Source organism: Neofelis nebulosa, chromosome 8 (assembly GCF_028018385.1).
Source record: "Neofelis nebulosa isolate mNeoNeb1 chromosome 8, mNeoNeb1.pri, whole genome shotgun sequence".
NCBI lineage: Eukaryota > Metazoa > Chordata > Mammalia > Carnivora > Felidae > Neofelis > Neofelis nebulosa.
This window is the reverse complement of record NC_080789.1, coordinates 3,972,383-4,222,990: the sequence shown is the minus strand read 5'-3', so window position 1 is coordinate 4,222,990 and position 250,608 is coordinate 3,972,383. Positions and strand designations below refer to the sequence as shown.

At 49.5% G+C, this 250,608-nt stretch overlaps 2 protein-coding genes and 1 long non-coding RNA gene across 5 annotated transcripts in view; all 3 read left to right on the top strand.

The window, feature by feature from the left end:
- Positions 1 to 3,890, top strand: part of FBLN1 (fibulin 1) — an 88,769-nt gene extending 84,879 nt beyond the window's left edge. Inside the window, exon 17 of the mRNA XM_058741015.1 lies at positions 3,090 to 3,890. Within this exon, the coding sequence (XP_058596998.1) occupies positions 3,090 to 3,229 (140 nt within the window). The 3' untranslated portion in view covers positions 3,230 to 3,890. The remainder of the gene's footprint in view (positions 1 to 3,089) is intronic.
- A 54,593-nt stretch (positions 3,891 to 58,483) lies between these two features.
- ATXN10 (ataxin 10) lies at positions 58,484 to 228,718 on the top strand. Of its 3 annotated transcripts, XM_058741010.1 has the most exons (12): positions 58,485 to 58,818; positions 77,972 to 78,163; positions 85,104 to 85,186; positions 99,009 to 99,105; positions 101,325 to 101,483; positions 115,042 to 115,122; positions 124,920 to 125,085; positions 133,121 to 133,229; positions 134,654 to 134,823; positions 199,018 to 199,081; positions 226,767 to 226,954; positions 227,435 to 228,718. In XM_058741010.1, exons 1-12 carry the CDS (start codon positions 58,703 to 58,705, stop codon positions 227,435 to 227,437), a joined length of 1,428 nt encoding a protein of 475 aa, XP_058596993.1. In that variant the 5' UTR covers positions 58,485 to 58,702; the 3' UTR covers positions 227,438 to 228,718. The 3 variants fall into 3 exon arrangements, with proteins under 3 accessions (XP_058596995.1, XP_058596994.1, XP_058596993.1); XM_058741012.1 differs by lacking the exon at positions 101,325 to 101,483 and having other exon boundaries at positions 58,484 to 58,818; XM_058741011.1 differs by lacking the exon at positions 115,042 to 115,122 and having other exon boundaries at positions 58,484 to 58,818.
- LOC131518700 (uncharacterized) lies at positions 207,867 to 216,655 on the top strand. Its single transcript, XR_009265250.1, has 2 exons — positions 207,867 to 210,710; positions 214,813 to 216,655. It is a non-coding gene; the product is annotated as an uncharacterized LOC131518700 (long non-coding RNA).
- Positions 228,719 to 250,608: the final 21,890 nt, after the last annotated feature.

Here is a 250,608-nt window from a genome sequence, read left to right as displayed (position 1 = left end):
CATCAGAAGTCAGGCCCCCTCCTCCCTGGCCCTTCCCAGCGTCCCTTTCACTCAGGCAGCCCCTGGCTTCCTTCCCTGGTTCTTTGGTCTCTGTGCGCAGCTGCGGCCCGAGCCACGGGCGAGGCGCTGCCTCGCAGAAATCAAACCTCCAACAGTGCCTGTGATGGACTCAGATGCAGACGAGTTCTACACATTTGGGGCCTTCCTTTCAGTACGTTTTGAAATCAACCCAATAAGAATACTCAACACTTGCCCTCTTTTTCCATCCTGCAAGAGTTCAGCCGTCCTTTGAAAATCAGATCACATTTAAATTGGAAATGGGATGCGTTTTTGCCACCGCGAGTCATTTCTGAGGAGGTAGAGGGTACGCTCGTGCTCGTTCTGTTTCTGATTTTGAAGGTTGCTATTTTTATGTTTAAGCTTATTTATTTATTTTGAGAGAGACAGCGTGAGTGTTGGAGGGGCTGAGAGAGAGGGAGAGAGAGAATCTCGAGCAGGCTCTGCACCGTCAGCGCGGTGCCCGATGCGGGGCTCAAACCCATGAAACTGTGAGACTGTGACCTGATCAAACCAAGAGTCAGCCGCTTAACTGACTGAGCCACTCACACAGCCCCGAAGGTTGCTATTTTTAATCCGTGTTTCACAGAAGAGGAAATTAAGACCCAGGAAAGTTAACCAACCCTTCTGGGGCCGTAACTGCTGTTCTCTGTGCCCACACTGAGCCACAGGACAGCCCATCATGTTCTCTCCAGATTTACGTAGCCCAGTGCTTGGCACACACAGGCGTATCGGAAACTTCTGTGGGTCTGAACTGTTAATGCTGTTCAAATGTGTGTACGTCATTATTTGATAATATTTATAGTTTACATATAAATTTGTGATAAGTACATTTTATATGTTTTATGTAACATTCATAAACATATCTACATAAAATAAGATATACAGATATGTGTAAGTTTATGTAAATTTAAAATATACGACTATATGTTTATACATAATATTTATATATGTTAGATTTTAACGTATTTTAAATAAGTATATTTACATATTTCATATTATGTAGTTATATATTTGGCATTATATAATACCTATGTAATATAGGACGCCTGGGTGGCTCAGTCGGTTAAGCACCAACTTCGGCTCAGGTCATGATCTCATGCTTTGTGGGTTCGAGCCCCGCGTCGGGCTCTGTGCTGACAACTCAGAACCTGGAGCCTGCTTTGGATTCTCTGTCTCCCTCGCTCTCTGCCCCTCCCCCACTCACACACTGTCTCTCTCTCTCAAAAATAACTGAACATTAAAAAAAAATTAGTTCTCAGGCTCCCCCAGCCTCTCACCTCTTCCTTGAAGATCTGGAAACTCTTGAGTACTGGGAGCGTAGTCTTAACCTCAGCCCCAAGGACAGCTGACGTCTGCAGGTAACCCAGGCCCCTGAGGCTGGTGGGCACCACTGTGGGGCTGAGGCCAGGAGGGAGGAGAGGGTGACACTGATCAGGGCACAGCGGGTGCTGGACTGCCTGGGGCAGGGGGGCAGGGACAGGGAAGCATGCTTGACTCAGCACCTGTGAGCCCCCACTGAGCTGGCCCAGACTCTGTACCCCGGGAGGGGTGGGTGGGAGTGGCCGGGTCATCAGGGGCCGCTGGCACACAGAGGGTGGTGACAAGCCCACGTCTTCAGCAGCGAGCTGAAGATGTTCGTGGGCGTTCACCCAGGACAAAGCTACAATGTCACCACCCGGCAGGGGCAGAGAAAGGGTGCTGACAGCCTGCAGAATATCTCTCCATCAGAGCTGAAGCCCTTGTTTACTTAGAATAGCCTGGAATCCCACGCCGGCTGCTGGGCATTTCATTTTTGAAACGCAAGCCCAGAGAGCGAAAGGGGGGATGGCACTCCCAAATTCCCCTTCTGAGCATGAACTTGGTGTTCCTGACCGGGAGCCAGCGCTGGTGCGGGAGGCCTTCTCCAGCCTTCTATGTGGGCCCCAGCGGCCTCACCGCGCTTCTTCGTGCGTGCTTCCTAAGTCGGCGGCAGGGATGTTTGTAGAAACCAGCCTGGAATCAGCAGTCGATGCCGCAGACAATCAGTGGCGAATTCTCAGCATGTGGTTGTGGAACTTCAGGCTCCAAGCTTGCTCTGGGTCACGTGACTGGCAGGTGCTAGCCCACGCTTCCCACCCCGGCCTTCAGCTGCAGATCAGCCACAGAAGTGGCCTTTAGAGTACTTCCAGGGAGCCGCCACCCCCCCATATCACATGACCTTGGACAAGTCCTAGCATCAGAACAGGTGGGATGGAGAAAGTCCCCTGCAGGGACTGAGGCTCAACGAGCCTGCAAACTTTGCTTGCGTTGCTTCATCTGTCGGGAGGAACGCCTCCTCCAAGAAGCCCTCCCTGACTCCCCCAGACTTCACCTCCTCCATTCTCCCCTGCTGGACTTCTCTCAGCCCTGCACTTACTTAGATCCTCCACCGGCTTTGAAGCCAGGATTCTATTATTTTCTCTGTCTCACTGAGAACAGCTCCTGGTGCCTACGGGAGAAGGCATGAATGCGTGGGGAGGTGAAGAGGGGAGCCCTCGGTCTGGTGGGGAGGTCGTGCTGCGCATCTCGGGCAGACGCTGTGCTGGGTCGCCCGGATCACGCGGTGCAGAAGCACGGGGTCACATGGTATCATTTGCTCCCTGAGGGATCGGAGGCCCAGAGAGGGCTGCAGTCTTTCCATGGCCCAGCGAGGCTAACGCCCACCCCAGCCTCATGTGTCTCGTCCCAGAGTGCGGGAGAGTTCTCTCTGGGCCTTTGGCCGTCCCGCAGAGGTGAGGAGGTGCCGGCAGGGCCCAGAGACAGGGAGGTGGCCAGGCACAGGGGAGGAGGCCTCCAGTCATGGCCTTCGTGTGGTCCCTCCCCTGGTCCAGGGAGGGACAGCTGTGTCCTGGGCGCCCGCTCCACGACAGGCCCTCTTCTGGGCTCTTTCGCATCCCCCGTCAGGAAAATGACTGCGGTGAGCTCACCGTCCTATGCCACGCAGGGGCCTCCGGCGTCCGGCTCAGAGCGGGGCTCGACGCGGTCTAAGACGCCTTCCGTTCTCTCCCCAGGTGTCGTGCGTCAAGTACGGCCCATCGTGGGCCCGTTTCATGCCGTCCTGAAGCTGGAGATGAACTACGTGGTCGGGGGCGTGGTGTCCCACCGAAACGTCGTCAACGTGCACATCTTCGTCTCCGAGTACTGGTTCTGAGGGCCCGTCCTGGCGCCGCCACGCCTCCGGGCCAAGTCCTTGCTCCGGCCACCGTGCCCGCCCTGCCCTGCCGAGCTTTCTTAAGTTTTTGTTTGTAATGTCAGGCCCGCACGTATTAAGCTGCGGCCAGAGGAACAAGTTCATCTCCTGTGTTTCGGTATTTAAATAGCGAGCCCAATTACTCAACGGTTTGTTGAAAACCTTGCTTGTTAGTATTATTTTCTTCATGCAGAGGTCAACGTTTGCTCCTTTCTCTGCCTGTGGGCTGGGCCTTGCGAAGGACCCAGGAAGGAAGGGCGTTTTTCGGGGGGCAGCCAGTCCAGATGCCGAGAGAAAACCCGTTCTTGCACTGACTGTACGAAATTTGACGTTTGGTACTTTTTTTTTTTTTTTGGCCAATCGGGTGTTTTACGCCCGACGATGGGGCTGCGATAGAGTAGCAGGTATGACCAGTTCTGCCCAGAAGCTGCATAACACGATGCCCCAGGGAGCACTTAGAAGGTGCCCTACGGTTCTGTTGAAACAGAAAAGGTAAGGGCACAGCCTGTTAGGTTTGTGTGCGAGCCGTGCGTGTTCACCAGGGGAATGGCTGGACTTTCTCGGCACCTGCATCCGTCCTTCCTTATCATAGGGGGGGAAAATAAACAGTTTTGTGAGCCTCCCCATGGCCTGTGCCTGACAGTCTTTCAAGAAGAGGGCTCTCGAAGTGCCTGGGAATGTCCCCTCAGGCCTTCTCAGAGACCCCACCTCCTGGGGAGGTTCTGGGGGTGGGGCCCAGCACGTATTGGAACAGCTTCCCACCCGGGGCACTTCTGATACCACGCCCACCTCTGAGAAGTGTGGCTCGAGCCCACCCTGTGCCCCACGACCAGTCCTGCTAGGCGAGACACGGAGCCCCAGCGTCCGATAGAATTGCTTGAGGGATTCTGGTCCCTTCTTGAAATCACTGCGGAGAAATAACAATTCTCTTCAGCAGGAAAGAGGGGCCACCAGTGTGCACTGAGTTCCCCCCCCCCCCCGCAACCCCCATGCACTTGGCACATGGTGCCTCATCCATGGCTCCCAGAGCCCAGTGAGGTGGGCACGATCGTACGCAATTTCGAGATGAGTAAACAGGGCTCAATTGCCTAAGTCACACAGCTTTTTACGGACAAGGGATTCAAATTCAGTTTATTGGACGCCAAGCTCTGCAAAGCTCTGGGTCAGAAGACTCGTGGGCAGACTGGGTTTCTAGGGTGTCCCGTTACTGCCAGCATTGATGGTGGAGCCAAGGTGCAGCCTGTGCCCTGAGGCGCGCTGGGACGCGCGGGGATGTGGCAGCGGGGTCCCTGGCTTCCACACACGCCTCTCCTCCAGCCCCTGCCCAGATGTATCCCATCTTCTTAGGTATGGGTGCCCCTTGTGGCTCAGAGCCTCTCTCCTCCTGTATCCCAGCTCATCTCGGCAGCCTGGACCCTGGCACTGGTTCAGATCTCAGCCCCACGTGGGACTTCGCCCTCGTTGGGATTTCAACGTGGCCCCAGTTCTGCAGAATGTGGTCTCTAGCCACCTTCGGGAACTCCCCGCGTTTCTGAGGTCGCTCATTTGGGGGGCACTGGTCTGTGAAAGTCAGGCCCGGGCCAGTCAGGCACAAGAGCTGCTGGGGCCTGGCCGTCTCGAAGTGGTGGGGAGGGGGACAACAGGTGTAGGACTGGACAATCCAGGGAGCCATCTGAGCAGCTCTGGAGACCAGCGATTTGGGGTCTTGGCAGAGAAGGGGGGGGACCCTGGGGTCTGATCACGGGAATGGAAGCCTGGGGGTGAAGGGCAGGAAATGAGAGGCCGCTTGGGGTTCTGGTTTCCTGCCTGGAATTTGGGGGCGGGGTGGAGGCGGGTTGGGGGTGGGGGGCAAGTCTGCAGGAGCCAGGCAGCTCTGGGCCCAGGCCCTTGGAGGGGGAGGTATCTCCTGCTCCCTGAGGCCTGGGGTGGGAGTTGGGGGGGAGGTACTGCAGGGCCGAATGGGAAGGGAGAAACGAGGACCCCTGGAAGAGGGGCCTTCCCACTCTCTTTATAGGAGTTAGAGTGTGGGAGCTGCCATTGGTGGGCAGGCCCAAGCCCCCTGCCACTGATTGGCTCTCGGGAGAGCACGTGACTCAAGCTGGCCAATCAGCCCTTCCCGAGAGCGCGCTGGGGCGTGGGAGCCAGCCGAGGGGAGGCAGAGAGGGGACAAGGAGCTGCCAGGTGGAGATGCGGAGGGGAGGAGAGGGAGCTGGGCGCCTGTCCCGCCTGACTCGGGGAGCCAGAGAGGCCGGCTCGGGCCTCACCTTGGGTGGGCCCTCCAGCAGCGTGACTTACTGGCATCTGCCCAGCCTCAGTTTCTGCATCTGGAAAGCGGAGGCGATAATCGCTGCCCGGCTGCCCTGCCCTAGACGGCAGTGAGCAGCGCCGGCAGGAGACGCAGGGCACGAAAGTGCTGCCTACCTGTGTGTAATCTGAATTCACTCATCGTCCAGAGTGGTGACGAGGAGGGCGAGGATCGCGATGGCCACTGTCAACCAAGCCACACCAATTCCCTGCGCAAGGACGGCGTCTTTCTGCTTCTGCATTTTCTTAACCATCCGTGAGAGAGTCAGTCGAGCCGTTGTGTAAATTAGACACGAGCGCAACTTCTCCTATTGCATATCGTGCTCCGGGCTGGGCACCTGGTGGACCACTAAGTATCCCATTGGTCTTGCCAAGTAATGACTGCCGGGGCCCAGCTTCGGCTGCATCAGGGGACCAGCTAATGTGAACCCGCAGTGCCTCCGGGCCCCAGACAACAGGGGTCCCTTAGAACAAAATAATTGAGGGGAATCGCTAAAGGGAAAGCAAGTTCAGGAGAGGGCAAACGCACACCGACCCCAGACCGAATCATTTTTGCTGACTTGGTAGAGAAGAAACTTGGAGGGAAGGTTCCAGAAGGTCCTGTGCTGTACTATTCTACCAGAAAGCTGCGTCTGTTTTCAATGAAGGGAACTTAACGCTAACGTTCAGAGGAGCACGGCAGGAGTGCCTGGGTCGCCTGGTGTCCTGGAGGGGCCGGTGTAGATGGAGGCAGGGCCACCCGTCACCTGGAACCCAAGGAGGTAAGCCGGCTTTCCTAAGTCCCCACAAGGTTCTCAGGTTTGTTCGGGTGAAAACACCTGGAAACCATGCTGCGTTCTTTCATTCCCGGTATTTTGTCATGACAATTTTCAAACATACAGCAAAGTTGAACAAATTTTACAGTGAATGCCGGGATTCTATTGCTAAGATTTTACAAGATCAATTTGCACTTTGGTTTTAATGTTTATTTTTGATAGAGAGAGAGAGAGAGAGAGAGAGAGAGAGAGAGAGAAAGAGAGCATGAGCAGGGGAGGGGCAGAGAGAGGGGGGACAGAGGATCCAAGCAGTCACTGAGAGCAGAGAGCCCGGTCGGTGCAGGGCTCAAACTCACAAACCGCGAGATCATGACCTGAGCCTGAGTTGGACGCTTAACCGATTGAGCCACCCAGGCGCCCCAATTAGATGCCACATTTTGTTAGAGTCTAGTGTGGGCACGCAGTGGAGACAGAGACCCCAGAGGAGTCTGAACTGGTTTTGTGGGACGTGGCTTCGGCAGCAGGCTCCTTGCTCCCTCCTCTGTCGGGGACACCCAGTCTGCTTGTCCTGAGGCCACTTCCTGGACTGCAGCGGGACCGTCCCCCTGAGCCGACTCAGATTCATATCCAGGACAGTTCGCGTATTGTGTCCCCTTCCCTGGCTGTGCTGTGCTCGCCTGGGGGGCACCGGGGTCCCAGCAACAATTCTTTTCCTATCGTGCTTCCCAGCGCCATTCACAGCGAAGGGGTGGGCTTCTAGGCGCTGCTCACCACCCTCCTGGAGGCGGAATAAGATGGAAAGTGACTCTTGAGTGACTGTTGAGGTCTCAAGGGAGAAAGAGAGCACGGCAGAACTTGTATAATGTGGTGACCGTCCCCGTGACCCCGATGATAATCACGTTACATTTCGTACAACTCCTGTTTCGTGCCAAGAGCACCTCTAACTGTCCCCCAGCACACATGCGCGAACGCACTTCCTCCTTAGCTCCTCAGCCAGGCCAGCTCGGGGCCATCTTCTCATAAGGAGACACCTGTCTCCTCCCCTGGATGACCCTCTGCTCCCATCACTACAGAACTCACAGTGTGACCACCCGTCCTGTGACCCTCCGTCATGTCTCCACAATGCCAGGATCCCCAAGATACTGGATCTGTGACTTTACTTTTTAAAACTTTGTATTGGGACGCCTGGGTGGCTCAGTTGGTTGAGCATCTGACTCTTGATTTCAGCTCATGTCATGATCCCAGAATTGTGGGATTGAGCCCCGAGTCAGGCTCTGCACTAAGCATGGGGCCTGCTTAAGATTCTCTCCCTCTCGCTCTCTCTCTCTCTCTCTCTCTCTCTCCCTCTGCCTTCTACCCCGCTCAAAAAAAAAAAAAAAAAACCCTTGTTACTTTTGATCTCTTTTTAATGCATTAAAGTATAGAGTGTATGAAAGCTCTCATACCCATCACCTGGCTTCAACAATTACCAATTAACCACCTTTGTACTATTCCTCCTGGTCTCTCCCTTCTCTCGACTCCTTTTGTTTTTCCAGGAGTATTTTTTTTCAATAGCCTTTCTTTTTTAGCACAGTTTTAGATTCACAGAAAAGGGATGAAGATAGCACAGGGTTCGCATACACCGGACCCCCAGTCTCTCCACTGTAAATAGTTTCCGTTAGTCTCGTACGTCTGTTATAATCAATGAACCCATATTAATGCATCATTGTTAACTAAAATACGTACTTTAGTTTGGTTCCCTTGCCTTGTACTTAATATCCTTTTGGTGTTCCAGGACCCCATCTAGGACACCACGTTACATGTCATTGTCATGTCCCCTGAACTCCTCTGGGCTGTGACAGTGTCTCACACTTCCCTTGTTGTTAATGACCTTGGCAGTCTTGAGGAGTACTGGACAGGCATTTTGTAGGACGCCCCTCAGCTGGGCTTTGTCTGATGGTTAGACTGGGTTATGGGTTTGGGGGAGGAAGACCATGGAGGGGAAGTGTCCTTCTAACCCATCATAGCAGGGCACCTGCCATCAACATGACTGATGATGGTCGACGCTGACTTTCGTCATCTGGGTGAGGTGCATCTGTCAGCCTTCTCTGCTGTGAGGTCGCTCTGTCCTCCTGTCCATTCTGTCCTCTTTGGGAGGAAGTCACTACACACAGCCCAGCCTTAAGGAATGAGGAATTACTCTCCAACATCTTGAGGGCAGAGTGCAGGGAGTATTTTAAAGCAAAGCCCAGGCATCCTGTCGCTTCGTGTTTAAATACTTTAAATACTGTGTTAATATACATTTCTAATGATAAGGGCTTTTATTTTTTTAAGTTTATTTATTTATCTTGAGAGAGAGAGAGCAGGAGGGGCAGAGAGAGAGGGAGAGAGAGAATCCCAAGCAGGCCCCGTGCTGTTAGCGTCACTCGCACACATTTTTGTATAAACGTGTTCACAGCAGCTGCGTCCGTGACAAGCCAAAGATTGCCTGCAGCCACCAGAAGCTGGGAGAATCCTGGAAAGCATCCTCTCTCAGAGCCTCCAGAAGGAGTTAACCTTGCCGACACCTTGATTTCTGGCCGCGGACCCCCAGAACTGGGAGAGCACGGATGGCTGCTTTTTTAAGCCATTAAGATTGTGGTGATTTGTTACAGCAGGAAACCTGGGAAACTGATAGTTTGTGAGTTTGTGTGCATGTGTGTGTGTGTGTACATATATGTGTATGTAAATTTTCCAAATTCCTGCTCAACAATACATCTCTTGGTGTACACGTTTTTTGGAGAGCATAGATAGTGAATTAATACTGCTATTTTCTCATATTTTGCAAAAATGAGGCATCCCGAGTGTGGGTACACGTACCTCGCGTGTCCCTTTGGTCTCAGCCTTGAGGACAGCAGCTTCATCGGGGGCCCCTGTGGCCCTGGGATTTGCTACCAGAAGGGGGGGGCATGGGGCACAGGGGATCGCCCACCTCAACATGACTGGTGCAGTGAAATCAAGCATCCTAGCGACAGCAAGGAGCCCAGGAGGGAAAGTGCAGCCGCAATTCCATTTGGAGAATTCAACCGCGATTCCAGCGTGTCCGCGGCAAGCTCAAGGTGCCGCAATTTAATTATTAAACATTATGGGGCATTAGAAGGGTGATCCATTTTAAGCACGGCTGCTTTGTTAATATCTGTGGCAGCTCCTGCATGAATCGGTGTCATTTAAGTAAGCAATGGTGCTAGAATTACGCACGAGATTATGTACGGGAAGGGGTCAGCAGTCAAGTCAGAGAGAAGCGATTACTTTGAATCATTGAAACCTCCCGCACTGGGTCTCCCAGCAGATAAATGTCACCTGGCTTGTTCCTGTTGGTTTTCTGCGGGCACTTAGCTACCACCCCATGAGCTGGCTGTCTTCCGGATGGTGTCTTCGGTGCCCCGTGAAATAAGCACACGTCTCTTCCTGGGTGGGCCCCGTCGCTGAGCCACCCTAGACCCGCTCACGTCAACTGCCCTGGCCTCCAGGTCCTGCTGCTTCCCAGTAACTCGCTCCTTTCGAGCAAAGCACCCCGGATCCAGCCCCTCTGCTTTGTTTGCGAGACCCTGCATCTCGTCCCTCCATCCGCTCCCTTCAGTTCGTTCGTTCATTCATTCATTCAGTCGGTCAATCACCTCACTTCACCCCCTCCCACTGGTGAGTCATTTCACCTGCGTCTCCCCCCAGCTGCCGGGCTGGCCCTGCAAAACCCAGACCGGAACGAGCTCCTCCTGGTCCTGGATCCTTCAGAGGCTCCCACACCAACCTCACGGTGCGGCTACGGGACCCTTCCCATGGGGCACCACCCTTACATCCCCCCACCGCCCACCCACTCTACGCGGGGTCCAGACGCACAGAACGTGTTCGCACACACGGATCCTTCCACTTGGGGTAACAATGCTTCCACCTTCTCTGCCTGGTGAATTTCTGACCCTACGAGACCCAGCATAAAACGCCCACTGTTTTAGGTACACACCCAAAGGAATCGAAAGCAGGGACTCGCACAGATATTTTTACATACATGTTCAGAGCAGCGTTCACAACCACTAAGAGATGGAAACAACCCAAGAGTCCATCAGCAGATGAATGGATAAACAAAATGTGGTCTATACATACAATGGAATATTATTCACCCATAAAAAAGAAGGAAATAAGCGAGACCCAGAAGGGCAACTGTTGTATGGTTTTAATTAAAAGAAGTAGATACCTAGAATAGGAAAATTATCTCGAAATAGAAAGTAGAGTAGAGGTCTCCAGGGGCTGAGCAGGTGTCTTAGGGAGTCAGTGTTCCATGGGCACAGAGTTTTTGTTGGGGGTGGATGGAAAACTTAGGTATAGAAGGTATAGGTTCAACAATACTGTAAATGTATCTGATGTCACTGGTGTCCACTTATGAATGGCTGACCCCTTAACTACCAGGCCATGTGTATTTTATCATAATTTTTAAAGATTAAAAAAAAGTTTTTTAATGCTTATTTTTGAGAGAGAGGGAGAGAAAGAGAGACAGAGTGCAAGGAGGGGAGGGGCAGAGAGAGAGGGAGACACAGAATCCGAAGCAGGCTGCCGGCTCTGAGCTGTCAGCACAGAGCCTGACACGGGGCTCAACCCCACGAACTGGGAGATCATGACCTGAGCCAGAGTTGGATGTTTAACCGACTGAGCCACCCAGGCACCGCTTAAGAATTTTTTTAAAGCAACCTCTATACCCAGCGTGGGGCTCAAACTCACAGCCCTGAGATCAAGAGTCGCACACTCCATTGATTGAGCCAGCCAGGTGCCCCTAATTTTTTTTAAAAAAACTTTAAAAAAGAAATTCCAGATGCTCTGAGACACCTCCCTCAGTTTCCCAGGTGTGACCAGTGCTTCCCTTCTCTGTGCATTTGGAGTCTTCCTGTGGTAGGCGTTTGCTGAATCGTACGTACCTTAAATGTCCATTCATGGGTCGGGGCGCCTGGCTGGCTCAGTCGGTTAAGCGTCGGACTTTGGCCTAGGTCATGATCTCGTGGTTCGAGCCCCGTGTGGGGCTCTGTGCTGACAGCTCAGAGTGTGGAGCCTGCTTCGGATTCTGTGTCTCCCTCGTTCTCTGCCCCTCCCCCACCCACGCTCTCTCTCTCTTTCTCTCAAAAATAAACATTAAAATTTTTTTTTAAAAATGTCCATTCATGGGGCACCTGGCTGGCTCAGTGACTTAAGGATCTGACTCTTGGTTTCAGCTCAGGTCCTGGTCTCACAGTTCATGAGTTCAAGCCCTGCATCGGGAGCCTGAATGGGATTCTCTCTCTCTCCCTCTCTCTCTGCCCCTCCCCTGCTCGCTCTATCTCTCTCTCAAAATAAATAAATAGACTTTTAAAAAACCTATAAAAAATAAATAAATGTCTATTCGTGTGCCTGTCCCTTCCCGGAGAGCAAGTACCCCGAGAGCAGAGGCTCATCTTTGTTCTGATGTCCCCTGGCACAGTGTCGGGCACAGAATAGGAGCTCAGGAAGTGTTTTTTGGATGGAGAATGGAAAACCACCGTGCTATGCACTGAATTGTGCCCCCATCCTGCCCAAAATCCGTATGTTGAAACCCTAACCTCCAGAGTGACTCTTTGGAGACGAGGCCTTTGTAGAAGTGATTCAGGGTCATCAGGGAGGGGCCCTGACCAGATAGGGTTCGTGTCCTTAGAAGAAGAAGAAAAGACATGAGAGAGATGAGAGATCTCATACGAACGTCATACATACACGATGTGAAGGTGGCCATCTACAAGCCAGAAGGGAGCGTCACCAGAAACCAGTTTTTCGGCAGCCAGATCTTGAACTTCAGCCTCCAGCACAGCGAGTTATGAATGTTAAAGCCTCCGTCTGCAGTATCTGTTACGGAAGCCTGTGACACACTGCCACCAGACAGGAATGGAGGTGACGCTCACACGTGCGGGCCCATCAAGCCACGTGATGACCCATGACCGCACCGTGACCAGTGAGAGCTGCTGGCAGTGGGAGCAGAAGAAGGGGCAGCTTCTGGGGAGCTTCCTGGTCTCCCAAGATTCAGGACTTTCTAGGGGCGCCTGGGGGTTCAGTTGGTTAAGTGTCCGACTTCGGCTCAGTTCATGATCTCGTGGTTCGTGAGTTCGAGCCCCGAGTCAGGCTCTGTGCTGATGGTGTAGAGCCTACTTAGAATTCTCTCTCTCTCTCTCTCTCTCTCTCTCTCTCTGCCCCTCCCCAACTTGCACTCTTTCTCTGTCTCAAAATAAATAAATAAACTTAAATACATCAAGCTTCGAGGTTAAGCATCCGATTTGGGCTCAGGTCACGATCTCATGATCCATGAGTTCAAGCCCCGCGTCGAGCTCTGTGCTGACAGCTCGGAGCCCCGAGCCTGCTTCGGATTCTGTGTCTCCCTCTCTCTCTGCCCCTCCCCTGCTCACGCTCTGTCTGTCGCGCTCTCTCTCTGAGAAGTAAGTAAACGTTAAAAAAATTTAAAAACACGTTTCGCATAAAAAACTCAACCGATGGTCCTCTCCAAAGTGACGTCTGTGAGTTCGCGGGTCAGGGTTGGCAAAGGCCAGAAGCCAAGTCAGCTTCCCCCGCCTGCCCCACCCCCCCCCCCCCCCCCCCCCGGCCTCCGACCTCCAGCCTCTGCCCTGAACCGAGGACCAGCTGGTCCCCTTCAAATCCCATATTTGCCGGATGGTGTTAATAGTCCAGCCCTGGGGGGAGAAGTGGTAAGAATGATAAAAAGCACGTGTGTGTGGGATACCTCCGGAAACACGTTCAGGGTTTAAAAGTGATGGATACACACCCGAGCGGGGCTAACCCCGAAGGACGAGAGGTGGCTTTACCTGCGGCCAGCCACAGGGGACTTGGAAATTAGAAGGGAATGTTTTCCACTCGGCAGAGAGAAACACTCTTATCCCAGGGCCTATCTTGACAACTTGATGGTGACTCTTCTCAACCCAGCCTAGATAATTGCATAATTAATTGTGTGCAGGTAACTCACCAGGAGAAGGTGCTTATTAGGAGCGGGGAGCCCGACGCCCACTCTCCCCTGGAAAGCCGTCAGGCTCGCCTCTGCGCCAGGCGCCCGTGTGAAGGGGCCGCCCGCCAGCGTGCAGGGCCTTCTGTGTGCACCTCTGCTCACGGGACGGCTGGACCCGAGCGCCCAGGGGCCCCTGCCTGTTTGTTCCACCGGGTCAAGTCTGCGGCTGTTCCTTGGAGCCGAGGCCCTGCCAGGGTCGGTGCGGTGAGGCTGAAGAGGCAGGAGTTTCCCTTGGGGCTTTGGTCATTCTCCCTTTGGGTTCCCTGAGATGCTTCTAGAAAGCCAGCCTCTGCTTCCTTCCCCCCCGCAGCCCCCTCCACGGTCCACACAGCTTGGGGCCTGATGTGCCTGTGCCGGGGCCAGTTCCTTGAGTGCTGGCATAGTCCCGATGCTGGGGGACAAGTCAACCCCACCCTCAGGGCCCTCGGCCTTCAGGGAGCCGGGCCGTCCCTCAGTGGCCTGTCGTCTGGAGCACGGCTGCCGTGGGCCCTGATATGGGCTGCTGGAGGCAGGGAAATGGTTCCCAAACCAGACTCGGTTCTTTAACCCCCATCCCTACCACCGTCACCACGATTCTGGCCTCCGGTGTCCCATCCTGTGAGACACACACTCCCCAGGGCCTCTCCCCACTTGGCCGTTCTGCGGACGAGGCAGGGGTAGCCGGTGCTGGAGAGCCGGGAGTGGAGGGGGGGGGCCCAGGGCTGTTGTAGAGGAGGTGAGGCAATCATTCCGTCATAGGGTGGCCCCGCAGGCTTCTGTCTCCCTCCCTTTGCAGGAAATCCAGAACAAAGAACGTGGTATCTGCGTATGGTCAGCTTGCAAGCCTGTGAGCCTGGGGTGACCTTAGCGTGCGTTACAGAAGCCACGCTGTAGGGAAGCCTGCACCTCCGTCCCCCTGCCCCTCTCTCCCACCCTACACCTCTACAGGAACCTAGAATCTGCCCCGGAGCCTTGGCTTTGGGCAAGACTATTATGGAGAAGGATAGGCAGGGGTGGGAGGGGAGGGGAGACAGGAGACAGGCACGCAGAGCTCCGGGCATGGAATAGGGCCAAGGAAGAGGGGCGTCACCTGGAGGGTGGGACCCAGAAGCCATTGCAATGTCACAGAGCAAATGTGGCCATGAAACAGCCCTTTCGGGGCAGCGGCCAAGGGCCAACGTCCTCAATTGGAAATCTAAGCAGTTAGCAGACTAATTATAATGGCAACATCAGCCGACAGCTCTGACCCTGACATTGCATTATTGCATGAAACCCTCCCTCTCGGCAATGAGTCCCGCGCTCCGGCCACCCTGCCCCAGATCCTGCACCTGCACGGATGAATTATTCCAGTCCGTCTGTCAAGTCGCCAGTGACCTGGGATCCTTCCCAAGAGGCGAAGGCCTGCTTTGCATATTCCTTGTGCACAAAGGCAGATAGATCCCAGAAGAAATCTTCGGTTTCCCAAGACAGCACCCTCCTGGGCATCGTTTGCTCTCTGACTCCTACACCGATGTGCGTGCAGCGGGTGCTTAATTCTTGCCTGCCCCAGCAGAAAGAGTGTGCATTTGTTCACAGAAACAGCCTCCACATGGTCTCCCTGCATGAGCCTTTACTGTCAGGAGCTGGCAGGGCCCCCCCGCCCCCACCCCAGCAGCATCGCCCTGGAAACCCGAGCCCCCCACAGCCTCCCAAACCAAAATCACGGCCCAGAAAGCGCCAGGCATCCCAGGACCGCGTGCTAACGGCACTGACGTCCCGGGAGAACCCACTCCGGCCTCTACCGAGGCAGCTTGTGTTGAGAACATTGGTGTTGTTGGTAAACACGAAGAAATTCATCCAGCACAACTAGTGCAGATGGGATCTCGCAGCACTTTGTCGTACGACAGGAAGAGGGGTGCAGCCGGAGGTGAGGCCTGGTGGGGCGGGTTCGTACCCGGGGCCTGGCTCCCTCCGGTGCTGAGGGAGAGGCGGCAGGAGACGGGCACGCGGGGCTCTGAGGTGGAAGCTGCTGGTGCTCACAGAGTCTGTTCCTGCCAGAGACTGGAAACGAAAAGACGCTTCCGACTGGACCCGGATGGCTTTCTTTAGGGAATTATCACCAGCTTGGCACACGCCATCTCCGGGCAGCACTGGGAGGTCATTACCAGTCACCACCCAGCAGAAGACGAACCTGAACCTCAGAAGCCCAGGGACCTGCACCGCCCCCACCCCCACCCCCAAGCCTAGCAGCTCCTCCTCTGGGGCCCTCCCAGGCTCCTTCCGCTGCAGACACGGAGGAGAGACCACCTTGCGTGTAAGCCCTGATGAGCACTGTGGAACGAGTCTCTCCTCCTTACCAACTACGTTCAGTTCAGTTGTGTGCAAATCCCCGCATCCAAATACGCCTGAGATAAAAACAACAGCACAATAACCGCCGAGGTGACGGCCGTGGACCCAGGACCTGGGCAGGCTCCTCCAGGACGGGTGCGTGAAGGCTTCCGGAATAGGTGGGTCTGGAGCTAAAAACGCTGGAAAGGGGTCCTTTCCTCCCTTCTCCCTGTAGGGGACCCACCCCAAGTCTAGTGCTTTTCTCCAGCTCAGGTCAAGAGCCTCCTTAGACTTTTCTTCAACTTGTCAGTTTTCTCATCTGGACAACGGGTCTGATAATTACTACCTCGCGGGGCTTTGGGGAGAAGGAAGCAAGGCGGCAAATGTACAACACAGTGCACAGTGCCTGGCCCGGAAGAGGAGCTCGGAGATCTCTGTTCTGGTTTTTCTCCCTCCTGGAGACTTACCTTTGTGGGCTCTCCGTAAATGTCACTTCATAATAATGCCATTATTATTTTAAATTTTAAGCAAATCTTGATTGCACATCTTCAAAAGCACAGGTGCAGAGCCAGCCCCAGAGACACAATGAACAACACACGGTGGCCAGCAGGATAATGGTGTAGGGGTCTTTCAGGCCCAGAAGAAGCCAATTTCTTTCTTTTTTTAAAAAAAAATTAACACTGATTTATTTTTGAGAGACAGAGAGAAACAGAGCATGAGCAGGAGAGGGGCAGAGAAAGAGGGAGACACAGAATCCAAAGCGGGCTCCAGGCTCCGAGCCGTCAGCACAGAGCCCGACGCGGGGCTCGAACCCACAAACTGTGAGATCGTGACCTGAGCCGAAGTCAGACACTTAACCTACTGAACCACCCAGGCACCCCAAAGCCAGTTTCTTTAATTACCTGTTGCAACTTACTGGACCAAGTTTTGTTTTCATCATTTTTATTTTGTTAGTTTTCCCTCTATACACCAGGATATTTAAGACAAAACGCATTTCAATTTCACAAATATCTTGAGAAATAAGTTCTCAGAAAAACCAGCCAGTGGATCCGTCATAGTACAACTCCGCTAACTTTACTAACAAAAGCGTCGTATGCTGTCAGAATCCTGAGGCTCAACATATCCCTTTTCACTTTGGCCACCGGGAGGCTCAAATCTAAATTTACTGTCCAACTGAGTAACACCCTAGCTGACATTGAAAATGTAATTTTGCCTCCTGCCTTGTTTCTGATCTCCTTTATCTCACTCTGTACTGTTCTAAAGCGTGTTCTTTAGGGGAAGTCATCTCATATCCTTTCTAAAAATGGGGCACAAAATCATTATATTGTAAAGGGCGAAGAGAGCGTCACGATAGAAATCACCTGATGCCAGAGCCAAAAGGTAGAAGAAACCTGAGTGTCCTTTGGTGGATGGATAGGTAAACAAAATGTGGTCTGTACTTACAGTGGACTATTGTAGGCAATGTTCCTTTAAAAGGAAGGAGATTCTGACACCTGCTATGACGTGGATGAACCTGGAAGACACTTTGCTCAGTGAAACTAGCTGGACACAAAAGGACACGGACTGTATGAAGGACCCGGAGAGGTCAGGTTCACGAGGCAGGGGTCAGAGTGGCAGTTACCGGGAATGAGGAACTGTGTAACGGGGGCTGTTCCAGTCTGGGGAGAGGAAAAAGTTCTGCAGGTGGACGGTGGGGATGGGAAAGTGGTCAGTTTTGTAGTGCGTAGGTTTTACCACAATTTTTTTTTAAAAAGTTAACAAAAGAAAGGAATCACCTGCAAATGAACCCTGCAAAACTTCTGTCTTCTAGAAATGCCCTAGGCCGGTCTCTGCCATTTTATGTAGTGCCTTCCTCGCGGACGCATCTGCCCTCCTACCGAAGTTAGTTGTGTTCTAGAACTCTCCAAGGGGGCCTCGGAGCACAGAGGCTGGCTCTCCACCCCCACCGCCGGGCGCGGCTAACACAATCCCGCCGTAACGTGATGAGTGAGCAAAGGCCTGTCCCCAGAGCAGACCCGCGTCTGCCGAGCGGCAGAGCAGGGCGGCCGGCCCCGGACGGGAACGCCGTAAATGGAGTCTTTCAGCCCCATGGCGACTGTCATCGCCGTGGCCCGCAGGTATTCACACCGTTTTCCCCGTCATTAGTCGTATTGTATCATCATCTTCAATCTCGCTTGTTATTCCCCCACCCCCACCCCCAACGGGGTGCGGGGGCAGGAGGGCTGTGTCATCAGAATGCAGGGCGTTGAGGAAGAAGGCAGGAAAGGAGGGAGACCAGAGGGGACGACACACATGCCCACTGCTTCACCTGCAGCTGATGACAGGCGGGGCCCACAGAGAGGCTTTGTTTGGCGGGGACCCGGTGGCACTGGCTGGCGACCGCAGGGGCCCTCGAAGTCAGTTGACGGAAGGTCGGCTGGTGCCCTCAGAAGCCTGGCGGGGTTTCTGCCCGACCCAGTGGCGCTTGTGGGCTGTCCCCTGAGCTGCAGGTGACGGTGCGCAGCCTGAGGCAGGGCAGGGATGCGGTTCCCATGGCAACCGGCTACCAACAGCCAGAGTACCACAGAGGGGGGCTCAGACTTTGCAGGCAGATGGCCTGGATTTGAGTCCTGGCTCTGTCACCGGCAAGCTCTGTGCGGTTGGCACGCAGCTAACCCTCTCTGAGATTGATGCGGGGACCGCGATTCTGCCCGTGAACACTCCTAGCGTGGTACTTGGTGCTTAGTCCCCTTCCCCCACCCTCTTCCCCATCAGCCTACTCGAAAAATACAGTCCTGTCGGTTTAGGTAACAAGACTCCGGACCCCCTCCCGTGTGCTCAGCTGGTCCCCCCCCTTCCCTCCAGCCGCCTCTAAGGGACAATGCTCACGGTCCCCTTCTCAGAACCGCTCCGGCTGGTGCCCGGCGGATCAGCAGTCCTGATTCTTAAGGGCTTGACCCAGATGCTCTGCAAACCTCGTCTCTGCTGGACGGCAGGCTGCCACCCAGAACACGGGCAGAAGTGATAACGATGCCAACAAAGTATTAGGTACACAGAGAGCGTCATCACGGCCCAACATAGCCGAGGACAAATCTGCGACAAGGAAATTCGGTTACGCGCGTGATGCCGGGTGCGGTGTTCGGCACACAGTTAGCTTGTAGTAAATACCAGCTCCCTTTATAGCCCCTTCTTTTCGCCCAGAGTGTAAACGATCCGCTTTCCATATGTAAGAATTGGCAGCCGCGAGGCGAGGCGAGGCCAAGGCAGCAGAGAACAATGAGCCTTTTTGGATTTACACAGTTTGTTGCTCGTGTAGACAGAGAAAGGGAGAGGAGAGACAGGTGACTGCCACATAAACGGGAGTTGTGGGGGAGGCGACGCTGGACGGCCACGGAGTGGCTTCGTATCCTGCACCTGCACCCTGAGGGGTCCAGGCGGGAAGCCTCATACCTCCTCAGAACCTGGGAGCTGGTGAGAAGCTGGATATCCCACTGCGTCACCAGCTGACTCAGGACAGCCTTCTGAGTGGACAGGGAGGACTGTGAGAAAGGATCTGGTAGCTGCTCCCCCTGAACTCCCCATGCTCTTCTGGTCCAGGAGGACCCCAAGACCCAGACCCAGACCCAGACCAGCTGTGTTTCAAGCCTCGCTCATGTGACCCGTGTCGGGTGCAGGCAGGAGCCAGAACAGAGCTGTTCCCCTACAAGAATATACGTAAGACTGCTCATAAAATGCTTAATAAAATAATCAGGCTCACAGAAGTTGTTTTTTTTTTCCCCAACCACAATAATTTCTCTTAAAAAGGTGGTTTCTGAAACATTAAAAAAATTGGTTTTTAAAAAGGGGCGCCTGGGGGGCTCAGTCGGTTGAGCGTCCGACTTCGGCTCAGGTCATGATCTCACCGTTCGTGGGTTCGAGCCCCATATCAGGCTCTGTGCCGACAGCTCAGAGCCCGGAGACTGCTTCGGATTCTGTGACTCCCTCTCTCTCTGCCCCTCCCCTGCTCCTGCTGTGTGTCTCTCTCTCTCTGTCTCTCAAAAATAAATAAAAGCTAAAAAATATATATACTTAAGAATCTTTATGTTTGTATACACCCATGGGATCACCACCAGAATACAGAACGTTTCTAGTACCCAGAAACCTCTCATGGCCCAGCCCCCAGAGGTGGCCTCTGTCCCGACCTCTGCCACGATTCTGCTCATTCCTGGACTTCATATAAATGGAATGATGTGGGATGCACTCTTCTGTGTCTGGCCTTTTTGTAATTCGGTATCGTGCCTCAGACATTCTTTTGGATCATGGTGTGGTATTCCAGTGTGTGCATAAACGACAGTTTATCACCAGTTGCTGTGTGCTTCCTCATCTGTGTCTTTTACCGGACACAGGCACCCATTTCTGAAGGGTATAAACGTAGGAGGGGAATCGCTGGCTCAGAATGGAGGCCGAAGGGTTGTCCAACGTGCAGCATCGCAGGAGAGGCTCCCCCACCCCACAGCCTCGCAAACCCCAGGATGGTCAGGCACTTGCAGTCTAGCCAGGGTAGTCGGCTCTATGACGTCAAGTACGTTCTTAACCGATCCATAGCTCGTTTTGTGGTTTTCACCTGACTTTTTCGTGTGATGGGTAACGACGCCGAGTCCCTTTAATTCCACTTTCTGTCATTTGGAGAGCCTGTTTGGTGAGAGATCGCCTCCAGTTTTCCGCCCGGTTCTGAATAAGTTGCTGGCCTTTCTCTTACTGATTTGTAAAGATTCTGTGTGCCTTCCAGATGTGAGTCCTTTTCTGAATTCCTCTTCTCCCGGCCGGCAGCTCACGTTCTCACCCGCTTACTGCTTTCTTTTAGTGAACAGACCTTCTTAATTTCAATGGGGCCCAATTTATCAATCAGCTCTTTTATGATTAATAGCTTTTAGGTCCCGTTTAAGAAATCTGTGCTTATCCAGGGGCGCCTGGGTGGCTCAGTCGGCTAAGCATCCGACTCTTGATTTCGGCTCAGGTCATGATCTCACAGTTTGTGAGTTCAAGCCCCACGTCGGGCTCTGCGCTGATGGCATGGAGCCTGCTTGGGATTCTCTCTCCCTCTCTCTCTGCCCCTCCCCTGCTCTCTCCCTCTCTCTCAAAATAAATATATAAACATACAAAAAGAAATCTGTGCTTATCTGAAAGTCATGATGATATTGTCTTCTGGAAACTTTATTGTTTTACCTTTCTTATTAGGAATATAATTCATCTTGAATTTGCGCATGCTACGTGGTAGGGGTCAGGATCCACTTTTCTCCACATGGATATCCAACTCATTTATCGATAAGACCATCCTTTCCTCTACTGTCTTGCTTACGTACCTTTATTGTAAAGTAAGCGGGCACGTATGTGTGAGTCTGTTTCTGAACTCTGAATTTGATCCCATGGGTCTATGTCTAGTCTAACAGCAATACCCCACTGTTTAATTGCTGTCGCTTAAGTTTGGTTACTCATAGTAGATCTTGATATCTACTGGAGTAAGTCTTCCAATTTTGTTCTTTCTCTTCAACATCGTCCCAGTTATTCTAGGTTCTTTGCAATTCCATATAAAGCAGTTTGTCAATACGCCTTACAAAAACACTACTGGGATTGTGATTGAAATGACATTGAATCTATAGATCAGTCTGGGAGACTTGACATCATAATAATATTGAACTTCCCAATCCATGAATGTGGTATGCCTCGCCACTTAGGTCCTTCCTTAATCTCTCTTTAGAAATGTCTTGTAGTTTTCAGTGTGAATCTTGCACATCTTTCAAGAGATTCATTCCTATTGTAAATTGTTTTTAATTTCATCATCTAGTCATTTGCTGCTAGTATGCAGAAGTAAACTAAATTTCATATGTTGACATTTTATCTAGTGATCTTTCTAAATTCATTTATTCATTCTAGTAGTTTCTAGATTCTTTGGGATTTTCTAGTACATAAGTATGCCATCTGAAAATAAAAACAGTCTTACTTTCTTTGTATCTGTTTCTTTTTCTCGCCTTATTGGACTAGCTAAGACTTCTGGTACCATGTTGAACAGAAATGGTGTAGTGGGCAAGAGGAAAGTGCTTGGTAGTTTCATTTACATTAACAGTAGAGTTTTTTGAAATGCTCTTTATCAGATTAAGGATATGTATTTTTATTATTAATTGATGGATGTTGCTATTACAAATTACACTGATTGATTTTCAAGTGTTAAACCAACCTTGCATTTCTGGAATAAACTCTCCTTGGTCAAGAAGTATTATCCTTTTAATACCTCTGGATGTGATTTACTAATGTTTTATTTAGGATTTTCATCTACATTCATGAGAGATATAATTCTGTAAATTTCTTTTATTATAATACCCTTGTCAACTTTTAATGTCAGGGTTTGGCTGACCTTATAAAATGAATTGGAAGGTGTTCTCTATTTCCTTGTTCTCTACAAGAGCTTGTGTGTAAGACTGGTATTATTTTTTCCTTAAAGGTTTAGAAAATGACTCGTGAAGCCATATGAGTCTGGATTTTGCTTTGTCAGGAGGTTTTTAATTTCAGATTTGATTATTTTAAACAGTATAGAATTCTTTGGATTTTCCATTTCTTCTTGAATTAGTTTTGGTGAATTGTGGTTTTTAAAGAATGTGTCCATTCATCGAGGGTGTCCTTTTTGTTGGCATAAAGCGTTTCATAATATCCTGTTATCCCACTTAAAATGTCATTAGGGTCTGTAGTGATGGCCCTCTTTCATTTCTGATATCGAGGTGAAAAACATTTGGGGTTATTTTTTCTGTTTTTTTTTTTTTTCCTATAATTAGTCTTGATGGGATTACTGATTTTGTTAATCTTTCAAACACCTACTTTGGCTTTGCTATTTTTGTTGTTGTTGTTATTGTGCCTCTCTTCTCTAGTTCACTGATGTCAACTCTCCTCTTGATTATAGTTGTCCTTCCATTTTTAGATTTAATTTATTGGGCTTTTCTAGTTTCATGAGACAGAAGCTTATATCACTGACTCCCAGCCTCCTTATTTTCTTGTTTGTAAATTAAAAAAAAAATTTTTTTTTAGTTTATTTATTTTGAGAGAGAGAGTGGGGGAGGGGCAGAGAAAGCCGGAAAGAGAGGGAATCCCAAGGAAGTTCTTCACTGTTAGCGCAGAGCCCGATGCAGAGCTCGAGCCCATGAACTGTGAGACCATGACCTGAACTGAAACCAAGAGTCAGAAGCTTAACCCACCGAGGCGCCCCCAGCCGCCTTATTTTCTAGCTCATGCATTTAGCACTAAAAATTCTCACTTAGACGCTTCCTTAGCAGCTCCTCACAAGTTTCAATACGTTTATTTTATTATCATTCCGTTCAAAGTATTTGCTAACTTCCATTGTGATGTTTCCTCTGGCCTATGAGTTAGTTGTTCAGAAGTACGTTGCTTAATTTCCAAACACTCGGGAATTCTCCAATTATCTTTCTGTTATTAATTTCTTGTTTAATTGCACTGGGGTCAGAGAATGCACAGAGAATGAAATGTGTGATTTCAGCCCTTTGAAATCTGTTGAGACTTGCTCTGGGGCCCAGCGTACGGTCTGGTTTAGTACGTGGTCCGTGACTCCACTTACCTCTTTTCCAGCCCGGTGCCATGGATATCATGCGTTTTAGCATTTGGTCACTTATCATTGCTTTACATAGTTAATATTACCCTATATTTACCCTTTTCTTCGTTCCTTCCTGCAGCTTGGTGCTTCCATCTGGGGTCCCTGTCCTTCGGCCTGAAGGACTTCCTATGAGATTTCGTGCATGTTGATTTCCTGGTGACTAATTCTCTCAGCTTTTGAAGACCTATTTGTTTTAGCCTTCATCTCTGAAAAACGTCATCTTCAAAAAGATTGGCAGGGCTTTTTTTTCTTTCTTTCATCAATTTAATATTTTTTAACGTTTTTATTTATTTTTGAGAGACAGAGACAGACAGAGCATGTGCAGGGGAGGGGCAGAGACAGAGGGAGACGCAGAACCCGAAGCAGGCTCCAGGCTCCGAGCTGTCAGCACAGAGCCCGACGCGGGGCTCGAACCCACGAACCGTGAGATCGTGACCTGAGCCGAAGTCGGACGCTTAACCGACTGAGCCACCCAGGCGCCCCAATATCATTCCAATTTTAGTATAAGCACTGACAGAACAGGAGTATAATGTAGGTTTTAGTACATTTATACTTGTCCTTTAAAAAAAAGAAAAACATAGGGTTCCTGGGTGGCTCAGTCCCTTAAGCATCTGACTTAGGCTCAGGTCATGATCTTGCGATTCATGAGTTCAGGCCCCGCGTCGGGCCCTGCGCTGACAGCTCAGAGCCTGGAGCCTGCTTCGGATTCTGTGTCTCCTCCTCTCTCTGCTCCTGCTCTGTCTCTGTCTCTGTCTCCCTCTCTCTCAAAAATAATGGGCTCTGTCTCTGTCTCTCTCAAAAATAAACATTAAAATTGTTTTTAAAAGAAAGAAAGAACAGAAAAACACCTTTCCTTCCAGCTTCTCTGTTAATTCCCCCCTTTAAATGAGGAGCAGATAGTCTCCCACATCCCCTGGTGGTTGGGTTTGTTTTTTTGTTTTTCTGTGAGTTTCCAGAAGGGTCCCAATAAATAATGCCTCCTTCCCTTACTCAGATCCCGAAGAAGCTAAGAAGCAAAGCGGGGAAGAGCCATCGCAGCACCAAACCCCTTTTATTTTGGACACGGAGGTCCCCGGTTGCAGATGGAGGTGGCTATTTGGAGCGGGGACCGTAGCTCCTCACACCACACTGGGCACATCCCACACCTTTTCCCAACCAACTCAGAGCCCCATCCTCTGGGCCAAGTGCCATTAGCTCCACCTGACAGCCAGGAGACCCAGCTTCTAAGAATTAAGCCAAGGTCCTACCAGCTTGTAAGTCGGGATTCAAATCCCGGCCGGTCACAACAGCACAAGGTTTTAAAGGTGGACCGGGTTCTCAGTCCCCAAGGCAGGCTTGCTAAACGGAGGAGAATATATCATGTGTTTACGTGTGTGGACTCAGAACAGCAAGCCACCCTCTCCCTTGGTCACGGCACTCCAGGTACAGTGGCCTCTTTTCCGTTCGTCGGATGGTCCGATGGTCACCACGTTCCCAGCGTGGTGTCCTTTGTGCTGTTCCCTCAGTTATCACGCTTGTCCCGGCCTCTTCACCTGGCTCACTCCACCTTCACAGATCTCCCTCGAATGTCCCATTTCCAAGTGTCCATTCTGACCCCTCTCCCAACGCAAACCTGTTCCCCTTTATACATCCCGTCTTCTCATCTTCTTTTTTTCTTTCTAGAACTTACCATACCTTGCCATCACATGATGAGTCTTCTTGTGATTTGTGTCCTGCTGTAATGTCTATGTGTTGCCTCTTTTAGACCGCAAGCTCCCCAAAGGCGTGGGCACATCTGTTTTGTTCCTGGCCGTCCTCCCAGCCTCCGGCCGAGAACTTGGCACGGTGTGTTAGTTGTGTCTCCTCCTCCCCCTCTGTCCTCCCTCCACACCCCCCGGGGGTGTCAGCCAGCTTCTTCTCTTCTTCCCCAGCACCCCCCGGTTCTAGAGCAGACAAGCCGGGGAATGTTCTGGGAGCCGCGCAGGTGAGTAGCAGCGGCTGCCCCGCGTGACTGTACTGGCTGGATCCTAGCAGGGATCCTGGCAGCTCGGCTGGATAACACGTTGGCCTGAGTCATCTCTGGCAGAGCTTTGCCAGGCTCCAGGACGGAACATGCGCGTGAGAAAGAGGAAAGAGCCGTGGGGAGGCACGCCCACCCCTCTTTCAGGGCAGACGAGGGAGGCGGGCGAGGACGCCAGCAGGGGGGGCCTGGAGGACCCCGAGTGAGGGGCCTCCCGTGCCAAGCGCAAACCCTGTTTAGGTGAGGACCCTTGTGCCACGTGGGGTCCCATTTTGTGTGTATTGAACCACATCTTCACCACTGGTTTGGGCTCCTCGGAGTAAGGATTCTGTCACCTCTTTCTTTTATGTCCCACGAAACACCCACCCCAGCGGACGGCGCTTTATCCCATCCTGAGCAGCACTGAGCCCAGCACTGCAGGCACTGAGCCCAGCACTGCAGGCACCCGCACGTCCTCAGCCAGCGCGGCCCAGGCCTCTTGATTCAGAGCGGAGGGGGTGTAGATAGAAGCCAAACAAAACGAAAAAGCAAACAACGTCCGAGGGCAGTGAAAGCAATTGCTGAAGATACTGAAATGCGCAGAGCCCCCCTTCCCCCCCTCCTGCCAGCTTCCGGGCAGGACGGGGTGGAGGCCGGGTTTGCGCTGTGTTTTTCCACCCCGCGCCCTCCCCTGGCACCGCGGGCTTATCTGCAAGCGCATCGGCCACACACGTTTCGTGGCAAAGGGAGTGGCCTCCGCGGCTTTGCTCCCCTGGGTGGGTCTCACCCTGGATTCCTTCTCTGGGGCTGTAGGAAGCAAAACAAAGCCCCAAACCGCTAAGCAAATGGGATCCAAGAAATCGATGAAAATGCTGCAGGGGGGCATGCTGGCTTCTGGAAAACATCTCCAGAAGCCCGGGCGGTTCCTGATCCCGACGACGGGTGCACGGCTGCCGTGGTGGGGAATGCTCTGCTTCGGTCCCCCTGCCAGAGCTAACCTGAAAACGACTCAGAAACCCTGGAGAAAGATTGAGAGGTAAACTCACTCACTTCAGCAAAATGGAGTTGTGGCAGGGGCTGCGGTGGCTGCCCCCAAGTTCAGCGATCGTACTTCACGGCGGGAACAGTAGATGCACTTAGCGCACAAAACGGAGATTAAAAACAGCGTGACGCGTGGGGGCACCAGTGGCTACAGAGCAAGCCCTCCGACACAGCCTGCATCCTTTTGTTTTAATTTTTTTAATATTTATTTATTTTTGAGAGAGAGAGAGACAGAGAGACCGAGCACGAGCGGGGGAGGGACAGAGAGAGAGCTGGAGACACAGAATCCGAAGCAGGCTCCAGGCTCCGAGCCGTCGGCCCAGAGCCCGACGCGGGGCTCGAACTCACGGACCGCGAGATCGTGACCTGGCTGAAGTCGGACGCCCAACCGACTGAGCCACCCGGGCGCCCCCATACCCTGCATCCATCCTTAAAAGATGCCTTTCTTTTGTTTTTCCTTTCTTGTTTTTGGTTTTTGGTTTTGCCGACGCCGGTACAGCTGTTAGAGGCACATCCAGTCGAATGCACCACATCCCTTGAGGGGGGTCCAGCATATGTCATTTGAAAATGGCTCCAAGCGAGTAACCTACCACAGTAAACACACAGAGACCTGCAGACGCTTACCTGGCAGCTGCTGGGTCCGGACAAGTCCTCTCAGGGCTCCGAGTCTACCTCCTGGTGGACAACGTGGGCATAGTAACGCACGCCTTGTGCTGGGGTTGTGGTGTGAACAGGACCCAGCCGGGCACCGGGTCCTACCCGTGAGCTGGCCGTGTTCACGAGCAATCAAGGCCGTGGTTGTCATTTATCATACGTTCTCTCCATTCGAACTATGGATGTGGGTCCGAATCACAGTTCTTCCTGAGACCCCTGGAGACGTGAGAAAAGGGCACGTAAGTGACTGGACCAAGGTCACAAAGCTGGTCAGAAGCTGAGCTGGGTTTAAAAGGCAGAGTTTCTCTCTCTCTTTTTTTTTTTTTGTCCCTTTGTTCCTTAACACCCCCAGCCTGCCCCCCAAAAAGTGTGAATGAGTTCAGCTTTTAGAAATGTGACCTTTTAGGGGCGCCTGGGTGGCTCAGTCGGTTAAGCGTCCGACTTCGGCTCAGGTCATGATCTCGCGGTCCGTGAGTTCAAGCCCCGCGTCGGGCTCTGTGCTGACCGCTCAGAGCCTGGAGCCTGTTTCCGATTCTGTGTCTCCCTCTCTCTCTGACCCTCCCCCGTTCATGCTCTGTCTCTCTCTGTCTCAAAAATAAACGTTAAAAAAAATTAAAACAAATAAATAAAATGTATTTATTTAAAAAAAAAAAAAGAAATGCGACCTTTTATGCTTGGTCTGCAATATGGAGAGTTATTGTTAGGTTTCCTCCCCGCCCCCCCACACCCCTCCCTCACTGCTCCCTCAGAAATCAGGTGGGACCGGCCACACGCGGTGGTCAGGCAGGCCACCACTAACTAGTCTAGCCGAGTAAGAGTTAGCTAGAGTTTACGCACTTGACCTCCCAGATGACCTCCCACCCTGTCCACACTCCATAAATCTCCTAGCACAGTCCTCTGTCCTCCAAGGGGTCAGCTGGGCAAGTTAAGCCATTTGGGCCCCTTACTAACATAGGGGAAAGTGCGGAACTCGGGGCTCACAGTGGCTCCTTTAGCCCCATCTTGTCCTTGCCCTTCATCGCTGAGTATCCCAAATAAGCCGTGAGGAAGCCTAAAAATTCACATCTCTGAAGTAGATGGGTGTGAGCAGGTTGGGGGGGGGGTGTCACTCATTCGTTCACTGGTCCGTTCGGCAGAGCGGGTCAAGAACCAAGGACTGTAATTAAGCCGTAGTTGAGATTCACCTGAGTTCCAGTTTCTACCCTGGACTAAAGTTCCAGTCTAAAGAGAGGACTCGGAGGGACAGAGGGGAGGACAGCATCTGCCGCCCGGGGCACAGATGCTGAGAGCCGGTAGCTGGAGGGAGAGCAGACGGAGGGGCTGGGGGGGGCCGGCTCTGGGCAGGAAGGGGGGCGGCAGAGCTTGGTTGAGTTCCTGGTGTGGCGTGGGGGCCCCGCTGGAGCGTGACAACAGGTGACCGTTGTCACGGGTCCTGGCGATCCCGTGTGCCCTGTGCTTCATGCACGCTGCCTCGCTGGGCGTCACAAGAGCCCAGCTGGCCCTGGTGGGAACAGGGGTCCCCGAGTCGGAGGAGGGGTGCACGACTCCGAGCTGGCCCGGAGAGGACCAGGGGGTCCGGGTGCGCAGAAAGGTCACGGAGACCCTGCGGAAAGACAGACAAAACAAGCAGGAGACAGCTGCAGGCTGTGCCTGCTCAGGGGGGCCCAGGGCACAGCTGGAGCCGGGCCAGGGGTCCCCCCCCCCCCGCCCCCCCCACAGCAGGGAGCAGGCTGGAAAGCTCTCTCCATTGCCCTGGCAACACGGCAGCCCAGGTTCAGGGAATTATAATGAAAAAGCCACATGCAAATGAGGTAAATTACAATTAGGAGGAAGCACAGAGGGTCTGTCCTTGAGGAAGTGCTGGAGGGGGTGGTGGGGGGGGTTGTGCAGCTGACAAAGGCTGGAAGAAGGAAGGGCTCGTTGCGTGCGTGCGTGCTGCATGCGGGCCTGGGCACCGGGGCCCCTGCGTCCTGCAGACCTGCTGGGACTCTCCCGAATCTGCGGGGGTCGGATGAACAGTGCGCGTCGTGGCTACGGGCCCGTGCAATGCCCTCGCTACACAGAGCAGAGGGAGCACGGGGCCGGCGACTCAGTACCTGGAATGGATCTCCTTTCGAATGAGAAAATACGGGCGGCAAGAGCTTTAGTGACTCGCCCAAGCTGTGCGTGGCGGAGGCAGGTTTGGGCGCGGGTCTCCCCAAGATACACTCAAAGCCCGGCCACTTGCTGAGAACCCCGGGTGGTTAGGCACCTGCCCCACTACCTTCCCTGCACCCCCCCCCCCCAAGTTCTTCCCTAAAGACCAGCTTTCCATAGTCTGACACCTGGGAGCCGCTCCCACCTGAAACCCACCGCTCAGGCCTGCCCCGGCCGTGGGGTCCCCGCCGGCCTGGTACCTCAGCGCGGAGCGGGAGACGCGGCCGAGGAGTCTGGCTAGGAGGACGGCCGCTGCCGTGGGGACCGAAGCAAACAAACGGAGAAGCAGAATCCCTGCGTCACAGAGAATTAAGGAAATAGGCAAGAGCTAAAACAAGACCCCCGGAGATCGCCAAGGAAGAAGCTTCGCGAGGTGGGTGAAGATGTTCCCAGAGCGAGAGAGAGATCCTGAGCGAGAAATAAAGGAATCCATCGTAGTGCTCTATGGGGAGGCGGAAGAGGAAGAGGAAGACAAAAGTGTGGCGAGAACAGAGCTCAGGCGCCGGGAGACCCCGGAGCCTCCTGGAAGTCGCCTGTAGGGGCCCGTGCGCCCCGGACCCAGATCGGTGTCCTCCATCCAGCAGACCAGACCAGACAGAGTCCTGCCTCAGCTGCTCACTGTCCTGGCCCCCACCCCCCACCCCCCGTCCCCCACCACCGCAGGTGAGAGAAGTACCCAACCTGCCCTTTGCCCCAGGGGTCAAGGGGCAAGTTGTTTAATTTTCCTCTGGCTGACCCCATCTTGAAAGTGATTCTTTATCCCCCGGAGTGCTGGAAACAGAAAGGCATTGTGTTCAGGTTTGCGGCCTGCAGGGGGTGGGGGGGCCTTCCCTGGGGGCAGGGGTGTGTGGGCGGGGGCGCTAGTGTTTGTCTTCCTAACCCACCGGCGGCGGCGGTAGCCCCGGATGGTGACCTAACTTCCAACCACCCAGGCCAGAATGTGCTGCCATTGTTTTGTCTCAAGAAGCCCCCGACCTTCGCGTGGAGTTCAGGGTCGACCCTGGAAAATATTAGTCATGGAAATGAGGACCCAGTGAGGGCCTGGGCTCATAGATGCCTCGGACCCGAGAAGGAGCCAGCTGATTGCTGCTTCCCGGGAGCAGCGACTCTGACCCCCGGAGATGCTGACAGTGGGACCACCCTGGCCCGACACGTGGACACCGGGTCACAGGCACCGAGATGGGGAGCGCCGGGCAGTAAGCCAAAACCCTACGACACAGATAGCTGCGGGGGAAACTGAGGCAAAGAGCGGTCAGCAGCGGCAGCACCAGCATTTGCTGGGCCAGACTCTTTGTCCTTCACCCTTATGCTGTACAGCCTCTCAATACTTTGAAAAACGTATGTTCTCGGATGGGGGTTAATCAAGAGACTATATTCTAAAACCACCTGCTCTGATTACATTGGATCGTTCTTTTTTGAAATGTCCAGTCGAAGGTCCCATGACTGGGTCTTTAAAAAAGAGAGAGAGAAAGGGTTCCCAGGGAAAACCAGAGGCGGATGACTGGCTCTCAGCCTGGGTGGCAGGAGCTGGGCAGAGATCTACAAGCCAGACTCCCGTGCGGCCGGAGGAAAGTCCTGTAGCTGGGCCCCAAGAAGGCACTGGTTGATGGCAGTGCAGACAAGCCCCAGACGGCCTCAGCCCTCCGCAGAGGACCGGGGACCCCTCGTGTGGCCATCCCGATATGTACAGAAATGTTCAAGGCCTCCTCTTTGCGTGAACTTAACCCAACCAGACGGACGGCGGTGAGACAAAGAATATTCCATTTGCCGAGTGATCTTAAGCAGCTGGTTTTGACCCTTCTTTCTAAACCCTTCAGAACACAATCAAGTTAACTGAGCTATTTCCTTTCTTTTCAGAGATAGCACAGAGACGTGACTCCAGGAATTTCTACAGCCTTCCAAGGCCCCGCTTCTTTGCTTAGTGGCCGAACGTCCGGGGCGGGGGAGAGGGAGGTAATGTTTGGCCAGGGTGGATGGCGGCAGCCCAGCTCCTCCTGCCTCTAGCCACCTCCCATTCCCGGCTCACTCACCAGGCACCTTCGCTACAGGTAGGCTGACCTGTGGTGGAAACGGTTTATGAAAAGCGTTGGTCGAGTTTTTCCCGGAAAACTTGAGTGGGTAGGAGGCAGGACGGGACGGTCTCAGGTCCCCCTACCAACCTTCAAGCAAGCTGGGTCCGCTCCCTCAAAACCAGGGTCAGGTTGTCGACAAGTGAGGGCCGAGTTTGGTTTAAAAAAACAAACAAAAAAACCCGGGATATTTTTAGTGGTTTCTCACGGTTTGGGCCCTGGGCCAGCTCGATTCCACTCAGGAATGTCCTCACATTCTCTGCCTAAAACTTCAGACCCCCAGCCAGTGTCAGACAAGCAGGACTTCTGGGATCGGTGAAACGGACCATTTCAGTTAGCCCTTCTTTCTCCTCCCACCCCCACGCCCTGTGGAATCCAACCACACAGACCCACGAGCAGTGAAAGCTGGGGCTGCTAACCCTAGGTTAATATTCCACATACTCCGATACGTATCTGAGAAGCGAAGTCCTCACTGGCTTTTACAGTTACCAGGAGGGGAGCCCACGGGGGTGATGGAGCCGCACGGTTAACACTGGTGAGCTGTTTTGCTTTTGGTGCGTTTTGCTAACGCGGGAAGGTCAGTGATCGTTTTGGAAGCTGGAACCTGCCATAAAACAACGTCTTCTCCCCTGACTCGTATACACCTGCCAAAGCCTTGCTCAACCTCTGTGTCCAGGTGATGCCTTTCCAAACCCCTTCAAGCCAAGGGAGCCCCCACTCCTCTGTGCTCCCCTATTACTGCACCCCATTTAGTTGCCATCCCAATATCTAGCCAATTAGACCAGGGGCTTTCCAGGGCCCAGGACGGTGTCTTGTCCCCTAGGGATGCCTTCCTTTGGGTGCAGGCAGATGGCTTCTTACCACTAAGCCTCGCCTGACTGCGACCGGCGCATCTCGGACCCAAGATAGGGCCACGACTGCAGAAGAGTAGAAACCCTATGACACCAGAAGGCGTTCCGTGATGTGCGAAACGGTTCCGACGGCCCGGGTTTCCACTTGTTAGAAAACATCGACCATCCCTTTCAGTCTTTCCCCAGCAAACGGATCCCCCCTTGCCCTCTCCTCCATTGCTTTTGTAACCTGTCCCCCAAAAGGCAAACGACAAAATCCTCAGCGGCAGTGGGTAGATCGAAGAAAAAGTTAACCGAGCGAGTGCTGAGTCCAAATCTGTACCCATTCTATTCTTAGCCACCTACGTTCGTCTGTCTGACCAGATTCCTCTGTGAGCATTCACGCCAAGGAAATTTGACTTGCTGCCATTTGGGCTGTTGTGGATAAATGGGCTTTTACTCGGCACGTCCAGAAACGTCCATCCTCACGGACCTACCCTTTGCGACGACGTCTGTGCCACGGCCGCGTACGAGGCGCTGAGAGCGCGGACGCTGTTTGAGTCAACTGAGAAATCAAATCAACATTTTTGTTCGTCGGTAAGAAGCCGATGGAGTATGTAATATACATGTGTGTGCCTGTGTGTGCGCATATGACATCTATAAATAAATGACACGCATTGGCGGGAGCGGTGTTATTTGGTTAAGACCGAAGGCACTGTTTGAGAGAGACGTTGTGGTGGGATTACCTGTTGATACAGTAGGTGTATCAAACGTCACATTTCAGTGGTAATGGGAAGGAAAGGAAAGAGGAGACATACCTCCTTTAGAATATGTCCATTCATCATTTTCTCCTTTGCAAACACCGAAAAAAAAGCCCGAGAAGCTGTGTGCCTTTCCTTGAGAGGTGCCCTTCAGTTCCCAGAGAGATGAAGTTCAGTCTGATGTCAAGGTTACTAAGGCAACGATGTATGCTTATGAATAGCAAAGCAAATAGACACATAAAACGTGAGTAAATCATTAATTCATTGTACTATTATTGATGGGATCTGGAGAGGCTTACATATTCCTTCTTCATTCCAAGTTCTCGAAAGTTTGCTTTCATCACAAAGCAAACACTCGGATGGCCACTTTATGGATAATTATTCCCTCTCTGCCTCACTCTAGAGGCCAAGGAAGACTGGCTCTCAGATTTTAATGGATCAAAGAAAATGGTAAACCGGGCAAGAGACGTGTGCTTCGTGGTTTGGAGGCTGGGTTCTTTTTTTTTTTTTTTTTTTTTTTTCTTTTTCTAATTGGCGGCTGTGGTTTCTGTCGAGAATGGAAAATGCATTAAGGGTACTTGGACTTAAACACAAAGCACCTTTCGGTTTGACAAACAGATTTGAGTAGAGGCGAAGTCCCTCTGTTTGACCCACGAGGATGTCCACATTTCATGGCACACGGACAGGGCTGGGAGGAGGTGTGAGTCACCAGCTGGAGGGTGCTGCCCGGGGGCAGAGAGGTTAAAGGTCTCTGTGCGGTGATGCAAACCGGGCAAGGCCAGGACACGGGGAGGCTGGGGTTGCACCGAGGGAGTGTCCCACCTTCCTATTCTTCCAGGTGGCTGGAGTGAGTCAGCGCTTTCTCCTCGGTCGCCCAACCAGCCTGGGGGTCACCGCCAAGGTTAGGAAGAGGTGAACCGTCCCAGCTGGGCTTCGCCTCTGGCCCTCCTCATAGATCCAGACCACCTGCATAGAAGCCCTGTCGGGGGAGGCGGGGGGCTCCTGGGTGGCTCAGTGGCTAAGCGTCTGACTTGAGCTCAGGTCATGATCTTGCAGTTCATGAGTTCAAGCCCTGCACCGGGCTCTGTGCTGACAGCTCAGAGCCTGGAGCCTCCTTCGGATTCTGTGTCTCCCTGTTTCTCTCTCCCCAACTCACGCTCTCTCTCTCTCTCTCTCTCTCTCTCTCAAAAATAAATAAATGTTAAAAATTTTAGAAACCCTTTCTTCACGACTGCCTCCTCCTTCTCTCAGGATGGCTGGTGCCTCAAAGGAAATGTATCCACGATCATTGCCATCCAAGGAGTGTGAGGCTGGAGTCGGGCCCTGGGCCGTGCAGCCAAGCCTGGGTAGCCAGAGTGCTGACCAACAGCAAGGGACCCTTGCAGCACACCTTCTGCATACTGTGTGACCCAGGCAAGTTGCTTAACCTCTCTGTGCCTTGGCTTCCTCCTCCATAAGCCGGGATCAGTCATGGAACCTGCCTGGAAGGGCTGCTGAGAGCATTGTCTGGATGGATCTGCACACATCGCTGATGTCTCAGCGGCCAGAGAAACAGAGGCCAACAGGATCGCGGCTCGGTTGGTAGCATATCCACTTTCTGGCCCCTGGTCTAGGTACTGGGTGCTTTCAGACCCTTCCACGGAACTTTAACCGAGGAGATGTCGCTGGCCTCATGCAGGCCACCCACCCCTTCTCTCGAGGCCACAGAGGAGAATCCCTTGTCTCCCGTCACCCCATGCATTTGGAGAGAAGTCTCCAGAGGCCGAGTCTCCAAGGCCGAGCTTGCACTGCAAGGTGAGGCCTGCTTAGCACAGCGCCGGCCAGGAGAGGCGCTTCAAAAATGTCTCTAGATTGGATACACACAGTCCTCGCAGGGAAGTGCTGTGTGAAGGGAGACAGGAAAGCCATAGCCAAGTTCATGTGTGAGCTAGAGGTGCCTGGCATTCCACCAGAATGCCAGGTGGAAGCAAAGAGGCTCGGGTGGTTCGTGCATGTTCAAGGGAAGGGATCGGGGAAAGCTTCCTGGAGGAGGTGGCTTTTGAGGTGGGTCTGGAATGAAGAGAAGCTCGCAGAAGCCCAGGGAGCTGAGGGAGGAAAGCCATGGAGGTGTGAGAGCGCGGGGCGGTGGCTGTCCTTGGACAGCAGGGCACAGTGGGGTCAGCAGGGGGGAGCGAGGGAGTCTCTCTTGTCCTTTCCTCCCCCTGTGCATCAATCCTCCTGGTCCTTGGAGATCTGGGTAGGCAAGCAAGGAGGAAGCTTCACGGTCAGGTCCTAAGGTCTCTGAGGGCAAAACTGTCCTCACCCTCCTTAACCCAGGGGCCGGGGCAGGGCCTGAGAAATGCTGTGAGCTTTCTCTCCTCGGGGCGGGTGGGGACAGCAGTGCCCTGGCCTCTGGGGTGGTCAGTAAGGCACACTCTCAGCCCTTCTGGTCCCTGGTCAGCCCAGGGAGGGGTCTGTCCCGAGCTGCCGGCCAGCATCATTGGGGCAGGTCCTGGCCTCCGGCGAGGGGGTCAAGGGGGCTTGGGGAAGAGTCCCTGCGTCCCCGAGGAAGGGGGCTGTGGAGGTGCTGCTCGGAAGGAGTGCGTGAATGCCCCTCCTGGGCATGTCCGCGCCTGCTCTGAGACCCGCTCATATCGAAGGCATAGGGCTCGCAGCCCCGGGAGAGAGTTCCAGAACGGGGAACTGCCGGTGGTCCAGGGGGGTCAGCTGGCGGCTTTGTGCGTGTGGCGATTTGTGGCAGCCGCTTTCAGCTTTGGGGGCTCCCAGGCAGTCACGTTACCAAGACCTTAGGACTAAGACCAGAGTAGTGTCTATGCTCTGCCCCGGCTCAAATTGGGAGGGGAGGGGAGGACGAAGAGAGCGGGGACAGGACCACCCCTCGCCGTGGGCATGGTTAGAGCACTTTCACTCCTGAGAAGGGGCAGAGAGGGGCTCCCATTCCCTGCTTTGTAGATACAGCACTTGGGTTTCAGAGGGGTTAACCAAAAGACCCGAAGCAGCACGGCCAGGGAGATGCTCAGTGGGCCCAGAGCCAAGCTTCTCCGATGCCCTGGGCCCGTCTCGCTCTTGCTGGCTTAGCTCGCGGACAGGCCTGCTGTGCCCCCTGCAGAGCATGCTGTGTGACTCCAGATGGGACAGACTTGAGGGACGGTGGTCCTGGAACCCCCGGCTCTGCCCCGGGCTTGAGCCTCTGCCCCACCCGCACGGTGCCTGGGGTTTACACAGGCTCCTCCCCTCTCCGTTGGGGAGGAGCACTCAGCGGTCAGAGGTGGGCGCAGAGCCCGGGGGGGGGGGGGGGGGGGAACCCGAGGCTCTCCAGGGACCCATCAGGGGCCGGAAGGGAGCTCAGCCCGAGGGACCATTTCAGATCCGACATTGCCACTGTCCTGTTCGTGAAAGCAACGGATTCCAACCTGCGTCCCGGGTGTTCGCAGAGGTCACCGCGGAGCCCTTGGTGTGACGATGGCCGGGTTGCGTGTGCTACTGGACCAAGTCGCCAAGGCCTGCTCCGTGGTTCCTGATTTGGTGAGCAGCTGAATCACCGAGCCACGGGGATCCTGACTCAGAAGACCTGGGGTGGGGTCTGAGAACGTGTGATTTTAGCCCCCCTGCGGGTGCCGGGCCCTGCAGCAGGGGCTCCGTGAGGCTCTGGAGGGCTGGCCGGAGCTGCTGGCCCCTCAGGGACAGAGCCGACGGAGCTGGGCTCCCCCTGGGTTTGGGTGGGGAGACCACACGTGTGGGGCACCGAGGGAACAAAGGATTTGGAGCTGTGGGCCTAGAGACCACATCCTCTTTGCCCCCCAGAGTAGTGTTGTTATTAAGAATCAAGTCCCCTTGCACGGCTCCCTGGGGGCCCCGGGGGGACCTGTCCCCAGCACACTCTGTGAACCACTAAATGATAGGGTCCAGCATCAACTCCTCTGCCTGCCATCCCAGAAGGGCCTGTTCTCGTCTAGACCCAAATGTGGACAGAAATGTGTGTCTTCACCCTCTCCTTTCAATGAAATGCTTTTTGCCTGGGCAATTGTTTTTGGATTCGGTGTTTCCATTGTTCTGTTCACGAAAGTAACAGATTCCCATCCGTGTCCTCATTTTGCAAGGCAGAAATTCCCCTGGATGCGAACCTGGTGTTTTCGGAGGCCCGTCCGCCCGCCCCTGTGGGCCCTGGGGGGATGAGGGATTGAGGGGCCGGGTGGTAAACTGAGGAAACACTGCCAAGCTTTCTGCGGAGGTTCCCACACTGCACCCTATGTGACTAGCACTCTGCATTTTGCCCGCAGATCCCAAACAGATTCTTTCCGCGAGGAATCAGCCCTCACACAACATGAACGGGCTCGTTTTATATCAGAAGGCTAAATTTTAACTGACAAATTGGACAGGTTCCCTAAGGCGAGGGTTGCTAAGCTTTGTCAGTCTCACAAAAAATGTGATTTATAATATATTCCTATTCGCTAGACAGTCCTGCTCCCAGGAACGACAGCCTAGTGCAGAAACAGGTCTACTTAATATCTTGACCCCGTATAAAAACACACTCTGTCAGGGTGTCCACGAGCATACAAACAGATGTGCGTAAATCAGGATTCGACAGAGCCAAGCGAGTTTAATTGCATTAAGTTTTAATGATAATTTAAGCAGTCAAACCCTTAAAATTCAGGGCAGGGCGAGAGGAAGCCACGATTTACTTTAGAATTTTGTATTCTAAAGGAAAGAACTAAGGGTCTGGTGAAAGCAATCTTATTTCCTCTGCTTCTGGTTTACGGAAAGGAAAATGGTGTTTGTCGTTCCCTAATTACTCTGATGTTTATGAACACAGAATATGTCAGATATCAGAAGTCAGTCCACACCTTCAGCCGAGCTCCCTCAGAGATCCTTTGTTAAACACACACACACACACACACACACACACACGAACAGAGTAAACCATCTGACTCCTTAAAAGTCCCCGTTAAACTTGCCAGCTCATTTTGCCCAAGAAAACCGGGACTGCTCTGAGCAAAGTGGGCAGGGATGGGTTTGATCTCTGAATCCGACTGCTTAGCAGAAGTCAAGCGGCTGCTTTTTCCCCAATGTCTGCATATCATGAAACTTCCTAAAAATCTTCCAGGGGGTAACCTGAGCTTATGAAAAATGATCCTGAATGTCAATAGGACAAAGCTTCCCTTCCAAGATGTAATTAGGGGAGCTGGGGGGGGCACGCCTTTCATATTTTACTTGACAAGCATCTTTTTTTCCCCTTTGTTCTGTCTGCTCTGGAGAGCTTCAGCAGGGCTTTGCCATTTCTTTGTTAAGGGGAATGGTTTTAAAAAAACCCATAGTTATAGAGTAATTATTTAAAACTGAATCGATCTGATGGGAATGCTCATTTCGCCCAGTATTTTTGTATGTGTGAAAATAAGACTAGTTATTCTAGGTAGTATATGGCTTGTATTTAATTGTACGCATGGTTGAGTTTGTAAGTTCTTTGTTCAAAAACACGAAGGACATACCGACCACGTGAGCAAAGGAAGGCTCAGAAGACTGATGTTGTCTTTGGGCTCCACTGAGAGATGCCGAGGCTGGTCAGAGCTGGCCTAGGGTTCTATCCTACATCATGGTAGAAATATCGACGACGAGTGGAAAATGTCCGCCGAAGGGACATTACGTTACCGTGTCCCAGGCAGGGTTCTGTAACCTCAGCACTAATGCACTTGGGGCTGGATGGTTCTTTGTGTATGCGGTGGGGGTGGGGCTGGCCTGAGCACCGCAAGAGGTTAGCCGCGTCTTGGCCTCTGCCCACTAGGTGTCAGTAGCGGCCTCCCTCTTCCAGGTGTGACAACCAAATGGTCTCCAGACAAACGTCCCCTGCGGGGCAAAATCCTTCTCCGTTGAGAACCCCTGGTCTAAAGAATGAAGGAAATTGGGCACATTTAGCTCAGAATGACAATATTTACAGGGAAGGTGAAAGCTCTTTGCAGGTATGGAATTTAAAAAAAATGAAAGTCATTCTGAGTTGCTTCAGCAGGCGGAACAAAGACAAATGAGGTAAAATTGTAGACAGGCCGATTTTAACGAAGGAACGAAGGAGAACCTTCTAGAAGAACTGCTCAGCTCCCACCCCCAAGGTGCTGATGTTTACACTGGGCTAGAATCCTGACTCAAGATCCAGGACTCTTTCCTGTGATAGATCTTTCTTGGAGCACTGAGCACCAGCAAAGCACTGTGCCGACAGCCTGGCATCCGTGATCGGATTGACTTTTCTGTTGGGGACAAAAATAAAAAGCTTAAAGGTGGACCTCATGCCCTGGGGGGGGGGGGTTCTGTCCTTCCTCCCCAGTCACCCCAGTTCCACAGAAAGGGTGGGCAGGACGGCCAGGGCAAGGGCTACGTGTGGTGGGGTTTCTGGCCTGGAGTCTCCCCGCTGGTGTCTGAGCCAGTACTGGAATCCAGAACCCTCCAAGTGCTCTTTCCAGATGTTCTCCAAGCACAGAGTGAGGCGAGCTCCAGGAGGTAAGCACCTGGCCCGGATTCTCCTTTGCTCCTAGCATCCTGAGCCCTTAGGAGCCACCTGCCTGAGCCCGCCATCTCGGCAGGGAGCATTTCCCCAAGTGCCCACTAGGTGTCACTCTGTGGTCTCGAATGACCGCTTGCCGAGGCCCCAGAGGTGGCTTTTTTCAGACTTAAGCGCTTTCCTCTTCTCTGCCTCTGGCACAAACATTCCAAAATCCGCCGTGACAGGTAGTTTTGCTTTTCTGCTAAATGGCCTCCCCTCTTTTCTCCCTGCCCCTGCCTCCAGGATGAACTCCCCCAGCCTTTTGTGGCGCGGCTCCCCAGGTTCAAGTGCCCAAGAGGGGCCATCCTGGCTTGCAGAACCTCCTGGAGTGAGCGTGGCCGAGCCTGCGTCCCCGAGCTGTGCTGCTTGTCCCCTGATGACTTCTCTCTCGCGGTTGCCTAGGAACACCTGCCTCTTCCCATCTGTCTCACCTTCTAGATTGCAGACCCCCCAAAATCTCCCATCTTTCTGTGCCCCACGCCACAGAAGAAAACACACAGTAGGATGGACACCGTTTGGGGTTGATGTCACTGAAGGAAAGGGAAAAAAAGGAAAGGAACATTGTAAGCGCAGATAACGGAGACAGGAAACAGGTTCAAAGCCGGTAACAATTCCAACGGTAAAAGCGAGGAGCACAGGGAGGGGCGTGTCCACACAGACACTCCTTGGTCTGGCGAGGAGCCGGCTTGGAAAGCTTCGGCGGGGGCGGGGGTGTCCACCTGCATTGTAAGGGGGGCCTTGGCGGGGCGCTGGGGGACTGGCCATCGTCCGGGGTGCAAGGGAAGGCGTGTGCTAGGACTTGGAGGCAGAGACGAGATGCCTGTATAGAGCGAACAGAGCCTTTTGGTGACAGAGAGGAAGCAGGGGCCTCCTGTAAGTTCTGAGAGCCGCTGCGATCCCCTTCCTGCCCAGGGCCTCGCGTCCAGTCCTGCGTCTCACGCAAAGGTCTGCTCTCCCAGAGGCCTAGGTGAAAAGTGACCAAACCATCAACCTTTAGCAATGTTTTCTGGGCGGTTTCTGCCTGTGGTGGTGAGGTCTGTTACGTAGCATAGAAATAACGGCACAAAGTTGGGAACCACTGAGGAAGGGTCACTGTGGACAGGGGTCTGGCCTTCAGGCATTCGGCCCAGGACAGAGCAGACGACAGGCACCTCCCTGCATTTGGAAGAATGTGTGGACAAGTTTTAGGTAGTGGGGCGAACCGGGACAGGTCTGATTATAATGAGAGTAGCTAGGGGCCCCCCGGGTGGCTCAGTCGGTTGAGCGTCCGACTTCGGCTCAGGTCATGATCTCCTGGTCATGAGATTGAGCCCCGCGTTGGGCTCTGCGCTGGCCGCATTGAGCCGACTTAGGATTCTCTCTCCCTCTCTCTCTGCCCCTCCCCTTCTCTCTCTCAAAATAAAAAAATAAAAAAATTTAATTACATTTACTGAGCACTTGCCAGACGCTGTCCCAAGAGCCCCCCACGCCCTCTGGCTGAGTGCTCAGTAACCACGTGACGTGGTCCTATCCCCACTGTCCGTCCCCACCCTTCAGCTGTGGAAACTGAGTCACATCAAGGACGCAGGAGGCGTCCAGGGCACAAGGCTGGTGGCGCTAAAGACAGAGGTTTGGGCACGGCAGCTCAAGTCTAGAACTCCCGTCTCAACCGCAGTCTCCATCGACAAGCCTGCACGACGGGGGCTCAGAACGATACGAAGACAATAGCATTTCGGGGAGAGTTTTCTCCTCGGACCCAGACTGAAGGAGCACCTGCGGGTAAGAGTTTGCTGGCCTGAGACTGAAACGTCCTCATCTGGAATAGCGCCTTCAGGTACAGAGCCCTATTCGATTCTCCCAACAGCAGCCTCGCGCTCGGGGCAATGCAGATATGCATGGGCCCATTTTGCAGATGAGGAAACGGAGACTCAGAAGTGGGGTGGGTGGCCAGTCAGGGCTGCGGCAGGACTTAACTCGGGCCCAGAGGTTAGCGCCCCAGGCGTCGCACGGCGGGCGGGCGGTAAGGCGTTACAGCTGGAGCTGTTTTGCCAGGAAGGAGCTAGCACATAGCGGATACTACTCGTTACCAGGCGTGCTAACAGCTGATTTCAACTAAAGTTCGCAATATCCACTGAGGCTGAGTGGCAGGAGTTGTCTGCAGCCCTCCATGAAGCCGGCCGGGCCAGGCCCGAAAACCCGCATCTGCCTGGCAACACAGCGTGCTATTTCTGCCCCATCCGAGGGCTTCTCCTCTTTCTTCCGCCCACCGTGGATTCAGCCCGTTTCTCGACCCTCACTTTTGAGGTCTGGGATGCCAATTCACGGGCAGGATTTTAGCTTTGGAAATGGATGGGGGGGGGCTTAGCTTAGAGCTGTTGCGGGCCAAAGAATTCACGAGGATCCACGATAGACTGGATGGTGGGCACAAAAACCAGCAAAGGAGAAGGGGAAACGAGAGTGGCATAAAAATTGGGGGATTGGGAAGACGACGATAGGGCGCTTAAGCAGGGGAAGGATTCGGTAGAAAGAAAACAAGTTCCGTTTGAGAAACGTTTCGTCGTGAGCGGCGGAGAAAGCTCGCTCCCAGGTTAGGTGGAGGGCAAAACAAAAAAGGCAGAACTGAGGGTGAGAGGCGAGGGCCAGGGGTACCCATCTGCGAGTCACCTGGAGGTTGGGCCGAACCCCAGAATCCGGGCAGTGAGGCCCCAGGGAGGAGAGGAAGTGAGGGTGCAGAGGAGACGCGAGGGGGCCTCCAGCTCTGTGGATCCCTTCCCACACCTCCTCCTGGCCCGGTGACCTTCACCTCCGCTCCCCTCCGGCCGCCCACACCCTGGGCCTCGTCATCACCCTGACGGCTCCCACTGCCCTCCGGGATCGCGCTCCCTGACCACAGCTTCCGAAGCCGTCCCCTCCCTCCCCGCCCGGCTGACCTCATCCCCACCTCCGCTCCCTGGACTTTCCCACGTGGACCAGAGCCTCCTGGCTCCCCGTCTCCAGCCCTCCAGACCACACAGGACATCATCGCGGCCGATCTCTTCGCCAATACCCTCAACTGCCTCGCCCCTCCGTCCTTCCGCCCAGCCCATCCGGCCAGGCTCGAGCCAGGGATTTGCGAGGCACCTGTCTTCTCCGCCCTACGCCAGCCTTGGCACTCCAGGGGAGGAAATCCCACACCAAGGATGTTTGGTGCCCACAAAGCCACGGTGCCCGGAGTCAGCTGCTCGCTCCCCACGGCTCCCCCCTCCTCCTCTTGGGCATCCGTTCCAAGCCTACGACGACGTCTCCCCCCAGCAGATGGCTCTGCCCCTGGTTCACGCGGGAGCTCTGCGCTCGCCCACCTGCACGTGCGTGTTTCTGTGTAGGCTCAGCGCTTTGTCCTCGGGTCACCTCTTCGTCCTCGCAACAGCCCCTCCTTGATTCGCATGTTTGCAGATGAGGAACCGCAGGCTCGTGGACGGCCCTGAGGTCAAAGGAGGTTGTATGTCTTCTAACGTGTGCTCTTAGCCCACAGGGGCCAGGTGCTGTGCTAGATGCTGAAGATATAATTATAAACAAGATAGATGAGGTTCCCACCCTCATGAAGCTTACGTTTTAGGAGGACGGTACGTAAGTAAATAAGGGACTACATCAAATAATTATCGGCTGCATAAGAACCAGCAAAGGAAGACGCCGAACTCAGTGACGTGGAAAAGACTGGCTTGGGTAGGGTGGTCAGCGGGGAGCCCTGACGGGAAGGTGTGCTGACGGCCCCCCGTCTTTCCTCACTCCCCACTTGTGCCATCCAAGGGTGGTGCCCCACCCCCGCTCTGGATGCCATCATTTATTAGCAAGATGATGTCACTCGCACCGGGAGCAGGTGTCCCCTGTGTAGATGATGAGCTTAAAGGGCTGAGTTACTGAGGCCCCGAGATGGGAACGTAGTGGGGGTATTTCTGGGATCAATCACCTAGGGAAGAAAGGGGTCCTTGGAGGCTTGGATCATTGGCCGCAGCTGAATTCCTCTGCGGAGGACGGAAAGATGACCCCGAGGGCGACGGAGGCAGGTGAGTTCTGGTCCATCCAACCAGTGTTGAACATCGTGTCCCGGGTTGGGTTCCCTAGGGAGAGGGGGACGGAGACCTGGGTGCAGGAAGCTTATGGGCAAGTGCGCTCGGGATCGACACCTGCGGGGAGTGGAGGAAGCGGGACTGGGGAGGGAGAAGACACTGATGGAGGTGGCAGATAAATCGGCCTCGGTGCCGGCCGCCCGCGCAGCTGGGCCCACGCGTGGCGTCCGTCCCCGCCACTACGGTGAATCGGCTCACGAGAACACTGCGTCAGTTCCCCAGCCAGCTGGTGGCCAAAGTCGTCCTGTCTGCTTGGTCGTTGAGTGCCGCGTTTGTGTTGGATGCTTCCTGGCGGGCATTTCATGCCTACGAAACATCTTTCTCTTGGTGCTCATTCTCTCCAGTTCGTCCACATCCTCCTCCCAAATTCTCTTGTTCTAAATTTTCTTCCTTCTTCAAACTGTCTGCCCCGGCTCGTCAGTCTGCATAGAGTCTAACCTTGGGTCGTTTCTCTTTCCACGTGAGATGGCTGTCAGTCTCACCGCTCTAAGCTCTGTCCTTTCGAATGTCAACTCACTGCTGTCTTCCAAAGCCACCCCGGGGCCGGTGCTGCGCTACAGCCACGTCCCCCTTTTGGCTCGTACCCACATACCAAAGACAGTGAGCCGAACAGTGGTCCCGCGGAGACGGCCCTGCCCTGCTCCCGGGAACCTGTGGGCATGTCAGACTGCATATTTTAATTGGCAAAGACACAGCCAAGGTGGCGGAGAACCCGAGGGACGGCGGCGTGGGAGGGACCCGGCCCTCCAGCTCTGTGCTGCTAAGGAAGAAGGGGCCACAAGCCAGGGAACGCCGGTGGCCCCTAGAACTGGAAACGGCAAGGAACCAGAGTCTCCCCTCGGGTCTCCAGAAGGAACGCACGCCTGTCCCCGTCTACACCTCGACGTTAGCCCCAGCGGGATCCGTTTCCGTCTTCTCCACTCCAGGCCTGTGAGACGCTGTTGATGAAGGGAGTATCACAGCAAGCGATCACATCTGTGAACCCGGCTGGCTATTTCCCTTCTCCTTCTGATCGCAAAGGCCTCCCATTCATGCGGCCAGAGGTGGTGACGGCTTAGGGACAGTACCAGGGCACTAGTGGTAGGGGCCATGAGTTTGGGCTCCTGGCTGGTGCTACCTTTGCCCTCTGGCCTTTGCTAGTACTGAAACCCAGATGGGCTACCTCCGCTTCGAGGAATGCTGTTGCTGCCTCGGAGGGTCTGGTGGAATTCAGGCCCCTGGCCACACAGCCACCGGCAGTCATGGGGAGGTGCCCCCTATCTACCAGGATCCCGTCGGATGCTAGGAGATTTTCTGCTTCGAGAGTGTGATGAGTTTTGGTAAACCTATTCAGCTGGGCGATCGTCACAATATTCCAGTTTGGGGGTACTTCCGTGACTCCCCCAAGTTTCCCTGGGGCCCACCTGCGGTCTACCCCTCTTGCTACCCCCAACCCCGGGGCAAACACAGATCCACTTTCCGTCCCGATAGTGTTTGCCTTTTCTAGAGATCTCACATAAATGGCATCGCACGATTTGTAGTCTTCTTTTCTGACTTGTTTCGCCCACCGCGACCTTGTTTTCATCCGTTGTGTGTCTCTCTCCAATCTGGCCCAAACTCCGACACCTCCCCACCCTGCGTGAGCTCTGGGGATTGGTAAGGTCGCAGCTCTGTGACAGCTGTTCTTTGGCTGGCTTCGCGGACTCTCACCTTGTGCACGCACGATCTGATACGTAGTCAGAGACCCGAGCAGGTTCCTAGCTGGTTTCTGCGGTTTGTTCTCTGCAGAGCTCCACCTCCGCAAATTCCAGCCACTTTGGTCTGCAGCCTGCGAGCTCGGTCTCCGTTTGTCTTGCTACCCGGGGCCGCTGCTTTCTGCGTTGTGATGTGGAAAGTTAGTCCAGGCAGAGAGGCCGGGCAATCATGCATTTCTGTCCTCTCGAGGATCCCGGTGCCATGTTGGCTGTTACTTAATGTCTTAAACACGTAGGTCTCTCCCCCATATATTTTCTCCAGTTTCTACTTCCTGGTAGCAAGTCCGCTCTTGGTTATCCATCAAGGACAGCCATGCTTTTCTTGTTGAATTTCTTCACTAGCTATTATTATATTCAGTCAAATGCAGCTTTTTAACGTGAATGGTTTAAACAATCTTGGTAACTGTATACAGTTGGTAACCATCACCACCATCGTGATGGGGGAGAGTTCCCTTCCCTAAAATGCTTGCTCGTGCCCCCTCACCCTCAATCCTCTCCCCTCCCGACGTGTAACTTCTTTCTGTAACTATAGCTTTCACCTTGGCCGTGATTCTTAAATTCTACAGTACACAGTGTTTGTGTATGTGGTCTTTCGCTTAGCGGGTTTGAGATTTTCCGCATTATTGTGTGTGTTAATGTTTTGTTCCTTTCTATTGCTGAGTAGTATTGCATTGTGTGGGTAGATGTTTACCCCATTCGCTGGGTGGTGGGCATTTGGGGTGCTTCCAGTTTGGGGCTGTTAATGGATAATGTTACTATGCTACATCTTTGTGTGGAAAAACATATATATGTAACCTTTGCATGCATGGACATTCTGGAACATGTTGTAAGTGTATGTTTAACTTTTAAAGGTCTCACCTACTGTTTTGCAAAGTAGCCATACCACTTTGCCCTCCTACCAGCAATGGATGATCTAGGATGCTCTAGATCATCAAGGACACTATTATCTCTCTCTCTCTCTCTCTCTCTCTTATTTTTATTTATATATATTTTTTAATGTTTTTTTAACGTTTATTTATTTTTGAGACAGAGAGAGAGAGAGCATGAATGGGGGAGGGGCAGAGAGAGAGGGAGACACAGAACCAGAAGCAGGCTCCAGGCTCTGAGCCATCAGCCCAGAGCCCGACGCGGGGCTCGAACTCACGGACCGCGAGATCGTGACCTGAGCTGAAGTCGGACGCTTAACGACTGAGCCACCCAGGCGCCCCAGTATATTTTTTTTCTCTTTTTTTTTAATTTTTTTTTTTAACGTTTATTTATTTTTGAGACAGAGAGAGACAGAGCATGAACGGGGGAGGGTCAGAGAGAGGGAGACACAGAATCTGAAACAGGCTTCAGGCTCTGAGCCGTCAGCACAGAGCCCGACGCGGGGCTTGAACTCACTGACCGCGAGATCATGACCTGAGCCGAAGTCGGTTGCTTAACCGACTGAGCCACCCAGGCGCCCCCCCAGTATATTTTTTAATGTTTATTTTATTTTTGAGAGATTGAGACAGAGTGCAAGCAGGGGAGGGGCAGAGAGAGAGAGGGAGACACAGACTCTGAAGCAGGCTCCAGGCTCTGAGCTGTCAGCACAGAGCCTGATGTGGGGCTTGAACTCATGAACTGTGAGATCATGACCTGAGCTGAAGTCAGATGTTTAACCAACTGAGCCACCCAGGTGTCCCTCCCTTTTTTTACTTGAGAGAGAGAGAGAGAGAGAGAGAGAGAGAGAGAGAGAGAGAGAGAATTTTAAGCAGGCTCCACATTCAGCACAGAGCCTGACGTGGGGCTTAATCCCACGACTGTGAGATCATGACCTGAGCCAAAGTCAAGAGTCAGATGCCTGACTGACTGAGCCACCCAGGCACAACTACCTTTCTTTTTTTAATATTTTATTTTTAAGTAATCTCGACACCCAACATGGGGCTCAAACTCACGCCCCCGAGATTGAGTCACACACTCTTCTGACTGTGCCACCCAGGTACCCCCATTATCTGTTTCTTTAAACTTTGGTCTTTTTAATGGTTGCACAGTGGTATCTCATTGATTTTCCCCTTTGAATTACCTCGGTGCTTTTGCCAAAAACTAATGGATCATGTACGTGTGGGTTTATTTCTTTATTTCTGGAGTCTATTCTGTCCCATTGATTATGTGCCAATGGCACAGTGTCTTGGTCACTGTAGCTTTATAATAATCTTGAAATCTAAATAGTTTCTGTCCTCCAACTTTGTTCCTATTTTTCAAAACTCTTTTGGATATTGTATGCACTTTGTCTTTTCACGTAAGTTTTTAAATCTGCTTGTCAGTGTCTTTCCACAAAGTGTGTTAAAATTTTAATTGGAATTGCACTGAATCTGTACATGAATTTGAAGAGGACAGACATATTAACAATATTAAGTGTCCCAATCCATGAACATGGTATATCTTCTTGTGTACTTAGGTCTTTTTCAATCTCCTGTTGTAATATTTTGTAGCAGAACAGGTTTTGTACATCTTTCATCAAATTTATTCCTAAATATTCTTGATGTTATTGTAAGTGAAGCTGGTTATTACATTGAATGTGTAATTGTTCATTGCTAGTATGTAGAAATACAACTGGCCTTCATATTATTGACGTTCTATCTTGCAACGTTGCTATGTTCACTTATTAATTCTAGTAGTGTCTTTTATAGATTCATTAGGGCTTTCTAGATACAAGATTAAGTAGTCTGCAAAAAAGACATTTTCATTTCTTTCCTAACTTGTATGTCTTTCATTTTCATTTATTTTTCTAGCCTTGGCTAGGACTTTCAGTAAAATGTTAAATATAGACACAGTAAGAGCAGACATCCTTGACTTGTTGCTATTCTAAATAGAAAGCATTAAATCTTTCACTACTGAGTATGATGTTGGGTGTAAGCGTTTTTGTTTTTGTTTTGGGGGGGTTGTGTTGTTTTGTAGATATCCTTAATCAGATTTCAAATTGAATTTTATCAAATATTTTTACTTGCATCTTTTAAAATGATCTTTTCTTTTTTATTCTATTAATACAGCAAATCATATTAATTGAGTTTGGGATGTTAAACCAATTCTACATTCCCAGAATATGCCCCACTTGGTACTGATGTATTGTCATTTTTATATATGGTTTGATTTGCTAATATCTTGTTACAGATTTTTGTGTCTGTGGTCGTGAGGGATATTAGTCTGTATTTCTTTTTTCTTGTGAAGTCTTTGCTTGGTTTTGGAATCAGGTTAATACTAGCCTTATAGAATACGTTGGGAAGTGTTAATTCTTTTGTTTTCTGAAAGAACTTGTGTAGGATTGATGTTGTTTCTTTCTTAAATTCATGATAGTATTTACCACTGAAGCTCTGAGTTCACTTTATGGAAGGGTTTTTAATTATAACTTCGATTTATTTAATTGATATCAGGCTGTTCAAGTTTTGTAATGTTTTCTTGGATGAACTTTGGCAATTCATGTCTTTCAAGGAATTTGTCATTTCACATAGGTTGTCATTCTATTGCCATGAAGTTGTTCATAACATATCCTTATTCTTTTAATGTCTATTGAATCTGTAGTAATGACTTCATTGTTCCTGATATTAGAAATTTGTGACTTCCTCTTTTCTTAGTCGGCCCAACTGAAAGTTTATCATTTTTATTACCGTTTTTCAAAGAAGTAGCTTTTGCTTTCATTGGTACTCCCTATATTTTTCTATTATTTCCTTGATCTTTACCTTTGTTATTTTCTTCTTTATGCCTGCCTTGGATTTAATTTGCCTTTCTTTTTCTAGGATCTTTTTTTAAGATGTTTATTTATTTTTGAGAGAGAGAGAGCATGTGAGCAGGGGAGAGGCACAAAGAGAAGGGGACGGAGGATCTGAAGTGGGCTCTGTGCTGACAGCAGAGAGCCTGATGTGGGGCTGGAACTCACAAACCATGAGATCATGACCTGAGCTGAAGTCACTTAACTGACCGAGCCACCCAGGCACCCTCTTTTTCTAGGATCTTAAAGTGAAAGCTTAGATGTATATTTGAGATATTCCTTTTTTTCCAATCCAGGCATTTACAAGTATATTTCCCTCTAACCACTGCTTTAACTTTATCCCACAAAACTATTTAAAGGAAAACTTTTTTTAACTGTGGTTGACACACAATGTTACATGAGTTTCAGGTGAACAACATAGTGATTTAACAAGTCTATACACAATGCTATGCTTACCACAAGTGTAGCAACCATATCCTACAAATTTTGATAGGACATTTTCATTATCACTCGGTCCAAAACATTTTCTTACCTCTTCTGTGATTCCTTTTTTTGATCCAATAGTATTTAGAAGGGTTTTTTTTTTTTTTTTTAAGTTTTGGAGGTGTTTAGGTTATTTTATTATTACCGATTCCTAACATAAATTTGCTGTAGTCAGAAAACACACTCTGTAGGATTTCAATCTTCATATGCGTATTAAGACTTATGGCTCAGAATATGGTCTACCCACGTGCACTTGAAAAGAATGTGCATTCTATCATCGCCGGGTGTTGCATCATATGTATGTTAAAAGAGGTTGAGAGTATTGTTCAGATATCCTATATCATTGCTAATTTTTGTCTAGTTGTTCCAGCCATTGCTAAGGTAAGAGTGTTAAAATCCCCAGTTATGATTGTGGGATTGTCTGTTTCCCTTTAACTGTTGATTTTTGCTTCAGGTATTTGAAAACTTCTTATTGGGCAAATACACGTTTATGATGATTATGTCTTCATAATGAATTTGTTCTTTCACCATTGTGAAGGGTCCTTCTTTACCCGTGGTAAAACATTCCTTTTTGAAATCTATTTTATCCCATGTTAATATAGCCCCTCTGACCTTCTTGTGCTTGTCATTCACAAGGGTTATCTATTTCCCATTAGTTAACTTTCAACCTGTGTCTTTACATAGTTGTCTTAAAAAAATCCTTTCTGATGATCTCTAACTTTTAATTAGAGTGTCTCTTCTATTACCATTTACTGGTATTATTGATATGGTTAGGTTGGATTTTTCATTTTATTTTTGTTTTGTTTGTCTCCTCTGTATTTTTTCCCTCTGTTGTTCCTTTTAATTTTTTGAGAATGTTTCTTAGAATTCTGTTTCAGTTATCCTGTTGTTATCTTAGCTATACTTCTTTGTCTTTTTTAAAGTGGTTGCCCTAGAAAATACGATATACATTGAATTTATGGGTCAGTATCTCCTCTGTCTCTTCTGTTCTTGTTGTTATATTTAATACATCTACTTGCGTTTTAAACCTCACAAGAAAATTTGTCATTTTTGCTAAAAACCGTGATGTGATATGATATTAGAAGGGAAATGGGAAATAGAAAAAAATGGTCATTTGATTTTACCTAGATATTCACCATTTCTAATGCTATTCAATGCTTCTGAGGATTTGAGTTTCTGTCAGCCCAAAGAAGTTTCTTTAGTGTTCCTCATGGTTCAGTTCCGTCGGTGAGGAATCCTCTTGGTTATATTTTATATTAAAATGCCTTTATTTTGTTTTCATTCTTGAATGATGTGGATATATCATATATCATTTCTGAATATAGAATTCCTGATGGACGGATTTTTTTCCTTCATCAGTTAGAAGATGTTGTCCCGCTGTTTCCTAGCCTCTCTGGTTTCTAGTAGGTCAGCCATTATTTGGATAATTGTTTTTCTGTATATAATATGTCGTTTCTTTCTCTTTGGCTTGCAATGGTGTGGTGCGTCTTGGCGGAGGCTTCTCTGTGTTTATTTTGCTTGGTGTTACTGTAACATTTATATCTGCAAATTTCTATCTTGGAAATCGAGATGTGGACATTCTTGGCCATTATTTTTCAAATGCTCTTCTGTGCGTGCCACGTTCTCCCTCTCTCATCCTTCCTGTATTGCAATTAGACTGGTATCTGAACATCTGACATCTCTAACAAGTTCCTGAGATTCTGTTCATTGTGTTTTCAATGTTTTCTCTTTCTGTTCCTATTCTTGGGTGTGTCTGTCCATCTATCTTCTATCTATTTTCTATCCTTTGTGTCTCGATTCAATTTCATTTATTCTTCTGTTTGCCATGTGTTTTTCAGGTCTACAATTTCCATTTGGTCCTTTTTTATTGTTTTTCTCTGCTGAGATTTATTATTTTTCTCCTGAGGTGCATATTCACTGAAGTCATGTTTTGTTTTAATTCATCGAGTTTAGTTATATTTGCTTTACAATCTGTTTCTGGGGGCGCCTGGGTGGCTCAGTTGGTTGAACATCGGACTCTTGGCTTTAGCTCAGCTCATGATCTCATGGTTCGTGGGTTCAAGCCCTGCATTGGGCTCTGTGCTGATGGCATGGGGCTTGCTTGGAAGACAGCTATGCTCACCACTATATCACCAATGCCCGCTTGGGGCTTGCTTGGGATTCTCTCTCTTTCTCTTTCTCTCTCTGCCCCTCTCCTGCTTGTGGTCTCTCTCTCTTCCTCAAAATAAATAAATAAACCTACCAAAATAAAATAAAGTGAAATAAAGTCTTTTCTGTCCATTCTAACATCTAGCTCATCATATGGATGAATTCACTTAAGTTTCTTTCCTCGTGAGAATGCATTCCATTTTTTGTTGTTGTTTCTAAAGTTAGGTTACTCGCTTTTCAAATTGTATAAAAATAATTCATCCCTACAATCCAACTATGACTAGTAACATTGGAATTATTACCTCAAATACCAGTCGTCTATTGTTAATGCTATCAATTATACCTTGAGCCTACCTACAATTTTCCACCCACTCCCTGTGTTCCTAACTAGCCCAACTACCTAACAGCTTTCTATCTCCTTGCCCTCCTTGCCCACCTTATCCCTCCTGTTTACTGAATTTTATTCCATACATAGTTCAATGTCATCATTTATTGAGCTAAGCTTAATAAATGTATGACACTGGATTGACCTAGACTATCTCATTGAATCCCCCCAGCCACCCAATTGAGTAGGCATTATTAGTATTCCATTTTACAGGTGGAAAGAAAAATGGCTTAAAGAGATGGTTACTTGTCCAAGGTCAGGTGCTAATAGATGAAAGCAGGATCGACATCGTGCAGGTTTGTTTGATTCTGGAGCTTGTGCTCTTTACCAGAGATTGGCCAACCTTTTTCATAAAGTACCACATGGTTACCATTTGAGTCTTTGTAGGACGTACAGTCTCTGTCACAACTTCCCAGATCTGCCATTGTAGCATCAGAGGAGAAACAGACAACGTGTAAATGAATGTGACAGTTTCCAATAACATTTACGGAAACAGTGGGAAAGATGTGGCTCGCGGTCTGTAGTTTGCTGATCCCCGCTCTTAACGATTACACCATTCTGTTATTTTTTTTCCCTTTAATCTCCAGAGTTATCCATTCAACAAATATCTACAGCACTGTTTCCGAGAACAAGGCACTGAACTTGGTCCTGGAAGGGGTGAGGAAGGCAAAGGCCCTGACTGGAGGGGCCGCAGATGAGAAGGACAGTACACAAACACATCTATACCACAGAGCTGACTGGTCAGTGCCAAAAGAGGGGTATAGACTGACTGGAGCTTTTCCCAACGGACACAGGGTGTTTCAGTGCAGTGGGTGGTGAGGGCATAAGCTTTCTGGCGAGAAAACCACAGGCAGAGATGGCAAGGAGACAGTTTCAGAGGAGCGAACACAAGCAAGATTTTTTCTATCCGTTCGTCACTCATCTTCTCTTCTCTTTACCACTATTCACTTATTTCCTCTCTCTTTTCCTCGCCAGCATCATACGTACTTTGGTCCAAACCTTTTTGTCTCGCACCTTCCCCTGCTTTCTCCTTTGCTTTACTCCCCTCCCCTTCCTTCTTTTTAAATTTTTTTCTAATATTTTATTTATTTTTGAGAGAGACAGAGAGCAGGGGAGAGGCAGAGAGAGAAGGAGACACGGAATCCGAAGCAGGCTCCAGGCTCCGAGCTGTCAGCACAGAGCCCGACACGGGGCTTGAACCCACAAACTGTGAGATCATGACCTGAGCTGAAGTCCGATGCTTAACTTAGACTGAGCCACCCAGGTGCCAACCCCTCCCCCCCCACCCCCGCTTCCTTCTTCTTAAAATTTATTTATTTTTGCTTCTTGACTACTGGTCCTGTTCTGCACTGGGCTCAAGGCACACATTTATATAGCATACTTCATTTGGAGTTTTATTCAGGTACATCAGCATGGTTGACACATTATCTCAGGCAAACAATATTTATGTAAAACTTAAAAATGTCATTTAGATTTAATGTAATACTTATCAAAATACCAACAGCATATTTTTCATCGAACTACAACACACAATCCTAAACTTTGTATGGAACCACAAAAGACCCCGACTAGCCAAAGCAATCTTGAAAAAGCAAAACAAAGCTGTAGTCATCAAACCAGTATGGTACTGGCACAGAAACAGACACATAGATCAATGGAACAGAACAGAAATCCCAGACACGGACCCATAATTACATGGTTAATTAATCTTTGACAAAGGAGTCAAGACTATACAATGGGTTGTGTATTTCCCAACACATGGTGTTGGGAAAACTGGACAGCTACATGGAAAAGAATGAGACTGGACTGTTTTCTTACGTCGGGCACAAAAATGAACTCAAAGTGGACTAAAGACCTAAATGTGAGACCTGAAACCATAACAAAATCCTAGAAGAGAACACAGGCAAGAACCAGAACAACATTTTTCTAGATAGGTCTCCTGAAGCAACGGAAATAAAAACAAAAATAAACTATTGGGATTACATCAAAATAAAGAGCTGCGGCACAGCAAAGGAAACAACCAACAAAACTAAAAGACAACCTACCGCGTGGGAGAAGATACTTGCAAATGAGATATTTGATAAAATGAGTGTCCAAAATACATAAAGAACTTATACAACTCAACACCAAAAAGCAATCCATTTTTTTTTTAATTTTTTTTTCAACGTTTTTTAATTTATTTTTGGGACAGAGAGAGATAGAGCATGAACGGGGGAGGGGCAGAGAGAGAGGGAGACACAGGATCGGAAACAGGCTCCAGGCTCCGAGCCGTCGGCCCAGAGCCCGACGCGGGGCTCGAACTCACGGACCGCGAGATCGTGACCTGGCTGAAGTCGGACGCTCAACCGACTGCGCCACCCAGGCGCCCCAGCAATCCATTTTAAAAATAGGCAGAAGATATGAACAAACATTTTTCCAAAGGAGACATCTGGATGGCTAACAGGCACATGAAAAGATGCTCCACATCACTCATCATCAGGGAAACAGCAATCGAAACCACAGTGAGATATCACCTCATACCTGTCAGAATGGATAAAATCAAAAATACAAGAAACAACAGGTGTTGGCAAGGGTGTGGGGGGAAAGGAACCCTCATACACTGTTGTGGGAATACAGACTGGTGTAGACACTATGGAGGACGGTATGGAAGTTTTGCAAAAAAATTAAAAATAGGGGCACCTGAGTGGTTCAGTTGGTTAAGCGTCTGGCTCTTTTAAAACATTTTTAAAATGTTTATTTTTGAGAGAGAGAGAGAGACACACAGAGTGCGAGTGGGGGAGGGACAGAGAGAGAGGAAGACACAGAATCCTAAGCAGGCTCCAGGCTCTGAGCTGTCAGCACAGAGCCCAATGCAAGGTTCGAACTCCCGAACCATGAGATCATGACCTGAGCCAAAGTCGGATGCTTAACCGACTGAGCCACCCAGGTGCCCCCGACTCTTTTTTTAATGTTTATTTATTTTGAGAGAGAGCAAAAGAGAGAGAGTGAGCGTGCGTGCACACGTAAGTGGGGGAGGGGCAGAAAGAGACTCCCAAGCAGGCTCCACGCTGTCAGCACAGAGCCCAACTCGGGGCTTGATCCCACAACCATGAGATCATGACCTAAGCCAAAACCAAGAGTCAGACGTCCAACCTACTGAGCCACCCCAGCGTGCCAAGCGTCTGACTCTTGATTTCAGCTCAGGTCATGGTCTCACGGTTCATGGGATAGAGCCCGCATTGGACTCTGCACTGAGCATGGAACCTGCTTGCGAGTCTCTCTCATTCTCCCTCTGCCCCTCTCCCCTGCTCATGTTCTCTCTCTCTCTCTCAAATTAAAAAAAAAAATTAAAAATAGAACTACCCTGTGACCCTCGGTATTACCCCAAACATACAAAAACACTAAGTCAAAGGGATCCATGCACCCCTATGTTTATTGCAGCATTATTTACAATAGCCAAATTATGGAAGCAGCCCAAGTGACCATTGATAGATGAATAGATAAAGAAGATGTGATATATAGTGGAATATTTTTCAGCCATAAAAAAAGAATGAAATCTTGCCATTTACAACAATATGGACAGAGCTAGAGAAATAGGTGATAAGGATTAAAGAGTACATTTATCATGATGAACACCGAGTAATGTATAAAATTGTTGAATCACTATATTGTATACCTGAAACTAAGATTACCCTGTATGTTAACTATACTGGAATTAAAATAAGAAGGCTTAATAAAAGAAAAAAAAGATGAAAAGAAAAAAAAGCTCAAAAACAAAACAAAAACAAAAACAAAAAATGCCACTTTGCCCAAGTGAAATATTAACTTACTTCTGTTAATTCAGTTAAGGTCGATATCTCTTGGTCGATTCTGGGCAGTCAATAACATCCACTGTTTGACCAATTTATTATTATTTTTTTACTTGCTCATACTACTAGTCTGTCCTGTTAATGTAGCTCTTTTGATCGTCTTATAATTTATTTCTTCCCCTGTTCCATCCTTTCTCTTTCCTGTACTTTTTGGATTGGTGTACATTTTTTTTTTTTTCTGGAGGCGTGCTACTTTCTTTCTCCTTTCTGAAAATATCTCTAAAAATATTCTTTGTTCATTAATTTAACTAATGTTCATTGAGAAATTGCCATGTGGTAGGTCCTCTCCTGGGGACATTATGGCAGTAAACACAACAGATAAGTAGACCAGGATATAGAGAGTGTTAAGTGCTATGGAGAAAAATTCCTTAGAATCAGGAATTTGGGTGGTGTATTACAACTTTAAAAACTGGTAAGATCACTTCGTCAGACAGTTGAAGGAAACTAACCACGCCAGCATCTGCTTGGAAGGGTGTGGAAAGCGTCCCACGCAAAAGGAATTGCATGTATGAAGTCCTGGGGCAGGAGTGTAACTCCTCTGGTGGAGACAACAAGGAGGCCCGTGTGGCTGAAGCTCTGTGCGGGAGGAAGAGACTAGAAGTGTCGGGGCGGGCAGGAGGAGGGACACAGGCTATTTAGGGACTTCTCCAATGGAAGAATTTGAGCTTTTATCTTGAGGTGGAAATCCTTCAGTGGGTTTTAAGCAAAGTGAAATGTTGACATGTATATTTTTTACATGTTAAATTTTGAGAGAGAGAGAGAGAGAGAGAGAGAGCGGGAGAGAGAGAGAGAATCCCAAGCTGACAGTGCAGAGCCCGACACAGTGCTCGAACTCACGAGCCGTGAGATCATGACCTGAGCGGAAATCAAGAGTCGGACGCTTAACTGACTGAGCCACCCAGGTTCTCCTTGGCTTATTTTTAGAAGATCCGGAAGGTAGGGAGGCAAGAGAAGAAGCCAAGAAACCAGTTAGGATATTACAACTTTCCAGGCAATACATTTGAATATTATGGGGAATGTTTTCTGGAAGAATCAGGGTAGTTACTTTTGTTTTACGATTGAGGATAGAAAACTAAGGGGCGAAATCTTGATGCATGATGAAACATTTCACCATCCCCTGCTCCTCAGGGAAATATTGGGTGATTTTGCCTTGCTAATCCAAGGACTGCTAAACATTTTGAATTTTCTTTGGCACCGTTAGGCGATCTAATGCCTGGCACACAATTGGCGTACAGAAATATTTCTGGAATGAATACGTAGGCAGTTGAATGGGTGAGTCTGAGTTACGTTATCCCGGAACTTGCAGACGCAAGAGGAGTTTCTCTGGTGGCGGTGATTGTCTTTAAGTTTTCTGTAGCAAAGATCATCAAAAGTGCCACATTAGAAACACTGTCCTACTTTTCGAGTCAAAATGGCAGGCGCACGTATCTACAGATTTTACGTGGTCCCATAGCAATTTGTACAGTCCTCCGTCATAGTTATCAAGGCTCTTTTGTCTGGAGTTCCTTCAAGGTTGGGATCATTTCACCTAGCACAGGGCTTGGGGACCATGTTTAATGTATGCACAGTATGATAAAGGGTAGTAGAAAGAAAATATGTGCATTACCAACACCAGCCACAGAATATTGTGATTCTTGAAAAATATGTTCATTTCCCTTCGGAAAAAGCAACTCTGGGGGCATGCGAGTGGCTCAGTGGGTTTAGCATCGGACTTTTGATCTCGGCTCAGGTCATGATCCCAGGGTCGTGGGTTAGAGCCCCACATTGGGCTCTGCACTGAGTGTGGAGCCAGCTTGGGATTCTTTCTTTCTCTTTCTTTCTCTCTCTCTCTCTCTCTCTCTCCCTCTACCCCTCTCCCTCACTCTCATGTGTGCTTTCTCTCTCTCTCTCTCTCTCTCTCTCTCTCTCAAGAAAAAAAAATCCTATTTAGGAAAAAACAATTCTCAAGTTACTGCTACAGAATTTAGCTACGTGACTTCTAATTATGTTTTAAGCCCTCCATGAGCTGGATCCATGTATTCTCAACGTACCTAAAGTGCCTGGTAAATGATCTGGTATCACCAGTAAATGATCACTAAGTACTGGGAACTGGGCTTCAGGGGCTGAGATCCACTTTCCAGTGGGTCCATGTAGGGGCACGAATAAAGCCATTTCAACAGCTGGATGAGGTCTTCAACCTTCTCCTCACAGGGAGCTTCAGAACTTCTGTCCCTCCTGTGCACCCCCTCCCACGGGTCCCCCCTGCCCGCATCTCCCCCTCTGGGTGCACCTGTCCCTGTACCCCCATCCCGTCAGGGCCTCCCACACCCGCATCTTCCCCCCCCTCCCCGGGTGCACCTGTTCCTGTACCCCCTCCCGGCCAGGCCCCCCACGCCCGCATCTGCCCCTCCGGGTGCACCAGTCCCTGTACCCCCATCCGGCCAGGCCCCCCACGCCCGCATCTCCCCCCCTCTTCCCGGGTGCACCTGTCTCTGTACCCCCATCCGGCCAGGGCCTCCCACGCCCGCATCTCCCCCCTCTTCCCGGGTGCACCTGTCCCTGTACCCCCATCCGGCCAGGGCCTCCCACGCCCGCATCTCCTCCCCCCTTCCGGGGTGCACCTGTCCCTGTACCCCCTCCTGGCCAGGCGCCCACCCCCTCCTGCCTCTCCCCCTCCGAGCCTGAACCCTCGGCTCCACTTCTCAGACCCGACGCCCTCCCGGCGCCCCTCCCCCCCGAACTTCCGCCCGCGCCCCCCTCCCCTCAGGCGGGACTTCCGCCCGCGCCCCCTCCCCGCGCCGCGTCGTCCCCGTCGCCGCCCGAGGGGAGCCTGGGAGCGCGTCGTCGCGCTCTCCCGCGGGGCCCGGGCTGCGGCGGCGCGGAGGCGGCGGCGGCGGCGACCGGCGGCTGCGGGGCGCGCTCCTCCCCGGCCTGCGCTCGCCCCGCGCCTCCTGCTCGTCCTCCTGCTCCTCGTCGGCGCCCGGCTCCGCGAGCTGCGAGCGGCAAGATGGCGGCGCCCAGGCCGCCGCCCGCCCGGCTGTCCGGCGTCATGGTGCCCGCGCCCATCCAGGACCTGGAGGCCCTCCGCGCGCTGACGGCGCTCTTCAAAGAGCAGCGGAACCGGTAACGGCCGGGCGGCGCGGGCGGGGAGCGGGCGCCCCTCCCCCGGGAGGCGGGCGGCAGAGGCCTCGACCGTGGGCCCGAGGGGCCCCGGGGGGCTGACACCTGCCCCCCACCCGCCGGCACGGGCGTGGAGCCGCGCGCGCGCGAAGGGGACCGCCCCACGCGAGCCCCTTGCCACCCGCCCCCGGGCTTGCTGGGCCCTGGCCCGGAGCGCCGGCGCGGCCCGCGGTGGCCCGGCGGCCCGCTGGCGGGGGGGGGGGGGGGGGGGGAGGGGGGCAGGCGGGCGGCCGCGAGAGCGCGGTGGGGACAGTCCCCGTGCGGGGGGGGTGTGGGGGGGGGTGGGCAGCGCGGTGTGCGGGGCGGTTGCGCCCTGGTCCCGAGCGAACCGGCCGTTTGGGTCCTCACTGTCAGTGGGGGGCAAGGTGGCCGGGTGGGAAGGGCCCGCGAGTCCGGCGCGCCTGGATTCGGTTCCTGGCCTTACAAGTTGTGCGTTTCTGGGCGATTTCTCCGAGCCTTAGGTTTTCCTGGTCTGGAAGTGCGAATGCAATACGTACCCTCGTTGCTGGATTGTACAGAGGGATGAATGAAATAAATAAAGCGCGTGAAAATGCAAAACGTGTGACGTTGTAAGTCAGTGCTTGATTTTCTAGTCTTCTCCGGGCCTCGGTGCCGGTGTTGCCCAGCACGTCCCTGGTGGGATTGCTGTAAGGACGGTATGAGGTGATGCGCATTAAATCCGTAATTCATGCCTGACACGTAGTATTAAACGCATGTTGGCTGGTATTCTTATCCTTTAATACATTTATCGATGGCCCTCCGTGGGCCAGGTATTGCGCTGGGTGGTGAAGGTGAAAAATGAAGTCCTTTCGTGAGAAGTCCTGTTCTGGGGAGCCAGCAGATAATTTTACAATGGCGGGGGGGGTACAAAGAGTAGAGGGAACGTAGAAGGAAGGGACAGCCAGATGTGGGTTGGTCCAGAGGATGGATCCCCAGAGGCCCTCTAGTCTTTGCATGGGACACCTGGGTCTGGGCACGTCTCCCTTAAGTCACATTAGGAGCACTGAGCTGTGGAAGGAGCGGTGAAAGCCGAGGGCGCTGTTCTGGGGGCTTCTTGGGACACAAGTTACATGATACGGTACTCCTAGGAGATATGTTGATTAACGCTTCAGTGCACCCATACCATGGGGGCCCTTTCCTGTAGTCAGTTATCAGCCATCAGCCATGTACTGAGTACCTACTCGGAAACAGGTTCTTTGTTAGGTGCGGAGGGTATAAAGGTGAATCTGACACGATCCCTTTTGTCGAGCATTGGCCGTGTGAACAAATTGTAATGGGGTTTTTGACAAGCAGGCGGTCGCACGGAAGGGGTCTGTGGATCTGTTGGATGGATTGGTGGGCCGGGAAAGGCTTTGGATTACTTTGGGTGCAGAGGGACCATATATGGATTTTGTAGGGTTCCTGAGAGGATTAAATGCAGTAGCATAGGTAAGGTGTCTGGTACAGAGGAGACATTCAAACATCAGATCCCTTTTGGGGCGCCTGCGTGGCCCCGTTGGTTGGGCGTCCGACTTCGGCTCAGGTCATGATCTCGCGGTCTGTGAGTTCGAGCCCTGCAAGGGGCTCTGTGCTGACAGCTCGGAGCCTGGAGCCTACTTCCGATTCTGTCTCCCTCTCTCTCTCTGTCCCTCCCCCACTCTCTGTCTCTCTCTCAAAAATAAATAGACCTTAAAAAAACTAAAAAAAAAAAAAAAATCAGATCCCTTTTTATAACCTGTAGGATGAAATCCAAGGCCCTGGGCCAGTTTACAAGGCCCTCTGCACTGTTGTGAGGGGACTTGATGGGGAGCTATTGACGGTTCTTTTAAGGGAATGGCAAGCTAAGATCTGGGCATTAGACCGAACTCTCTGCTGTATGGGGAATAAATCACAGAGGGTGGGGCTAGAGGCAAGGGACTTTTAAGAAGCTGATGTGGAACCCGAGTCAAAGAACAGCTAATCTGAATTAGGACCTTGTTTCTGGGGATGGATGGGATGAGTGCTGAAAAATATCTACAAGGTTGAACGGACAGGTCTCGGGGTCCAACTGGATTGTTGGGGGAGAACGAGCAGAGGAAGAAGCTTCCCACATTTGGCGCCAGCTTTCCTGGGTCCATGGTCCTGTTCCAGGCAGAGTCTGGCGAGCAGGTCTTGGGAGGGGGAGGCCGAAATGCGTGGTGGTGCAGAGAGCCCTCCTTGAGGGTTTGTAGGGACAGGCTCTTGGTTCTGCTGCTGTCGCTGCTGCTTCCGTGTGTCTTTGAGCAAGTTACTGGTCGCTCCTCCGATGCCGATGGGCCCGGAGGGAGGTTGGGACATAAAGTGAAGCAAATGGAGGCCTCCGAGCAGCCAGTGGGAAACACCAGGCAAAACAAACATGGATGGAGGAGAGTGAGAATGTACTTGATGGAACACAAGGTGGAGATCTTAGCTGGTGTAGCGTATTTTGTGGTACTTCCCGTACGTTTGTCGCCATGACACTAGCCTCTGCGGTGGCTGGAGTGAGAGAAGTATCCTATAGTGGAAGAAGAAAACCTTGGGAACCAGGTAGACCCAGACAAGGATCATGGCTTATCTCCCTGGACGTACTTCTCATCTGGAAAGTGGGGATCAAGCCTCTCACTTTGCAGGATTACCGTGAGGATCTGTAATATTATCTGCACAGCACGGTGTTTTATGTTGTTTATTTTATAGCTGCTGTTCAAAAGCGATGGGGCTATAAGTGACCAAGAACCCGATTGTGCTTAATGTCTTGCATTTGAGAAAGCGGTTGCAGCTCTTTCAAAAAGGTTATAATTTATTCTGATTTTCGGGTTTCCAGGGAGAGGGATCCCAGGATCTCATTACAACTCTGGCAACCCCCAAGTGAACAGAAGTCCTCCTATCACATCGCAGTGGTTTTGGATGTGCTCACAAATTCTTTGCAACTCTGTCCTGCCGGAGGAGGAGGTGAATTCCTCTCTCCTTGCATGTGGGCTGAGTTTAGGGACGTGCTGTTGTTGTAATAGATTATGGCAGACTTGAAGGCGTGCGACTTGCGATTAGGTCCTAAAAGGCAGCGCAGCTCCCTCTCTGCGCTCTCTCTTGAATCACCGACAGAGTCACCTGCCATGTCGTGAGGACACTCAAGCATCTATGCGGAGAGATCTGTGTGGTGAGGAATGTGATGAACTGTGTTGGAAGCGGACGCTTGGTCCACGGGAAGCCTTCAGGCACCTGCACAACCTCGTGAGACCCTAAGCCAGAGCCACCCCAGTCGCACACTTGCAGATTCCTGACCCTCAGACCTGCGCAAGACCACAAGTGTTACTGTTTTAAACTGTTCAATTTGGGGGTACTTTGTTATATAGCAATAGATGGTTAATATACCAATCTAAATTCTTCATGCTCTGGATTCTGTAACCCACTTCTTGAATAGTATCTTAATCACAAAAGTCCATAAAAAAATGCGTAGGGTCATAAATACCAGTGTTAAGATACTCAGCTATTTCTTTGTGGAAGGTAATTCCTTTTCTTATGTGTTACGGTTGTTTTATATCTTTTGTTTAATGTATGTATTTGCATTTTTAACATTTATTGTGATTTTTCTTGCTGTGGTGGGAGTCTTTGTAAGTCATACTAAATCCTTTCTGAAACAAAGCAAGATAAAAATACATTAAAAATTCTATTTTTGGGTTTTTGCTGGAGGTTTTCCAACCCTTTAGTTACCTTCATGGTGTATCTCTACATCATCCCTCTTTATGATGTAGCCAGACCTCCCTGTTAACATGTGCAGTCATATGAAATTTGTTGTCCTGCCCTATACCTATACCACTGTCCACTAAGTAGCCATTAGCTGTGTGTGGCTGTTTAATTAGAAATAAGTGAAATGAATAATTTTGTTCCTGCACTGGCTGCATTTTAAGTACTCAGTAGCCACTTGTGACAAGTGGCTGCCTTATTGGACACCGTAGCTGTGGAATATTTCCATCATTGTAGAAAGTTCTGTTGGAGATGGTTGCTCTGTATGCTTTTCTACAGAGAAGATTATGTTCTGGTTTTTGAGTATTCCTGAAGTAATGTTACATTTGGGTACTATTTTCTCTAAAATTTTCGCCTTAGACTCCTACCTCATTGTGCTTCCATTTGATAAGCTTCTTGACGGAAGTGAGCATGTCACAGTCACTTACCCCTAGCAAGTAACACGAAATCTGGTAGTTACAGGCGCTTGACAGATGTTTTTTGCTTTTTCCCCATTCTTTTCCTTCTAGGACTCCACTTACACGTAGGTTAAACCTTTCCCTGTATTTTATATGTATCATAGGCTCCTTTCTGTGTTGTCCATTCTCAGAGCTTCTATTTGAAAATTTTCTGTTAATCTACCTTCTAGCTTGCTGATCCTCTCTTCTGCTATGTCTAGTCTGCTGTTATCTGCTGTGTTTTTAGTTTCAGATACTATGTTTTTGAGTGATTGTATTGCAGAATTTCTCTTTGAGTTTTTTTTTTTTTTTTTTTTTTTTAATTTATTTTTGGGACAGAGAGAGACAGAGCATGAACGGGGGAGGGGCAGAGAGAGAGGGAGACACAGAATCGGAAACAGGCTCCAGGCTCCGAGCCATCAGCCCAGAGCCTGACGCGGGGCTCGAACTCACGGACCGCGAGATCGTGACCTGGCTGAAGTCGGACGCTTAACCGACTGCGCCACCCAGGCGCCCCTCTCTTTGAGTTTTTTAAGAGATTCATTTTGTTGCTTACTTTCTTGAACGTGTATTAATTATAGTTATTTGAAAGATAACTTGCCTGATAACTCCCCCCCCCCCCCCTTTTTTGTCCTGATAACTTCCTGTTGTCAGTTTCTTGTGTTCAGTACTTTGGTCCCATTTTATTGAGTGCTAAATGTGTTTGAAAAATTGAGGCCGTTTCCAGATATGTTCCCTTTGAAGAATATTTGAGAACTCAAAACCAAAATCAGTTTGAAAACGATTTAATAATGATGGTGGGATAACTTGATATCTGATTGGAATAAAATGAACTTCGGCTCACACATTGCACCATCCACCAAAAAATATTCCAACCTGAGTTAGACCTCCGCATAAAATTTCAAACTATAAAGTGCTGAGAAGAAAACACGGGAGAGTATCTTTGTGAGCTGGAGTGTAGGCAGACATTTCTTATCCAGCGCACAGAGGATACTAACCATGCAAGGAAAAATTGACTTTATCAAAATTAAAAGCTACTTCTCAAAAGACACCATTAAGAAAATGAAAAGGCAAGCCATAAACTGGGAGAAAAGACTTGCAATACATATGTCTGACAGAGGACTTGTTTCAGAAATTATGAAGTGCTCCTACAACCCGGGAGTAACAAGACAACCCAATTAACAAATTGGGTGAAAAAGTTCTATGCTTCGTCAGAGAAGATACATCAACGGCCAGCAAGCCTGATGAAGTACTCAGTGTCAGTGGTCGTTAGGGAAATGCAAACTGAAATGAGATCCTGCTTTATATTCTTTAGGATGGCGGTGACGGGCAGCGGAGAAAGGGAAGTGCTGGGGAGCACGGGGAGAAATTGGAGCACTTGGGTGGTGTCAGTGGGACTGCCAAATGGTAGCACTGCTGTGGCAGAGTTTGGTGGCTCCTTGACGAGCTAATGCGACTCCGTGGTCCCGCTCAGAGGCACGTGTCACAGAACTGAAAGCTGGGGCGCCAACAGATACTTGTGAGCCAGCGTTCGGGGTAGCACGACTCAAAATAGCCGAAAGGTGGAGACAGCCCGAGCGTCCGTCAGCAGAAGAATGGATAAACAAAATGTGGTCCCTCCGTCCGTTGCAACGGTATTTAGCCGTAAAAGGGAACAAAGTGCCGATACGTGGTACCACGTGGATGAACCTTGAAAACATGCTAAGTGCAGAAGCCAGACATAAAAGGACAACTATTGTAGGATGCCACTTACATGAAGTACTTAGAATTAGGCAAATTGGAGACAGAAAGCACATTAGAGGTTACCAGCAGGGGGTGGGGCGGGGGGGGGGGCAGTTACTGCTTAATGGTTCTAGAGTTTCTATTTGGGGGGTGTTCAAAAGTTTGGAATTAGATAGTGGTGGTGGTTGCGCAACACTGAGTATAATTCAGGCCAGTGAATTTTATATTTAAAAATGCTCAAAATGGCAACATTTATGTTAGATACACAGTAGTTTCCCCCTTATCCGTAGGGGACACGTCCCAAGACCATCGGTGGATTCCCGAAACTGTAGATACTCCTGAATTCTGTATATACTATGTTTTTTCCTATTCATACTACAATCTATGATAATATTTAACATAGATTAGGCATAGTAAGAAATTAATGGCAAAAACGAATAGTAAAATAGAGCAGTAGTAGCACACTGTAGTAAAAGTTCTGTGAACGTGGTGTCTCTCTCAGGAGATCTTGCTGGGCTGTATTCACCCTACTCGTGATGATGTGAGATGATACAACGCCTGCATGATAACATGAAGGGAGGTGTATGACGTAGGCATTGTGACGCGGTGCTAGGCTGCTGTTGACCTGCTGATGGTGTATCAGAAAGCAGGCTCCCGCCTCTGGACTGAGGTTGACTGCCGTCGCTGGAACGGTTGAAAGTGAACTTGTGGATAAGGCGGTGGGGGGGAGGGGGTGCTGCATATTTTACTGCAATGGAAAAATTAACAATGTAATATACAAAAATCCATCAAATTGTATGCTGTGTTAATTATAGCTCAATAAAGCTTTTATAAACAAAACCATAATGAAATACGTCTGCATACCCATTAGAATGGCTAAAATTAAAATGGCCGCCAGCACCAAATTTTGGCAAGGACGTGGAGCATCTGGAACTCTCACGACTTGCTGTAGGGAGTGTAAATGGTACACCTGCTTTGGGAAACATTTTGGCAGATTTTGGTAAAGTTTAACCCATGAGTCCAGGAATTTACCTAAGAGATCCAAGAACGTACGTCTACGAAAGACTTGTAAAAAAAATCCTTACGGAAGCTTTATTGACGATAGCCAAACTCTAGAGACATGTCAGATGTCCACCAGCGGGAGAATGGCTAAGACTATGTGGTATTTTGAATGAAAAAACCACCGCTACACACAACACTATGGGTGGATCTCCGTGGCATACCGAGTGAAAGAAGCCAGGCACAAAGTATGTCCTGTGTAATTTTATTTTTGTGAAGTTCTACAGTTGGCAAGGCTAATCAGTGGTGGCACAGATCTGAACAGTGTTTGTCAAAAGAGGTTGGGGATTGACTAGAAAGGAACAGGAGGAGCAAAGGAATTCTCTGGAGCAAAGGAAATGTGCTGTCTTTAGGTGGGGGTATGATTGGGTGCCCGGGGGCATGCATTTGTCACAACTCATTAAAATAACGTAAAATTGTAAGTTACTACAGTTCTCCTCACCCTCCCGCAAAAGAAAATGGGTATAATAATTATGCTTCCCCTGTAGGGGGGATGTAGGTGTTAGAGTGTTCTGTATGTAGAGTTCGGAACGGTGCCTGGTACGTGGCTGGTGCCCAGCAAACACCGTTATTATCATTGCAGGCTCTGGTCAGAGTCAGGAGTGAAAAATGAAAAGAACTGTGTGGTAACTCCTGAGAATTTTGTGTAATTCACAATCGTGCTTGGGAAAGCTTTAAATTCATTGCAGTTCTGCGGTCAGGTTCTAGTTTCAATAGGCTTTTGGAACTGCCTCTGAAACTTTGGAATACGAAGTAGGTGTAAGGACAAGAAACACAGTGGAAGAAAGATGGTTTTTCAGATCCAAGATGTGGGCAGTGATTTCATGCCAGAATTTTAATTCCTTGGTAGAAAGTTACGTTAGCAATAGTAAATAATTTTAAGAAGCTATGAGAACATCCAAAACAAAAAGTAAATACTTGCCAATAACAGTGTTGTGACTTAGGCAGAAGAATTTCGATGTCTTTGCATGGCGTGACAGCTGTAGGAACCAACGTTTAGAACAACCATACTCGTGTGCTCTTTGGAGAAGGAAATTGAAGCTTTTTATTAGTTTTCATCCGTGTATTTTTGTTGGTTTGCTTGTTTTTAAACTCTTGACAAATCAAAACCACAAATACATAATGTGAATGCCTTCACGGAAGGTGGTGTAACAGATGATCTAATAAGTACCCATGTAATTGACTTGCAGAATCAACAAATGTTAAAATTATGTCGTGAAGTGAAATGTTAAAATTTTGTCGTGTTCTCACCAACTCCAGAACATTACTGATACTGTTAATATCTTCTGGGTGAGAACACATGACCCGCAAATTAGCAGCTGAAAGCCACAGACGTTTATTATTTCACAGGGTTTGTGAGGGGCGGGAGTCGCTCGGCTGGGTGGACCTGGCTCCGTCTTTCATGAGGTGGCAGTCAGGCTATCCACCCGGTCAGCCAGCCGCGGAAGGCCTGACTGGGGCTGGAGCCCTGATCTGAAGCTCACGCAAGGCTTTGCACCCGACACTTCGGGTCCTTGCCACGTGGACTCTTCCCTAGGGCTGCGCACGCCCTGGCGGCTGGCTCGTTCCACGCGGGATCCAAGAGAGCGTGCTCGAGGTGGACGCCGGAGCGTCTTTATGATCTCGGAAATGACCAGCCTTTCTGTCGCGTGTTGTAATGGCCCCGGAGGACAGCGTGAACACCACGAGGCGGGGCTCGTGCTGGGGGGCGGGTCTTTGTTTCAGCTTCCAATCCCGTTGTTCCCTCTTTACTCCATGAACGTTATACTATACGCTCTAGTTTGCATTTCATACTTCTGTTTGAGTTGTTTCTGAGTTCATGAGTGCCGCCAGCTGTCACGCGTGGAGAGCTGGGCCATTAGCGTCAGCTGTTGTCAAGTGTGCCATCACAAGAGTACAGAATTTATCTCCCTTTTTTCTTACTGGCGGACATTTGGATCGCCTTGGACTTGGGCAGTTCACACCGTACTCTTCCATCTTCAGACGCAGGGGAGGCCTGTCCTAGCGCGGAGTTGCACGTGTTGGCTCTCTCACTGCCACTCGTTGCCACGTAATGCAGGGGTGTCGCATTTTGGTTCCCATCAGGCGGGCTTTTTGCTGATCCTCGAACCTGTTTCCCTCCTTGGTCTTAGACCTGATCGTGGCTGAGTGTTTCCATTCGGGCCTTGGGTATGGAGATACGTGTCTTGTTTTAAATTCGGCCGTGTGTTTAGATATTTTAAAAATAATTGTGATTACATTGCTTGGAATGGAGGAGAGAGGCTTCTGGCGTGAGCTCCTTCACAGCACTTTTCATTAGCCTCTGTATGTCTTTCTCCCTGGACTTCGCTGGACTGCGACCTTGTCGAGGGACTGTCTTCTTTTCCAGCATTTTCTAACACAGCTCCTGGTCCGTTTCGAGGGCTTGGCAGCGAGGAGCCAGTGGCTGAGACGAGAAGGTCACTTCCTGGCACTGAGAGCCGGTCAGTAATGATTGTTCTGGCTACGGAAAAGCTTTTAATTTGGTTTACTGACCTTTCAATTATTTGGTCACTTCACACACGCCGGTGTTTAGCACCGCAGCTGTAGGTACCGCGTAAGCCGTGTGTTCGACACCCGCAGTGGGAAAGCTCAGTTGCTGTGACACCGAGTTTATGAGTGCAAGTGCCGTGTGCCTTTCACTTGCGCCACGCACACATCTCATTTCCCTTCAAGGTTAATTACCGTTTCGCCTCCTGATGAAAGCCTGTCTTCATCTTCGGGGAGCCTCCTGCCCTCTGTTCCCTTTGGCACTCTGCTTCCCTCTGAAAAATCGTCATGCGGTGTTACGATCACTCAGTCACCTGCCGGTCCCACTAGGGTGAGAGTAGCCCGAGGGCAGGCTTCTTGTTTACCTCTGTGTTCTCAGAACCTGCTTTAAGGCCAAGCACATAATGAGCACCTGATGGTATTCTTATTACTTCCTTGAATAGCTCGTTTGCTTGAGTCATAAGATACAGAGAGAGACCACAGAGGAAAGACTCCTGTAAGGAAGGTATAGGAAAAATACCAAATGTGACAGATGACTATGATTTCAAGAGGTACAAAAGGTCTTGGTATTCCCAGTTGCTTGTATAAACACGTTGACTAACTTTCGCAAAGAAAGGGAATAGAATGAGCACTTCGGAGGTCACCACACTGCAGAACTCCAAATAAACCTATCCGCCTGTGTATACACGTACTCACATAGGTTTTCCCCAAACATGACTGAGCCTCCGGCCGGCAGGGATCTTGGGCCGCACCAAAAACAAAAACAAAAAATGAAACAAAACGAAAAACCCAAAAAAACCCACACGAGTCCTCAGCTTGGCAAAGGTTGCCATATGGCATCTTGACTCAACCATGATTCAGATCAGCTTTGTTGAGAGAGAACATCAATTAAGTTCCACTATAAAAAGCACTTTTCAGAGTATGATGACAGCTTCCTTTATTTTTACCTAGGCCATGAGCTGGAATACCACATGGAACTATTTGGTAAGGTGTTCTGACTCAGCTTCAAAATACAGATGTGGTCAGTGTGAGCCACCCCTCACATTCAATTATCTTAAATGGACAAAACAGACAGGAAGAAGTTCGAGCCAGCGAGTCCAAATAAATAAGGTTGGAGATTTCTCAGCTTCTTATTCTTCTAGTCTTTTGTAGTGGTCCCTGGACTGTGGGCAAGGAAGCTTCCTCGGAGGGACAGGAACCCTGGGCCCGACCACGCTGAGTCAACCTGTCTGACGGCCGCAGGCCTGGACAAGTCTCGTTGGGCTAAGAAGACCGCTCGGAAGCAAGCGGCGCTCTCGTAGCCCTTGAGCAGTTCACGGCGTGGGGCTTAGTCAAGTGCCTGGTGTTAACGGGCACGGTGAAATGTCAGGGGCTCTCGTCCTCCCTGAGAACATTGTGCAGCTTTATCAAAAGTCATTAAAGAAGACAGATGGTAAGATAGACCGTTACGTGATGGAAACCCTCCGTGGCGCAAAGACATCAATTTTCCCCGTGGCGACTTGTGGTTTCGGAGCCACTGAAAATAAAATCTCGGCCGGGAGTTTGGTAGACATTCACAAGCTGATTTTCTAATTTATACGGTAAACTAGGTTTTCTCTCATTCCCTGCTTCCCTGAAGGCTTTGTCATGACTCCTTTTCCGACCCCTCAGCCCTGAAAACCCTTCTCGTACACCCTTAGCAAAATTCTCTGTGTGCTCATTTCCTTGAACATTCATCTTCTTGATCTAAGTGAAATACGGCTCACCTCTGAGGAATGCCTTTCCAGAAGGTCTTCCAAATGGGAGGCTGTTTTCTCTCTATCCCGTGCCGCTGGGCTTGAAGTTGTGGTGGGCATTCACCTTGATCGTCGTTGCTGCTTCCAGACCTTTCCCCTGTGACCCCTCCAGCTTTCCATCTCACACCGTCGGCGTAGGCTGCCCATGGGTCACTTCTGCCTGTTAGGAGGAGAGTTCTGTGGGTCATGTCAGCTCGTTCCTTGCAGACTTCGCTCTGGCTCACTGTTAACTCCGTGCTGCTTGTCCTATCTTAGGTCTTGGTTATTTCAGTATCCGCATAGGTCGTCGTCGCGTTACTCCGCCCTTCTTGTTCCTTGACTTCCTCTCCTTTGCTGAGCTTGACCCGCACCCCATCCAACCAGCGCTCCCCTAGCCCTTTCATTGATGGTAGCTGCCTTCCCGTCACGATCTCAATTTCGGGAGGTCTGCTCTGGCTCTCTCTAGGTCACCTACCCCAACAGTCTTCAGCCCCACCAGGACCTACAGTCTCTTGATCTGCTACTTCTCATCCTCATGCTTTCCTGGGACAGCTTCAGCTCTGGTTAAAGCCCACCTGCCCTGTCCTTGGTGTCTGCACCCAACGAGGCTGGAGAAGAACTTCCAGCCATGCTCGCTGGTCTCATATCACGGTGGTGATTACTACACGACCCTGCTCATGGGGCTGTCTTTAAACTGATCACTAGCCCAACTTAGCGCTGCCTGGCAGTGCTCCTGTGTTTCCCTCGGCCATAGTCTCCTGCCCCCGCCCAACCTTGCACGCCTTTCGCGGTCCTTGTTTCCGTTGCCTCTCCCTCGTCCTCACTCCTGGTTTCCTGTTTCACTGAGACAGATGGAGCAACCAGAAGATAATTCCCAGGGGCTCCCGTCACCCGCTCTCCCACCTGCCTGTGTCCGTGCCCATAACCTGCCCTGCCTTCTGTGGCTGTGGATGAGCCTCCTGCCCTGATGCGACCCCCCTCAGGTCTGCACTAAACATCACTCCTTTTTGCATCCACTGCTGCAGTAATCCACCCCTCTTCTTAAATAATCAGTTTTACCCTTTCTGTTGGATTATGTTCATCAGTTTGTATATCTGCCATAAGTTTTTCCCATTCATAGGAAACTCTATCTCTTTGAGCCATGATCCCAGTTTTCCGCTGCGTTTTATATTCACCTACTGCAATGTCTCTTTCTCTTGAACCCATTCTAATCCACTGCTAAGTCCAGTGGTCTTCCTCTTAAATTCTTAGCTCACTTGACCTGTCAGCTGCCTTTGACCCTTTCTTCACTCAGCTTCTGTGTCCCCGCCCTCTTCTGAATCGCCGCCTCCTCAGGTCCCAGGGCTCAGTCCTCAGACCTCTTCCCTCTTCTACCTGTAGTCCCGAGTGACTTCGCTCGGTCTTGTGCTTTAAGAACTCTCCATCTGCTGGTGGCTGTCATGTTTGTCTCTGGCCGAACTTGCCTTCTGAACGTCACACTTGTGCATTTGTCTGCCTCCTGCACGTTTCACTGTTTGGGGTGGGTACCTCCCGCTTCACGGATCCCTGCCTGGACTGAGTCCCTCCCCTCCAGGTGCCTTCCCGGCCATCTCCATTTCAGTAAGCAGCAAATACACCTTTCCTGATGGTGCTCAGGCCAAAGTTCTGGAGTGCTCCTGGAATCCCCTTTCTCAGATAGCCCTCTGACAGTTTTTCCCATCAGACCTCATTGGCCGTTTCTTCAGAATGTATCCAGAATCTGATCTCTGCTGACTGTGCCTGCTGCCGCCATGGTCGTTTCCAAGAATAGTGTCCTGCCTGGTCTCCTGGTGTCTTCTCGTCCTCACCTGTGGTCAGTCGTTATAGAGCAGCCAGAGGGGTCCCTCAAAATGAAGGGCACTCAGAACCCTCTGTGGCTTCACATCAGGATAAGAGCCCAAGTCCTTCTGGCCTGGGCAGTTTGGTTCCATGTTGCCTCGGACTCACGTGACCTTTCCGCTCCCTCATTGGGCTTCTTCTCCGCGAGCCCTCCAGATATGCCTTTCCCTTCCCCCGTGCTCTTCTCCCAGGAAGGTGCCCAGGGCTTCCTTTACCTTCCTGAGTTCTGTGCTCAGACATCACTGTTTCGGGTAAGGTTTTTCATCAGGTTCTTAATGAGGCCTCATATACACAATCTTTCTTTGCCCGAGAGTGTAAGACGTCCTCCGTATACTTTCTTCCAGAGCTTTACAGGTTTGGTTAACATACATTCCTGGATGCATCTGCAGTTACCTTCTTTGTGTGGTGATAGGGGAGGGTCCAGCTCTGGTTTCCCACGTGGATCGTTGTCGCTGCAGCCCCCTTCCACAATGGCCCGGCCCCCGCAGGCCTGGTGGCAGTGCTGCCATTGCATGCACGGCGCCGTTGCGGGACACTGTAGCCAGTGGTTTATTTTCCCACGTCTGTGCCCGTTTCGCCTTTTCTTGGCCTCTGTGACTTGGCATCGTGCTTTTGAGATTTGATTCTTACGAGAGATGAATTTTGACTGTACTGAGAACAGTGGAAAGGGGGAAGCTTGCGATTTGGGGGTTTCGGGGGAGGACTGATGTGTTCGGATTCTTTAAAGCAGGGTTGCTAGGGGCGCCTGGGTGGCTCGTCGGTTAAGCGTCTGACTTCGGCTCAGGTCATGATCTCACAGTCTGTGGGTTCGAGCCCTGCATCGGGCTCTGTGCTGACAGCTCAGAGCCTGGAGCCTGCTTCCGATTCTGTGTCTCCCTCTCTCTCTGGCCCTCCCCTGCTCATGTTCTGTCTCTCTCTGTCGCAAAAATAAATAAAAACATTTTAAAAAAATAAAAATAAAAAAAAAAAATAAAGCAGGGTTGCTAAACTGTGATCCGGGGGCCAAGGCTGGTCTGCCGTCATTCATGTGTCTGTATCCTTTTTTTTTTTTAATGGCCTGTGAGTTAAGAATGGTTTTTACCTTTTTTTTTTTTTTTTTTTTTTAAGAGAGAGAGGGTGTGTGAACAGAAGACAGGGGCAGAAGGAGAGAGAGAGAGGATCTTAAGCAGGCTCCACACTTAATGTGGAGGGGCTTGATCCCACAACCCTGGGATCACGACTTGAGCCAAAATCAAGAGTTGGACACTTAACCGACTGAGCCACCCAGACGACTCTGGTGTTTACATTTTTTAAAGGTTGGGAAAAATAAATTTTGTGGCACATGAAAATCACATGAACTTTAAATTGCAGTGTCGGTAAGTAGAACTTTATTAGCACCCAGCCACGGTCGTTCGCGTGGGTGTTGTCTGTGGCTGGTTTTACTCCCGCAGCAGAGTTGCAAAGCTGTGAAAAGAGATCGTCGGGCCCTGCGGTCCTGAAGTATTTACTCTCTGGCCCTTTACAGAAAAATGGGTTGGTCTGGGCTGTCAGGGCCAGCTTGAGAGTTCTGGATGTCACAGAAGAGGGAAAAGGTAGAAAAAGCATTTTGAGGTCTGCAAAGATGAATTTCAGAATTTTGCCCCCAAGCTGTTTCTGGCAGGACGTGCAGATGTTTTTATTTTCTGTTTTTGTTCAGTACAGCCTGGTGAAGTCAGTGAGCACCGTTTGTGGTTTTAGAGAAGAACCAGTGATTCTTACTTTAATCTCAGAACCTGTGCACATTCGAATGGTTTTTCCCAGTGTCGGTGCTTACGCGGTTCTAACCTACCATGCTGGTTTGTCATTGAACGTGAGATACGAGAATGCAGGGAAGTCTCAGCAGGGCAGTGCGGTGATGAGCGGTGGTTTTCCTTTTCTGTAGGAGGTGCCACCTGATGCCCTAGCTGTAAAATGTGTGTGCACACGGTGTGATAGACCTATCTAATCTCTGACGCACGATCATGGGTGGGTTTATCTAATTTTACTCGGACAGGACTTGCCAAGATTAAACCTACAGATCTGTTCAAACTTGAAGGAGATGAAATTCTACCTTTTGTATAATTCAGAGGCTTTTTTTTTTCTTTTTTTGTTCTGTAATGTAACATTTCATTTGTACCTTGTCTTCAGGGTATGCATTCCTATCTAACAGGAATGTCTAACGGTTGAATTTTAATTGTCCTCCTAAGTACTTTCTGCCTTCTGTGAATAAGGCAGCTAAGCTTTGTAAAGTCTGTGAATATTTTGTGTTAGTTTGGTTAAAGCAGAAATGACAGCAATTATTATTAATAGTAACATTTGTAATATGGGAACGATCGACTGATGTTGGCCATTTCAGTGTCGTTAATCATTTCACATACTTAGCTGCGTTCTCTTGATAGCGAACTTAGAATTTGAAGATAGAGGACATTAGGGCCGCTTTGGATCTCAATACCAAATAGCTTTCTTTAAAGGCCGTAGAGAAGTGAAGAAGCATAGAAGACTGTTAGATGCTTTCATAGGTCTTTCTCTTAGTGAGTAAAAGCTCTTTATGTCTACGTCTGATGAAAGTTGTTAATATGTTGTACACAAAGATGGTGAATAAAGTCTGTATTTATTATATGGCTCTAGAAGAGTTTTTTCCTCCTACCCTTTACCTCGGGAGCCAGACATCTCACAAATAGTCTCTGCTCTCAAAATTTAGTGTTTATATGGGGGCGCCTGGGTGGCTCAGTCGGTTAAGCGTCCGACTTCGGCTCAGGTCACGATCTCACAGTCCGTGAGTTCGAGCCCCACGTCGGGCTCTGTGCTGACAGCTCAGAGCCTGGAGCCTGCTTCGGATTCTGTGTCTCCCCCTCTCTCTGACCCTCCCCCGTTCATGCTCTGTCTCTCTCTGTCTCAAAAATAAATAAACATTAAAAAAAAATTTTAGTGTTTATTTTTGAGAGAGAGAGAGAGAGAGAGTGTGTGTGTGAGCCGGGGGGAGGGGGCAGAGAGAGAGGGAGACACAGAATGTGAATCAGGCTCCAGGCTCTGAGCTGTCAGCACAGAGCCTGACGTGGGGCTTGAACCCATGAACCCATGAACCACGAGACCATGACCTGAGCCAAAGTTGGATGCTTAACTGACTGAGCCAACCAGGTGCCCCTAAAGAAATTTAAAGTACAGTTAATCGGGTTACATTCCCACTTTTAAGTTCATCCATTGTATCATGTAGTGGAGAAGAAATTAGATGTTTGTTAAATGTTACTCGTGAGATATCTACATCTTACTTAAGATGTGATATTTTTTCAAGTTTCTGGATATATGGATTTCTTAATGGGAATGGAGGAGTCGATGCCTCTGTACCCTTTTTCCAGTTGCTGCCGCCGGATGCGCTAATGTCATTGCTCATCCCGGGGCTGGTGTCTGGCTCAGGCCGCGTTCTCAGTACAAGTCTGCGAGGCAGTTAGGTGCCACCGAACGTGCAAGTAGTCTTTCTGTTATACACTTGAATTGAATAAATGCAATTAGTGAATGCCAGTTCTGGGCCCTGGGGATGCAGAAAAAAATAGGATAGGCTCTGTTTTCTGGGATTTATGGGCTAGCTGGGGAGCTAGACTGGATAAGTGCGTATCATCTACGGTGGATAAGTGTTATTCCAGCGTTATGGACAGAGTGCGTTCCAGTGGGACATAGAGATGGGAGCTGCTCCGCCTTGAGTAGCGGAGGAGTTTCCCCAGGGCTGAGAGTTTTCAAAAGGCCTCGATAAGGAGATGCGAGATTTTCCAGGCAGAGAATTGGGGGTGGTTGTGTGCAGAGTGCATTCTGGGAGGGCATACGTTTGAACAGACAAAGAGGGCTGCCCAGTGCTTGGTGTTTTCAGGAATCCATGGGTGGGCAGCCTGGGGGAGAACAAATGACCGTGATCGCAAGCCCGAATTATTTTCTCTTTATACTGCGAATGTGAATTGTTGTATGTTGAGTAAACGCTGTCGTGATTATTCTCTAGTAGCTGTTAATAGTTATTTTGATTTCAGGAATATGATGATTGGCCCCAGCTCAGACATTTTTCTTTTGATTAGAAGAGTAATAAAGGAGAAAGTCATGGTGCATATATGACAGATTATCACGTAGCATTGGGAATTAGTCATAGGATAGTTCATGAACTTGCTAATTGTTCTATGGTGGGAATATCAGTTCTCCAGTTTCCCTAAGAACAATGCTTTTTTTTCTGTTTTGCTTTTTAGTCTGCCGTAGTCTGATTCCAAAGCTTTTGATGTGCTCGATACGAATATTGAGTAAAACCGATGTCAGGATTTCAAAGGGTGGCATCAGGGGAGACGGTTTGCAGCAGGAAGGTGTTGCCCGAGTGAGGGTAGCTTGCAAAGGACCGTCAGAGGGAGGCTTCTTCATCACAAGTGTGAATACATGTTTCTCAGCTCTCTTAGTAGGAAAAAGAGGTATTACTGTTGATCATTCAAGTTATAGCTCTCTGTTCATTTGACTGTAATATTAAATCATAAATGCCATCGAAGCTTTGTGCAGTGGGGGCAGATAATTAGATGTAATCTTTGTTCTGGAAATCCTGATCACTGTTGGCATCCTTCGAAATGTTTTGAACTCTTGCGAGTTTTCTTAGCACGTTTGCGTCTGCACCGTGTTTAGTGCTCCTTAAAGATGTCGTGAGAGTGTCCGTGAACTTTTTTATGGCAAATCGTCACTGAAAATGGCCCACGCGCATAATTGTTTCTTACGGTCATTGAGGCAGGATAAATACTGTACCCTTGGACTTGCACGTCGTTTATTCGGTCACTCACTAAGTCACCGGTAAACAGTGTGATTTATGTTATCTGTCCATGCGGTAAAAACCCACCAGTGGAAGCACAGGACTCAGGGAGGGAAGTGTCTCCTCTGGGAGGGGGGCAGACGTGTGGAGGGACCCCGCCAGCACCGGCGCCGTGACCGTGGTGGTTCCGTGTCCGCGGTTCTGCCTCAGCGCGCGTTCCCCTGATAATCTGATAATCTGGCGCGGAGCGAGGAAGAAAGGAGGGTGCTGGGCCTCTACAACAGGGCCAAAGGCGAAAATTCTCATGGTCAGAAAGAATCTGCGAGAATGTCTCAAATCGCCCAGCACAGCAGTTTTTCTTCTAACATGAGAACAGATTGCTGCTTCTTTAGGAGACTCACGGAATGAGGAAGTTGGCTTGCATTTCGGTGCCACGTTGCGCCACAAATTCTTATCTCCGTAGCTCTGTAACGGTAGCCCCTGCAGGCCATGCTTCCCGAGTGAGAGGCATGTGGGAACGGAGAAGCCCCCAGGGAACAGCCACGGGCACATTTTCTCCCCTGGGCACGCACTCGGGGCGGGTGGACGGTGCCCTCACCCCCCGCCCTCTCCCCCTCTCCTCCCACCTCTCTCTTTATCTCTGTTTCTCTCTCCGTGTTTCTCCGTCTCCCGCCCTCCCTCCTCCTCCTCCTCCTCCTCTTTCTCTCTGCCTCTCACCTGCAGTGGAATATTCCAGCTCAGACCAGGTGCTGTTGCTGGCTTCTCTGTATCTAGGGAGTGGATAACGCGTTGGCCTCCCTGGCAGCTTCATGAAGACTGTTTCTCATAATTGTACTTTAGTATTTATTGGGTGACAGCAGACGTGGTTATATTCTCTTTCTAGAACATAAAATGTAGATATTCTGTTTTGATTAAGGACAGATCTATAGGCGTAGACCATCCCCCGTCACCGGTCTTCGGGCTGTGGGAGTACTCGAGTCCGACTCCTATTGGAAATGTGGCTCTGCCCGTTATTAGCCGAGTTATATGAGCAAGTTACTTCAACTCCCCTCTTCTTCAGTTGGGTTTTTACTAAATAATACACGAAGAAGTTGCTAAGAATGGTACCTGGCTCAGCACTCCATAGATGTAGCTCTTTTGGGTTGCAAGCCAAGGAGCTGGGACAGACAGGCCGAGCCCGGCTCCCCACAGATAGAAGTATAAACCGTATTCTGGAGACGACATTTGGAAATTAGACTTTTTTTTTCCCTCTGGTTTGTAACAGTTTCCTCCTTTTTCAGAGAAACGGCACCCAGGACTATCTTCCAAAGAGTCCTGGACATCTTGAAGAAATCTTCTCATGCTGTTGAGCTGGCCTGCAGAGACCCCTCCCAAGTGGAACATCTCACTTCCAGTCTGCAGCTGATAACAGAATGCTTCCGGTGTCTCCGAAATGCCTGCATAGAGTGTTCCGTGAACCAGAATTCCATCAGGTAGTACTCTTTGTGTATGTGCACACTTGTTCCGTCGTGCGGGTTTATCGGCGAGAAACGGCGTTGGTGTCGCAGTGCTAACCAGCGTTACCGCGAGGCTCTGTTTTTACGTCTCCAGGGGAGAGGTGCTCTGCAGGCTTTGCCGTTAGAGGCTTTTAGATGAGCACATAGATGGCACGACATAGGATAGAATGTTTTTAACCTTGGGGGTTATTTCAGTTTGTTATTTATACAGTAAAACCTTCGATCGCGAGTAACTCGTGTGAGGGTTCCGCAAGACCAGCAAACTTTTCCGATACGTTTTTAATTGATAAATGAGCGATGTCTTGCAATATGAATAGTACGTGATGCCAGACGTCACGTGATCACAACTGAGCCAGTGTTTCTTCTCTCTCTTGCTCACGGAGGGACTGTGGGTGATCGTCTCCCGTGCTCAGATGCTCAGTCTCAGGCCGCGGTGTTTGGCAGAAATCAGTGATTTTTCAGGACGTTGGAAGGTGCCCACAGCTGACACTAGTGTATTTATTTATTTATTTATTTATTTATTTATTTATTTTTTGGTCACTTCAAAGCACCTGTGGATAGTCCTTTGCTTTTCCGGACAAGAGTGAGCTTAGAAATGCTTTGCTTCCTTCTAGCTCAGGCTGCCTGCAGTTATAGACCCTTTCCCCTGCTGCCTTATTGCCAGGTACATTAAATACGGTACATGACAAGAGTTTATTAATACTGCACTGTAGCCTACATCGCTGTGAGCATCTGCAGTGGCCCCCAGGCAGAAGAAGATTCCATTGAGCCAGTGACAGCAGCGATTCCATTAGTGATAGTGACAGTCGTCCTGCACAGTAACCCTCCTCTCTCTGGTCTCCCTCACACCAGCCATGAAGGTTTTCCAAGGTCAGTGCAGGTTAACTTGTTTTTCTTTGTATTTTATGTTTTTTAAATTATTTTGTATTATATTACAGTATTGTAATCATTTTTATAGGCATATTTTTGGGTCGTGGAATGAATCATCGGAGTTTCCGTTATTTCTCACGGGGAAGTTAGCTTTGGTATACGATTGCTTTGGATTACAAGCATGTTTCCAGAACGAATTATGCTCGCAAACCAAGGTTTTACTATATTTCTAATGTGTTATGAGGTATTTGGTTATAGTTATGTAGCACAGTGATTTTAACCTAATTTTGATTCTCTGATCCTAGATTCTGCCTTTCTAAAGGCATATGCCGTTCTGGACCTCACTTTTCTTAGTTGGAAATGTTTTACTTAGTTTTAGTCTTTTAATTCATTACCCTTGTGTTTGCTTTGAACAAGGAGCATGTCTTGTACGTTTCTGAGATCACCTGTCTTAAGATTTCCTTAAGATTGTGCAAGGTTGGAAACTCTTTCCACCCATTTTATAAGGTGCACATTTAAAAAAAAATTTTTTTAATGTATGTTTATTTTTGACAGAGAGAGAGAGAGAGACAGAGCATGAGCGGGGGAGGGACAGAGAGAGAGGGAGACACAGAATTCGAAGCAGGCTCCAGGCTCTGAGCTGTCAGCAGGGCTCAAACTCATGGACTGAGATCATGACCTGAGCTGAAGTTGGATGCTTAACCGACTGAGCCACCCAGGCGCCCCATTTCTTAATTTTTTTTTAATGCTTATTTATTTTGAGAGAGAGACAGAGCATGAGCAGGGGAGGGACAGAGAGAGAGAGACAGGATCCAAAGCAGGCTCCAGGCTCTGAGCTGTCAGCACAGGGCCCGACGCGGGGCTTGAACTCACAAACCGTGAGATCATCACCTGAGCCGAAGTCGGACGCCCAACCGACTGAGCCCCTCAGGTGCCCCTAAGGTGCACATTTTTTAAAGTAGTTAAGAAGATGAGCAAGAGAATTGCCAGGTACTGTTCTTATTCTTTGCCTGCTACTTACTCTCTCTTCCCAGAACTGAGCACCTTTCCTCTGACTTAATGGAATCTGCTTTTTATTACACGTTTTTTCTTGAGATGAAGTCAGAAGCCACAAAGAGCACACTCAGCTTCCTTTCCTGGAATTGAATGTAGACAGAGCCTCCAGGCCTCCGTCACTGCTGTGGTGGGCAAAGTTGGGCTGGTCCAGAAGCCACTTGAGGGACCCCCTTTGCTGCCTAGACAGTCTTATACCTGGGGCTTTGATGTGATGAATGAGATTTTTAAGATCAAAGGAGAGCGGGGAGAAATGCCAGGGTTGTGTAACTTTAATACCAAACAGAGCCTGCTGTCCATTTGCAGATAAATGCCTAGAAACAATAATAATGTCGCTAATAATAGTTACCATGTAAAAACATAACTAGTTAGTGCTAAGCAGCAGTGGGCAGGGACTAGTGTGTTTTGTCCATTTCCTGGCAGAGAGGCCCTCCTGCGTGATGGGGGAGGGATAGGAGAGCCTTGGGACGGAGACTCTGACTGTGGGCAGGCAGACTCATCCCGTGCTTTGCCAGCCTCGTGGGGAAGGAAGCGAGCCTTCGGTGGGCCTGCCCTACGCCCAGGCTTTGTCCCAAGGGCTTGACCTGCAGGATCTTGTTTTATTTTTAGAACAAACCCAAGAAATAGCATGCTACTATTTTTCCATTCTTAACAGAGAAGAAACTGTGACTTGGGGTATGGAACTTGTCTGAACAGCAGAGCCAGGGAACCTTCTCTGTGACTCCACAGCTGCCCCAAGTGCTCTGTGACACCCGTTGACCCTGTTGTGTGTGATTTCTCCGTCCCTTAAACAGCCACGGGACCCTGAACGAGAGCCTCGGCGTCCCTGAGCAGGGCGGGCCGTGTCTCCCACACAGGCCGTCAGGAGTGTCCCGTGAGCTTACTCCTGCAGACTGCAAGTGTGCTGCGTCCGTGGGTTTTGCACCTGCTCGGGAATGGGGTGGTACGATGAAAGTGGATGAGGATATGTCTTTCTTGGAAATGAATTCTCATTTTCTTTTTCTGAGTCTAAAAGTAATACCTAAACTGTAAAAATTCAAACATTATAAGAGTAAACACTATGGCAGATGAAATGTCAGCCGTCTTCCGGAGGGGCCGTCAAAGCCCGCACTATGCTTCGTGGCCGTGGGATCCCGCTCGCACGCAGCTTACACTTAGGGGTGAAGTGAGAAGGTGTTCGTTTTTCTGCCTCTTTCCTTCTAGGATTGTGTTATTATTCACAGTTGATCTTCAAGGGAAGTTCCGACTTCCCTCAAGGAGGGAACAAGGTTGTTGTTCTGCACATACGGAGTTGTTCCCACAACAAGGTTGTGTTCTGCACATATGGAGTGTATAACACGGCGAGGCAGACAATCAGAGTGCAGTGAAATTTCAGGAAGTTCTCAGCACTACCCAAAGCAGTTAGTTCCGCAGGCCGGTGTAAACCCTGCTGCGGGGGTCGCTACACTCTTACCCTCAAGAGCCAGGGAGATGGTTCAGGCTTTGTGATCGCTGTCCTGGTTTCTGAGTTCTCCTGTCGTGGTGTGAGAGCAGCCACAGGTAACACGTGACTGAATGCCCGTGGCTGCGTTTAAATTTGAATTTGGTAAAATTTTCATCTCATGAAATTACAGGTTTTTTTCTTTTCTCTTCCTCTCTTTCTCTTTTTTTAATTCAAGAACTCTGGCCATGTAGAAATAGGCCGTGGGCACATTGGCCCGGTGACCATCTGGCCGTATAGAGGCAAGAGCAGGAACGGCCTCTTTTCCTATACTGGTCTGACAAGTAAAGGAGAAAGGAACAGTGGCTCTCTGACCCCCTGGCCTTGGGGAAGGGAGGGAGGACCCTCCCCGTGTACCCACTAGCCCCGGAAGGAAATATCTTGGCTCCGGTCTGATTCCTGTTGAGAAGTGAGGCAGGTCGGGAGCTGTGTTGGTTTCCTTTGCTGCTAACAAATTACTGCAAACCCGTTGGCTTCAAACAACAGAAATTCGTTGGCTTCATAGTTCTGGAGTCACAAGTCCAAAATCAGTCTCACTGACCTCAAGTGAAGGTATCGGCAGGGCTGGCTCCTTCTGGGGTCTCTAATAGAGAATCCGTTCCCTGGTTTTTCTGTCTTCCTGAGGCCGCCCACCCATTGTCCTTGGCTCATGGCTCCGTCCTCCCCGTCTTCAAAGCAACACTGTGGCATCTTCTGGTATCTCTTTCTGGCTCTGACCATCCTGTATCCCTCTGGTAAGCACTCAGGATCACATGATGCCCACACAGATAATCCAGGATAACCTCATCATCTCAAAACCATTGATTTAATCACATCGAAAAAGTCTCTCGCAGTGTTTTCTGACCAACTTCGAGTCTTTGGCAGTAGCTGGGGGTCCAGCAGTTTAGTTCTATTTGGACCTATCTGGAGTTAGTGGCATCAGATCTCATAACTTAAAAGACTCAGTCCCACCAGATGGCCTTGCTTCAGATGTGAACGGGGTACCTGAGCTACATCTCTGCCTAGCTGACTACAAATTTGGAGGTTCCCGTGACACCCCTCAGATATAGTAATCCAGTATAAAGGCTCACAGAACTCAGGGAAGCCTTTACATCCTGTCCCCAGTTCACCACGAAGGATACAACTTAGGGAGAGCCAAACAGAAGAGATGTGTAGGACAGGTGGGCAGCCACAGGGCTCTCTGCCCTCCCTGGGCCCATCTGCATCCTCCTGGCGTTCTGTTGTATTCACCCAGCCACACTGAAGGTTTCCAAACTTCCGTGTAGTAGGGTTTTTACGAAGGTTCCTTCACATAGGCTTGATCATTGTCTGTTGGCGATGAACCTCGCTCTCCAGACCCCGTCCTCCCCAGAGGTCTGGAGGTTGGGGTGAAAGTTACAGCCCCTGATCACTAGGTTGGTCCCCCCTCCCCGGCAGCCAGGCCCCCTGTGAAGCTACCTGGAGACCCAGTAAGAGTCACCTTATCAGCATAAGGTCACGTACGGTTGAACGGGGCTTGTCGTGAGTAACAGAAGACACTCCTGACCACACCAGAAATTCCAGGGGTTTTAGGACCTCTGGGCCAGGAACTGGGGACAAAGACCAAAAGTATTTTTCTTCTTATACCACATCCCTTTGGCCATGTGAGATAATGTATTAACAGGTTCCAGAGTTTGGTATGTGGACACCTCTCAGGGCCATAATTTTCCTACCACAGCCCACCCTTTGGCCCCTAAAGATTGACGTCTGTTACATGTGCAGAAAGCATTCATCCCTTCTCGAGGTCCCCACGTGTTTGACTCTGACAGCATCAGCTCAAGTACAGAATCTCATCTAAGTCATCAACCGAGAAGTTCCAAATCTCAGTATCCAGTCATGTAAAAATTACTTATGGGTCCGACTCTGGACGCGCTCCATCCTGGGGCAGAATTTCTCTTTGTCTGTGCACATGTGAAGCTAGACAAGTTATCTGCTCCCCAAAGACAAGTTATCTGCTCCCCAAAGCCTAAGGTAACAGTTTTAGACATTATCCTTTGAGAGAGGAGAAAATTGAAGGAAAAGAGGAATTACTGATCCCAAGCAATTTCAGAATTCTGTTGGGTAAACTCAGGTTTCAGGGCCTGGGAAGAATCCTCTGTGGCTTGAGGCTGTGCCCCCGGCCCTCCCCTCAGCATCACCCTTCCTTTTTCTTGAAGGGTAGCACACGTTTGCCCCTGAGTAGTTGGATCAGCCTACTTCCTGCCTGTAGAATTTGAGGAGTCTGATTTCATCCTTTCTCGGTGCATTTTGTCCACGCTGGCAGAGTTTCTACCAGTAGAACCTTTCCAACAACCTTGTGGGTCTCACCTGTATGTCATGGGGATTCACGCCATCAGACAAGGTGGCCCTCCATAGAGCCTTCCTAGATAACCCCATCTCTATTCCTGGGTCCTGCTGTGGTGACGGAGGGGAGTGAGTCCCACCCTTACCTCTTCAGAGAGCTCCCCCCACCGTGTGACTGAACACTCTGACCTTTTGATCCTTCCAAGTCATGAGCAAAAGGTTGTCCGGAAAGGTTTGGCTCCCTCCAGAGCACACTTTTCTTGACAGTCTGTCCCAGTTGTAGCATCTTTCGCAGTCTGGCTAGACTGACAGTTTCCTGAAGCAAGACCTGGTTCCCTTTCCACCTCCTTTATTTCTCCCCTTGGCGTCACTATTATACGCAGCAAGAAGCAGTCAGATCACACGTCCAGCATGTCGCTTGGAAACGTGCTCAGCCGAATGTCCAGGTTCCTCAGTTTGCTAAGCTTCTTCCCCTGTGGAGGAAGGGCCCCCTTTCCCCGGTTTCCGATGATCGCTCCCTCACTTCCTCCTGAGCCCTCACCGGCGGTGCCTTCAGTGTCCACACACCTACCCGTGGCATCAGAGCTTTTCATCCTGCGCCTCCCAGTTCTGCCCGCCCCGGTCCCGGTCCCCGGTCCCCGGTCCCACAGCCGCGCCCACTGTTCAGATGTTTCTTCACGGCGCACCTCTGCTTCTGCTCCCAGATCCGCATCAGTTTCCTGCTGCTGCTCTGACGGATTACCCAACACTGAGTGACGTTAACACAACACGGATCTGTTACCCTCTGGTGTAGGAGTTCAGGAGGCTGAGTTCCCTCTGGAGGCTCCCGGGGAGAATCCTTTTCCTGGCCTTCCCCAGCTTCTAGAGGCTGCCTGTGTTCCCCGGGCTCGCGGCCCCTTCCTGGACTCTGACCCTCTAGTATTCTGCTTTCAAGAACCCTCGTGACCACATCGGGCCCACCCGGTCAATCCAGGATAATCTGCCCATCTCAAGATCCCGAATCTCCTCACAACCTGGAGTCCCCTTTGCCACATAAGGTAACGCGTCCATAGGCTTGGAGGTTATGATGCGGACATCTCAGGGCCACGATTCTGTTCAGTGCAGGAACCGTTAGCCAGTGCTCACGGCGCCCTTCCCTGGCTCATCATTTGAAATGCGGGTTTAAGAAAATCAACGTGTTTAACTTTGTCTTTTTTTAAAAACCCTTTACAGGAACTTGGATACAATTGGCGTCGCTGTCGATTTGATTCTTCTTTTCCGTGAACTGCGGGTGGAACAGGAATCCCTGTTGACAGGTAACTTGCGGTATGATTCACGGGTTATTTGTGTCTTTGAAACGGGTTTAAAAACTACAACTTGGAGTGTTGTTACGTCATTCATTAAAGCAAATGTGTCGTGTTTCATGATACAGAGAAACTTATTTAGTGATGTTAGTGAATTTCCATAAAAAAGTGGCAACGGCTCTCTTTCCTCCCTCTGTTGTGGGCTGAACTGCGCCCCCCTTCCCCCCCCCCCCCGACCTGTCCCCAGATCCACATGGCGGAGTCCCCACCCTGTAGCGCTTCAGAATGTGGCTATATTTGGAGACCGGGCCTTTGAAGAGATAAATAAGGTAAGATAAGTAATCCATTGTGACTGGTGTCCTTGTAAGAAGAGGAGGTCAGAACACAGGCACGCAGAGAGACGACGGCCACGCGAGGACACGGGGAGGGGACGGCCATCTGCAAGCCCAGGAGGGGGATTCAGAAGGAACCAGCCCTGCCCACACCACGACCTTGGACTTCTAGCCTCTGAACTTAGAAAATAAATTCCCGTTGCTTCAGCCACCCGCTCTGTGGTGCTTCGTTATGGTGGCCCTCGCCAAGTAATGGTGTCTCTCAGGATGTGTGAAGGTGGCATGCCTGTTCTTGGTGCTGAGTGTGCTCTGAACAGTGACCAAAGCAGGCAGAAAATCTTTGCCTCAGCGTGTTTACAGTGCAGTGGAGGGAGTCCGGTGCTAAATATGTTACCTAAGTCAAATACCTGGCATGACTGAGGGAGGGTAGCTCTCTGATTGTTGGATAGCTGTTGATAAGGGATTAGGAGAGAAATCAAGCCTCTTGATTTGAAGACCAGGAAGCTTTTCTAGACTTTTTTGAATGTTTTTGGTTCTTAAGGTATTAGCATCCATACATCTTCTTTGGACAGGGATCATTACTGTAATATCCTGAAAGAAGACAGAATTTTAACATATGATCTCTATCCAAGGCCTTGAAACGCTTCTGGGCAAACCCAAGCCATTTAATAATAAAATCTTAATGTAGGGGCACCTGGGTGGCTCAGTCGGTTAAGCGTCCGACTTCGGCTCAGGTCGTGATCTCGCGGTCCGTGAGTTTGAGCCCCGCGTCGGGCTCTGTGCTGGCAGCTCGGAGCCTGGAGCCTATTTCAGGTTCTGTGTCTCCCTCTCTCTGCCCCTCCCCCGTTCATGCTCTGTCTCTCTCTGTCTCAAAAATAAATAAACGTTAAAAAAAATTAAAAAAAAAAATCGGAATGTAAATGTTCGGCTTATAAGATTTACTAGATCGTGGAGTGAACAAATTCTTTCTGATAATTCAATAAATACGTCCTCTAAAGGAGAAATCCCCACAGGTGCCTGGGTGGCTCAGTTGGTTAAGCATCTGACTCGATCTTGGCTTAGGTCATGATCAGAGCCCTGAGTCTGGCTCTTCTGATAGCACGTGGAGCCTGCTTGGGATTCATTATCTCTCCCTCCCCGCCACCCCCGTCCCCCCCCCCGCCCCCCCGCCTCTCTGCCACCTCCCCACACACGCACATGCGTGCTCTGTCTCTCTCAAAATAAATAAACTTAAAAAAAAATAAAGGAGCAATCTCCAGCAGTTTGTAGAATATGATCTTGTTTATAAGTTGGTTTACGTTTAGTTCTCATTGCCTGTACTGACTCTAAACAGTGAGGCCTTTCATGTTCATGGTAATATACGTGCTACCTTGGGGGTCGAGGAGAGAACTAGACAGGGTAGTCTCTTCACAGGCAGAGAAATTGAGGGACAGAGCACAGGGGGCTAAATTAGCTGTCGGAGGTGCTGCCTGGCTCAGTTCAGTTCTCTTCCTGTTCTGTGATTCCTTAGTGTTCTCATTTAAAACGCCTTTGTTAAAATTCCTGCGCCTCTACCTGGTTGAGAGTTCTTCTTTTGGGGAATCGCAGCGATCTTTTCGATTAACTAAATTGTCTAAGACTCTGCACACAAAGCGTTTGCTCTGCGTTGTTTTGAACAGCTCTAATCTCTCAGGTGTTCTCGAGAAACCGATAGGGTGTAGGATTTAGTTGGAGGGCATTTTGAAGACGTTCTGTGCTTAACGGTCTTTTTGTAGCTTCCTTTTATGGCGAAACGGAAGCCTCCGTGCTCAAGTTGGGGGAAGACGAATCGGCAGTGAGATCCAGGCTGCGCTCTGTTGCGTGGAAAAGCCTCTGGTTTTGAAGCCTGCGTGTGGCGCGAGAAGGGGAGTTCGGAGTGGACCGCGTTCCATAATCACTGAGACCTCCTGGCGTGGTGGATAGTGGGGCCCTGGCAGCACCGAAGTGGGCAGACGTGGGTTTCCCTGGATGGATTCCCGAATGAGACACCCCGGGGAGGCAGGGCGCGCACGCTGTGACTGAGTAACTGCCAGAGCCCCATCCCCACGCCCCCGCGCAGCAGCGCTGCTCCCGAAACGGCCCCTCGCCCGCCGCTCCCCATCCTTAGGGCAGCACATCAGGCGCCCTCCTGTCTTCCCCGGGCTCCAGGGGCCCCTCTGCTCTACCCCAGATGCGCCACGGGAGACTTGCTGTAGGGTGTTCACGTGATCAAAGACTGTTTCACGGGACTGATTTTTCTCTTCGCCGAAGCAAGTAGGCGATCCGACGAAAAACTTACAGGAGCTGATTGCTGAAACTTTTCATGACCTGATTTGTCGTTGATGAATACATTGGCTGTGTGGTTGGTGGCCTGGCTTTTCATTGATACGTGCCAGTCAGAGGGCAGATCTTCAGACACCTGTGTTGTGTTGTGTTGTGTTGGTGTGTTCAGAGTTGTTTGCCGGGTTGGCTGCCGTATTTGTTTTTATTTTTTTTAATTTTTTTTTTTTTTTTTTTTACATTTATTTATTTTTGAGAGAGAGAGTACGAGCGGGAGAGGGGCAGAGAGGGAGGGAGACACAGAATCCGAAGCAGGCTCCAGGCCCCGAGCGGTCGGCACAGAGCCCGACGCAGGGCTCGAACCCACAAACCGCAAGAGCACGACCTGAGCCGAAGTCGGGCGCCTGACGACTGAGCCACCCGAGGGCCCCTTGGCAGCTGCGTTTGTGTTAGTTTCATTAAGTGATACATTTCTTACTGACGTGAGACTCACGGGCACACGGGTAAGCACTTGCGGGTGAACCGTTGAGCGGCACTTGGGGCAGTCGCCGTGTTGTGCACCCACCAGCTCAGATTGCAGATACTTTCACGATCCTGAAAGGCAACCCTGTGCCCCCTGAGCTGCTGCTTTCCGCTTCCCCTCCCCTGAGCCCTGGCTGCCGCTGGTCTGTGTTCTGTCTCTGTGGGATTACCTCTTCTGGATTTCTCCTGTGAGTGGAATCAGGATTATTGGACCTTCTTTGGCTTCTTTCACTGAGCAGAATGTTGTCCAGAGTTTATCCCCGTCGTAGCCTGTGTCAGCACTTTATTTAGTTTCAGATGACTGAACAATGTTCCATTGTGTGCACGTAGCACAGTTTGTCTGTTCACTCAGTGCCGGACATGGGGTCGTCTCCACCATTTGGCTGTTTGGATCGGTGCTGCTCTGAGCAGGCACGGATGTGTCCCATCCAAGTACCGTTCTCTGTTCCTTGAGTGTATCAGGAAGAATTTCTGGGGCAGTTTTATATTTAAATTGTCAAGGAACTGCCAGACTTTTCTCAGCGGCTGAACTGTTTTACGTCTTTACTGAGAACGTACATCATTCCAGTTTCTCCATGTCCCTGCCGATGTTTATTTTCCTTTTTTAAATTTTTTTTGGATTCTAGTCATGCTGACATTTGTGCAGTGGTGTCTCATCGCGATTTGCGTTTTCCTCTTGAGGAATGATGCCGAGCACCTTCTTAGGCGCCTGGTTTGGCCATTGGTAGATCTTCTTTGGGGAATTGTCTGTTCAGGTTCTTTGCCCAGCTGTTCATCGGGCTGTTTGTCTTTTTTGTGGGTGAATTTCAAGAGTTATTTATATATTGTGCATACTGAGAATTGCGGTGAATCTGTAGATCCATTTGGGGACACCTGGCCATCTTCGTGACCCTGAGTCTTCCGGTCCGTGAGTGTGGACCGTCTCTCCACGCATTTAGGTCTGTAAGTTCCGGTTGTGTTGGCTTCAGGCAGATCACGTGTGTTTATAGGCAGAGTGGGAGGATATTACTGAGGCAGGGAGGAGAAGGGACGTCAAAAAGGTATTTCTCACTCCTTGGGAAAGGCAGTTCACGGTATTCCTGAATTTATTTGGAATTCAGCAGTGAAATTTGGACTCAACAATGAAACTTAAAGAAGTTTTATAGTATGTTAGTTCAAGCGTAACATAAGCCTTGTAAAAAGTATTCTGGTTCTTTCTTTTTTTTTTTAAATTTTTTAATGTTTACTTATTTTTGAGAGACAGACAGAGTGTGAGAGTGGGAGGCACAGAGAGACAGGGAGACACAGACTCCGAAGCAGGCTCCAGGCTCTGAGCTGTCAGCACAGAGCCCGTCGCGGGGCTCAAACCCACGGACCGTGAGATCATGACCTGAGCCGAAGTTTGACGCTCCACTGACTGAGCCACCCAGGCGCCCCAAAAGTATTCTGGTTCTTAATAAAGCGCCCATACTGTGTTGTGACTGTTTCTCTGTGAGAATCGTCTTTTTGTGGATTTTTAGCAGGGTATCTGTGCCAGCTTTTTGTTACCACTCTTGAGGTAAAAACTGTAATTACATTGTCAAAATAATATTTAGAGTATTATTTTCAGAGAATAATTGCAGTGGTGTGACGAATATATTATGCTCATCAAATTTTATGTAAACACAAGCATGAGTTATTTTAATTGAGTTATTGGTGTTGTTTTTGGCCTTTATTTTCTAATCTGTAAAAATAATGTTGGGATTTTTGAGGGGCTTTGTAACATTTGCAATATTTACACAGATCAGTAGATAAGCTGTTTGGTCAAAGTAAACGGCCATTTGTACTTGTCTGGGGTTTCTTTTCTTGCCGCTAGGACATCTTTAAACCTTTTCCTTCCTGGAATCGTGTTCTGATTCAGAGTGCTAATTTTTAGCTGCCTGATGAATTGTTAGGTCAGTTGGCTTCCAGACCAACTTATATTGTTGGCGTGTGTGTGTGTGTGTGTGTGTGTGTGTGTGTGTGTGTGAGCAATTTTACAAAGATTTGGCTGTTAACATTCTAAAATACTCAGTGAAAATATAAAGGGCATTTTAAGTTGTGATTTAAGATTAAAAATGAGGATCTAACTTTTCACTGTAACCATTTTCCATAACTTGTTACAGAGTAATTTTTAAAAACTCAGGAAAGTGGAAAGAAAAATAGTCATCGTGTACATGCAGGCTGCTTTAGACAAACACTTGACTTTTTTTAGTCCTTTTTCAGTGTTTGTACGTATGGGAATGACTGTGTACTTGGAATTCTAGATCTTGCGTCTTTTGGATCGTAATGTTAACTCTGTTCAGTTTTGAAGTTCTTGGTTCATCGTTTCCTTTGTATTTTTTTTTTGTCCTTCTCTCGGTGTTGGCGATCCCCGGCCACAGTTCGGCCATCTTTGAGCCAGGAATCGTTGAATCACTGTGTAAGTGAGGGGCGCAGGCACATTACACACCTTATCTTCCTTAATCTTCGTGGCTACTCTGCCTTTGAGGTGTTGGAGGAACAGCGCGTCCCGTGCTCAGCCAGGGATCAGGTGATAGGACTCGAAGGGAAGGCCAGATCCTCTGAGAGCCTGAGGACAGAGGACGGGAGCCCTGGGCCCCGACCAGCAGGCCGGCCCCCTCCTCTGGCAAAGCAGAGGCCTAGAAAGCTTAAAGACTTCGGAAGTCCCCCCGCTCTTAAATTTGCCCTCTGGTTGCTGATGGGTGGGCGGGGGGATCCTTTCGGGGAGCAAAATCTTTCATTTCGGCTCCTTCTCCTGTGACTTGTTACCTTGATCAGCCTCGATTCCCACCCTGGGGAAGAGCCACCCTCCTGCTGCTGCTTTTGCCCCGGGGCGGGCTGTGTGATGGGGTTCTGGTTTGCCCCGTGTAAAAGGCGTAGATGTCAATACCTGCCTCCCAGGTTGTCGCGGGGGTCAGAGGAGGTGCTCCCGGTGGATCCTCCGCAAGCGTCAGTTGCCGCCTCCGTTCTCGCTGCCGCTGTCCCTCAGCCCTCGCTTCTTGGTGCTCAACCCGTGCTGGTGTTTACTTCCTCGGAAGCGTCTCGGTCTCTTTCCGCTCAGGATCTCGTCACATGCCATTCCGCCTGCATGGGCTGCACTGGCCCCGACGTGAACCGCTTCCAAAACAGTGAGCAAACAGCAGGGCGCGGGCGTCTCCGCCTCGGCACGCATGCCACGCATAGCTGGGGTGCGGCCCTGGGAGGCCGAGGCCCGGCCAGCAGGGGCCTTTTAGGTATGGGGTGTGTCGCCAGGAGGGGGCTGGGACTGGCGTTTCGGGGGAGTATCTGGTTACCGCAAAGGACAGAAGTATTTCAAGTATTTCCCTGGCCAGCATTGCGGTGCCCGTGTGAACCATACGGACACCGGCTCGCTCCCGTCAGCCGGCTGGCCTTGAAGGCGCGCAGCGCGGCCTTAGTCGTGGCCGGCCCCTCACTGGCCACTGATTTATGTGCTCGCTCTGTGCCTCTTTTCTTCATCTGTGAAATGTGGACGGTGCCGTCCGCCTTAACTATGAAGATACAGGAAGAACCCACGTAAATCGCACCTGCACATCACGGGAGCGATTGCGCGTTGGACATCGTTCTGGCTCCTCGGCCACCGTCACTCACCCTGGCGTCCGGGTCCTGTGTGGCGTTGCCGGGCCCGGGCGTCCATGTGTCGGGCCCAGCTGAGCGGCAGGCGGGAGGAGGAGGCAGGGACTCGCTCCCCACTCGCGTCTCCCTCCCAGAGCCGTACCTGCGCCCACCTTCCGTTGCTTTCCCCGTCCGCCTCGTTTTGTTTCCCCCAGAGGAACCGTCATCAGCTGGCCAGGCCTTGTCCACGCCCCCCACCCTAAGGTGTCCCCTGTGCTCCCGAGGCATCCACGGTCGCCGGGCGGCCCCTTTGTCCAGGGGCCTGGCTCCCAGCCCCACGGAGCCCCTGCAGGTCCTGGGCTCTCAGAAGCTCCCCCTGGTGCCGTCGGTTCCGAGGGTGGTAGCTGTTTCCTGTAGCCCCGGTGTCTGTGTTACCTCAGTGTTGCCTTTGCAGCGTATCTGATCCCTGATAGCAAGTTTTCTTCGTTGAAACAACTAGTTCGGTTCTGTTCGCCTGAGGTCCTGCCTGAGCTATGATCCTGCTCTAAGGCCTGTGCTTGGTGCCTCTTCTCTTGCTCCCACAGGGGCCCCCTATGCCTTCCTCCCTCTCTTCCCCACTCCTCCCTCCTGCTCTCCCTTCTCTCCATCTGCTCTGCTGGAGAGGGCACGTCCAGGAGATGGAAACTTGAACGCCATAACTTGAACGGGGACAATTTCATGTAAAGAACTGCTGACTGTCACAAAGTCTTGAAATACAGGATTGGGGCGCCTGGGTGACCCAGTCGGTTAAGCGTCCGACTTCGGCTCAGGTCATGATCTCACACGGTTCGTGGGTTCGAGCCCCGTGTTGGGCTCTGTGCTGACAGCTCAGGGCCTGGATCCTGCTTCGGATCCTGTGTCTCCCTGTCTCTCTGCCCCTCCCCCGCGCATGCCCTGTTTCTGTCTCAAAAATAAATAAACACACACACAAATCAAAAACAACAGAGGATCCGGCCGGTGGGGAAGTCGTGGGGAGGCAGTGTCGGCGGAACTTGCTGGAAATCCACCCTCTGGGGTGCAGGGGCAGGTCGTTCACAGGGAGGTATCCTGACTCGGAACTTGCTCAGAAGCATCCCGAGGAAGTTCTCGGCTGCTGGACACGCCCGGTTGGTCACAATTTGCCGGAGCAAATCACTGGAGAGACTCGACCGCAGCGGGCGGATGCCGGAGAAGCAGCGTGCTGCAGGAAGCCTGGCGATGCCGAACTTGACAGCCAGCGAAGGAGACTTCCCGGAAGGGCCCGTCTGCCCTTTGGCAGGGCAGGCGGTGGAGGGTTTACGAGACCGGCGCCCGCTCGGAAACCTAGTGAACCCGGCCCGCGCACGGCTCCCGGGGATGTCCGGGAGGCGCCGGGTTTAGAGAGCCCTCAGGTGTGCCGCACCACCTTCTCATAGACGCTCGGGTGTCATCTGGCTGATTTTTGCCAGTCCGGCGGGTGTGTAGTTGAATCTTGGCCTTTTCCGTGGGGTTCAGCACTTTCTGTATTTTGCCTTTTGGAGATCTTTATTAAGCGTTGTTTCAGATCCCCCCCTCCCGTTTTTCAAATCAGATTTGTCTGTCTTTTTACCGACTTACAAAAGCTCAAATCCTGCGGTAGTTACGTGTTTCTGTTACGTGTTCATTCATATCTTTTCCTGTTCCGTGGATAGTTTTTGTTTTTTAACCCTAGGATGTTAACACTTTTGAGAAAAAAGTGTTAGTTTTGATGTAGTCTAGGTGGTTAATGTTTTTCTTTATGGTACTATTTTGTTGTCTTGTTTAAAATATCTTACTCTGCAGTGTTGTTTTCTAAAAGCTTTCTAGTTCACTTTTTTACGCTTAGGTTAGTACTTGGAGTTGAATTTTCTGTGTTGTGTGGGGCAGGAGCCCAATTTCCATTTTTTATACTGGTACCTACCATTGCTTACTGTTTTCTGAAAACAAATCCTCTTACCTTGTGATTTTCAACAGCGTCTCAGCTGTCGGCTGTTTATATCATGACATAAATTTTAGAATCATCTTGTCAGATTAGAGATGCCCACACAAACATATAGATGTTCTCTGATGTGTAAAATGAGACACACACACACACACACACACACACACACACACACACACCCTGTGGGGAATTCAGTCTCAGATTGCATTTGATCTCTAGAGAAAAACGGATTCCTCTCATCTGTGAACGTGGTATAATTCTTTACTCGATCAAGTTTTAGAATCTTTTTTCTTAGTGGCACTGGGCATCATTTTTAGTTACATTTTTGATGCTTTTTTCTTTTTAATGTTTATATATTTATTTTGAGAGAATGAGAGAGAGAGAGAGGGAGAGAGAGATGTGAGCGGGGGAGGGGCAGGGAGAGAGGGAGACATAGAATCCCAAACAGGCTCCGTGCTGCCAGTGCAGAGCCTGACGTGGGGCTCGAACCCATGAACCGTGAGATAGTGACCTGAGCCAGAATCAAGAGTTGGATGCTTAACTGACTAAGCCACCCAGGCGCCCCATTTTTGGTGCTTTTATGAATAGCCTCCATTCTTGATTTTTTTTGCTCGTTCCCTATATGTATGGAAGTATTACTGACTTTGTAAATATTGACTTTGCATCCAGAAGCTTTTGGGACTTACTAACTCAGACAACTTGTACGCCTAAAAGTGTTGACCACATACATTAGAAATGACATTTCAACTGTAGAGGAAAACAAAAAAACAGTTCAGTGTTGTCTTCTCCAGCGTTTGGCCTTTCTTTGTCTTGCCGGCCCGGATTGTCAGGGGAGTGTGGACTGGAAGTGGTGATAGCAGGCACCTCCGTCTCCTTCCCTTTCAGAAGGAAGGCTCCTTCTCCATCTGGCTGTTAACCATAACGTGCGCCTTGTGTTGGGGACCCATTTTTAGGTTACAGAAGCCCTCCTCTCTTCCTCGGTGGCTATGAGTTGTTCAGTTTGGCTTGTTGTTTAAAATTATGAACGGGTGTCGAATTTCACCAGCTACGTCTTCTGCAGTCTTCGGGGTGATCGGATCGTTTTGTCCTTTGTAGGTTGATGTGGTCACTTACAGAGTTTGACTCTGGGAGGGTAGAGCAGTTTGCGGTGCGGGTGTGAGTGCAGCTTCCTCTCTGGTACGAGATTCCTCCTGAAACACGGGTTTTGCGTTTTTACCTTCTGTTCTCTTCCTTTTTCATAGTGTGCGTGTTCAACTTGGGTATCGGTCCCAGTGAGGCTGGCCGCACCCGCTTGGTTTGAGGGTCTGCTCTCTCTCTTCCCGTTCCTTGGAAGGGTTGTGTAAGTTGGAAGTCTTTCTCCCTTGAATGTGAGCTGGCGGGAAAGCCGTCTGGGTGTAGGATGTGTTTTTGTGGGAAAATGTGACTGCCGCTTCAGTTCCCTTCGTGGCCGTCGCGCTCTGCGGGCGTTCCCTGGATATTTTACAGAGACAGTTTGTGTTAGCTGTGCTCTAGGGTTTTGTTCATTTAACTGAAGTTTGCAAACAGCGTGGCCTCATGTTATTTGTGATATCTTCTGACTTTCTCTTTTGGCAGCCTCGCCTTTGTCATTTCTGAACGTGTAACGTCGGCGTCCTTTGTGCCTTTCCTCCCTTTTGACCCGTTTTTCCAAAGGTTGGTCTGTATGGTGCTTTCTGAAGAGTCACGTTTTCGATTTCCTGATACCCTCTTTTTATGACTGCTGTCAGTTTTAATAATTTCTTGCTCTTAATCTTTATTTTCTTCCTTCCCTGTTTTGGGATATTTTTATTCTTTTTGTAATTTCTCGAAGCAGGTATTCATTGATTTTTGTCATTCTTCCCCAAAATACGCATTTTAAAACTTTAAAAAGGTTTTCCTTTCTGTACTGTGTTAGCTGCATCGCGAAGCTTTGGTTTGAGGTATTTTTGTTAACATTTGGTTTGAAATATTGTATTTCCGTAGTGATTTCTTTTCTGTCCCCACAGGTTATTTAGGGGTCTGTTTTCTTGTTCTAAACCTGGTGACTTTCCGATCATTTTGGGGACTAATTTCCCCCAAATACTCGCACGTAGGTGTAATTGCCACGTAGGAAGCGAGCACTGTCTGCATGGCAGTCTTTGAAAGTGCGCGGAGACTCGTCTTTTTCTCCGGCACGTGGTGAAGTGCTTGGCGGTGTGTCCTTGGGAAGACCGTACGCTCTGCGGCTGAAACCCGTTTTTCCTTTTCACTAATCAGCTTCACGTATAAGCAAGTGGGTGCTCGGATAAGCACGAGACAACCGTATTGGGTTGATACGGTCGCAGGAATAAATCCGGAATCGCGATACCTTGTAATTGTGTGACTTGGGTCAGATTCCTTGCAACCGCCGTGGGTCTCGGTCTGCTGTGCTCTGTAACGAGGATAGAAGCACCTGTCTCGGCAGTAGGGTTCTCCATACGGTAGTACAGTAAGCATTGTGATAAGCGAGTGTGTATATAGTAAGCCCTCAGGGTGTCTGTTTAGAGTCTCCGACCCCAGGAACAAACACATGTTTTCATGGAACATTTGGAAACCTGACATTTTAAACCAGTATTTATCAAGTCCGTATTGTGCCAGTAAAGAGGGTGGCCAGGTGAGCCTTTTCTGCGTTCTCTCCCGCACGTTCAACTGTGTTAGCAGGTTCCCGTGTCATCCTTATGACCGACAGAACAGCGACTGTCCACGTTCCGGGGGGGAACTTGGATCTCACAGAGGTCACGTGCCTTGCGCACATTCACGCTGCGTTGGGAGTTGCACACAGGTCTGTGTTTGTGGCCGGTACACAGTTGTGTTCTCCTGTTACTCTTTCCTTTAACAGACTATTTTTTAGAGCAGTTTTTGGTTCACAGCAAAATTGAGAAGGTTCAGAGATTTCTCGTGGGTCTTCTGCCCCTGCCCCTGCACAGCCTCCCTCGCGTTTCACATGTGGCGCCACAGTGACAGCTGATCCTGAGCAATAAGCTTGAATGCGCGGCTCCTCACCTTCGCAGATGGACTTTTACACAACATGCTGTGAATGTATTGTCTCTGCCCCGTCAGTTTCTTAGTGTTTTCTTTTCTTTAGCTTTCTTTACTGTAAGAATATAGTGTATGAAACAACGTACAAAGTATGTTAATCAGCTGTTTATGTCATTGATAAATCTTCTGGTTAGCAGTAGGTTATTTATTCATAGTTAAGTTTTAGGGGAGTCAGAGGTCATCTGTGGATTTTTGACCGTGTGGGGATCAGTTCCTCTACCCACCCCCCCCACCCCCCCCGCCCCATGTTCAAGGGTCATCTGTAATGCATTTGTTATGTTGTTATCATCCAAAGTCCGTAGTTTACATCATGGTTCATTCTTGGTGTTTTACATTTCATGGGTTTGGACAAAAGTATGTGCAGTGACGTGTATTCACCATGATAGAATCATGCAGAATAGTTTCACTGCCTGAAAGTCCTCTGTGCTCTGCCTGTTCATTGTCCCTGCCCTGGTCCTGGGCGACCACAGATCTTTTTACTGTGTCCACAGTTTCGCTTTTTCCAGAACGTCACAGTTGGGATCATACGGTATGTGGCCTTTTCACTTGGTAATTGTATGGAAGTTTCCTCCGTGTGTGTTCATGGTTTGATAGCTCGTGTCTTTTTAGTGCTGAGTAACGTTTCCTTGTGTGCACGGACTGTAGTTCCTTTATCTGGTCATGTACGGAAGGACGTTGTGGTTGCTTTCATAATTTCATTTGGCAATTATGAGTGAAGCTGCCGTAAACATTCATGTGCAGGGTTTTGTGTGGACATAAGTTTTCGGTCACTTTGGGTAGATACCAAGGGTTGCGATCGTTGGATTGTATGTTAAGCGTGTGCGTGGTTTTGTAAGAAGCCGCGGGACTGAACTGTCCTTCACAGTGGCCGTACCATTCTGCGTCCCTACCAGCCGTGCGTGAGCGTCCCTGTCGCTCACATCCGTGCCAGCACTGTGTGTTGTCAGTGTTGGGGTGTTGTCCAATATGCTCCAGTTTTATTTGGTGAGATGTTCTGAATGTGTCAACTAGGTTGTTACTAAATGCTGTTAAAATCTTTTACATACACTAGTTTTTTGTCTGCTTGTTTTATAAGTCACCAGGAAAGTTGTATTACTACTGCAGAGTTTAATTGTGGGTTTTTTTCTTTCTTCTGTAGTTTTGTCGCTTTTTCTTTTAATTATATGTATGTGTGTGTATATGTATATATATATTTGAGGCCATGTTATGATTACAATTTATAATTATTATCTTTTTGGTGAATTGTCATTCTGAAATCTTTTTTTTTTTTTTTTTTGAAGTTTATTTCTTTTCTTTAGCAGTCTCCACACCCAATATGGGGCTCACACTCACAGCCTTGAGACTAAGAGTTTGTGCTCCACCGACTGAGCCAGCCCGGCGCCCCTGAAATGATAATGCTTGTTTGCCTTAATGTTTCTTACGTCTCATTTTAAGGGGTCTATGACTTCCTGTTTAGCTGGTATTTGCCTAATACATCTTTTTGCTATTCTTTAACTTTTAAATTTTTTTTTTTTTTTCAACGTTTTTTATTTATTTTTGGACAGAGAGAGACAGAGCATGAACGGGGGAGGGGCAGAGAGAGAGGGAGACACAGAATCGGAAGCAGGCTCCAGGCTCCGAGCCATCAGCCCAGAGCCCGACGCGGGGCTCGAACTCACGGACCGCGAGATCGTGACCTGGCTGAAGTCGGACGCTTAACCGACTGCGCCACCCAGGCGCCCCTACTATTCTTTAACTTTTAATATTTCTATAGTATTATGTTCTAGATGTTTTGTTTTAAGTAGCATTAAGTTAGATTTTTAAAAATCCGGTCAAAGAGTAACTCTTAATTGGAGCACGTAGTCCAGTGATAGTTAATGTAAATTAGAGGTATATTGTGTTGACATTTACAGTTTTTTAAAGAAGTTAATTCAGTTTGTACGGAGCACGTTGTTTTGGTAAGGCATTTTAATATTAACGTCATGCCCAAAGTTTCATCGCGGTGAGAGACGTATGTAGTTAAAAGAAGTTAACAGAAACTTCCCGTTTAATGACGTGGAATGGTTTCTATTAAGATATGTTTATTTGGTGTGTTAACAAGTTTTTAAATTGTATCTTTCTTATTTTTATAAATCGTCAGCATTTCGCTGTGGCCTGCAGTTTCTAGGCAACATCGCCTCACGGAATGAAGATTCGCAGTCTGTCGTGTGGGTGCACGCTTTCCCAGAACTCTTTCTGTGAGTATATCGATAGAAGTTTCTCTCATTCTGGAAAGACTGGTTATATCATTCCATTTAGGTGAAGTTCAAAAACAGGGAAAACTAGCCCTTGGTCAGAGAGTTGAGGATGGCCCTTGGTGGTGGTGGGCGGGGGCATGATTGGCACCAGCCGGGAGAGGGCACGAGGGAGTCTCCCGGTGTTCTGGGAATGTTCCGTGTCTTGACCTGCTTGGTAGTTATGGAGTTATATCCACATCTAATAATTTATTGGGCTGTATACTCAAGATTCATGCCCTTTATTGTAGGTTGGCTTTTTTTTTTTTTTTAAGAAAATAAGAGTTTTGATTAAAGTAAGAAATACTGTTAAGTTCACTGTGATTTATAGGAAAACACATTCGTAAGAAAAAAAAGCCATAAAATGCTGGAGTATGGGCAGTGAATTGGTCATTATTTACCCATCGAGCACTTGTTATGTGCCCAGCACAAGGCTGTCTGGGTAGATCTGAAGAGCGGTAAGATGGGCACAGCCAATCCGTTTGTCTAGGTTGGTTCGCGCTGCTTTTCCTGGTGATTTGGTACTTTGTTTTGACCAACTTCTGTTAGTTCACACAAAGTTGAGCACCGGGATAGAAGGTGAGTGGGTAACGGAGGCAGGGTAGGCGGTAGGAAGCGCTGTCTCAGAGTGGGCGGCCTGGCTTCTAGTCCAGGCCCCGTGGCCCACAAGGGGTGTCCGTGGTCGTGGCAGCAGTAAGGCGGCCGAGCAGTGGCTGTTTCTCTGCCCCGGTTGGGTATTCTGTGCGGGCGATTCCTGTCCTGTGATCGGCAGGAATCCTGTCCTGTGCAGGGCGGGGTGAGGACCGACGCTCATCGCTGGTCAAGGGCAGAGCTGCTCTCCGGGTCCAAAGACGGTGCTCTGCTGCCTAAACGCCCTGCTGCCTTCCCCGGTCGTGTCGGTTTTCTGGGCTTCCGCGTAAAGTATGATGTCAGGATCACATAAACTCGAATGTGATCCCTAGCTCACTTGAGTCGATAACTGGCTCTCAAATTCCTCCAGATAATGAGAGTTGAAGGCACCAAATCTTTATGATTCACGATAATTGAGCTTAGGTGGAAGGAAAGAATTGTGGAATTCGAGCTACAGAAATAGAAATTACTCATTCTTGAGAATTCCTGCCTTTAAAACATTTTGAACACCTAGTATCTGTGAGGGTCTGAGCTAGGTGAGTGGAATTTGGGTAATTTAGATCTATTTATTATTCCCCAAAAGCCCATGCTTTGGGGGAGATAAAGGAACAGGTGAGCACACTGTAGTGTAAGACGGACACAGTTCGAGTAAATCCGAGTGTCACAGAAACCCAGAAGAGAGGCCCCTGAACAGGGCAGAGAAGCCGTGACAGGTTACGCGGTGGTGTTCCTTACGGTGTCAAATCTGATCCTCTCGGAAGCGCCGTGAGATAGGCCAGGGAGGTCGTCGTAGTCCATTTTTATATCAGAAAACACACTGAAAGAGGTAATTTGCACTCTGCGCGCGTTTGTGAGACAAACGTAACCAAATTTGAGTTCCGTCTTTGAGAGGTACTGGCTTTGTGCACTTGGGCAGCTAGAGTCCACACAGTCGCTGTCTGTAATGTATGGATAATACCTCCTCCGGGAGAGTATGATGAAGTGGAACTGGAAAAAAAAATCCTGCCGTAGTGCGCAACCCGGGGCGTAATTGGCCGTGGGTAACTCGGTGACCTTCCTAACTAAGATCGCGTAGCTGAGAGGTGATGAGGCAGGACTCACCCTGACGCTCTTGGCTCCACTCTTGCCAGGGTACCATCTCTCCACCGTTCCCGTAAACCCTCTGACCCTCGTGATGCTGAAAGGAGTGCCCGTAGTTAACGCGGCCTCACGTTTTACCTTTTGGTTTCTTTTTTCTAACAAGAGTGAACATTTTCACGTTTTATTGATGTCATCATTTATCTTTTCCTTTAATCGGGTGGTGTTTGCTTTTTGCTTTCAAGTCCTAAAGTCCGCTGCGTCTTTAATTTTGGCTACAGTGTGTCACGACTCATTTTAGATTGCTCTTTTTCCAGTAGATAAGGTGCTTGTTTCACAGTGTTGTCATTCTTTGTTAAGTCCTCAGAAATGTCAGTATGCACTGCATTTGTTAATTGGGTGATTGTTGTTTGTCAGAATCCATATTTTACCATATTGCTCAATGGGGCTAATGCCCTGATGTCTTTCTTTGGAAGGTCTTGCTTAAATCATCCGGACAAGAAAATTGTTGCCTACTCGTCAATGATTTTGTTCACCTCCCTGAACTCTGAGAGAATGAAAGAACTGGAAGAGAATCTGAACATCGCGATTGACGTCGTCGAAGCTCACCAGAGGCAGCCCGAGTCGGAATGGCCGTAAGTCTCTCGCTGGCAATCTGATTGCTTAAGAACACCCGAGCGGATCCCTTTCCTTGCGGAGCAAACCAGAGTTTGAATTCTGGTAGCTGAACAGCCAAGTTGACGCTAAACGATACGGACAAAATGAGAAAGCGTCTGGGCAGCACCTGGAGGCTGGGGAAGGTGGGGTGACGGGCGAGTCGGGGGTCCTGGGAGGCGGTGAGGCCCGGGACGCAGCCTGAGGACACGCAGCCCTCTGGGGTCGTCCGGGTCACACCGCCGTGGATGCGCCTGATGGTTCGTTACGGATCGGACATCGATACGTGTCTCGCGGCTTGTGTTCCACCGAGACATCCATTGTCGTCCACATCGTAGTGTCCGTCCATCCCCTGGCCCCGTACATAACGCCTCATCTCCCTCCAATCGCTTTTAAGATTTTTCTTTGACTTTTCAGGAGCCTAATTATGATGTCTTGATGTGGATTTCTTTGAGTGTATCTTCTTTGGTTCCCTCGACTTCTCGAATCTGTAGGTTTATGTTGCCAGATTTGGGGAGTTTCCGGCCATTATTTGTCTGAACACTTTTTTGGCCCCGTGATCTTTCCGCTCTCTTGTGGGGACTCCACATCAGGCCACGGCTGAGGCTGACTGTGATCCTTTAAGACCCAAGAAGCCACTGTTAGATTTAGACGGTTTGTTATCCTGTGGACAAGGAAAAGGAGAAGCCGTGAGTCCCATCGTCCCACATGCTGAAAAGGGGCCGGATGACTGGGACGACCGTTGTCATCCCAACGGGACGCCACGTTGCTTGAAGCGGTTTTATATTCTGAGGGGCTGGGCAGACCGCTCCATATCTCGTCAGGACGGCCCCTCATCTGACCGTCCCTGACAGCCTCCGAAGCCTCAGGCCTGCCGTCCCTGAGTTGTGGGAGGATCACAGGGTGTTGGGCTTCTGTCCGCTTGGCCTGTATGCACGTGTGGGAGGGAGGCGGCCAGAGCAGTCCCTGCTCCCTGATGTCGCCTTAGTCTTCTGGTTGCCCCGGAGCTCCCTGAGGCTCTGATCAGGGTTTTTGTATGTTTTGTTCTTGTTTCCTGCTTTCTGTTTTCTCTTTTAAGCCAGTACTTCACTATCTCGATTACGGTAGCTTTGTGTAAGTTTTGAATCAGAAAACTCTTAAGTCTTCCCACTTTGTTCATCTTACTCAAGATTTTTTGGGCCGTTCTGGGTCCCTTGTGTTATATGTTAATTTTTGGATCAGCTTTTCAGCTCGTTCGGAAAAGCAGCTAGAGTTTTGGTAGAGATAACATGGATCTGTAGATCAGCTTGAGGAATGTTGCCATTTTAACTAGATTAAGTTTTCCAGTCCATGTGTAGAGGTATCTTTCCAGTTATTTAGGCCTTATTAATTTTTTCAGTGAAGTTTTTTTTTTTAATTTACATTTTTATTTGTTTTTGACAGAGACAGAGCAAGCAGGGGAGGGGCGGGGGGGGGGGGTTGGGACACAGAATCTGAAGCAGGCTGCAGGCTCTGAGCTGTCAGCACAGAGCCCCATGCGGGGCTCGAATCCATGAACTGTGAGATCGTGACCTGAGCCGAAGTTGGGTACTTAACCGACTGAGCCACCCAGGTGCCCCCCGTTTTTCATTTTTAAATATGTTGAGGTGTGTTTTATGGCCGAGCACCTGGTCTGTCATGCAGACTGTCCCATGTGCTGTGGATTCGGGTTTGGTGGGGGCGCTGTCTAGACGCCTGTTGAACCTCTGTTTGTCTTTCTTTTTCTTTCTTTCTTTCTGTCTTTCGTTCTTTCTTTCTCTGTCCCTCTCTCTTTCCCTTTCTTTCTTTCTTTCTTTCTTTCTTTCTTTCTTTCTTTCTTTCTTCCTTTCTATGTTTATTTTTGAGAGAGACAAACAACGTGAGCAGGGGAGGGGCAGAGAGAGAGAGAGGGAGAGAGAGAGACAGAGACAGACAGAGACAGAGAGACAGACAGACAGAATTGGAAGCAGGCTCCAGGTTCCGAGCTGTCAGCACAGAGCCCGATGCGGGGCTCGAACTCACAGACCGCGAGATCATGACCTGAACTGATGTCAAATGCTTAACCGACGGAGCCACCCACGCGTCCCAGACCTTCTATTTCTTGATGGTCTTCTGTCCACCTGTTTCATGCATTCCTGGAAGGGGACCGTTTTCTGTCTGTCCAGTCAGACCAGTTGGTTTTTGTGTCCCTTATTTTTGGGCTCTGTTGTTGGGCACATATCTGTCTGTAATTGTTATGTCTTGAGGAATTGGCCCTTCCTTTCGTCATTGTAGAATTCATCAAAAATCCTGTTGCTTTTAGTCCTGTTCTTCCGTTTTCCGTAAGATCTATTTTCATGTGTGTTTTCACGTAGCGGCCAGTGAGTTTGGGGCACAGCTTGTGTCCGAGTGGGGGGAGCCCGGAGCTGCCGGTAGTGCTGCTTGCATTTTTTTTAAACTTATTTTTAAAAGTTTTTTACTATTTTAATGTTTTTATTTAATTTAGAGAGAGCGCAAGCCGGGGAGGGGCAGAGAGAAAGGGCAGAGGGTCTGAAGCGGTCTCTGTGCCACAGCAGCGAGCCCAGTATGGGGCTTGACCTCATGAACCGCGAGATCATGACCTGAGCCGGAGTCAGACAGTCAACCGACGGAGCCACCCGGGCGCCCCCGTGCCACTTGCGTTTCGGAGGCGCTTTCTCAATTTGGGTCTCTTTCAGTGTGAACTTTATTGTCCTACTGAAATTATGCCTCATTTAAAAATCATTTAGTTTTCCCAGCATTCATTTGTATTTGGATTACCCATTTGCACACAGACACAAGTTGGTGTCTGAAAGGATTAGGATACTGTGCTTGACTTAGATTACCTTCCTCCGTATGGGTTGTTTTATAATTGAGCACGGTGGATGAATCCTTAGAGTCTGCTTACTTAGCACAGTTTTTAGTTGAAATCTGTTTCGTGTGTTAAGTATCTTAGATCTGGGTTTTGGCCGTCGGCGGTTTTCTGGCAGCAGGGGTCAAGGGCAGAAGGTGCAGTGTGCTTCGGAGTAGTTCAAGTGAGAGTTCTCACAGGTCGCCAGATGGAAGAAGGTTGGAAAGTGGCGGTGGTAACTGATGTCTTCCGCTGGCGCAGCGCTGACACTTTGATTTGTGTTAGAGGAGCTGCGCATTCGCTAAACAAGAATGAGAAGAATGAGATCACAAAATACAGCCGTATTTTGTCAGCGATGCTGCAGGTCCGGTTCCAGACCACCGCAGTAAAGCGAGTATTGGAGTAAAAAGACTCAAGTGAAATTTTTGGTTTCCCGGTGCATGTAAAAGCAGTGTTGGGGCACCTGGGTGGCTCAGTCGGTTAAGCGTCTGACTTCGGCTCAGGTCATGATCTTGCGGTTCGTGGGTTCGAGCCCCGCGTCGGGCTCTGTGCTGACAGCTCAGGGCCTGGAGCCTGCTTCGGATTCTGTGTCTTCCCCTCTCTCTGCCCCTCCCCTGCTCACGCTCTGTCTCAAAAATAAATAAACATTAAAAAAAAAAAAAAAGTTGTGTTTACACCGTAGGGTAGTTTACGAAGTGTGCAATAGCATTAGCTCTTAAAAAAGCAGTGTATGTACTTTACTTAAAAAACACTTTATTCCTGAAAAATGCTAACCATCATCTGAGCTTTCAGTGAAGGATAATCACTGGTCACAGATCACCGTAACAAATACAATAATAAACAAGTTTGAAACACTGTGAGAATTCCCGGAATGTGACCAGAGACACAAGCAAATGTTAGAGAAATGGCACCGACAGACTTGCTGGGCGCCAGCCACAGGCCTTCAGTTTGTGCAAAGTGCGTTCCTTGCAAAGCGCAGTGAGATGAGACGCAGTCTCTGAGCTGTCCCAGCATCCAGAGGCTTCCGACAACATTGTTACTTTTTACCGTTAAATATGAACCCGTCCATCTCTGACAATTAGGGAGCATCCGCCCTTCTCCGTCCCGCCTGCTAACACGATGGGATGGTTGGCAAAGAGTACAAGACACAACAACAGTGTTAGAATTCATGGGTTTGGTGTCTTTTCTTGGAAAGGGACAAATGCAAGGTTTCAGTAGCCAGGTCCTTTGTTTGGATACACCAGGGACGCAGGGAAGCGTGGGTGCCAAGGGCTCTGGCGTTACTCGGTTTGAGTTATTGGGATAATGTCCTTCTAAAAATATTTGCTCCTTTTGTTTGTAGGTGTGAAGGACGTTTTCCTGCTCTGAGATGACCCCGCATGAATCCAGGGGTTGGGTCTTGGTGTTTGAACTCCTCTAAATCCTACAGTAAAGGTGCCGTAGGAGATCCCGGCTGCTGTCTTTTGCAGAGGTTATAACTTATTTGTGTTCTAGGGGGATTTTCTGCCTTAGTGAAGATGTTACTTACTTGTCAAAGAGAAGAAAGTTCCTTTCTATACCAGCTTTGTAAGCTTTGTCCAGATTGCTGTAGGAAGCAGCTGTGGGTGGGATTTCCCCGGCCTCAGAAACGAATAGGAGGGTTCTTTTTCCAGAACCTGGTTAAATCAGATTCTTCGCTTAATTAGTGCGGTATGAAAGCATTTTCTAGGTTTTCAGTCCCTGAAATATTTTGTAAGTGTGGCTTTGATACTGTGTGCTTCGTGCTTATGTGGAAGTGGGAATAAGACAGGGATCTCGTTTGAAAAAATTTCCCTAAAACCTTAACTTCAGCAATAAGTTACTGCTTATTGGCTTACAGCCACTCCGTTTGTCAGTGGCATACTGCTCTTTGTCTTTTTTTTTTTTTTTTTAAGTTTATTCATTTACTTTGAGAGAGAGAGAGAGAGAGCAAGCAGGGGAGGGGCAGAGAGAGAGAGGGAGAATCCCAAGGAGGCCCCACGCTGTCAGTGTGGAGCCCGAGGAGGAGCTTGAACTCACAAACGTGAGATCATGACCCGAGCCAAGATGGAGAGTTGGACACTTAACCAACTGAGCCACCCAGGTGCCCCTGTATGTCTGCTTCTTGATGCTTAGAGATGGCTTTTAGCACTTTTCTGTGTGGAGTAGGAACACTGTCCTGTAGACAATAATTAATCTGTCTGTAATTGTTCACATACCTTATTAACACCATTTATAAATGAGGAAGATCGAAAGAAAGGAGATGGAAAGAAGGACCTTGATGCATCTGGGTTTTTAGCCAGTATGGAAGATGATGCAGATATGTGGTCAGTGCTTTGACGTCGACAGCTTGATTTGTGAATGTTAGCTTTTCTGTAATCGCATTTCGGTGATGAATTTCAAGATTAAGCGGAGGCGTTTTGCCTCTTGGCCTGCATGAGTCCGTTTTGGCACCAGAAACAGAAAGTAATAGGCGAAGCCGGCCTGGGACCCTCGTGCACGTGACGGAGAGGGTTCAGCTCGTGTGTCTGTGCGTGCAGTTCAGGACTTAACAAAAGTATCGCATTTCTCGTTTTCTCTTTTTGTAAAATAAATCTCTTTCTCTGATGCCCTTTCTACTCCAACTCCTGCCTTTGCTAGAAGATATTTCTGACCCTCCCCAAGACCATTTGTTCTCTTCCGTGACGTCTGGAGTGTTAGTGGAGCCTTACTTACAGTCTCTAGATGTCCTTGTGGCGTTTCAGGTTTCGGATCAGAAGGACCCACCTCCCTCACACAACACTGCCACAGAATTTCGGAATTTACAGAGATGGTTGTTCTCCAGAAGAGTTTAATCACAGATGTCAAATCTGTAACTGAGGAAACACTGACCACGGTTGGGTCTCTCGTTGTTGTAAAAGTCTTTGTCTTCGGTTCCCCCCGAGCCGACGTTCGGTAAGAAAGTACACGCAGTGGATTCTAGGTTGAAAGTTGAGATTCCACTTGTAACTTGATGCGACATGCTGGCATGGAGAATATATTACATTTAGAAAAACAGTCTCAGGAACTAACACAGACACGCGTGATTGGCAGCCATCGCAGTGGCCGCTTTCAAGGTGCAAGGAAAAGGTCGCCCTCCCGTCGGCATCTTCTCGTTGCTCTGTTGCGTATTTGCCATCAGTATTGGACGCTGGATGTTACGCCATAACGTGGTAGCGGAGAATTCAGTTGTTTGTATGGATGTCCACACAGGATGCTTTTTTCCTGCCCTTTGCATAGGTTGAAGGTGAGTGACAGTTATTCTCGTCCTCGAAATCGTTAAAGTACAGATGCCGCTGTCTTCACTCACCGGTAGACGTTTCCTCTTTCTTGTGTGGAAAAAAAAAATGGAGGGGGCGCGTGGCTGGCTCAGTCCGTGGAGCGTGAGACTCTCGATCTCAGGGTTGTGGGTTTGAGCCCCATGTTGGGCGCAGATGTTACTTAAAGGTAAAATCTTTCGCAAAAGAAAACGGAAAAAAAGAATGGAGGAATTTTACGCTTGGTCACTTTGAACTGAAGGTGGCACGAAGAACCAGATGCTAAGTTCACCTGAAACTTCTCTCCCAAAGGGCTGCTTGAGCAAGCGGCAAGCTCTCTGAAGGGGAGCATTTTCAGAGAAGCCCCGGAAGTCAGAGACGGAGCTCTTGTCTTGACTCTTAGGGAGCTGAGGGACCTTCCCCAGGACACTAAACCTCTGTGGGCCTCTCTTTCTTTAATTCTTAAACGACGGGGCTGATTTAGGTCAGGCGCTTCCACGCTTTTGAACTTCACATCCCCTGTGTTTAAAGGCGTGTGGATTGGGGCGCCCGGGTGGCTCAGTTGCTTACGCGTCTGGCTTTTGATCCCAGATCAGGTCTTGATCTTGGGATCGAGAGTTAAAGCCTCGCATTGGGCTCCACGCTGGGCATGCAGCCTACTTAAAAAAGTAAAAATAAAAACAACACAGGTGCTGGGGTGGTTGGTCTGCCTTGGGGACTGTTGGCTAACAACACCGTGTCCCTTGCTGTCGCTCTGAGGCCTCAGTGGCAGTACTCGTTCCAGCCTCTTCTTATGTAGCATCATGGGAAGATGTCATTTTTGTCCTTTGCTCTGATGGCTTTGCCTTTTTAATTACATTTGGTTAGAGTGAACGAGCTGGTATTTAATTCTGGTGACTGTTAAAGCGTATGGTGTTGCATTTGACTGGTGACCCAGTGAGTGTGACCTTGACCTCGTTGCCACCCAGTACTTGCCTGGGTAACTCAAAAATGCAAAGAAACTGAAAACTAAACAGTCCATCTGTGCGTCTCTAGGTGCTCATCAACATCTCCTGGGTTGATGTACTGACCTGAGAGCCCATAGTACCCCCCCCCCAACCCCCACCCCCACCCCCACCCCCACCCCACCCCCACCCCGCCACCTCCAGTCTGGGGCCTGGCTTGCACTGGCAAATACTCTGAAGCAGCTTTGCTCTGACTGACTTCGGGTCTGCTGTGAGGACCCTGCTGGCAGGCCTGTCCACCGTGCCCAGGAGAAGGGGCTTTGGGCTCTGCGCAAGGAATAATTTGCCCTCCGTGCGACGATCTGACCTGCTTTTCTCTCGGAGAACTTGTGAGTTAGAGACCCCTCCTGCCCTGTGCATGCTTGTAGGAAACTCAGGAAACTTAAAACGCTCACTTCAAACAGGAACTGATTAATGAAGTCAGTGATCATTGATTGAGTCTTTAACGTGTGCCAGGCAGTGTTTGTGGCACTGGAGGTTCAAAATTAAGAAGACATTATGTTTTAGGGAGAGAGACCGATAATGAACAAACCCCCCCCCCCCCCAAATAAATACATAAGATGCCAGATAAATGCCTGAGAAAAGATACACACCCAGTTGTGTTTACAAAGCTGTCCTTCGAGTGGTGCTTGGCTCGGAGCAAACAGCGTAGCATTTGCTGGTTTTTTTTTTTTTTTTTTTTTTTTTTAAATTTATTTTTGGGACAGAGAGAGACAGAGCATGAACGGGGGAGGGGCAGAGAGAGAGGGAGACACAGAATCGGAAACAGGCTCCAGGCTCCGAGCCGTCAGCCCAGAGCCTGACGCGGGGCTCGAACTCACGGACCGCGAGATCGTGACCTGGCTGAAGTCGGACGCTTAACCGACTGCGCCACCCAGGCGCCCCTAGCATTTGCTGTTTTATTCGTAGTAACTTATTTTTTATCAAAAAATTTTTTTTAATGTTTATTTTTGAGAGAGAGAGAGAGAGAGAGAGAGGCAGAGAGAGAGAGAAGGAGACACAGAATCCGAAGCAGGCTCCAGGCTCTGAGCTGTGCTGACAGCTCAGAGCCTGACTTGGGGCTCGAACTCCCGAACCGTGAGATCATGACGTGAGCCGAAGTCAGATGCTTAGCTGACTGAGCCACCCTGGTGCCCCTTATTAGTGATCATTTAAATACGATCGGTGCGGGGCACAGACTGTGAAGAAAAACGAGGAGTATTTGACTTCAGCAGAGTCCTCCAGTGCGGTGATGGGGCTTGGAGGGGCCGGGTGCTGCTTTGGAATTGGGAGTTCAGGGAAGTCCCTCCTGAGGCAGTGACACTGAGCTGAGAACAGGGTCACCGGCCTGCTTGATAGCCTGTGTGGTAAAGGTGGAGGAGGCCAATCGGGAGGGACATGTGGAGCAGTGAGTCCCCAGCGTGTGGAGACTCCCCTTCCCCCCACCCCCCTCCCCTGTCTGTCCTCCCCCCCCCACCCCCACCCCAGCAGAGGCCTCTGTTGCGGGACAGGGCCCAGGGTGGTTTCAGAGTCCTGGGCGGGACACACAGCCCGAGGGGCGGCTGGAAGCCGGTTGCTTCAGGCCTCGTGAACCGGGAAGACGTCGTTGGCCTTCTCTCTGTGCCATGGGAGGGGATCGCAGAGTTCTGAGCAGAATTTGTACCGACCTGGTCTGCGATTTAAAAGCTCCCTCTGGCCTCTGGGCGGAGGCTGAGCTGGGGGTTGGGGGGGGGGTGGGTAGAGTGGGGCAGCCGTGGCCTCCAGGTCCGGGCAGGGAGCGCGGGCGGCTTGGCTGAGGGGTGGTGGCGTGCGGGTGAGGAGAAGCGCGCAGGTTGAATGTGCTCTGCAGGGAGGGCCCGTGGGGCTTCATGCGGGTTGGGGGTGTGGGGTGAGGTTGGGAGCAGAAAGGCAGGGGCGCCGGCCAGGGTCTGGGCTTGTTGGCCGGCGGTGGGGAGATCGGGAGTTCTGTGCGGGCCGTGCGGGATTGGAGATGCCCACCGTGCACCTAAGCGGAGACGTCCTGCGGTGCGGCCAGCGTGGAAGTTCCAGAAGACGGAGCACAGGGTGCCGTGGAAGCCCGGGGCTGGGAGCTCGCCTGCGAGGGGGGCTTCCGGAGAGCGGGAGCTGAAACTCCGGGCCGAGGGCAGCGCGGGTCCGGAGAGGGCACGGCGTTGGCACCGGGGGGAGAGGAGAGGCGCCCTGGCAGCGTGTCGTGGGCGACGTGCTTGGCGGGTGCAGTCGCACTGCAGGGGGCGGTGAGGACCGCGCGGTAGTGGTGCTGTGTAACCAAGATTTTAGGTGACCTGAGCGCTGTGCCGCTGAGTCGCCCTGACAGGGAGGTGAAGTGACCTCGTCTTGTGTTTCTGTTTTTCTGTGTCCGTTTGGGGAGAGACGTAGAGATTTGTTAGTCAAGTCGCTTTGGAGAAATGGCTGAGCTTTCCCTGCCCCGAAGTAGCTCCTGGTAAGACGGGACCGACCGGACTCGTCCACCGCCACGGCCCTCTCCCTGGGACGCTGAGCCGCCCGGGCCACCAGGTGGCGTGGCACCACCGTAGGGCAGTAAAGAGAAACCAACTTGAGGTGAATTCCCCAGGATATACTTAAATGATCTTTTTAACTTGGGGGGAGATTCATTCTCCCATTCCATTCATAGCTCCTCCGGCCCCGGCCCCTGAACAGGTGGGCCGCCCATTCGTCCTCGACACACCGTTGAGTCTCCTGCTTTTTTAACCAGATGGTAGACTTGTGAGATCTTTCCCTAGAAGCATATAAAGAACTTTCTTTTGTCTTCCGTTGTGCGACTATGCCGCGATTTATTTCATCGGCCCCTTACTGGTGAACATCTAGGCCCCCCGCGTTTCGTAACTACAGGATGTGGCGGTGAGTGGCCCCGTTCGTACGTACGTCACGTTGCATGTTGGCGAGTACGACTGTCCGATAAATTCATAGGTGCAATTACTAGGCCAAAGGAAACGTGCTTTTTGTATTTTAACAGACACTGCCAAGAGGTCCTTCATAGCTGTTGTACCAACGGACACTCCCCTTGGCCGTTGAGAGGACCCGGTTTGCTACCTCGGTGCTAACAGAGTGTGCTCTCAAAGTGTTGGAAGCGCCGATCTTGCCGAGGTTTGAAGTGGCATCGCTACAGAGTTTTATCTCCTGTTTTTCTTGTTACGAGGCCGAGTACCGTTTTAGATGTTGAAGAGCCTATTTTTCTTTTATGTTCGTTCTCATTTTCTTGACCTGTTTTTCCTTTAGGAGGTCGGTCTTATCTGTAGCCGAAGAATATTTTCTAGATTAGGGCCAGTGGTCTTTTCTATGAAATAAAACGCAGATATTTGTCTCACTTCCTTGTCTTTTGATTTTGTGTGTGGCATTTTTTATGTAAAAATTTTTGAGGGGCGCCCGGGTGGCTCAGTCGGTTAACCATCTGACTCTTGATCTCGGCTCAGGTCGTGATCTCGCGGTTGTGGGATTGAGCCCCGCGTTGGGTTCCCTGCTGAGTGTGGAGCCTGCTAGGGATCCCCTCTTCCTCTCTCTGCTCCTCTCTCCCACTCATGCCCCCTCCCTCAAAATAAATAAGCATTAAAAATTTTTTTTTGATGTCTTGGTAGATGAAGTTGTCCGTCTTTTTATGTCCTATGGATTTTTGGTGACGGACGCAGAGGCCTTTGCCCTACTCAGGGTTTCGTCAGTGTTGTGTCATTTCACTTTTGAGGTTTAGCTGTTTGCTGTGGTTGCGCTTCTCGCTGTAAAGGTGAAAGTGCGGATCTGCTCTCCTTTCTGCCCCAGGTGCTGCAGATGGTCACAGCGGCCGAGCGCCGCAGTGACTGGGACGCGTCTTTCCTCTGTCCCTGCCCATCGCCCTTGCCCTCGCCGCCCCACGTCCCTGGAAACTTGCAGCTCCATTTCCACCTGTTCAGCACCCACTCCACCCTGGGAGACTTAACCCCTTCCTCCACCGAGTGTGTCCCAGTCTGCTGTTGGGCCGTAAGGATCTTATAAACATACTGATCTGAAATCACATCTATCACACACTTATTAGAATATTTTATTTGTTTAGGAAGAAATTCTCCAAAGTGCCTTTTATTTCCACAACCTACTTGACTTGGGTCTTTTGTCAGTTGTCTAAAAACTGTAGTGTTGTGTTTTCCCTGCATTTATGGTTGTCTGAGGTAGGAGGGTACATTGTGAGTCCTTTATGCTTGGAATTGGGAGCGATAGTTGGAGATGTTAACTCCTGCTTTTCAGCCATTCACTGGAGTGGACAGATGTCAGTGTGGACATAGATGAACTCAGAACCACCTTCACCTGAGAGATGTTGTAGGACATCATCTCAGAACTTGGAAAATCTACTTTCTTTTCAACTGCACATGTCATGTTCACCAATCTAGACCATAGTCTGGGCTGTAAAGTCTCAGTAAATATATGAGAATGAGAACAGACAGAGACGGAGTCTCTGACCGCAGTGAATTTACATTAGAAAACCACAATCAGATGATATCTAGAAATATTCCAAGTTTTTGGCAATTAGCTCATCTAAATAATTGATTTGTCAAAGGAGGAATCACAGGGCAAGTTAGTCTTTTGAACTGAAGGATAATGAAAGTCTAAGGATTTGTGGGATAAAGCTAAAGCAGTGCTTGGAAGGCAATTTATAATTTTAAATGTTTCTACCAGAAAAGAAGAGAGGTCTGAAAGCAGTGACCTTAGGTTGTACTTTGTGAAGACAGAAGAGCACAGTAAAACCTGAGTAGGCAGCAGGAAAAAGTGAACGGTAAGAAATCAGGGCCGAAGTCAGTGACCCAGAAAACAGAAACACACTAGAAAAAATTAACCAAGGCAAGATTGTTTAAGATCAGTAAAATTGGTCAAAAAAAGAAAGGGCGCCATGCCCAGTGTCTCAAAGGAGGGCATGGTCGTCATGGAGTTAGCCGTCAGCGCAGAGCCTGACGTGGGGCTCGGACCCACAAACCGCGAGATCATGACCTGAGCCGAAGTCGGACGCTTAACCGACTGAGCCACCCTGGCGCCCCCTGAAACCCTCTTTAAACCCTCGTCGTGTTTTCCTGGCTGTGGTTCCCTGAGCGCACTGCCATGCTGTTTTTCCAAGTCCTTTTTGTCACCGGTAATTTAAATGCTCTGCTCTCCTCCAGCCTCCTGAACGTCCTGCCCTGGCCCTCTGGTTAGATAAACTTTGTTTTTACTCTGATCCATGAAGTGTGTGTGTTGCCCCTAAGACATTTTTGTCTAATTCTCTGTGTGTGAATCTTTCTCCACTGTTAGCGTTTGGGAAGACGGCTTCTGACCTAGCTCCTGGCCATTAGGAGCGTTGCGCTTTGAACGAATGTTCTTGGGAAAATGTGTTGAGCTCCAGAAAGCTCGATTATGAACATGCTTTACGATCACTTCTGCGCACCTGGCTTGAAATGCGTCAGTTTCTGTCGTTGCAGTTTGAGGACTTAACCTTGTATGAAAACTGTCTGAGAATTTTGAATATATCCGTTATTACTAGAAATATTTCATATCAAAGTGTCAATCAGTTATTTTGAAGGCTGTGGAAGAAATAGAATACTTATTTAGCTTTTGGTGTTTTATGAGTGACGACGTGTTGTGGTCGTTAATCTGCATCATTGGGTTATGCTGAAACACATCTGTTAACTTTTTGGTTAAAGAGTTAGATAAACCGTGTCCATAAATATATTTAATGCTTCACAGTCACCCTTACTGCTATAACCATGGTTATAAACAGTATCCTCTTTAGTTCCTAAGACTGGAGACGCCCTCCGGCAGATACGATTCAGAAGTAATTAATAATACGACACAGTCTTTTTAGTTGTCACAGGGGTACTTTGAAGAAGGACGCTGGTAATCTTTGCCTCCGGGTCTTCATACGTTGATCTCTGAGTTTAGATGAGTGGTTTGCTTGACAGTGAGGATGTTTTGTTGGTAACTCGAGAGCTTTTACGGACGAGGTAATCAAGCCCGTGTGCCTTACCAGGCTGTTGGCATATGTTTAAATAAAATGTATGACATGTCCCGTGGCTCTGGTTGATTTTAGCACTTAACGTTCTGAGTAAAACAGTTTAATGTGTTTTCTGTTTATACCTGAACTTGTAGGTCAATTGCATGTTACTGTGAAAATGAAACTTAGATAAAACCTATACAGAGTAGGCCCTTCCTTCCGGTGGAATAAATGAATCATATCAGTACATTTTTCAGAGGTAAAGTTGGAGAAACCTAGTTTGAGGGTTTTTATTTTCTTTTAGCTGTTAATGGAAACATCGCCTGTGAACCTCTTAAAGCATTTTAATATTGCAGCAAATCAAAAATTCAATAAAAAGAAATGTTTTTATGTATAAAACGCCTATAGAGAGATAAGGCTGTGTCCATTTTACTATGTTTCTGGTAACCACACTTTTTCCTCCTTTTTTCTTAGGTTCTTGATTATTACAGACCATTTTCTGAAAAGCCCGGAATTGGTGAAAGCCATGTATGCCAAAATGAGCAATCAAGAAAGGTAACCCCAAAAACCAGTGTGGTTTTGAGTATTTAGCATTCCATATAGAGTATCCCGTACACATGAATGAAAAACTGTGTGGTTTCTTAGCTGGCACAAAATCTCTAACTACATGTTTCTGGGTCGGGAATGGTTTTAAATTGGCTGGTTAGCATTACCGCTCGGCCACAACAGGCAGTGATTTACGTGGGGCTGCGGAGTCCAGGTTGATGGCATCGTTCAGTGAGGGTGCGCTCGAAAACTGTGACCGGCACAATGTCAGGCTCGTCCCTTGACGCCTGTCTGTAGACTTGCAACGTGCTCCTGTTCGCACCACCGGTGTGACGATGTGGGAGGTGCTCCACCAAAGCTCGTAGGGACCCATGGGTATTTCCGGCAAAGTTGGTGCCCGTCTGCCACCTCCCTGCCGTGGCGGTGGGAAGAAGAGTGCCCTCAGAGCACTGAGACCTTGGCTCCATGCCTCGTTGTGATGGTGATTCTTCACGTGCCCGTAGCCGGGCCCTTTATTTACCCTGTTGGGGTTCGGTTTCCAGACCTGGACACGGAGAGGACGGTGTGAAACGATCTCCGGTATGACTCCGGCGGCTTGTGGCTTTCCTAGCCTTACTGGAGACACTGCCTCGGGAAACATAAAACTTAACTTAGAAATCCCAGGTCTAATGATGAAAAACTGTAAAAAATGTTAATCTTTTGATTGTAGTCACCATTTGTATAATTGCTGTGGTTTTGAAGTTCTTACGGTATATTTGGCTTCCAACAGTTCCGTGTATGCTCCTTTGTAGTCTTGTTGAGAAACTCTCATATCTTGAATATCTTTGACAAAGAGGAAAAGTTCGTGCTTTTAAAGTCCGTTTAAATGCCATGTTTATGGGGCGCCGGGGTGGCTCAGTCGGTTAAGCGTCCGACTTCGGCTCAGGTCAGGATCTCAGTCCATGAGTTTGAGCCCTGCTGACAGCTCGGAGCCCGGAGCCTGCTTCGGATTCTGTGTCTCCCTCTCTCTCTGCCCCTCCCCCGTTCAAGCTCTGTCTCTCTGTGTCTCAAAAATAAACGCTAACAAAATATAAATAAATAAATAAATAAATGCATGCCATGTTATGAACCCAGTGCCCCCGCCCCACCATATGCATACTTCTGTTGCGGAAAAAGAATTATTCGTAGTTTTTGACCTAAAATATGTGACGCAAGGAACAGGGCTATAAGTTAGGAAATGGCTTTGCCGTGAGGAATACCTGAATGCGAGGAGAATAATGCCTGGTTGAATTGTATTTTTTTTTTTTTTTAATGTTTATTTATTTTTGAAGAGAGAGACAGAGCGCGAGCAGGGGAGGGGCAGAGAGAGAGGGAGACGCAGAATCCCGAGCAGGCTCCGGGCTCCGAGCCGTCGGCGCAGAGCCCGACGCGGGGCTTGTACTCACGGACCGCGAGATCGTGACCTGAGCCGGAGTCGGACGCTTCACCGACTGAGCCACCCACGTGCCCCTTGAGTTGTATTTTAATATGCAATTTTGTATTCTTCATATTCCTTACAAGAGATCAGTGTTTAGGCTGCTCCATTACGTAACCAAGATGGCGCCAGACTAAACATTTTCCGTTTTTATTTAAAAAAAATTCGCAGCCCCTGCTTCCCTTCATGGAGCGTCTGCTCGCGTGTCACCGCCCCTCTTTACTTTTCTTCCAAAGGAGAAGTGCTTTCATTTCCTCGTGTCACTCGTTGTACATCGTATTGTGTCACACACCTGCGTGCTGCCTTGTGACAGCACCCTTGGGCCGTCAGCCTGAGAGGGAATGGATTTTGTCTTTGGTTCTGGGGTGCCCACGTTTCCCCGACAGTGCTTGGCACGTCACAGGTGCCAGAAAAGGTTGTTGGGATGAAAACATGAGGCAAATGAATTTTGTCTTTCAATGTTTATTTTATTTATTTATCTATTTGTGTGTGTGTGTGTGTGTGTGTGTGTGTGTGTGTGTGTGTATGTGTGTGAGAGAGAGAGAGAGAGAGAGGGAGAGAGAACGAGCGGGGGAGGAGCAGAGAGAGAGAGGAGGACAGAGGATCCCAAGCAGGCTCCATGCTGACAGCAGAGAACCTCATGTGGGGCTTGATCTCCTGAACCATGAGGTCATGACCTGAGCTGAAGTCGGATACTTAACTGAGCCACCCGGGTCCTGCGAATGAATTTTCTTATTGTCGGGAAGGTCTGTCCACTCGGGTTATACCGTCTGCCGTGTCGGAAACCTCAGGGTCCCCTTTCGGGTTCCCGGGTCAGTGGCCTTGCTGAGGGCGCCATCCCCGTGTCTGGTGAGCTCGCTCTCACCACACCTTTGCTTTACCCTTACATCCTCTTTGACTGGACTCCGGCTGTGGCCTTTTAAAAAATTGTGATAGGGCGCCTGGGTGGCTCAGTCGGTTGAGCGTCTGAGTTTGGTCACGATCTCACGGTCCGTGAGTTCGAGCCCCACGTCGGGCCCTGTGCTGACGGCTCGGAACCTGGAGCCTGCTTCGGATTCTGTGTCTTCCTCTCTCTCTGCCCCTCCCCCAGTCATGCTCTCTCTCTGTCTCAAAAACAAACATGAAACAAGATTTTAAAAAAGTGTGATAAAGGACACGTAACTTCAGATGTACTACTGTAACCGTGTTCACGTGTGCAGTTTAGTAGCGCTCTGTACACGACACCGTTGTGTGGCCAGCCTCCAGAACTTCCTCATCTTCCAAAACCAGAGCTTCCTTGTTAACAGCTCCCCATCACCCCTCCCCCAGCCCCTGGCAGCCATCATCTGACTTTCTGTCCCTCTGATATTGATGACAGTGGGTGCCTCCCGTAAGTGGAATCCTGCAGTCTTTGCCCTGTTATGACTGGCTTATTTTACTTATGATAACGTTCTCAAGGTTCGTCCGTGTTATGGCAGGTATCAGAATCTCCTTCCCTTTTTTTTGGTTTAAAATTTTTTTAACTTTCATTCATTTTTGAGAGATAGAGAGGGAGATACAGAATCCGAAGCAGGGTCCAGGCTCCAAGCTGTTAGCGCAGAGCCCGTCCCGGGGGCTCGAACCCACGAGCTGCGAGATCATGACCTGAGCTGAAGTTGGATGCCTGACCGACTGAGCCACCCGGGCGCCCCTCTCCTTCCTTTTGCAAGGCTGAATCCTCTTCCATTGTGTGGATGGACCACGTTTTGTTTACCCACTCATCCGTCGGTGGACACTTAGGTTGCTTCTGCTGTTCAGCTCTCCTGAATCAGGCTGCCATGACCATGGCAGGGCAGCGGCCTAGAGTCCGATTGTTCTGATGTTTGTTTCCCGTTCTCTGTTACCTACCGTACTGCCGGCATGGATCTCGCCCTGCCATTTCAGTGGCAGGTCCTGCCTGCCCAGGACGTGGTTAAATTCCGTGGTGTGGCTGTTTGAGGCCCTTTATAATGTTGCTTCATTTCCAACCCCTGCCCCTTCTCTCCCGGTCACCACACTGTGGCAACAGAGAACTCCTCTCAGTTCTTGAGGCCTTCCCTGTACTTGCTTGCCTTTGCATGTGTCCCTTTCTCTGCCTGGAACGTCCTGGCCCCCACCTCTCCTCCTCGTGAATGTACAGCTGACCCTTGAGCCCATGGATGTGAACTGCACAGGTCCACTTATGTGCCAGGTTTTTCCAGTAAGTACAGGACTATAAGTGTATTTTCTCCTCTTCCTTCTGTTTTCTTTTTTTTTTCCTTCAATTAAAAAAAAAATTTTTATTTCTTTATCTTTTTTTTTTCAAAAGCTTTTTTTTTTTTGATGTTTATTTATTTTTGAGAGAGAGAGAGAGAGAGAGACACAGCATGAATGGGGAAGGGCCACAGAGAGGGAGACACAGAATCTGAAGCAGGCTCCAGGCTCCGGGCTGTCAGCACAAAGCCCGTCGCAGGGCTCGAACTCACAAACCGTGAGATCATGACCTGAGCCGAAGTTGGACGCTCAACCCTCAACCGACTGAGCCACCCAGGCACCTCTTCATCTTTTTTTTATTAGACACAGAGCACGAGCAAGGGTGAAGGGCAAAGGAGAGAGAGAGAGAGGGAGGGAGGGAGAGAGAGAGAGAGAGAGAGAGAGAGAGAGAAAGAAAGAGAAAGAGAGAAAGAGAATCTTAGGCAGAGTACATGCTCAGGGTGGAGCCTGACCCAGAGCTTGATACCACAACTCTGGGATCATGACCTGAGCCAAAATCAAGAGTCGACCCTTAACCAGTTGAGCCTCCCAGGCGACCCCCCACCTTATGGTTTTCTTAATAACCTTTTTTTTTTTCTCTAGCTTACTTTATTGTAAGAATATAGTATATAACACATATAACATCCAAAATATGTGTTAATCAACTTATGTTATTGGTAATGCTTCTTGTCAGTAGTGGGCCATTAGTAGTTAAGTTTGGGGGGAGTCAAAAGTGAAATATGGATTTCTGACCCTATAGGGGGTCGCTGCCTCTGTCCCCTGTGTTGTTTGGGGTCAGCTGTACAGTCGTGCATTTAGGTCCTTTTCAGAGCTCATCTGAGCTTTTTGTGGTGACTGCCTCAAACAGTTGGCGGAAGGGTCTGAGGCCTCAGTGCTGATGGTGTCTGTGCTGGTGTGTGTGCAGGGGGGTGGGGGGGAGGGCGCAGGGAGGAGGGGAGTGGGGGGGCTCAGCAGAGGCACTCCGTCTGTGATCGAGGAGAGGCTCTTGGGTTCCCTGCAGACCCCTTTTCAGGCAGTAACGGGGAATTCTGCGCTCAGAGTGGTACGTTTGCAGGTTAATAGGATGGAAAAGATTGAGTTTTTCTCAACAGGGACAGGCAGTGAATGAACGTGCTTCCTGTGCATCTAGAATGGATGTTCTAGATGGTCGCCACCTCTGTGGTGGCGCTGAGACCGTGTCCTGTGTTTTGTGGTTCCCGTGAGGGGCTCCACTCGAGAACCCTGTGGGGATACGTGGTGCTTCCCCCGAATCGCCTGAGGAGGTGCCCTGGCCGCGGCCCCCGCCTGCTGAATTGCAGTGGCCCGTCGGGTTAGCGGCTGCTAGATTTAAAATCGTGTGAGGATCGGTCAGTGAAATGGGCGGTGTGTTCATTAAGTGCCTGCTGCTGGTCCCTGGGGCCTCGAGGTGACAGCGAGACACCGCCCCTGCCTTTCGTGTGGGTGGGCCTGGCCGGAAGGTGCTGGGCGTGTTTTGCTGCCCTTTCCTTGAGCAGCTGCTTTGGGCTGTGCCCTCGGTTGACTCCAGGCCGCTTGGTGAGAAGTGGTGGCTGCGGAGTCCCAGGCAGTTCCCGTGACTGATTGGCAGAAATGAGGGTCTGCACTTACGCAGTTCTCTGGTCCCCTTTCCCAGCGAGTCGCACTATCGTTAGATTGACACAGCTGCCCTCGGAAAACACTGTTGCAGTTTCCAGGCTTGTGATGTCTGTAGCAGGGTAACGCGCACAGCAGCGGTGGTTCCGTGGCTCACTGCTTTGGAGAAGTTACCTCCTCTTGTGCAGCTGTGTTTCTTCTGTCGAATAGGGGTACAGATGGTAGCCCCCCCGTGACGTGGCCGTAACTAATTGAAGCGTAGGATGAAGGGAGCAGTGCCTGGCATGCGGTCATCACTCAGTCAGTGAGTTGCTTCTGTGCTCCTGCTCTTCCGCGTCCTTGACTTTCCCTCCGGGTAGCACCCTACAGCCTTTTCACTTCATCCTCGGGAGACCCCGCGACATAGGTGTCATTCTTGCCATTTTCCACGTCGGGATCTGAGGCTTTGTGGGTTAAGGTATTTGCCCTGCAAAGGTGGCCGGCCTAGTGTTTGGACTCAGCGTGTCTGATGCCAGAATCAGCAGTCTCCTTCCCCACCACACAGGAATCTCGTATGCCTGTAACTTAGGGATTAGCGAGGTTAGTTCAGCCACGGCTTTGTGCCTGCCTGCATCTTGGTTAGCTTGTCCAGGTTAATACAGGTTTTGGCCTTTATGGCACACCATTCAACAGATGGTATCCGTGGGGCGGTCCAGATGTAAATTCCCAGTTCGTTGGGGCCATCAGCCCTTAGTTGAATTGCAGACTTTTTTTTTTTTTTAATTTTTTTTTTAACGTTTATTTATTTTTGAGACAGAGAGAGACAGAGCAGGAACGGGGGAAGGGCCAGAGAGAGAGGGAGACACAGAATCCGAAGCAGGCTCCAGGCTCTGAGCCGTCAGCACAGAGCCCGACGTGGGGCTCGAACTCATGAACCGTGACGTCGTGACCTGAGCCGAAGTTGGACGCCCAACTGACTGAGCCACCCAGGAGCCCCAAATTGCAGACATTTTATTTCCAGAAGGAGAGACTATTATTACGTGCCCTGCTCATAGAACTCACGCCCTTACAAGCTCCCCCTGCTTCTTGGTACCTCACTCCAGTCCCCCCACAACCACCTTACCCATTTCAGGGTGGTACAGGTGTGGCTATTAACATTAAGCCTGCATTGGGCACCTGGGTGGCTCAGTCGGTTGAGCGTCCGACTTCGGCTCAGGTCATGATCTCACGGTTTGTGGTTCGAGCCCCGCGTCGGGCTCTGTGCTGACAGCTCAGAGCCTGGAGCCCGCTTCGGATTCTGTGTCTCCTTCTCTCTCTGCCCCTTCCCTGCTCATGCTTTGTCTCACTCTGTTTCTCAAAAATAAATGAATGTAAAAAAAAATAAAAAATAAAAAAAATTGAGCTTGCATTAATCTAAGCAGGACTTTCAGATACAAATTTTGCTATAGAATTTTCCCTTAAATGTATATATTTCCCTTATATGTATATATATCTCTCTCTATATATATATATTGGCTTTTTTTTTTTTTTTTAATGAAATGGGAATCCTGATTTTGAGGGCAGACTGTGTAACTATTTAATCAGAAGCGAATCAGAAATAGAATGCTAACGACAGCCAGTGGTCGAGAGGGAAAATTACAGAAGCTTCGGTCCGCATTAAGGGGTGTGTCCGGTGAGCCTGTGGCAGCCCGAGTGAGGACTTCCGGGTTGAAGAAGGATGGGGGACTCTCACGCTGATGCGTGACTTTAGATAGCTAGTCTCTGACGTCTCGCTTTTTCGTTCCTCACCTCTGGGAGAGTCACCAAGTCGGTGAGTGAGTAGCACTGGTATTTTGTTCTGTTTCCGAGGAAGTGTCCAGAGTGGTTCCCCTGCACCTGGAAGGAGTCAGGCTTCCCACATGACATCCCCGGTCCCTGATCACACGGTACTTTTCAGTACACGTTTTCTGGCTTAGAAACGGAGGGGCCGATGTAATCCACCGTTAAAATACATGATTTCGAAAAAAACCTCTTCCTTGAGCTGTTAAGTCCCACGCGTGAGTCCCACATTTTGATGAGACGGATGGTTTTTGATGGTGGCCAGATGTAGGGGGGGTTGGACAGTTAGATGGGGCCTCTGGTTGGGCCGGCCCCCTTGTAAATGGCAGACGAAAGTGTTTGGACCCACTCCCTAATGATGGGAGCCGTTAAAGGTTTTTATTGACAGATAACAGAATAGAAGTCAGATCATTTAATGAAGTATAACTGATTCTCAGGTGATAAACTTGACTTGTAGTTTTTTATTTTGAACGTTCATGTTCTGGTTCCCCCCCCCCCCCCCCCCCCCCCAAATCACTTAAGTCCTCGTCTGCTCTGCTGTCCCGTGTTACAGTCACACAGTAGAGGTGCTTCGCCCGAGCAGGGGGGAGTGTGAGGGGTGGACGGCCTCTGGTGAGCCTGTAATGAAGGCAGCATCTGCATCTATTACCTTCTCTGGCAGCTGCCGCTTCCAGGCCTCCCTCCGTGTGTCCCCTGGGACTCCAGGGCCTTCCTGCTTCTGCCTGATGAACTTGGGTACCACCCTGGGCCTACTCTTTCTGTCTTGGACCTCACACAACCCCTTCAGGGTCTCCTCCTCCTTTTTGTGCGCTCTGTTCTGAGTCCACGAGGCGCCGAGTTCCCTGAAACCACAGCTTATGACTTGTCATACCTAGCAGCCGTTGTCACGCTTTCCCAGTTTAAAAAGAATATTTTTAGTGCAGACATCTGGGTTCCTTTTGGATCATACCTAGTAGGTAGCCTCCTCCCCAGCGTTCCCAGAAAGTCGACCTGCCTGGGGAAAGCGGAAAGCCTGGCTTTACGGCCTGAGAGCACCCCATTCATTTTTAAAGCTTCTGTGTGAATAAGGGAAAACAAAAATAACCCTAGTACTGCACTGCTTGTTGTTCTTTTGTACTCAGTTGAGGGGGTCATCTGTTTCATTTTGGATTAATAATTGCTGTAAGAAATCTGAAGGTTTTAGGAGTTTTGAAAACCAGTAAGGTCTGTGTATGATTTTTTTTTTTCTCCCCAGAAGGATGATCTTTCCCATCATTTGGCAAAAATACAGGAAGAGTTTGGTATAGTTTCATTTCATGCTTGAAACTTGCAAATTCTTTTTTTTGTTTGTTTGTTTGTTTGTTTGTTTGGTAAGAAACGCTCCAAGCCTCCTGTAAGTGAATTACCCCTATTTGCTAAGCATTCCTGTCCTTTCTGGTTTAAAAATAAATGAGAATTATACATGTCATCTCAAGTCAGAGCGTAATTTTGAGAAACATCCTGCTTGGTTTATGCTGGATAGATTGCCCTGGGTGAGACTTGTTTTTTTTTCTCAGAGAAGGAAAGAGTTTGTTGAGTAGAAATACTTATGGGATAATATAAGTGTTGATGTAAAATCAAATAGGTCTGGTCTTCAGATTTATGTCTTGGTAAACTAAAATGATGAAATAAACAAAGCCAGCCTTCACAGGAAGGACAGCGAAGTGAGTGGCTGAGGCCTGTGGCCCAGGAGTGAGAGCTGGAATCCTGTGTCTGGGTCCTGATGCAGCTCGGCACGTGTGATACGGGGCGTGTGAATTGGCCTCACTGAGCCCTGTTTGCCGTTCTTAGTGCAGGCCAGTGGCAGTGCCTGTCTCTTGGAGTGTCGGTAGAGTAAATGAGATCCGTGTGTGTAAAGTGCTCAGTAGCCCAGGAGTGAGCTGTGAATGGATGGGAGTCCCCTGAACTTTGCTGTTGTTGATATTGTGGACGTGTTTATAACACTTGACAGCGTTTCTGAAATAACTGAATTAAGGGCTCACAGTAAAGGGCATATAACGGGGGCTCGTTTCTGTAGCCACGTCACATCAGAGAAGTCAAGATTTGAAAAAACACGTAACTGATGAAGATTGATTTTATTCACAAAAAATATTTGCCCTAGTTAGACATTATAAACAAAGTAAGGAATTTAAGAAATTAAAACATCCTCTTAAAAATGCGCTCTGAGGGGCGCCTGGGTGGCGCAGTCGGTTAAGCGTCCGACTTCAGCCAGGTCACGATCTCGCGGTCCGTGAGTTCGAGCCCCGCGTCAGGCTCTGGGCTGATGGCCCAGAGCCTGGAGCCTCTTTCCGATTCTGTGTCTCCCTCTCTTTCTGCCCCTCCCCCGTTCATGCTCTGTCTCTCTCTGTCCCAAAAATAAATTAAAAAAAAAAAAAAAAACATTGAAAAAATGCGCTCTGGGGGCGCCTGGGTGGCGCAGTCGGTTAAGCGTCCGACTTCAGCCAGGTCACGATCTCGCGGTCCGGGAGTTCGAGCCCCGCGTCAGGCTCTGGGCTGATGGCTCGGAGCCTGGAGCCTGTTTCCGATTCTGTGTCTCCCTCTCTCTCTCTGCCCCTCCCCCGTTCATGCTCTGTCTCTCTCTGTCCCAAAAATAAATAAAAAATAAAAAATAAAAAAAAAAATGCGCTCTATAAATATTTTTAGTATGGTGCAATTTCAGTATTTCGTATTTATGTAAAATTTTTTTTACGTTTCACAGAGTTACCTTGTTGGACCTTATGATAGCGAAAATCGTGGGTGATGAGCCACTGACCAAGGATGACATCCCTGTGTTTTTGAGCCATGCCGAGTTGATTGCAAGCACCTTTGTGAATCAGTGCAAGATCGTGCTGAAACTGACCTCTGAGCAGCACGCTGACGATGAGGTACGAGGACAGGTTTCATAACCTTGTTTGAGAGAGGGAAAGGGAGATTTTCGGACCTAGTCTGGTCCTCCACGAGAATTTCTCTTTTAAAGCTTTAAAATATAGTGCGTGAGTAACATATGGACTGAGTGTGCCCCACCTCCAAATTCGTATGTTGAAAGTCTGGTGGCCCATGTGATGCTGTTCGGAGGTGGGGCCCATGGGAAGTGTGAGGTCCTGAGGGTGGAGCCCTCGTGAATGGGATTAGTGCCCTTATGCGAGAGACCCCGGAAGGATCCCTTGCCCCTTCCACCACGTGAGGACATGGTGCGGTTGGCCATCTGCAGCACGGAAGAGGGCCTTCATTGGAACCCAGCCGTGCAGGCACCCTGACCGTGGACTTGGAGCCTCCAGAACTGTGAGGCATAAATGTTGTCTCTAAGCCCTCCAGTCTGCGGTGTTCTGTTACAGTGGCCCGAATGGATGAGGACAGTATCCTCGGTTTGGAACAGTTAGGAGAACACAGGTAAGGGAAGACAGTGCCTGTCTTCCTACCATCCAGAGTTAACGACTTGAAACAAAAATCTGGTTAACGTACTTTTCCAGGCAGCTAACATCAAATGTATGCATGCACACGTGCACAAACATGTATTCTGAAAAATGAAACCATGCTGTGCTTTTTGTAAGTTTCTGTTTTTTCTTCTACGGAATGTAAGTTTTATGAGGGTAAAAGTTTTGACTCTTACGTTCCTATGTTCATGGTACACAGTAGGCATTTAGTATTGGCTGACTGCATAAACAGTCCATTGTGAATGTCATGAGAAAAGCCAGGGTAGCATTGTAAGTAAAGAACTTGCCACAGCTTGCCCGTCTGGCATTCAGGTTGTTCCCACTTGTGCTCACTGTCGCCAGGGCTGTGGTACATGCCTTCACAGTTACATCTTTGTAAGTTTCCCTCGTATTAGCCTCGGCGTGAAATTGCTGCCTGTAAGGGTGTATCCCATTTTAAAGCTTCTGGTACACATTTTAAATTGCCTTCCAGAAAGTTTGTTTCTTCTGTCCTTGTAGGAGATTCGCGATCATACACCAGCCTGGTCAGCTTCTTCAAGTATTTTTTTTTTTATTCTCCTCAATGCTGCCCTGGATCATTCGAGTCTTTACCAAGGGGATGGAAGCTAGTTTATGCCGATTCCGCTTCCCTTCTCTTTGCGTGAGGAATTCTCTTCATTTTTGTCTGTCCCATCTTCCTTCCCCCCTGTCTTAAAGTTAGAATGGTTCTTTCTCTGGAATACTACTCAACAGTAGAAAGGGATGTGTTTGTCACACAGGCAGAGAGGAATCGCAAACCTGCTGCATGAGGGTAGCCAGAGTAGAGCGCGAAACTTACCGATAATAACAAAGCCTGCGAAACGTCATCAGGGGCTGGAGGTGGAGGGGTAGAATTGATTGTGGGGGGCACGAGGGAACGTTTTGGGTAATGGAAAGGTTGTACCTGGCTGTGTATGTCGACACAACTCTGTAGCATACACTCAAGATGGGCGTATTTTTATTGTGTCAAGTATACGTCCTCGGTAACACTGACGTCTGTGGGAATGATGGGTGGGAGGGGCTGCCCTCCACAGGACCACCCACCATGCGGATCCATAGCGTTTTCCAGGGAGCTGTGCGTGATGCCACGAACCTCTTAGCTTCCCTTGTAACCGCGGGCCGCGGTTAGGACTTCGCTGTGACGGTAGATTTCCTTCTCGGTGAATGTACCGTGTTTCAAGGTTACTTTGCTGTGGATTTTCTGTGCCGCGTTCCTACAGACCACATTTGCGCTCGCGGGCAAAGCTGGTACTTTCATTCTCATTTCTGTGCTACAAGAGCCAAATCTCGACTTCCTACTGCCTTTCCTTCCTGGAGATAGATTTGCCTTTGTTTCCAGTAGGAGGAGCAGTGAGCTGTGCTTCTAAAAAGTTTCAAAAATCAGTTCTCCAGGAGACAGAAAAGGAACTAAAACTTAGTACTTGGTTAAGACCCAGCTTTCAACTTTTTCAGGGCACTTGTATTTATAGTACAGATAATTTCAATATTGTCATAAGAAATGACCTGATGAAACTAGTTTTTTTAATGTTTATTTTCTTTGAGAGAGAGAGAGAGAGAGAGACAGACAGACAGACAGTGTGAGTGGGTACGGGCAGAGAGAGAGGGACACACAGGATCGGAAGCAGGCTCCAGGCTCTGAGCTGTCAGCACAGAGCCTGACATGGGGCCCAAACTCAGACACCACAAGATCATGACCTGAGCCAAAGTCGGATGCTTAACCAACGAAGCCACTCAGGCGCCCGATGGAACTTTCTATATTGAGGAAAGTTTGTGTATTTCTTTCAGATAGTTTCATTTCTAAGATGGGAGGAAATACTGTATATTAATAGATAGAAATTAACTTAAGTTTATTGACTTATTTTGAGAATGAGCAGGCAGGCGTGGGGCAGAGAGGGAGAGAAAGAATCCCAAGCCGGCTCCGTGCTGTCAGCACAGAGCCTGATGCAGGACTGGAACTTACGAACTGCAAGGTCATGACCTGAGCCAAAACTAGGAGTCAGACCAACTGAGCCACCCAGGTGCACCAATAGATAAAAATGTATAGACCGTTTTCTTTTGAGAACTGTCCTATCTTCCTTCCCTTCTGTCTTAAAGCTAGAACGGGTAGAATGGTTCTTTCCCCAGTAGTTCACTTTTTAAAAACTCATTAACCTCTACCCTCCTGATTTGTGCACGTTACCGTATGTGTGTTCTCCTTTAAGTTAGAAGGTTTTAAAAAAGCCACAGTAGTTTTTAAGAAGACCTCTAACCTCAATATTTCAGTATACCCTATACCCAGTGGCTGCTGGGGCTGGCCTGTACTGACTTCTGAGTCCATCGTTAAATGTTCAGAAACCCCGGAGATGTTAAATCCTCCAGGGTAGAGGTATTTACACCGTGGAAACCAGCAAATGCCGCTGATCGGGGCTCCCCACTCCTGCCTCCTCTCCCTGTCTCCCCCAGCCAGCAGACAGCAAACCACTGCATTTACCCAGCTGGGGTATCCGTAGGACAAGATACCCAGGAAGGTTCTTACCATGCTGTGGCTGAAAAATTGGAACGAAGAGTCGTGTTTGTATCATCTGTGTGTTAATTTACGTAATTGTGTGCCTCTAAAATCCTGAGGGTTTTTTGTGTTTTTTTTTCCATGCCGCCTTAGTGAAAATAGTCTTAGGTTCTCACATTAACGTGCGTGCTTCTGCCTTTGGTATTTTGCGTGTACTCTTTTTTTCTAGTTTCTGATACATTTTTGTCGCTCCTAGTGTGCTGTTTATCTCGTAGGACCGACGGGTCAGTTAGCTTTGTCTCGAGCCTTCGTCTTGTTGCTTGTGGTGAGCCTGGCCTTTCCTCTGAAAGTGAAAAATATTTCCTTCGGTTTTGTACTTTCTTGTATTTGTCCATTAGGAAAATGATCTTCGGGTTGTGGGTTTCTCATCCTGTTTCACTCCGCGTTCCCCAGCTTCAGTTGTAATATGTTTCTGTAGTAGGCATTTGAACGAGAACGGGTAATCTTTTATTCCACAGACTGATGAGGGATTAAATATTTGCGCTATGCAGATAATACTTGCTTATTAAATAAAAAAAGTTCACACCGAAGTCAGCGAAACAAAAAGTCCTCATTCTCGCCCAGCCCTCCTGTCTTCTGCGGATATATTAGCGTGTACTTTTTACTTTTCCTTTCAGAGTTTTTGGTATGTACACGCCTGTGTTTTGCCTCTTGGTTTGTTCCAGTACTGCTTTTTCTGTGTGTCTTGTGCGCTTCCTCCTCCTTCACAGGTGAACAGTGTCTCACTAGATCGATCTGCCGGAACTTTCTCATCGCCTGTCTGTCACCATACACCTCAGTTGCCTCCAGGGTTTTGTTTTAAAAACCTTTTCACAGGTAATGCTCCGGTGTAGGTGGCTCTGCAGTTTTGGACCAGCAGATCTGGAATGATAAATTCCTGGAAGTCGAATCGCTGAGTCAGAGTCTGTTTATTTAAAAATTTTAGGAATATTTCTAAATGCCGTACCAACGGAGCATGAGAGTACGTGGGTTTGCAGCCTTTCACTAATCCGATTTGATTACCATTTCTCGTTAATTGTTTCGTTGTCCAGCATGTTCATTTTCTTGTGTGTCCGTTTACCTTTTAGAATAAAGTTATTAATGAGCATTTTCAGAAAATTAGTGTTTTTGTCACATATGCAGGAAACTTTTCTTTCCCCAGAGTTAATTGTTCGTTTGAATTTATTTATGATATTCTTAGCCTTTTAGAAGTTTTAATTTTTGTTTTTAACCTAGTTAGGCTTACCAATTTTATCCTTCTGGTTTCTGAAGTTTTTTTAGTTTTTTGGTTTTGTTTTTTTTACATATTTTATAAAGCCATCTCCAGTTAGACTGTGGAAATAACGCACCTGTATATTTTAGGGTTTGTTTTTTTTTTGGTATTCTGTCCACATTTTTAACTGGCCTTGAATTTATTTTTGAGTAAGGAGTGAAGTATAGATCCAAGTGAATTATTTATGTCTTGATGATCCAAGAGTATATAATCTTTGGTAAAGGACGGCTTGGATTTGAATCTTGGTGTCTGATCTTCATCTTGGAAAAGTTACTTACCCGCTGTGCCTCCGTTTCTATACCAGTAAGATGAATGGTATTTTTTTTAATGTTTAGTTACTTATTTTGAGAGAGAGGTGGGCGGGGGGGAAGCGCGTGCGGGAGTTCGCACAGGCGAGGGACAGAGAAAAAAGGAGAGAGAGAATCCCAAGCAGGCTCCGCATCATTAACACAGAGCCCGACGACATGGAGCTTGGGGCTAGTGAGATCATAACCTGAGGGAAAACTAGGAGTTGGACGCTTACCGACTGAGCCACTGAGGCACCCCAAGACAAGTGGTATTTCATGTAGGCATTTAGTATGCTGACTGGTACATAGTGTTTCCCAAATATTAGCTGTTAATTGTTGTATCAATGCCATTTAGTGAGTAATCTCCTCCTTTCCATTAATTTTAATGTTACTTTTGTCATATATTAAATTCTTATATAATTTTGGCTCCTTTTCTGTATTTCCAACGTTTTACAGAGAGAACCAGTGAGATACTAACAACCGTCAAAGAAGTCAAAGAGCTACGTGTTTTATAGGCACTGAAGGCCTGCTGGAATGACTTAAACATAGATGCAAACGCTGGTCTGCGCACAAGGCAGTAATTAATTACATTCCAGCCAGACACAAGTAATCTGCCTTTCTGTAGATAAGAGTCATTTGCATAATTATCAGTTTTCCCCAACGTTAAATTTTGTAAGGGTGAAGTTAATCTCGCCAGATGGTCTAGATGGGAGACAAATCTTTCTTCCCCCTCTTGTGTCCATTGCAGAGTCCTGTTCCTTTGATGTGCCTGTGTCTTTTTTCCCCAGAGCCCAATTTAATGAATATGGTTTTATAATACTTGTAAGTAGCAGAAGGACATCTCACTCATTCCTCTTATTTTTTTATTATTTTTTAAGTTTATTTATTTATTTTGAGAGAGAGAGAGAGAGAGAGAGAGAGAGAATGAGTAGGGGAGGGGCAGAGAAAGGGAGAGAAAATCCCAAGCAGGCTCTGTGCTGTCAATGCAGAGCCCGACTCGGGGCTCAAGCCCACCAACTGTGAGATCGTGACCTGGGCCGGAACCAAGAGTTGGATGCTCAACCAACCGAGCCCCCAGGCGCCCCATCCTGCTTTTTAAGAGAATATTTTTCCTAGCTGTGTTTTCATTATTAGTTTCCAAATGCACATTAGAAACACATTAGTAATAAAAGGATTCTAATGACTAAAATTGGGAATGTGTTAGGTGGAGATAAATTAATTTTCACTGGGGTTGGTTTCAGTTAATGTCCTAGAATTTAGGAGCTGGAAGGAAACTTCTAGATTATCTCTTCCAACCCTCTGATTTTACTGTTATCTCTTTATCATGGAAAATTTCCAGCAACTAAGAGAAAAAAGTATCCTGCAAGCCCATGCCCTGCATCAGCAGCTCTCCTCTCCGTTCATTACTTTTCTTGTTTTGTCCACAATCCCACCGTCTGCCCTGCGTTGAAACAAAATTCCCACGTGTTTCATCAGCCCGATGTTTTATGTGTTAAAAGGTGATGAGTCACACAGAAGTAAACTACAGTTAGCACACACCTAAAAAATTAGCAATGTAATTATAATATTCAGACTTTTCCCATTATCCAGTAATTTTGTTCTAGTTTATTCCTTTGAATCAGGATACAAATAAAGTCCATGCACTGCAATCAGTTGCTGTATCTCAGATATCCTTTCATATCTATGGTCTCCTTTCTTGCCCCCGCCCCCCCCCCCCCCCCCCCCCCCGCTAGTTCTTGATGGAAGAAACTGGGTTGTCTTACCTGTAGAGTTTTCTACAGTTTGGATTTTGAGTGTAACTCCATGGTGGTGTTTAACATATTCTTCTCCTTTTCCTGGCATTTCCTGTGACTGATAATTAGTTCCAGAAACCTGTTCACATTTGGGTTAGGTTTTTGTGTCCTTTTTTTCCAATAGTGTTTTATTGTTGGCGATGAGTGCCTTCATCAAGAGGCACGTGACGTCCGGTTGTCTCTTTCTGTGATGTTAGCACTTGTAAATGACTGTTCCCTAGATCCCTTCATTCTTTGGGCATTGCAGATGGTGGTATCTTGACTTTTATCATTCAGAAGCTTCTCTTAATCCGCTATTAGGTTACCCACAGTACACCGTGTTTATGAAAAGTACAACAAATGCTTGTTTTTTTCCTCCCCCTTTGATTATCAGTCTTCAGAGTAAGGAGTTGGTTTTGTGGCATCATCCAGAGATGATGAGTGAATTGTTTAGGTTTTCATCACCATCGTGAAGTCATGGTTTTAAAGCCACTTGATTTATCTTCCGTCCACTTTAGCTCTAATTCTTCCTGATGTCCTAATGTGCCATTGCTGGCCAGTGGGACCTTGTTCAGGTTGTTTCTGGTTCCTTCTGACGGGATCCCGACAGTCGCTCCTAGTTTCTTTGCTCTCTCTGGCATGTATTCTGCCCCAGCCCTCGAACCGATCAGCCTCTTCTGGAAGGAGGAATGGTATCTGGCGATGACAAACAAGGCATTAAAAATATGCGTTGTTTCTTGCTGTTTATTTTGAGATTTCAGAATGGTAGATTAAAATATTACCTTTAAATCTCCTAACTGGAGAAAAATAACTACACAGTTAGAGTTAACCCATCCGAGTAATTTATTTTTCTTTTGAAGAATGTTATCTTTATGACCTAAATGTATAGCATCTACCACATTTTGTCAAATAGCGTGTACTTTAGAAACTAGGGTCGAAATCTGCAGAGGATTGGATTTTTGACGTTTTATTCAGATTACCTAATGCCATACGGTTGGTAGTTGGTAGTCTCTCGTTCGTGTAGCCCATTTGATGATCAATTATTACGTGAACTGACGTTTTCAAATAATACTATCTTTCTCTACCTTCCACCATACTGCATATGTGAGTTTATATTTCCCCAGAAATAATGCAAGTTCCTGCAGCCAGAGTTCTTTCGGCCACAGCATTTTACAGGATTCCTGTGGACAAGAAATTAATGTATTTCATGGGATATTTGTATCTTTAAAGTAGAACTTGCTTGCTGGGAACACTTTAAAAAGAAAGTATTTGCATAAATGTCATGTACGTAGCTAGTAATTTTGAACATTTGCTCCACTGTTGGAAGGTATTTTTGCTTGAATAAGAACTTTTCTGCCTCTTTGCTCCCGGAAGACACATAATGACACATAATCTTGCGTTCTTGATGGCTGCTGCTGCTGCTAGTGAAAATGATTATTCACGTACATTTTTAAGACTTCTGTCTCATTCGTGATCGTTTTGTCTCTCTCTTCGGACACTCTCCACAAGCACCCCCTCTTTAGTAGTTACTGTAATATTCCATCCTCTTACCTTACTTGTAACAGTTGCAGACCATGTAGCTTGACTTAAAAGTCACGTTTTCTGTTCGTAGGAGGCGTTGGCCACGATTAGGCTTCTCGATGTCTTGTGTGAAATGACCGCCAACACCGATCTGCTCAGCTATCTGCAGGTTTTCCCTGGCTTGCTGGAAAGAGTGATTGGTGAGTGAAGTGTCACCCTTATCACCATGTTTCATTGAGGAATCCTCGGCCCGTCACACTGAAATAGAAGTCCAAACACAGATCCTTAATTTTCACTGTATTGGCATATTTTTGAGATTATTTTTGGAACAGTCTTTCTTAACAAGAATCATTGTGTTTTGGTAACAGCTCAGGCTTTTGCCACTCACCTGCTGTGTAACTCAGGACGCCTGGTCAGTAGATGAGAGTCCTCACACGTGTTCCACAGGCTGCACATAGTGGGCGTCTCCTCAGGGGTGTGTGGTGTGGGGGGTTGTGATGATGGGGGTAGTAGTTTCAGTGATGATGATGGTGCCTTTTATATCAGTTTTCCAAGTCTGCTAGTAGATTTTTCCCAATTACCTTCATGGACACAAAGAATAGTGCCCTACACATAGTAATTATGCATTCCGCTCTTAGAAGAAAATGGTTTTACACAAGAAGCCATTGTCTGGAACACCGTCTTTGCTAAAAAGCTGTTTGCAGCATAATTCAAGTAGGACCCGTTCCTTGTGGTTAGCCATGCTTATGGTGTTGTTATTTGCTGTTCTCTGTTTTTTTCCTTTAAAAAAAGATCATATTTCTGGTGGAGATGCGTTCTCCTAGAAGGATGAATTGTGTCTAGGTGGGCAGACAAGCCAGCAGGGAGCTGTAGAAGATACTTAGAATCTCATGTGAGTGTTTTGTTTTGAGTGCAGTGCTTTTAGTGGTGATCAAAATAAAATGCCCCAGAGCTGCGAAACAGAATCATTGTTGAAACCCGTGCGTGCAGCCAAGGCAGCCATGGGCTGTCCACCCGACTCTGCCAGATTACTACCCTCTGTGAGCTTGAGTTCTTCGTTCTGACACGGAGAAAATGATACTTGCCTCTACTAGGTTTGTTGAGAGTGTTAAATGAGAGAATGTGGAAACACGTCACTGCAGCTTCTGGAGGATGATCTATTTTCGTGTGCTGTCTGAGAGGCATCTCACAGAGCATTACAGTGTTACTCCTTTTGAATGGAGCCAGAATAGATTTCTGGAGACTACATGCTGCCTTCTGATGATCTGCACAATGAGAAAAAAGTCAGCATACTTCTTGGTTTCTGTCCTATGGCTCACTGTAGAATAGGTATTGCATTTTAGACTTAGTGGACTGTGGTTGTCCCATGAGTTCCTTCATAAAGAAAGAATGTGGGGTTGGAAACCTCTTTATACGAAAGATTGCAGAAAATTTTTAGCTAACTTTCCTTTGTGGATAGAAAGTCCAAGTCGGGATGATCCCTGTGGCTTCTCTCCCCAAAACCCGAGTCATGAAAAAATTTAAAACGAAAGAAAGAGTCTTCTACTTTTCATTTAAAGAGAGCTTTATTTTATAACAGTAAAAATTTTCTTCTGGAAAAGAAAGTTTATTGTTTTTTGTATAGATCTTTTACGACTGATTCACGTGGCTGGCAATGACACTACGAACATCTTCAGTACCAGTGGTTGTGTAAAAGCAGAGGGTGACGTCTCAAACGTGGCTGAAGGTTTTAAGTCTCATCTTATTCGTCTGATTGGAAATCTGTGTTACAAGAATAAAGATAACCAAGACAAGGTAAGATTATTTCTGAGGATGTTTCATATGTATATGGCTTCCTTTAGAATGTGATATTTAAGATTTAGAATATGTACACTTTTCTGGAATGAAAGTTTGCTTAGAAGGTAGTTGGAGATGCTGGGTATGTGCATATATCCCACAGATAGGCATAATGTGGCATATTTGTTTATATCAGGGTTTGTATTTTTATAGTGTTGCTTTGTATGTGTCCTCCGTGTGTTTGAGTCAGTCTCTTTTCTTTTTTTTAAAAAAAAATTTTTTTTAACGTTTTTATTTATTTTTGAGACACAGAGAGACAGAGCATGAACGGGGGAGGGGCAGAGAGAGAGGGAGACACAGAAGCGGAAGCAGGCTCCAGGCTCCGAGCCATCAGCCCAGAGCCCGACGCGGGGCTCGAACTCACAGACTGTGAGATCGTGACCTGAGCCGAAGTCGGACGCTTAACCGACCGAGCCACCCAGGCGCCCCGAGTCAGTCTCTTTTCTTATAAAGTATCAATGTTTGTCCAGAGCCTGGGCATTTGAACGCATTCTTACTATCACGTAGGAAATAGTCAATAAAAACAGGTATTTAAAATGCTAGAAATTTTCAAACACACAGTAGATATGTAATAAACGGTAGTTATGGGCCATTATGTTAGTAATAAAAAAAAAAAAAACCCTTAAATCTGTGACCAGCATTTCTGGATGATTGCATCATAAGCATTTCTTTTAGATATTTTGAAACTGATACAGTATTTAAGTATTGAGTCTTTGGAAACTCAATAAACTGCCCCTGGAAACCTCTTTTGTGCTGAATAGCTGAGGTGGAACTACACTGATACATGAAAAGGTGAGAAAAAAGATGGCAGGAGAATTGGACCGCATGCTTAACGCTGAATTAGCCTGCCTCTGTTTCACTGGAATTTTCTTCGGGTGGCACTTGTTTTGCCTGACGAAATAGATCAGATGTATGTGTGACAGATCTATTTTTTCCGAGATGGCTGCAAACTCATACCTGGAATTTGACTCTGCTATTCTCCCATCAGGGATTAGCATTTATTTCCCCATTCTCCTCAGTGTGATGACTAAAGCCCCGTGGCTCCTTTGAAGAATAATATATGGTGGGAGTGATCTTCCACCGTTTCTGATACAGCCGTTGACTGGTCTTGGAGATTCCGTTTCTAGCCTCTTAAAAGCCAGTAACCGTGTAAGATGTGCAGATTCCCTGCGATCACTGTGCCATGATTTTGCCAAGTCTGCCTGGAGAAGCCCTGGAGGATGAACCGTACTGAGGAGAGTGAAGGAGACTAGTCAGGGAACGCCAAGGCAGCAGATGTGGGATCAAGAAACCATCTTGGAAGGTTTTTGGGTAGTTGCTCAGATCCTTAGTTCCAAGCTCAGTTCCCTAGTTGCACGGCAGAGGCCACATGAATCGGAGACAGCCTGCCTGACAGAGCCCTTTCTGAATTTGTGACCCACAGCGTTGTGGGAAGAAGTGAAAAATTGGGGGAAAAAAACCAAACACCAAGTTGTGTGGGTTCTGCTTCTGTTAATGGCCCCGTGTGCTACCATTGGACTGGTCCTCCTGCAGATAATACTTGTAAACTCTGGACAAAAGACAGCCCTGTGAACATAATCAAATTTGACACAAACCGGCAGGTTTGGGAATTGAATTGCCACTTGGAAGAAGGGAGCAGCCCCGTGTGTGCTGTGCAGGACAGTTATTAGAACTCTGAAAGAGAATCTGTACTCCCTTCACCTTAAAGATGAAATGGACAGTTTGGAGTAGTCACAGCCGTTGGAAAGCAAAGGAGGGACTCCCAGGTGGGAGAAAGCAAGCCCCGGATTCTGGGCACCAGTTGCCTGAGTCCATGCCGATGCCTGAATCACACATGCAGGGCAGGCTCCAGGCAGCTGAGCCAAGGATAAAACGATTGTACTGAGATTTGAGCTGCCGTGCCAGAGTTTACAGTTTAACTCCATCCAAGATCATTGCTTGCTAAAACAAAAATATTCAGCATTTTCTAGAGGAATAAAATAGAAACCAGAGTTTCTGTGGCCTAGCATTCGCAATGTCCAGGATACAGCCCACACTTACTGTAAGCACAAGAAAGTATGCCCCGTTTTCCAAGAGAAAAAAGATGGCCAACAGAAACTGCAGGGACACAGACATTGGGTTTAGCAGACAGAGGTTTTAAAGCAATTGTAACTATGCCCAAGGATGTAAAGGAAAATATGCTTCTAATGAATGAAAAGATAGTGTAACTCAACAGAGAAATAGAAACTAAAAAAATACAAATAAAAGTAAAAGGGCCAAATGGAAAATTGAGAACTGAAAAACACGGTATCCAAAACACAATTTGAAAATTTTACTGAATGAGCTTGACAACTCCAGAGAGGTGACAGAGGAAAGAGTCGGTGTGCTTGGAGATAGAACCATAGAAGTCATCCAATCTGAAGAACAGAGAAAAGGTTGACAAGAAAACGGTCATCTGACGTCTCAATTCTGTGTGTTGTGCATCGTTGATCATCGGAATCATTTCTACAGGGTGTGGCGCGGAACCAGACGCCAGATAGCTAGCTCAGATGTGCATCTAGCATCTCGACTCCTCCCCACTTTCAAGCAGGTATGAGTGAAAGACTACTAGTCCCCTCCCCACCCTGGAAAGTTACTGGCCCGATTTTTGCGAGAGAAAGGTGATCGAGAATAAGAAACACTTTGCCTTTTTAATGACCAAGACTGCCTTTCTTGAGGAGCACAAAAGAGGTGGCTTTTCTTGTGTTTAACTATTCTTTTGTTGCTGATTTGGATAGGCCTCTTATAGGAACAAAATGTAGTAACCCTTAAAAGGCTTGTGAAATAACTCACTCAAGTCAGGATCAGGTTGCACCATAAGTAAATCTGGAGTGTGCCCAAGTGCTGCTGTGGAGAGGTCATCGGGGCCCACAGGAAGTCGGTGGTATGTTCCTTCACGTGTGTGATTGCTAATAGCCCTCCTGGTTTCTGAGCAAACATTCTCGAAGGAATGAGAAAGGTCATTCTCTGAGTAGAAGAATGCCCCTGTTGCCCCTGCTTTCTTACCGTGCCAACGAAGTGCCTTCCCTGAACCCATTCCTTCTGGGATTTGTTTCTCCTTCCAAAGAATCTGCCACGGCGTCACAGTCCTAGAAGCTTCTTCATTCTTGCAGTCAAATCCTGGTTCTCGCCGGCTGTTAGACATTGACCTTGGTCATTGTTGCCTCCAGGGAAAGCAATCACACGCATTAAAGATAACTTTAGTCGCGGTGTTAGAGAGACAGAGGATTATGCGGCGTAGCGGGTCTCTATCACCAGGCTCTTGCTTCCACCCAGATTTGGGCCCAAAGGGAAATTTGGCTCTGTCTCTGCTCTAACTCTGTTTGAGTTAGGGGGGATTTTGTGCCACCTAATCTGATTTGGTTCATTCTTCACCCAGAGGAAGGGACTGATACCCTGTTGAGTGTTTCTTATGTCCCAGCGTTGTGCAGAGTGAATTACATGTGTTACCAACTTGGATATTTGTATCAGCCCCGAAAAGCAGGCTCTGTTAACCACATTTTAGGAGAGGCCACCAGGTTGGTGAGTTGCCCGGTCCAGAGTAGTATTTAGATTTGTCTGACTCTGAGCTCCTGGGCCTGTACCATCATGCCTGCCTCTCATTTAAGAGCGTTCCGGGGTTTGCAAGAAGAGGTTTACAACAGGCTTCCTTCCTGATGGACCTCAGACCGAAGGTGCTGGTGGCTGGTGAGTCTGCATCTACTAGGCCAGCCGGGCCCCTTGTGCCCAGTCTTGGCTCAAGTCTGGCACTCCCGGGGACTCGCACCTCTGTCTCTGATTCATCCACTCGTCAAATGTGAATGTTCCCGGCTGTGGGGACCTTTTGTTGGATGAAACAGACGGGTATCTCTTCTGTGAAGCTTCCACTCGAGAAGCATCTAGGGCCTAATTATCCTTGCCTCTTTGAACTAGGATCCCAAAATGATTGACAGATTTTCCTAGATCTTTGTGCACTGCCTGGTTGCTTGGAGGTCTGATCAGAAGCCGTTTAAGCCCAGCTGGGTCTCTGTGCTTGTCCGCGTAAGTTCATTCTTTGCACTGAATGTGGTGGCCCCCGCCTGGATGGCACCCTTTACGGTTGTGGGGCCCTTTCCCTGTTATAAAGATCCTTTTATCTACATTAGTTTAGTGGAGGCTTCGGATGCCTCTGTGGAAAAGGCTAAAAAGACACCATCATCATTTTCTAAATGAGGAAACCAAGGCTCAGAGAGACTGTGATTTCGTTCAGTTAGCATTTTTCGCATAGAAACTCCTGCTGCGCGCTCTGGAGGAGACTGAGTCACCTTCGTAGGGAGGTCTGCGTGGCACCGGTACCTCTGACGAAAGCCCCTGTGGCTCCCCCCTCCCGTCCGCGAGGAGCAGGTGAGGTGTGGTCCTGTGGGCGGGCTGTGCCAGCTAGCAGTCCCTCTGTCTCTCAAGGACAGGAGCCGACTGCACCATCGTGACAGGAAGGGTGACAATCCCCCTTTGCATTTGTGTCTCTGGGCTCTGGGTGAGGCGGTCCAGTGTGCCTGGCCTTGGATGGAAGTTTATTTCCCCAGGCCTCCCCTGGGTCTTGACATCTTAATTCGCTGCCCGTGATGGGTCGTGGTGTTTCTTGAATTGCAAAAGGGTTGCTAGACTCCCTTTTTCCCAGGTCGTGGTAGGGAGCTGTTCACAAACACTTGGTGACTTCTGTTCTTACCTTGTTTTCTGTGCTCGACAGAACATAGTATCTCCTTGCTGCGTCTCTGGTGATTGGTTTACTTTTAAACCTTTGTGGACCTGAAATGGAGATTCTGTTTTGGTTTCTATTGTAAGAAGCACATGGGTATCAATGCCGTAAACATGAAGAAAGCATTCTTTGGCTGCTTCTTTGTTAGCCGAAGGAATGCATGGTTTACTTTTTTTCTTCCCTGTTCTCTCCTTCGCTATTGTCAGAAATGCTCTAAGGGAATTCTTCATGAGAAAAAAAAACAAAACAAAACCAAACACGGTTGCTGGTTTTTTCCATAAAGCTAACTGCGTGTTTTCAAAGCGGATCAGCAAATGAACTAGTTTGTCTGCCTTCATTTCCCCCCAAAGAAGTTGTATCGACTACACCGGGCCCTCCGCAGTTTGGGTTATTTGGTCCATTCTGCCGAAAGGTTTGTGGAAATGCTGCTCCGTCCCTCTTTCTCCTCCTCCCTGATAGAAAAGATTCCCGGCATTCGCACATATGTTGGATCCCATGTGTTCAGACATATGCACGCAGAAAGCTTTCATCACAGCCCTGGCTTCGTTTTAAAAATAAGCCTCCAGCGTACGGAAAAGTCCAGCACGTGAAGACCGTGCGCTGGGTGGCCAGCTCTGAGTCCCAGGCCCGAATTATCTGCTACGGAGGTAGGTGTCATTTAGACACGTGGAAGACCTCTGTGCTCTGTTTTTGACGAAGGAAGTTCTGCCCGTTGTGTTACCCTCAACATCTAAATGGTGCCTCCCACACAGCAGGCATTCGGGAAGTGCTCGCGTGGGGATTTATGGTCAGCGTCTCCACACACCGATCACAGTTTTAGGTTCTGGAAATAGAAAGCAAGCAAGACATGACCCTCCTCCTCAAGGAGTGTGTATTTTACCATAAAACGTCCTTATTCTGTTTGCAAACAGAGACATGTAGTGAGAATAAAACCACTTTTCCACGTGAAAATTAAGAGTTCCTCTAGATTTGGGGTTCCGTAATTATTTTTGAAAGTCTTTTATGTTTGTCACGTATTTGAATGTATTCTAACTTACTGTAACATGCCTTATTTTGATTTGACTTACCCAGATCTAAATTTTAGACTATAAGAACATCTGCAAAGCGTAATATTTGCAAGGAGTTAAACGATACTTTTTTAACCCCAAATTTAGCTTTATAGATCCCAGTGTACTTTTTTCGTTAAAAAAAGTTTTAGACTAAACTTAACACTTGTTAAGCGATCATAACATGATTGTTTTCCGCTGCTTTTTTTTCTGGAGGGGGACTGGTTCCGTCAGCTTTTTGCATCTAGATGTGACGGGTCAAGAGCAGGCCAGCTGTTCAACCCTTTTCTATGATTTCTTTCTATTTGACATGTTCTCAACCAGCATATTTGCCTATCAGATCATGAACCCGAAATAATCAGTTGCTATTTCCTAATCCTTTTTCTAGGTTTGTTTATTTTTGAGAGAGTGCGAGCAGGGGAGGGGCAGAGAGAGGGGGAGACGGAGGATCCGAGGCAGGCTCCAGGCTCTAGGCTCTGTCTGAGCTGCCCGCACAGAGCCCGACGCGGGGCTCGAACCCACGAACCGTGAGATCACGACCTGAGCCGAAGTCGGACGCTTCACTGACTGAGCCCCCCAGGGGCCCCCAGTCATTTCAGTGAGGCCGTTGCTCTTGGGGAGGGTCACTACTTGCTTTGTGCTGCGTCCCTACTGCTGGCTTGTCGGTTCCCCCGGGGAGTTGATGGGAGCGCCGGGAAGGGAATGCCCGACGAGTGTGGGGGGGTCCTCCGTGCTGCTGTATGGTGGGCCCTGCGTCCTCATGCAGGACCAGCGCCTGCGTTCTCGGCCTGTGGGTTCTTTACCCAGGTGACCGTAGCTTGGCCTTCAGTACCCAAGGTCACAGGTGCCTTCTCTGGTCACTGCAGGGAAGGCTTTCCACCCACGCTCACCTCTGGAGCCCATACCTACTCCTCTTTACCCCGACTCTATCCTGGACTCATACCCTCAGTTTCTGTATGTAAACGTGTTACTGGCTGTGGATTCTGGCACACGTGTCCGTATGCAGGTGGCTGTCATTTATGGCTCCAGTGTAACACACACGTGTAAACTGACCCCTGGCAGTTCATGCAGTGTCACTCACTTTTACCTTGGCAAAGCCTGGTTCCTTCCCAGTCATCTCTCCACGCCCTCCCCCACCTCCCCCCCCCCGCCAACCAGTGTCCTTTCATGAGATTGCTCTCCCCAGGTCTTCTCGGCTGGTAATACCGTAACCTGCACGCTTTGCCACGTACGTAGTTTTCCATTTTTACGGAAATCTTCCACCCGTACCTCCGTGCCTGACTACTTGGGGGGTTTCAGGTAGGCTGGTGCAGACATCCCGGCAGTGGGTTCTCCAGAACCCAAAGACAGAGTGGCTCCTCTGTCTTTGCGTGCTTCGTCACATTTGGGTCCACAAGTAGACGTGATACTCATACAGCAAGCTGAGAATAGTACAGAGAACCCACGCGGAACCTCGTGGTCAGACACCCCAGATCTGCCTCGTAGTTTTACCGTCTCTTAGCTGTGTAGGCTTGGACAAGTGATTTAACCTCTCTGAGCCTCAGCTCCGTCACGTGTAAGACACCTGCCTGTGTGGCTGGAGGGGTGAAGTGAGATCGCGTGCGGGAAGTGGCTGACAGCATGTGTGTGGCCTCTCCCCGCCGCTCCCCCACCATCCCACTGTAACTGAGAGGCTCCCCTTCAGTCAGTGTCTCCCAGTGCCTGTATTTAAGTGGAAATTTATGGACAGCACCTCACGGGTATTTACACAGTTTAAAGTAACCCTCACGTACCGTCTTCTGTGTTCAGCGCTTTTCTCATAGATGGGGCTTTTGGAAGGAAGTAAAATGGAGTAGACAAAACTTTCTTTAGGACGGGAATCCTTTTTTCCCTGGTCACTTTGACCACACCTGCTCTCTGAGTCGAATTTCTCTTTTGTTATTGCCTAGGAAAGAACCGAAGGGTTTTCTCTGTGGGTCCCTGAATCCGTTCTAGCTCCCTTCCGAGAGCGTGTTAAGGAACTTTCACGTTACAGGGACCTGGCCTGTCTGGGTTAGCCTGTGTCTGTCCTCTGTCAGAAACAAGTTGCCCAGAATCGCAGTTTATTGATTTGAAGATTGAATGTATAGGCAAGATCCGGCTTGCTTAGAATTCCTCTTCTTTGTAATGTAATCCTAGTTCAAGAAATATGTCAAAATTCATAAATCAAGCTGTCACCATTAGTTTCCTGAACCTACAGTTCCTGTTACAGTAGGTGAAATTAAAATTCCTACCTAGAGGACACATACCGTGGCTCTGCTTCGTGCAGCTGTAAATTTTTTCTTTTTAAAGACCCAAAACCCCTTTTTGTGTCTTGTCACGGAGTGGTCAGCTTGTTCTTTCGGAGAAAAGAGGTAAATTATTTAAAAGGAGGAATCCTACTAAAGATGTAAATAAAATGTAACAGCCTGCTGGTGGCTGTTGTTTCACTCCTGCACACGAACCAGGCCCCAGGCCTGGGCTTTCTCGAGCACGCGGCCTCCTCGGCCCTCTTCCCCACCGACCTGTAAGCTCCTTGAAGGCAGCACGCACCCTGTCCGGTGAACCCCTGCCACGGCTCCTGGTGTGCAGCCCAAGGAGTCCGTGAACCATGGATCGGTGCCCCCCTGTGCTGGTTACTGAGAGTTTGGAGGAGTTAAGTTACTCGCTGGGAGCGATAGCAGGCTGCACTCTGCCTCCAGAACCAAACTCTGCCGGCTGGCCTCTACTGTTCTGCACCTACCAGAAAAGGACGTTTGAGGCTTGTCGCTTGAAACCTTTGACCAGCTTGGTGAGGATCCTTAGAGCAGGCACGTTTTATAGAGCAGCGCATGGGGAGCTGGCGGCGGAGTCGTTCTGGACAGCGGTCATGTTCCTTGGTTCTGGCCGAAACGTTTTCTTTGTTGTCTGAAGTGCCCCAGGAGTACGTGACTTCTTGGAGGTCAGCGTAGAGACCTATGTTCCTGGGACGTGCATATTCGGAGAAGCATGATTGATCCATCTCCTACGTACCGAAAGGAAGTCATTGGGCAAGTATTTGTCTGCGGTGACTCAGCAGTTTGTAAAAGCCTGGAATCCGATTTTCTTAACTGCCACTCCGTTTTCTTTACTGTGCCTTCTGATCAGTTTCTAGACAACAGGGATTTTAAACGGATTCGTGTTTCACGGTAAAAACAATTATTTCACAGTATCCATAACAAGAAATAGCTGAGACTTTAGGTGACAGAAAACTAGCCACGTAAACCGAGACAAGTACCGTGGTCCTGGGTGGAAATGTGGGGATATTGTAAAGATACTGTTTGGTACTGTTTTTACACTGCTTTATCTGTTTATTGGTAGGCCAATTATATCCCCACTAAAGGGGAAAAAAATCCCAGAATTTTGACCAAAAAAATGTGAAAAGAATTAGAGAATTATTTTAGCAATATTAAGATATACTTAAAAAAATATTTTTTTTAATGTTTATTTTGCCTGAGCAGGGGAGGGGCAGAGAGAGAGAGGGAGACACAGAATCCGAAGCAGGCTTCAGGCTCCCAACTGTCAACACAGAGCCCGACGCAGGGCTCGAACCCACGAACCGTGAGATCATGACCTGAGCCGAAGTCGGACACTCGACCGACTGAGCCACCCAGGTGCCCCCAAAATAAACATACTTTACAGCTAAAATAATCAACAATGTCCAGAGCATATAGGTTGTTGGAACAGAGCATGTACTTTGGAAGCAGACCCCAAGAGGGGAGAAGGCCCCATGTGACCAGAGAGGAGAGGGAGCTTGTTAACTATTTGAAAAAGGCTAAGCTTACCTGGAGGAAACACTAAGACAAAGTTGTGTCGATTAAGGAATAAAGTGTTACGGATAGAACTCATGGGAATCTGGAACAGCACATAATTAACTTGTCAGAATAACCAGGGATATTTTATGGAGCAGGAATAATGAAGATTAGCATAGATAGGAGTGTAAATAAGGGAGGAACTCGGGGCGTGGAGCTCCTGTCTGGGTTGGGCTAGATAGATAGTACGTGGCTGATCGTGAGCAAGTTATTCATCCTGTCTGTGACTCCGTTTACTCAACCCAAAATGGAGTCATGGCAAAGGGTGGCTGTGAGGGTTAGATAATCCGTTTAGGACATGTGATAAGCCTTTAGTCAAGGCCAGCTGTATTTGTGTTACCAACTTTTCCATAATTGGAAATGTTTAAGTAAATTACGGTAATGTGATACGCAGCCAATAAAAATCATGTTTTCAGAGAACATTTATTCTCTTGAAACAGTCAGTGCTCAGGATAACATGCTCGGTGGGAATTCAGCACAGGACACAATACTGTATCTGAGGAGCCACGCGTTCATGTGTATCTGTGTTGTAAGCGTACTTTAGAGGCACAAATACATACACGCGTAACAAATGGATCCCGCGCAGATAGACTACAGCTGTCTCTGGTTGGTAAAATTAGGGTGGGTTTCATTTTTTCCGGTATACTTGTTCGTAGTCTTACAGTGAATGTGAATTTCTTTCCTAATAACGAGAAGGTGCTATTGAAAAAGGAAAGGGATGCATGTCTAGAGTTCCTGATAAGAGAATATACTTCGTTCGTTGGTGACTGAAATAGTTCTTCATTCTACTTTCCACGGTAGGGACGGCATCTTGACCCCCACTCCCTGGCCGAGGTCTGGGGGCTTTAACAGTTACAATTTCAATTATATATATATATATATTTTTTTAATGTTTATTTATTTTTGAGACAGAGAGAGACAGAGCATGAATGGGGGAGGGTCAGAGAGAGAGGGAGACACAGAATCGGAAGCAGGCTCCAGGCTCCGAGCCATCAGCCCAGAGCCCGACGCGGGGCTCGAACTCACGGACCGCGAGATCGTGACCTGGCTGAAGTCGGACGCTTAACCGACTGCGCCACCCAGGCGCCCCATTCAATTATATTTTTAATTGAAAGATTCTAATAAGCAAAACGTTAGCATACAACGTGGATATTTTGCTAATGAATAATAGTGGGGATGGAGGTGGTAGGTAGGTTGTGTGTGTGTGTGTGTGTGTGTGTGTGTGTGTGTGTGTGTGTGTGTGAGAGAGAGAGAGAGAAAGAGTGTGAGGGGGAGTGAGAGAGAGAGAAGAAAATATAAAGATTCTTCCAGTGTGTTAAACTCCGCCCCCCCCCCCCCCCCCCCCGAAAGGAATAGAAAATTGAATTTACCCTTTATTGTCAGGTGTTCTGTTTTGGGTACGTTAGCATCTGCTGAATGCTCAAGTATCCAAGCTTTCTAGCACATACCCCAACCTAGTGTGGATCTGAGTACTTTGACATTGTGAAATCTCTTTGTGTCTCCCCAGGCTCTCCTTCTTTGAGAAAAGCGCTTTTTCAAATATTGGAGAGTCTCCCATTTTTTTCAAAGGCTAGAGTGGAGCTGTCTGTCACGCATCTAACACAGTTTTGATCCTTACCATATTTTGCTTTTTCTTTTTTTTCTTTCCCCCCTGGCAGCAACTAAAAAGAGGATCAAAGGCACGTTCCTTTAATGGCCTTGTTTTCGTCAGCCCTTGAAGTCACGATCGGACTGCGCCCTCCACCCCTTTTTAAAAGCCTGTCGCTTGTCTTGTCCTGATAGAATTGAATTTCATACCCATTACATTCTAGTGGACCAGGAATGATATTTAGTCCCAAGCTGTGGATTTTAGTTTGAATTTAAATCTGCTGCTGTGTTGCAGTCAAGAGCGACGTCGGGAATAATTCTGAGTTCCCGAGTACGAGCGAACATGCTATTTGGCGTAGGGGCAAGAGCTTTTAGTTCAGCTCGACAAATACGTGCCTGCCATATGCTGTGTACCAGCCAGCGCTCCAGACACTGGGAGTGCAGAAACGGATTTGGCCTGGTGCTTACTCCCAAGGGATGCACAGTGTAAAGGGGGAGACAGGTGTAAAAACAGATCGTTCCAGTAGAGTAGAAAGTGGTGTGCGAGTAGAAATGCTGTAAAGGCTTCGTACAAGTGGCTCACCTTGGAGCTTCCTGAAGGGCCTCCAGGATCTCAGCCTTCAGGGAAGAATTAGGAGCATTGGGGCAGGTGGAGGAAAGGCTTGGCTTTGGGGGCAGGTGGGTGGGACCCCCTGCCTTGGGCCTTTGCTGGGGCCTGAGGGGCGGGGGGTGGGGGTGCGGAGGTGACAGAGCGGCGGGCCATGGGGTTCTGTGGGCCACGCCGACGGGCTCTGAACTCCGCTGGAGGAATTGTGTGTCCTCATAAATTTATTGAAGTATCTTTCAGCTCTGAAAATGGTTTTGGGTCTCCTTCATACCCACATATTCCTTCTTTGTGTTCTCTCTGTGTGTTTTATCCTTTGCCGAACTTCTTCCCTCTTTCCCATTGTTTTATTATTTCCAGCCCTTGGGGTAGAATGTTCTCATTTGTCACCCCCCTTCCCCAACTCCTCTCCCCTCCTCTTCCCTCCGTCTCCCTCCCTGTGGTTTGCCCGCAGGGATTTCTCGTGGTCCCCTGGGTCGTGCACTTGTTCACAGAGGAGTCTGCTTCTGCTTCCCGTCTCCTGGGGCCCTCGAGGGTCCACAGATCCCACGTCTCACCAGTTTCTGTATTGTTATTTCTTGACCAGGGGTTCCAGTGGCACACCAGCAGTGTGGACCCTGCACCTCCCTGTGGAAGTGGCCCCATCCCACTCCCACCAGATCTCCCGGCAAACTACAAGCCTCATTAAATGAGCAGACAGAGTTTTCAGCCTGTGGTGGGGCCTCATTCTGCACTGGGGGTTTTCATTCTTGGTCACTGCCCTCTGAGGGCCACTTGCCTGCACCCCCACGGTGGTTCCGAAATCCCAGCCTCTAGGGACTTCGTCCTGGTCAGATGCTGAACACCTTCCCTTCGTTTCTGCATCTTGAGTGATGCAAAGCCTGCCCGGTGACTGGATAGCGCCCAGGACCCCTGAGCCATAGGAGGTTAGGTACAAAGGCGAGTCCTGTGGGCCACGCAGAGCCGCCGGGACCGCACGAGCAGGTGAGCACCAGGGTTTACTGTGTGAGCCTCCCCGACCGCCCACCTCTGGCATCTGTGCACTCTCACCTTCGGCACGGGAAAATCTTGATTTCAGGGGAAAAGAAAGTTTAAATTCGTTTTTCTACTAACCGACAAGGCAGCCTTGCACCTGTCCCTTAACTTCTCAGAGTCTCCATTTCTTCCCCTGTAGATAAGATATTACCTGCCTCACACACTCATTGTGAGGATTAAGTTATCATTGATGGGGATGACATTTTTTTTTTTTTTTAATTTTTAATGTTTATTTACTTTTGAGAGAACGAGAGAGAGCAGGGAAGGGACAGAGAGAGAGGGAGACACAGAATCGGAAGCAGGCTCCAGGCTCCGAGCCGTCGGCACAGAGCCCGACGCGGGGCTCGAACTCACGGACAGCGAGATCATGACCTGAGCTGAAGTCAGACCGACTGAGCCACCCGGGGGCCCCAGTGGTGATAACATTCTGACTGCCTTCTCTGAGTGCCTCCTGTGTGGCCTCGAGTGTGGCGTTCTGTACGTGTGCTTTATTTCATCCCGTCCAGTTCCACAGCCGTGTTCACCGAGTCGGTCTGCCTCTCCAGGCTCAGCGTGGTGGGGAAGGCCTGGCTCCCAACAGCGTCGATCTCAGTGCTGGCTCAGTTCCCCGAAGCTCTCGGAGCAGGGCCTCGGCCTGTCTCCAGCCGGCCCGTGAGCAGGCCGCTCCCGCGAATGGGAACCGAGAGAGGGGAAAAAGCTAAGGTCCTTTTCCGCCTGAGCTGCGTGTAGATGGTCGCTGTCGCGCCCCCCCCTCCCCCCCCCCCCCCCCCAACCTACTGGCTCTCTCTTTGGTGCAGGGCCTGGGAAGGAGGACCCTCTGGTCCCTGCTCGTCAGGTTAGCCCTCTAAGCCTTCCAGGTCAGCTTCGGGAAATCTCGTGCCTGTATGGAGCTGCCGCTATCTGCAAAGAGCCGCCTGTCACCTGGGCAAGGAGGGGCCCTGGTTCTCAGGACGCCTCTGTCTTCCCTCTGTGTTTCATCATGCTCGGTGTCCCACGATTAACCCTTTGCTTCTCGTAGTTCCCATTTGTGTTAAAAGGCAAAGGCGCCTTGGAGGGAAACGCTTGAGAGCCGCCTCGGTCTCCCGCGTATCTGTGCGACGCGTTGCCGTCTTTCCCCTGATGGTGAGGACAGCCCACGCTTAGCTTCTGTGGTCCGTCACGGTGGTCTGTGCCTTGCTCAGGCTCTTTAATGGTAATAACTTGGACACCTACATTTTCTTTTGGAGAAAAGTCATTAGTTGCCTTGGCCGCTTACTTCGATTGGAAAAATAAAATTTTAAGCCCTGTTCAGGACCCTGGAAAATAAGTTACTTCTAAAATGAGAAACAGCAGCAGTGGCAGTATTAGGAGCAAGTGTGGTGCCCGCTGGGCCGGAGACGCCTCGTCAGCCCCTTACAACTGTCTGTGCATTTATCCTCGTGATGTTTCCTGGAGTAGGGTGTATCATCATCCCTGCCTCACAGATTTGTAAACGGAGGCCTTCCGGGGTCGCCGAACTTTCGCAGGGTCACACGTAGCGAGTCAGCAGTAGAGCCACGTAAGAATCCGGGCAGCCCGGCTTCAGACCCAGGCTCTGGAGCCGGCCACCCCGCCTCCCAGCTGCCCGCTCTCCTGTCCGTGTTTGGCCTAGACTCATTGTCGGCTGGGTCTCTGGGATGGTTGTCCGCTGGGGACATTGTGAGCCAAAGACATGATTCTTCCAGTTTCTCTGTGTGGCCCCGGAGTCGGTTTCTGTGAATGCACACAGAATACCCAGTATCAATCTTTCAGTGCAAGAGTCAGTTTTTTGTGAATTAAGTTTAAAATAGGATTGTCTTTGCTCACCCAGACGATTTTTAAGCTTTGAAAGACTGACATTTCAGAAAAGAGGTCTTGATTAAAGAAACTTTTATCTACTAATACATAATACATAATACACACACACACACACACACACACACACACACACACACCCAGGCAAAGAGAATGTGTGTTGTTTAATCATTTAAAGAAAAATTCAACTATTAGCATTAAAAGAAAATAGCTAAGCAGCATCTATGATGAGCTTCTTAAAAGGTCTTTCCAGTTTTTGTTTGATGTTACCTGAGGAGGCTCTCGGGCACGGGGGCCGCTCTCTGAGAAGGGCAGGAGACCAAGCGGAGGGGCCTCACCCAAAGCTTCCTTGTGTGTGTGCTGGGGAGTGATTGTCCTTTTCAGGTTGAAGTGTTTGTATTATCGTACATCTTATGTTACAAATCCTTCCCCAAGCCTCACTTAGCTCATGTTACTCTTGGACATTTGAATAATTGCTTTAGCGTGAGACTAATTTCTGGGTGTGATGTAGTGACAGTGTTGAATTTACCCACTGGAGAAATCCAGCGGGAAGCTTTCAAAGTAAGTCCTTTCCGCGGCAGAGTTGGGGCCCGAGGGCTGCCGGAGCTGAACTTGTGTGTGTTTAATCCCATGGGGACGGTGCGTGACCGTGGAGGAGGAGGGAGCCAGGGTGAGGACTGTAACTAAGAGGACAGACACAGTCTGAGATGTTTTCCGAAGCAGATCACACCCTCCTCCTCCTCTCTGGGGCGAGGAGTGACTCTGGGTCTGCACCTGCAGCTCCAGAACGGACAGCCTGGGGGCTGGGGGTGTGGAGGAGGAGGGCCGGGAAGTCTGAGCCGGGAGGTGGGCGGCGGGGGTGTTGACAGGAAGAATCCGACTGGCAGGCCTCTGGGAGCGGAGGGGAGGGCGTGTCTCCCGCCTGCTGGAATTTCAGCCCTGGCAACTCTGGGGCTCCATCCTCCTCCCTCCCCTAACCAAAAACAAAGCAAAACAAAAAAATACCTCAGCGCTTCAGTGCAGCGAGGGGCGGTACCAGCTGCCCTGCTAAACGGCGGGCGGGCGCGGGCGGCCGTGCGGAGGTGCGCCCTCCAGCCGCTGGGCCCCGGCGGGAGCCCTCGGAGCCGCCCCGAGCCCTGGCCCAGCCCAGGGGTCCCCGAGGGGTGCGCCGCAAAAGGGAGGAGTGGACGTTTCATTCGTCGCTTGGAGAAGGAGATGGGTCCTTTCTGGACTCCGCTCAAGACACATTTGTTTCTCATCTCGAAAAATCATTTCTAGCAGTTTTAGAAGAAACCTTAGCGCAGCACTGGTAAATACGGACAAAAACGTGTTGGACAAAACGTGTTGTTTTCCACATACACAGAGGACTCGGGGAGTCTCGCGGATACTAACCTTATGGGTCAAATTGTTTTGGAATTTTAGTTACCAAAGTTTTGACTCAAATTCTCAGCTGGCGTTTCATTTGCCTTTCAGTGTTCTCCGCCTTCTGGGTAGTTTTTCTAAACCGTTCAGCTTGGCTTTATTAGGAAGTTAAGCACTGATAACGCTTCCCCGTATCTGACGTAGTCACTGAAGTGGCATTTATTAGACTTCTGTGTACGCTGTTTATTGGTTTTATTTCAATTTGCAAAAGAGGAAACACAGACTTCAGCTTTTGTGCGGAGATGCACAGACTCAGGTTACAGTTGACGCTCCCAAGTTGGTATGGCCGAGAGTGACTCGGCCCTGTCGCCGGAACGTGGCCGCAGGAAGGCTCGTGCGGCGGTCGGGGGCCCCGGTGCCGCTTCCACGGACCCTCAGCCCTGTCACCCTGCGCTCCCAGGCTCCCAGCTGTCCCCCCTGCCCCCTGCCCTCCCCTGGGAAGTCGGTCTGTGGCCTCCCTGGCAGTGCTGTCGTCAGGAGCGGGGGAGCGCGGACCGTCATCGATGCCTCCGTGTGGCGCCACGGGCTTTCTGGCCGTTTTGGATCCGTGTACAAGCTCGGTGGGTGAAACGACAGATCCGTGGCTTGAGATTCACCTGCTGTAGTGTCGTACCTCATTGTTTCTGGTTCAGAACTTTAGATTCAGGTGACTGCTTTTGAAAAACCGAAGTTGTCCGTGGACTATCACACCTGATGGCAAGATCGCCTCCGAGGTGTGCCCGTCCACGGCTTCGGGGATTCTTCGCCCGTGCGGTGTTTTGCGCGCGGACGGTTATCTTTAAGGTGTTGTTTTCGGTTGCCAGGCGTTAATTGAAACGCACGCTGGCCTGTGTGCCTGCGCCTGCACGCATGCCTGCACGCTCCGCAGAGCGCCAGGAGCTGTGATCTAAAGTGGAATTGATAGAGCAGTGTGTAATGTGTTATATTTAGGCGGGCTCCTCATACAGCTTCATGTGACATCTCGTTTGTTAAAAGCCCGAGGCATCAGTAATCTTTATAGCAAGAATTCTAGTGCCGTGTTATGCATTCCAGGCTCACTGTCTCTTCTGCCCACTAAATATATGGCTTTTATGGGCTTATAAATCATGACAGTAGGATTCGTACATACCCGAAAACGAAGGGATTAAATCTTTACAGGGTTACCAAGATTTAATGTAATTTAGACATTATTCTTACTTAGAAGTAACGTTTTTATCTAAAGGCAGCGTGTCTCATATCTTTGAAGGGAATCCGAAAAACATAGCGCCAGAGGAACGAATATTTGTTAAGAGTGTACCGTGTGCCAAACGTTGTGCTCAAGTGCCAGGGCGGAAGGACGGGAGAGAGGCGGTCCTAGCCCTGGAGGGACATGCACCTAGAGGAGGGTGCCGAAAAGGAAAAGATTACCGTGCTGAGAAGTACTGTCTTCATGATAGACGTAAGAGGCCGGTACTGTGTGGTTGGGGACAGACGGGCAGGGCGGAGAAGTCCCCGTTCTTCTCGTGGCTCCCAACCTTGAAGGAAGAAGGGCTTCCCGAGGGCGTTGACGCTGCACAAACTTTCGGGATAAGTGTTTAATGATGTTGTCAGCAGACGCCGGGTTCACCTAACTGTTCATAAATTTTTCCCTCCCTCCGTCTCTCTCCTTCTTGGCAGCTAAGGAAGACAGAGGGGTGGGTAGAACAGTTAGTCGTGGCTTCTCTCTCTCTCTCTCTCTCTCTCTCTCTCTCTCTCTCTCTCTCTCTCATTCAGGCACCAAAAAATGCACAGATTTTTAATGAATGACTTGGTAAGTGTCGACAAATGTATACAGCCGTGTAACTGTCACCCCAGTCAACATGGACAGGATGTTTTCATCACCTCAGAAGGTTCTGCCATGTCGAGGCTGGCTTCTGGGTGCCAGTACGGCATCGTGCCCCAAGTAAGGAATGGGGAGCAGGCCGCAGTCCTGGGCTGCATTCTTCTCCTGTGGGGACATAGACTCGTGCTAAGCGTCCACATTCCTTTATTTCCTTTATTCACACCTCACTGCGAGCAGTGGCCCACGTCTGGCGTCCTGGCACATGCCGGGGCCCAGTTCAGGGCCCCCGGAGCAGTAGTCTTTCCCGTCTCCTGATGATGTTCTGGACCCTCAGCATGAGCTTTTAGGTAGATTTCTTGTAGGCCAGGTCCCCCTGGGAACGTGTCTTCGTTAGAGTCCTCCGCACGTACACTCAGCACGTGTAGGGTTTACTCAGACATCGGGGATGGTGATTCGAATTCTTCCCTTTAGCTCAGCAAGCATCTACTGAGTGTCTGCCCTGTGCCAGACTCTGTTCAACTCTGGGTTCCAAGACCCAGTCGGGTGCAGTTTCATTCTCGAGTAGCTTATGATCCAGGGTGGGGTGGAGGCAGTTAAACGGACAGGTATCCCGTCGAAGGGGGGTGTAAGCATCAAGAGTTGGGGCATCAGTGGAAGCAGTAAAAGTAGTTGCCCCTTAGCTACCGAGTGCTTACTAAGTGCCAGGCAGGTCTCGGTACTCAGCTCTTAACTCATTTGTGTTTCCTGATGCTGTTTTTCCCATTTTGCAGATGACAGCAAACAACACTGAGGGCCAGAGAAGTTAAGTATCTGTGCCCAGGACCACACAGCTGTTAAGAGACATGAGTAAGACAGACTTTGTTATTTAGGCTGCTTGGATTGGGGGCGGTGGGGTGTATTTGTTCCCACAGGACAGATTAACCTATCCCAGCTGGTGTGAGGGTCAGTATGGAAGGGACTGGGACAGGAGGACTCCCCCATCCCATCCTGGGGAGGAGAAGGCAGTTAGACTTTGGCCACGGGCATCTGGAGTGGAGGGAGGCCTGATTGGGGTATGAAGAGAAGACAGGAAATGAAGGGACCTGACAGGAAGGAGCTCAGAGAGGCAGGGCTGCCGGGGACATGGCTCTTGGTGGACCAGCTGCGGGGAGAAGTGAGCTAGCGGCTCGTAGAGGCCTGACCGTGGCCAGGACCGAGGACCGCCTCGGCAGTTTGAGCTGCCGTTGAAGTACCATCTAGAGGGGCGCCTGGGTGGCGCAGTCGGTTACGCGGCCGACTTCAGCCAGGTCACGATCTCGCGGCCCGTGAGTTCGAGCCCCGCGTCGGGCTCTGGGCTGACGGCTCGGAGCCTGGAGCCTGTTTCCGATTCTGTGTCTCCCTCTCTCTCTGCCCCTCCCCCGTTCATGCTCTGTCTCTCTCTGTCCCAAAAATAAATAAAAAACGTTGAAAAAAAAAATTAAAAAAAAAAGAAGTACCATCTAGAATATGGCGGGGCCTCTCCTCACTCCTGGGCACCTGCGTGAGTGCTCCGGCCGCTCTTAGGGCGAACGAATGAAGATTTCCAAATACGACTGTTCTCGAACCGTGAAACTCCTCCAAGCTCTTGCTTACTGGCATATCTATCTGCTTTTTCATTCCCTTCTCCCCTTTATAGGAAGGTTGGAAAAGCAGTAATCGATGAAATTGTACTATAAGAGGTATAGTACCTCTTATAAGAGTGAAAGTGAACTGTGGTGCAGGCTTGTGATAACGGTTTGTGCTAGGAAACATCTTTTTCCTTTTTATGGAACTTGCAAATGCAGTGAATAAGACGTTTTATACAAGCCTTTTATCATCTACTTCTTCCCTGCTTTTGCATAGTCATTATTTGTAATTACACAAAAATCTGTTCTAAGGTACACCCCAGGGAATGGCAGAAGTTGGTTGCTCGTCTAAATGGTCTCTAATTAAAGTTGAAAAAAATTAAGTTGTCGTGGAGGTATTTTTCAAATGTTGGCTAAAACAGGAGGCTGGTTTAAGAGCAGTGGGGTTGAAATGGTACTTAAATGGATTAAAGTTTAATTTGTTTTTTTAAAAAACCACATCTGTCTGGGACGTTGTAGGTGCGGTACTAATTCTCAGTAGGTGAATGGACCAGGTGAGCCTTTGCCTTCTGACTCCCAGGGATTTCTGATCCTTAAACAATTTCCTATTTAAACCTATGTTTTTACTTTGCTTTATGGTTTAAATGAGCTGAACAACGAAAATCAGTCATCAAAATGATATTGTACTCATAATAATTACAGAAATAGAGGCTTGAAGTTACTGGGGTGGGGGGAGTAAATTAATTCCTTCTGTCTGTGCTGGCTTTGGTCATGGCATTTCTGAAGCTGTAACCCTTTCCCCCTCGGATGTCTCCCTTGACTGGTCTGTATTTCTTGAGGGGCAGTTACCTACTAGCGTGTGTGTGTGTGTGTGTGTGTGTGTGTGTGTGTGTGTGCGCGTGCGTGCGCATCCGGCCTGATGGAGGGCCTGGCTCAGAATAGGCCCTCACACCTTCATGGATGCCTCTCCCCTGCCAACCAGAGGGGTGACTGTTTCTTACTTACCTTCGCAATAATAGATGACGGATAAAGCAGACTATTCCAGTCAGGTGCGGGATCCTTTGACTACTGTATCTTCTTCGCTTCATGTTGTTGATCGTACACACACTTGGTGACATCTTTGAATGTGTCTCTGAAGTGTATCGTTCTTTAGTAAAATGGTATTCTCACCCTGACTGGCTCGACTGTAATCAGATATGTGCCCTTGAACTTGCTGGGCCTTCCTGGATGTACACCCCACGCCCACCCCTGCAGTCCTGCCCGACTGGGTCTGGTCCAGGCTCTCTCGTCTAGTTGGTCTCACGCCGGCCGGGGAAGAGCTGAGCCAGAGTGTGTATTGTGAGGATACGGTGAGGACAAGGAACCCTAGGGCAGGGGCTGAAGGGCCTCTCTGACCTCAGGGAGCTCTGAAGCCACGAGAAGCCACAGCTGCCCCCTGCCCCCTCGGAGGCCACCTAGCCGCACCTTCTAACTCCTCACGCGTCCTGCCGCTCGCTGCCAGACGCGGTCCCCGTGTCTTGGTCCCAGATCCTGAGTGAGAATGGTTGTGTGGCTTCTCTTGGCTCAGTTTCCATCCTTGTCGTAGGTCCCTGACCACTCAAGAGTTGTGGCCCCTGGACCCAAACAGAGGCCTCCCCTGCGGCCTTGTCCGAAACGCAAAATCTCCACCTCAGACCTGTCGAATGAGAGAGCCCGCACGTGAACAAGATCCCCGGCTGGTTTGAGTGTCCAGTAAATTTCAGAAGCGCTTGTGCGGGTCGTGGCCGCTCTCGCACCAAGTAAACAGGGTGTCGTTACCTGCAGCAGGAGGTCGTGATTGTAGCACGCTAGTGTAGAAGGAAGTCTGGAAGGTGACCCCCTGCCTGTGGCCAGCCCTCCCTGTCCCCCCTGACCTGGTAACCCTCAGCGGCAGGGGCCCGTTGACGCCGGACAGAATATCCTGGAGGGGGCCGGAAGATGGCGGGAGAGCATTTGCAAGCCGGAGAAAGTTCCGCACAGGAGTGAGGTGGCGGGATGGGCCTCTTGTGTCCCTGGGAGGACAAGAGGTAACCGGCTGGAAAAGAGCTTTTCTTTTGGAGGGCTCCCGAGAGAGAGGGCGGCAACAGAGGTCTGGTCAGGATTATAGGAGGCCTTTGAGTATCAGCTGAGGAATTTGGACCTCATGCCTCGTGTCCACTTTGCTCCGCCACGTCGGCGGCCCTGCTGCCTGCCCTTTGCTCCCGCCCAGAGCCTCGTGTACTTTTCTCTCTGCCGGATTCTTGCTCCCTCATTCCTTCAGGTTTGGGCTCATCTTATCGGAGGCCTTCCTACCCCTCCTCCCTTGAAATTGTAACCCACCCCCCCGCCCCCAACCCCCTCCTCCCCTGTTCCTTTGGCACTCGCTGCTCTTTCCTCTGGCATATTTCCTGCCATCTGTCATTCTGTGCATTTATGGGCTGTGTTTTGTATTTGTCTGCTCCCCACCCCCACTTCGTTCCTTGATTGTAAGGGCAGGGAGGATGGGCAGGGACCCTGCGACCCAGGATGTGGGGGCAGGGAGGGCGGGCGGGGACCCGGTTTCCCTTTGCTGCTCCGGTGCCTAGAACGGCACCAGACATAAGTGGCCTCCGCGTGCAGACCGACAAAATGGGGAAGTGTTTGCAAGGAGTCTCGCGGGGCGTGAGATGCCCATCGTGTTGGGTCTTTGACCACTTTTTGCTCCCACCATATTTTCCAGGCTCCCCTTGCTTCTTAAGCTGCACAGTGTCATTGGAGACCTACTGGAATACCTGTGTCGTGAACTCCGCCCCCGAACGTGTCCACCCAGCTTCCTTGAGCCTTCCCAGTGGTGGCCTTTGCACTTACCTTCGACTCCAGGCACTAGAATCTCTTCCTCCAGTCCTCAGATGACCCATATCGCTCTCGCTTTGTGTAATCCTGAAGCACGTGAACCTGACCTCAGAAGCTGGCCACGTTTCCAAATCAAAATGGTCTGCACCGCGTCCTCTTTCCCTTTCCCCTTCTACGTGAGGACGGCCAAGTTCACACCCCCAGTCCCATCCCTACCAGCACCTTCGCCTGCTGCTGCTAGAGTTGTGGATCAGTCCCTCTCAGCCGGCGGGCACCATGTTGGGGCACGAGCTGGCAGTTGGCAGAAGGGCTTCTCGCACATACCGCGTCCACGGCGGCTCTGCCCTCCTCCGTGTGTCCTTGAGGGTCTGAGCTCCCAGAAGGCATCAGCTTTGCCTCTGGCTAACCCGGTTCGTTTTGCCCGGCTCTCCAGGCTTCACGGGCTGACTCACTCTTATCCTCCTGTCTTTCACCAGGGGTGGTTCTGTTGACTTTTCCCCCATTGTCCTTTGTGGGTAGATTTAAGCTAAGACACAAGCTAAGATAGGGTTTTTTTCTCGTTGTTGGTATCACATCCTTTCATGCTTTGGTGAAGAGCCACAAAATAGTCTCTTAAGCAACCAAAGAATTTACCCAAAACTGTGTTCAAGTGAGACTCCCCGGATGGAACAAACAACAAAACTCCAAAACCACACACATATTTAGCAAAGCTGTGTCGTTCTTGAAATTCACAGATCCGTCCGCTCCTCACCTACTCTGGGTCAGAGTCAAACAACGAGAATGGCAGCCCCTTGTATGAGTGGATCAGCGACTAGAGAAATTCCCGTCCCTGTTAAACTTCACTGGGCTTTGACTGGGATGAGCCTCGCATCCTTAGTTCATGCTGTTCACTTACCGGTTAATTCTCTCAACAGCCATTGTTTCCAGTAATCCTGGTTTTCTGCAGTGTAAATGACCACCTGATAAATTCTCTTTTTTTCTGGATGATAAAAACCCTTTCAGGAAATGTAGAGTCAGTGCTGATAGGGAAGCAATGTGAGGTCCAGTAGAAAGAGCGTGGGGGTCAGGTGATTACCTTCCCGCCCCCGGGGCGCCCCAGGAGCGCTGCCTCTCAGGACCGCAGCGGGAGACCTGTTTGCCTTAGTGCCGGGGTGACAGAGAGCAGCCAGCAGGTTGCAGCTGACCCTCGGAGGAATGCGCGCATAGAAACGCCGGAGAAGGAGGCAGGTCTGGGAGCCGGCGGGCGGCGGGAGGGAAGCAGAGAGCTGGGGAAGCGCCGTGGGCTCTCAGTAGCGCCTAGCTTTGTCAGTAGCGGTGCGGAGAGGGTAACTCAGCCGTGCGGGAGTTCACCTTCCAGGATTTGGGGAGCGTTTTAACTCCTCTAAACCCAGCTTTGGATTGCAAGAAGTTGCCCTAGAGGCTGCTCCTGGGATTGTGGCTTCCCCGGCCTCCACGTGCTCCCCAGCACTGCCAGGTCCGCCCCTCTGGGGTTACTCAGATCTGCAGTGCGGATGCTTTAAAACCCTTGTGTCATAAATCACTCCTCCAACATAAATTATTTCCTGGCAGATTCCTTCATCTTGCTGTTCGGAATATCAGTTACTCTCATAACTAGAGTAGAGACCGGGAGGAAGCGTCCCGCATGAAAGTGGCCCCCTGTTGACGCCATGGGCTTGGGGCAGGGAGGCTCCCGTTTCGTGCAGGTGCCATTTCTCTTACGAAATACCTTAGAAATCTAACGTGATCTCAGTAACACTCGGGTTTTTCCTAGAGCTAGGTCTGTTGATTGTAAGGTGTATGTACACGAGTAAGTGAGCAGTGACAGCCAGGAAAGTCCCCGAAAAAGAAAAATGACAGGTCATTCTACTAGATACTGAAACGTAAAGCTTCCGCAGTTAAACACGGTGTGGCATTAGCATATGAAGAAACAGACTGGTGGAACGGGATAGAAAATTCCAGAAATAGATACAAGGATTCTGTGGAATTGCACGTATGTTAAAGATGATGTCTCAGGTCACTGGAGGGAAAGAAGGACTGTTTAATAAATGGTGTCAGGGAGAACCGGACATCCATTATCTTCTGATAAAACTGGATCCATCCCTTAAACGGGCGCACTGGTTTGGCTGAGTTCCAAATGACAGAAATCTGCATGTTAAAACACCTGACCCTGCAAATGTCAGAAGAAAACAGGACTGAATTCCTTCATACCCTAAGAACTGGGAAGACTTTCTGTATAGCTCAGTTTGAAAGCCGTAGAGAAGATCTTGATAAATGTAAGTGTGCTTAAAAAACAAAACCCTTTAGGTGGCACAAAATGAATAAGCAGAGAAAAACGATAAATGACAAAATGGGGGAAATATTTATAGCTTGGGTCACAAACAGAAAGCCGGCCTCCGTGATAGTGGTTTCTGAGAATTCGGAAGGAAAAGACCAGTGGCCCTGCAGAAAACTGGATTAAGACTGGAACGGAAATTTACAGAAAAAATAAATGCAAAGGGCCCTCAAATCAGTGAAACAGCGCCCCACCCTGGACGTGTGAAACCACAGGCCGAGCCACTGCGTCTCACCCGCGTGACTCCTGTGGGACACCCGTGTGACACAGCCGGCAGGACCGCGGGGGCCTCCGCCGCGCGCCTGGCACCTCCCTGTGGCTGGGGGTTTGATGGCGTCCGGCAGAGCGCATACGCGCTTCCTCTTGGACTCCTCAGCCTTGCTTTTAGAAATCTATCCCAGAGACGAGCTCAGGATCACTAATGGTCCGTTATTCAGAATTCTGAGAAGTTAGCAGCAGCCCAGACAGATGTCCCTCAGAAGGGAGTATCCGTACAGATTTACAGCATTACAGAAATACACGAAGTCCTCCTCTTAGAGTCTGTGGAGTCACGTGAGGGACATGTTTTGTGAGAACAGCGGCCACAGAAGACTGAGACTGCGGCCTTGTGTAACACGGGGAGGGGGGTGGGGGGGAGGGCTCGGCATGTGCACGGGCACACGTCCCTCCCCGTGTGTGTTCGCAGAGAAGCCATGCAAAAGGAAAGACGAATTTTTAAAACTTTAAGAGGACGGGGTAGAATAGGCAGGGATGGGAAGCAGAATTGCCTGCATGTCCCTTGTTGTATGGGATTTACTTCAAATCCCTGTGTGTGTTTTACTGAAATGAACAGATGAAAAAGAAAACAGATACAAATGCATCCGCCAGAGAAACAAGGGGGGCAGGAGGGCAGGAAGGAATCTCTAACACAGAAAGAGTTACTTGAAGGGACTTTTTTTTTTTTTTTTTAATTTTTTTTTTTCAACGTTTTTTTATTTATTTTTGGGACAGAGAGAGACAGAGCATGAACAGGGGAGGGGCAGAGAGAGAGGGAGACACAGAATCGGAAACAGGCTCCAGGCTCCGAGCCGTCGGCCCAGAGCCCGACGCGGGGCTCGAACTCACGGACCGCGAGATCGTGACCTGGCTGAAGTCGGACGCTTAACCGACTGCGCCACCCAGGCGCCCCAAAGGGACTTTTTTTTTTAAGTTTGCTTATTTTGAGAGACAGAGCACGAATGGGGGAGGTGCAGACAGAGAGGGGGAGAGAGAGGATCCCAAGCAGGTTCCACGCTGTCGGCACAGAGCCTGACGTGGGGCTCGAACTCCTGAACCGTGGTTATGACCTCAGCTGAAATCGAGAGGTAGACACTTAACCAAGTGAGCCCCCCGGGCGCCCCTGAAGTGACTTTTAACTGTATAACTTAGTGGGATACATCCTGGGACCAAAGCGCCACAGAGAAATTGTGGACCACGTTCTGCCTCCGGGAGCAGTGTTGTTGTTGTTGTTCTGAAGCAAGTGCTTGCACACACACGTGTTTACGTCCTTCCACATGTGTGCGTGTCACATACTTTGCATTTAGGATAAAGAAAATAAGCAGTCGTGTGTATGCTGTTAGGAAGCGAGATTTTCAGCATAAAACAGACACAAAAATAGAAGAAAAGCAGTTTAAAAACCCCTGGCTTGAAGTTTGAGTTGGGACAGGCAGTTTACATCCGTGATTGGTTATTTTTCCTCCCAGAAAGTATGTCTTTCCTAGCTTTCTTCACTGAGAAATACTAATACCAACGAGCCCCTGTACCATCCACGTTGTGTTTTCTTAATACCCTCTCTCTCTAAGAGGAACTGAGGCTCCTTGGATGGATGGCTGGCTCTTGGTGGGGCAGGACATCGGGAACACGTCCCTTGGACTCGTAAATGTGCAGGGAAGTTGTCGCAGACTCCCCGGAGCTGTGTCCCAAGGTCACGAGCGCCTGCTTGAAGGTTTGTCCACTGGCCAGAGGATGAAAAAGAAAATTTGAGTAGTGGGCTGAAAGAAATCCGTATGCTTACAATGCAAGATGTGAGGTGTCATGCTAACTGAAAACACAAGAATTCTCCTCCATTGCTTTTGAAGATTACTAAGGCATCATTATTCATTCTTCTGGAAGTTTGAACTGTATTTCGGGGCAGACAACTGCTGAGAGACACTTCTTCATGGAAGGATTCTAGCTAACAAGTGGAGAAGGAATCGTGTCATAGGACAATCACTGTTTTAAAGAACTCTAGGATGTAGGCTGTCGTCATCAATGACTGTCGTCATCAATGCACAAAGCCATTAGGGTGCACAGTGGTGTGGGCTGTGTCACGGGTGGCACGTCAGGCCCCAGCACCGGAACCCACTGATAAATCACTGACCTGGAAGAAACTGGATGGCGTAGTTTCTGACGGTGGGACGTGCGGCATGCCCTGTGAACTTTTCCTGCTAAAATCATGGAGATCAAATGAAACCTTTAGCCCTTCCGCTACCAGTGTAGGGAAAATGCAGGTGGTGGAGACTCAAGATAAAGACGTCCTCAGAGAGCAGTGAGCCAGTCCGGAGGGCGAGGAAACCTGCGAGATACACGGCTTCTTCGGTAATGGATGACCTGAAAACAGAGGGGAGAATTTAACAAGTTCAAGGAAGCCTGTCACAGCTGTGTGTAGACTTTGAGGGCGGCTCTCAACACACCATTGTGGAAGGACCCTTTTGAGGCGGCAGGGATGTTTGAACGTGGACTGGCTGTCAGATACTATTCAGAGATCATAGCTAATCTTTTTTTTTTAAGTTTTTATTTATTTATTTTTGAGAGAGAGAGACAGAGAGAGCGAGCAGGGGAGGGGCAGAGAGAGGGTTAGAGAGAGAATCCCAAGCAGGCTCTGCACTAACTCACAAACCATGAGATCGTGACCTGAACCGAAACCAAGAGCCAGACGCTTAACCGACTGAGCCACCCAGGCGTCCCATTCTGCTTTTTTGTTTGTTTGTTTTTTAATGTTCATTCACTTTTGAGAGAGAGAGAGAGACGGAACATGAGCAGAGAAGGGGCAGAGACAGAGGGAGACGTAGGATCCAAAGCAGGCTCCAGTCTCCAAGCTGTCAGCACAGAGCCCGATGCAGGGCTTGAACTCATGAACTACGAGATCATGACCTGAGCCGAAGTTGAACACTTAACTGATTGAGCCACCCAGATGCCTCAAGGAATCGTAGTTAATCTTAACAGAGCAAAGTAATACCATATGTTAAGGTGGTATCAGATATACTGATCTGAGATTTATTTTAAATAGAATAAATGCATGGGAGGAGAGTAAACGAAACAAGATTGATAATGATTGATGATTGGTAATTTTGGAAGCTGGGCGTTGAGTATATGGGTACTTGTTATACTTCTGTCTCTGCTTTGTGGTACGTTTGGAAATTTCTATTTACGAAAGAAGGTTAGGGGCCCCTGGGTAGTTCAGTCGGTTGAGCGTCTCAGTTCAGCTCAGGTCATGATCTCGCCTTGGTGGGTTGGAGCCCCGCGTCGGGCTCTGTGCTGACGGCTCGGAGCCCGGAGCCTGCTTCGGATTCTGCGTCTCCCTCTCTCTCTGTCCTCCTCCCACTTGTGCTCTCTCTCTCTCTCTCTCAAAAATAAAAGTAAATGCAAAATTTTAAAGAAAGGTTAAAAATTTTTAAAGTTACTTCTTCGTTGACCTTAGGTCAAAAGTTCTCGGTGGGTCCGGGGAGCCACCCATGGAATCTGAAAGCTTCATCGAGAGAGTAGCACATGTAGTGCATATGGATGCCCGTCCCCAAATATACACGTTTGAGTTGTTACGTTCAGAGACAACAGATAGTTCCAGGCTCTGGTTGGTGCAGGGCACTGCACTAGGTTGATGGGGAGAATCAAGGACGGGATGGTCACCCTCTCTCTGTATGATTAGGACAGAAGGCCACAAATACGCCAGCAGAGGTCAAGAAGGGATGGTCTGGACCGGGTCTCAAGGAAGGGTAGGGAACAGTCAGTGCTGTGGCAATGAGGAGGATATTCAGCAGGACGGAGAAGGGAAGCAGGCAAGCCCAGTTTGGCTTCAGTAGACTTGGTCAGGGAAGGTAGACCGAGGCCCGATGTCACAGGCCCGCGGAGCCGGTCTTGAGTACCTGACGGCCAGGAGCCCCACCTCCTGTATTTTGTCTCCCCGAGTGGCCTGGTGCAGTGCCTGCTAGGTACTCAGACAATACTTGATGAGCGAGTACTCTGTCCATGGTACGGGAGCCCGATCTGAATAAAAACTTTGTAAAACTGTTGGAGGTTTAAAAGTTACGAAAATTTTTCGGATGGAACACAAGGTATATACATATGTTGGTTGGGTAAAAAGTAAACTTTGCCAGAAGTGTTTTGCCACTCTATAAATAGATTTCTAAATGAGGATACCAGATGCAGGTTCACAGAGCAGGCCGTGTCCCAGATGGTAAAGCTAAGAGAGCGGATTTTAGTGTTTCTGGTCTAATAATGCTGCAGCTCCCTGAGAGCTTGCCGGACGCTGGGCCCTGTCCTGGGCTGTCTGCTGGTCTGAACCCCTGTTGTTCAGAGGGGGCACCAGAGTCACAGGAGGAATTTGCCCGAACCAGTTCCGGCAAAGGATGACTGAAACCTGGATCTGTTGGGGTGCGTGGATGGCTTAGTCAGTTAAGCATCTGACTGTTTTGGCTCAGGTCATGATTTCAACGGTTCGTGGGATTGAGCCCTATGTCGGGGTCCCAAGCCCCTGCTTGGGATTCTCTCTCTTGCTCTCTCTCTCAACAAATAAACATTAAAAAAACAAAACAAAACAAAAACCCTAGATCTCTTTGAATTCCATCTTAAGCAGAGTTTTTTAAATCTAGATTGCAACCCATTAATGGGATATTAAACTAATTTCATTGTTCACAGCCAGAATTATTTTAAAACGAGATAGGATAAGGTGGAGGAGACAGTGTTTCCTTGTTCACACGACTGGTTAGCAAGAATGACACATGTTGTAATAAATACTGTGGCCAGGTGGGACAGACGGCGTGAAAGAGGTCGGGGACAGTATGTGGTGAATGCACGAGCCGACCGGATGTTTCTGGAGGAGTCGGGGCTCGTATGTGTATATTAGGCTTCATATAAGATGTATTTCTTACCGTGGGGCAAGCTCACAAATACATAAATACCGTTGCAGAGGGCTGTGGGGTTGAGCCGGAGGGGAGCCAGACTGGGTTCTGAGGTGGCCCTGAGTGGACCAGGCGGATGGACCACGCACAGAGCACGTGGCCCGTGTGGGACAGACACCTGCTGAAGCGTGACCCGTCGTGGGATGGCAGACGTGGACACTTCCGAGCTCACCGCTGCCAGGCCCGGCCCGGGGTCAGAGAGGCCTTCGTGACCCGAGGGAAGCCAAGGGCCAGGACCCAGCAGCCTCACACTTTGCAGCCCTTGCCTTGACTCATTAGCCAGCGAGCTGTTTGCTGGGATCGTGTGGCCCGGGAATGACCCCTGCTTCCCTCACTGCTCCCCGTGTGGCCTTTCAGAAGCTGTTGGCTTGGAAAAAGAAGGCAGCAACCTTCCCACACAGGAGCCAGCCTGGGAAATCGCCAGGTCAGCTGTTCCGGCTCGCCAGAGCTGCCTCTTTCCCGTTTGTTTGCGGGCATAGAGTTTGGCCACCTTCGGGGGAACCACAGTCTCCGAGGCCCTCCTCTCTTCGGGGCACTCATGGCTGCATCCTGTCTGGGCCACGACCATTTCCTGTCAGGATTCTGGATCCCCGAAGGGCCCCGTGGGCCATCCCAGTTACCCCGGCAGCTCTCCCAAGAAGGGCACCCGAGTTGAGGGGACCACAGGCGTCTCTGCCTTTTCCACGGTCTCCCCTGGGGCTTCTTTGCCTCCTCTCTTTCTTCTCACCAGAGCTAAAGAAGTTTCTAGAGCATACAGGTATGCTGGACGGTCTGCCTTTTCTGCATGATTGACAGGAGGGCCCTTCTTAGCAGGAGAGAGGCTCTGCTGGAGGGAGGGCACTCGGAAAATTCCAGGAGACCTGGCGGCGACTTCCTCCCGCAGATGGACTCTTCCGGTCTGACTGCCCCCCGACATATCTGGGAACGGGCAGAGGCCGTCTTCCTTCCTCCCCCTTCGAGCTCTGTATCTTCTGAGCCTCTTTTTTCCTGTTTTTAGTGTGTGTGTGTACACACACACACACACACACACACACATATATTTTAATGTTTATTTTTGACCGAGAGAGACAGAGCATGAGCGGGGGAGGGGCAGAGAGAGACAGAACAAAGAATCCGAAGCAGGATCCGGGCTCCGAGCTGTCAGCACAGAGCCCGACGCAGGGCTCGAACTCAGAGACCGCGAGATCATCACCTGAGCCGAAGTCAGACGCTTCACCGACCAAGCCACCCAGGCGCCCCTCTTTTTTCCTGTTTTTAATCATCGTACAGGAACATGACTTTCGGGGGGAATATACACGTCTTTTAGTGTATGTATTCCTGTAACCACCACTGCCACGATCAGGATGGAGACCCTTTCCCTCACCCCAGAAATCCTGTGTCCCATCCTCTCCCCGATCATAACCCCCAGCAACCAGTGATCTCCATTCTGCCACTAGGTTTATCTCTTCAAAGGCTTCATGTAAATGGAACCATACAGTATATGCAATATTTTGGGACTCACCCCTCGCTCATCATAGCATCTTGGAGCGTCATCCAGGTCATCCAAATTTACTTCTTGTTCCTGCGAGTAGCGTGGCATCGCGCGGACGCACCCCCGCTCCCTCGTCCATTCACCCGGTGAGGAACGTTTGGGTGGCTTCCAGTTTGGGCCGTCACAAATTAAGCAGCCGTGAGCACTCGCGTTTGGCCTTAAGTTCCCATTTCTCTAGGGTGAAAACCCAGGTGCGGGACCGCTGGATCGTATGGTCCCGTACGTTTAATTTTGAAAGAAGCCGCCGCACCGTCTTCCAGAGCACCCGCACGCGTCTGCGTCTCCGCCCGCGGAGCTGCTGCTCTTCCGCCTCCCCGCCAGCACCTGGCGGCGTCACCGCTGTGTATTTGAACCATTCCGACAGGGGCGTAGCGGGGTCTCCCGTTCACTTCTGTTTCCCTGATGGTTATTGCCGGTGAGCATTTTCCCAGGGGCTTTATTTGCCATCTTTGTGTCTTCTCTGAAGTGTCTCGTGAAGCGGAGTTGTCTTCTTGCTGAGTTTTGAGGGTTCTCCGTGTATTCTGCATACGGTTTCTTTGTTGGACTTGTGATCTATGGTGTTTTCTCTCAGTCTGTAGTTTGCTTTGTTACTTCCTTAGTTGTGTGGTTGTTGTTGTTGTTGTTATTTTAATGCCTTATTTATTTTTGAGAGAAAGAGCGTGAGCGGGGCAGAGGTAGGGTGAGGGGGGGACGGAGGATCCGAAGCGGGCTCTGCGCTGACAGCAGCAAACCCGCCACGGGGCTCGAACTCACGAACTGTGAGGTCATGACCTGAGCTGAAGTCGCATGCTCAAGTCACTGAGCCACCCAGGCGCCCCACCTTGGCTGTGTTTTTGACAGAGCAAGGGCTTTATAATTTTGATGGAGTTTCATTTGTCAGTTGTTCCTTCCGTGGATCACGCCTTTAGTATTATTCTAAGAACTCTGCCTAGTGCCAGGTCACAAAGGCTTCCTCGTGTGTTTTCTCCTCAAAGCTTCACAGTTGTATGTTCTGTGTTTAGATCTGTGTTCTACTTGAGTTGGTCTTTGTATATAACGCGTGAGGTTTAGGTCACGTGTCCTGGTTGGTTTTTTTTGTGTTTTGTTTTTTTTTTTGCATCTGGATGACCAATTATTTCAGCGCCGTTGGTGAGAAAGACTGTCCTTTATCTGTTGAATTGCTTTTGCACCTTTGTGAGAAATCAGCTGGCTCTCTTTGTGCGGGCCTGTCTCTGGCCAGTTTGTTCTGTGCCTCCGGTCTTTGGTCCCTGCTGGTGCCACCCTGGTACCAGTCCCAGCCCCGGGGGTTTCCGTCAGGTCTTCGAGTCGGCCAGTGTGATTCTTTCAGCTCCCTGTTCCCCCCCCCCCGTCCGTGCAAGTTTAGAGCAGCTCGTCTGGAACTGTGCGGAGCCCGGCCGTGGTTGTGGTTGGAATGAAGTTAAATCTACAGCTCCCTGCAGGGGAGAATTGGCGTCTTTATTGCATTGAGTCTTCCAGTCGCGAGCGAGAGATGTTCTCCTCCTGTCGATCTCCTTTGATGGCTGCCATCAACGGTTTGTAGTTTTCAGGATAGAGAGGCTCCATATGCTTTGTTAGATTTCTATCGAAATATTTCCCTTATAAACGATATTTTTAAAAAAGGGTTCAGGGGGCGCCTGGGTGGCTCAGTTGGTGAAGCACCCAGCTCGGGCTCAGGTCATGATCTCGCGGTTCGTGGGTTCGGGCCCTGAGTCGGGCCTTGCGTCTGTGCTGACAGCTCAGAGCCTGGAGCCTGCTTCAGATTCTGTGCCTCCTTCTCTCTCTACCCCTCCCCCACTCATTCTCTCTCTCTCTCTCTCTCTCTCTCTCTCTCTCTCTCTCAAACTCTCTCTCAAAAATAAATATTTTTAAAAATTTTTAAAAAGATTTACTTTCTGGTTGTTCATCGCTTATATATGTATTACGATGGATTTTAGTATGTTAGCCTTGTATCCTGGGGCCTTGCTAAACTCACTTACTCTAGGGGTTTTAAAAACTAGAGCCCCTGGCATTTTGTACAGAAGATACAATCATATCTTCTGTAAATGAGGGGAAGTTGTTTTCCTCTTTTTCAGTCTGCTTGCTTTTGATTGCCGCTTCTTGTCTGCTTGCACTGCTAAGCCTTTTCTGATTATGCTGCGACGTCTGTCTCTTCCCTCTTCTCTGAGGGTGGTGAATGGGAACAGAAATCCCTTTTTCCCGAACGGTGACTTACTAAAACTGAAGAGAAAACTAAAAAATAATCACAAGGAAAACAAAATGCAAAGAAAGAAGGAAAATGGCCTAATGTTTAAAAAACGACCCAACTACTACAAGAACAACAGAAAGGTAGTTTTGTGTATACACGGGCTTATTTGTATGTAAAGGTTTCTTCTCCTGGAATTAACTATGGGGAGTTCTTATTAGCCCAGTCCTTCCTGGACGCAGAGAGGGGCCAGTAGAACGGAACTGTAAGGAAATGCAAACCGTGGTGGCCGAGCATCTTCTGGACCGTGTGCTCTGGCTCCCACCACTCCCGCGGGCTCAGGGATGGGAAGGTTACACTCTGGGAAGCCCTGGTGACAGTCTGCTGATGCGGAGCATGGGCCGCACCCGGGGTCTTGGCTCAGCAACGTGGTGCATCACCACCTTCTCTCCACATTTTCCCCAGGGGAGCCTCTGGCCACATGACTCTGTTAACTGTCTATCGCGCCGTCTGTCTCGTGGAGAGAGAGTCGATGCTACACCTGGCTGGGGTGCCCCCCGCTCGCTTCCAGTGCGTCACCGTTTCAGAGGGCAGATAATCTAGAGAGAGCGTGAGAGCAGGCTGGGAGAACGCTCAGGGTCTCCCACCCCGTCCCCTTGAAAACCAGAGCTGCCTCGGAGGGAAAGAACAAGTGCTTTGTCGAAAGAGACCAGTGCTGTGAGACTCCCGGTGCCGTCGTGACACCCACCTGCCTCCCCGGCCCTGAGCGGTGCTGCACGGCAGAGGATCCAGTTCCGGGTGGTCATCCGGGTCAGGTTCTTGAAGGGGAAAAGGAATTTTAAATGTTTTTTACAAACTGGAAGTGGGGGGGGGGGGGGTCACTGGTGGGAGACATTACACTAAAGTAGCCTCTTGCTTTTGTCCCCTCCCCTGTGCTCACCCCTAGTCATTCTAAATCACTAGTGTCCTATCTCCAGATGTACTGACCGAGCAGATTAGGACCCCACCGTGTCTAGAGGTTGTATTCTGGCCTGGGGCCATCTTGGAGAAACACTGCCACTCAGTCTGGAGCCATCCTTGGAAAAGGAGGGGTGGGGCGGGCAGGGGAAAGAAGGTCCACGCGTGCCCACAGAAGAGTTGGCGTCTGTGGCACATCAGGGTGCCTCTTTGTGCCTCATCGGCAGCAGGCTGGTGGCTCACTGGTTCTGAGACCGGGCTCTGTGTCCTGTCCCTGCGCTCGCATCCTGGACTTCAGCACTGGTGGCTTAAGCACGCCCCCTGTTCGGTGGCTTCGCTCAGATTTTATAAGAAGTTAAGAGTGATGTTGGAAAACACAAACACCATGAGGGTTTGTAGAAGGGGCGTGCCTCTTGCCGGAAGGCCATGGTTGGTCCGTATTTAGCTGTCTTCATTCTGTTCAAACATTTGCTTATTTGCCTGTTGAATCAGATTCAGAAATAAGTGCTCTGTAGCGTCTCGATTTTGTGAACATATAACTAATGTTGGAAAATGGGTAGAATGAGGTGACTGCCGTGGATGGCTTTGGGCCATTTTAGTGTGTGGAACGGGGACTGTTTGCAAAGCAGGTGCAGCCTGGACCACTGCTGTTGGGAGAGACGCCGTGAACCAGCATCCGTGGTCTCTGCGGCCAAACGTGCCGTTGCATCTCCCGTGCCTTAGGCTGTGGAGCCTGTCTCCACTCTGTTTAATATAGTGACACTAAGAGCAGTAGCTTCCGTGAGCCTGTTCGGGCCCTCACAGCAGCCTCGCTCTCGAACACAAACCCGGAGCTTGTGTTCATCCCCGGTGATGAAGGAGGCCTGCTGTGCGGCCATTCCTCAGCCACCTGCTCCGTCCCAGCCTGCACACCCCGCCCACCCACCCGTGCGTCTGTCTGTCCATCCCTTGGCTCGAGCCCAGGGTTGGCCCTCCGGAGAGCCCGCGGTTGCACACCAGCGCCCCGGAGCACCTCTCACGACCTCTCCCAACTTCAGTTTTCACGTCACTCCGTGTCCTTAAAACCCAGACGGCGATCCGCTCTGTAATCCTGTGGTTAAACGGGGAACGTGCCGCAGAAGGAAAACATACGCAACGTAGAGGCTGCACCCAACATGGACCGTGTTTCACCTTAGTCCGGAATCATCCGCTGATTCGTTCGTTAACAATAACTCATCTTTTTTATAGCACTTGGCATTTTACAAAGCACCTTGACATGCACATCACTAAGGAGGGTTTGCAGAAGAACCGTCTTTGCGTAATTGTGGTGCGTGTGGAAAGAAATGAGCGGCCGGTGGTGGTGGTGGAGTGATTCTTAGGAGCCTCCATGCACAGCCATGGCCCCTCCAGATCAACTCCTAAAGAGCCATAGAATGAATCTTCCCATTTCCAGAAAAGCAGAAATAGTTTCCAGTGACGCAAACATTTCACGGCGGCGTTTGTCTTGGGGCCTGTAGCTTGCGCGTGGATGTTGTGTATTCCTCAAGGTGGAAGAGAACGGGCGGGTCCTGCCATGAATCCGGGGGCTGGGCTCTGTGAGAGCACCTCCGTTCTCACGGTCAGAAAGGAAGGGTGAATCGCTCTTTGTTCAGGGGGGTGTCACCATCTGGGAGCAGTAAGTCTTCAAAAAGACTCTACAGGACGGTGCTGGTATTTGTCAGGCAGCGTTCAGGACAAGCATCTTTGATCTGACCGCCTTCGTTTTTTCTCCTTTAAAAGTCATCCCTCTCACGGGCACCTGGGTGGCTCAGGCGGTGAAGCGTCTGACTCCTGATTTCGGCTCAGGTCATGATCTCATGGCTTCGTGGGTCTGAGCCCATCTGGCTCTGCCCTGACGGTGCGAAGCCTGCTTGGGATTCTCTGTCTCCCTCTCTCTCTCTGACCCTCTCTGCCTCGCTTGCTCACTCGCTCTGTAAATAAGTAAGCAAGTAAATAAGTAAATCAACGTTAAAAAAAAAAAGAAGAAGAAGAAAAATTACCCCTTTCGGAAAGTTTACACGCCATAGGCATTTCTTATACACTTTGCAGGGGTCACAGACTCCCTGAGACCTGTCTTGGGATGTCAGGGCCAGAACCCTGGGAATTTGGGGGGATTAAAGTGGTGTGGTGTGGAAGGAGTGTGTGGACTGGAAGGCAGCAGGTGCTCCCTGGCTGTGTGGTTCGGGGCAAGACCCGCTGAAGCCCAGCTTCGTGTGTGGAGCAGAATGATGCCTGCGTTGTATCTCGTGGGGTCGCTGTAGGCATTAGAGACCATATATGTAAAGTACATCAAGTGATCCTCGTATATGACGTCACCCCAAAATACAAACTGCTCATCTTTGTGCCAGTGAGTCTGAGATAAACGTGAGTTTTTAAAACTTCTTGGTGGGCGTCCATTTCCTTTCTCAGCTTTTTATTTTCACATGCCAGTTTGCACATAATTTCTCAGTAAATAAACGTGTTAAGTTGAACTTCCTGGGCCAAGCAATATTTATGTCAGTCCAATAGTAGACGGCATTGAGTTTGAATGATTATAAACATATGATTGGGAATCTTAACCAAAAAGCTTTTATTTTGGAATTGATTAGAATTTCCCCATTTAAATCGTACTGTGTTTCTCTTGAGTAACACCTTAGTTCCCGGGATTGGCCAGCATTAAAGAGAAGTATGTCACACTTTTCTGCGTACTGAACAGTCTATAATTATCAAGATCATCCAGTTAATGTAAAGTGCAGTTATGGTGGCATCAAGTTTTGTTATGTAGTTGTTACCATAGCCGGAGTCAGGTGAGTGTTTAAACCCTTGTGAACTCAAAATTCTTTTATGATGATGGAATATTTCATGTTTCAGTATTCTTCATACACAGTATGTGTTCAAATACTTTACCAGGTATGCGTTTCTTATAGGTTCGTATAATATATAAAATGCATTTCTGTTCCAAGAAAAATAGAAGTGGTAAACAGTTGGGAGAGAGCTTGCATATTTTCCTTTATTATCCTGTCTGATGATTAATGCATTCAGCTATGTTCAGCCTCACGTTTAACCAGGTTGGTGTTTAGTTTTGGTTAGGCTGTTTTCCTTACGAGAACAGAGATGGCCAGTCCTGTGCCCTGCCTGTCTCCCAAATGGAGTCTTTGCATTGTTTCCAGATCACGGTGCTTAATGTAAGGTCGGATTTTCTTGTGAAAACAGAGTTTGGATTAACTCTGTGTGCTTGCACGCACCCTTCCACACCCGCCCGTGCGGTTAGCTCCAGCAACCTGCTGACGTCACGGTTCTGATTTCAAGACGGAAGAATGAGGTGAGGTTCTGCTTTGTGGCGTGCAAGTGCAACAGGAGATTTTGAGTGCGTGGTCGATCTACAAGCCTCCTTTTCGCGGAGGCCATGAGGCTTAATGGAAAGGATGTGAACTTTGAGATCCACAGTGTGACCTTCGACGAAGTCCTTTAATAAAATTGGGGCGCCTGGGTGGCGCAGTCGGTTAAGCGTCCGACTTCAGCCAGGTCACGATCTCGCGGTCCGTGAGTTCGAGCCCCGCGTCAGGCTCTGGGCTGATGGCTCGGAGCCTGGAGCCTGTTTCCGATTCTGTGTCTCCCTCTCTCTCTGCCCCTCCCCTGTTCATGCTCTGTCTCTCTCTGTCCCAAAAATAAAAAAAAAAAAAAAAAAAAAAAAAAAATGTTGAAAAAAAATAAAATAGCTGAGTCTCTGGTTCTCGTTCATCTACTTGGCTTGATTATTGTGAAGATTTATGCAGGGGCTGGCGAACTGCAGTGTACTGGCGTCTTCTTGTAAATAAAGTTTTATTGAGACACAGCCGTGTCCATCCCTCGAGTGGCGTCTATGGCTGCTAACACGCTCTACCAGCACCGTTGGGGAGGTGCGCAGAGACCACCGGGTGGTTTTCAGAGCCTAAACTCTTTATTTTCTGACGCTTCACAGAAAAAGCTTGCTGACCCCTGAAAGAATGCGATCAAAAAACGGTGTTGTGAGTCCCATCTGTGCCGTTCAGTAGCTGTGTGCCCTCAGTCTTGTTCTGTGACCTCTTCGTAGCTTCGTTTTTCCTCTGTGAATGTCATTTATTCATCCCTTCAGCGCGTGTCATGTGCTTGCCACATTTCAACACCGTTCTAGGCTGAGGAAGTGCAGCAGGGAAGACACAATACCTGTGCTCGTGGGACTTACGTTCCAGGGGAACGTGTTCACTGAGGATAACAATAGCACAGGGAGGGCTTCGTGGACGAATATTTGTAAAAGCACATTTGGAACATTCCTTGGCGTAGACAGGCATCAGTAGAATACATACTCTGTGATGTTGGCTCTTACTGTGCTAAGTATGGGCTTGTTAATGTGTAAAACAAAGTGGAAACTCAATTCGGGGTTGGAACCCTTCTAATTCCGTGTTTATGTCCCTAAGGTTTCTACCGAGAGAATGAACAGCTAGAAATAATAAGGAGCATAACTGGTACCATTAGCCTCCTGAAGAGAGGGAATGGTTCATGGGAAACTGTGTAAAATAGTGTCACTGTATAGTCCCAGCCCAGGGCAGGGTGGATTCACGGATTGCTCTTGGTGTACTGGGCTGCTCACATGTAGAAGGTGAGAGCAGGGAAAGGAGAAAATCCGCCCGTGGAACATGGAGCTAACTCGAGCATTTTATGCTCATTCTATATTTAAAATTCTCATTAGACGTTAGATTCCTTGGACTTTTGAGGTTCTTTGAATCCATACAGGAGTAGTGAGAAAAAGTACTGAGAATTTTAAGGGTCAGCCTAAAGGTTAATATTCGTTGAAGTGATGATTATGTTTTAAGACTGAAGGTCAGTATTGGAAAATATGAAGTCTATACTGGTTTTTTTCATATACATTAAATGTTGATAATCTAATTGGTGTTTGTGCACAGGGTCCTAGGACCCGAGTATTTTACATGTTGGTACTTGGACCGGTACCAAGTACCAGTACTTGGACTGGTACGGGGAGTGGGGTAGAGTTAACCGGTGAGTGGAATGAATATACGTAGTATGTCTAAGAACCCAGAGGCCCCCGACTGTATGACTTGGGGAAAATGAGTTCATTTTGCTCATGTTTTCATTTCTTTTTGGGTTTTTTTTTTTTTTTTTAATGTTTATTTATTTTGGAGAGACAGGGAGGGGCAGAGAGAGAGGGAGACACGGGATCCGAAGCAGGCTCCGGGCTCCGAGCCGTCGGCGCAGAGCCCGACGCGGGGCTCGAACTCACCGCGAGATCACGACCTGAGCCGAAGTCGGATGCTCAACGGACTGAGCCACCCGGGCACCCCTCGTGTTTTCATTTTTTTTTTTTTTTTTTTTTTAATTTTTTTTTTTTTTCAACGTTTTTTATTTATTTTTGGGACAGAGAGAGACATAGCATGAACGGGGGAGGGGCAGAGAGAGAGGGAGACACAGAATCGGAAACAGGCTCCAGGCTCTGAGCCATCAGCCCAGAGCCTGACGTGGGGCTCGAACTCACGGACCGCGAGATCGTGACCTGGCTGAAGTCGGACGCTTAACCGACTGCGCCACCCAGGCGCCCCTCGTGTTTTCATTTCTAAAGTAAGGAGATCGGACCAAGTTTTTCCAGGTCCTTTTCAGCTCTAATGAAATAGTCTGTGGATTTTCTCTTCGACCAGACTCCCCAGAGCCGAAAGCTTCGTATTGTTTTCCTCTCCTGCTGGATCTGCCACTTTGTCCCTCACATAATGATACAACACGTTTGGTTCTTCGTGGTTGTAGGTGCAACACGCATGGCGTTGGGGTGACGGGGCCCTCCTTCCTCATCTTCTTAAGCAGGATATTTTCCTCTCGTGGCCCTCATCCGTAGGTGGGGGTGTCATTGTGATGGACCACATGACTACCTGAGGTATTTTTCAGTTCTGACGTTCTAAGACTCCAGAATACAATTTAGAAGACTAAAGATGGACAGGAGGAAGAGGGCTGTTTGTGTTGTTTTATTTTGTCTGTCTCCCCCCCCCCCAAGTTTTTTTCTTTTAATATTTATTTTTGAGAGACAGAGAGAGCACAAGCAGAGGAGGGGGAGAGAGACAGAGACAGAGACAGACACTGAATCCACAACAGACTCCAGGCTCCAAGCTGTCAGCACAGAGCCCGACGCGGGGCTCGAACTCACAAACCGTGAGATCGTGACCGGAGCCGAAGGCGGACGCTTAACCGACTGAGCCACCCGGGCACCCGTCTTGTCTGTTTCAGGTGGAAAAGGGGAGAACCTGCGTGGCCGGGAGCTTCCAGAGACTAGATTCGCTATCGCAGCAGAAGGCTGTGGCCACTGGCCGTGATTTCAGGTTCTCAGTGCGCACCTCTGGCATTTTCCTGTGCTACCCGGTATCCTTTTTCCTATAACACTCTCCCTTTTGACACAAAGCTCTGTAGGAAACGTTTATAACTAAAAGCTTAGGTGATGTGAAATGACCAATTCAAGATTGCCTTTTACAGATTTGAAAATTAAATTACAGTTCATGGTTTGTGATCTGGCAGAGCTTAAACAAAATTCGTATGTACTTTTTTGAAAATACAAAGAAAAAAACGTTTTTACTCTCTGTGAAAATATGTCATTCTTCTGGGACTTTCATTTTTAGGATATTCGGTACTTAGTAATAGCTTATAAAAAAGTCACTGGTTGATAAAGAAGTAAAGTGGAAAAATACACGCAAATGATTTTCCTGGGAGTCCTTGCCCTTAAAAATATAAGGGTAATATTATCTATGACTTAATATTTACCATATTTCAAATTTATGAAATCCCCAACTAAGAAGAATTATAAAATCGACGTGATACATCACATCAATAAGAGAAAGGATAAAAACCACACGATCATTTCAGTAGACGCAGAAAAAGCATTTGGTAAAGTACAACATCAATTCATGCTAAAAACCCTCAGTAAAGTAGGTTTAGAGAGAATATGCTTCAACCTAATAAAGACCATATATGGGGACACCTGGATGGCTCGGTTGGTTAAGCGTCCGACTCTTAATTTCAGCTCAGGTCACGATCTCACGGTTCGTAACTTCAGGCACCACATTGGGCTCTACGCTGGCGGCACAGAGCCTGCTTAGGGTTCTGTCTTTCCCTTTCTCTCTGCCCCTCTCCTGTATGCTTGCTCTCTCTCGAAATACAGAAACATTTTTTTTCGAGACCATATGTGAAAAACCCACAGCTAACATTATACTCGATGGTGAAAAACTGACGGTTTCTTCCCTCGGGTCAGAAACAAGACAAGGATTCCCACTGTCACCACTTCCATCCAACATAGTACTGGAAGTCCTAGCCACAGCAGTCAGATAAGAAGAATAAAAGGCATCCAAATTGATAAAGAAGAAGCAAAACTTTCACTGTTTGCAGACGACCTGGTAACTATATCTAGAAAACCTAAAGACCCCACCAAAGAACTATTAGAACTGACAAATGAAGTCAGTAAAGTCATAGGGCACAAAATCAATCTACAGAAATCTGTTGCATTTCTCTACACTAATAAGGAAGCAGCAGAAAGAAATTAAGAAAACAATCCCGTTTTTAATTGCACCAAAATAATAAAATACCTAGGAATAAACATAACCTGAGAGGTGAAAGACGTGTACTCTGAAAACTGTAAAACACGGATGAAAGAAATGGAAGAGGGCGCAAAGGAATGGAAGGACATTCGGTGCTCCTGCATCGGAAGAACAAATATTGTTAAAATGTCTAGGCTCCCAAAGCAGTGTACGGATTTAATGCAGCCCCTATCAAAATACCAACAGCATTTTTCACAGAACAGTCCTAAAATGTGTCTGGAACCACAGAAGACCCCAAATAGCCAGAGCAGTCCTGAAAAAGAAAAGCAAAGCTGGCGGCAAATTGCAGACTTCTGGTTCTAATACAAAGCTGTAGTCATCAAAACAGCGTGGTACAGGCACAAAAATAGACACGTACGGCAACGGAACAGAACAGAGAACCCAGAAATGAACCGGAATCATACAGTCAATTAGTCTTTGACAAAGGAAGAAAGAATATGCAGTGGGGAAAAGACGGTCTTTTCAGCACATGGTGTTGGGGAAAACTGGACAGCTACACGGAAAAGAATGAAACTGGAGCACTTTCTTTAACTATACACGAAAATAAACTCAAAATGGGTTAAACACCTAAATGTGAGACCTGAGACCATGAGAGTCCTAGAAGCGAGCACAGGCAGTCATGTCTCTGACATTGGTCATAACGGCATCTTTCTAGATATGACTCCTGAGGCAAGGGAAACAACAGCAAAAATAAACTATTGGGACTACTTCAAAATAAAAACCTTCTGCACAGCAAAGGAAACAGCCAACAGAACTAAAAGACAGCCTCCTGAACGGGAGAAGGTATTTGCAAATACCTATCCAGTAAAGGGTTAGCATCCAAAACATATAAAGAACTTATACAATGCAACACCCGAAAAACAAATAATCCGGTTAAAAAATGGGCAGAAGACATGAAAAGACATTTCTCCAAAGAAGATATCGAGATGGCAACTGACACATGAAAAGTGACACATCACTCCTCATCAGGGAAATACAAATCACAGTGAAATATCACCTCACACCTGTCAGAATGGCTAAAACAGAAAACACAAGAAGCAACAGGTGTTGGTGAGGATATGGAGACCCTCGTGCCCTGTTGGTAGGAATGCAGACTGGTGCAGCCACTGTGGAGGACTTCTGAGGTTTCCCCAAAGTTACAAATAAAACTACCCTGCGATCCAGTAATCGCACTACTGGGTGTTTGCCCCCAAAGTACAAAAACACTAATTCAAAGGCATGCATGCACTCTATTTGCAATAGTCAAGATATGGAAGCAGCCCAAGTGTCCATCAGTAGATGAACGGATAAAGAAGACGTGGGGTGTATACACAATGGAATATTAGCGATAAAAAAGAATGAAATCTTGCCGTTTGCAACAACACGGATGGCATTAGAGAGTGTCATGCTAAGTGAAGTAAGTGAACAGAAGACAGATACCATACGATTTCATTCATATGTGGAATTTAAGAAACAAAATGCAAGAGCAAAGGAAAAAAGAGAGAGGCAAACCAAGGAACAGACTCTTATCTGTAGAGAACACTGATGGTTACCAGAAGGGAGGGGGTTGAGGGTTGGGGGAAATCGGGGATGGGGATTAAGGAGTGCACTTGTCATGATGAGCACTGAGTAATGTGTGGAAATGTTGAATCACTGTATTGTACGCCTGAAACTACTATAATGCTGTATGTTAACCATACCGGAAATAAAATAAAACACTTAATGAAACAAAATAGCCACCTCGTAAGATTGTTAGGAGTGTTCATGAGATCATAGTTGTGACCTCTAAATTGTATATAGCACTCTCAAAGTTCGGGCTGTTAACATTTTTGAAAAAGAAGAATTCTAAAGACACAAGGGAAGAGTGTGTAATTGTAAACTGTTGCTCACTGACTGAGTTTGCCGTGTGTGGTCTGAGGACAGCAGTGTGGGATTGAGTGCCCCCAGAGTGCCCGTGGTAGAGTGTGGCTCATGGCGAAAGGCTTTCTGTAGTGTGGTGGTTAGGAGCTCTGGTTCTACAGTCAGGTGGATCTGGGTCCAAATCCTGGCCCTGCTATAGACCGGGAGTGACCCTGTGTGAGCCTGTTTCCCCCCTCAAAAACGGGACAACAGGAAGTCCTGTGTCAGAGGCTCCTTGTATTAGTCAGTAGGAACTGCGTTATTCTTGTTTGCACATACACATCCCGGTCATTCTTCTGAAATCAAAACCTGGATCGTGGCCTTGCTTTTCTGGCTCCCAGTGGAAGTCCTTTGCACCTTGGAAACAGTATGTTGGGAATCGATTCTGGATCGTGCTGGCATAGAGGCACTTCTCTGTATGTCTCCCACTAAGCACAGCTAAAACCCCTGGATGTCAGGTGTAAAGCAAACACAGGAGCCCTCTGAAAGATGGGGAGAAGCAGGCGGCCGGCCTGGGGACCTCAGGACTCAAGGAGCACCCCAGCGTATGTTCCCGGGGTGTTCCTTTTGCCTCCAGTGTCTCAGACTGGATGTTAGAGAAGCTGTCAGTCCAGAAACACCGATGGGTGCAGACACACACAACATACACACCCAAGAGAAGGTTGCTCTTTGTTGCCAGAGGACCAAGAAAGGGCACTTTGGCAAGGCAGCCTTTTAGAATATAACTGCCCTACTTCAGACAGACACCGTGGAAAACCGTGTAGCCCTTCCCCCATCAGCAAAGGCCACGTGGGAAGCCCAGACTTAGGCCTTCACCTGGATGTGACACAGTGCCCCCGGCCCCACCGGTGGACTCCGAAAAGACCTGGCGTCAGCAGTAACTGGGCATCTTCCTGCCCTCCCTGTTGCTGGATGCCCTGCGGGGGACCGGAACTCCTGCCCGCTCAGGAACCATGGGCATAAAGCAGTAAGGAGGCAAGCCCCCTACGCCCACCACAGCTCCACTGTCGGGAGAGACCAGGTGAGCCGAGGCCTGGACTTTGGGCCCCGCATGGGAGTAGCAGGTGCTGCCCTTCGCCCCGACCCGGTCACTGTCGTGGTGTCAGAGGAGGCCCCCCAAAACTGGACGTGTGCTCGAGACTCTCAGTCGCGTGACCTGAAGCCCAAAATGTCTACGGGACACATAAAAGCCACGCGTTCTGCCGAGCACCAGGCGGGTCTCAACCTGATGAGAAGAGGCGATCGAGGGCTGCCTAGATGACACGGATGTGGGGTGATCTGATAAGGATTTTAAAGCCGCCTTCAGAAAAGCGCTTCCGTGAGCAGTTGGGAACATTGGAAGCAAATGAAGAAATAGGACGTCCCAGCCAAGAAGCAAGATGTGAAGAAAAGCCAACTGGAGATTTTAGGACCGAGAAGTACGGTGACCCGAAGTAAAATGTAAAGACCCCTTGGGTGGGCTTTGGTAGCACAGTGGAGAGGACGTCGGAGACAGTCTGGGAACTTCGGGCTAAGATCAAAATCATCCAGTCTGAGCAACAGAAAGAGAATAGACCGGGGAAAAAAAATTGATGGAGCCTCAGGGACATGTAGGGTCCTCAAAAATAGTCTGGGAGTCTGTCATCAGAGTCCCAGGAGACGAGAAGAAAGCCGGTAAGGCTGAAGACGTGGTCTGAGAAACAATTACCGAATCTGACGACAAGCCGGAGGATTCGGAAGGGCGGACCCTGGGTCACGTCTCCTTCGATTAGCTTACGGGTAGCAGGGGAGCCACCTGTCTGGAAATGTTTACGGTCTCATTAACCCATGCATCCTATTAAAACAAAAAGGATCTTGCTTTCAGTCTTTTATTCTTAATGACTGACCTTATCTCAGTCTAGGATACATCAGCCCGCATTTTCTACGCGATCATGACAAGATAGTCTCTTTGAAGTTCAAAGTTTGTTTTCCTAAACCAGCAATTACCTGGTAGAAATGAGTGCTTCCGTCCACTTCGAGTCATGTGCACGAGTGTTCATAGCAGCCTTCACTCGTAAAGCCCCACGCCGGAGACACCCCACGTGTCCATCGCGGACAGGATGGGTAAAAATACAGCATGGCATGCCCTTCGTGCAGGGGAATAAAGCCGGCAGTGAGAAGGGACAAGCTCTGTGGTTTGTAGCCGTCTGTTTAGCGGGAAAAGCCACAGTAGAGAGTGCATATTGTGTGGCTCCATTCAGCCAGAATTCCGGAACAGGCAGAAGTAATCTAAGATGATAGAGGGTTGAGTACTAGTTACTGTGTGGGGTTGGCAACTGGTAGGGGACACAGGGAGCCTCTGGGTGCCGGAGTGTTCTTTGTCTTGATCTGGGTGATAGTTGCACACGTGTGTACGCGTACAAAAATTCCGTAAGCTGTGCACTGTGAGATTTGCACACTTTAGGAAATTAATTTTTAAAATAATTAATCTTATTAACTTACAGCTACGTGTTCTGAAACACAAATCTCTGGGTAAAGTCTTTCTGTTGCTTTCAGGAAAAAGTGAGACTCGTAGGCTTGGCCTTCAAGGTCTCCCTGATCGGCTCCACCGTGTTTCCTCCAGCCCTGGATACCAGTGCTGTGTTCTCCCGTCTCCAGGGCCTTTCTGTCTCCCTTATTCCCACCCCACCTTGACTTTGGTAAGAGCAGTAAATGTGTCTGATTCACCCATTGGTCCCCACCTTAGGGTCTGTCGCAAAGCAGCTTTTATCTTCAATGTTTAGCAAATGAGTAAACAGTCGTAGGGTTAGGGTTAGGGAAGGGAGAGAAGTCAGAGAAGTCAGTCGCGCAGGGAGGGGACCGCAGATGGATGGCACTCTGACGTTCTCATCGGGCCGGTGGGTGGCGAGCTTCCCGAGGGCAGTTCTTTCCTGCTCAGGGGCTGCTGTGTTCGCTGCAGAGGCCCTTCCTGGTGTGCCGGGGCTGGCGACATACCGTCCCCATCATTGTGGCCGCTCCCAGGGCCGTGGCCCTGTCGCCGTCCAGCCCTGCCTCGCCGGCCCTTCCCCTCCCCTCCCCTTCTCTACCCCGAGCGGGCTCAGCTGTACACCGTGAGGGTTCCCAGCACGTCTCTAGTATTTCGGGCCGCATCTCTACTCTGAAGATTAGAAACCCCCTCCTGCAGTGTGGGTGCTGCAGTCGAATAAAAGCTTGACGTTTTAAGTGTAACAGACCCGGGCTTTGCCGCTCACTCCACTCCATGACCCGGATCGAGTCGGTTAACCCTGCACATCTCATTGTCTTCACCTGTCGGAGAGGAACGCTGATTCCTACGTTGCAGGGCTGTTAAGAGCCCCGGGCTTTTGTGTGCAGAGCATATTCGGTGCACGTTTCCTTCCTCTTCTCTGGGTCCCGTTCTGTTGCACCGATAAAGCCTTTCTCCCACGGGATGCGTTTCTGAGGTGTGTCGTCTCTGTTCATAGACTTCTTCCCCCCATTGTCACCCTGCACCCGAAAGGTGACCGTGGGGCTTCCACACGACACCCTTCAGAGGCCACGACAGGCTGTGGGCATGTCAGTCAGGATTTGTGGGAGGCAGGCAGGCAGGCAGGGAAGAGAAGGACAGGTTCCCCTGCTGGCTTCATTCCGGTGCCCGCAGGACGGAGGGCTCATAACAGGCCCAGGTCGGGATATTCCTCCCAGGGGCCAACGGGTGCCATGATGCCCTGTGCTGGATAGAGAGACGCGGGCTCTCAGCGGTCTGCCTGCCTTGCCTTTCCTCTCTTGCCTTTTTTTTCCTTTCCTTTTCCCTTTCCCTTTTCTTTCTTTCTCTTTCTTTCTTTCTTTCTTTCTTTCTTTCTTTCTTTCTTTCTTTCATTTCCCTTTTCTTCCTTTCTTTTTCTTTCTTTCATTTCCCTTTTCTTTCTTTCTTTCTCTTTCTTTCTTTCTTTCTCTCTTTCTCTTTCTTTCTTTCTTTTTCTTTCTTTCATTTCCCTTTTCTTCCTTTCTTCCTTTCTTTTTCTTTTTCTTTTCCTTTTCTTTTTCTTTTCTTTTCTTTTCTTTTCTTTTCTTTTCTTTTCTTTTCTTTTCTTTTCTTTTCTTTTCTTTTCTTTTCTTTTCTTTTCTTTTCTTTTCTTTTCTTTTCTTTTCTTTTCTTTTCTTTTCTTTTCTTTCCCCTTTTTTTTTCTTTTTAAAACACCATGGCCAAGTTCGATAAACCGTTTCCAAGGCTGGATTTCTTAGTAGCAAGGAGCTCATCCTGTTACAGCGAGAAGTTGAAATTCTGTCCGTGGGTTAAAAATTAAAGGCTGAATGTGCTCAGGACAGATTTCTGTTTGTTCAGGCACTGAAGTATGACACTGTAGACGATGCAGCATGGGTGGGAATCACATCCCGAGAAGCAGCGGCGGAATGCGTATTTTTAAAAAACTGGCTCTGTGGGTTATTTTTGTGCTAAACGTAGCTGTGCGTGATAGCACAGATGTGCCAGAACAGCTCTCCTGAGCTGCTCTGTTTTCTCTGCTGCTGACACGCTTTACCGATCCCTTTCTGGTCTTACTGCTTTCTCAAGTCGTATCTTGTGGCCCTGCAAGGAGGCTGCTAAATGGAGTGGAGCTTTAAGTCGCGGGCTCTCGAGTACACTAGAGATCAGTTCACGTCCTGATACGTGTTTTCTCCTGCTTCTGCTTAAAAACAGTGGCCTTTCATCTCGCTCTTCAGATATCTCACTGCACAACTTCTGACGTTTTGTTGATGAAACCGTCTTCCAGAAATGACTGTGGTGGCAAAGGTCACCTTGCGCGTATGCTTCTTTCCTTCTAATTCTGCTTGTTTCGAGTTCTTCGCAAAGAATGCAACAAAGATGCCATAAGTAGAAGGACAAATAAAAAAGATTATGTTACTCCCTGCCGTTTTATTGGGCACTTTCTGGAAACCAGGTGTTGTGCAAGACCTTCCCTTTCCTCACCCCCTAGTTAAGTGACGCCCTCTGCTTCGCGGTAGGAGCGTTTCGCCCTTTTTTCCCTGTGAGACCAGGGTGACTCATCGGAGCCTCTGCAGCTCACGTGCCCCTCGGGACGTGGAAGCCTGACGAAGCGGAGGGTCCGGCGTCACGAACAGTGCTGTGCGCGGGGCGCGCCCCTTCCCCCAGGACCTCATCCTCTGAGACCAAACACTGGAAGGTGTTTTGCATTCCGAATCAGTTGAAAATTCCTTTCTGACATCCGGCCCTACAGCGTGTGGTAGTTTAGTAATCGGTCAGGGTGGAAGCAGGGACATCTGTAGCTGCACACTGATTCCATACTCGGCCACCACGGTGTCATCCGTGTGTCACCTGTGCCCTCCTCACTTCAAAACAGTTACTGTTTTCTTCAGTCCTGCAAGCAGAATGTAGTAGTAAGCTCCTTTAAAACCAGCTCGTTTCATTCATCATTTCAACAAAGATTTTATCTGCTGGGTGAGGAATTCATGAGAAAATCGCACTAAATTCAGATGCAGATATTTGCTAAAGAACAGTTAGTTGTTAGTCTTCCTGGAATCTGGTAGTTTGGGCGTACAAAATATTTTTATTAATCATATTGTGCTTTGTACTTGGGAGTACTTTTAAAAGTCGCAGTGTTACGTTGTTGAAAAGCTTCTTTGTCCGTGAGCTCTGGCAGAACGCGGCCGTGTTGCCCTGGTGAGTCGTACTGTGGAATTGGAGAGCCCGTCTTCTCTGTGGCTTACTTTCCACGGGCTCTTCTTTCCCAGCATGCCCAGCCTCGTGGGGTCTTGGCCAGGTTCGCCTGCGGGGCACAGTCTCTGAACGAGCCTCCGTCACCCCTGCCTCCCCCCCCCCCCCACCACCACCACCGCCCTGCCGTTGGCACTGTCCGCCCTTTGCTGGTGTTCTCACCGAGGCTCTGTGGTGTCCCAGTCCCTGTGGGAAACGGGGCCAAGGCTCGTCTCATCGTTGGCTGTCATCTTGCCCGCACGTTTGCCCCATTGCAAGACCTGTGGGTCCTTCCTGACTCGGGTTTCAGAACTCCAAGGGTAACCCTGCTGTGCGTTTTAGCTGGTCCCCAAAACTTTACTGTTAAAGGCTTTTTACCTCCTGAAACTTTCAGTTGCCAAACTTCAGCAGGTGGAAAAATGCTCCTGAAACTTTCAGTTGCCAAACTTTGGCAGGTGGAAAAATGGAAAAATGCTGAGCATTTTTTTTTTCATTTTCAGTGAAGCTAGAAAATAAAAGTTTTCATCTGTTTAACAAAAGCAACTTTAGAAAAAATAATGCATGGTCAGTAAGGATAAAGTGGGCAGTTGTTAGGGTGATATGAAGTGGTGGGACCCTGACAGGGAGCAGTTTATCGAAGAGACTTAAAGATGATTATGTTTTTTCATCCAGTAGTTTTTCCTTGGGGAATTTCTGCAAAGGAAATAATCAGCGACACAGTTAAAATGCTGATACATGGATGTTTGTTATATTGTTGGTAAAAATTTGGAAATTATGTAAGAATCCTGAGTAGGGGAGGATTAAATTATGGTGGCTTGCAGTGACAGATTAGCATATACCATTTTAAAAATCACATCTTCAGAGAATTTTTATTATACAGGAAGATGTAGAATAGCGTACATATATAAAGATGATTTTCATTTTTTAAGATGCGTGCGTGTGTTAATACGTACGGGTCGAACACAGACTGGCGGTACACGAACACGTTCATGGATGGGATCTGTCCCCTCCTCAGGGCTCGGGCCTGGCCCCCGAGGGAAGGGATCAGATCCTTGATGGCAGCCTGGTTGGGGGTGAGATTGCAAGGTGGTGATCGTGGGCCGAAGTGGACTCAGACCTTTTCCGTTCTCCCCTGCTGCTGGGCCCCTTTGCCCTCAAACATGGAGGAACGGGGGGCTCAGGGAATGGTGAGCCCGCTGGTTATTTCTCTCCCACTTTCCAGCCTTTGCTAACAAGGCTGGCATTTCTGTACCTTGGTTGGGCAGTAGGCGGACTGAACGGAGATGAGCCATCTTGAGGTTGAACTCCCCATCGAGTTCTTTTCTGCTCCTCTCAAGGTCTGGGCTGGCACAGAGCGAGTTAGTTGGGATTAAAGTATTTTTTACTCAGTTTAGTGAGGTATGTACGTACATATGTGTTATTCCTATATAATCTTAACAAGGGAAACAATTTGCAGCCCACATAACATTTAAAACATTTAAAAAGAAAAAAGAAATAAGCTTCTAAAAAGTCAACCTGAAAAATGATGAGTGGACAAATAATGTGATGATCACTGTGACTTTTATCTTATTTTTAATATTTATTTAGAGAGAGCATGGGGGAGGGGCAGGGAGAGGGAGAGGGAGAGAGAGAGAATCCCAGGCAGGCTGCCCGCACAGAGCCCGATGCAGGGCTCTACTCCACAAACCGTGAGATCATGACCTGAGCCGAAATCAAGAGTTGGACACTTAACCAACTGAGCCACCCAGGTGCCCCATCACTGTGACTTTTAGAAGAAAATCTTGTCACTGTGGCTTTTCAGTTATTGATGACCTCCTTCCAGGAAGAAAATACTCATATTGCTTACAAATTACTCCAGGGAAAGTGCTTAACAGTTGCCTATAGTACCTAGTGTTGGATTACTGAAACCTTTGGATTAGATAGTATTTGGTGATGATACCAAAGTTACAGAGGAAGCACAAAGATTTCTCTCCTGAGACCCCCAGATGTTTGAATGCTTTAGGACTTGGTCCTGAGCCTTTCTCTAGGGAGACCCTTGGTCCCGGGCTTTAAAGCCCGTCTGTGTGCAGATGACCCCAACGTGTATCTCTGGAGCCCAGACCTGCCCCCCAGGGTCCACGCTGGGGTACATGGCGGCCCACACTCTCCTTACAGGAAATACAGAAGGATAGAACCGCCGACGCCCACTTGGATGTCTCCGAGCGCCTCACTCCCGAAGTGCAGTCCGTTCACTTGCTCCACCCCAGAGCCCTTCTGTATCTCAGTAAATGATAACCAGCCCTCCAGAAACTCAGAATCTTGGAGTCCTTTTTGTTCACTTGAGAAAGCAGTTCCCGTGGGATCTGCCTCTCGTCAGTGGTGTGGGATTTTATCCCCAGTGCACCACGGCAGCCCTGCCTGGGTCCGCTTCCCACTCCCCTGCCCCAGTGCTTCCTGACGGACCTGCCCCAAGCACTGGCTCTCCCCCCCCCCGCGTATTTATATGGCAGCCAGGGGTCATGGTTTTGAAAATCCAGATTGGATTCACTCCCCTGTAAAAATCTTCAATGGCTCATTTTACACTTAGGAAAGAAAAGACCTAAGTTGTTTTCCTGCCCTTCAAGACTGTATTCTAGGGAGCCAAATCACCTAGGGGGCCTGTAAAATACGTACGTGCATGTGTTTTTATGCCTGGACCATCGTCCCCAAGATTCAGATTAGGTTGACCAAGTGGGACCCAGGCATTGCTTTTTAAAAGCTCCCCAGGTGATTCGGATTCACAGGGAGGATTGAGAGGCACAGTGATCTTTAAAATTCAACACGCAGCATAATTGTCTAAAGATCCGTTCAACAGCTGTCTGTTGGGTCCTGACCCCAGGGTCTGACTCAGTAGGGCTGGGGCTGGCTCAGGATGTGCGTTTCGGAAGAACAAGTCCCCAGGTGATGCTTGTCCTGCTGCTCCAGGGACTCCGCTTTGAGAACCACCCGCTACTCCGTAGGCTCTGGCTCCTGCCTTTACAGCCTCACCCCTGCCATTTTACCGGTACTCCCCTGCACGCAGCCATGCTGATTTCCTTTCTGTCACTTGGATACGTTTGACTCTTTCCACCCCTGGTTCCCTCAACCTCGGGTGATCTGGGTTCCCTCGAGATCGTTGAGTGCTTTTCCATGACTCAGGTCTTAGTTCAGACGTCACCATTTTATAGGAAAGCATTACCTGCCCTCCCCCCCACCCCCCCCCCACCCCCTGTCTCACATAGAGCTTCCTCTGTCACTTTCTAGTGGATCATCCTGTTTAGTTCCTTTATAGCAATTATTCTAATCTGTAGTGTGTTTTTATTTACTTATTTCTTGCTTGTGCTCTCTCCCGTATGCGTCCCGCGCTCCCCCACCCCTGCGTGCTAAGTTTCACGGGCACAAGGACCTTGTTTACCTGTTTGCATGTGGATGTGTGCGTGGGGTCAGTCAAAAGAGCTGTCACATACACAGAGTTTTTCAGCAACTAGTTACATCTAATCGAAGGGCAGGGCAAGGGATACAGGAGTGAAAGAAGCGAGCTTCATGTAATTGAAAACCCCGGCATCTAATGAAAGAGTCAGACAGACCAGCACATTTGTATACCATGGACTTCATACAACCAGACTCACTGGTCTGATGGTCGCTGCAGTGGGAAGGAGCCAGTGGAGGGCATAGAGAAGCCATGGAAGGTTGTGCTAATACAGCTCTCTCCACAACCTACAGAGAGCGGATGTCTGCCCCTCTCAGCATTGTTTCTGGGTTTTGTAGTTGTTCTGCTAAGGTATTGGGCCAAGGGCGGGTCCCTTCTCTGGGGAGAACCTCAGGTGTCAGGACCGTCTGCTCCCAGCTTCATTAGGAGGCCACTTTGCTTATACCGACCAGGCGCCTTTCCTTCTCCTGGACCGTTGGTGGAGAGTGGAGATTCTGCCCCCACAGGACTCTTAAGTGGGTCACCCCGATCCATGAATTAAATTAACTCCAAAGTCACTTTGACCCCAAGGCACAAAATTCATTCCCTATTAAGAGACTAAATTCAGTGTAATAATAAAATGCCCACCAGAGGTACCTCTAAATTTGAATATTAATTCTATCTCATTATCAAATTCCCAGGGAGACATTAAAATCCGAAGATTACATTCCATTTTAAATTAAAGTCCAAGACCTTAGTCAGACTCTCTGCCCTTAAGAGTTGAAATTCAAAGAGACTGAGGTTTAAAATGTATCCTTTCCGGTTTCTTATTCTGCTGAATCCCACCCAGAGGGGCTTTTCATGCCTGCCCGGGGTCAGGACTCCACCTGCTGCAGGCCTGGTTGGGGTCTTACAGGTTCAAGAACCCCAGTACCAAATCTCTGACATGCCTCGCTTCTTACAGTTAAAAAAAGGTACGAGGGCACAGGCTTATCACAGCACCGGTGTCCCCACACCAGAGTTAGAAAATACGTCCTTTCCCAGTCCTCTGATAGTTACCCCCGAGCAAAAGCGGGTCCCCCGATATGAGTGCTTAGTCTTTGCTGCCAAGTAGCAGAAAGTCTCTGGTTTGTGAGGGAAAGAGCGTTGACATAGAAGTTCTGAGTTTCTGCTTCTGCAGGACTTCAGTTAGTCTTTGACGGTTGGTGGCCTGTGACACTGAGGGGTGGTGTCCTCACTCATTTCTTCGGTACTGCTCTCCCTTGTAAGGGCAATCCCAGTGAGCCAAGACCATGTTTCTGTCCTGTCCTGGGTTTTGCGGGGCCCCAGTCTTCTGTTCCGGTAACAACTAACACATCTACCCCATCTCTGAGAGCAGTTGGGACTGGATGCATTTTCATTTCCCTTTAGATCTTTCCTGGCCTTCTAGATAATTATTTTCCATGTTCTATCTGGGGAATCTATCCTCTAAGATTTCAACTTTTTCTCCTAAAAACAAAACAAAACAAAACAAAGAAACACTCTTCCTTCATCTAAATCAGCCTGCTTACCTTCTTCTCTTTTCGTTCTTCCTCTGCTTCCATTCTGACAGTGAGTCCGAAGCATTGTTCACGGCCACTCGGACTCCTTATTGATTTCCAGAGACTGAATGCTCCAAACAAAGACCTTTTTAAGTTGCAGTATTTTGTTGAGTTTGTTTTTCTACATCAGAATAAGAAGACCATCTTGTGTTTTTTTCTGGTCTCGGAATCTACCTAAATTTTCTCTTAGGTATGATAGTTATTACAAGTTCCTGGCACATAGCCCTTTTCAAGTTAAAAAAGTTCTCCAGTTTTCTGAGAATTAAGAAAAAAAAGTCATAAGCCAGTGCTAACCATTATCAGATGTTTTTTCTGTGATATTGAGATAATTATTACTACATTAATGAGGATGCTTACTGTACATTTTCTGGTTGACGTTAGGATCATGAGGAACTTTTGTAGCATGTGTAATTTGGTTCATCTAATACTCTTGTGGGACTTTTTTGTGTGGGGCAGGGAGGGGTCCCCGTTAAAAGTTAAATAGGCCTGTGATTTTCTTACACTGCTCTGTCTGATGCTGGTTTTGAACCAAGTCAGAGTAGGTTTAGGAAGCTTTCTCTCTTTGCCTGTTGTTTTGGAACAACTTATATACATAATAGATTATGTGGTCCTGAAAAATTCGGTGGCACTCACTTGGAGAGCCCTTGGGTCTTTGTTTTGTCAGTGAGTCTTGGTCATTTTTGTACATTAAATCATTTAAATTTAAGTATTTAAATTGTTCTGTTCAGGATTTTGATTTATTCTGTCAGTGTTGACATTTTCTCCTTTCCTCAGAGATATTCATTCCATCTAGACTTCCAGTTGTTTTCATAAAGTCCATAATATTTTATTGTAATCTGTGTTTTCTGTACCTTTTTGTCTCTTTTCGTTCTGTTCTGTTTAAATAGATGTCTCTCTCTTCTTCATCAGTCTTCTTGGCATTTTTTTCCTTCTGTTAATGTTTGCAAAGAACCCCCGTTGGTTGTGGTTCATCTTTCTGCTGTGCCGTTACTCTGACACACTGACCGTTGCCTGCCAATCAAGAAAAGCAAAGATACAAGGCTTCCTGATAGCAGGCTTCTCTGGAGCAGTGATGCAAAGCAGGACTCAGTGCAATAACATCTTTAAAGTGCAGAAACTGTCAATCCGGAATTATATATCCAGCTCAAATAGCCTTCAAAAATGAAAGTAAAATAAAGCTATTTCCCTGAACGCAAGCTAAGAATTTGCCGTCAGTAGAACTGTGCTATGAGACGGTATCGAGGGAAGTTGAATAAAGTGGAAGAAAATGGTGCTGGATGGAGACCTGACTCTATGCAAAGAAATCAAAGCACCAGGAAAGGAAACATGTAGCTAAAACCGAAATACCTTATCATAATCGCAGTGTATTTGGGGGTTTATGACGGACGTAGAAGTAAACGTACGAGAGCCCCAACGTCAAGTGGAGTGTCCGGTTGTGGGATTCTTACATCGTGAAACAGTAATATATTATTTATATAACATTATTTGTAGATAGACCACAGCAAGTTAAAGATGCCTACTCTAAACCCCAGAGCAACCACTTAAAAAAAGAAAAAGAAAGAAAGAAGAAGAGAGAGGGTTCGTAAGTGGCAGAAAGCGGCTCCATGGCTGACGAAAGCTGGCGGGCGAGCCGCAGAGATTGCAGACACATGCGGGAGCTTTCTGGGCCCTGAGGTTCTGGCCTTGATGTGGCTGTGGTGGTGCAGGTGCAGCTGTGATCTGCTGTGTGTTTGTCACGGCTCAGCAGAGCTTGGTTTAGGAACAAGGAGAGCAGAGCTCCAGAGGGGAGAACGGGAAGGCCGTCGTGCTCCATTTTAGGGGCTTCTCGCAGGATTTGTGGTGGGTCCCAGACGCTGGCTCAGTGGGTGCTCTCGCACTTGGCGCGGGTCAGGAATCATCAGCTCAGCTGCGTGTCGGAATCTCCTAAGAGTGTGTCTGCGGCTCTGATGCCCAGGCTTCACTCTCCGAGACTGGGACGTGTCTATTTTCGGGTTGGGACCACAGGATGAGTGCCGTTGGACACCTCCCAGGGCATGCTGATGCGGACCCAGGGTGGTGAACCACTGGCCTAGCCTCATGCTCAGAGTTGTAGAGAAAGCGTGTCTGTGGAGCGCAGGCCCTGTGCTGCCCTGAAGCTTCTGGAGGAGCACCATTACCTGTTCCCAGCGTGCCCATGAAGGGGAGCCATGAAGCGCCCAGCACGAAGCTGCACGAAACACCTAGACTCACCGTATCTACTTACTGGCTGGTCACGGAAGTGTAAGTCTTGATGTACCGGAGCTTTGCCACAGCTCAACTCGCGGTTGGCACAGGAGCGCCGTGTCCAGCCCTTTTCAAGTGTGGGCCGTGAAGGAAACTTCCAGAGTCTCAGAACAAGTGAAAACAGTATCACAAGCCTGTTGCCATTTCTCACGTCCTGATTGCCTGCGGGGGGCCATGCCGAATGCTTCCTCGTGGATCTTCACCGTGACCCCGTGACATGGGCGTGACCCCCTTGTCACATAGAATCTAGACTTCCTGACATTCAGGGAGCTCCTCAAGGTTCCACGGCTGACAGGATCCCTCAGCCGGGATTCTCATGTAGTTCTGTCTGTCTCCAGAGTGTCCCCCGTCCTTCCAGGTGGTTGGGATGACACCTGAGTCCTGCCCGTGGGTGGGTGGGTGGGTGTGTCCACATCTCTGACCGGACGGTCCGTTTCGTCCAGCATTGCCTTTGGGCTCCAGGCCCTTTGAGTTGGTTGTCAGCACGTCTGACGATGGCTTCATCCGGACGGGGACCTCGTGTGAGCATTGCCGCGCCCACACTCGTCATTGATCGGCTTTGGAACGAGGCCTCTGATGGTCTCTTTACTTGCGTATGCGTTTGCTTTGAGGAGCTGTGTGGTGAACACATTTTTGCCACGTGTCAGGTCAGTCAGGCTCGCTTCACTGTATATTCGGGTAGGAGATAAGGTGCTGTGCTGGTACCGTGCCCTTGCTTTCTTTGGGTTCTTGGATTTTTGTATTTACCGTTTGACGTGACAGCAGCCGGGTAGTTGAGGCTGTGTTCTCTGTCAATCCAGTAGGTTCCCTCAAGGGAGCATACAGAGCAGGGCTGGGCATGTACACTGTGCATAGAACGCTCTCCGAGCTGATTGGCCCATGTGGGAGGAACAGTTAGCAAATCAATTAGTTGTCCTTCTGTTTACACTTTATTTCCAGGGGCTAAATGTTCGTTTGTTTAAGCCAGACTCGCTGTCTTGTTGAAATGTGTTACCTTGTGAAAGTGTTGACTGAGCTTGGCTCCTTCATATGAACTACAGCTTGTGACTCATTTGTTATGGGTATAGAATCAATTCCCAACATGTTAGGTAAGAAAACAAACAGCTTCCTTGTTTTATGAAGTGTGAACAGAAGAAAACTTGTTAATTTCCTAATTGTTCTCCCCTGCCCCAGACAGAGCTCCACACTCGTAGCTGCGGCAGTAAACTTGAGCTTGGTCGTAGCACAGAGGTGTCGTCAGTCACTGCTCCTGAAGTGAACGATGATGCATTTGTCACAGTGCCACTGTCGTCCCTGTCGTTTATGTGCTACACGTTTCGTGTATCTCTGTAAAAATTGATCTTGTATCATTTCATAATGGAGCGGTGTGAATGCGAAATGCTCACCTAGGAAAGCATGCCCTCGATTCAGTCACGACTCCCCCGTAACTGTGATCTTCAAGGGCACTGTAATTCGTCCTTCACAGGAAATTTTGCCCATTTCGCATATCTGAGAATTCTACTTTATCCCCCCAAGCAAATGAGATTTTTTTTTCGCATCAAATAATAGATCCTGAATAGTTTTTTATTCCTCACAAAAAAATTTTTTTTTTTTTTGAAAATAAAGGTACTATTTTGCCAATACAGAGTGGGGTCGTAAACTCAGCTGGGTGAAGTTACCCTGAAGCTTCTTCCTCAGCCCTTCAGGGGCTTCACTCCTCACTCCAAGCACCTGAACTTCCTGCTGACAGTAGGACTAACAGCTGCTGCCGCCAGTCCTGCTGCGCGTCACCGAGCGTTGGCTGAAGCCATCGATCCCATTCTCACAGCTGCCCTTGGAAGTGAGACCCATCGTTCCGTTTTATGGGCGAGAATGGCAAGTCTCCGAGGTTAAAGGACTTGTCCAAAGTCACACAGCTCAGCACTGCTGCAGAACCAGGCTTTGGGAACCACAGTCCTCACTCTTAATCCCAGGGCTGTGCTGCACATCCAGCTCCTGGAACACTCCGTGTTCCTTCTGATCTCCTAGCTTTTGCACATGCTCTTGTCCCTGCAAAGCCTTCTCCACAGCGCACCCCCCCCCCCATTTGTCCATTCAGTGCCAGTTCATTCGCCTCCCCAGCCACGTGTCACTTCTGCAAGGAGGCCTTCCCTGTGAGCCCTGTGTGATACCGTCTGACACCGGGCTGACGTATGTTCCAGGAGGATTAGATCACGTCCTTGCCGAGGGCTGGTGAGGGTCAGCTGCTTCCTTGCTGTGCCCGTCGCCAGGCTCTTGCTCCTTTCTGGACCCCTCGTCTTCACCCCAGGGCAGAGGCATTGACGGTAGCTCTCCCTCCCCTTTGAAGACGTCACAGTCAGCACCCCAGTCCCGCTGGAGGGTGTGCCGTGGGCTGTGGGAGGAGACGTTCGGTGCAAGGGTTGCCTTGGGAAGCTTTGAATTCGGTCTCAGGTGGGGCCGCTAACAGCTTGGCCATAAAATTTCCTTCTGCGCTTCTCAAACCCGTGATCCCTTCCCGGTCCAGCCCTCTCCAGTGTCCTAACCTCCCAAACTCTCTGTGCCGAAGAACGGGTTATCTTTCCCCCAAGCCATCCTGGACCAATATGTTTATAAAATGTAATACAAGTGAATTACTAGAAAAAAAAGTCAAAAACTTAAAAAGACATAGATGCTTCAAACCTAGATTTTATTACAAGATTCAGGAGACACAGCATAACCCCGTTGAACTGTTAGCACCCTTTCTGACTTTTCCCTCTCACTGCCTGTTTTCACTGACTGACGGTGGTCTCTAGACTTTGAATAGCACTCTTTAGTGAAGTGACCCTGGGGATGATATTTAACCCGTGAGCCCCACTTCCTTTGTCAGGAAAATGGAGCCAGTACAGCTTACCCTGGCATTCTGCCGGAAGGCGGAAATCATGGATGTATTTGTCATTGCCTAGTGTGTGCCAGATGCCTATTAAATAGTAGGACATTTCTTACCCTGTTTCCGGCACCTAGAAAAAAATTGCAGAAATTAGATTTATTTTCTTCTGTCTGCCTTGGGGAAACCAAGGACAGCTGGTCACAGTGTTCTTCAGCGGGTCTGTGCATCACAGGCAGGTGGAGAGCTGCCATCTTTCACCGGGACGTGTATTTCCAGACGGTCCCCAACTTAACGGTGGCTCAGCTTACGGATCGTCAACCTTATAATGGTGTGGAAGTGAGAGCGCGTTCAGTAGAAACTGTGCTTGGAGTTTTGAGTGTGGATCTTTTCTTGGGCTAGCGATGCACGGTACGCTCCTCTCTCGCGACGCCAGGCGGCGGCCACGGCTCCCGGTCAGCCTCGCGATCACGAGGGTCAGCAGCAACGGTTACGCTGACACCCGTTGTGTGCTCCTCAGCCTTTCAGTTTCTCCCTTCCAGTGCAGCAAATTACGTGAGAGGTACTTAACACTTCATCACCAAATAGGCGTTGCGGTAGATGATTTTGTCCATCCGTAGGCTCTTGCGAGTGCTCGAACATGATTCGGGTCAGCGGGGCTAAGCAGTGGCGCTCGGTAGGCAGGGGGTGGTAGCAATGGCTTCATCGCGACATAACCCCGTCGTAAGTCAGGGAGGATCTGTAGTTCATCCGCTCCTGGGAGGGGTGCTTCTCTTCTCTTCACGTCTAGGTCTTTTCAGTGAACAGCTAGGAAATAAATACTTTTTGGAAATTGAAAAATATATCACGAAATCTTGCTAATATTTCTAATTTAAGTGTAAAATTATTTTCTGGATTTAATCCTTTTTTATGCTGAAAATCTTAGTTCCTTAATAACATGAATGACCCATTTGCTTTAAACTAAATATAGAGGCACGTGGGTGGCTCTGTTGGTTAAGCGTCCGACTTCTGCTCAGGTCACGATTTCACAGTTCGTGAGTTCAAGCCCTATGTTGGGCTCTGTGCTGATGGCTCAGAGCCTGGAGGCTGCTTCAGATTCTGTGTCTCCCTCTCTGCCCCTCCCCCATCCGTTCATTTTCTCTCTCTCTCTCTCAAAAATAAATACACATTAAAAAAATAAGTGCATAATGGTTCAGAATAACAATACCAATAGGAAGCAGAGACAGCTGAATGCCGTTCTAAGATCTCTGTGCAGTTCTCTCTGAGCTTCGGATACGTCTCGCTAGGGGTGTAAAGTCAAATACTGTTTTAATTTTGTGGTAATTTTTCTTTGTTTTACATGCCATCGGATTAATGTGTTTCTGTTTTCTATTTTTATAATGTTGTAAATTTAATTTTTCTGCTAAGATGTAATTGACGTAACGTACTGTGCTCATAGAACATAACATGACTCAGTATTTGTGTGTTGTGAAGTTATCAACACAGTAAGTGTAGTTAACATCCGTTATAAATTTAATTGTAGAGGATTATATAAAATATGTATAGGATTCCAAAGTCATACTTGTATGACCAGGTGCATTCACAGACACCTGCCTCCCTTTCCTGCTGCTGCTGTCTCCCTCTCTCCTCATGCCCTGTGGACAGCCATTATTAGTTTTTTATTTAACCCTTTCTTGTGTCTTTTGGGAACTCTAAGAAAGTTTGTATATTTCTCCTCCTTTATTACACGGAAGGTTCACGTATAAGCCTGTCTGCGGCTTGCTTTTTTCACTGACCGCTGTATCCTGGTGATCCCTCCAGGTAGCGAATTGGGCCTTCTTCACTCATTTTCACAGCTACACGGACGTGTTTTGCGTCTGTGCTGTCGTTCGTTCAGCCGGCCCGTATCAGAGAACACCTGAGTTGCTTCCAGGATCTTTGTTTTCATAAGTTGCACTGCATGCAACATCCCTAATTGTCAGAGAAATGCGAATCAAAACCGCAGTGACACGTCACTTCACACCCACAGGATGGTTAAAATAAAAGACAGACACCGACAAGCACCAGTAAGAACGGAGAGCAGTTGGAACCCTCATACGTTGCTGGTGGACTAGAAAACGGCACAGCACTCTGAAAAGCACCCCAGCAGTTCCTCCAGATGTTACCAGGACCAAGCAGTTCCTCTCTCGGGGTACACAGCCAGGAGAACTGAACATAAATGTCCCCTCGAAAACATGTACACAGATACTCACAGCACGGTCACAGTAACCAAAACCGTAATGACTCAGATGCCCATCTACAGATGAACAGATAAATAAAACATGGTCTCTCCAGACAGTGGAATATTATTTAACCACAAAAAGGAACGTGGTGCTGGATGAACCTTGAAAGCATCATGCTAAATGAAAGAAAAGGCCACGCGTTGAAAGATTCCATTTGTACGCTATGTCCAGAATAGGCAAATCGGTTGACAGAAAGTAGATCAGAGATTGCTAAGGGCTGGACGGAGGAGACATGAGGAGTGACTGATGGGTATGGAGTTTCTTCCCTGGGATAATAAAAATGTTCTAAAATTGGATAGAGGTGATGGTTGTACAACTTTGTGAATAAAACTAAAATCCACTGGGTGGCTCTGTCGGTCGAGCGTCCAACTCTTGATTTCGGCTCAGGTCCTGATCCCAGGGTTGTGGCATCAGACACCGTGTCAGGCTCCACGCTCGTGCTTGAGACTCTCTCTCTCTCCCTACGCCACTCTCCCCTTCTCTCTCTGTCTAAAATTTGAAAAAAAAGAAATCCACTGAACTCTATCCTTTAAAAGGTGCGCGTTATCGTGTGTGAATTGTATCTCCTAAAACTGTGCTGCAGTGAGTAACCTTGTGCAGGCAATGCCTCCGTGGGGCAGTGCAGTCGGAGGTGCTGCCCTAGGACTGGGAGGGCTGGATCAGTGAGTAGGTGCTTCACCCGGTGCAGCCCGTCCACGGGCGTTGTGCCATCTAGCGCTCGCTCCAGCAGTGTGCGAGGACGCCTGTTTCCCCGTCGCCTGCGTGGGTTGTCAGACTCGCTCGCTTGCCGCTCTGACGGGCGAGAGGTGGTGTCTCCGCGTGGTAACAGTTTGCAAGGTTGAACGTCTTCTGATGTCTCTGCTCCAGCTGCATTTCTTTGTTTCTGTGCCGTTTCTGTTCATGCATTTGATCCATTCTTTTTCTATTGGATTGCTGATCTTTTCTCAGTTTTTACGAGTTCTTTGTATATTAAAAGATTAACCTTTTGCCTGTAATATTTTAGAAATAACTTTCCTAGCTTTTATTTGCCTTTTCTTTTTTTAATGTTTACTTATTTGAGAGAGAGAGGGAGAGCGTGAGCAGGGGAGGAGCAGAGAGAGAGAATCCCAAGCAGGCTCCTCACAGTGTAGAGCCCAATACAGGACTTGAACCCACGAACCACGAGACCATGATGTGAGCCGAAATTAAGAAGCGGACGTTCAACTGGCCGAGCCACCCAGGCGCTTTCCCGTAATTTGCTTTTTAAAAAACTGCAGGCAAATTTTAAAAACCTCTTTTCCCAGTTGCTTCTGGATTTTAAGTCATAGTTTGGAAAGCTTTTCCTACTCTTCGTGTAGAAAAACTGTCCACTTACTAGTACTGTTAAACTGTGATAAACTCAGATTCGTTCGTTGTTCACCCTGGCGAACATTGCTGGGGAGAGATCCATTTTATCCTTTTTTATATGGCTGTCCAATTGCCCCCGCATTTTTAAGGAAGGGTGAAAAGAAAAATAGTGTATCCCTTTCTGTTCATGTCTACTTTTAAAGATTTCTGGGTCGGAGTACGTGTTTGAGATACCGGTTTCCCCTGCTCTCCAGAAGTCGCTTGTGCCCATGAAGCGCCGTCAGCCGAAACGGCAGAAAGCAAAGAAACGATTGCCCTTAATTAAATGGAAAATGTTTTGAGCGTTCTCCGTCCCCCCAAATACCCTACCAAATCCTACCAAATAACACATAAACCCGAAGTAACACTGTGTCATAAAAGCAGGAGTGATGTGATAACTCCACAGTCTGTGTGAAGAGGACACAATGTACGTACAGCGTAGTTCAGCTTTCACCAGGATCAGGAAGACCGCGAGCGCCCCGCCCCACAAGGCCAGAGGTGGTGGGGATAGGTGTTGGGCTGGGTGGTCGGAGGTCAGGGTGGTGGCGGGTGCAGGAGGCTGGGCTGTAGCAGAGACAGGAGGAGGGTCTTCTGTTAACTAACGTCTCATCATCTGACTCCATTAGGGCGGGCAGGTCACTAACGTCTACACCTGCTGTGTCTGCCTGCCTCGATGTTGGGGAGGTCGAGTTTCGTCGTCCGCCGTGGCTGGGGTGGCAGGCTTCAAATACAGCAGTATGCTGTTACGTTACCGCAGTGAGTGAGGAGACCAGCAGGAGAGACAGACCGTCTATGATCTCTCACCCTGACCCAGGCCTTTTTCGGTGTATAAATGTGCCTTTTCCTTTCTCCGCAGGTGAATGAGCTGGATGGCATCCCCTTGATCCTGGACAGCTGCAGCATCGATGACAGCAACCCCTGTATCCTTGCACGTGAACCCGTGAGCATCCGTTCACAGTCAGGGCCCTCCGTGTGACTCCCTTTCCCTGTGTTCCCTGGCCCTGTGGCCGGCTGGCTTTCTTGGGTGCTTGTTCCTAAGAACTAAGCCACTTTCTCAGAGTCGGGACGCCGGACCAGCCCTCCTGCCATCGGTGCAGTGCAGTGAGCTGGTGTTCAAGGTGAGTGGGACCTTCTAAAGCAGCCCTGTACTCACGAATGCTTTAAACTCTGGGGGGGCAGACCGCCCACCCAGGGTCCCTGTGTGCCTCCTGCCGCCGACGTCACTTTTCCAAAGTGTGTGTTCCTCGGAGTAAATGTGAAGAATCGTGCTTTTTTTTTAACTTTTGCTTTAGAGATTCTAAGTATCCAGTCCTTTGAGAGGAACCATTTTAGCAACGGTTTCGTGCCAGAGAAGCTCGAGGGGCGCCCTGCGGCCCCAGGAATAGGGAGAAACACTTTCGTGGCACCACCTACCTGTCTTTGACGTGTTCTGGCCTGTGACCCTCTGTTACCGAAGTGGGGGCGGGGGGGGGGCGGTTCTTGCCCTTGGTTGACCACCCTGCTTGTAGGGTTCTTCGGGGAACCCCATTACTTCATCCACTTCACCAAGGAGTGACGCTAGGAAGCTGCTCTGATACCGTGAGGAAACCACATCCGGAAACCAGGTTGAGCCCGGTGAGGTTTGAGCGGTATTTCCGTGTAAGTTCGAGACTTCCCTGGCGAGAGCCGGACTCCGTCCAGTCCCTCTCCCTGGCCGCTGCGTGCCCTTGTGCCCTGGGCGCCTGCTGGGGGCGGGGCTGGCGAGGAAGGACGTTGAGAGCGTAACCCTCTGAGGGACAGTGAGGAGCCCGGCCTGGGGCTCGGGATGGGGGTCGGGGGGGGCGTGGGAACAGCACCCCTCACTGTGGCTTCTGTCAAGAAGACAAAAGGAGTTGATAAAAATCGTGTATTGAAAGTAGGTGGAGGGAGGACTGCTCATCCCGGTGCTGACGACACTGTCATTTGTCTGATTAGCAACAGAAGAAAATCTCCGATTTTAAAGAGCACAACAGTTTATAAGCTGAGTCAGGAAAAGACAGAAGCCTCGGAAGACTCGTCCTTGAGGCAAAACAAAGTTGGTTCGCTGCATCGCATTATAATCAGCCACTACAGGCTCTGCCCCCCACAGTCTGGAAGTCTTTTAGCCCCAAAAAAGAAGGGAGGAAAGAGAGCTGGGGGTCACAGGAAGGCAGTGAAAGGTCACTCAGGTGCAGGGACAGGTGGTGCGTTTCCTGAGGACAAAGAGGATGTATCATGAAACAAGACATTCACCCACAGCGTTCTGCTCCCTAAACCGACCTCCTGGTGAAGAAGACGTTCTATCACTGGTCTCGGCTCTGACCGAGAGCAGGGGACGGCCCGGCCCTTGCGCACAGCGCGTCGTGGCTCTGCAGACGGCCCGCCTGCGGTTCCATGCTTACAGGGTGTCTCTGGCAGCCTCCTGGGCGGCTCCTCCGTTCACTCACTCCTTCCTTCCAGAAACACTCACTGACTCCTCGCTGTGCGCTTATGCCCGTTACCTTATTTAATCCCGGCAGCGCCACGGAGCACACGCTGTCGTCGTCGCCACCCCCGTGTTGTGGATGAGGAAACACGGCAAGGGAGTCTCAGAGCCTCGTCCTGCGGGCCAGACCCAGAGTGCAGGCTTGGTGTGTGCCCGATCCCTAGCCATTTTGCTGTGCTTCCTCCTTAGGAGTCACGGGGCGGGGACAGAACTCATGTAGGGAAACCGCAATAACCTGTTCATGTGGCAGAGAAATTATTCAGCATTCGAAATTGAAAAAAATGTATGTGGATAATCTGTATAGATAACTGGTGTCTTTACAATGATAATTAATGAAGAAGTGCAAGATCCCAGAATATTCTTTAAATTGTCAAGATAAGTTAAAATCCCACGTAGTTTAGTATGACGCATATTCATTCCTTCTTTGGAGTTTTATTTATCAAAGCCGGCCAGATTGCAAAGGCCTATAAAATATGCGTAAGATAGGAGATACTACGTACTAAGATATCAGGGCAGAAGGGAAATTGATGGTTGTTGAATGGTCAGAAACGAAGAGGCATTAGAGCCTAGGGGATCACGTTTTAGACGGGAGCCATACACTTGAACCTGGCGTTCCTGGTAGCCAGCACAAAAAGGACACGATACGGATTATGGAATAAAACCACACCAGTGCCCTTCTGTGCTGCTCCTCTGCTCTGACTCAGAAGTAGGTGTTCCCAGAGAATTCTCTAATTTCCCTGACTTCGCCTCCTTACCTCCCAATTACTCTTCCCCACCCATTTTAGGTGTTTTCCTTTCTCCTACTTTCTGTTCATCAAAACAATACATCTTTTTTTTTTTTTTTTTTTAGTGCCAAAAGGTACTGAGTGAGGCCTCTTACTCCACTGGCCACACTTTAAACTCACTCTTCGCCCTTTGTTTTACTAGCTGCTTTGTACACCTAAGTAACCTGCTCTGTTGCTGCTTCTTGATGTGTATATTGGGTTCTGATGAATCTATTACGACATGAAGATTTATTCTCTTATAAACCACCTTCACTCCTCGCTCTTCTCATGTCACTGTAGTTAAGACTACAGATCTCGTTTACTGTTGCCTGCATGACTAACAAGGCTGAGCATCCTCTAACATGTTTGCCATTTGGATTTCGTGTGTGTGTGTGTGCGCGCACGCGCGCGCACATGTGTGTCAGTGGACATAAAACATGCTTGAGCAAACCCTTTGACTATTTTTTCATTGGGTTTTTCCTTTATAATTTATTTGTAATAGATCTTTTTATGTTCTAAACAGAAGTTTTTAGTCAACTACATGGTTACTAATGTTTTCTTGCTCCCATTGTGTGACTTATCTTGTCATTCTCTTTATAGTTTATTTTAATTAACAGGAGGTATTAACAGTTAATCAAATTTATCACTTTCCCTTTATGGTTAGTTCTTTGGTGTGTATCTTGTTAAAGAAATATTTTCCAACCCTGAGGTCAGGATGATAATCTGTGTTATCTTCTGAACACTTGATAGTTTTACCTTCTCTGTTTAGGTCTGTAATTCCCTTAGAGTTGATTTTTGTGTATAGTGTGAGTTAGGGGTCTATTTCTATATTTTTCCATATGGACACACAATTGTCCGAGCCCAAGTTCCTGAAAAGAACATGCGTTGTTAGCTGTAGTGCCCTCTTTATCACGAGTATCCAAATATGTGTGGGTCTGTATTTGGACTCTGTTTTCTTTTCCATTGATCTCTTTGTTGTCCTTACTCTTTAAGTGTCGCTTTCTAACATGTCTTGATATTAGTTGAGTCAAATCTTCAACTGGTCTCTTCTTTTTAAAAAGTGTTATGGCTATTTTTTGGTCACTTGTATTTTACATAAAAGTTTACGTACAAGAACCAGCTTGTCAAATTGTACACATGTGGTTACATGTTTATGTACACCTACATGTACATACACACATGAAATCAACCAAAACAAACAAACAAACAAACAAACCAATTTAACCAACAAAAATTTAAATCCGCACATTGAGTTCTTCATTGAAGTTGCATTGACTAAAGTCCATTTGGTGAGAATTGACATCTAAACAATACTGGATGGATCTTCCAGTCCATGAGTATGGCATATCTGTCCATTTATTTAGGATTCTTAATTTTAAGCTTTTATCCTTTTCTATGTATTTTTATAGCTCCATTGCATGGATTTGGGTGTATGTTATTTTTGTTACCATACATTTAAAGTGTTTCCTAAGTTCTGTCATGGTTTCTTTTTTGACCCCTGGATTATTTAGAAATGCATTTCTTAATTTCCAAACAAATTGAAAATTTCTAGTTCTCTTTTGGAGCTTGATTTCTAGCATAAATGTGTTGTGATCAACGAGCACATACTTTTCTGTCCTGTGAAATTTATTGAGACTGCCTTTATGACCCAGTATATGGTACTTTTTTGCAGCTGTTCTATGTGTGCTTGAAAAGAACATTTATTCTGCAGTAGTGGGAAGCAGCATTTTATCCATGTGTATTAGGTGAAGTTTGTGAAAATTTTATATTTTTACTGATACTTTTGTCTCCTTTGGTTTAGCAGTTACAGAGAGTCTTAAAATACCCTTCTGTGATTATAGATTTGTCTTATTTCTTCACTTAGTTACATAAATTTTTCCTTTGTATGTTTTGAGGCAGTGTTATTAGATAAAGGTGTATGACAGGCCTTGAGAAATGTTCCTGTTGTCAGTATAAATTGAACCCCTTTATCTCTAAAATTATTTGTTACCTGATATTAATATAGCTCCTCTAACTTGCTTTTGGTTGCTATTTACATGGTATAACATTTTCAACTCTTTTATTTTCAACTTGTCTGTATCAGAGGTGCTTCTTGTGAACACCATGTAGTTGTTTTTTTTTCCCCTTAATCTAGTTTGACAGTCTCTGTCTTTCAGCTGCTGCATTTAGCCCATTTATATTTAATATAATGTAAATGCTGACCTATTTGTATTGAAGCCTCTCTGTCCTTCCTATTTTATTTTCTTTTTCTTTCTTGCTTGCTTTTGGATTATTTTGTATAATTCAGTTTTTATCGTTTTCTCATTTAAATGCTCTCTGTTCTTTTTTTCTATTCTGTTAATAGTTTCCTGGGAAAATTACAACAGGCACCCCTAACCCCCTTCCCGGATTATACAGGACCATTTTGGCACCCCCAACTTACATGCTGCTGTTGTTGTTATACACTTTAATTCTGTTTTCAAACCCCTAATGTCAGTGTTCACTTAGATCTATCCACATATTTACTACTTTGCCTGCCCTTCACTCCTTATATCTCTTGTTTGTCCAGCTGGGATCGTCTTCCTTCTGCCTGAGGTCTTTTTAGAATTTCCTTTAAAGTGGGGCCATTGGTGGGGAACTAGTTGAGTTTGTTTGAAAACGTATGCCTGACGCCACCATTTTATTGGGAAAGCCGCAGGATCTCTACATTTTAATTTTAATGCGTATGTACGGTCACCTAATCCCACCATCTCCCGCGTGGTGTCTGCGCCCTCCACCCTATCTGGTGCCCTCCGTGCCAGAGCGTCTCTGTCTTATCCTTGGTGTTGAGCTGATGAATCTTCCAGTCTTGTGTTGAGATAGAGAAAGGGGGTCTAGGGGTACACGTACGTGTTAAATGTGCAAACAGGCCTTCTATTTTAATTTTCACCTTTACCTTCTGAAGAGATCCATATGGTCACCAGCATCTGAGCTGTGAGGGATTCTGCAGGGCGTAGTGTTTCCCTGCCGTTCAGGACCAGCTTTCTTGGGTTTGCTGAGGTAGGTGCTAGAGCCCCTTACCCAGCCGTAAGCCAGCGCCCTGTTACTTCTTTTCCGTCTGCTTTTTAGCATCTAACATTCTTTTTGCGCTTGAGAGTTTGTGTCTTTATTTTAAGAAATCCAGTGGCTCTTCAAAAGGGGTGTAGGTCGGTGAGTGGGCTCCTAAGCCTCATCATTTGCTTACTGTCGCCAGCCATTACCGTGTGCCAGAACCAGTGGTGCTCTGTTGTTCTTAGCATTTTAAAACTCAGTTCAGCAGAATTAATCCCTCGCCTGTAACATACTGCCTCTTTCTTGGCCCTCACGATAGTACCTTCTGCGGGTTTTCCTCAGGTCTTTCTGGATCCTTCTTCTCTGGCTCCTTTGTTGCTTCCTCTTCCATGCAGTGTTTGCCCGTTGGAGCCCTGCTGGAGCCCTGCTGGAGCCCTGCTGGACATTCCAGAACCCGGGGGTGGTCGCCTCACCCTGCCTCTTCTCCCTAAGGAGTCCCACCCGTTTCTTCCTTTATTCATTCCGTGTTTAGTGAACGTTCTTCACATGCCAGACACTCTCCGGGCCCACGGAATGACAGCGAATCCTGTAGGGAGGCTGTGGCGGCCGGTCTTCCAGGCAAGAGGGGATGGTGGCTTGGGCCAGTCCGTCCGGTCACCGTGGAGATGGGGAGACAGGGTTGCATTCTGGGTATTCTCAGGGTTTCAAATACCTGTTCGCCCGTGGCTCCCAGACTCAGTCTGTAGACAGAGCTCTCATCTGCTGGTAGGTCTTCCCGGTATTCCAAACCCAGCACGTCCACAGTTGAACTGTTAATAGCTCCGTAACCGCCCCCCCTTCCTCGGTAATTGGGGGAATGGTTTCAGGCCAGAGATCCGGGAGCCCCTTGCCATGCCGATTCTTTTTCGGTCTCCTGCCACTAACGTGTCACCGCGTCTTCCCGATTCTCTCTCTGGAGCACGTCCCAAGACCGTCCACTTCCTGCTTTTCCAGTGGCACCGTCCCGTTCACTCTCTCCTCACCCCGGCCTGGGTCAGCGGTGGCTTCCTGACTCCTGTTCCCCTCCTTCCCTCGGGGTGTCCGGGAAACACGGACTCCCCAGCCATTCCGTGAGACCTCACAAAACAACATAGGATCCTTCCTCTCTGCCTCTGGACTCTCCCTGCCCCCACACCGTCTGTCCCAAACACTCTCCGTTGACAGAACCCCCAAGACTGCCCACCGTGCTCGGAACAACCCGGAGTCCCCAGCACAGCCTCAGGGGCCCCGTCTGATCTCGCCGCTGCCTCCTCTTGCACTTTTGTCCGGAGCTGTTCTCCCCGCCGCGGCACTCCCCCCACACGCTTTCTTACTGTGGCTCACGTGCGCCTCATGGTCACCGCAGGTAGTCACCTGCACCGACCTCTCACCTGAACTGCTCTGCCCGGGGCCAGCCTTCCGCGTGCTGGGTGCTCGGCTCCCGCGGTCTCTTCCTCAGCCAGAGGTCGCTGGAGCCCGGCCGGGTCCGGTCACCCCTCCTGTAACCTGCCGTGTCTGCTCATCGCAGTGTGCCACCAAATACTTGTGCGTTTACGTCTCAGTTGCCCTCTGGGCCGAGTGCTGTGAGGACGGGGACCTTTTTTTTCTGTTGTTCACCCCGGTACAATCTGCCACTGTCTGGCACCTAGTAAATGTCCAGTAAACACTTCTTAGACACGCAGACGTGTGGGTACAACACTGAACAAATAGCAGCCTGGCGAGAGGCGTGTGTGTGTGTGTATTTGGTGGGAACAGGGGCGGTTGGCAGCACACGAAAAATTGCTCCTGTGGGTTCTGTGATTCTTCGTGAATTAAGTAAAGTCTGCTCAGCAGTGACGGTGTTTCAGATTTGATTCGTTTAACCCCCTCTTCTAATTAACACCAGCCAAGTTTTTACAGAACTTTAATTTCAGTTTTTTGTGTTAAAAATCAGTAGATATTTTGGGTATGTTTAGACGAGGAATCGTGCTGATAACAATCTCTCCATTCTCTGATCACTCAGGGTCAGCTGCCGTGCACATGTACTTAACCATGCTCTGTGGGATGGGGGCTGAGGCCTCGTGACGCCGTGGGGAGCAGTCCTCGGTCCCCAAAGGAGATCAGTGCGGGGGACCCTGCGAGACTGCCACTTTCTTGGCCACCCTTGGGGATTAGGAACTTCAGGCTGGCTCTCCTATCAGAGCCGCCGAGGGCCGCCGCCCCTGCCCCCAGGCTAGGAACGAGGCCCGAGGCTCCATTTCTTGGAGGTAGATTCTAGAAACCAGCGGGGATTTCCAGTCTCAGGGAGAGGGCAGCATGTCAAAGGGGCACTTCACTGGGAAGACCTACCCTCCACAGCTGCTCCAGGGGCACGAGCCCAGCCAGGCCCCAGCTGTTCACTCGCCCGCTCGCTTGTGGGTCACCCACAGTAATGACACGGTAGCTGAGGCCATCGGAAAATTCCAGCCCCACCACCACAGGGTCAGTTCCTTGTTTGTCAGTTTATTGTGGCAAGTGGGATTTTTTTGTTGTTGTTGCTTCCAAATAGAAACCACTGAGCTTTATTTGAAATGTTTTCCTTTTATTCTTTTTTGATCTGTGTTTTCATCAGCTGTCCTTGATGTGGGCTGTTTTGTTTTGTTTTGTTTTTATTGGAGGGGGAGGGGACAGGCATAGAGAATCCAAACAGGAGTTTTTTTCTGTTCTTTTCTCTCTTTTTTCCCTTCCTTTCTCTTTCTCTCCCTCTCTCTTTCTCTCTCTCTAACACTGAAACACCTCATTTGTAAGTTTCCTTGCGTACAGAAATGTAGCAAGTAGTTTACAGAAATATTAAACAAACTGTGTTTTCCCCTGTGACCTGACCCGTGTCCAAGAGGTGTGGCCCGGGGCAAGAGTGGCAGCCGCTGGGTCCAACACCCGCACCCCACCCCTCCTAGTTTGTAAGCACTGCATTTACTTTCTTTGGCCTTAAGCTTCTTTGCTTATAAAACAGGCCCTACTCCTATCCTCACAGGATCGTGATGGATGATCTCATGGTTTATGGGTTCAAGCCCTGCATCGGGCTCTGTGCTGACAGTGTGGAGCCTGTGTGGGATTCTCTGTCTCTCTCTCTCTGCCAATCCCCCAGTTGTGCTCTCTCGCTCTCGCGCGCGCTCTCTCTCTCTCTCTCTCTCTCTCTCTCTCTCTCTCAAAATAAACTTTAAAATGTATATATTTAAAAACAAAACGAGGGGCGCCTGGGTGGCGCAGTCAGTTAAGCGTCCGACTTCAGCCAGGTCACGATCTCGCGGTCCGTGAGTTCGAGCCCCGCGTCAGGCTCTGGGCTGATGGCTCGGAGCCTGGAGCCTGTTTCCGATTCTGTGTCTCCCTCTCTCTCTGCCCCTCCCCCGTTCATGTTCTGTCTCTCTCTGTCCCAAAAATAAATAAAAAACGTTGAAAAAAAAAAAAAAAAAAAAAACGAACAGGAGACTCATGGCATTTCAGAAAAGAAGAAATCCAAATGGCCAGCACACCTGGGGAAAGAGCTCAATGTCATCAGTCAGGGAAATGCACAATTAACCCACAGTGAGAAACCCACCGGAATGGCTAATGGCGAGGGCCGACAGTATGAAGTGATGGCAAGGGTGTGGAGCAGCAACCTGAACCTCCAAACCTTGCTGGGGAAGATGTAGATTGGAGTAACCCCTTTGCAAACGTTCTGGCCGCGTCTCCTAACACAACGCACACACCCGGCCTGCGAGCCAGCGGTGCCCTTCCCGGTACCTTCCCCCGAGGGGAGTGCACGCGTGTGTCTTCCAGGCGTGCAAGAGCCTTCACAGCAGAGCCATTGATAATAACCCCAAGGTGGGAGCATCCCGGGACTCATCCGTGGTAGAAGGGATAAATGAACGGTGGCCTGTTCCTACCATGTGTGTATGTGGGAGGGTGGGTATTAATTACTAGGGAAGGGGCACGCGGGGGCCCTCCGGGATGGGGTGCGGGCGTGTCCTTAATCTCGGTGTAGGTGGAGTCACGGGGACACATCCACGTGAGGAAACCCCTCAAGACGTGCCCTCGGATGTGTGTGTTCTGTTGCGCCACACACAAGTTTTTTAAATCACCTTTTGGGTTCTTCCCGCGTGCCACGTCCTGTTCTGGCCCCTTCACTGGGGCTAACACCACCCGCTTCATTGGGAACGTTTATTTCCATTTCCCACAGAGAACGCTAAAGCTCAGGCAGCTGGTTCCTTGACTCCAGCCGCTCCAGATTCGCCCAGCGCGGGAGGGGCAGGGCCAGGGTGCAGGCCCAGGTGTGTCTGACTGTAAGGCCCGTGCTTCGTCCGAATTCAGGGGTCTAGACTTGCCCGTGCGTGCTCGCTTCGTTCCGTCACGGCGTTCCTTTCAGGCGTACTTTCCCCGGGACACATGGGTAATCCGCTGTGTTGGGTACAAGTGTTGGACTGATCTTGCCGAGCGTGTAGCACGTGGTACCCGCTCAGCGCTCTGTTGCAACCGTGGATGATCAAGATGCACCCCTGAGCCTGGAGATGGACCCCCCCTTCCCGTTTCCCCTCCCTCCTCCTCTGGAACTCTAGACCTGGGTGTCTTCCTCTCTGGGATCCTTCCGTGACCCCCGGCACCAAGCAGAGCGCACCAGCACGTCTTTATGGGTCAGTTGTGCTCCGCGTCCCCGTGAGCACACCGCACGGACGTACCCGCATATGTAACCTCTTCCCTTGAGGACAGCTTACCCTGGGTGGTATCTGTGTCCCCGTGCGTTTACACCTCGGGACACGCTCCACACTGGACCCCACGGATCCAAGGGAGCGTTACCAAAGTGTGTTCCAAAGCACAGAGTTTTATGTGGTGTCTTGAACGGCTATTACTTGAGGGAAGGCTTCTAAACTGTATGTCCGTACCTGCATATCTGTGCGCACACGCACGCACACGCACGAACCGTGCTGCCCAAGCCTGTCTCCAGCAGGACTGCGTGGAGTCCTTACCGTTCTTATGTGCATTTTGGAGACTCTGGACTCTAAGTGCCACATCCTGGGAAATGATGGAAATATATTCCATTCTGTCCTCCTTATTTATTATTTTATCTTCATTTTAGAGGGGGAGGGGCAGAGAGGGACTCTTAAGCAGGCTCCGTGCTCCGCGCGGAGCCCGAGGTGAGGCTCAGTCTCACGACCCTGGCGTCGTGACCTGAGCGAAGTCAAGAGTCCGACGCTCAACCGACTGAGCCACCCAGGCGCCCCAGCTCTGTACTTACCGGGGAGTCCAGGCTTGTGACTGGACCTGCCACGCAGCAGCCAGAGGGGGGCCGTTCAGAGAAGTGTCTGAAATACTTCGGGAGGGCACAAGGGGCTAGAGTTGGTGGGGTCCGTGCGCTTCCACGCCGAAGGAGTGCTGGTGCCGTGTTCACAGAACGGTGCCTTTCTGCCTACACTGCCCACCCGGACGATCAAGTGCAGTGAACGGCTAGGAAGTCGTTCTGAGGGAAAGCTGTCCCTCCTCTTTCTGGAGGGAAAGAGCCATTTATTTTTCATTTACTTCTGTATTTCTGAGTCCCCAGCATGAAATAGCTGATAAACAGTGATTATTTGTTCTGTTCCTTTAATGCTGTTTTAGTTGAAAAAGATAAACTTTTGGTTTAGCTGGCCAGTGATTTAATTTGGTTTTGTAAAGCCCCTCGCTGATTGTCTTGCCTCTCACCTAGTGCGTTTGAAGATGTACAGACCCAACATTTCTCCCCGACCAGAGCAAACAAGTTTGTACACACACAGCTTTGCAGGTCAGGGGAGGCCTCCCCGGGGCCCCGTGTGACGTGAGCCAAGCACGGGCTGAGGACCGGACAATGTGCGGGTGCCGCTCCCAGGCTGCTAAGAGTGTGACACGCTGCCACCAGCCCCCCGACACACACACACACACACACACACACACACACGGATGCATCTAAATGGCACCATTCACAGTGAAAGGGGAAAGAAGCCCTGTTTGTGTGGCTTTTATGGTATCCTAGCAACCAGTTCCCCAGGGCCTGAAGCCGATGGCCGGAGGAGTCCGCGTCCTGTAAAGAATGAGGCTTTCACAAAAGTGGACCGCTTCCTGGTTCAGGTGTTGTGGCAAGCAGACCATTTTTAAGTGAGACGCACACACTTGGAGTTGCGCTCCTTCGGGTGGCCCCTGCTTCGCAGTTTTCCCGCGTCTCTGAAATAGAGGCTACAAATGACGAGCATCGTCAGCGCACAGATTCTGCGTCCCGCAGGGTGAGGCACAGAAAGTGGTTCTCCCCGAGGGCGCCCAGAGGTGACAGAGGTGAGAACACGCCGGGGGGGGGGGGGGGGGGGGCACGCGCCGCCCACGCCTGTCCTCAGGCTGTGTCTCGCTGAGCCTGGTTTGCTCAGCCGTTCCCATCTCAGAGGTCAGGATGCACCAGGGTTGGCTGTACCTTGTTGACTCACAAAGAGCAAGATTGCCTGGGGTCGCCTGGGGGACTCCGTCGTTAAGCCTCTGACTTCAGCTCAGGTCACGATCTCACTGTCTGTGAGTTCGAGCCCCGCGTCCGGCTCTATGCCGACAGCTCGGAGCCTGGAGCCTGCCTCGGATCCTGTGTCTCCCTCTCCCTCTGGCCCTTCCCCTCTCGAGCTCGCTCGCTCGCTCTCTCTCTCTCTGTCTCTCAAAAATAAATAAAGATTAAAAAAAAAAAAAAAAGCAAGAATGCTTGGGGTTTATTCTCACCTAAGCTAGGAGATGGGAGTCTGCCCTTTCCCGTGGTGAGAAGCCCGGGGTGGGCCGTGTGGTCTGCCACCTCCCCCTTGGCACGCACTCAGCCTGCACAGGGACCAGGGCAGGGCTGCCGTCACACCGCAGGTAGTGTGCGAGTGGCCGTGGAAGCCGCTTCCTTGGATGGCCTGTCACTTCAGCCACCTGGCTTTGCGATGACACAGCATTTTCGCCATTTTACTTCCTGATAGTTCCTATTAACGTTCGAAGTAACACCACGTAAAATGCGTTTGAAACCTGAAACAAAACGTCATGCAAAGATCTGTTGCCACCTATTCTTAATCTGAAGGATCCTGCGGCACACTTGTGGCTGATTAATATAACAGGTGCTATTATATACGGATATATACTCATACTGATGAGTATAACTTTAGGGAAAGAACGTCTCTGGGGATATGTATTAGACATCCTGGCCGAAATAGTTTCTCCCGACTGGTCTTCCATGGTCGTGGTGAGTTTGCCAGCCTGAGAAAGTATTTTGAATTCTGAAACTACATGAAAGATTCATTCCTAACGTTACTCTCTTTCTCCTGGGCTTTTCTTGGAGCAGTGGCAGGCTGACGAGCAAGGTGGAGAAGACACTACAGAGATTGCCTGTGCGTTTCCATCCCCACCGGGGTGGGACGTTTGCCGCACGTGGTGAACACCCACTGACATGTCATTGTCACCCATGGTCCGCACTTCCCAGGAGGATTCGCTCTTGGCGTCACGTGCGCTGTGAGTTTGGACAAGTGCGTAAGGACGTGCATCCCCCATTGTAACACGTGGAGGCCTGGGGAATCCTCTGTCCTCTGCCTGCAAACGCAGATCTTTTTCTGATCTCCGTGCTTAATACCTTGTTTGGAGTGCCCTGCAGATGCCGGGATCACACAGTAGGTGGCCTTCTCAGACTGGCTCCTGTCACTTGGTGCTCCGCATTCCAGTCTGCTCCATGACTTCTCATTTCTTTTTTAGCGCCGAGCGTCGCATTGTCTGCACGGACCAGATACTCACTTTTCAGAATCGCTTCCTGTAACGTTCTGTCTACACGGTGGTCATTCTGCACCTGTCCCCCAGCGTCTCTACAGTATGGAGAAGAGCATAAAGAGAGCTTTGCTAATTCTTGACTTTGTGTTTCAGAAAAGTGCTATCTCCCGTATAGATCTGACCATAAAGAAATGTCTCAGGGCCGCCTGGGTGGCTCAGTCAGTTAAGCGTTCAGCTCTTGACTTGGGCTCAGGTCACGTTCCCAGGGTCGTGACATTGAGCCCCGCGTCGTGCTCCATGCTGAGCGTGAAGCCTGCTTATGATTCTCCCTCTCTCTCCCTCTTTCTCCCTCTCCTCCACTCACACGCGTGTTCTCCCTCTCTAAAAAGAAAGGGAGAGGGAGGGAGGAAGGAAGGAAGGAAGAGAGAGAGAAAAGAAAAGTCCGAAACAGCCTAAACTTCACATGCGTGACAGTGTCCAAACACAGCCCCTGGGGGGTTTCAGAAGCCTGTCTCTGCACAGAGCAGTCTGCATTCCCTTTGAAAGCATATTCAGCATAGTCGACCAGTCACCGGGAGATCCTTCTGTTTGTTTATTTTCAAGTAATCTCTCTGCCCGATGTGGGGCTCGAACCCATCACCCGAGATTAGAGCTGTGTGGTCTGCCCCCTGAGCCAGGCAGGCGTCCCACCAGCACATCCCCTTCGTGCTCGGTAATGCACCTCCCTTGCGTCCCCAAATGGCATTACCAAGCGACATCGCTGGCAGATCGCGCGTGAGCCCTGGGGCACTTGGTGGGCACAGCGGGCCCTGAGGGTGAGGTCTGCCTTCGAAAGAGCTGGTGAGTTTGGACCCCACTGACCACCCACGTGAAACGTACGCAGTCCTGGCGCATGGTCTGTGCTTAGTAAGTAGTGTAGCATTTAACTGGATGTTTGTATTTTGTTACCAAGTTAAGTATTTGCCAGTTTTTCTTTTTTTGCATTCCCTTTAGTAAAAAGAGCAGTTTGGGGTGTGTTGAGGATGTTACTAAAGGACTTTTTACAGTTGCTGTACTTAAATGCCATTGCTACACAGACTGCGTATTTTGTAAAACACTTGAGAGAAGTTTGGCATCGAGGGAACGTGGTCCAGGGAACCCTAAAGTCAGGATTTTTGCCCAAAATGACCTCTGTCAGATTTAGCAGTGACGGAGAAGGGTCTGGGCAGAGCATGGATGCCCCACGGCCGGTTCAGCACCGTGAGATGGTGACTCCCTGGCTTTCGTGTTTTGGGATCGTCATTCCTGGCAGGAAGTGTTGTACTCTCTGTACCACTTTCTAGAACCAACAGATTTAAACAAACAAACAAACAAACAAACCCTACCGGGTGAGTGAGTCTCTGGAGGAAGGAGGGCCGGCAGCGGCCCCTCGGTGAGTCCCTGTTGACCACGTGAAGGAAGCTGTGGGCTGAGCCTCTGCGCGGAGGCCACTTTCGCGACAAGAGGACCCGCGGGTGGGACGGAGGAGGGCCGCGCCAGCCACCAGCACGCGACCCGAGCCTGCTGGTGTCTCTCCCGACAAACCACGTGGGCCCCGAGGAACTTGGAGGAAATGCCGGGCCTGCCTCACAGGAGTGAGGCGTGGGGGCCGCAGTCGGGAAGGAAGGCCTCCAGATCCTCAGGCTTTCTTATCCTCGTGGCCACCCCTTCTTCACCTTGGATGCTCGCGCAAATCCAGAAAATAGAAAAAGAAAGCTCACTTCCAGATGTCCCCTTTTCCACGCTCTTCTGTCCTCTGGTCCGAACCTCCCTCCCAGGTAGAGGTGAAGCAGGCTTCGCGGGTTGAGCCCTGGCCGCCCCGGCCGTCCCGGCCATGGCGGCTGGTTCCTGCGAGCTGCCGGGAGAGGCCGTCTGAGGGATGGACAGGTCTTCTCTTCGGGGTTAACTGAGTGCAACTGTGAAAGAGCCTCACGGGTGGACGGAAGCCGGGCCCCAACCCTGCCCTTGGGATTTTTCACGCGACTGCGACTGGCCTTATTTTTTACAACAGATTCTCGTCTTCATGTCCGGGTAGCGGCCTAATTTTACATTCTTACGGAAGCTCACAGAATCATGGCCCCATGCAGATCACAATCTGTACTTCCCGGTTCGGGACCGGAACAACCTATAGCCACTCAACACATTTTCCCAGTTTTTGAGAGAAACCGGGTTATGTCAGAATCGAAACGACTTCTGTCCTTCTCTCTGAAAGCACTTCGGAGCGTGGGTAGGAAACACCAGGAAATCCTAACAGGTTTTCAGCAAGAAAATGATGTGAGGGTCCCTGGCCTCCTCCTCCCGCCTTGCTGCTGCTGCTTTTTTTTTTTAATATATATTTTTTAAGGTTTATTCATTTTTCAGAGACAGAGCATGAGGGGGTAGGGGCAGAGAGAGAGGGAGACACAGAATCCGAAGCAGGCTCCAGGCTCCGAGCTGTCAGCGCAGAGCCCGACGTGGGGCTCGAACCCACAGACCGAGGGATCGTGACCTGAGCCGAAGTTGGACGCTCAACCGACCGAGCCACCCGGGCGCCCCTGTAACCGTCTGTGTTTCTAACAGAACTAGCCTCTTTTACACCAAACATTAGGATTTTACTGAAATCTCATGACCACCGTGAAGCAGATACTGTCATTGTCCCATTTTACAGAAGAAGAAGTTGAGGCAGAAACGGTCGTGACTGGCCACGGCTCCGCACTCCTGAGCAGCAGGCCTGGTGTTTAGAACCCGCACTTTCTGACTCCAGGGCCCAAGAGCTTCATGTGGGTCCTGTGATCGTTTGACACACTGGGGCATGGTCCCCCCCCCCCCCCCCCGAATGGATGAAGCAGCCAAGGCAAAGGGTAGTGAAGTCCCAGCCTGACAGAGGGGTCGGGGGCTCCACAGCCTGCCCGGGGCCCCACGCTGTCTCTCAGGTGTGCCGGGGGCCAGGCAAGACACACGGCAGGTGTCCCCTCCCGCCGTCCTCACACGTGACCTGGACCAGCTCTACCTTGTTGCGGTTGCGGCAACTGGCCCCGAGTTGCACATCGTATGAAGTGGCCGCGTTGGAACTTGAGCCCAGGTCTGTCCTTTTCCAGGACCTTCCTCTGGCCTCGGCGCGGACCCCTCCTGGGCCCCCGTTCCCACACTTTCCTCTCGAAACCACGCTCCACAGGCTACCCAAGACAGAGTCCTCATTTTTCTACTTCGCTCTTGCCCCAGGTTCTAATTGTACTGGAGTAAAACACAGACTGTTCACCGTATCCCGATTCCCTGCAAGGGAGGCCTTCCCGTGGAAAGCCTTGTTGCTTTCCACTCTCCCGACACAGAGGTGACCCCGGACCTTTCTTCGTGCCTTGGGGCTTGTGCACGGCCCGCAGCCCTCTGCCCCAACACCCCTTTCTTTGTAGCCTGTGGGTCTGAGAGTGGTGGTGCCTCCTCGGAGAGGCCGCCTCCCACTGCCCTTGGCCGGTGAGTCAGTCTCTAGAATGTAGAAGCCACAAGGGCGGGGACCTGACCATCCTGGGAACTGTTGTTTTCCCAGCATGGAGCGTGGTGTCTTCACATTTGCTGACGAGCGACTAGATCATGGCTAACTTCTTGAGACAGCCGTGTGTGTGATCAGCCGTTCGCATCTTTGGATGTAAATCCCGTGCTAATTCCAGTATAATGCTCAAGGAGCAGATTGTTTGCAGAGAGGAGGAAAAACACGTTAGAGTATTAGATTTCTATAACGGAATGAGATTTTTCTCGCCAGAGTGAGGCGGCCGGTACTTTAGAAGTTGTAAGAGAGACATATGTCAGGGAAGAACCTTAGAACTTAACGTCACCACCACAACCAGCTTGGCCTTCATATCAATAGCCCAGCGGGCCCGTGGTATTTATTTCCAGTTAACGTGGAAGGCAGTCGCACGTGATAAATTTCTGCCGAGTGGTCTTCCCTTTAAAATGGACACGGCCGAGCTCCTCCCGTAACCAGGACGAGCGGGCTCCCGGGTCTGTGCTCTGTCCTTAGTTCCCCTGCTACTGAGAGAAGTGGAAGCCGACAGCACAGGATGAGAAACACCACCGCTCACGGGCTCGCTTCGGGGCGGAGGAGTGTGGGCGGGAAACGGACGCGTCTGCGGGCCCACCCCTCTTGACCGCCAACTTTCTGGGAGCTGGGGGGGTCGGGGGGGGTGGGGGGAGACAAGCCAGCACGGTGACCCGTGGAGCGGACCGTCCCGGGTGACCAGTGACAGTGGTAACGTGTTCAGGCCCCCGGCACGTGCGGTTTGTGAACACACCCTCTGGGGCACCTGCTGCGTCTCGTCTAGTCTGAAATCTGCCAGAACCCCCACACTGTTTGTTTGTCATTGAAACAGAAGCCTTGCTCTCTTAGAAGTATTTCTGACCCTTAGCTGTGCTGTGTAAACTTCGGACTTCATTAGCGCTAGACTGACACTCATCTTCTGTGATTTAGATGAGACTACTCACTTTTTCTACTCCAAATACTAATTTCATTTTGAACTGTTTTTTCTTGATGTTTATTTCTTTATTTGGGGAGAGAGACCGAGCGTGCATGTGTGCAGGGGAGGGGCAGAGAGAGAGAGAGAGAAAGAGAGAGAGAGGGAATCCCGCACAGGCTCCACCGTGTCAGCACAGAGCCCAACGTGGGGCTCGATCTCACGAACTGTGAGGTCACGACCTGAGCCGAAACCAAGAGTCAGACACGCAACCGACCAAGCCGCTGGCGCTCCTCGAACTGTCCGTTAGCTAGTTCCAGGGGTGCTTTGCAGAGGTAGTCACTCTAATCTCTGCAAGCTTATTCTGTCCTTCGGGATTGCTTTGAAGAGAAAGGGACCTTACTTCGAGTATCAGCAGACACACCATCCCTTTAACTGACTTGGAGGCAGAGGCAGGAGGCTTGCGGTTAGACCGAGCCACAGGAAGAACCGCTCTGTCCGCCTCCTTCCCCCCCGCCGCCCCCACTTCCCTCCTCGTCGGCCACGCTCACGGACAAGTGCTCGGAAGTAGGTGGCGCGGTGGTCGCGAGGGTGGGTGCCGAGCCCGCCTCCCACCCTGGCTCAGCCGCCCGAGGGTGTGTGACCTCGGACCAGCGTGAGCCCCGGCGTCTTGTGTCGTCATCCGTAAAAGGAGGGTGGCCGTACCTGCTGCAGAGTGCATCCTGAGGACTGAATGCTTCCTCTGGGTCCCGGAACAGCCCCGACGTGTCCTGGGCGTGTCACAGCCGCTGCCGACACGTTTGCTGCGCTTGCTCTTACTGTTTCGTGCAGATGCGCTGACGGTCTTGGTTCCATGAGAGGCGCTGGAATCGGTTCCTCTCGCAAAGCCTTGCTTACCGCGGAGTCCCTGCGGAGAAGGTCACTGCTGCTCACCCGATTCCTTCATCCCAGAGGGCACACGGTACTTTACGGACGTTCTCTTGCCTGGCAGACGGGGCCTGGAGCCTCCGGGGCGGGGGGGGTGGGGGGGGGGTCTCTGCTGTGCGACCACGGGCTTCTGCTCATGATTGCTCCGTCCTCGGGGGCCGGGCCGTCCCAGGTGGCTCCGCGCGGTCTCCGGCCGCGGCCCCGAGCGGGGATCGCGGCACCAGGGCGGCACGGTGTCTTTAGGAGTTTGTCGTGTCCAGAGCGCATCTCCCCGACGAACGCTCCCCTGCAGCGCGAGGGCTGACTTCGTGTGGGGCTGGGCCCCCGCGCGCGTGTGTTCAGTAACCTCTCAGTCACGGCCCACCTGCCCCGGAAGAGCTTCGAAGTAGGTAGAAGACGGGCAGGGGGCATTCGTCCCGCGGACGCCGAAAGCGTCTCTCCTTCCGCGCGCCAGCAGCTGCGGGGACGAAGCCGGCGGTCCCGGCACGCAGGTGATCACCCGCTCTGTGGGCGGGGTCCGGTTCACCCCGTGACCGCAGCCTGAGAAGGGGCGCGGGAGGGGGCCCCGGGGAGGGGGGGCGCGCAGCTTGATGGGCCCTGGGGGTTCTTCCCGCGCCGCTGACCGAGCGCGTGCTGCGTGCCCGCCCCGTGCCAGGCGCCGCTGAGACGGGACACGCAGGGGCTCGCCGGCGTCTCGGGGGTGACACTGGAGTGCGGCCCCAGACGCACATGGAGCCGCTTCATGGCCCCAGAAGCCTTTGGTGCGGTCTCGGTTAGAGGCGGTGGTGGCCGTTTGTGATCCCGAGCCCTGTCGTGGGATGTGGACGCCACGCTCTGACCGCCCCGTGCCACGCTGCGCTTTCTTTTTTTTTTTTTTTTTTTTTTTTTTAATTTTTTTTTTTCAACGTTTTTTTATTTATTTTTGGGACAGAGAGAGACAGAGCATGAACGGGGGAGGGGCAGAGAGAGAGGGAGACACAGAATCGGAAACAGGCTCCAGGCTCCGAGCCGTCAGCCCAGAGCCATCAGCCCAGAGCCCGACGCGGGGCTCGAACTCACGGACCGCGAGATCGTGACCTGAGCTGAAGTCGGACGCCCAACCGACCGCGCCACCCAGGCGCCCCTCACACTGCGCTTTCAAGTGGTGAGTCAAGTGACTCCAGACTGTGTCACGTACGAAATTGGTCGCAGTGCCCTCGGACCCTTTACCTCCAAAACCCCGCGGCTGTGAGCTACCCACGCAGCCCTCACTCAGCCGCAGGAGCTTCTGGCGTGGGGAGCGGGTGTGGTGACAGAGGGCAGGGGCCTCCTCCTCCCGTCACTCGGCCGGTGTCACTTTGCTCATCTTGGAGGCTTGGGCTTTATACGTGTGGGATTTGTCGAGGACCAAGCGCTCCTAACCCGGCTGGTGTGGAGGGGGTGGGGGGCAAGAGACAGACCGCGTCTGCACGTGTGTGACGGTGCTGGGGACGCGGAGCCACCTGAGGTGGGGAGAGCGGCGCAGAGGCCCGTGAGGTGCTGAGTGTCGGGTCCCCCCTGTAGAGGCTCCACTTGCGGAAAGTAAATCGTGCCTACCAAGGACAGAGAATGCACCCTTTGTTCCAGAATCACCTAGAAGGTGCTGATTGGGGTTCAGCCCAGGAATAAAGTGTCTGACACAGCTCTGTCAGAATTGGGCAGTTTGTGTTCTTGGGCCTTGTGGCTCTTCCTGTGACGTCCTAGTCCCCTGGGGATTCAGAGGCCAGGAAACGGCCCCTGCCTGCAGAGGGGGTGGTTCCGGGATGACTCCTTCCTGCCCCTTCTTGGAGCTCGTGCTAAACACAAGTATTCTTTCATATTCTCCAGACTGTGGCCTGTAATCCACCAATCTGGCAGCTGTCCCCCCGCCCCCACCAGCCGGGTCAGTCTTCCCGTTACCACGCTCAGGATTCACAATTAGCCAGTAATTGGTAAATGAGCGAGGACGCATGCGTTCATTTGTCGGTGCCTCTGGGACACAACACGCGGCAGAGCCTCGAACGGCTCGGATCCGCACGGCGCTGGAGCGCCTGAACCACAGATGTTCCCTCCTATTAAAATGCAGAAGTGCAGAGGGAAATCAGATAGATACCAGATAGGCCGACGATTTGGAGAAGGAGGAGGGAGCCAGATGGGCGGTTTGTGGCGGTTATTGGGCACACTCTGGCTTCCAGCGCCAGGAGGGGAGACCCCGGATGGAATCCGCACCGCAGAAACTTCTGCTTTAATTTCCTGACGGAGAAGAGCATGGGGTTAGCCGGATGACATAATGAGAGTTAAGAGCAGAAGGTAATTATGGTAGAGGAAGGCAGAAGGAAAGGGAAGTATGTTGGCCCTTGGAGGTCGAGTCAATTCGTGCAGGAAAAGCACGTGCTGCCCCGGGAAGGGAAGGAACGGTGGCCGTGTTTTCCAGGTGTGTCCTGACCGCCGGCCCTCGTCTGTCCGCAGCTGGGTGCCCCTCACCCTCCAGAAACCCCTGAATCGTGAGCTCTTCCTCCTTCACCACCTCCACTCGGACGTCCTCTGTGGTTTGGACAAGGTCCTCGTCCTCCGGCAGAGGCCTCGGGGGAGCCCAGGGATCCCGGGGCAGCAGTTTGAGAGACGCCACTTTTTTCCCCTCAGAAAGTCAGTACGTGAAGAGCAGGGCTGAGGTTGGTGAGGACCTGGGAAGCGGGGCCCCCCAGTGCACCCCCCCGACACGGGCAGGTTCTCTGACTCGTGTGGCTAGGAGGAAGGCGGAAGTAAGTCATTGCCGCGGGAAGAGAAGCCGCCCTTTCGATGCCTGCTCGTCCTTTGCCTGACAGAATAGGCATATTTAGAAGTATTTTGTCTTTTAGCAAGGGAAAGCGTTTTCAGAAGCATTTTTTTTTTTTATTTTTTTTTTTTTTTAAATTTTTTTTTTTTTTTTTTTTTTTTTTTTTTTTTTTTTTATTTTTGGGACAGAGAGAGACAGAGCATGAACGGGGGAGGGGCAGAGAGAGAGGGAGACACAGAATCGGAAACAGGCTCCAGGCTCCGAGCCATCAGCCCAGAGCCTGACGCGGGGCTCGAACTCACGGACCGCGAGATCGTGACCTGGCTGAAGTCGGACGCTTAACCGACTGCGCCACCCAGGCGCCCCAGAAGCATTTTAAACTGAGCTACTTCTTTGCACTCTGAAAAATTCTTCAGTTTTACCACTTCTGTGAAGATACTAGTTTAGATACGGAAGTCGTTTGAAAGCATCCTGATCTTTAGCAGAACCGTAACTTCGTATTACGAAAACCTTAATTTATAACGTGGCAGGTAATTACACGGTTTTTGTGAAACCCGAAAACCTGATCAAGTAGGTTGCCTCATATCGAACATCCCATTCTCACACCAACTTTGTAAAAGGTTTTTATGCTCTGTGCCCTGCTAAATACTTGACTTTGTTAGGCAGTACGTAAATCCCATGCCATCAATGGGCTTGTTGTCTAAAAATAATTTTTCGAAATGTATCCCGAAAGCAAAAATTAAATGTAGATCCTATGTATATAGTACCTACATTTGTTATATACATATTGTATATGTTATGATGTTAAATATAGATGCATGCTGTGCATGTACAGGTTCATAACATATAAAATATCATAGATATTACGTAGATAGTATGTATACACACATTATCAAAATCTTTTAACATAAGCTAAATTGTTTTGATTTAGATGTGAGTTTTTCTTTTTTTTTACATTTATTTTTGAGAGAGAGAGAGACACACACCCCAAGAGTGTGAGAGGGGGAGGGGCAGAAAGATAGGGAGACACAGAATCCGAAGCGGGCTCCAGGCTCTGAGCTGTCAGCACAGAGCCCGACACGGGGCTCGAACCCACGAACCGTGAGATCATGACCTGAGCTGAAGTCAGCCGCTTAACTGACTGAGCCACCCAGGCGCCCTACTAATGTAAGTCTCTCAATGCCAGGACTTTAAAAAGCTCATTTATTCACTCAACAAATATTTATTGGTGCCTTCCGTGTTCTAGGCCAGAGGTAGGCAAACCTTTTCTGTAAAGGTTTAAATTTAGTAAATATTTTTGGCTTTGCCAGCCAGACGGTCTCTACCACACCTCCACAGCTCAGCCGTTGGAACATGAAAGCAGCCATAGTCAGTAGGTCAGTGAATGGGCATGAATAAAGTGCCAGTAAAACTTCATTGGTTATGGGTACTGAAATTTGAGCTTCAAATAATTTCCATGTGTCACCAGTTAGTAGTAGCTTTTGATTTTTCTCCCCCAATGATTTAAAAATATAAAAACTATTGTCAACTTGCATCCGTACAAAAACACAGGCCCTAATTTGCTGACCACTGTTCTCAGCATCCTTCCAGCCACAGAGCTGGAGCGGTGACCAGAACGGAGCCCCTGTCCTCCCGGGCCCTGCGTTTGGGTACACAGGTGTCTGATTCTGAGAACTGAACGGGTGTTGCCCTTCTTAGATGGAACCTTTCTCATCGGACACTTCCAACTGCGGTGTTTTAATTCTCTGACTTTAAAGTGAATTTGGCACGTCAGTCTGCTGGTTCGTCACATCCGTGTTGGGAGATTTTCTAGATCGCACTGTCTCCAGGCCTACACTTTTGTGCCTCACTAACACCTCACCACCCGACTTGTCCAAGGCCGCAGGGTTCGGTGTTGAGCTGGGTCTTTCTGAAGCCCGGGGCTGCGGCTCTGGGCCCGAGAGGAGCCTCCTTCCCAAGCACGGCAGTTCTGGGGTGCTCATTGCCACTGTCCCCTTTGTGCCTGTGTCCAGACCCCAGAGTGCCCTGTTGAGGAGCCAGCCAGCCCTGTGGAGTCCTCACTCGAGTGCTGATTGCAAGGCTCTTTCAGGGCAGTTTTGTCGCGCACAGGCTCACGCCTTGTATTTGCAGTAGCTATGGAAACTTTAGAAGCTGTCTCTCTAAAGCCAGGCGCACAATAAAGCACTTCACGTGTTGGTTGGATTAGACTTTAGAAGATGTTTAATTTTCTCCCCCCCCCCCCCCCCCCCCCGCTCTTTCTGTCTGTCTGTCTCTTTAGAGAGGGAACAAGAGGGCAATGTGAATATTAACTGGGACTCCCTTTAATCTCCCTAGCGACCCTTCGGGCTGTCTAGGGCTGCGCAGGCTGCCCAGGGCTCCGGGCTTTCACAGCCGCTAATGAGGAGAGCCATGCATATTCATGAGCCAGGCTCGTGTGCGTGAGATGCCGCTTGTAAGGGCTTGTTTCGGTGTTTTCTCTTTTCAACTCAAATTTTGTGAAAGAAACGACCGCTAAATTTGGTTTTTTAATTATGATTAAGTCAGAGTCCCTAGACAGTAGTGCTAAAGCGTTCTCCCTGGAAATAGGGACAAAGGAGAGCATGTCTGTGTGGCATTTAACTTATAGATGGGACAACACAGACCCCGGGTGTGGGTGCTCACCGAGGGTGGAGAAGCAGAGCAGGCCTTTCCTGTTTGCTCAGGGCACCGCGTTCGAACTTCACAAAATCCTCCTTCAGGAGGAAATATGACTTCACATTGACGAGAATGGGAAACATACATTCATGTGAAAAGTCGGCGGGGGGCGGGGGGGGGGTTGCTGTTCGGTTATTTCCGATCTTCAAGGTGTGCAAAGGAGCGGACTCCAGCGTGTGGCCCTACCTCTCCCGACCCCCCACTCCGTCTACGCACATCTTCTTGCCTCCTGAACACCAGGTGCAGAAAAAGACAGACGTGCCTTTTCTGCTTTGGGCTTTACTGCTTCTTCTATTAGGTTGTCCGCTGCGTGGCTGTGCCGCGAATCTGTCCCTCGAGAAGTTCACAGCGGCTGCGTTGTGCTCCCGGAGTCGTGCTGGCCCAGCCGGGAGCAGCGCCCCTGCCCGGTCTGACCGCCGGAATCTTCACCCCTCTCCTTCTCCTCTGGGCTGCTCTTTTGCTACGTGCAGAGTGGGGGGCGCGCGGGTTTTTCGTTTCCCAGCGCTTCCAGGGTGAAGTGCCACTAAGCTGCCGTGGCGCCGCTTCCACAAGGCGCGTTGGTTGCCTCTGCCCACGTGGGAATCCTCCCGGTGTCTCTTGTCCCATACCCTGTATCGACACCACGCACGCAGCTTCCTCGCCTGGGTTGCCTTTGTAGTGGTTTTCTTTCATCTGATCTTTCCGCCGTGCAAAGCCCTGAGTCAGCAAACCACACCAGGAACCAGAAGGAAAAGCACAGCCTGTGTGGGTCACTGCTGTGCCACCGCGGCCCCACCCACGTGGCGAGTGGGAGCTAGCACTCCTTGTTCAGAGGTCCCACAGACATCTCCCGACACTGTGCTTGGAACAGAGGCGGATCACACTTGCCCCCGAGGAGTTCGCAGGGCGTCTGGGTGGACAGGTAGAAACAGACAGTCATGGCTTCCAAAGTCCGCAACTCACTTTGTGTCTGGAGCCAGACTGGAGGCATAGACGTGAATCTGGTGCGGCTCCTGCCCTCGAATGTCACAGTCAGGTGAGCGCAGTGCACCTGGAAGAGCTGTCGGAGACACGCAGTGGGCGCGCCTGACTCACGGCGCTCAGAGGCAGCCCGGGTCGCGAAGGGTGCCCGGCAAGAAGGGTGCGCAGCGACCCCGGGGGGGGGGGGGGGGGTCGTTTCCCCGTCACACGCACTTTGATCCCTGAAGCTCTGGACGATGGTTCTTTGCTGCAGAGACGCTCCGCCTTTCATCTGGCAGCATCCGGGCTGCATGGGATCCCTCCATTGCCGAGCCAGCGCCCCACCTCCCGCCCCCGTCTCTAGGAGCTCTCAGTGAGACTTCAGTTTTCCTGCGTTCAGTTCTGTTGCAGTGAATTAACTAACAGGAAGCCTTCGAAAGAAGTACTCCACTCCCGTCACTTAGCGCTCAGGACGTACACACACGAACCAAAATTCTTCAAGCGTCTGTATTTATTTTCCTGCCTGAATTTACCCTTCTGTTGCTTGCTCCTTCAATCTGATCTCTTGATCACTGCCCGCCCCCCCCCCCCCCCCGTTTGGTACAAAAAGTGAGGAGTTTGTAGAATGAGGTCATTCTGGATGAGAAAGTACTTGCAGCAGACAATTCATTGTTCAGAAATTCACTAACGCATCAGAAGTTTTGTCACCCAGGATTCTCATTTTTATTCTTCATACTGGCGCGGGGGGGGGGGGGGGGTGGGTTCGGTGATTGTGGAAAAGGGACGGAAATTCTAATTTAGGCCTTTATGCATCTGGATGTTTGTATGGACTCGATCTCCAGAAAGGAAATACAGCCCTGTAAAGGGCCTGGGCTTTGTCATCGAAGGATGCCCGATAAGTGGCAAAAGGGCATTCTCCCACCAAAGGGGGACAACTAATTCTAGGATCAGCATCAGCCGGGTGTCCACAATTCCTGTTCTGTGCCGTCTGGAACAGGTTAGTCATTTATACTCCCAAGTGGTTTTGATGATAAACCTCCAGAGGCGAGCAGACGTCTGCTCAGCCTCGGCACTGCCCGAGGCCGCCTCCGGGAGAGGTGGGCCGGTGTGGACTGTCTGTGAGCAGGGGAGCGCAGAGGCCATGAGGAACTCCGAGACCTTGTCAGGATTGCGAGCCAGCGTGGGTGTGTCAGAGGGACGGGGACGGAGCAACCCTTTAACCCCAAGAAGACACGTCCTGAACATAAAACTGCCACGTTTTCCATGCCTCGGTTTGTCTGACTTTGGTGGACAAGCCTATTTTTTACCATTTTGCTTTGAGCTTTTTTTTTTTTTTTTAATGTTTATTTTTGAGAGGGAGACAGAGCAGAGCACAAGCAGGGGAGGGGCAGAGAGAAAGAGAAGGAGACACAGAATCCGAAGCAGGCTCCAGGCTCTGAGCTGTCAGCACAGAGCCCAATGCGGGGCTCAAACCCCGGAACCGTGAGGTCATGACTTGAGCTGAAGTCGGACGTTTACCCGACCGAGCCACCCTGATGCCCCTACTTTAGCTTACCGAACTAGGGAAACCGTTTGATTCACTTTCTTTCCCAAACACTACAGGAAAGAGCCTTTATACATATTGAAGCCTTTCTCTGTGGCTTCCTGTGTCCAGTTGAGGGAGCTAGAAATGTCTGAGCACCGGCCTCACCACTATGCTGGGAGCTGGGACAGGGTCAGAAGTGTTGACCCTTCAGACTGGAGAGCCTGATACAATTTGGGGGCACAGATGCCCCCATTCTGACACCGGAAATGCCTGCACAGGAAACAACTGGCGATCGGGGAAAGGGTTTCTTTTTCTTGCCAGCTTCCATCCGATGGTGGGCAGGGAGGCCTTTCTTCATTGGAGAAAGCATCTGCCCCACCCCAGGTGTTTGATGTTCCCTCCGGAACCGCAGAAGGTGCCAGGCCCGCCGTATTCGACACGTCTGATGCATCCCTGGACCCAGCGCCGAATGCTGGTTGGTACCCGAGGCAACTTCTGTAGTTTTCTTGTAGAACAGCATGCAGCAGCAACCTAACGCTTCCCTGAGATTTTCACAGCTCTTGGTCACTAAGAGACCTCAGTAAATGCAGCGATTCTGTCGTCTTCATGGGCTCTCTACTGTCTGCTGTGGAGGCTGCTGTGCAGGACACGCAAAATTAGGGCCGGGGCCCAGCAAGGCCAAGGGGATGAGATGCTTTCTTGAGAGCACAAGTATTCAAACTAAATACAGCAAATCCTTCAAAGGCCTTCTGGCTTCATCTTGCAAATGCGGCGGAATGAGGGAAATTCCATGGTGACTCCTAGGGAACAATTCGTATTTATAACTGAGCTTGCTCTAAACAAGATGAGTCCTCTCGCCTGCCTCTAACTTGGCATCTTTGTGACTAATGCTGTAGTGTTCTTATTCTTTCCCTGGTGGCTCCATAACATTATCCAACGTGTGTGTGTGTGTGTGTGTGTGTGTGTGTGTGTGTGTGTGTGTGTGAGAGAGAGAGAGAGAGAGAGAGAGAGATCATAGACCTCAGACGTGGCTACTCCCAACTTTTGCTTCCTTGCTCGTTCATTCAACGGGTCTTCGTTAAGTAAGTACGTCTGTGTGCCCGTTGTTGGATATCACACACATGCACACGCACGTGGGACATACCTGTACGATTCCTGTGTCACGTCTGTTCGATCATTTCCCCCTCTGGGTGGTCATGACACATGGTCAGGAGGAACTCGTTCGCCAGTGCCGGGTTCGTCCCCCTCCTTTCCAGTAGTGCTCGTGTGCGACTCCTGAACCGGGAAAGTGTGTTGGTAGATTCCTTCACCCCCACTTCCAGTCCTGACCCAGTGGGTGGTGTATGCCATCCGAAACCTTACAGAAGACAACAGTCAGAACCAAGACTTGATCGCGAAGATGGAACAGCAGGGGCTGGCCGACGCCTCCCTGCTCAAAAAGATGGGTTTGGAAGTTGAAAAGAGGGGTGACAGGCTGATTCTGAAATCCACCAGTGGCACACCTCCGCTGGTGAGTATGCCGGGGGAGCAGCCGGTTTGTGCAAAGCAGCCCCCACCCCCTGTTCCCTTGCCCACGGGCAGAGCTTCTTCCCGAGAACCCGGATGGGAGCGTGTTGCCTTCTCAGATGGCCAAGAAAGCCCTCAGTTTAATCGCAAATAACATTTTGGTCAAGCTTTAAGCTGCCATTTTCTTAAAAATGAGAAGTTCCGACTCATCTGGGGAGAGACATACAAAAAGCACATCAAAATTTCTGTGCGGTCTAAAAGTTTCTGACAGCAATCGGGTTTTCCTGGCGAGGCAGCCGATGCAGGTAAGCCCCCTTCGTCTTGTGGAATGGGTTGTTTCAGGTCCCTCCCTCAGCTGTGTGCGTGCCTGTGTGTGTGCATGCGTGTGCGTGTGCGTGTGTGTGTGTGTGTGTGTTTTCCCTTGGGTGATTCTTATAAATAGATCCGTTATATCTGCAATTTTGTTTTCTTTTTTTTCTCTTAGTGAACGAACTCTCCATTGAAGCATCTGAATTTTGGGAATCTGTTTCCCGGACTTTCCATCTTCTGCAGCATATAACATTGCAAGTGTTTGAAGATTTGTTAAGTACAAATTCAGGCATCCATGAATCTTAGGTAATAGAGTTAGATGTGTATGAGCTCGAAAGTGAACGTAACTTGAGTATTTTGTGGTTTCTTTGCTTTAGAAACGTAACCGTTCGGTTTCCTTTGTCCCCATGGATACAGTGTGCATTTAAGTCATATATTGTACTTACTGTGGCGGCAGATAATAAATTCTTTTCCTGGAGGGCGTATCCCTTATTCGGCAAAGACTGGGGCATTTGCTCGGATTCCATTTGTTCCTTCAGATGGCGGGTCGGCCTGATTACTTTTCTTCTCTGCTCGTTGGGTTTTCTGAACTCTGGCAGGCAGTTGAAGTAGGTTTCTCCCTGTGATTAATTCTAGCAATCTCTTTTCACCCTTTCTGCCTTTCCAAAACATTGACAAGACTCATTTCCAGCTAATTAATTCGAGAGATGCTGAAGAATAGAGAAGCTCCCTCTTCATTTTAGGGACTGGGCTGTGCTGTCACTGAGCCCAGCCCTTTGGAACGTTGTGGGGACGATACAGGGAGTGAGTGGGGAGAACGTGAGGGCCATTAACTCTTCTCTTTCCAAATCCCCCGGGGAACTAGACCTCCAGACCCATTGTTCTCACAGGCGCATGCCTGCCTCTTACCCACTTTCATGCCTCCTCCGTGAAGGGCACTCTGTGCCTAGGACCACAGGATTAAAGGACGTCCACGTCTCATTCAGTTTCAAAGGCACTGTCTCCTAAAGCCACTCCACGTTTCAGCCACGGCTCCACTTTCTAGAGTTGCAAAAGTAGTTTTGGGGACCAGGAGTTAGCTTGACCTACATCTGTCTATTTCTGTCCTTTTCTCTCTATACACGTACTCCTGTTAGAGGTGGAGCTGGGTTAAACGAGCACTGAAATCTTTCAGGCCGCCCAGAGCCTTGATGTAACCAGCAGAGAGCTCCAGAGGGAGGTCACGTACGAATGCATAAAACGTTCTTGAACAGCCATGTTACTAAACTGTCTAGATTTTGCACAGTCCCTGTTGAATCTTCCAAAATAAAAACAACGAAGACCCAGCCAGAAGTTTTACAGAAATACCGATTGTTCTAGAATAAAGTGCTTCTAAGTTTTTTTGTAGCCATACGTAAATTGCTCTGTACAAACAGCTTAAGCATGTTCAGAATGAAATAAAAGTTGTCCCACGTGCTAATGTACTCTCGATTTCTGAAGAAACGTCAACTTCCAGAATTGTGGTAATCTGTAACGTTTTTTTCTCTCATTTATGACATTCCATCAGTAAAGAAGCCTTTTTTCAAAATTTAAAATGCACAAAGAAGTCATTCTTTTCTGGGACACAAAGAGTTAACATCCTGTTCTCAAATAGAGGCCCTCCAAAGGGGGAAAAAAAAAAAAACAGTGGGAGTCCCTTTTCCCTTTTAACAAGTTTGCAATAGACACTTCTTTTTCTTCTTCTCTCAATGGATGTATGCACACCAGTGGAATCAAACAAACATGCGGTATAAGCCATATAATAACAAACACAAATAAACAAAAGGGAGCCTTGTGTGGGAACACAGAAAGGGGTAATGGCTGTGTGTTTTCTAACTAGGAAATGTGGGGCTTGCATAGTGAAAACATGCTGACAGCTGCATTGTGGCTGCTTGGATGCCCTGGACGGTTAATCCTCCCGCACAGCCAACAGCTCCCCTGCCCTCTACCCAAGGGCTTGGTGATTCTGAGAGCCTCGTTTTACATGCTGCCGGGGATTAAATCACCACCTCAATCAGTCATTTAGAAGAAGAAGAAAGGAAGGCAGGCCAGCCTTACAACATTTGTAAAGGGACAGAATGGCCACAGCAAGTTTGGCGACCATGTTACTGCTTCCAAGAGCAAACCAGCAAAGCACTTGCATTTTTTCAGCCTGTTGCATTATAAAAGCTAGTAGGGGAAGGCTTTTCTGCTTGATACGGAGTCTAGGTATTTGCAGACGGGTTTTGTTCAACTCGTTCACAATGGATGTTGATATTTCAAAAATACAAATTTTTCACAATTTTAGTAATATAAGAATTTCTATTTTTCCACCTTAATACATCTTGTAGGTTTGCTTATGAGTTGTTTGGGAAACTTGTGTTGAGACGCATTTTTGTTCAGTAACCTGTGAATCTAGCCACAGAGCTTTGGAAACTGCTGAAAGATGCCCATGTTGCAAAGTAGGATAAAGAGAAATGATTGGGGTCATTTGGGCTGCCCGTGAGTAGATTTTAAATCAAAAATCAGCATTTTATGTGTGTGTGTCCTGTGCCCAGTATCTACCGAAGGCATCAATTTCCTGCTCTTTTCACCATACCTGGGACCTAAATGTTATTCAGATGTCATTACTGTCTTTCTATTTCCATCCCTGAACGAATGAACAAAGACGTTGTGATAGAAACGCCAGTCTCTGCAGGAGAAAGGCTTTACATGTTCCTCATCAGTAAGTTCTGCACGTAAAGGAACCAGTTTCTACATGAGAGTCATCAAAATTAAGACAGAACTGTAAAATGCAGAGAAGTTGACATTTAACCTAACATTTGAAATCTAATACAAAAGAATCCCAACGTTTAAAATCTAATACAAATCCAGTCCAGTCTGGGGGTGGGGGGAGGGGATGGGGGTGGGGACAGGAAAGGAGCACACTTTTTTTTTTTTTTTGGTGCTGTCCAAGGTCCTGATTGTTTCAGCCACAAAGGCCCATCTATGAAAAATCCTTGTTTTCCAAATTCACTTTTTCCCCCTTGAGTTATATGATATAATATGTTTTTCTCTTCCTTACAGATTTTTTCAATATACTTAATTTTGGTTTTTTTCAGTTAGATCTTATTTAGGTGATATTTCACAGTATAAATTTGATTTACCTTGTATAACATACATGAATTTTAACCGACTGAGCCACCCAGGCGCCCCCTAACATACATGAATTTTAAAGGTACGTTTTTCCTATAAATGTAGTGGTTATGGTATTAAGTCATTCATCAGACTTCCCTCATCACAACCAGAGACAGTTATGCCAGTGGAGATGACTTCTTGGAGGTTCCATTAATTGATCACTGTTTCAATTAAAACCTTAAGTTGGAAATACTAGGTTAAGTGCGTTTTGTTGTTGTTGTTGTTGTTGTTGTTTAAACAACACAATATACGTCCTCCATTTACACACAGCTGTGTCGTGCTTATTTTACATCAGTTGCGCGAGAGTTTGCGTGATGTTTTATAGCAACGGGTGTAATTGTTTCCGCCACCGTGTGAAGCGCAGTGGTTGAAAGGCACAGACTGAAGTGAGCACAAGGGTGGCAGGTCCCCCGCCTCTCTCCTGTGTGACTCTGGGCACACCCTGTAAGCTCCGTGCCTTCATTTCCTCACCACTCGTGGGGCTCATGACACCGCTGACCCACAGGAGTGTCCAAGGGTAGAAATTAATGAATGCACCGGGTGGTAAGCCTTCGTTACTGCCCGTTTCTCTTCTTACTGCCGTGACGTGCATCGACAGGCCCCTCACGCCCTCACCGTGAGCATATCTGGTGGACGCACAGAAACGGCACCGTTTCTCCTGCCCCTGTCTGCACAGTGCCGGATGCACAGTAGGTGCTCACAAAGGTATTTCATTTCTTCAGCAGATACTTGCACAATGCCTTCTGTGTACCAGGCAATGCTCTCGGCACTTTGAAAATATCAGTAATACAATCTTCCTAGCAGTGATACGGTATGTGCTAGTACTAATCCCATTTCGTGGATGAGGAAGTTGAGTTGCAGACAGCAAATGCTTAAATGATTAACTGCTGTAGTTAATTAGAGGAGAAGGAGTGAGGAAGAAAATACAGCTTCTTTCCCGGAAGCATGGGAAATAAAAGTAGCGGAACTGCCTGGATCGTGGCTCAGGACGTAGAGCAAGGGGCGCTCCATGGGAAGAACATGGGCTTTGCAGTTAGAAAAACCCTAGGTTAGATCTCAGCTCCACACACCGCCAGCTGTGTGGTCCTGAGCAAGTTGCTTAACCGCTCAGAGCCTAAGTTTCCTCAACTGGTGTGCCCGGCAGGCCCTGGGGCCACAGCAGTCACGAAGGCAGACGTGGTCCATGCGCTTGTGGAGCTTATGTTCTGATGAGAATGGCAGGAAATTGGCAGGTAAACAGATCGATGAAACAAGAGCAAGGGCGGCACAGACTGCAGCGAGTGCTGTGAAGAAAACGGCGATACAGATGGTGAATGGGGTGTCCTTTCTGAGACGGCCCCTTCACAAGACCGCGACAAGCCACCGAGGCCCCGAGATGGCAAGCTTCACGTGGGCAGCGGCCAGGCGGGTGGCTAATGGGGCCAGTGCCTGGTGACCAGAGAGCAGCGGCATGAGGGCGACTGGGTCAGAGGGGTAAGCAGGAGTCCGACCGCACAAGGCCTCCGAAGCCATGGGGGGATGTGAGTCTTGCGTGAAGTACATTGGAAAGTGGCATTCGGCAGAGGAATGGGAAGACCCACTTCACGTGTTTCAGTGACCGCTCTTGCTGCCACGTGGAAAATGAATTGCGGTGGAAAACAGAAGCTGAGACATAATTCCTGGGGCTACTGACGATGGCGACTTAGACACGTGCGGGCCAGTGGCCGTGGAGAGACGGGCTTGCGTTTGGTCTGTGCGTTGGAAATGGAATTCACAGGGTCTGTGGGTGGATTGTTGAGGATGGACTAAACGAAGGAAGCAAGAATCACTCTTTAAAGCTTTGTTGAGCAGCTGGGTAGATGATCGTACGTTCACCGAAGTGGGAAAGTGTGATGTGGAGAATAGTTCTGATGTGGGTTTTGTTTGGAGCAGAGAGAAGCGAGATTCTCTTTGGGGCAAGCTAAGTTTGAGATGCTTTTGAGACCTCCCAATGGAGAGGACTTTAAAAAAGTAATTGAGTATACAAGACTAGAGCTCAGAAGGCAGGTCAGTGCTGGAAATCCATGTTTGGAGCCATGTAAACATATTTGAGGCCATGGAGGTAAATGAGATTGTCTGGGGGCAGGAGCGTGGATAGAGAAGAGGGCCTACTGTAACAAAATGTAGCCCACATTTTCAGCCTCCATGTAAGCCAACACTTAACATGATAGCTTAAGATATTTCCGTATGTTAAAAAGCCCTCATGAAAAGAATTGCAGTGGCTGTATCATCAGAATGTTCCATAGTGGACTTAACCACTGTCTTATTATTAGAACATTTTGTATTCTTTTTCTCATCACTATAAATGCTGTTGTGAACATCTTGGTGCATAGAGCTTTATTTGCGTTTTAGGGTGCATACGATGGGATGTCTCAGAAGGAAGGTAAGGGGCTAAAGAACATTTTCTTGGAGAATTATTTATGTCAGGAAAGAGGGCACTTCCAAATCCATGGTGGTTCTGACCAGCCTTCCTGAAGACAACTAAAAAATAGGCCAAAATATGTTTAAACCACTATTCAAAGGTGCCAGGCAGCTAACCAGATACAGTGAAAAATTACGGGGCCGGGATCCAGGAATAGACAGCGGCTGGGAGATTAGTCTGGTGTTTGGGCCACTTTTTCCTCTGTAGATATTTGTCATTTCAGAGGGGGAAGCAGAGAGGCCGAGTGGCTTACGGTGCTTATCACAGCCTTGAGGAGCCCAGGCCGTGGGGACTATTGCCTGGTAGACCTCTCTTTCTTTAGATGGGACCCCAAAGGGCTACATCGGAAGAGTGGTTGAGAGACTGCACTCAGTTTCAAATATATTCAGCTCCAGAAACTGAATCCGAGAGACCTGGTATGCTGTGCCATCAGACATCCTGGATTAATTACTGCCATCCCAGGTGAATCCTCTCTGGGAAAAGACCACCATAAGTCTCAAGTTATTTGTATAATTTTCCGTGTATGTTCTCTAGCACTCAATCAAAAATAACATGAGGTGACAAGACAACATGATATGATTAGGAGAAACCATTAGTAACTAATAGAAATGAGAAATTAGGAAAAACCATTAGTAACTAATAGAAATGAACACAGAAGGGCTCCAGATAACAGAGTCCTCAAACAGAAAATTAAAACAACCTTGTTCATTATGTTCAAAGAGACAAAAGAGACCATTGAGGATTGACTTTGAACATATCAGCAAAGGCAGGACACACTATGAAAAGAAATCAAATGAAAATTCATGAACTGAAAAAAATAAACCAAAACTAAGAAATCAGTAGTTGATTTTAACCACGAAAGATAGAAATTGCAAATGGAAGACCAACCAATCAGAAATACCCAAAATGAACCATCAAGAGACAAAATGATGGGAAATACAGAAGATGGGGTAAGAGACATACGGGACAGTAAAAAGGTCTAATGTCCCTATTTACAGCCCAAGAAGAAAGAGAATGAGCGTTTTAGTTTCGGGTAAGACATTTGAAACTCAGAACTAAACCTTAGGCTTGAAACACCACCAAGAAGGCAGGAGCAAGAGAAAATTAACATGAACACCATCTCACTTAGGTGATTCTTTCCTTCAGTCAACTAAGCGGTGATTGTATCTGCCTCCCTCCCTGCCTGCCTGTCCCTTCTCCTCCCCCTCTCTCTCTGCAGCTGCCACCATCTACTCCCAGCCCGTGTCTACTGACCACCACCACGTGGGGGTGTTCTTGCCCCAGTCTGCAGATTGGTGTCATCATATGGCCAGCATGCAGTGGTCTATTCTGTCTCAGTGAGTGATAAAATAAGTAGACAAAAACAACCCATAAGAATATTGTTTTGATCAATGCAATTAGGGCTGACCCTCTTGGATGTCTACGGAACATCGCACCCAACAACTGCAGAATACACACACTTTTAAAGTGTATGTGGGCCCACTTACCGTATTTGTCATTTTGCTGTGCATTAGATCTCAACAAATTTCAAAGGATTAAAATCATACATAGTATGTTCTGACCCTAAAACAGTTAAGCTACCTATCAAATAACTAGAAAATGCCCACAACTTTAGGAATTAACCTATTTCTCAAATACCTAAAAGTTAAAACCAAGAGATGAAAATTAGAAAATATTTTTAAGTGAACATTAATGAAAATCATACAAAGTTTGTGGAGTGCAGTTAAAGCTCTTCTTAGAGGTTTATTACCTTAAGTGCACATGTGAGAAAACGCATCAGAAAATGAGTCACGTAAACATCCTTAAGTAGTATGAACATAACTTAAACCCACAGTTGACGGGGGGGAAAAAAAGTAATATGAGAGCAGAACATAATTAAACAGGAAATAACGGCAGTAATTTAAAAAATAAATAAATAAACATACAAAAAAGATAAAGCCAAAAATTGATTCTTAAAAAAATGCATTGGGGTGCCTGGGTGGCTCAGTCGGTTAAGCGTCTGACTTCGGCTCAGGTCATGATCTCGTGGTTCATGAGTTCGAGCCCCGCGTTGGGTTCTGTGCTGACAGCTCGGAGCCTGGAGCCTGGTACCTGCTTCGGGTTCTCTGTGTCTCTCTCTGCCCCTCCCCCACTCGCACTCTGTCTCTCAAAAATGAACATTTAAAAATTTTTTTTCAAAATGAATTAAACTGATAAAGCTGTGTCAATGAAGAAGAAAGAGCACCGAGAAAAATATTATCACTACAGATATTCTGGACATTAAAAGTCCCTAAAAGAATATTGTGAATATTTGATGCTAATAAATCTGAACTTACATATGACACGGACAAATCGGTTTTGTAAAAAAGCTAAATAAAATGAAATAAAAATATAATTTTTTTTAATGTTTATTTTGTGAAAGAGTGAGCATGCATGAGCCACGGGAGGGTCAGAGAGAGGGGGGAGAGAGAATCCCAAGCAGGCTCCACACTCAGCGTGGGGCTGGATCTCACCATGAGATCATGACCTGACCTGAGCCAAAATCAAGAGTCGGACGTTTAACCGACTGAGCCAACCAGGTGCCCCAAATTAAAATTTATTTTATAAAAGTATAATATTTTAAATGTTTAATCTTTAAAACTTCCACAGAGGAAACTCACACTTAGATAGTTTCAGCAACAAATTCTACCAACATTTTAGGAAGAAATACCACCAATCACACACAGACTTCTCCAGAAGAAGAGGGAACACGCAACAGTTCACTCTGTGAGGGCAGCACAACCTTGGTTATCAACACCTGCAAAGTTTATTAGAAGAAAGGAAAAGTGAAGTCCAATCCTCTGCATGAACACGGATCCAGAGAGCCTACCCACATTAATAACTATTTTAGGAATGAAAGATCGGTATGACATTTTTTTAATGTCAATAAACATCACTGCATTGATTAAAATCATGATCAATTCATGCAGAAAAAGTAAGTTACATTCAAAATTCAACATCTAATCACGATATTAGTAAAAACAGCAAATTGGGAATAGGAAGGAAATTCCTTATAGTGATAAAGAATATCTACAAAAACTCCTACAGCAAATAGAGAACATTATGAAGAAATGTTGAAACTTTTCCTTTTGACACTGAAGAATAAGGTAAGGTTAATCCAATTCATCACTTATTTTCGCCCGTATATTGGAAAGGTGAAATAGCCAATGAGATACATCAAAAAAGAGAGAGAGAGAGAGAGAGAGAGAGAGAGAGAAGGGGAGTAACTGGGAAAGAAGACCTCAAGCAGACAACAGGATAGTTCATGTAGCTAGTGAAGAAAAGATCTATGCATAAAATGTTAGAATGAGTGAATATAGCAAGGTTGCTGAACACAAAGTAAATATACAAAGGTTCATTGAATTTCTGTATACCAGCAACAAAGATTTAGAAAATAAAATATTTAAGTAAATTGTAAAATGTACGAGGAAATGCAAAAAGCCAAGAATAGCCAGGACACTCTGAAAGAACAAGATGAATATCAAAACTGAAAAGCAAGATTAGTTAAAATAGGATTGCATTGGCACTTGGTAAATAGAATGAAGAAGCAGAATAGAGTCCAAAAAACAGATTCTCATCTGTGGACATTTGATACCTTTTTTTGTCAAATGGCATTGCAGAGAATGGGGAGAGGGTGATCTCAACAAATCCTGCACAGGCCACTGAATAACTGTAGAGGGTTAAGGAAGCTTACCTCTTGCCTTGTACCATATAAAAATATCAATTCCCAGGGCGCTTGGGTGGCTCAGTCAGTTAAGCATCTGACTTCAGCTCAGGTCACAGTCTCATGGTTCTTGAGTTTGGGCCCCGCATCGGACTCTGTGCTGACAGCCCGGAGCCTGGAGCCTGCTTCGGATTCTGTGTCTCCTCTCTCTAACCCTCCCCCACTCACACTCTGTCTCTCTCTCAAAACTAAATAATAAATATTAACAACTTTTTTTAAAACAAAATGCGAAAACTTCTAGAAAATAGAGTCTCACAACAGATGGGGTAAGATTTCTTAACTACATTGCATACATAAGCTGTTAAAAATGGACTTTTTAAAAAATTAAGTCACAATTGGTGAAAAGGCAACAGAAGACACTTGAAACATACAAGTGACAAAGGGCTCACATCGCAAATAGATTGAGAACTACGTAGCAATTAAAAAGTTGTCAAAAATGGTCACAAGACTTGAACAAGCGCTGCACAGAAGATCCCCATCTCACCAGTAGACACATGCCAAGGTATGTAACCTCACTAGTGATCAAGGAAATGCAAATTGAAACCACAATGAAATACCGCCACTACCCACCGGAAGAGCTAAAAATAGGACCAGCAATGCCACGTGTTTGTTGGTGAGGATGTGGAGCAGGCAAACACTGCTGGTGGACGTGTAAATTGGCACAACCCTATAACCACGTTGGGAAACAATTTGGCATTTTCTGCTAAACTTGAAGATGGGCAAGCATATCACGTGACCCGGCATTTCCGCTACAAGGTTCACACCAAACAGAAGTATATGGATAGGTGAACCCAAAGACAGATGAGCTGTAAATAATCCAGAGCAGCGTTAAGTTTGTGATCGCCGGGAAATGGAAGCAACCCGAGCCATCAACAGTGCCATGGCTGAGTAAGTTGTGATACGTTCACGGCGTGTAGGGCCATATGGCAGTGAGCTGCAGCCACGCTCAACAGGGAGGAGGTTCACAACGTCGCGTGAAAGAAGCTACAGGCAAATGATGGCTGCAGGACTATTTCTGTGAAGTTCACGAGCAGATTAAACCACAGAAGTGAGGACGGTGGTTCTCTTCGGGGAGGAGGTTGCCGGTGGTCACGGGGGTATGTTCAGTTTGCGATAATGCCTCGAACTGGACGCGTACGTTTTGTGTCTTTTTCTGTATGTGTTTTCCAGTTCACACTTAACCAAGATCCTCACCGGGGTGCAGGGTGAGCCGCTATCCAAAAAGAACCCAAGATACCGTGGCCCAACAAGAGTGAGGCTTTACTTCTGTTCACATAGTAGCCTCTGGTCTGTTCGGAGAGGTAGACCAGGAAGCCGGGCTGGGCACCGGGTGCCCTCAGGTTTGGCAGGAGTTTGGCTCCTTGCTGTCTTGCTGCTTTGCCATCTCCAGTGTTGACCCTTGTGCACAGTTGAAGTCGGTGGCCTATCGTGCCTGTGTTCCTGCCTTTGGCTAGAAGGACAGAGAGTGAGGGGCAAGCAGTTTCCTTTGAGGGAAGGGGTTTGGGCTTGACACGCCTCTCTTCTACTCATGTTCTACTGGCAGGAATTCAACCCCACGGCCACATCGATTCCTGAGTGAAACTGGACCGTGTAGCCCCCAGTTGGGTGGCCATGTGCCCACCCAGAGTGCAAGTTGTCCCTGACCACGGGAAGGAGGGAGATCAGGTCGTGGGGACAGTTAACAGGATCTGCCACAACACGGGTGTGGCCGTCCAGCCTTGCATGGTTTTGCTGGGAGGCCAGGGATTTAGTCTCACCCTCTACTGTTACCAGCCCCTCCTGTTTGGGCAGGTGTTTTTTGGCTTGAGTGTCCAAAGGGCGAGAAAGCCTGAGGATTCATGCAGTGTGTTGCCCCGAGAAAGTGCCAGGGGTCAGACTTGAGGGAGCCAACCTGTCACCAGACTCCAGAGCTGAGCATGTCCGGGAACAGGAGTGAAGGCAGCAGGCAGGGGGCTCCCGGGCGGCTCAGTCGGTTAAGCATCTAACTCTTGACCTCTGCTCAGATCTACATCTCACAGGTCTTGAGTTCAAGCCCCACGTTGGGCTCTGCACTGGGCTTGAGGCCTACTTTAAAAACAACAGGCAGGAGCTAGGTCAGTTAGAGAAAGAAAGAGAAGGTAGGGGGCAGGAGAGGGGAGAGTGGAGTGTGGAGCCTCAGAGCACCTTCTCAGGGGCTCTGTGACATCCTACTCCCTGCCTGGGAAAGGACATCATTCGGAGGGAAGGCCTAGACTTTCTTTCTGTTTTTTAGTCAGACCAGGGGCCTAGGCAGGTGGGATCAGAACGTCCCCCTATTGTAGTCACAGGAGCAGGAAAGGGAGCTTTGGAGGGCTTTGGCTCAAATGTGCACGTGACCTGGCCCTGTCACAGGGGGGCTGACTGGTCCATGGAGCAGCTCACCCTCCCGGGAGCCAGGAGGAAGCGGCAGGCGAAGGCCCTTGGAGCTCACCAAGGAGGGGTGGCACAGGACCTTTGTGTTAGGGTTCCCAGAGGAACAGAACCCACGGTGTATGTACAGGCAGACAGATTCATTCTGAGAAATTGGCACATGTGATTTTGGAAGCTGACAAGTCCCAAGGCCCACAGTCGGCAAGGGGGGAGACCCAGGAGCACCAATGCTGTCACTCCAGTCCGGGGCCAGAGGCCTTCCAACCCCAGGAAGAGCCAGTGTTTCAGTGCGAGTCCGAAAGCAGGAGAAAACGGACGTCCCAGCTCAAGGCAGTCGGGCAGGAAGCCCACCCCCCCTTTCTCAAGGGAGGTCGGCCTTTTTGTTCGATTCAGGCCTTGAACCGAATGGATGGGGCCAGTCAGGTGGGGGGGAGCCATCTGCTTTACTCAGACCACTGATTCAAAGTGAATCTCATCCAGAGTCACCCAGCCACACCCGGCGTCGTGTTTGGACAAATGTCTGGGGCCCCGCCTCCCAGTCAAGTTGGCACGTGAGATGAACCACACACCTTCCAGGGGCCTGTACATCTAGGAGGCGGTGGATGTGCGAGTCCCTTGTCGTGATGGAGCACCGACCAGAGGAGGAGGGTGAAGAGAGGAGCGGCGGCAGCTGGGGCCTCAGGGAAGGGGACTCTCAGCTGGCAGGACTGCCCCAGCTTCTCTGCCTGCGACCACAGCGCGTCAGCAGGCCGGCGAGCGCGGGGACTGTGTCTGCCTGATGTCCCCTGTGTGGCCTGCACTTACTGTCCACGTCAGGACTGCATCCTGTCTCTCTGCCCACACTCATCTGTCAACACCCTACCCCCCCGGGACCTCAGAATGTGACCGTATTGGTCACATTCTGAGATTGGGGGTCTACAGATTGGTCTGGGATCTACAGATAGGTGACGGCATCGCAATGAGGCTGTTCGGGTGGCCCCTAACCCAGTCTGGCTGGTGTCTCTGTAAGAGGCAACTTGGACGCAGACGCCAGGGGCACGCGTGCACAGAGGGACACGCGCGTGAAAATCAGCACAGCCAGAGGGTGGCCACCTGCGAGCCAAGGAGAGAGGCCTCAGAGGAAACCAGCTGCTGGCACCTCGATCTCCGTCTTCTGGCCTCCAAACGTGCGAGAGGGTGGACTTCTGGCGTTTAAACCGGTCTGTGGCGGCCCTAGCAGGCGAATGCAGGCACGCGGTGCTCCGTCTTGGCTGGAGGCTGAGTCTGGCGTGAGCTCACCGCTGCCCTCAGTCAGCTCCCAGTGTGATGTGGGGAGGAAGACGTAAGCAAAGGAGCCACAGCCCCGGGAGCCGGAGGGTGCCAGACTCCCAGCAGCAGCTCTCGCGGGTCGGGACGGGCTGGAAGGGTGTTCCGGGCCGGGAGCCGGTGCGTGCATCGGCCTGGGGCCAAGAGAGAAGAGCCGCCTCTGGGAACCTGCCGCTGCTTGAGAGGTCACCTGCTGGGGAGACGTCGCGTGCCCGCGGGAGGAGTCTGGGCTGTGGCCTGAGACGGTGGGGAGCCCCCAGCACTAGATTCTCCCTCTGGAGGCCGCAGCTGTGTTGGACAAGGCAAAGACAGAGGCCGGGCAAGAGCCAGCCTGGCAGAGCGGGAAGACGCGAACCGAGGTCCCGTTCCCAGCGCCAAGAGCTGGGCACGCTACCATGCATCTCCGAGCCCCAGGGTCTGCCTCTTGTCTGTCGAGCAAGAATTAAGGTGAGGATTAACCCTCTGGTGTGCGTAAGGGGACTGGCTCTTAGAAGATGCTCAGCCAGGCAGCTGTTCTGCTGGGACCCCTGCAGGGTGGGGTTGGGGGGGTGGGGGGTGGAACCCAAAGAGACTCGTGCTCTGGCAGCAGAGGGCAGACCCAGGCTCCAGCCCTGCCTTGCTTCCTTCCACAGGATCCATGCCAGTCCGTCCTCTCCCTGTTCTCCTAAATCCTGCTCGTTCCTTCAGGCTCTGCCATGACGCTGTCCTCCTCCAGGAAGCCTTCCGAGAACTTGGGTCCACCTTAATCTGCACCTTCCAGCACTCGCAGCCATGGGTCATGCAGCCATGCCCTAGATTGCTTCGTGCGCTGGACCACCGACCCAGAATAGGGTCTGGGGGAGGAAGGTGAATCTGACACCTTTAGGAAGAGCAGGGCACTGCTGTCTCGAAATGGCCAACCCAGTGCCTGTGCCTTTCACACACCTGTGCTCTGCTGACACTGACTTGCCGTTCCAGCCTGGCCCCGCCCCCATGTGCAGGTGCCTTCTGCTCCTGCGCCCTTTCCAACAGGTTCGAGTTGCACCCATCTTTAAGGAAAAGAAAACCTCCAGTTCCCAGTTCCCTTTCGTTCATTATTTAGCCCCGTTGTCTTCCAACTTTCTGTTCACATCTCCCTAAAAAAAACTTTGAAAAAAAATATACCAACATTTCAAGTTGATACCTAAGGTTTTCATCTTAAGTCTTCAGTCACTGGAAATAATATAATTTGCCACAAATAGAAGAGCTACTTTAAAATATTACATCAGTCCTTCCAATGACTGCAGTAGACTTGAAACATAGAAAACTGTGGTCCCCACCATAATCCATCTTCAAAGTGCTTTTTTTTAAGTGCTTGGAAATTATGTTCTGACTTTTTCTTCTGCATTTCCTTTCATTTTCACTGACAGAATTCTATCCAAATATTTTTATGCTTGAAATCATACAGAATATGTAGAATTCTGTATACAGAATCAAATACTGACTTTCACAGAATTAAATGAAAATCTATAACAAAAAAGTACCTGGAAAATATCTGAATATTTGGAAGTTAAAAAGAACACTTCTAAATGACCTGTGGATGAAAAAGGAAATTATGAAACAAATTAAAAGGTTTATCTGAATAGTGAGGAAAATACAGTATATGAAAATACTTGAAATGCCATAAAGCAGATGTTTGATGGAAATGTAGGGCTTTAAAATGCCTTGTTAGGAGAGCAATTTAAAATCAACAAAGATTCCACCATAAGCTAGAGAAAGAACACACGAAACACTAAGAAGAAGGACATAAACTGTACCGCTAAAAGCAGGAGGCAATGAAATAGAAAATGGGTGAGGAGGGCACCCGGGTGGCTCAGTCGGTTGAGCATCTGACTTCGGCTCAGGTCACAATCTAACAGTTTGCAAGTTCGAGCCCTGCATCAGGCTCCACACTGACAGTGCGGAGCCTGCTTAGGATTCTCTCTGTCCCTCTCTCTGTCTGCCCCTCCCCCCCCCTCTTAAAAAATGGGTGATCAGTAGAGAAAATCAATAAAACTAAGAGCTGTTCTTCGGAAAGATCAGTAATGTTGATGAATCCCCAGAGAGACTGCTTAAGAGAAAAAAAAAAAAAAAACCCACAGATCATCAGTAATGAAGGATGGGGCATCACTACAAATCCTACAGACATTAAAAGGAAAATGACGGGAATGTGAGCAACTTTATGCCAAAACAAATTTTAAAACTTGAATTATTTCTGTGAAAGACATGAATTTTCAAAATGGACACAAAAAGAAATAGAAAATCCAGATAGCCCTATATCTGTTAAAGAAATTGAATTCATGATTAATCCTTCCACAAAGAAAATCCCAAGCCTCTACCTTCAGTCTTAACACCCTCTAAATCATGCCCTACCTAGCAGCCAGTGACCTTTCTAGAGCACAAGTTTGTCATGTCCTTCCCCTACCCGAACTTCCTCCAGGGCTGACTCCCCAGTAAGACATTCAAGGCAACTGGACCCAGGTGGCACCTGTCCCTGACAGCCTTATCTCTAACTCCCGCCCTTCTCCACTCTGTGCCCTAAACCCCCACACTGGAGCCGACACACATCTGATTTCTACCTGTCCCTCTCTGGCGGCAGTACCCCCTGCCCCCACCAGGGGGCATTTGGGAATGTGTGGAAGTGTGAGTTGTCACAATCCCCCAACTCTGGGATATCATGACATTTTAGTGGGCCAGGGGCCGGTTGTCAAATATGCAGCAGTGCCTGGACCAGGCCCCACCATGAAGAGTTGCCCTGTTGAGAATGCCAGAGGGCCCCACCGAGTCTCACCTGAACTGACTGTTGTCTCCCGGGGATCAGCCTTGCTCCTAGTTCTCCCTATAACTTTCTCGCCCCTTCCTCACCAGGCTGATCCTCATTTGGCCTTTGGGGCTCGGCTTAAATGTTACTTCTTGGAGACCTTCCCAAACATACACCCAACAAAGTCACTGCATTGGATTTGCCCCCACCTCTACCTCCCTTTTATTAAATAGAGGTCACTTCAATTCCAGGAGCAGAGACTTGGTCTGAATTTACTCTGCGGCTATGGGAAAGCCTCCCCACTCTTGAAACAGAGGCATTTCCCTGGATTTAAGTGGTTTCTCCTGGAGCTCTGGCTCATACCTGAGCCTTCCCCGAAGGCCCCTCGCCCTGCTTCCTCACCCCTCTTCCTTGGAGCTCTGCCCCTCCCTGGTCCCAGGTGGGAGCCCGGCTACCCGTGGACCATCCCACCCCCCAGGGCAGATCTTCAGGAAGAAAGGCAAGAACTGTACGATAATAAACAAGGGAAAGGCAAGAGCCATCCTGCAATACTTGCCACGTGTCTGCCTGGACGGCCCAGCCACAGGCCTGGTATCACTTTTTAAACATTTTGCATTGGTAATTATGGGTTGTGGACTTACCGAAATCTGAAAGACTCGAGGAAGAAAAGTCTCCCCTGTGCTGTTGTCATTGATTGTTTGCTTCTTTACATGTATGGCTCCGTCTAGAGACCTGTCAGTCAAGGCAAGAGGATTAGCCTCGCCCATGTGAAGGGAAAATTGGGAAGGGAAAAAAAAAAAAAAAAAGCCACCTTGTCTGAACTTGAAAATAAAAATGCTGATGCGGTTTTTATTCCAGAAACATATCTTACTGATTAAGAGCCTGGTGAGCTACCGGCTCGTGGGTGGGCCGCGGTAGCCGGCCTCCCCGCTCCGCCCGAGGCCAGGCCGGAATGTCAGCGGCGGCAGGGGGCGGTGCGAAGGCTCCGCCGCGACGCCTCGGTGCACGTCGTGGCTGCAGGGCATGGCCGCGTGTGCGGGCACCCGTGTGCCCGCACGGCTCTGCAACAGCCCCTTGGAGACGAGGCAGGGGGGCCTTCGCTGGGTCTGAGTATCTTCACAGGAGGGTGACGGGCAGCAGGTCACTATGGAAAGAGCGTGGACTTGGGGTCCAGCAGGTTTTAACCCAGTGCTGCCACTCGCCAGCTTTGTGACCCCGGCCAGGGACGAGCTCTCGCAGCCTTGGTTTCTACAGAACGGGGGGCGCTGTGGAGGCTGCTGAGATCCGGCAAGTGCGGGCACCATCCACAGAATGGATGCCTCCAGGAGCCGAAAGCATTCCAGTGGCCAGGACGGCAGGACGTGCTGAGCGAGACTGTCTCCCGCCCGCGGCCCCCGAGGCCACTCCTTCTTCTAGGCAGTCTTCCTCTGTCTGGGTTCTCTGCCCTGGGCTTGCACCGCAGGAGTGGCCCTGGCCTGCTGGCCTCGGTCCCCGTGTCTGTGAAACGGGGCCGATACCTCTGCTTTGACCACACAGGGCTGCGGCTTGGCATGACCGCGGAGGCCGCTGCCAGGGAGGCCGACTTCGCCGAGGGCCCGACTCCTGCTGGCCCGGCCCGGCCCGGCCGGCGTCTTCTCCGGTTTCATTGGGTTGGGTTACAGGGCGATGGCAGCGATCGATGATGCTGTAATTGGGGTGACCTGGGTATTTTCCCGGGTGCCGCTGCCCGTGACTCACGCTGCAAGTCGGCCTCCCGCTGTCATCAGCACGGGAGACGCTCGGCAGCCTGCCGGGGCACTCGGCTTTCACAACCCCGGTGTCTGGATGTGAGGTCCTTGAGTCACCCGGAGATTCCACACCTCGGGAGATGTTTACGCGGAGCCTTTGTTTCCGGAGTCCCCCCAACAGATAGGGTTTTGCTCTGAGGCGTTTCGCTGGCGCTTAGAGGGTTTCCAGCTGCAATCGTTCCCAGCAACTAATATCCGCTGTGAATCACAAGTCCGCTGGGGAGCCCAGCTCCCGAGGCCCTCGTCTCCTCCTTGCCCGTCTCTGCGTCCGTCTCGGTCCTTGCAGCGGCCTCTGCTCCTCCCCTTCCCTCCCTCTCCTCTCTCCTGCTTCTTCAGGGAGGCCCCCACCTCTGCCTGACCCCCTGTCTCCCCGGCCGGCTCCGCGTCTCCCGCCCAGCGCAGGGCCCAGTGGGGAGTTGGGTGTTGGAGGGGATGTGCCACAGCTCCGGAGAGGGCAGGTCCCGGGGGATCGTGGAGGCATGGCCCGGGGACACGGGCCCTCTCGCCGTCCATCGGGCAGAGCCCCGTGCGCACCTGGCGTGAGACCTGCGTGCCACGGCAGGGTCACTGCAGCTCCAGCCTGCAACCCGCCCGAGTGGCTGCAGTGCCGCGGGGCGGGGCGTGCAAGCAAAGGTCGGGGTACAAGGAGACGACACGGCCCTTCTGCGCACGCCCGGAGCGAGGATTGGCTCCCCGCTTCCTGCCTTTTCTCCTGGAGACGCGTGCAGTCCGCCCGCCCCGGGCATGAATCCTGATCGCGGTCAGCAGTGCTCACTGAGAGCCCAGTAGGTGCCAGGCCCTGTGCAGACAGACCAGGTCCAGCTGGGCAGGAGCAGCGGGGCCCCCTCTAGAGACCAGTACAAGTAAGGCAGGACGCAGGCTGGATGGCAGGGGGAGCATAGGGACCCTTTCTGCGCCATCGAGAGCCCCGCGCCCTGCGGCTGGCTGGAGGGATCGGAGCCCGGCCCCAGCACTGGACCCTCCTCCGTTGGAACCGCAGCCCCTCTCTTCCAAGCTGTGTGGCCTTGGGCAAGTTCCTTGACCTCTCGGGTCTTGGGTTTCCTTCTGTATGAAATGGAGATGACAGTCACTGCCGCTGGGGAGGCCCAGTGAGACAGCACGCACAGAGCGGCCGAGGGCAGCACCCGGCCCGTGACCGCTTTCGATTCAGAGAAGAAAAACAGAGGAGCATTGAGAGTAAAACCCGATCCTGGCAGGTCGGCCTGTTTGCAAGGATTCCGGAAAGAGCCGGCTGTGGGGAGACTGCGTGTGGCCGAGAGGTGATCCTGCACTGCCCTCTGGGGGATGGCCTTGCAGGAGTAAGGAGGACTCGGCCTGCAGCACCCGGGCACCCTCCGGCCTGCCCCGCGGGAAGCAGCCGGGTGGTCCCGCCTGCCCTCCTCCCTTCCCGCGGCGGCCTCAGGCTCACCGTGCTCCCGTGCTACTTCTGTGGGAGATTGGAGATCGTCCCACCCCCAGAGACGGGCCTGCGGCCCTGGCTCCCTCGGTCCTCGCCACCCCCCCACCCCCGGTCCAGCAGTGCGGGCGAGGCGAAGGCTTCCCCCAGTGCTTATGGTCCTAACCAGGCCGCGTTCCGAGAACTTTAACCCTCAACGATACCGAGGCCGGTGCTGGTGTTACTCCCATTTTACAGACGAGGACACTGAGGCAGAGGTGACTCCAGCGACCGCTCAGCCTTTCCCTTCCATGGGCACAGCGCGGAACGCATCGTTGCCCTGCGTCCGTGCCCGGAAGCCCACTGCCCCCCATCTCCTCCCCACAGCCCTCCAGCCCACCCGGAACCTTCTGTGGCCTCCCTTCCTCCCCTCTGTCCACGCCCGGCTCGGTGTTCTTTGTTCGGTGTTCCCCATGCACCCCACCCTCCCCCCGCTCCGGCCCCTCTTCTGCGTGGGATTCTGGTCTGGGGAAATCCAACCTGGTGCCCCCGCCATGGCTACAGCCTGCCTGGGGGAAGGACTCACCAGGAGGCTGGGGGACGCAGGCGCGACCACGGCCACCGAGGCCCTCCGCTCCTCTGCCCAGGGGGCTGCACCCCGGCCCCTCAGCGCGGGGCCTTCCTCCCAGCTCTGGGAGCAGCAGCGACCGGGCGACAGCTGGCCACCCCTTCCTGTCCTGAGCTGTGCCCGCCTCCACTCCAGGTCGCGCCCTGTCCCCTGAGCGGCCCGCACCCTGGGGTTTCTCCCATCATCCCTCTGCTGACCCCACCCGACCTGCAGCAGAAAACCCCTTCTCTGCTCTTTGAAAGCGAAAGCCCTCGAAAGAGTTGTCCGGCCTTCTCCAGTGGTCCCGCTTCTCCCGTGAGCCTCTCCGGTGCTCCTCCCCCCACCGCGGCTCCAACGGCCACCAAGGACCTCACGTCCCTCAGGCTGGTGGTCGGCGCACTGACCTCCTCAGGCGTGGCTCCCTGCGGCCACGCTCCTTCTCGTCCTTCTCAGGTGCTGGCGTTCTCCGTGTTTCTCTCTTAGACCCCGACACCCACTCTCTGGAGATGTGCCCCGTGTCAAAGCTTTAACACCAGTGACGCCCCGACGTCCCCACGTAGGCCCAGCCCAGATGCCCCCTGAGCCTCGGACCCTGGATCCAACTCCCTACCCGATGTCGCCACCGGGACGGCCCGAAGGTGTCTGGCGGGTAAACACGCGCCTGACCTCTCCTGACCTCTCCCCGCCCCAGGCCTGCCCCCGCCAGCCTCCCCACCCCCCACAGAGGAACAAGTCCAGCCTTCCGGTTGTTCAGACCAAAATCCTTGCCGTCTTTCTGGGCTCCCCTCTTTCTCAGAGCCCACGACCGTCGGCACATCCTGTGGTCTTGCCTTCCAACCGTGTCCCAAAGCTGACCACCTCCCACCACCTCCTGGTCTAAGCCACCGTGAACTGTCACGTGCTTTGAGGTTGATGAGCGCCTCCTCGTGTCATTTTTCTGCCCGATACCCTCCAAAGCCTGTTTATGTTCACACTGCGGCCCAGCATTACCGGGCTTGACCGGGTCACCTGCTCGGCTCCCCCTCCTTCAGCCCCACAGACTCCTAGATGCTCCTTGAGTCAGACTGTCTCCTGCCTCAGGCCCTTTGCACCTGGCGTTCCCTTCGCCTGAACACGTTTCCCTCAAATATCTGCCAGCTCCTTCCCTCACCTCCCTCTGGTCTTTGCTGAAATGTCACTTCCTCGGTGAAATTACACAACCTCCTCTCCCAGTAGCCCTGACCTCCCTCCCCTGCCTTATACTTGTCTCCAGCCACCCCAGGGGCCACTTCATGTATTGTCTGGTTCACGAGGGCAGGGATTTGGGCCTCTCTGCTCCACGCTGCATCCCACATGCCCCCAAAAAGCACTGGCACAAGGTGGGTGCCCAGGAAACACCCACCAAGCAAACAACACAGGAAGGCCCTCTGCTCCTTGCTCAGAACCGGGAGTCTCAACAGGAAGACGCAGGGCAGGGTCTCTCCGGTCCCAGGGCAGCCCTGGCCCCCTCCCTTCAGCCTCCAAGGGGCTTCGGGTCAGGCTACGACTGCTAGATTCCCACTCGCTGGTTCACCCAGAGCCAGACTGGGAGGTCCTGACCCTAGTTTCCTGGATGCTCAGTGGGTCAGCATCAAAGCCAGATTAACTCCCGGCTTCACCCTGGCTGCCACATCCTTGTGACAGGCGCAGGCCAGGGAGACTCAGTAGCCCCAGTGTCGGGCGTGGACTCAGACCTCTGGGAGTCACCACCATGCACAGGCACACACACACACACACACACACACACACAAGTGCACACATGCACACACCTGCTGGCACCACCACTGGTTAAGGATCCAGGGCTTCTCGACTTTGCTAGTGATTTATTACAGCCCTGGCATCAGACTGGAGCCCAGAGAGCCGGTGCCCAGGCCCTTCCTGGCAAGGCCATCTCGTCTAGCATCTTATTTCACAGGCAGGGACCCTGCTTGAAGACAGACATGGTTGACGTCACCTTTGGCTCCCTATTCCAAGCACAGAGTCACCCCTCCATCCCGCGCCTGGACACAGTAAGGGAGAGTGCCACCTCCCTGGACGAGCACTAGCCTCAACAACCACCAGGCCCGGGACGCCTGGGTGGCTGTCGGTTAAGCATCCGACTTCAGCTCAGGTCATGATCTCACGGTCCGTGAGTTCGAGCCCCGCGTCGGGCTCTGTGCTGACGGCTCAGAGCCTGGAGCCTGCTTCCGATTCTGTGTCTCCCTCTCTCTCTGCCCCTCCCCCGTTCATGCTCGCTCTCTCTCTGTCTCAAAAATAAATAAAAACGTTAAAAAAAAAAATTAAAAAAAAAAACACCACCAGGCCCAAACGGGGATGAATAGTGACCCCACCGGTCACTGTGTGAGCCAACAGGCAATGCCCCAAACCTAGTAGCTCTCGAGAACTGGGGTAGTGATGGCCGTGGCCACGGTCACCACGATTCCAGGCTCCCCTTCATGCAGCCGGAATTGCAACAAACACCTCAACTGGCTGCTGTTTTATTTTGCCCCCACCTGGGTAGAGTGCTTTTTGCCCTCCGTCCTGGCCTGTCACACCTCAGACATTTCTTGCTGGCTTATCTGTCCGATTTAGGGGAAAACTGCATTCTGAACACCAACCTGAACTGTTGCCCAGGGGTCCTGGATCCTCCCGGTGTCGGCATCACAAGGATAATGAACACCAGGGCTTACGAGGCAGCTGTTTCTGGCCTCTGTCCAGGGAATACATGCTGCCCTGACCCAACGACACCGCCGGCTGTGTTACCCCTTGGGAGGCCGTGAGGAGGACTTGTAGTCAGAAGAGGGCTGACATTTTATTCTGTCCACCTTTGCGTGGGCTCACACACCCAGCAAGGAGGAGGTTACTGACACGTGGATTAAAAAGAGAGTTCTGCTTCTGACCAAGATGAATCAACAGGCTCGTGTTACTCCCCACCTGAAACCACCAAGAGAATTAACAGAGAAATGCGTCCTGACTGTATTCCACAAGTTAGAATAATAATGTAGCAATATCGAGACCCGAATCAGACTTCATTGAAAACTACAATGCACGAGATGAAAAGCAGTGTAGACAGCCCAACAGAAAAATCAGCACTGCAAAAGAAAAGACTCGTGAACTTGAAGACATAGCGATAGAAACTATCCACAGTGAAACACACAGAGGAAAAGGAATCCCCCACCCAGTAAAGAGCATCAGTGAGCTGTGGGTCAGTTTCAATCAGCCTAATGTATGTGTAATTCGAGTCCCTGAAGGACAGAAAGCAGGGAACAGAAAAAATATTTGAAGAATGAATGATCAGATTTTTCCAAAATGATGAAAGCTATAAACCCACAGATATAAGAGCTCAACAAACTCCAAGCACAAGAAGCATGAAGAAAATGACACCCAGGCTCATCATAAATTACTAAAAAACAGGGGCGCCTGGGTGGCGCAGTCGGTTAAGCGTCCGACTTCAGCCAGGTCACGATCTCGCGGTCCGTGAGTTCGAGCCCCGCGTCAGGCTCTGGGCCGATGGCTCGGAGCCTGGAGCCTGTTTCCGATTCTGTGTCTCCCTCTCTCTCTGCCCCTCCCCCGTTCATGCTCTGTCTCTCTCTGTCCCAAACATAAAAAAATTAAAAAAAATAAAAAAAAAAAACGTTGAAAAAAAAAATTAAAAAAAAAATTACTAAAAAACAGTGACAAAGAAAAAATCTTTTCTGTTTGTTTTAATTATTTTTGAGAGAGAGAGAGAGAGAGAGAGAGAATATGAGTGGGGG

What these genes read in the sequence shown, in the direction of transcription:
- ATXN10 (XM_058741010.1), top strand. Translation starts at nt 58,703, where the DNA reads ATGGCGGCGCCCAGGCCGCCGCCCGCCCGGCTGTCCGGCGTCATGGTG. An exon ending in GCTTTCCCAGAACTCTTTCT is followed by an intron (nt 99,106 to 101,324) that starts GTGAGTATATCG and finishes TTTCTTTGGAAG; the next exon opens with GTCTTGCTTAAATCATCCGG. An exon ending in CTTGCTGGAAAGAGTGATTG is followed by an intron (nt 133,230 to 134,653) that starts GTGAGTGAAGTG and finishes TTTTTTGTATAG; the next exon opens with ATCTTTTACGACTGATTCAC.